Below are 270,425 nucleotides of genomic sequence, written 5' to 3' on the forward strand. Positions count from 1 at the left end.
TCACCATTTATTGGGCATATGTTGCAATTTGAGAGGAATATTCATCTCCAAATTGAAGAGGAACCATTGCTGAGCACCATTTGGGTTTGGTTGGTCAACCAATTACTAATCCACCTAACAACTGCATTGTGTAGCCCACATTTTACTAGTTTGTTTGCAGGAATATCATGGGGACCTTGTCAAAAGCCTTACTGAAATCAAGATATACTATGTCTACAACATTCCCTTAATCTATGAAACTGATAATTGTGTGTGTGTGTGTGTGTGTGTGTGTGTGTCTGTGTGTTTGTGTATATAGATCAGATTGGTCTGGCATGACTTCTTTTTGAGGAACGCATGTTGACTTTGTGTGTGTGAGAATTGCGTATTCTAACCAGACCTTAACAACAACTATTGTAAGAACAAAAATTTATTATAAGGAAAGTAGAAATACACTGGATCACGTCTTTGCTGAATCTGGAGAACTCCAGATAGAGACAGCACTTTAAAAACCCCCAGACCCCTCCCCTTTGGTTACTTTTTCCAATGACACTTTTCTGGTCAGCTTTGATGTAGAATTCCTCCCTTTGTGCTGAAGGGGTGAAGAAGGGGGAGGGGAGTAACCATTTGGTTCCTAGTTCCTTTGACTAGGAGAGATCTAAGGATGTATGCATCTATGGTATCTGTTACCCATCCAGCCCTCATAAAACTGCCTGTCTGCGATACGTGACCATCCGGCCCATTCCCCATGGTGGCAGTCCTCCTTCCCAAAAATGCCTATCTATCTATATCTCTACTCCCTCTCTATACCCTGAGGCCATGAAGGCGAGGCAGTTCCAGGACGGCCTCAACCCAGACCTACTGGAGTGGGTGCTGCTGAGGGCCAATCCAGAGGGGTTGCAAGAGTGGATACAATAATAATAATAATAATAATAATAATAATAATAATAATTTTTATTTGTATCCTGCCCCTCTGAGAACAATCGGGGTGGCTAACAAAGTTAAAAATACAGAACATACAAAATTCCTAATACCCTCCCCTCCTTAAAAAAGTATTAAATCCAATACAGTATTTAAAAAGGCACAAAACAAAAAATACACAAACAAACATACAAGGTAAAAACTGATACAATGGGCCAGAGAGGTGGAGATGACCAAGGAGAGAGTCAAGATGGTGAAACAACGAGCAGCCTACCAACAGAGGAAGACCACCAGCAAGACAGTCAGCAGGGAAGGCTCATCTAAGACCAAGAAGGCGGCGGAGACTGAGAAACAGCGGCGCATGAGGCTAGGGTTCTGCTTAGCATGTGGGAAAAAAGGCCACCTGATAGCAGTGTGCCCGGAGAAAGCCAGCACCAAAGGGGCGACTAGAACCCTGCCAAGTGCCACCGGAGGAGGAGGCAGGGGAAACGCGGGGCAGGCAGCTCAACTAGGACAAGGACAGCCGTGAGACAGTGAACGCCTGGCGGACCAGCCTCGGGAACGAGATATACCAGATGTGGTGAGTGGTGGAGTACCACTTTACTTCTTAGAGGTAAAGTTGGGACACAAAGTGAAAGGGACCACTAGTAAAATCTTGGCCGCCTTAGATTCGGGCTGTACCCGCTGTTTAATAAGCCAGAGATTGGTACAAGCCCTAAGGATTGGCCAAGAGCCTCTACAGGAGGCGATTCCGTTCTTCCAAATGGACAGGACTTTGATGGGGGGGGGGAACCCATGCAGAAGCAAACTGAAGACCTAACCTTAAAAACTGTAGATCATTGGGAACACATCCAATTCGTGGTGGGCACCACCCATGCAGGTGATATGGTACTGGGAATAGACTGGTTGGTGTTCCATAACCCTGAGATCAACTGGAAGACTAAACAGATGGTGTTCAGTGATCCAGGGTGTCGAGGACATGTGAGCCCAGATAAAGATCCACCCCCCTGCCACTAACCGGGCCATGACTGTGACTCTGATGGGGCCCTATAGTAGAACCGGGTTGGCTAACCCACAGCAGCTGGTGCCTTTCCCGGCGGTGTACAATGAACTGAAAGAAGTGTTTGAAGAAAGAGAGTGTGATGTATTAAACCCCCCCCCCCCCCCAAACCAGGACACTGACTGTGCTATAGAGATCAGCCCAGGTGCGATTCCCCCCAAGCCCAAGATGTATCCGATGACTCCTAGAGAGATGAGCACACTGAAGGAATTCATTGAGAAGAACCTAGCCAGGGGGTTTATTTGGCCTTCTAGTTCACCTTTTTGGGCTCCAGTGTTTTTCAGGGAAAAGAAAGATGGGTCCCTCAGATTGGTGACGGATTACAAAAACTTGAATGGCATTAGCACCTGCAGCAAATACCCCTTGCCTTTAATGAACGACATGCTGAGTTGGTTGTCCACAGGCAAAATCTTCAGTAAGTTGGATTTGAAGGATGCATATTTCAGAGTGAGAATTAAGGAAGGGGATTAATACAAGATGGCATTTCATTGTCCATTGGGGGCCTTCGAATATTTAGTTCTTCCTTTTGGTATATTGGGGGGCCCTGCCTGTTTCATGAAGCTGATCCACGAGGTGCTGCATGATATGCTCTTTGATGAGGTGTTGGTGTATCTGGATGATATCCTGATCTACTTCCAAGACATGGACAGCCACATCAAATTAGTAAAAAGGGTGTTGAAAAGATTGCTGGAACACAAACTGTATGTAAAACTGTCCCAAGTGCCATTTTGGCACTGATAATTTGGATTTTTTGGGATACAGAGTATCCACACTGGGACTACAAATGGATCCATATAAGGTTCAGGATGTTATGAACTGACCAGAACTGAAAACCCGGAAACAAGGTTTTTGGGGTTTGCCAATTTTTACCAACAGTTCATCCCAAACTTTGCCCAGGTGGCTCTGCCCATAACTAATTTGTTAAAGACTAAAATCGGAGAACAGGGAAATGTACCCGGGTCAAGCCCAGACAGGGCCGACCGGCCAAAACCCCCCACCAAAATTAATTGGACCAGAAAATGTACTGAGGCTTTTGTCGCACTAAAGCGTCTATTCAGCTCCGAACCCATACTGAAGCACCCTGATCCTGAACAGCTGTTCATTGTCCAGGTCGATGCCTCTGACTCAACCGTGGGGGCTGTGCTACTGCAAAAGCATGCAGAAGGGAAGCTACGACCATGTGCTTACCTGTTCAAAAAGTTTGACTCCACCCAGGAGGCATGGCCTTGCTGGGAAAAGGAAGCTTTTGCAATAAAATGGGCTTTAGAGTCATGCAGGCAGTTCCTGGAAGGTGTGCCTCATCAATTTGAGGTGTAGACAGACCACAGAAATTTAGAGGCCTTGCAGACGCCAAGGCACTTGAGCCCCAAACAGCGCCAAAGATTTCTATAAATTCAATTTTATTATCAAATTCATTCCTGGGAAGGATAATGTGCTGGCTGATGCCTTGTCCAGAATGCATATGTCTGGAGGGAGGGAAGAACCAGAAAAGCAGGTGTTGTTCACCCCTCAACAGCTCGGTCTGGGGGTGACGACACGCAGACAGACTAAACGTGAGAGTGAACAACTTACCCAGACCCTAGACCCTCTGCTGGGGGAGATAATCCAGGCATATGGGGAGGATAAAGACTTACCAGAGTTGGTGGTAGAATTACAACAAACTGAGCAGGGGGGTTGGTGTAAAGAGGGGGAAATATATATGCCAACTCCCTTGAGATTAAAAGTGATGGCGTTGTGCCACGATGTCAAAGTTGCAGGACATTGGGGGTTTGTGAAAACTTGGCACACCTTGGAACCAAATACTGGTGGAAGGGGGTGAGAAAGGATGTGGAAAACTACATACAAGGCTGTGTTACTTGTGCCCGAGCCAAGTCACTCACGGGAAAGCCTAGTGCACTTCTGCGGCCTTTGGAAACCCCCAGCCAGCCCTGGAAACACATAGCCATGGACTTTATTACTGACTTGCCCGAGAGCAAAGGAAAGGACACCATTTGGGTAGTAACTGACATATTTACAAAGCAGGTGCACTACGTGGGGTGAAAAGGACTGCCCAGTGCACAAAAACTGGCAGACTTATTCATAGAGCATGTTTACAGATTACATTGTTTGCCAGACAAGATTGTGACAGATAGAGGAACCCAATTCACTTCCCAATTTCGGAGGTGCTTACAGGAGAAATTGGGGGTGCAATTGGCTTTGAGCATTGCTTTTCACCCAGAGACAGACGGTCAGACGGAACGAACCTATAAAAGTTTGGAGACCTATTTAAGGTGTTATGTGAACCACTTCCAAGACAATTGGGTAGAATTGTTGCCCCATGCTGAGGTGGCCTTTAATATGGCAGTTCACTCCAGTACGGGAGTGTCACCATTTCAAGCAGTCTATGGATATGAGCCGAGGACAATACCCCAATTGACTCCTGAAAAGGAAGATCCAGTGTTGGTGGGGAGGTGGAGTGCCTTGTTAAGAAATAACTGGGATAAAATTCAAGATGCCTTAAAACAGGCCAAATTGGATTACAAAAGATTTGCAGATCAACATCGAAAACCTAGTTGGGACATTAAGGTGGGAGATAAGGTGTTCTTGTCCACCAAAAATCTGAGGTGCAGAGTGCCAAGTAAAAAGTTGGGCCCCAAATTTGTTGGACCATTCGTGGTTAAGAGACTACTCACAGAAGTAACGGCTGAGTTAAAGTTGCCTAAGATTTATAAACATATTCACCCTGTGTTCCATTTTAGCTTACTGAAGCCAGCTGGTCCGACGAGTAAATGGAGTACAGAGGAGACAGTGCCCCTGCCTTTGCTGATTGATGGAGAGGAGCACTTTGAAATCATAAAAATATTGGACTCTAGATTAAACCAGGGCCAATTAGAATACTTGGTACAGTGGAAACATTTCCCAATTGACATGGCTGAGTGGGTAAATGGTAAACATGTGAGTGCTGACAAGTTGATTCAAGAGTTCCATAATGCTCATCCTGACAAGCCAAAGGGGGTGAAATAGAGCTTTAGGGGGGCAGACTGTCAGAACCAGTTAAGATCAAGTATAATATTAGACGTATCCAGTTATTTAATATTCATGTATTCAGCTCATATATGATCACTGTTGTCTGGTTAATATATATATTGATCTAGATAGTTCTGTGTGTTGAAATATTGTATAGTGTTGGGGGTTGGGAAAATAAGGTGGAATATTAAGGGTGAGGTTTGGCTTGTGAATGGGGCCCTGATAAGGGGTTTGGAATGTGGGATGAAATGTAACGGTTCTTCAAGGTTAAGGTGGCTGGTTGCTGTGGTGATTGAGTCATGGGTGTGGTGTAGAAGCCTTCTGGGTGGGGAAGGAGGGGTTGGTTTTAAAGTGGGAATTTCCCCCTGTGCCTTCAGATTCTGCAAAGAAGTGCTTGTGATTACTTCTGCTGTGCATCTTACAATAAACTTTCTTGTTTTTGCAATAAGTTGGTTGTGGATCTTTAGCCTGAGGTTTCCAAATCTCACAATGATGAATGATATAACACTAATACCTGAAGAAGACAAAGATAATACTAACATGGAGAACTATAGACCAATCTCCTTACTCAATGTAGATTACAAATTATTCGCATCTATATTGGCCGAACGGCTAAAACCAGTACTAATCTCTCAAATTAACTAAGATAAAACAGGCTTCTTGCCGGCAAGAAATCTAAAAGAGAACATTAGAACTGTGATAAATCTTGTTGAGTATTTTGAAAAAAATAACCACAGGAAATTTGGGAAGTTTTTCGTTGATGCATATAAGGCGTTTGATAGCTTAAATTGGGATTATATGACATGCACTCTGGACAAGTTGGGAATCGGTGATAGATATCTTAGTTGGATACGAAGTATATATACAGTGGAGCCTCCGCATACGCGGTCTTTTTATAGGCGGCTTTGAGCATAGGCACTCAAAGCCGCCGGCGTGCGCGGGGAGGAAGGGGCGGTGCGTCCCATTCAATTGAATGGGCGCACGCACCCGTTGCGCCTTGTGCGCCGCTGCGCCGCCGCGCACGAGCCCCATTGGAAACAATGGGGCTCGAGCATAGACGGATTTTTTTATACGCGGAGGGATCCGGAACGGATCCCCTGCGTATAATAAGGTTCCACTGTACTAACCAAACTGCAAAGCTACTGATCAATGGAGAGAGAACCCGGCAATTTAACATACAGAAAGGGACAAAACAGGGTTGTCCGCTGTCCCCGTTACTATTTATAACGGTGATGGAAGATCTCAATAATAGAATTAGAGATGACAGCGAAATTACCGGAGTAAAGATTAAGAAATATGAATTCAAGCTGAAAGCTTATGCTGATGATCTCATGATCTTCTTGGAGAACTCACCTACATGTATATATAAAGTAATAGATACAATTAACAACTTCGGCATAACTTCTGGATTTAAAATAAACACACAAAAACCAGTGATTATAACAAAAAATCTATCTCCCATTGAAGAAAAGGAAATGCAAGAACGTACAGGTTGCAAAGTGGTGAAAAAGACCAAGTATTTAGGCATATGGATCACTAACAGAAACACTGAACTTTTTGAAAACAACTATAAACTTGTATGGAAGAAAATAAAAAAAGATACCCTGAAATGGTCTAAACTAAATTTGTCTTTTTCCGGAATAATTGCTGCTGTAAAAATGTCAGTATTACCCATACTTAACTATCTATTTACCTACATCCCTATAATCTCAAATTTGAAAATTCTGGAAGAATGGAACAAAGAAATAAGGAAATTTGTGTGGGCAGGAAAAAAACCACGAGTAAAATGAAAAACTTTAATTGACACAAATCTAAATGGCAGATGTGATCTACCTGACTTCCAGCTATACTTTCTAGCTAACAGTTTAACTTAGGTGAAAGAATGGATAAATTTGGCAGATGATAAACTACTCGCTTTGGAAGGTTTCAATATCCGTTTCAGATGGCATGCGTACCTGTGGTACGGAAAATACAAGATCAACAGAGATTTCAGAAACCATTTCATTCGGAACGCTATTGAATTTCGCTAAACTAGCGATTTTATGTGAGTGTGTTCTGGCCCCACTTTCTTTTCATTCAAAATTAAGAGAAATTCCTCATGTGTGATAAACTCCCTAGACTAAAGATCTTCCAGGACATTTTTTTTCCACCAGGCAGATACTTCAGAGTGAATTTAAATTTGTAAAAAAATAATTCCACCCTGTGAATTTGCTTTAGATTTAACCTCCAGAGCATTTGCAACACTTCCAATTTACAGTGGTCAGTCCATACCAGGTGGAGAGCATCTGGATAAAAATTAAAGGGGAGGGAAACAACAAGGATGTTATTGTGGGAGTCTACTACAGACCCCTGAGTCAGACGGAGGAATTGGATGATGCCTTTCTAAGAACAGATGACCACACACCCAGAAAGGAGAGATGTAGTAGTGATGGGTGACTTCAACTATCCTGATATTTGCTGGAATTCAAACTCAGCCAAATCCTCAACGTCTAGCAAATTCCTCACTTGCCTTGGAGACAGTTTCATAGTCCAAAAGGTGGAAGAGGCAACAAGGAGGGCAGCTGTTTTGGATCTGATCCTAACCAACAGGTATGACATAGTTAATGGAGTGCAAGTGGTGGGATCCTTAGGTGGAAGTGATCATGTTCTCCTGGAGTTTGTTATACAGTGGACAGGAGAAGCCAGGCATAGTCAGACATGCCTTCTAGATTTTATGAGAGCAGATTCAAGACGAATGGGACTTTCTCAAAAGGGAGATAGTGAAGGCACATTTTCAAACAGTTCCAATGAGGAAGAAAAATGGGAGGTGTCTCAAGAAACCAGGATGGATGACTAAGGAACTTTCAACTGAGCTAACTTTTAAACAGAGCATGTATAAAAAAATGGAAAAATGGGGAAATCACCAAAGAGGAATTCAAACAAATAGCAAGCACATGTAGGGGTAAAGTCAGAAAAGCTAAAGTGCAGAATGAACTCAGGCTTGCTAGAGAGGTTAAAAACAATAAAAAGGGCTTTTTTGGATATGTCTGCAGCAAAAGGAAGAAGAAGGAAACAGTAGGGCCACTCCGTGGAGAAAATGGCAAAAGGCTAACAGAAGACAGAGAAAAGGCAGAATTACTCCACACCTTCTTTGCCTCAGTGTTCTCAGAAAAGGAAAAGGGTGCTCAACCTGAGGATAATGGAGCAGAAGACAGAATAGGAACAGTGAATGCAAGCTCCAGGAAAAGAGATTCCACCTCAACATTAGGAAGAACTTCCTGATAGTAAGGGCTGTCCGACAGTGGAACACACTTCCTCAGAGTGTGGTGGAATCTCCCTCCCTGGAGGTCTTTAAACAGAGGCTGGATGGCCATCTGTCGGGGATGCTTTGATTTGGATTTCCTGCATGGCAGGGGGCTGGACTGGATGGCCCTTGCGATCTCTTCCAACTCTATGATTCTATGATTCTATGAAAGGGGGAAGTGTGTTTTGTGTGTGTGTGTTCAATATCAGGAGCTGAGTCCCTCAGCTTGCCAGCCATATTTTGGAGAGTTGGATTTAGAGTTATAGCTTTGCTTGTTCACCATGCAGTATAGAGTATTGTTGCAATTTGATGGAGCATGTAGTAGAGTATTAATTGCTAACATTGTTGCCCACATTCTTTTCTGACTCATGAGTAGGTGGGAAGGGAGTTGAGGATGTGCCAGGAGGTTCAAAATCATTCTCTAGAAAACGGTTGGGCTGAAAGCAGAAGGAAAGGCACCAAAGGGAAAAGGGGGAAAGGGGACCATTTTGGTCTTGTGATGAATAAGAATGTAACCTGCTCAAAAATTGAAATTATGTATGATTAACCAGGCTTTGCGAATGCTTGCTCTTTAGTCTTAAAAACACATATCTGCGGTGAACTTCTATAGTTTTCTGAATAAAGCTTTACTGATTAGACAACAGAAAGTTTGGATTTCTGAACTCAGGTGTTCCTGTACATGACAGCAGGGTTCCTTCCAATACAATGATTCTATGTTCAAGTTTTATACAGTGAAACCTATGAATCATAGAGTTAGAAGAGACTACAAGGGCCATTCAGTCCAACACCCTGCCATGCAGGAACTCACAATCAAAGCACCCCTGAGAGATGGCCATCCTGTTTAAAGACCTCCAAAGAATGAGACTCCACCACACTCCAAGAGAGTGTGTTCCAATGTCAAGCAGCTCTTACTACCAGGATGCTCCTCCTAATGTTGAGGTGGAATCTCTTTTCCTGTTGCTTGCATCCATTGTTCTGTGTTCTAGTCTCTGGAGCAGCAGAAAACAAGGTTTCTCCATCCTCAGTGTGACACCCCTTCAAATACTCAAAATCATCCCTTAACCATCTCTTCTCCAGGCTAAACATACCCAGCTCCCTAAGTCTTTCTTGCATTTTGGTGGCCCTCCTCTGGACAACCTCCAACTTGTCAACATCCTTTTTGAATTGTGGTGCCCAGAACTGGACAGAGTATTCCAGGTGAGGCCTGACCAAAGCACAATAGTGGCACTATTACATCTCTTGATCTAGACACTATACATAGGCGAGAAGAAAAACATGCCACAGCTGTTGCAGGTGACTGCAGCAGCTCCCTCACTGTCCATATTGAGAAGTCTAAAGTATTAAGCCCCTGGTTAAACACCCACGAAAAACCCCTGTTGGCCTGGCCTTTTCTCCAAGCGCTTCAGCGAGCTGAAGAGATTGGAGATATAGCCATATAGAGAACTATCAATTGCTAGCTCCTTCCCCAAGCAAGTCTCTGACTCAGTTGCTCTGAGCAATAGCCCCCCACTTAGCCCCTTAAAGAAAAACAGTGAAAAAGTAAAGGAAAATCCCTCAAACACAGCTCACCTGCTCTGTGCTCTGAGTCTTTCCTGACTGTGAAACTTCACACGTCATTAGGTGTGCACCTTTAAAAGCAGTTACAAACAACTAGGCTGCTAGCTCCACCCAAATGATTCACAAAAGCCCCACCACTCAGGAACAAAAACACTCCGACAAAGTGAATAAAACCAAGTTGTTCATTCTGATTGCTTAATATGGAATCTAGTCACGATGAATTTTATAAAGATTGTTACAAGCATTGGACTTATAAAATCCATAGTGTGTATGGCTTTCCTCTCATGACCCTATGCAGAGTGCCTGATGGGAGAGATGATGTTGGAGTCCTCTATGGAAGCAAGGCAAATGCATCACATACATTATTGAAACATAGATCAAAGAAGCCAAGATAGAAGTTGCCATCAGGAAAATCATTCACACCTTTGGGCAGATTTATAGCCCAGAATGTTTTGCCAAGCCAGAGCCATCAGAAAACCATTTTCACTATATATTGATCAAGCAATCTTTAATATGTAGATTTGGTTTTGCTTTGAAGTAAGATAAACAACTATCTCCCTGAGGCTAGGTTTTACCTTACTTAAGGACTTCCAAATCCTTTGTTCAGTGTTTTGTGTTAGATTCCAGGTAGACTCCATGACTGTCTGAATTCTGATATAGTTCCAATCATCTAGCTGCTTCCTCCCCTTCCCCTCCATGCAGTAGAGTCTTCATCCATTCGGATCTTTGAGCATCACAATACAGGTGAATATTACCATTAGTGAAGCCTTTTGTACTCTGTCCAACACTAACTTCCTATACTCTTGAGTTCTTGGGTGATTGTGTTTGTATTTGATTGTCTTATTATATGAATAATAAACAGTAATCAGTTTTCATAAAACTTGTCTCTGTTGACCTAATATTACCTTGGCTACCTTTGTAAATATAGGACTAGAGACCGCTCCTCTATTTGAGCTAATGATAAATTCCCCAGACCAAGGTCTCATTCTTACAAGATTATAGTGCCCCCCCCCCCTTTTAAAAAAGGATAGAACTATCTGCCTTTCAAAATGGATTTGTTCTGAGTCCTAGTTGTGTTATATCTTCAATTTTGTGTAGATCTCTTAGAAGAAGTCCCTTCCTTCCTTCTTTCTTGCCAGATGAAAGTCTTTCTTATTCTTTCTGATCAATGTATTCATAAATAGACAGTTCGGAGATGTGAGATCTTACCAGATCTCACAAGCAGATTTAGGAGCTTATTGCATGGAACCTGGGCAGCGGGCCCAGCATGGAATGGAGGGGGTGGGAAGGGAATGGAACGGGGATATCACCCATTTTACCTCATAGGAGAACGCCACTAATGCCGCTGGAAGTTCCCGATCCATTCCCCAACCATCCCACAGGAGGAGATTTTCAAGAATGATTCTGAACAGTTCTTCAAAATCGCCTCCTGTGGGATGGTTAGGGAATGGATTGGTGACTTCCAGTGGCATCAGCTGCATTCTTGTGGCATTCCCCCGAGTGGTAAAATAGGTGATATCCCTGTTCTGTTCCCTTCCTGCCCTCTTCCATTCCACACCAGGTCCATTCCCCAGGGCCTGTGCGATAAACTCCTTAGGCTGTGTATTGGAAAATCAGAAGCTTAGCTCCCATGCCACACAGAATTTAGCAAATAAAAAAATAAGCTTAGTTTTCCTTGTAAAACAAACACAGTAGCTTTACTTACATTAAGTTTGCATAATCAAATACAAGGTCCACTGAAGGAGAAAGAGATGACAGAGTGGTTGCAGGTCACAATGAACCAGAAAGCAAGAGAATATGGAAAACCAAGGAAACAGCAAGACAACTGTTGTTTTTTGTGGGTTTTCAGGCTATATGGCCATGTTCTAGAAGAGTTTATTCCTGACATTTCACCAGCATCTGTGGCTGGCGCCTTCAGAGAATGCTGGCATGGAAGAGAGTTGGATATATATATATATATATATATATACTGTATATATATATATATATATATATATATATATATATATATATATATGCGCTGTGTGACCCTGGGTAGGGAGGAGTGATTTCCATGTTAATCTGTGTATTGTTCTGTTGTTGATGGCAGGGCCTCAGGGTAGGAGGATATGCAAAGAAGATTAATGTCTGCTAATTGGTGATCATTGTCTGCTAGGAAAGCCCCTGACTCTGAGTGGTTTCTCATTTGAATTTGCTAAGTCTGGATTTTGCTATTTTTCAGGACTGGTAGCCAAACTTTGTTCACTTTAAGGGTTTCTTCTTTCTGGTTGAAATTATCCAGATGTTTATGGATTTCAATGGTTTCCTTGTGAATTCTGTGCTATCAGGTTACCCAACTATCAGAAACCACCCAGGGTTAGGGGCTTTCCCAGCAGACAATGATCACCAGTTAGCAGACACTAATCGTCTTTGGAAATCCACACAATGCAAACTTGCAGTTAGTGAGTAAAGGTATACAAAAGTTACTAAAACAAATATATACAGGCAATAGATATGCCAGAATTAATTGAAACTGAAGTAAATCCCAAGAAAGACAGCAAAGAGGGCAAACACTTTTAGCACATATGAAAGGAAACTTGAAGGATCTTCTACAATTCGGGTTCTTGTGGGCTTCAGGGTTCGCTCCCACTGGCTCAGGATGGCATTTCTGGCTCCTTCCCATTTCCCTGGTCCAGTCAGACGGTACTGGTAGGCAGAACAGGGCCCAAAGAATATCTTTGTGGCTATTTCTGGATCTTTGAAAAGCAGAGCTGGCACACTAGGCTTTATGCCAATAAAGGAGGCAAGTTGATCATTGTATGCAAGCCAATCTGTCTTGAGAACTTCGTCGAAGGATAAGCCAAACCTTAATCAAATAATATAAAAGAAGAGAGAGAGAAGAAACAAACATATGTGATCAGGAAGTGAAACAGAAGAGATGACAGTAAACATTCTGTTCCTAATTCCCTACCAAAGAAACCCTAGGAACTTCACTCTTGTGAGAGTTCAACCATAGAAAAACAAGGCTGAACACAGGAAATCTATGTCTAATTCAAGATCTTACCCATGGCATTTGGAGGATTCTGCTAGGGGGAATGTTGGGGGAAATGGTTGAAGATTCAGAGGAGGAGAAAAACATCAAATATAGAGAGGATGATGGAGTGAGAAACTTGAAACTCTAGTAAAGAGGACAAACAAAGATAAAAAGGGCAAAAGCTCCCCCTGCCCCCATGGAGAGATCTTAAATCTTCAAGTTTTTAAGGATGTCAAAATGTGTATATCTGTGATCTTCGCGAGAAACGAAGAGTGAGGGTAGAACTGAGAAAATAAGAATGGATTTTGTTGGTTTAAGATATGTATATGGGCCTTGTAAGAGGGATGCAGTCTTGGGCTAAAGGAACTGGTAGTTAAAACAAAATAAGCATCTTCATGGTTATGGAGTGGAGAAGAAGCTAAGTAAAAGGATGATTTGTGTGTATTGTAACATGATTATTGGCGTGGGAGGCGTAGAAAATTACAGGTTAATTTTTGTTTGTATTGGAAAAGGGATGGATGATTGTTAAATAAGAGAATGAAGAAGATAAGTTGTTTAGCTTAATTATATTAGGTATTGTTAAGGAGCAAAGTGTTGTAATTTTATATTAACTGAGGTTAGTGGAGGACTAATAATAGTTATTAATTAGTGGAACGTTACAAAGAATATTTACAAATAATTTTTTTAACAATTTATAGAAGTGTTTTTGATTTTCTTTAGGATATGTATTTAAGATTTTTTTTATCATACAAAATCTTACAATAATAAGACAATGGTATAAAGAATTTCAAATAATTGAAAATCCTTCCTTATTAAAATTAATAAGGTATTCCTTATTAAGGTTTTACACAATTCAAATTATTTAAAATAAATTTGACCATAGAGAACAGTGGCTAGATGGAGGAGAAACGGATATAAAATTTGCATTAATATAATCTATAAGGAGAGACCATTTTTCCTGAAAGGGTCTTTGAGTTTGTTGTTTTGAGTTATATTTCATATTTTCTGATAATTTCTCCATAAGCCATTGATCCCAAACTCTTTCCCACCAGCTATTGAGGGATACAAAACCTGTTTTCCAATTATTAGCCACTTCTAATCGAGCAGCTGTCAACAAAAAAGAGATCAACTTTCTATTTTTAAAGGATTTATTACTTCTTGTGTGTACTGAAAATAACAAAAGGGCTGGGCAAAAGATTATTTTTTGTTTTATAATTAAAGCAATTTGGTTGATCACGTCAAGCCAGAAGTGGTTAATTTTAAAACAGTCTAACTACATATGGATATAAGGCCCTAAGACTGGACAACCTCTCCAACATAGGGGTGATATAGAATTTATCATCTGTAATTTTCTAATAGGAGTTAAATACCATTTATGTACTAGCTTTAGAAAGTTCCCTCTAGTTAAAGCTGATCTTGACTTCAATACAGTAGATGACTAAATAGCATACCAATCTGAGACTGACACTGATATATTCAGTTCACTTTCCCACAGTGTTTTAGTACATATGGTATCATGATAGGAGTTTGTCAAGATAAGATGATATATGTGGGAAACTGAGCCTTTACTATTTCCACTAGGGTCATTGCACAAATTTTCGAAGGGGGTCATAGATCTCAAACTTTCCCCTTTCTTGAGCAAGCTAGATGAGAAGGTTTTTATTTGCATAAATTGAAACCATGAAATCAATAATGGATCTAGAGATGATGCTAAGTCTTCAATTGATTTGAATGTATTATTCTTAAAGAAATCTTTAATTTGATAAATTCCTTTTTCTTCCCAACCTTTGTATTGCCAGAATTTATCTACATGAAAAAAAATTGGGTGATATAAAAACGGACAGTTAGGTGACAATTCTGGAGAGAGAATATCTTTCCATTTTTGCCAGATCTCAATAGTAGTTTTAAACCAAGGGTTGTTTAGTTCTTTAATCTCTTTTCCTGATAGTTTTTTTTAATTGCTGTAATAGGTGTGTAGATCTACATTAAGTTCCATTTTTACCCATGAGATATTAATACTTTTTTTCATTAAAGGAATTGCCTGCGATAGTTGAAAAGCTGTAAAGTATAATTGTAAATCCGGAATGGCTCCCCCATGTTTGAAGGAAGGAATTTGATAGATTGAGAAAAACAAGGTTTTTTTATTATTGAAAATATATGAATTAATTCTTGCCACTTTTTAATTCTCAGGGTTGAAGGAGACATAAGTATAGTTTGGAATATAAAAAAAAGGTGAGGGGCAATAAACATTTTCTCATGAGCAATTCTTCCTAACAGCAAGGGGAATAGATGTTTCCATCCTTTTAATTTTGCAATAATCCAACTAGTGACATTTTTATAATTACGTAAAGTAAGTTGATTAATATTTTTGGTCAAATATACACCCAGATATGTAAACCCTGATGGATATAACTGTAAGTTTTTTAACTTTTGCAGCTGGTCAGAAGTCATATTAAAACATAAAAATTTAGATTTTGTAAAATTAATTCGCAGACCTGCAAAATGGTCAAAAGAATCTAAAATAACTTTTAATTCCATAAAAGGTTTATGAAGGAATTCTAAAAAGAGTAACATGTCGTCTGCAAATAAATTTAATTTATGAATTTGGCCTCTAACCTTTGGACCTAATATATTATGGTTGCATCGAATGAAATTAGTTAAGGGTTCAATAGCTATGGCAAATAGAAGTGGAGAGAGGGGACAGCGTTGTTTTGTCCCTCTGTGTATAAAAAGGGTTTTGAGATTAATTTATTAACAATAATAGTTGCTTGGGAGCCACTGTATAAAGATTTCAAGACTTTAATAAAACCTGTACCAAAATTCATCTCCTGGAGTACACCAAATATTCCCAGTCTAGACAATCAAATGCTTTCAATATATCAAGAGACATTATTGCCAATGGAGTCTCTGAGTAAGAAGCTTAATAGATAACATTCAGCGCTCTACTAATAGCGTCTGATATTTTCGAGTTGGCATAAAGCCTGTGTGATCTTGATCAATATAATCAGTGATAAAGATGTTTATTTTCTGGGCCAGTATAGTCGTGAATAATTTGGCGTCTTGGTTGATAAGTGAGATTGGTTTAAAGGCTGAAACAGGTGGATTAGGATCGTTAGTTTTGGGAATTGGGATAATTCTAGAGATGCACCTAGTCTGGGGACACATTCCTTGCTAAGAACTTCATTAAACAGTTTCAATAGATGAGGAGACAAATTTTTATAAAGTAATTTTTAAAACTCTCCTGAAAAACTGTCTGTTCCTGGTGTTTTTCCAGTTTTTAAAGAAAGTATTGCTTGCCTTAATTCTGGTTCTGTGATCGGATTATATAGCAGTTCTACGTGAGCATCTGATAGCTTATTGATATAAATTTGCTTAAAGAAAACTTCTAATTTATTTTGAGAATTTATTTCCTTCTTATAAAGAGCGGTATAAAAATTCTGAAATGTGTACAATATATCTTTTGGAGAAGAAATTAGATCTCCATTTGGTGTTTTAATAGTTGAGATCATCCTGCATTCTGATTTTTTCTTTGCCATGTTGGTCAATAATTTCAAATTCTTATTATTATGTTCGTAATAGTAAGCTTTAGTATAATATAGTGAGGTCTGGATCTTGTATAAATCTAGTTCTTCTAATTCTATCTTTTTCTTTAATAAAGAATGGTAGATCAATTTATCCTGAGTAAATTTGTGAGAATTTGATAGAGTAGCTATCTCATATAACAGTCTGTATTTGTGTTTAATCTTTTTTTGAGTCTTCCTGAAATAAGGATATATATTTAAGATTAAATGAAAGATTATTAACAATTATACTTTATAGAAAGGTTGTAAATGATTTCTTGTATTAGACAAGCATCAAGGACTTATATAAAGAATTAAGGTTTATTATCACTGTGATAAAATAGAAATCACTTTTATACCTTTGGGTTGGTTTTTTTAAAACCTTTTCTTAATGTTTCTTTTCTCACTTTTTTGTTTCTCTATTTTGACTTTTGTTGACTTAGTGTTCTGTTTCTATATACTTTAAGATTTAATAAAACTTATCCCAAAAAAGGGGGAGAGAGAAACTGATTTTATTTTGGAGATCCACATGACATTTTCTTCATCCTTAAGTATTTCCTGGGAGCTCCTAGAATTACCAAGGACTTTTCACTCCTACTTGTCAAGTCAGTTTAAATTAACATAGTATTTTCTGAAATGAAATATATAGTCGGCCCTCAGTATCCATGGGGGATCCATTCAAGAGCCACCAGCAGATACCATAATCCACGGATGCTGGAGTTAATTATCCCCAATTGTGATGTGTGAATGTGGCTGTGCTGCCATTTGGGACAATGGGGCTCATTGTTCCTAATGGAAGCATGACCATGTGCACGCGGTGCCACTGGGGACAACGGGGGCTGTCCCTAATGGCGGCATGGCCACGTGCATGCACCGCCATTGAAGACAATGTGGATTTACCATCTGCAGATGCTTGAATCTGCAGATGGCAAGTCTGTGGATACCGAGAGCCAACTGCATCTCTACTTGTCTGTCTGTCTGTATTAATCCAGAACTAATTATTCTTTTGAGGATTTAAGAGAGATCAAGTGAGCTGAAAAGGAACAACAACAACAACAAAAAGGAACCAGAACAAAATGATCCCAATATTTAAAAATCACAATATTGCTAAAACACTTCAGCATTTTGACTATGCTTTGACAAAGCTGATGGGCCAAAAATAGTGGCTTCAGGCAGCTTTGCTGGTGTGGCACGCAGAGGGTCAAGCTCAAGGTGAACACCACAAAAATCTGCCAGTATAAATCCCCAAATCCTCAACTGCATAGCAGATACAGCTAAGTCTGTTTCTGGCCTTCCTAAAGGTTTCCTTAGCTGTGCTATGATGTGAAGATTCAGACAATCAGAACTTGATGTTCTGGCATAAGTCAGACTGTTTTCTAAAAGTATGGTACTTATTTAAGGCATAAAGGCAAAGTTGTATGGTTTATTTATGACCAGCTGACAAACCTTCATTGAGCAATTGGCATAATGTTTTCTTGATTATAGAAGAATACATACCAGTTTATCTTGTTTTTCTTCATTTCATTGACCTCCTCCACCATTGTGTTCACTGGAGGCAACCTACAGAAGCCTAACAGATAGGAGAAATATTTCAGGGAGTCACGAAAGGGAAAACAAAAAGCCAAATCCATAAATAAAGAACAAACAACTCTTAGACAAAGGGTTTTTCCAAGCATAAGATTAATTTGATCACCTGTTAATGAGCATCAGAGGCTGCATACTGTGGGGTTTCAAATACAGTAAATGCACATGAGAGAGACTAATTCACATTATCAATCCAAATTGCACAAAATTCCCAGTTATGTGGCTGGGAGCAGTTTTTCAGACATTCTTTACTAAATTCTAAAGCCTCCAAGATCTGACTGTTATGTATTGCTAGAGGACCACTTCTGTGGGTTGACTGCCATTTCCATTTGCTGCCTATATCAATAGTACCTAATCAAGCAGAATCTTTGGGAACAGATTTCTGTTGGAGGCCAGAAGGAAGGCTTCCCTGGGCCACATAAGGTCCTTGAGTATCTGAGTTCCTAACTATTCTTATCTCTATTGCTGAAGCTTGAAAAACGCAGGATGAGATGTGGAGTAAATATAAACAGTATGAGAAGAGCTCAACTTATAAGTGAAAGATTAATTGCTCAGGCCAAGAAGCAAAGCCTGAGTCAGATATGCTATATGATAAAGTGAAGACCTGGAAACCACTGGAAGCCATAGCATGCAATCTATAATTTATAACTATCTATAACTTTGCTGAAGCTTGTAAGTGCTGGATGGGAAACTGCATGAGAATTCCATGTGCACCATTTTGGGTCCCATCACTGAAAAACTGTGAGACATGGGATCAAGCTCAATATTAAAAGAAATTCCTTATAATAAAAATATTTCCCCTCTCATAACTAGATTTGTTTTGAGATGACATGCTTCAGCAGACTTGCAACTTAAGCCCGTGTTTACCAGGCAGTGACCAGTCATAAAACCAAGGAAGATATACATTTGAGGACAATCACATGCTATGAGAAACTAGTGTCTTTTACCACATGCTGCAGCATCTCTTTAGAATATATCTTAAACATACCATCCAGTTTGAGTCATAGTAGACTTGCAAAATGGGTAGGATGATGCTCTAAGACCCAGAATCACCACTCAGATATCGATAGGTTCAGTATACCATTAAATTATTTCTTCTTAAGAGCGCTTTCCCAAGGTAGTAATGTCAGTACCAGGCCCCTGGTATACCCCTAGTGTCAGTTCACCCTGCCAAGTTTTTGAAATGATCCAGCACTACGTGCACATGGACTTAAGGGATTCTTTGTCTCATCTGACATACCATTAAAGACACGGGTGACCCAGCGTGCCTGCATTTCCACAACTGGCATGACTGGTCCAAATGGCCTCAGGAAGCCTATAATGGCAAGTGTTGGTTTCTCCAGATGAGGGGGGAAGATGTATTTGTACAATGAAGCATGTTTATTTTCTACTTTGATGACTGACTTATCAATGAAAGGAAATGAAGCCTGGTATCCAATGGCAAAGACAATGACGTCCACATCTTCTGCCCCAGGAGTATTTGCAAACACAACAGCATTTTCTTTAAATTCCTTCACTTCAGGTCTAACGGTAATCTTCCCACTGATTATGCAGGCAGGTAGTTCGTCATTTAACACTGGTTCTCTCATCACAACTCTAGGAGAAAGAATGAAGAAGATACTCAGAATAGCATGTTGGATACCAAGTAGTCCAGTAAACATGTTATCAGGTCAGTAGACCCTTTGGCGTGAAGTGATAAGAGAGATTAATAAAATTATAGGCAAGGATGTTCATTTGAGCAAAGGGAATTGTATAACTTTAAATTTGAAGAATAAGGAACTGAAAAACAATGAAGAGAAAGCAATAAAGAATATATTAAAAGCAACACAGGCTGTGATAGCATCAGGATGGAAAGAAAGTTAAAATTGGAACTTCACCAAGGTAGATAAGTATTTGGCAGATAACTTGTTGTTTGATATTATTTAGAGATGGAAGATTATAATATACTGGAGAAAGGAAAGTAGAAGCTTGGAATTTGGGCAGGGAAATCCTGCTTGAGAAAGCTAAAGGGAATACGGAGTGCAATGAAGTAAAAAATGTAATTAAATCCCACATATTGAACGTTAGGTATTAATTGTAAACAGTGTATTGATCCTAAACTCTTTCAAGCCATGTGGGAGGGGGGAGGGGGGAGTAGGGAATGGGGTATATGCAACATTGTATATATGTTAAAATAATTTAATAAAGACTTATTTAAAAATTTTAAACAAAGGGTCAGTACACCCAAATGCTCTTTTTTTCCCTTTGCCTTTCTTTTTCTTATAGTTTCTTCTGACATGTTAAGAACACAAGAAGAGCGCTACTGAGACCACGAGTTCTATTTCTAACAGGGTCTAACCAGATGCCCTGGGTGGATCAAGCATATCATGAAAGCCACAGACATTGCTCTATTGCTCTAGCATTAATTTGTTTTGTTTTCATGGCAAATTTATGCTGTTAAACCTATTCCCATAGTATTGCCTAAATAGTTTTTAAAGCCAGCTAAGCAATGGTGATAATCATAACGCACAGCAGAAGAAAAGTGAAGAATTACTATTACTATAATCTTGATTATTATTAATACTACTATTATTAATAGTATTATATTACTAGTATTCTTTTGATATCAGTATTAATATTATCTTGATAATCACCTTGAAGGCCTAGCCCTAGAGAGTCTCAGGGGCTCGACAGACCACCACCCCTTTCCTAGTTGGATTGGGGCTGCGGCAACCTCAAGCCGTGGACCTGATCTGGCCTTTTGAGGGCACAAAACGGAGAAGCAAAAAACAGCTCCTTTTTGTGCCCTTGAAAGGGCACCATAGCTGTGGCGGTGTGGCTATATGACACTCCTTCAGAACTGCATCATCTGGATGCAGCACCATGATGCCATGCACCGTATAGCATGGTGCACAGCATCATGGTGCCCTGGGGGCAGAGTCAGGGTATGCGTCATCTAGATGTGATGCCCTGACTTCCTGTACTAACTCTTTACTTATTCTGTACTGCATTTCCCCTACTGCATCTTCAGTTCCATTTCCCTTGGGTTGAGCACCCTTTCCCTTTTGTGAGAAGACTGAGGCAAAGAATGTGTTGAGTAGTTCTGCCTTTTTTCTGTTCCCTGTTAGCATTTTGCCATCTTCTCCACACAGTGGCCTTACCATTTCCTTTTTCTTCCTTTTGCTACAGACATACCTCCAAAAGCCCTTTTTTATTCTTCTTAACCTCTCTAACAAGCTCGAGCTTATTCGGTTCTTAGCTTTTTTGAGTATCCTTCTACGTGTGTTAGCGATTTGTTTCAATTCCTCTTTGTTAATTTCCCCCTTTTTTCATTTCTTATACATCTCCCATTTAAAATGAAGCTCATTTGAAAATTCTTTAGTCATCCATCCTGGTTTCTTGAGACACCTCCCATTTTCCCTCCTCATTGGAACTGTTTGAAACTGTGCCTTCAGTAGTTCAGTTTTTATGAAATTCCCATCTGTCCTGAACTCCCTTCTCTTTTAGTATTTCTGACCACAGGATCACCCCAATACTTCTCTACATTTACCAAAATCAGCTTTCCTGAAGTCTTTTCTCTCCACTGTATAACAAATTCCAGGAAAACATGTTCACTCCCTCCTAAGGATCCCACCACTTACACCCCATTAGCCAGAATCAGATCTAAAACAGCTGATGCCCTTGTTGTCTCTTCCACCTTTTGGACAATGAAATTGTCTGCCAGGCAAGTGAGAAATTTGCTAGACCTTGAGGTTTTGGCTGAGTTTGACTTCTAGCTTTCAATTCATCATCATCGTCATTTGACATTTCTTGTTTTTATATAGTTTTTTCCTGTATTGTTTCCATCTTTTTAAATTTTGTCTTGATTGTGTATTATGTTCCCCTTCTGATCATAGAGTATCCCCACCCCTGGTTTAAATTTCTCTTTGACTTCCTGAATTTTGTAGAATAGATCTCTTGTTCTTCCTTTTTTGTTCTCAGCTTCTATTTCTCTGCATTGATTGTTGTAGAAATTTTCTTTATCCTTGCATACTAATAGCTGAACAGTAGCATTAATGGTTTTATTTTTTGTTTCTGTCTCCCTTTTCTTTTGCTTCTCATCTTTCTTTAGCTGCTTTCAGTGTTTCATCGGCCATCCATTGTTTCTTTTCTTTCTTTTTGGCCACAGTTATTATCTTTTTGTATTCCTCTTTTATTGTGTGTCTGACTTTTGTCCATAATTCCTCTAGTTCCGGGTCAACTAAATTTATTAGTGTAAATCTGTTTTTCTTTGAATTCTGTTGAAATGTTTTCCATATTGTATTTTGGCATGGTTATTGATTTGATATTCTTCTTCAACTTTATTCTTATTTTGGATATTAGTAGTTCGTGATCTGTGTTGCACACTTTCATTTTTTATAAGAATGTATGATAAATTCTATGCTTTTACTTGCTGGTTTATTGGTTTGTTTTGGAGGGCCATTCCCCTGCCAACAGGTACCTGTCTTTTGGAATTATTCCGTAGTTGGCATGATCAAACCACTGGCTCAGTCGGCTAGCAATCAGCCATCTTGTGACATGACCAGGAAGATTATTTCGGACAATGTTCATGAAACGAGTTAGAAACATCATGTCCCATGGGTAGCCATTGTCAAAAACACGACTTATGACCCAAGCACCTCTACTTGTGCTAATCATCACCTAAAATGGAGGAACACAATCAAAACACAGTAGCAACCAATTAGTAATCACAGTCGTAACCAATTAGTACTACAAATTTAAAACTATTAAATGGTTATTCTCTCACCTCAAGAACTTTAGTTATTTGACTAGTATGCAAGCCAACTTTTGAAATAAGATTTTCTGTTTTCTATATGGAGAAGAGAGATTATATAGTCCTCCCCTCTCTCTCTCACACACACGCACACATGCACGCACACACACACACACCATACATATATGTTTCTAGTCTGTTTCCAGTTAAACATCTGTGTCACCCACCATTACTGTTGCTGTCCAGTAGCTGTTTGCCTATCTATGTCATCCCCCCTTGTTGTTTGATTGGTTGTTTCTCTACCCATCTCCTCCTGCCTCCTTCTGTTTCCTTTCCTGTAGATCTGTAGTAGACCCACAAAATGACATCGCTGTTGTTTCTCACCCTCTTAATTTTTACACAGATGCTCTCAACCTGGCTACCAGGATTTAAGTCTATTTCCTTAGACCCTTCTATTACTACATTCCAGTCATGAGACTCATCCCACCAGATTTCAGTGATGCTTATTATATCATATTTGCTTTACTGTATTAAGAGCTCAGGTTCATCTTGTTTATTTCTAATGTTTGGTACATTAGTGTAGGCACATCTAAGACCGTGGGTCAGTTCCCCTGAGCTTCCTAAGAGTATTTAAGTTTTTCCCCCCTATTGCTGTTGGACTTTAGTGCTATTTGCTTTGTTTTCTGTATAACAGTCAGTTTAATAATCCAGCACTTGGTGAACTCCTGCCCTCAAGAATACTGTCTCTCTCTTTCACATAACTCATTTAAAAGCCAAAGGCTTTCATGGCCGGCATCCATAGTTTTTTGTGGGGGTTTCGGGCTATGCAGCTATGTTCTAGAAGAGTTTCTTTCTGATGTTTCGCAAGCATCTGTGGCTGGCATCTTCAGAGAATGCTTGCCTGGAAAGGAGTTGGGTATGTATATACTGTGTGACCCTGGGAAGGCACGAGTGATTTGCATGTGTATTGTTCTGTTGCTAATGGCAGGCCTCAGAGTGGGAAAGGGCAAGCAGGTAGGGGCCATGACGCCACTTCCTGCCAGCGATGTCTGGTCGCTGTATGGCAGCATTGTCATCATGGCGCCCCCTGTGTGGACGGGAGGCCACCATGATGCTGGCATCCGTACAGACTAGGGTTCCAGAGTATGTGGTTGCTGCGTGCTCTGGAAACCTAGAATTGGCAGCACCACACCGCTTCCTGCCTGTGTGTACCAGATCTGAGCTATATTTGCTGCAGATGAAGTTACACACATCTTTTGGCAAGAAGATGAACATATCACAGCTGTTGCAGATGACTGCAACAACTTCTACACCATCCATATTTAATAGTGTTAGTAGGCACTGAAACAACTTGGGCCTCCTCCTCACCTCCTCACCCCCCACTAAACACCCACAAAACATTGGTTTTATCTGTTAGTCAAGCTCCATGTACTGGGGCTGCAGCTGTACAGAGTGCTAGTAGCTGCTAGTTCCTCCATCAACCAAGTCTCTGACACACTTCCTCTCATTAGAATATTGAATGAATACATACCTTGTTTTTAAAATGAGAAATATTACCTTTTTTGCTGTCTGAGTGGCTGCCACTGCAATATCAACTCCTGAATTCCCCATGCCAATCACAAGCACTCTTTTATCCCTGAATATTTCTGGGTTTTTGTAGTGCCGGCTGTGAAGATGCAGGCCATTAAATTTGTTTATACCTGCGTAGAAGTAAATACATGTCTCACTGAATTTCCAAAGTCAATCTAAAGAACAGTCACTCAGTCCTGTGCAGTTTTATTCTCCTGGAAGTAAGGCTTCAAATAGAAGGCCCAAAAAGACCATCATAAGGCCAGGATGTGCACATGATGCACACCCTCAGATCGTTCTGAGGCTGCACCAAGGCTGTGCCAGGGTCACCAAATGCAGCTCAAAACTGGCTTCAAAACGAGTGGTTCTTACAGCTCCTTTTCGTAGCCCATTCAAAACTGTGGTGGCAGGAGCCCTCAGGACTGCAGTGCCTGGTTGCCTGTGATCCTGGGGCTGTCCCAGGGTGATTGGCCCATCTGCTTTGCCCCTAACTAAGTATGTACCAGCCAAATACAGTGGAGGCTGTTCTTAGGTAAGAATGCCTGTAATTGCAGTTTTACTGCATTTCTAGTGTCTGCTTGGCCCACATATGAGAAACAGCCTCAGACACAAACTCATTGATCCCCACAACTTTTATTCTCCTGCTGCTCTAGAGTTGAGCTAGTCTACACAAATGGCAAACCATGTGATAAACTGTACTTGGATTGTACCATTTCAGATGGGGAAAATGCTCAGTTTTCCCTGCATTAAACAAGAAGATCTTAACACACAAAATACTAAGATAATACAAAGATTTAAGCATAACTCTCCCCTTGACATGGTTATTTTCTGTGGAGGAAATGTGAATCAGGGTGCCCCGACTGGTTTATTGATGCATGCACATAGTCCCATAGTGTCATAGATACAATTGGTCAACAACATTTGAGCAAAACCTGAAAAATAAAACATTTCAGAAGGCCTCTTTTAGGAAGACAAAAACAACTTCCATTTGATAGGTGATACATGGTAACAATATATGTTTTGCATATACAGTCATCCCATCACATTTGTGGGGGTTAGGGGATCAAAACCGCCATGAATGTCAAAAAACTGTGAATCATCCTCCCTCCCACGGCAGCCATTTCCAGGGGGGAAGGGCCGGGGAACAGGAGTGCTTTGTTTCTCCACCCCTCCCAATTTGGAAAGCATCCCTCAAGCCTTTCTAGGGTGGCAGGGATGTGGGGGAAAGGAGTGCTCCCTTCTTCTGTCCCCTGCTGCCCTGAAAAGGCTTGGGAGAAGTGTCCCTCAAGCCTTTCCAGGGCAGCAGGGACTCAGGGAAGGGAGTGCTCCCTTCCTCCGGCCCTGATGCCTTGAAAAGGTTTGGGAGAAGCATCCCTCAAGCCTTTACAGGATGGCAGGGGCACGGGGGAAAGGAGTGTTGCTTTCCTCTGACTACTGCTGCCCTGAAAAGGCTTTGGAGAAGCATCTCTCAAGTGTTTCCAGGCCAGCAGGGACTGAGGGGAAAGGAGTGCTCCTTTCCTCTGGCCCCTGCCGCCCTGGAGAGGCTTCAGAGGCACTTCTCCCAAGCCTTTCCAGCATGGGAGGGGATTCGGGTTTACATTAGCGAATAACCAAAACCGCAAATGTGAAACCCACAAATGTGGAGGGACAACTGTACACTTATTTCTCACTCATGTATAGTAGCTTTATATGAAGTGAAGACTTAATGGAAGACATGGAAGATGCAAGTAAGCCATGAAATCTATAACAAAAAAATCCAAAAACAAAAAACTATATTTGCAATTTTATTTTGGGTCAACCAAAATGTCACAAAATAACAAGTAATCTTTTAAATTGTTCAGAACTTGTAATCAGACCAGATGTTCAGCCAAACAGGATGGCTTGATTCTGAGACCAGAAAATCTACATTTTTTCAAAGTCTAAAGAACTGTTACAGTAACTGAATTTTAAAATTTCAAAAATCAGGGATCAGCCATTTTGTGTTTCTTTGTTCCATCAATCTAAGTGTAACTTGAAATCAGCATTAACACCTAGTAGGGGACATACTAAACTAAGCACTCTGCTGTCTCTTTCATTCTTCTGTCTTATGATCATGGATATGTGTAAACACAGATATATTGTTAACATAGTTCCTGTCAGAATCATAGGTTCTGCCATGATTGCTAGTCATATATTTTTATATGCTTTTAAATACTGAGTGATGGGTTATACTGATTGGTGATGCTAGATGGAAGGGCTCTTTAACTTTCTTGTAGCTGGATAGTGAGCAGATGTGAGGGGAGTAAATATGTGCTTTGAATTGTCAAAGTCAATTCAGTGGGAATGCTTAGCATGGAGAGGAAAGGAGGGGTAGATCTGGGAAAGAAAATGTTTTGGTTTGAAGAAGAATGGGTTTGGTTGAGCAAATACATTTGAATTCATAGTTATTTTGTGGGTTTTTCAGGCTATGTGGCCATGTTCTAGAAGAGTTTATTCCTGACATTTCACCAGCATCTGTGACTGGCATCTTTCTCTGAAGATGCCAGCCACAGTTGCTGGTGAAACATCAGGAATAAACTTTTCTAGAACATGGCCACACAGCCCAAAAAAACCCACAAAAATCTATGGACGCCGGCCATGAAAGCCTTCGACTTCACATTTGAATTCCTTTGAGCTTTATTAGCCAGGCATAGTCAGACACACATTTTAGACTTTAGGAAAGCCGATTTCAATAAACTTGGACAAATACTGGAGGTGATCCCATGGTCAGGAATACTAAAAGAGAAGGAAGTTCAGGATGGATGGGAGTTTCTTAAAAGGGAGATACTGAAGGAACAATTTCAAACAGTTCCAATGAGGAAGAAAAACAAGAGATGTCTCAAGAAACCACGATGGATGACTAAGGAACTTTCAACTGAGCTAACATTTAAATGGAACATGTATAAGAAATGGAAAAATGGGGTAATTACCAAAGAGGAGTTCAAACAAATAGCAAGCACATGTAGGGGTAAAGTCAGAAAAGCTAAAGCGCAGAATGAACTCAGGCTTGCTAGAGAGGTTAAGAACAACAAAGGGGTGGTTCTCACTTGTGATTTACAACGGTTTAAAATACACCGGTATCAGTTAAATCGATTCAAAATAACCCTGGTCTTATCCCGCGTTCCGAATCGCTTTTTTTTCTTCGTTCTCATTTACCAACTGATTCGCTTTAAGTGATCCTCTTTCATTCCTATTCAAATAAAACGGTGTTTATATAAACTGGTTTTAGCCTTATTTCATTCCCACTCACCATTTTGGGGCTGTCAATCAAAGCAACGTCATCATAATGTCACTTTTAAATTTCGCGGTTTGTTATAAAAGAGCCAATGAGGAGGCACTTAAAGTGCCGAGTCCTGCAATTATTCATGGGGAAGGATGGTTGAGGGAGAGAAAACTGCCTCCCCAAAGCACTTCTGCTGCCTTGGAAAAAGACCTCAGGCTGGGGGAGGCTGCAGGCAAAGCGAATTTAGGGAAAGCTGCTTCCAGAGGAACTATGGGATGGGAGCACTCTTCCCAAAGATTCTCTTTCCAGGGTTGGAGGAGAAGGCAGATTCAGTTTGGGAAAGAGAGATGGAAAGGCTCTATTCCCCCCCCCCCCCATTGCAACCTCCCCTCTCTGTGTGGGGAGAGCCCATTTGTAATGGAGGAGAGGCAGGATGCACAGTAATCTCTGGGGAAATAGAGCCTTACCATCTCTCTTTCCCAATCTGGGGAGACACAGGAAAGAGCTTCGGTTCCCTAAATTCTCTTTGGCCGCCCCATGGGGAGAGAATCTTTGGGGAAGAGTGCTCCTTGGGCTGTCTTGGGAGCCATCCCATAGTTCCTCTGGAAAGAGCCTTGGTTCCCCAGATTCACTTTGGCCACCCCAAGGGGAGAGAATCTTTGGGGAAGATTGCTCCCAGGGCTGTCTTGGGAGCCATCCCATAGTTCCTCTGGAAAGAGCCTTGGTCCCCCAGATTCACTTTGGCCGCCCCATGGGGAGAGAATCTTTGGGGAAGATTGCTCCCAGGGCTGTCTTGGGAGCCATCCCATAGTTCCTCTGGAAAGAGCCTTGGTTTCCCAGATTCACTTTGGCCGCCCCATAGGGAAAGAATCTTTGGGGAAGATTGCTCCTTGGGCTGTCTTGGGAGCAATCCTATAGTTCCTCTGGAAAGAGCCTATGGGAAAGTGTGTGTGTTTGCCAAATTGGATCAAGAAGGAGAAGGCAGTGGGTTTAAGTTGGATAGAGACACAAGACAGAAAAGGGGAAAAGAGAACGATCCCAGAGGCAAGAGGCTGCAGACCTAAGAGAGAGGAGAGAGTGAAAGCCGAATAAAGCAAGAGCAAGAGACGTCCAGGATAGAAAGGTGGGCACAATACAAAAGAGAAGAGGGCAGAAGTCTCCAGGGATAGAGATAAAGTGGAACACACACACACACACACACACACACACAACCATATCCAGGGTTTCCTATGTCTCCCCAGATTCCGTTTGGGAAAGAGAGAAGGAAAGGCTCTATTTCCCCCCAGATCGCTGTGCATCCAGCCTTTCTCTGTTACAAATGGTGTTCAGTGGTTCTCCTCAAACAGAGGGGAGGTTGCAATCCACCGGAGGGGGGGGGGAGTCTATGCGAATGGAAGAAAATGGCGCTGGCGATGCAGAAAGAGACCAAAGAGGGTGACACCCCAGGCCAGCCCATCGCACTCCGCTCCTCCCATCCAGTTAACCCGGTTTCAGAGGGTGATCGTACCTATTTACATACTCTGATTCCTGTCCCGAATCAAGGAAAAAAATGTAGGTTCAACCCTTCTATTTTTTTAAACCGCGTTAAATGAAGATAAGCCGATTCAAATTTTAAACCGCTTTACAATTCGATTTTAGGTGGGAACGATTGTGGGTTACTCTAGAACTGTTCTAGAGTTAATTCGGTTTCCAATAGGAACGCCTCACCTTGGATTCGATTTGAATCCTGGCGTATCAGCCAGTGGGAACCACCTCAACAAGAGCTTTTTTGGATATGTCTGCAACAAAAGGAAGAAGAAGGAAACGGTAGGGCCACTGTCTGCAGAAGATGGCAAAATGCTAGCAGGGGTCAGAAAAAGGCAGAATTACTCAAGACCTTCTTTGCTTCAGTCTTTTCAGAAAAGGCAAGGGTGCTCAACCTGAGGTAAATGGAACAGAGGACAGAATAAGGGAAATTCAGCAGAGAATAAGTAAAGAGAGAGTACAGAAATACCTTGTTAATCTAAAGGATCTGATGAACTACATACAAGAGTATTAAAAGAGCTGGCTAATGTAACATCAGAGCCATTGGTAATAACCTTTGAGAACTCTTGGAGAACAGGAGAAGTCCCAGCAGACTGGAGGAGGGCAAACCTTGTCCCCATCTTCAAAAAGGGGAAAAAGAGGATCCAAACAATTATTGTCCAGTTATTCTGATATCAATACCAGGAAAGATTCTAGAGCAGATCATTAAACAGAGTGTCTGTGATCATCTAGAAGGCAATTCCATAATCACAAAAAGTCAACATGGGTTTCAGAGAAACAAGTCATGCCAGACAAATCTTATCTCTTTTTTTGATAACATTACCAGCTTGGTAGATGAAAGGAATTCTGCGGCTGCAGTATATCTTGATTTAAGTAAGGCCTTTGACAAAGTTGCCCATGACATTCTTGCAAACAAGCTTGTAAAATGTGAGCTAGACAAGTTAACTGTTACATGGATTTGTAATTGGTGGTGCAGCCGAACCCAAAGGGTGCTCAACAATGGCTCCTTTTCATCCTGGAGAGAAGTGACCAGTGGGGTCCCACAGGGTTCTGTCCTGGGCCCAGTGCTATTCAACATCTTTATCAATGACTTGGATTACAGAATTGGGAGCATACTTATCAAATTTGCAGATGACACCAAATTATTAGGAGTAGCTAACACCCCAGAGGACAGGATCAAAATTCAAAATGACCTGAATAGACTAGAAAGCTGGGCCAAAGTTAACAAAATGAACTTCAACAGGCAGAAATGTAAGGTACTGCACATAGGGCGGAAAAATGAAATGCACAGATATAGGATGGGGGACACCTGGCTGAATGAGACTACATTTGAAAGGGATCTAGATGTCCAAGACCACAAATGGAACATGAGTCAACAGTGTGATGTGGCAGCTAAAAAGGGAAATGCAATTTTAGGCTGCATCAATAAAAGTAGAGTGTCTAGATCAAGGGAAGTAATAGTGCCACTCTATTCTGCTTTGGTCAGGCCCCACCTGGAATATTGTGTACAGTTCTGGGCACCACAATTTAAAAAAGTCATTGAGAAACTAGAGCGTGTTCAAAGGAGGGCAACTAAAATGGTGAATGGTCTGGAAACCATGCCCTATGAGGAAAGACTGAGGGAGCTGGGGATGTTTAGCCTGGAAAAGAGAAGGTTAAGAGGTGATATTTTAGCCCTGTTTAAGTATTTAAAGGGATATCGTATTGAGGATGGAGCAAGCTTGTTTTCTGCTACTCCATAGAACAGGACCCGGAACAATGGATGCAAGCTCCAGGAAAAGAGATTCCACCTCAACATTAGGAGGAACTTTCTGATAGTAAGGGCTGTTTGACAGTGGAACACACTCCCTCGGACTGTAGTGGAGTCTCCTTCCTTAGAGGTTTTTAAGCAGTGGCTGGATGGCCATCTGTCAGGTATGCTTTGATTGTGATTTCCTGCATGGTAGGGGGTTGGACTGGATGGTCCTTGTGGTCTCTTCCAACTCTATGATTCTATGATTCTGTGATTCTATATAACCGAAATTGTCCTGAGAACATCACGATGCTGTGAATAACTTTAGTTTTTCAAATAAAGTTTTATGAACTGCTGAACTAGTGTTTCTAAACTGGTTAGCCAGTACATGACAGTTTGTCAGGACCTGTATGGGCCTGGATCTCTGCAAGAATGCAATCAGAAAAGTGCTTTCTACCAGTGTATTGAAAATGGAGGAGTAGAGGAGACCTAGAAGCCACTGCCACTGGTGAGCTGAAGAGTTGGATCTAGGTGCAGTTCCTCAGAGACAGGATTTGAGATGTGCAATAGGGGCAGGTGCTTCCACCAACTTTTGGATTCTGGGAGCTACACCATCGAGGGGCACCCAGTAACATTGGCCATGGATGGCACCATCTACTCTAAGCGAATGATGAAGAGGTAGATAGCTGTCATATTTGGATATGAACATTGGAGGGACATGTCATTTGAAAAGGTCTGGAAGCCAAGGAATGGGAGGCTGAGTTTCAGCAATTCCAAGAAGAGGTGAATATGTTTTGTATAGCCCTCCCTTGTTGGATGGAATGGGGGCAGTCAGTGGCACAGAGATGGTCAACAGCCAGGACAAGTGGTGGCTGGGCAACCAGTGAATTGGGACCACCAACCACACCTTCCCATCTGAGGCAGCCAACCTTGAAGAAGAAGTGGTGGAGTGGCTGGTACATCTATACAGTGAAGTAGCGCCCGAGCTGAATAACATCCAACTCTTCATGATGAGCCTACATACACACTTTGATGATCTGTTTTACAAAGAAAAAGCATACACCTGACTTAATATTGAAACAAGTGTCATAGTCAGTGATGGACTATGTCAAAGAGTTTCGACAGTTGGTAGTAAGGGTGCCCAATTTGTTGGAGGCTACCAAAATCCAGTACTTCTGAGATGGGTTGTACCTAAACATCCTAGAGTAGGCTCTGTTGAGAGACAACCCCATGGGATGGGTACTTTTGCCAGTGAAAATGAGATTTATTTATTTATTTATTTATTTATTTATTTATTTAATTTTATGGTATTTATACCCCGCCCTTCAGCCCTAATGGCTCTCAGAACGGCTTACAATTATTATTTTTTATTAGACGGTTCCCTGCCCTCAGGCTTACAATCTAAAAGACACGACACAAAAGGAGAAGGGAATGGTGGTGAGAAAGGGGATGAGGTCTAGTGGTTATTCTCTTCCTCTGAGGCCTGGACAAAGGCTGATGGACTGGAGGGAGGGCTCCTCTTCTTCAGGCTAGCCCTGGTGGAGCTGGGCATGCCTGTTCACTCCCTCACAGGCCGAAGGATGACAGTTATCATGGAGGGAGGGCACTCTTTCTTCAGGCTAGATGATCAAGGAGATGGTGAAATTTGCCAAGCAGCAGCAAGGGCTGACAGCAAAGGTGTGAGGCAACTGATGCCACAGAACATCATTTCAGTGCAAAACGGAGAGGGCTACCAAGATGGAGAGAGATCATTGTCTGTGTTTGGGGCTGTGCCTTCATTAGAAACACTAAAGGGCAGGATCAAAATGAAGAACTGTTGGAATAATTTTGCTTTAAACATAGCAAATGAAAACATTTTGAGTGACAGGCAACATGCCCTGGTGGCGCAGTGGTTAAATGCCTGTACTGCAGCCATTCACTCAAAACCACAAGGTTGCGAGTTCAAGACCAGCAAAAGGGCCCAAGCTCGACTCAGGCTTGCATCCTTCCGAGGTCGCTAAAATGAGTACCCAGACTGTTGGGGGCAAATTAGCTTACTTGCTAATTAGCTTATTTGCTGTTCACCGCTATGATCTTTGGAATAGCGGTATATAAATAAAACAAATCATTATTATTATTATGTAGTGAAATGTATCTTATGCAACTGCCATAGACAGCTGAGCCATCAGTGCATGGCAAGAGGAAAAGTTGCAGCATTATGCTGTGTGATGCAGAGTGATGACACAGAGCCATCCATCTATACAAGTGGGCCAAGTGACTGGTCATGTGGTTGCTGCAGTCCCAAACAAGCCACTGATAGGAGCGGTTTTTTACCCCTCCTTTTGCTGGTGGCTTTGGACTGCCTTAGGAGGCCTTAGAGCAGCTTCTGGCTGCTCTGGGGATGTGTGTCATCGGCATGCCACATCCCAAAGTGGCCAGAAGCCCCTGTATTCAGCCCATCTGTTTCAGGCCATAGTCAGACAAAAAAGACTAAACCTTTTTCACAAGTGGAAGAGTCTATCCAGAAAAAAATAAAAATAAAAAAGCAAGAGGGATGGATAAAAGATCATGATAATGAACTAGTTCTTCAAAATGGGGTGTGCCACAAAGTTGACAAAGCATATATGTCCAAGGGTCTAAAGGACTAAACAGACTGCAAGAAACGCCTACATTGGGGTAGAGTGAGGGCATGGCAACCACATGCTGCACACCCTGACTCTGCTCCAGTGCTGGTGTCACACAGCCCACCTGCATGGTGGGTGGTGTCATGCAGTTTTTTTGGTTTAGACGTGCTGTGCCAAAGAAAAGCCAAAAAGCCGCCTCCATAGCCGCAACGGTGGCTTTTTGCTGTTCTAAAAAGGAGTGGCATTTTACTGCTACTTTTTAGAACAGCAAACTGCCAGATTAGGGCTGTGGTGTGCAGTTGCTGCGGTCCTGTTCTGGCACTGAAAGGGGTGCTGGGATGCTGCTCTATCAGGGTGGTCTATTCAGCCCCTCAGACTCAAAGTTTTACAACAGTATCATGATGCCAAAGCCACTGGGCATTTTAGGTTTGTAAAGATTCTCTGTTTGGTTAGGACAGGAGTAGGTGTCAGAACTCCCCTGCATTCATATATTCATTTGTCATTTATATATTCATTTGGGGGTTCTGTCAGAGGGATTATTAGTTTAGGGTTTTGTTTAGATATTAGTTGATTAAGGATATAATGGGTTTGATATATATTGGTTAGTTAGAATGTACTAGAAGGTGATAGATAGATGGCTAGCTTCTGTGCTTGCTTATTAGGATTGGAATGTTACAATGTTAGGGAGTTATCCAGCCAGGCAGAGACTGCTCTTGTGTTGGGAGGGGTGAGTTAAACCTTAGGAGTTAATGCTACTACTTATAGGCTGTTATAGTAATATGTTCATGATGTTAATATATGTTGTTGTTATGCTTTATATGCTGCCATGTATGTTGGGTTGTGGGTTGATGGGATATATAACCATTCTTACATATACTCATAGGTTGTTAAGATTTTATAATACTTAGTTCAGTAGTGAGAGATGTCTGGGTTTCAAGGTCACAGGTGCAAGGAGGAGATAACGCTTGGTGAGAACTTAATTGTTTTGGGAACAGGCCAGAGAGCCCGGACGAGAGGACACTACGTCATCGGGGTGGAGATTCCTCACTGCGCGGGAAAGACTGATCCAATTAATTAACTTTATTGCTTTATGGGGGTGGGTCTGCTCATAGGACTATATAACCCATCTGTAACTATGTATCTTCATTCCTGACAAAGAAGTCACTTCTGTTGCCTATACCTTTACCTTTCAATAAAGCTGTTACTTTTTAGAAGCACAGCCTCTTGTTGTTTGGGGGTGGCAATTGGGAGCCTGACAGCAGGCAACCTTTTTGAGTCGGGGGCCGGGTTGCTGTCCCTCAGACAACTGGGGGGCCGAAGCGGGGGGGAGAGCTTCCACCCTCCGGGGGCGGGGCCGTGTACCAGGGGTGGAGCTTCCACCCTCTGGAGGCAGGGCCACATGCTGGGGGCGGAGCTTCCATCCTCTGGGGCGGGGCTTTCTCTGCTCCCTTTCCCGACCTCCAGCTGTCTGAGAGACAGCTAGAAGTGGGGGGGGGTTGGGAGAGGGGGTGACAGGCGCGCCCCTGCTCCTCCTGCCCTTCCTTGGCACCCAGCTGCCTCCCAGAGAACCAGTAGGGGCCCATGAGGGGCAGGAACAACAGGTGCACTGCCCCTGCTCCTGTCCTCGGGGCTTTGCCAGGCCTGAGGTGTCCTCCGAAGGACACCTCAGGGCTGCCAAAGCCCCACAGAGAGGAGGAGGCGTGTGCCTGCCCTCTCCTCCTTGGCCCCTTCCTTCGGCCGAACGGGCTCCAAGGCCGAAACCACTCTCACTGTTAAAGCAGACCTTTTAGCATTGAAAGCACTGAAAATACACAGAAATGCACTTTGGAAAGTCACACTGTCTCACCTTCAGAAAGACTGCATGTCCCACAAACTGACATATCATCATCACTACCGCTCTCATTGTAAAAACAGACGTTTTAGCATTGAAAGCACTGAAAATACACAGAAATGCACTTTTGGAAAGTCACACTGTCTCACCTTCAGAAAGACTGCATGTCTTCTTTCTACTCCTCCTCCTGCTCCTTCCTTCCTCCTTCCTCCTCTTCTTCCTCATTCCTCCTCTCTCCCTCCCTTCTCCTCCTGCTCCTTCCTTCCTACTTCTTCTTCCTCCTTCCTCCTCCCTCCCTCCTCCCTCCTCCTGCTCCTTCCTTCCTTCCTCCCTGCTCCTCCTCCTCCTCCTCCTCCTGCGGACCCCCTCCTCCTTCTCTCCAGGCCCGCGGCTGTGGAGCAACCGCAGGCTTGGGGAGAAGGATGAGGGGGACCCCCGCCTCCCTTTCCCCAGGCCCGAGGCCCCACTGCCTCTCCCCGTGCTCTGGGAGGGCCAAGGCTTCCCTACAGGGCGGGGGGAAGGCCAGCGCTGGCTGCCCCAGCACTTTCCCCGCCCCTCAGAGCGGGCAGAGGCTGGCCCTGAGGGGCGGGGAAAGGCCAGCGTCGGCTGCCCCGGCGCTTTCCCCGCTCCTCAGAGCGGGCAGAGGACGGCTCTGAGGGGTGGGGAAAGGCCAGCGCCGGCTGCCCCAGCGCTTTTCCCGCCCCTCAGAGCGGGCAGAGACCAGCCCTGAAGGGCAGGGAAAGGCCAGCGCCGGCTGCCCCAGCGCTTTCCCCGCCCCTCAGAGCGGGCAGAGGCCAGCCCTGAGGGGCAGGGAAAGGCCAGCGCCGGCTGCCCCAGCGCTTGCCCCGCCCCTCAGGGAGGGCAGAAGCCGGCCCTGAGGGGCGGGGAAAGGCCAGCGCCGGCGTCCCCGGCGCTTTCCCCGCCCCTCAGGGAGGGCAGAAGCCGTCCCTGAGGAGCGGGGAACGGGCGCGCCGGCGGCGGCAATCGGCAGTAGGGCCGGCCTGGGGCCGCTCCTATGGTGCCCGCGGGCTGGATGCAGCCCGCGGGCCGTAGGTTGCTGACCCCTGGGTTAGGAGATTTGCTTTCTAAGCAAGCACATTTTGTAGCATGCAAGATTATACCTACTACACAGCAGTTGGATAAATTTGTTTGTGCAGCATGTATTGTATACAGATTAAATGGGGTGCCCAGTAAGATAATCTTGTACCAAGACACACAATCGCTTCACAATTTTGGAAAGCCTTTTATAAACTTTTGGGGATTAAACAAATGTTGAATACTGCTCATCAACCACCAACTGATGGAGAATATGAATCAGATGTTGGAACAGTACCTGCATTGTTATGTATGTTTTTAACAGTGCAATTGATTTGGACTGCTCCCATTTGTGGAGGTGTCTTACAACAACTCTATGCATCACAGTACCTGACACTCACCTTTTAAAGTGATGTATGGGCAGGATCTTAGATTGCTGCCAAGCTCTGAGATCAACCAGTCTAGTCTTTAGCTAAATGGGCACAGTGAATCACTATTGCCTTGCCTGATACGGTGTCCACTTTGGACTATGCCAGAGAGACCTACAAAAGATATGCAGATAGAAAGAGGATCCTAACTGGGATTTTAAAGTGGGACAGTCCATGTATTTGTTTATGATGTTTTTGAGAAACTAACAGCCATCTAAAAAACTGGTGCCAAAGTTTGTGGGGCCATTTGCTGTTAGAAGTCTTGTAAGAGGCAATTCAGTCTCAGAGCAGAGAGCAGAAATTGAGCTGTGAGCTGTGTCTGAGGCATCATACTTTACTTTTTCATTGTTTTTTAATGGGCTTATTGGGAGTTTTTGATTGTTTTTTACCTTGTGCTCTTTTTGAGCACAAAGATGTTTATCACACTATACTCTTATAGTGCTACTATTCCACTTTGACTCCTCTAGCTGCCTCCTATTGCATTCTGGGATTGGCAGTTTTAAGGAGGAGTATTGAGAATTCTCAGGCAGAGAAGTTCTCTGCCTGAGAATTCTAAATACCCCTCCTTAAAACTGCCAATCCCAGAATGCAATAGGAGGCAGCTAGAGCAGTCAAAGTGGAATAGTAGCACTATAAGAGTATAGTGTGATAAACATCACTGACATGTTTGGGGAATGAGGTACCAGCAATTGGCTTTATATATGCCTGCTGCCTCCTTTGAGTTCAGTATAGGTGGGCCAGTGGAGTGTGCCTTTCAGCACATGCAATCAATTCAATAAACAATGCACAGAAGCTGTGCTAGCTGGCAAGACTAACAGGTATCTTCATGGGAATTTTGTGAGAGAAATTTGAGGGGAGGGGGACAAGTTTCTGTTTTAAGTCTCTTCTCTGAGACTGCTGAATATATATGGTGAGGGACCTGCTGCAGTTACCTGCAACAGTAGTTCTTGGAGGAATGTGATATAGAGAAGTAGAAGGACCAGGATTCATTCTGAGAGCTTGAAGCTACAGAATTGATTTGAAGCTCTCTCTCTTATCAGAGAAGACAGGAAAAAGCAGCAGAGCTCAGAGAATGTTCTTGAGACCTTGGAAATCCAGCACTTGGAATGGCAAGACTCATTAAACCCACTGACCATTATCCCTCCCTTTTGGTCCATAAGAGAACCAATGATATTTTAAGACATAGCTTTCAGAATATCACAAGGGATAATAAAAGTTGATTTTAAGAAACAGAATATCACAAGAGATTATGAGGTTCTGGGTAGGAAGCTGAAAGGCCTGGACACACAGGATGGATGTGATGGCCCTTGAGGTCTCTTCCAACTCTATTATTTTATAATGATATTGCCAGAACTGGGGTAATTTTGTTGCAGCGTATATTAAAAGCCCATAGCAATTCATTTATTTTTGCAGGCTGGGTCCCCATTTGTCTTTAAACCTGTTTTCTGTTTCCTGTTTCCAAGACTATGGCGGTATCTAGACCGCTGGATAATAATAACAACAACAACAACAACAACAATAATAATTTATATACCGCCCAACCACTGGGAATCCGAGCGGTTTACAACAGAGCGGATAATAGATGGTTCCCTGCCCTCAGGCTTACAATCTAAAAAACCACGGCACAAAAGGAGAAGGGAATGGTGAGGGGATCAGGTCCAGCATTCTTCTCTCCATCTGAGGCCTGGACCAAGGCAGATGGACCAGAAGGAGGGCTCTTTTTCTTCAGGCTAGCCCAGATGGAGCTGGGCCAGCCTATTCACTCCCTCACAGGCCAAAAGATGACAGTTATGGAGGGAGGAGCCTCTTCCTTCAGGCTAGCCCTGGTGGAGCTGGGCCAGCCTATTCTCTCCCTCACAGGCTGAAAGATGACAGTTATAGAGGGAGGAGTCTCTTCCTTCAGGCTAGCCCCGATGGAGCTGGGCCAGCCTATTCTCTCCCTCATAGGCCAAAAGATGACAGTTATGGAGGGAGGAGCCTCTTCCTTCAGGCTAGCCCCGATGGAGCTGGGCCAGCCTATTCTCTCCCTCACAGGCCGAAAGATGACGGTTAGAGAGGGAGGAGTCTCTTCCTTCAGGCTAGCCCCGATGGAGCTGGGCCAGCCTATTCTCTCCCTCATAGGCCAAAAGATGACAGTTATGGAGGGAGGAGCCTCTTCCTTCAGGCTAGCCCCGATGGAGCTGGGCCAGCCTATTCTCTCCCTCACAGGCCGAAAGATGACGGTTAGAGAGGGAAGAGTCTCTTCCTTCAGGCCAGCCCCGATGGAGCTGGGCCAGCCTATTCTCTCCCTCATAGGCCGAAAGATGACAGTTATGGAGGGAGGAGCCTCTTCCTTCAGGCTTGACCCGATGGAGCTGGGCCAGCCTATTCTCTCCCTCACAGGCCGAAAGATGACAATTAAGGAGGGAGAGACCTCTTTATTCAGGCTAGCCCCGGTGGAGCTGGGCCAGCCTATTCTCTCCCTCACAAGCCAAAAGATGACAGTTATGGAAGGAGGAGCCTCTTTCTTCAGGATACAGCGCCCCCGTCACGTGCTAGGGGTTGGCCGAGGATGCAGCATCCATACTGGCCTCACCCCTAGCACATGACGGGGGGTGTAATCATGGCGGTGCCCTGTACACACGGGGCCCGCCATGATTACGTCACATGTTTGCTGCCTCCAAACAGAGCGGCATGCATGTGCATGTGATGCCCTTGCACCGCTGCAGGGCGCTTGTGGCGCCCTTTCAGCAGCGCCGAAAGGAGCTCCGAAATGGAGCTCCTTCTGCCACTTGTGTTGCTAACACGGCCTTTAAACGGTCGCACCAGCGACACAAGGAGAAAGGGGCCGAGTGGCCCCTTTCTCATTTCCCCGCCACTGTTGGGGTGTCCTTGGGGCTTGAAGCCCCAAGGACACCCCTTTCCAGATCGTGCGGAAGCGGCCTTTTGCCGCTTCCCCGCGGCCTGGAAAAGCGGCGGATTGGGGCCTCGGGACTGCTGCTGTGGCAGCTGAGGCCCTGATCCATTAGGGAAAGGGGTGGGTGCAGGCTGCCCCAAAGGGACGGTCTGTACACTGCCTAAACTTCCTTTCCTTTCCATACCAAACATCCCCATCAAATTGACCTTGACAGTTCAAAGCACATTCTTATTCCTTTGCAGCTATTCATTAGCCAGGTTCAAGAAAAATAAGCATTATTTCCATCCAGTACCACCACTTGTGTAGTATTTCAAAACATATATGTAATATATTGTCAACAAGCATGGCAGGACCAATGATTCTGACAATGGGAGAAAGGTCCATCATGCTAGGTTTTAGAATGCCTCAGAGGGAAAGGAGTGATTGCAGGGAGAGGAGTTGGAGAGAATAAGAGTCTGAGAAAGGGGGTTACATTGGCAAGAAGCAGGGAATGCTGCTGTTGCTCCTCTACACAATGGCTCACATGGCATAGAGGGCTGCACATGCATACATTCCCTGTGGCCAATAGAAGTTAGTTTCAAAATCTTGCTGAAAATGTGTGAGAGGAATGAGGGGAGGCAGGACATTGTTCATTAGTTCATATCTGTTCATGCATCATGTGAATAGAGAAATTAAATGCATGTGCAGCCTTGTGCTTTGAGGCACAGTTAGCATTGGATCGATGCTGTTTGGATTTACTCTGTGACTAAATGCAGACTTTTTGGGTTCAACATTAAGCCAACCTCCATTTTCTCCTTTTGTTGTGACATTTTGGCTGGTTCTAATGAAGATATTGCCCAACTATGCATTTTCGAAATAAAGAGAAGAACACTAAAGAACAACTATACCAGGGAAAGAACTGAGTGGCATCACAGGGTCAGTAAGATAACCAATGCAAACCATCACCACATCAAAGATGGCTGACTTCTGCTTCCCTTTGGTTTCTGTGACAACATCCCACTGGCCAGTGGCAGAAAAGTCAGGGCACTTCCTTATGCTGATCACTGTTGTCTGAAACATTTACAGAAAATAATCATGAAAATTAGTAATCCAGAAAGAAATGTGTTCAGATGGATTTAGGAATATGGCTTCACTCAATGATAAACATCCTTCCTAACTAGAAACATGTACGGTCCTCTGAGTCTGCAAATAGTGAAGTCTTCAAGACAATCAGTCGTATCACTGGAAATTTCTCCATCTGGCATGCAATAATCTGGGGTCCTTGGACATAAATGTTTCAAATGTTAAAATATGGCTTTCTGCTGTCATCTTTCTAAAAGCTTACCTTGAATTGAATGTGCCTCCGCAGACCAAATTTCTTTGTATACATTTCCAGATATTCCAGCAGCTTGGCATTGGGTAAAAAAACAGGAAAATCCTCTGGGTATGGGAAGTCTGAAAAGGCTGACATCTCCTTACAGGTATTACTGACCAATGATTTGTAGAGGCTGGCTCTTCCTTCTTCAACATTTTCCTGTATATACAGTAGCACAAGTATATTTCTCATACTTTACTGCATATCAAATTAGCAAAGTCTAATGTATCCCTTATTTGGTGCCTGCAATAATGCTTTGAAATATGGGGGAGGGTAAACATAACAATAGTGATTGTTTCTTTTATTTTCCTTCTTTAAAGCTGGTTACTTCTTCATAGAATCATAGAATTGTAGAGTTGGAAGAGACCAACTCTACAATCACAATCAAAGCATACCCAACCGATGGTTATCCAGCCTCTGTTTAAAGACTTCCAAGGAAGGAGACCCCACTACGCTCCGAGGGAGTGTGTTCCACTGTTGAACAGCTCTTACTGTCAGAAAGTTCCTTCTAATGTTGAGGTGGAATCTCTGTTCCTGGAGTTTGCATCCACTGTTCCATGTTCTAGTCTCTGGAGCAGGAGAAAACAAGCTTTCTCCATCCTTAATGTGACACCCCATCAAACACTTAAAGAGGGCTATCATATCACCCCTTAACCGTCTCTTCTCCAGACTAAACATACCCAGCTCCCTAAGTCTTTCCTCATAAGTCAAGGTTTCCAGACCATTTTAGTCACCCTCCTTTGGATATGCTTCAATTTGTCAACATCATTTTTGAATTGTGATGTCCAGAACTTGGGTCCCCCCCCTTTTAAAAAAATGTTAATGTTTGCCCTCCTCTAGATTGTTGGGACTTCTCCTGTTCCCCAGGAGTTCTCAAAGATTATTGCCAATGGCTCTGAGATTACATTTGCCAGTTCTTTTAATACCCTTGGGTGTAGTTCATGCTATTCTTTTATATATATATAGGTTTTATTTTATGACAACATACACAAAATGTATAAACAGAAAAAATACAGAAAAGAGAAAAAAATACATCTGTTCATACTCTGTTGATTTATCCATTGTTCTTACCCTCCCATAGTTCCAATAAACCTTTCCATTTTTTTCATATTGCTGTGAGGTTCTATTATCCTTAAACATTGATATAATGTCAAATATAGCTAGTTCATTGAACTTTAAACTCCATTCCTCTATTGTTGGAATGAAGGCCCGTTACAGACGGGCTCTTGAGGCGCCCCATCATGTGCTAGGGGTTGGCCGGGGACCTAGCGTCCACACCGGCCTCACCCCTAGCACGTGACAGGGGCGTAATAATGGCGGCGCCCTATACACACAGGCGCTACCATTATTACGTGCCGGATGCATAGCGTCCGCATGTCACGTGGTGCTTATGACATCGCGAGTGTGCCTCGCGGCGTCATAACCGCACCACGGGAAGAAGCACCATTTTGGGGCTTCTTTTTTGCTCCGTGTGGGAGCCATGTGGTTTGGCTGCTGCGGCTCCCTCGCGGAGCAACCAGCAGCGCTGGCAGACCGCTGCTTTTAGGCGGTCTGTAATGCGCCAATATTTGATTTCCAATGCTTTGCGTATATCATTTGGGCAGCAGTAATCATGTACAACAAAACACTCACTTCATCTTGAACCAAGTTGTCAGAAATTATATCTATTATATTCAATAAAAATAATTCTGGTCTCAATGGAATACATGTGTGTGTGTGTGTGTGTGTGTGTGTGTGTGCGCGTGTGTGTGTGTGTGTGTAAGTGTGAGTGTGATGTTCTTATGTATCAATTTCCAAAAAAAATTTGCCACCAAAGATGGTAAAAAGAGCCTCCTTTCTGATTACGCTTCCAACAGTTTATATTGGTATGTTTACTTATTTTTGCAAGTCTGGCTGGGGTCATAAATGACCTAAAGAAAAGTGTGTAATAATTTTCTTTTAAATTATTACATTTGGTAAAATGAAGATTTCTTTTCCAAACATTCTCCCAACTGGCCAAAGGGATTTCTTTCCCTATGTTTTGTAACCAACGTATCATATTAATTTTAACTGTTTCTTCAAATATCTCTGCCCCCAACAAAAATTTATAATTTTTCTAAATTAATTTTTTTCTATTTCCTTTAATGATCTCATCAAATTCTGTCTCATTCTTTTCTATATTGCCCTTTAATATATCCCTTTCCCAATCTTCTTTTATTTTCCAATATTTTAACCAATTAATATTTTGATCTATTCCCAAACTTTTCTTTCTTTTAATTTTTCTGTTTCTCCAGATTTTTTAAAAAGATGTCATTATATCTATGCCAATTTTTTATTTGTTTCTTTTCTTTCTTATGAAAGGCCTCTTGCGAGGATGTCCATCTTGGCAATTTTCTGTATAATTGTTTTCTGTATTTATTCCAAATGGTTAATAAGGCATTTCCTATAAGATGTTGCTTAAATTCTCTAATTCTTTTGTTGGTTCCATAACAAAGATCCTACATCAAGATCCTAAATCAAGATCACAACCTTCTAAGTATATCAGTTTATCATTCTTTCATAAAATCCAATCTCTGATCCAAGTCATGGCATAGGCATTGTGATATAATTCTAAATTGGGTAATCCCAAACCACCTCTATCTTTACTATCTTGCATTATTTTAAATTTTATTCTAGGTTTCTTTCCCTGCCACAAAAAAAATTGAAAGATCTCTTCCCTAGATTTTAAAGGGGTGCTTATTGGTTTTTATCGGTAGATTCATTTGAATCATAGCAATTTCCCCTAATATCGATATCTGTTGTTTTCCCCATCTTTCTAGATCCGATTTTATAGCTTTCCATACTGTTATGTAATTATTTTTATACAATTCTGAATTATTTTTTGTCAGGATTATTCCCAAATATTTAATTTTATTTATCAATTGAAACTCAGTAATGGATTTCATTTCCTCCACTTCTTTTTCAGACAGATTTTTTGTTAACATATCACTCTTTTTTGTTCACCTTAAATCTTGCTAAGTTTCCAAATTTCCCAATACATTTTCTATTCTTTTTACACTTTTGGGGTTTCCCCCCCTCCAAAATGATTACTAAGTCATCTGCAAAAGAGCGAATTTTATACTTATATTTGGAAAATTCTAATCCTTGAATTTTATTATCATTTCTTATATAATTACTCAACACTTCTATTACCATTAGGAAAAACAGTGGCAACAAGGGGCAACCTTGATGTGTATCTTTCTTAATGTTAATCATGCTATTCTTAATACAGCATGCATGCATGACTTAATGTTAATCATGCTATTCTTAATACAGCATGTATGCATGATAGTACAACAAAAATTAAACAGTATGTATGTATATGTGTGTATTTAATTCACTTTTCTACCTTTTGATGGCCATAGTTGTCTGAGAGATGCACAGTTTTAAAAAAAGAAATTAGCAACTTATTGTTGTTAACTGTCCTTGAGTTGTCTCCGACTAATGGCACCTCATAGATAAGACATTTCCAATGCTTCATGTCCTCCATTACTCTGCTTAGTTTCTCATATCTATGCCCGTGACTTCTATGATTGAGTCTATCCATCTGGATACTATGCGAATATTTACATAACGCACTTGTTACGCCACCATCGCAGCTTCAAAAGAACCTGATTTTTGGTGGGTTCTTTTCTCTCCGGTGGAAAAACAGCCGCAGGCAGGTCACCCTTTTTGGGTGGTCTGTACTGCGCCTTACATTTCACTGTGTTGAAATTCATTTTGTTAGCTTTGGCCCAACTTTCTAATCTATTAAGGTTATTTTGAAGTCTGACCCTGTCATTTGGGGTATTAGATATTCCTCCTAATTTGGTGTCATCTGAAAATTTGATAAGTATACCACCTATTGTTTCATCTAAGTCACTGATAAAGATTTTGAATAGCACTGGGTCCAGGACAGAGCCTTGTGGGACCCCACTGGTCACTTCTCTCTGGGATGAAAAGGAGCCATTGCTGAGCACCCTTTGGGTTGGGCCGGTCAGCCAATTAGAAATTCAGTTTTAACAGTTGCATTGTCTAACCCACATTTTACCAGCTTGTTTGCAAGAATATCACGAGGAACCTTGTCAAAGGCCTTACTGAAATCAAGATATGCTATATCCATAGCATTCCCTTCATCTACCAAGCTGGTAATTTTATTTAAAAAAAAAAAGAGAGAGAGAGATCAGAATAGTCTGGTATGATTTGTTTTTGAGAAACCCATGCTGACTTTTTGTGATTATGGCACTACCTTCTAAATGTTCACAGACTCTCTGTTTAATTATCCACTCTAGGATCTTTCCTGATATTGATGCCAGACTAACTGGATGATAATTGTTGGGATCCTCTTTTTTCCCTTTTTGAAGATGGGGACATTTACTCTCCCCCAGTCTGTTGGGACTTCTCCTGTTCTTTAGGGGTTCTCTCTAGCAAAGTTGAACTCATTCTGTGCTTTAGCTTTTCTGACTTTCCCCCTAAATGTGCTAGCTATTTGTTTGAATTCCTTTTTAGCAATTTCCCCCTTTTTCCATTTCTTGTGCATACTGAGAATGCAGCAAGCTTGATTTCTGCTGCCCTAGAGATTAGGGCATGGAGCAATGGATGCAAACTACAGGAATGGAGATTCCACCTCAATATTAGGAAGAGCTTTCTGACAGTGAGAACTGTTTGACTGTGGAACACACTTCCTTTTCCCATGCCCTATAGAGACATCTAAGACCATGAGTTGAAGTCCTGGATCTCTTCATAGGTGTAAACATCCCTGACATATATTTCTATTCCTCCTCCTTTCCTGTTTGGCCTATTTCTTTTTAAAAGTTTATGCCCCTGAGTCACTGGGGCTTCTTCTGAACCACTGACCTGATTATTAGAGGTTATGCCCCTCTATTATTACATTCCAGTCATGAGACTCATCCCACCACGTTTCAGTTATGCCTATTATATTTGCTTTGTTGTGCTAAGAGTTCGAGTTCATCGTGTTTATTTCCCATGCTCTGTGCATTAGTGAAAAGACATCTAAGACCCTCCCCCCAGCTGCCTGTGTAAAATTTTTACCTCCCATTGTTGGCTCCTTGCACTATTTGACCTGTTCCCTCTAAAATAGTTTGACCAGTGTCTCCATCCCTTGATGCACTCCTGCCTTCCAAAATACTGTCTCCCTCCCCAACATAACTAATGGTCTAGTCCATTAGTGGTCTAGTTTTGATTAATGGAAGTTTCCAGGCCATTATCTAAAACAACTCTTTTGGCTTTTGTGTACTGTAATAACCCAAGGTTATGACTAACAACTGCAAAGCTATATCTCAGTATTTGGCTTAACAGCTTTAGCTGAGAGAAGGTCCTCTGAGGCATTGACACTCCTTGGGCCTCTGGTGACAATGACAGACTTGAGAACACTCTACCATCACTGAAAGTGATCATTTAGGCCAGTGATGGGCAATTGGCATAGATTTGGCAGCCAGATATGATCCTCTTGGATGGTCTACAGGTCACATAGACTGAAAAAAAATGCCAAAAACCAAAACAGAAACTTTTTTTTTTTAAAGTAAAATAATGCACCTATTGAAAAATTGAACTGACATACTTGGAGGCTCCTAGGAGATGTAATTAACCCTTTTTGTGCAGAAAAGGGGATGTCTGGAGTGAGTGGGACTGGGGAGGCCAAGAGTTGCAAAATCTGCCTTGCTGGCTCCAGGACCACATTTTTCCTCCCCTAGATTAGGCAGAGTTCAGTCTCCTCCAGGACAGTTTAACACCACATAAAAGGACAGATGAACTAGATTTCTCTGTCTTTTCTGGACTCTCAGTTTATTGGCCCATATCCAGTGCATTACTTGGTCCTGATTCAGTACCTTCACTAGCTCACATATATTATATGAGTGTCTTCTGCATACTGGTCACTGATTGCTCAGTTTACATCTCCTCTTCTAGGAGTTTAATGTAGATGATAAAAGACATGGAAAGTAAGACAGAAATTCAATAACATGGTTGCCATGTGAGACAGAGTCCAGCAGTAAATCCCCAGTACCATGTGCAATGTGCTAAAACAAAACACTGCAGTACAGAACGCTTGCATCTGAAGTCCCCTTTGCAAATAATGGAATGCAACTCCCAACATTCCTGGCCTATAGACAATGTTTTTTGTTATAGCTGTGAGCATGTGACATGGATTAACATGGCTGAGCCCAGATTTGAAACCTGGCTTCCCACGCCCATGAAATCCACTTTGTGACCTTGGGCAAGTTACATGTTCTCAGCATCAGGGAAAAGTAATGGCAAACCTTCTCTGAGCAAATTTGTCAAGAAAACCCCATGATGGGGTTGCCATAAACTGGAAACCAAATGGAGGAGAGAGAAGGAGTTGATTGGGAAAGGCAAAGTCACCTCTCCTGGTGTTGGACTGCAGCTTCAAGCATTCCTGGCATGAGATGCATTTCCAAGATCTTTAATGTGGTTCTTACAGCAATGTGTGTTCAAGAAAGTGTAATATTTCAGGGTAAATTAGAAATGAATTTTATTGAGGAATATTGTGTGAAAATAGGCAGGCTTTTTTTTGTTTGTTTCTTAAGCATCTGAAAATTAGAAAATGCTATTATAAAAAGGGGGTTGGACCAGAAGGCCCTTGGGGTCTCCTCCAACTTGAATGGACACAGCACAGATTTAAATTTAAAATGCTTTCTTTAGATGTCTGAAAGAAAGCTGAGGCAGCATTTTCAGGCCTTTACCATAACAAAGCCACTAGCCTCTGGTAACATCAAGTCTGAATGGTTGCTTGTTTACGCAAAATACCCAATCCTGCTCATCTAATTGTAATTTCAAAGGTCTTATCCCTTCACTTTATTTGCAAGTGATTAAAAAAATTCTTACTCATTGGTTGAGGGGATTGAAGAGTTACAGCTTTTTAAAGAGCTTATGGAAGCATTGAGTACCAAATATCTCATATGTTTAACAAACAGTGACAAGAATTCTTTACAGAATTTTCTCCAGGAGGAGAAAAGTCTTTTAGCTCAATTGCTATCAAGGGAAGGTGTGTGCAGGGTTCACAACTCTTGTCAAAGTGAACGCAAGCAGAGTTTATGTACTTGGAGAAGACGCCCAGAAGAAGGTCTGTGAAGAATCTTAGGCCTGTTACAGACTGCCAGAATAAAGCTGCTTTGGGTCTCTTTGGAGGTATGCTGTTTAAATGATGCATGGGTCCTAAGAATCCGGAAGCTGCACCAAAGCTGCACTCCAGTGCTTAGGAATGGAGTGTGGCTTTGGCGCAACCTCCGGACTCTTAGGACCCATGCATCATTTAAATAGCATACCTCCAAAGAGACCCAAAGCAGCTTTATTTTGGCAGTCTGTAACAGGCCTTAGTTGCGTAGCAAAGTTCCTCTCACACACAGGAATGAATCTCAGTACAGCGAGGTTTCTCTCAAATGAGGTTTCTTTTAATCTTTGTTACTTAACTATTTACAAAGATTACACTGAGTATCAGACACTGTCTTGAATACTCGTCAACAAGTTACTCTACTAACCAACCAACCCAAACAACTAACACAGAGGCATTTACTCTAACACCAACCGTCATAACTTACACTCTCTCTGAAGGTGACAGTTGCATCAGCATTCCCATGATGCACTCTTTCAAAATGTAGACACATGTAACTGCCTCTAGAACTATAAGTTCCACTACAGTGGTCACATCCATGTCATTTTCTGAGACCTGTTTACAACATGGTCCTGACAATTACTTTGTTTTTTAAATGAAATGGATAAAAACAGTCATTGCTTCTCTTTTCTCACTGGAACAACACCATTCACAGGCTGAGATATTTGCTTGAGCAACACCATTTACCCCAACTCACTGTGAATCGCCAAAGTCCTCCGATGTCATCACTCCTCTCAAAGCAGGTTGGCTCCAGCCCTTCATCCAGGCAGCATTTGAGGGAGGTCAGTCCACTTACACCAGCTCCAATGATGGCTACTTTCTTGGGCATGGTCTCTTGAAGAACAGAAGAAGAAAATATATTGGAAATGTTTTTAAATTTTTAATTTACTGATTCAGCCATATCTTTTTTGATGAAAGCTTTTAAACCACACCTATAAATCCCAATTTCTGAAGCATACTTGTGAAGGGGGAGGGTTGCAAGCCCTCCCAACCTATGCCAGAAAGGTCCTTGGAGCACCCAGCAACAAAGAGAGTCAAGAGTCCGAACTGTGGTCCAAACTATTTTCCGTACGGGGTAACAGCCGCCTAAATGGCAATTCCAAGACTGTCACACCCAATTGTCTTTCTTCGAACCTTAGCTTAAGCAACATCTCTTTTTGGGTTAGTTTTTAACATTTCTTAATAATTCCCCAGAACCAGTTTATTGGCTCATTCCTGTCTTCCTGGCAAGTTTCCACAGTTCTGGTTAATCTTTCACAATCCCCATTGTTCCTCCTATCTCTAGTTTGGATTGCATGGCCATGCTATGATGTAATCATTAAACTGCTCAACTGTCCTGTGGCCATTGCAGGTGGCTGTCCCTCTCACTTGAACATATGTATACTCTTACCCACAGAAGGTTTTGTAAAAGGCATTTTTTTCTTAATCTAGAGTTCCATATCATGGCTCATGTGGCCCTTACATTGCACATGTTTGCTAATATTTAGTATTTGCTCTATAACCAAGAAGTTTGGAGAATATTAATCTAGCTCAATTTGTTGCTGGGTTTCTCAGCCTTGGAGTCTTGTCTCTGTATTTATGGAGGTCAGAGGCAAAGAACTGCAGAGACAGGAATCTAAAAAAACTACATTTATTAGGGGAATTAAACACACACTGAACACACTCATACACACAAGCACACAAGAAGCTAAGAATCAAAGAAGTTAGTGTGGAATAGCTTTTGAGGCTTTTCTAATGGAAATATATTACAATTGGGATGTTGTCTTCTGAATGCTGTCTTGGAATGCCTTGTGGTACTCAAGTCACTCCTGGGGCAGCCTGGATTGGCGAGTGCTGAGGGGACTAGCAAAGGAAAAACCAACAGCAAACCAAATTAATCCAATGAGCAGAAAAAAGTTGGTGTTTTAATAGCGAATTTATAGCCTAGGGCAAAGTCCAGGTATTCTGTGGTCAATGGCCTGAAATTGTATGAGGTAACCCTTCTGGGTGTAACCATTTTGCTATCTTTCCCATGCAGTGGCCCTACCATTTTCTTATTCTTTCTTGTTCTATCAACATAACCAAAAAAACCCTTTTAATTGTTTTTAACCTCTCTAGCAATCCTCAGCTAATTCTGTGCTTTAGCTTTTTTGACTTTCTCCCTACATGAGGTGGCTGTTTGAATTCTTCTTTGTTGATTTCTCCTTTTTTCCATTTCTTGTATGTTTCACTTTTGAGCTGAAAGCTGTTAAGACATCCCATTTTCCCTCCTAATTGGAACTGTTTAATAATAATAATAATAATAATAATAATACATCATTTATAGCCTGCCCAATCACAAAGAATCCGGGCAGGTTACAATAGTAGAAAATACTTTTTAAAAATACAATAAAACACAAATTGATCACTTCCCAATCCCCCATTAAAACTACAATTAAATAATCAGAATTAAAAACAATAAAATACAATACATAATTAGCTTAAAATTGGGGAAAAACAAATATATATATTATTATATTGGTAGGTGGAGAGATATGAATCATAATTGAAATCAGAGAGAGAAAGCTAGGATTTGTTAGCTAGGTTGGGAAGGCCTGCTGGAAGAGATCCATCTTAAGAACCTTTTTGAAGGCTGTAAGAGTGGGGATGTGGCGGATCTCTTCTGGCAGGTCATTCCACAGCTTCAGAGCAGCAGTAGAGAAGGTCCTTTGAGTGACAGAAGTTAGTCTAGCTCTTTTTGGCTGAAGTAGGTTCTTACTTGAGGATTGCAGTGTGTAGGACGGACAGTACAGTACGTGTTCCCTTAAGTATTCTGGACCCAAGCCATGTAGGCTTTAAAGGTAATCATCAACACTTTGTACCTTGACCAGAAACTGATTGGCAGCCAATGAAGGGACTTCAGAACAGGTGTTATATGATCGTTCCGTAAAGTTCCTGTGATTAGTCTTGCTGCCATGTTTTGTACCAGCTGAAGTTTCCGAACTTGGCACAAAGGTAGCCCCAAGTAGAGCGCATTACAGAAGTCCAAGTGAGAGGTTATCAGTGAGAGGTTATGTACTACTGTTTCATGGTTCCCCGGCTCCAAGAAGGGGCACAGCTGGTGTATCAGCTGAAGCTGATAACAAGTGCCCCTAACTGTCACATCCAACCACGCTGACAGCTGGAGCAGTGAGTCAAGGAGCACCCCCAAGCTCCGGACAGAGTCTTTCAGGGGAAGTGTGACCCCATCAAGAACTGGCTGACATAACTCTATTTCCAGATTCAGGTTTCCAATAACAAGTACCTCCATCTTACCTGGATTCAGCTTGAGCTGGTTTCCCCTCATCCAGTCAATTACCACCTCAAGACAGGCATTCAGAGGAGAGATGCCATCCTTAGTCACTGCATAAGTCAGAGACATAGGGAAATATACTTGGGGGTCATCGGCGTACTGATAACACCCCGCCCCATGTCTCCGGATTATTTCACCCAGCAGCTTCATGTAAATGTTAAACAGCATGGGAGACAGGATGGCGCCCTGAGGGTTGCCAAATTTTAGCTCTCTTTTAGAGGAGCAACTGTCTCCCAGCACCACCATCTGGAATCTTCCTGAGAGTTAGGAATGGAACCACTGTAAAACAGTGCCTCCAATACCCAACTATCTCAAATGTTCCAGAAAGATACAATGATTTATGGTACTGAAGGCTGGTGAGAGGTCCAAGAGCACCAACAGAGTCATACTTCCCCTGTCAATTCCCAGACGGAGATCATCGACTAAGGCAACCATGGCAGTCTCAACTCCGTATTCCGTCCTGAATCCGGTTTGAAATGGGTCCAGAAAATCAGTTTCCTCCAAGACTGCTTGTAGTTGATTGGTGACTGCCTTCTTGATCACCTTGCTCAAGAATGGTAACAAAGAGACTGGCCTGTAATTATTTCTATCGATGGGGTCCAGGGAAGGATTTTTTAAGAGTGGTCTGACCACTGCCTCTTTAAGGCAAGAAGGCAGGGTGCCTTGTAATTGTGCCTTCAGTATCTTACTTTTACAAAACTTCCATCCCTCATGAATCCACTTCTCTAGTAGTATTTTTGACCATGGCATCACTACCAGTATTTCCCTAAGATTACTGAAATCAGATTGCATGTCTGACTATGCTTGACTTCCTCTTTCCATAGGATAACAAACTCCAGGAGAACATGGTCACTACTACTTAAGGATCCCACCACTGCCACCCCACTAACCAGATCATCACTGTTGGTTAGGATCAGATCTAAAACAGCTGATCCCCTTGTTGTCTTTTCCATCTTCTGGACAATGAAATTGTTTGCAGTGCAAGTGAGGAATTTGTTGGACATTGTTATATGAATGAATGCAGAATTACAACAAGGCAGGGTCCCAACATTCCTGAAGGAGACTGTGAAGGAGGCTCTTTCGGGGGGGGGGGGGGGACCTTTCATGGATCCTTTCAATTTTTTGGCAAAGTACTAAAGTATCTTCTCAACTCCAGGGTTTTATGGATGAGACAGATTATTTCGATTCATTTCAGTCTGGTGTCAGGCTTGGTTATGGGACAGAGACAGCTTTGGTTGCTTTGGTGGTTCTGCTGGACCTATTGGTGGCTTTTGATACCATCAATCATGGTATTCCTTTGAGTCCCTCTCTGTGATGAGGCTTCATGGTGCTCATCTACAGTGGCTTTGTTCTTTTTTGGAGAGGTGCTCCTAGGGGGTGGTGTTAGGGCATTCTTGTTTGACCCCTTGGGGTCCCTCGGGATTCATTCTTGTCCCCTATATATAAATATATCTGCATGAAAACTCTGGGAGTGGCTCGTGCTTTAGTTACATCCTGGCTGGATTATGTGGGGCTGCCTTTGAAAAGTGTTTGTAAACTTCAGCTAGCCCAAAGAGCTGCAGCCAGATTGTTAACAGATAGTTATGTGGAACACACGACTCCTTTGCTGCAACAGCTCTGTTTAAGGTCACAAGTAAATTATTTATTTATTTAATTTATATGCCATCTTTCCCCCTAGAATAGGACCCTAGGTGGCTCACAAATAAATTTGGTTAAAAACTTAGCAATACAATTTAAAAAACAATCAACATCATTTCATTTAAACATTATGTTTAAAAATACAAGAGTTAAAAACATAAGTAAACACAGTATGCACCCAACAAGAAACCTCTCAGTGACTGATTACATATTAAAAGCCTCCTTGGACAAAAACATCTTTGGCTGCTGGCAAAAGGAAAACAGAAAGGGGACCAGCCTAGCCTCCCATGGAAAAGAATTCCAGTAGGTGGGAGCAGCCACAGAGAAGGTTCTCCCTCTTGCCCTAAAGTCCTAAAACACTTTAATCATAGTGCTTTATCACACGAGGCCCTTCCCTGCTAAAACAGCATTGTTTCTAAGAATACTCTTTTTAATACAGTATTGCACCTCAGTAACCTTTTTGGGATTGGAGCCTTTGTTTGCACTGAAAGCTTATCACACACAGCATTTGGAATTTTCTACTCAGTACCACTTATTCCCTCCCCTCCCCCTTTCTAATTTAGATTTGTTTCCCTGAAAGTCACTCTCACTTCCCCGCTCCTTGATTCAACTCTTTTCTCTTTAATGCAAGCTAAGCCCCGCTTTTACACACAGAAATATAAATAAAAATAGTTATGTTTAAAAAGCATGTATTAATTCCAGCCTTCTGCCTTTTTTCCTGGTGGTGGTGGTGGGCTTCCTAATTCAGGATTGACCAGCTCTTGGCTTTCATCTGCTAGCAATTAATGAAGTCTGAAGCTTAAAGTGGCTAAAGATAATTGAAATAAATGTTTTCTTTCAACTGTAAGATTCTTTTCCACTTACATTTCCAGCTGTGTGTGTGCGTGTATGCTCTAAGGACTTTATCATATGGGGTAAATCAGGGGTTTAAAAAGGCATTTTTCTGGGACATTCACATGATCATGGGAAAGATTTTCCCACTCACTGTGCTTAGAGAGGACTTATCCCAGAAAAAACCAGGAATGCTCCAGGAACAAATCATTCATGGGATTTCCCTGTGAATGCTTTGTTGCTGGAGCATTCCTGGTTCTTCTCGGGGGTAAGTCCTTTCTAATTGTGACATCATAGGAAAATCTTTCCCATGATCGTGCAAATATCCCGGGAAAATGCCTTTTTAAACCTCTGATTTACCCCATGTGATAAAGTCCTAAGAGCAAAGGAGGGACAAAATGGCTATGATATTGTGCAATCAGTATTTCCATAGGTGCTATTATCTAGCATGAATAGCAGATTTAAAGGCTTGTGGAAAGTGTTGGTACAACTTTACACATACATTTCCAGGTGTGTGTTTATTTGTGTGTGGTTGTGGGGGGGCGCCTTTATCACACAAGGGAGGAGGTGGAGTGGGGCAGTGAGAAAATTTTTGCCTTCTCAGTTTCTCTGATAAGCCCCAGTTTGAGGTGGGTGGGTGGAAATGGTCATTTGCTACAGTTTCCACCCCCCTAATATGTGATTTTTTAAAAAAAGTTCCTCAGTTAATTTGCCAGTTGAAAAGAAATCACAGAAAGGAAACCATAGCAGAACAGTAGCAGGAAAGGAGGTTATTAACAGATTTGTTGTGTTAATAAAATGAAACACTTTCCAAATGGTCTTCCACTGGAGAACAACAGAATAGGAATGATGTCATGTGATAAGCCCCAACTGAAGATGCTATTGGTTTGTTGCAATTGTGATTTACCTGCCTCATGTGAGAAAGCCTTTAAACTCACACATAAACTCACCTATAATTTGACTCACGCGTTTGTAAAAACCAAGGAAGGAGAGAAAGTTAGTTGAATGTCAAGGAGGCACAATCTATATTTTAAATGGGTGCTTGGTGCACCGCACATAACATAAAAAACATAGTATAGAAAACATAACTAAAAAAACCCCCAAAAACTGTTTTGGCTTTTTCTTTCATTGTTTTTGTTGTTTTGGCATTTTTGGCAATCCATTCAGCTCTTGAGTCTGCTGTTACCAGGAGGAACCCCATCACCCCCAAAATGCCAAAGATATCCACCTCTAGTATAGCACTATGTACATTGATTTATAAGTACATCTGAATGAGTTTTGGATGCCTTTTTGCAGGCAGGGCTGTATGGGAATGCAACATTCCAAACCAGATGAAGCATAATTATCACTGGAGCATGGATATTATTATTATTATTATTATTATTATTATTATTATTATTATTCCCTATTTTATGCTTCCACCTAAATACAAGCATTCATGACACTGGTTACTTGAGGGAAACTGGTGGCAATGTTCATACTTTGAAGAATATATGGCACAAATAACAAATTCCCTGAATGCATACACAGTGGCTGTTTGCCGATGAGTCAAAAGTTTTCATATGACTTTCATTAAATGCTAAATGTAAATTCTATTAACTTCCCCTCCAGTGTTGTCAGTAATTTTGTTACCTTTTTGTTTCTCCATAATTCCCATTTCTCTGTGTTGTTCTATTTACATGAATGATAGTTCAATTTATTTTAAACCCTTTTACTTGTTAATTTAATTGTTAATATAAGCAACAATGAAAATATATAAAATAATATTCTATGTAATGCCAATGTTTGTTGACAGGTTATAGATGATATTATATGAAAGTGTGTTTTTATGATATGTTTGTTTATTGTTTTTTTATTTTAATTTGGTTTTTTAAATAAATTTCAAAAAAAATTACATGGAAACAAATAACAGAAATAGATATGTTCCATCTTCATTCTATTGTCTAATATTTGATATCTGAATCTAGTGACAAAATATGCCATTCTTGACTTCAGACAATAATTGATCTACGAGTTATCGAGCTTAAGAGAAAGGAAAATCTATAACAGTTCCTTCTTACTCTTTTTGTTTTGTTTTTATTGTAACTTACAGCTTGTTTTGATGAGTTGAAGCTCTAAGCTGTTTCAGGGCTGTGTGGTGTATCCTATGACCATCTTTCTTTACAGTATTTTTTTTAATTTTTCCCAATTTGTGCTTGTATCTGTTTTCTCTTCCAGTCTTTTCCTGATCAAATTTAGTAGTCTAACTAATTCTATGTATTCTGGTGTTTTTAACAATCATTCATCTATAGTTGGTAGCTCAGTTGTTTTCCATCTTTGAGCAACGAGAGTTCTAGCTGATGAAAACATATATAATAAAGATTTCCAATGTGTTTTTTTGCTTCTGCATCTTTGTTTTTTATGTGAATAAAAAGATATGTTTGTTTTTTATGTGAATAAAATATTATTTAAAAATGCTAAATGTAAATGCTGTTGAAGACACTGAGGTAGGACCAAAAACAAAGGGAAAGGAACAAAAATGATAGCAATCCATCACAAGATTGTCAACTTGTTCATGTTGGTGTGCCATTTGTTGCAGTTCTGCATGTACAAGTTGGCAAGTAGTAATGTTTGTAACTGAAAGAAAGAAGTTGGTAGCTACCTAACTAAACTTTCCCTGAAAAAAGATGCAGAGATTGCACTGTAAAAATTAGTCACTAGTCAAATACACAGACTTCTAAACATACTTAGCACTAAGTATACTTCATCTAGCTTTTCTGGGCTGTCAAAATGGAATGATGGACAGATTTCCCTTCTCTTACCTCACTTTACAAGCCTTGGTTCAATCTGCTGAGATTTCACACGCTTGCCCAAGTAGTCCTGGAGCAATTCGTTTGTAATCAAATCAAAGAGTGCCAAAGAGGGAAATGTAGAGGCAGGAAAATAATGAAGCACTTCTGATGACAAAAACCGCCCTCTATGGGATAGGTTTACATAAATGAACTTTGTGAACTTGGTTACATTCCAAATTTAATGTAATGACAAAACCATGGCATTTTGTTCTGATGTGAAGAACTCACTTAAAGCTGGAAAAATGTTTCCAAGCTAGTTCTACCACTTATGTAATGGCCAGGATTTGCTAGCTTTTGTTATTGGTTTTTGTACAGGACCTTTAGCAGCATCATGTTGGGCAGACAATCACTGGTGCTAATGCTTCCCTTCATATCATTAACATCCTTACCTCTGTAAGCCAAATGGCACCTTTGATGGAAAGGTGAATATACCTATATCATATGTTTTTCCAGTTGAGCCAAACTGGGTGTGTGTGGAATTTCAATAGCTGTTATTGGAAAATAAATAAATAAACACAAGTAATGGAGACGTATTCATGCATTTCCAATAATACTGTATAGATTAACTGTCAGTTTTGTACATTCTGTGTGTATGTGCCTTCAGGTCACTTGTCAACTTATGACGATCTCATGAATCCCACAGAATTTTCTTAGGCAAGGGAGTATATCACACGGGGCTTTTTGGAGCTCAGATCTGGGGTGACTCCTGGTTCAGCTATGCGAATTCACATCGTAACGTGAATGTTTTACCACACCTGGTTGCCCTTCCATTGTCCTTCCGAATCGAGGGGGAATCGAATCCACGGCAAGTCACGTGATGCAGATTCATGCAAAGCGGGGTGAGTGCAAATTGTATTACCACACCAGTGCATACCATGAGGATTCAGCTATTCGAACTGGGACCCTTGCGCATGCTCAGTGGGGGTCTGGACGCTGTCCTCCTTCCCTGCCCCCTCCTTAGCTGACATCCTTCATCGGGTTGAAGTAGCAGTCAGGAGATGATTGGATAGGTCACAGGGGGTCACTGGGGCCATGGTTCAGATGCAGCAGAAGGCAGGGGATGGTGGGAAAGATCGCAGGGGGTCACTGGGGCCAGGGTTCAGATGCAGGAGAAGGCAGGGGATGGTGGGATAGGTCACAGGGGGGGGTCAGTGGGGCCAGGGTTTGGATGCAGGAGAAGGCAGGGGATGATGGGATAGGTCACAGAGGGTCACTGGGGCCAGGGTTCAGATGCAGGAGAAGGCAGGGGGTGATGGGATAGGTTGCAGGGGGTCACTAGAGCCAGGATCGGACTGAAGGAGCAGTCAAGAGATGATGGAATAGGTCACAGGGTGGCAGAGAGGACAAGATGGCATGAAGGAGGAGGAGGAGGGGGATGAAGGAGCAGGATGCAGGAGTCCAAGGGGGGCGACATCGGAGAGGTCTTCCACACCAGACCAAATCGAAGTGAAATCAAAGTGAGCTTGAAAGCGAATTCTGTGAATTCACTTTTTTTCCTATTTTACCAAAATGAGGGGTCACTTTGGAATCACTGCGGAAGCCCCACGGAAGGAGTGCCAATAGAAAGGAATCTCATCTGATAACACATTCACGTTATAACATGAATTTGCATTGTGGACCCACAGTCACCTGGATTTGAGCTCGTAAAATCCCCCAAAAGCCCCGTGTGATATACTCCAAAGGAATAGGCAGAGGTAGTTTTGACAGTTCTTTCCTTTGGCATAACACTCAAGTACTAACCAGTGCTGACCCTGCTTATCTTCCAAGATCAGATGGGATCTAGTTTCATTAGGGTACTACATTTGGACAAAGATGCTGTTATTAAAAAATAATAATAAAACCAAGCTGTTTTCCCTTGAATCAATTGCCCTGCCAACCTGAAGTGGAAAGGGCACAAGTGGCTTTTATAATAACAGATCTTGAATCCTGAACCCTGCCATAGGAATGCTAGATGTCCTAAAAGAAAGGGCACATTCCAGACGATGTGATGATTAAATACATAATACCTACTGATTTTAGAGTGAATGTATCACAAACAACAGTGTCTGGTCAACATGACAAATAAGCTTGCTGCCTGAACAAATAGCAACTATAAGAGCATCTGCATCTGCAGTGCATGCACTGTTTCACTTGAATACCTTCATATGCTGGTCAAACTACTTTTCAGAGCAACTTTGTTCTAAAATACTTTTAGTATTACTATATAAGAGAATTCATATTCTGAACATGCTCATCCCACTATTGCCTTCCTTATTTCACTCTTCATTTGTTAATTTAGACAGAAAAGTATATTTATATACTTCCTATACTGAAAATGAGGAAATCTTTACTTTTTTGTTTTTGTTGTCTGAGTGCCTGTCACCCATCAGGTAATCTTCTTTTGAAGCTTTGAGAGTTTAAAACAGAACGTTGTAATATGCATTTGTGCTCTTCCCTATGTGCCATCAGAAAAGACTCAGAAAGGGAGGGAAATCCACTTTCAGCTGAGAAACCAAAAGGAGCATGCAGCTAATATCTTCTAAGTGTGCAAGATGGTGGTAAAGTGATATTTTCTTTATGTCCTGAAAGGGTTTGTGTAATATAAGACTGTTAGCATTATATCCACTTTGGGAAGTTTTATTTGGTGATTCCAGAAAATGTTGATGTTGTTGTGTGCCTTCAAGTCATTTCCAACCTGTGGTGACCCTAAGGCAAACCTATCATGGGAGTTTCTTGGCATATTTCTTTAGAGGGGGATTGCCACTGAGGCTGAGAGAGTGGGACTTAGAATCACAGAATCATAGACTTGGAAGATCGTAAGGGCCGTCCTGTCCAACCCTCTGCCATGCAGGAACTCACAATCAAAGCAACCCCTGTGATAGATGACCATCCAGCTTCTGTTTAAAGACCTCCAAAGAAGGAGACTCCACCACTCTCCGAGGGAGTGTGTTTCACTGTTGAACAGCTCTGACTGACAGGAAGTTCCTCCTAATGTTTAGTGGAATCTCTTTTCCTGTAGTTTGCATCCATCCCTACAAGTCCTGTTCTCTGGAGTTGCAAAAAACAAGCTTGCTCCATCCTCAATATGACATCCTTTCAAATATTTAAACAGGGCTATCATATTACCTCTGAAGGTTCTCTTCTCCAGGCTAAACATACCCAGCTCCCTAAACATTCCTCATAAGGGATAGTTTCCAGATCCTTCACTGTTTTAGTCACCTTTCTCTGGCCACGTTCCAGCTTGACCACATCCTCTTTGAACTGTGGTGACCAGAACTGGACACAGTATTCCAGGTGAGGCCTGACCAACACAGAATAGAGTGGTACTATTACTTCCCTTGATCTAGACACTATACTTCTATTAATGGAGCCTAGAATAACATTTGCTTTTTAGCTGCTGCGTCACACTGATGACTTGTGTTCAATTTGTGGTTTACTAGAAAAAACCCGACAAGAAAGCCAAGCTGCAAGCCAGGAGCCAAGCCTCTACATTCCCCACACCATTGGGACTCAGAGGACATTGTTTGGCAAGGCAGCTGGGCAAAGCCCGATTCCTCCTGGGCTAGCTATATGATGTGGGAGGAGCACAAATGCGAGCCAATAAGCGGCTTTTCCTTTAACATCTCGGATTTATTTATTTTACTCTCTCTCTCTCTTTTGATACATACATGTGTGTGTGTGTGTGTGAGTGTGTGTGTGTGTGTGTGTGTGTGTGAAGAGATCCAGGACATCAATCATGGAAGCCAGGTGGAAAGCATCTGGATAAAAATTAAAGGGGAGGGAAACAACAAGGATGTTATGGTGGGAGTTTAATAGAGACCCCCAAGTCAGACTGAGGAATTGGATGATAGCTTTCTAGAACAGATGACCACACACTCAGAAAGGAGAGATGTAGTAGTGATGGGCAACTTCAACTATCCTGATATTTGCTGGAAGTCAAACTCAGCAAAATCCTCAAGGTCTAGCAAATTCCTCACTTGCCTGGAAGACAATTTCATTGTCCAAAAGGTGGAAGAGGCAACAAAGGGGTCAGATATTTTAGATCTGATCCTAACCAACAAGGATGACTTGGTTAATGGGGTGCAAGTAGTGGGATCATTAGGTGGAACTGACGTTCTCCTGGAGTTTGTTATACAATGGAAAGGAGAAGCCAGGCATAGTCAGACACGCATTCTAGACTTTAGGAGAGTGGATTTCAGTAAACTTAGAGAAGTATTGAGGGTGATCCCGTGGTCAGAAATACTAAAAGGGAAGGGAGTTCAGGACGGATGGGAGTTTCTCAAAAGGGAGATACTGAAGGCACAATTTCAAACAGTTCCAGTGAGAAAGAAAAACAGGAGGTGTCTCAAGAAACCAGGATGGATGACTAAGGAACTTTCAACTGAGCTAAGTTTTAAAAGGAACAAGTATAAGAAATGGAAAAAAGGGGAAATCACCAAAGAAGAAGTCAAAGAAATAGCAAGCACATGTAGGGATAAAGTCAGAAAAGCTAAAGCGCAAAAAGAACTCAGCCTTGTAGAGAGGTTAAAAACAATAAAAAGGGCTTTTTTGGATATGTCCGCAGCAAAAGGAAGAAGAAGGAAATGGTAGGGCCACTGTGTGGAGAAGATGGCAAAATGCTAACAGAAGACAGAGAAAAGGCAGAATTACTCAACACCTTCTTTGCTTCAGTCTACTCAGAAAAGAAAAAGAGTGCTCAACCTGAGGATAATGGAGCAGAGGACAGATTAGGGGAATTTCAGTACAGAATAAGTAATGAGATTGTAGAGGAATACCTTGTTAATCTAAATGAATTTAAGTCTCCAGGACCAGATGAACTACATCCAAGGGTATTAAAAGAACTGGCAAATGTAATATCGGAGCCATTGGCAATAATATTTGAAAACTCCTGGGAAAAAGAAGAAATCCCAGCACACTGGAGGAGGGCAAATGTTGTCCCCATTTTCAAAAAAGGGAAAAAAGAGGATCCCAACAATTATCATCCAGTTAGTCTGACATCAATACCAGGAAAGATTCTAGAGCAGATCATTAAACAGAGAGTCTGTGAACATCTAAAAGGCAATGCCATAATCACAAAAAGTCAACATGGGTTTCAGAGAAACAAGTCATGCCAGACAAATCTAATCTCTTTCTTTGATAAAATTACTAACTTGGTAGATGAGGGGAATGCTGTGGATGTAGTGTATCTTGATTTCAGTAAGGCCTTTGACAAAGTTCCCCATGGCTTTCTTGCAAACAAGCTAGTAAAATGTGGGTTAGACAAGGCAACTGTTACATGGATTTGTAATTAGTTGACCGGCCAAACGCAAAGGGTACTCAACAATGGCTCCTCTTCATCCTGGAGAGAAGTGACCAGTGGGGTCCCACAGGGCTCTGTCCTGGGCCCAGTGTTAGTCAACATCTTTATTAATGACTTGGAGGACAAAATTGGGGGCATACTTATCAAATGTGCAGATGACACCAAATTAGGAGGAGTAGCTAATACTTCAGAGGACAGGGTCAAAATTCAAAATGACCTGAATAGACTAGAAAGCTGGGCCAAAGCAAACAAAATGAAATTCAACACGGAAAAATGTAAGGTACTGCACTTAGGGCAGAAAAATAAAATGCACAGATATAGGATGGGGGACACCTGGCTGAATGAAACTACATGTGAAAGGGATCTGGGAGTCCAAGTGGACCACAAGTTGAACATGAGTGAACAGTGTGATGCGGCAGCTAAAAAGGCCAATGCAATTTTAGGCTGCATCAGTAAGAGTATCGTATCTAGATCAAGGGAAGTAATAGTGCCACTCTATTCTGCTTTGGTCAGGTCCCACCTGGAATATTGTGTCCAGTTCTGGGCACCACAATTCAAAAAAGATGTTGAAAAACTGGAACGTGTCCAAAGGAGGGCAAGTAAAATGGTGAAAGGTCTAGAAACCATGTCCTATGAGGAACGACTTAAGGAGCTGGGGATGTTTAGCCTGGAGAAGAGAAGGTTAAGAGGTGATGTGATAGCCCTGTTTAAATACTTGAAGGGATGCCATACTGAGGAGGGAGCTGACTTGTTTTCACTTGCTCCAGAGACTAGGACCCGGAGCAATGGATGCAAGCTACAAGAAAAGAAATTCCACCTCAACATTAGGAAGAACTTCTTGACAGTAAGGGCTGTCCGACAGTGGAACAAACTCCCTCGGAGTGTAGTGGAGTCTCCTTCCTTGGAGGTCTTTAAACAGAGGCTAGATGGCCATCTGTCGAAGATTATTTGATTTGGATTCCTGCATGGCAGGGGGTTGGACTGGATGGCCCTTGCGGTCTCTTCCAACTATGATTCTATGATTCTATGATTCTATGATTCTATGATCCCTTGGAGTGTAGTGGATTCTTCTTCCCTGGAGGTCTTCAAACAGAGGCTGGATGGCCATCTGTCGGGGATGCTTTGATTGTGATTTCCTGAATGGCAGGGGGTTGGACTGGATGGCCCTTGTGGTCTCTTCCAACTTTATGATTCTATGATTCTATGTTAAATAGCACTGGGCCCAAGACAGGCCCCTGTGGTACCTGACTGGTCACTTCTCTCAATGGGATCATTCTCACTGACAGGATGAATTGCTTCATGATTCGCTCTTGCACCGGTTTGAAAAGCAGTTCCAAAAGATCCCTAGTTCTCATTATGAAAGTTTTTTCCCCCCTTACCCTGTGTGATTGGGTTTTGTTTTGTTTTTTGATGCGATTGTGATTCCCATTGGCAGCACCGCTTTAAACTCCCCTGTCAATCATCTGACGTACGTATGGCTTGGATATTGGAGGGGAGGCTGGAGGTTGAGAGAATGTGTTCTGAGTGAGAGGGTGTGAGGCTGAGATAGTGTGACAAGGAGGATGGCAATGAAGCAAGGCAAGGCGGGGGAGCGGAGAAGAGGAGGAGGAGGAGGAGGAGGAGACGGAGGCAAGGCTGAGAATGGAGTTTGGGACTGAGGAAGGGACATCGCTGTAACAAAGCTTTCTTATTGTGCCATCCAATTATGTGAAGGCCCCGTCTAGTCAACCTTCACCCTAACACTGCCACCAATTTATGTGACGCACAACCTTTCTAATTATGTGAAGGCCCCGTCTAGTCAACCTTCACCCTAACACTGCCACCAATTTATGTGACGCACAACCTTTCTAATTATGTGAAGGCCCCGTCTAGTCAACCTTCACCCTAACACTGCCACCAATTTATGTGACGCACAACCTTTCTAATTATGTGAAGGCCCCGTCTAGTCAACCTTCACCCTAACACTGCCACCAATTTATGTGACGCACAACCTTTCTAATTATGTGAAGGCCCCGTCTAGTCAACCTTCACCCTAACACTGCCACCAATTTATGTGACGCACAACCTTTCTAATTATGTGAAGGCCCCGTCTAGTCAACCTTCACCCTAACACTGCCACCAATTTATGTGACGCACAACCTTTCTAATTATGTGAAGGCCCCGTCTAGTCAACCTTCACCCTAACACTGCCACCAATTTATGTGACGCACAACCTTTCTATTGTTGCAGGCGCTTGGGATTTTTGTTATCCCACCACTGCCACCCATGTTTTGTATTGTGAGTAGCGTGGTATTAACTCAAGTACAGGCATGTCCTTCTTGAATCAAACAAATAAACTTTATTTACAAGAAGGTTTAACAGTATTGGTTTTAATATATCTTATGTAATTGTTACTTTCTATCTTGTTATAGTTACTGTTGCTTTTATAAATCACCAGTTTCTTATAACTAAGATTCACTCAATCCTTCTATTAAGTTTCTCTCTTAAAATTAAACCTAACAGTCCCCAAAGCTAACACTATCCTGGAGGATATCACACTCCAGCCACTCGCTTTTCTAGAGTCCTGGAAGTATAATGGTAGGGAGCCCTTTCCCACTCAGACTCTGCCTCTAACCGTCCTTCTCTATCCCTGGAACCCTCACCTTCAGGATTCCAAGCTCTAACTGACTATTCCCTCAGGAACTCATGGAACCCAGTCCTCTCTTGGACTCAATTGTTCCCTCAACTGTCAAATCCCAACTGTCAACATTCCAACTGCCAAAACCAATGGACACATGGAATTTTCAAAGGTCCCAGCCACATTCTATTGACGGACCTCAGCTGCCTTCTGATTGGTCTGCTGGGTGTTATGTGCACCACAATTGCCAGGCCAGGAAGGGAGAAAAAGAGGAGGAGGAGGATAACGGAAATAGAGGGCACCGGGACCCAGGGAAGCTTGTGAGAAGAAAGACAGGGCATATTTTCTTTTCTTTCTTTCTATCCATTTTTATAAATACAGTTAAGTGCTTAAGCGACAGAGTGGTTTAGCACCTTTGCAAGTAGTTGCTAACCCATTCTGTCACTTAAGCACTTAGTTTTATTTTTTAATTTTTTTAAAAAAGGAACAAAACATCACACCAATAATGACAGGACAGCACTGGGGGGATGACATCTCCCCCAAAAAGGGGAGGAATGGTAAACACGCCCCTACTATTAGTCCCTCCCCTCCAGAATGCCGTGATTCCAATCTTTTGTTCCCACTTGCTCCACAAGCTTTGGAATTGCATTTTTTCAGAAGAACCTCTTTTTAGCTGGTTTTCTGGAAAAAACGGTTCTTTTGCCTTTGCCTCGCTTCATCATGACAGATTCGATCACATCGCGACAGGAACTGGTTTCAAATGGGAACTAGGATCATTTAATTTGCTCAGCAATCCGGTTGTTTTTATAGTGGGAATGGGGCTCAAGATGAAGAGGAGACATTGCTGAGCACCCTTTGGGTTTGCCTGGTCAACCAATTACTAATCCATTTAACAGTTGCATAGTCTAGCCCGCATTTTACTAGCTGGTTTGCAAAAATATCATGGGGAACCTTGTCAAAGGCCTTACTGAAATCAAGATATGCTATATCCACAGAATTCCCTTCATCCTCCAAGCTGGTAATTTTATCAGAGAGAGAGAGAGAGAGAGAGAGAGAGAGATCAGATTAGTCTGGCATGATTTGTTTTTGAGAAACTGATGTTGATTTTTTACGATTATGGCATTCCCTTCCAAATGCTTACAGACTCTCTGTTTAATGGTCTGCTCTAGAATCTTTCCTGGTATTGATGTCAGACTAACTGGACAATAATTGTTTGGATCCTCTCCCCCCCCCCCCTTTTTTTTTTTTTTTTTTTTTTTTTTGAAGATGGGGACAACATTTGCCCTCCTTAGTCTGTTGGGATTTATATTCTCCAGGAGTTCTAAAAGATTATTGGCAGTGGCTCTGAGATTACTTCTGCCAGCCATGGACACTTGAATTCATTTAGATTAATTATGATTCAAAACACTCTGCAGAAATAATCCAGTTTGAGACTGCTTTAACTGCCCTGGCTCAGTGCTAGGGAATCCTGGGAACTGTAGTTTATTGTGGCACTATAGCTCTCTCACAGAGAAGAAGGCTAAATGTCTAACAAAACCAGACTTCCCAGAATTCCCTATCATTGAACCCGGGCAGTTAAGGAAGTCTCAAACTGGATTATTTCTGGAGTGTGTTTTTGACTGATGTTTTATTTACTTATTCTATGCTGCATTTCCTGTACTGCATCCTTTACTTTATTTTCCTCAGGTTGAGCACCCTTTTCCTTTTGTAAGAAGACTGAGGCAAAGAAAGTGTCAAGTAGTTCGGCCCTTTCTTTGGAGTTTATCACATGGGGGAGAAAGTGTCATGCTCTCATTTTTTTTTGTTACCATTGTGCAATTGCGAAGAAGATGATCACATGACATCGGGATGATCATGTTGCCCACAAGTTATCAAAGTGTCATGTTCCCATCAGATTGTATTAACAATTGAAATTGTTAATAACATCTCAAAAGCATAATCTAAATATTATTACCACAAGTGTGTACTTACAAAGCACTACAATTGCGCAGTTGCACATTTCTGGAATTGCAGTTTCATTCCCAGCTTGCTAATCAAAATAACAGCAATGACGGTTGTGGGGAGGGGAGAACCGCCAGGATATCTCTTCTGCACCTCTGCAGAGTCTACAAAAATGGAACCATAACGCTTCAGGTATGTACACTAAAAGTGCTATTCTTCTGTAATTAAATTGCATCATTTTTGGTTTAGGTGTGATAATCTCCCATTACTGTTTCATTGCTACTGCACAATCATACAATTGTGAAATGGTAACAGAAAAAAACGGGAGCATGACGCTTTCTCCCCCATGTGAACTCCTCTGTCCCCTGTTAGCATTTTACCATCTTCTCCACAAAATGGCCCTGCCATTTTCTTCTTTTTCCTTGTCCAAGGTCATCCAATGGGTTTCCATGGTTGAGCTAGGAATCAAACCCTGGTCTTCAGACACATAGTCCAACACTCATAGAATCATGGAATCATAGGCGCGTTACAGACCGCCGAATTGCGGTGGTCTGCTGCCGGCACCGCTTGCAGCGTCCGGGAGCCGCAGCTTCTAAACCGCAGGACTCCCAGACACTGCAAGGAAGGAGCGCGGAAATCGTGCTCCTTCCTGGGCACCGGAAGTGGCGCTGCAAAGCGCAAGGCATGCTTTCGCGGCGTCACTTCCACCGCGACACGTCTGGACCCTAGGCGTCCAAGACGTCAAAATGGCAGTGGCCATGTGGAACGGCCGTCGCCATTTGTTATGGGCAGAGTCCATAACAGGAGTAGGGGCGTCTAGAAGAGACGCCCCTTTTTTAAACTGGGACGTCCTAAGGACATCCCAAATGGCGGACTGTAACCTGCCATAGAATTGTAGAGTTGGAACAGACCTCAAGGGCCATCCAGTCCACCCCGTGCCATGCAGGCACTCACAATCAAAGCACCCCTGACAGATGGCCATCCAGCTTCTGTTTAAAGACCTCCAAAAGAAGGAGACTCCACAATCCTCTGAGGGAGTATGTTCCACTGTCGAACAGCCTTTACTGTCAGTAAGTTCTTCCTAATATTTACGTGGAATCTCTTTTCCTGTAGCTTGTATCCATCGTTCTGGGTCCTATTCTCTGGAGCAGAAAACAAGCTTGCTCCTTCCTCAATATGACATCCCTTCAAATAGTTAAACAGCACTATCATATCACCTCTTAACCATCTCCTCACCAGGCTAAACATCCCCAGCTCCCTAAGTCCCTCCTCATAGGGCATGGTTTCCACAACCTTCACCATTTTGGTCGCCCTCCTCTGGACACACTCCAGTTTCTCAACATCCTTTTTGAATTGTGGTGCCAAGAACTAGATACAGTCCTGGCATGACTTGTTTTTGTGAAACCCATGTTGTCTTTTTTTGATTATGGCATTCCCTCGTAAATGTTTACAGACTGCCTGTGATCTACTCTAGAATTATTCCTGGTATTGACAGCAAACTAACTGGTGGTAAATGTTGGGATCGTCTCTCTCCCCCACCCCTTTTTGAAGATGGAGACCACATTTGCCCTCCTCCAGTCTGCTAGGAGCTCTCCTGTTCTCCAGGATTTCTCAAAGATTATTGCCAATAGCTCTAAGATTACATTTGCCAGCTGTTTTACTCTTGGTCATCTGGTCCCAAAACCTAAACTCACAAACCAGGTATTCCTGTACTTTTCTTTACTTATTCTGTGCTGCATTTCCCTTATTATGTCCTTTGCTCCATTTTCCTCTGGTTGAGCACACTTTTCCTTGTGTGAGAAGACTGAGGCAAAGAAGGTGAGTAGTTCTCCCTTTCCTCTGGCCCCTGTTAGCATTTTGCCATCTTCTCCACACAATGGGCCTTGCCATTTCCTTCTTTTTCCTTTTGCTACGAATATACCCCCAAAAGTCCTTTTTATTGTTCTTAATCTCTCTAGCAAACCTGAGCTCATTCTGTGCTTTACCTTTTTTTAGTTTGCCCCTACATGTGCTAGCTATTTGTTTGAATTCCTCTTTGGTGATTTTCCCCCTTTTCCATTTCTTATATATCTCTCATCTAAAACTTAGTTGCGTTGAAAGTCCTTCCTGGTTCCTTGAGACATTTCCCTTTTCCCCTCCTCATTGGAACTGTTTGAAATTGTGCCTTCAGTATCTCCCTTTTGAGAAACTCCCATCCATCCTGGACTCCTTTCTCTTTTAGCATTCCTGACGACAGGATTACCCCCAGTATTTCCCTATGTTTACTGAAATCAGCTCTACTAAAGTCTAGAATGAGTGTCTGCTCCTCCTTCCACTGTATAACAAACTCTAGGAGAACATGATCACTCCCACCTAAGGATCCCATGACTTGTACCTCATTAACCAGGTCATCCCTGTTAGTTAGGATCAGATCTAAAATAGCTGATTCCCTTGTTGCCTCTTCCACTGTTTGGACAATGAAATTGTCTTCCAGGCAAGTGAGGGATTTGGTAGATGTTAACATTTTGGCTGAGTTTGACTTCCACCAAATATCAGGACAGTTGAAGTCAGCCATCACTACTACATCTCTCCTTTGGGAGAGTGTGGTCATCTGTTCCAGAAAGGCATAATCCAATTCCTCAGTCTGACTTGGGGGTCTGTAGTAGACTCCCACCATGACATCCCTGTTGTTTCTCTCCCCCTTGATTTTAATCCAGAAGTTCTCCACCTTGCTTCTGGAATTTAAGTCTTGGAATTCTTCACAGGTCTAAACATCCCTGACATATAATACTATTCCTCATCAAACCAGTGTACCACATTAGCACCTCAGCTATGAGAAGTTTTATGCAGTGATTTTAAAGTATTTTTGTTGTTGCGTGCCTTCAAGTTGTTTGTGAGATACGACAACCCTAAGGCAACCCTTTCATGGGGTTTTCTTGGCACATTTCTTAAGAGGGTTTAAATCCCTGTTCAGCCATGGAACCCTACTTTGTTGATCTGTTTCAATACTTCATCTCCTGGCCATTGTAGCTTTAGACATGCCTTGGGAAAACCCTTAAGTTCAATAAGCCTCTTTGTTGTTTGTGCTATGAAAGATAAATGGAATACCAGCTCTGGAATGTGAGTGTTTACTTTATCTTGAAGAAACATAACTTAGAACTTTGATTCATACTTCTAATTCTTATTACTTAAGTGATCTAGGCCACTGCCTTTGACTGCAAAAATGGTTTCCAGTTGGGCTGAAAAAATGTTACATTTTAGCCTCAGTGGGAGATTTTTATAGAATTAAAAATGAGCAATTGTAGGGCCTTGAAAACTCACCTTGTAACCTTGGGTAAGTCACACACACTCAGCCCCAGATAACCCAATGATAGGTTCACTGTAGGGTTGCCATAAGTTGAAAACAACTTTAAGGCACAAAACAACAAAAGAAAAACAGATAGCTGAATACCCTACACTATTCTGTGAGGAAACATTTTGAAATTTTATCCCTTTGCCCCTCCCTTTCTTCAACTGAATGATATGCTTTTCATATGATTGTGCATACACTTAATTTTAAAAAGGTGGCCAATCTTTCTTAAAGGTGTAAAGACAATTGCTGCAGACTGCATGGTCTCAGCTACTATCATTTGTTTTATTCCCATTGCCTCTAGATCCTGCCCCTGGAGCAATGATGCTGGTGGCAGTTGCAGGAACAGCACCGTCTTTTTCAGTACCTGCCAATCTTCACCCGGCCTTGCTGCCTACCCCTTTTCTGTCTGGTCCTTTCTGGGACCCACTAGGTTGATTTTGTAAAGCCACCAGAAATCAGTTTTACACAGAACTCTCTTAGTCAACAGTGCTCACCAGCTTGCTAATCTTCACTCAGGACTTTATCACACGGGGGAAATTGGAGAGAAAATCAGGGGTTTAACTGTCATTATTCTGGGAAAGTCACGTGACCGCAGGAAGATTTTCACCCACATCCCGATTAAAGAGGACCTATCCTGGGAATAACCAAGTAATAACCAGCAACAAATCATTCACAGGATTTCCCTGTGAATGATTTGTTGGTGGTTATTACCTGGTTATTGCTGGGATAAGTCCTCTTTAATTGTGACGTTGTATGAAAATCTTCAGCGGGATCATACAACTTTCATGGGATAATGACAGTTTAAACCCCTGCTTGTCCCCGATTTTCTGCATGTGATAAAATCCTCAGACTTTTGTTCTCTCTGAGATAGAAAGATGGATGAACAGACAGTAATTACAAGCATATCTACAAATGCATACATACAGACATATATTGGTGTATTTTTGCACACACCCTTCATATTACAGAATTTATTAAAGAAAGAAAATCATTTTTTTCCATTTGTGAATATATATGCAGAAGCTGAAAGCACTGGAGGCCTGACTGCAGCCTTGGAATCAATGAATCTTGCAGTGATTCAACAGATGCACAGTTAGTCTGATCATTATAGGAGGAAGTGCCATACATAACTATTCCAATCTGAATTCAAGTTATCAGTCTTGCATTACTGGGTGGAGATCAGGAATACAGCAGCCAAGAGGACAATGATACTGATGATTTTAAGCAGGAAGAATTGGTGTGCAGAGTTGTCCACAACTCGGGTTTTGGTGGGTTTGATGATCCGCTCCCCTTGGGTGAGGATGGCATTTCTGGCACCAGACCACTTTCCTGGTCCCATCAGACGGAACTGGAATGGGCTACAAGGCCCAAAGAAGATGGTAATGGCCAACTTGGGATCCCTCAGCAGCAGTGAGAACAGATCTGGCTTTGATCCTGTTTCAAAAGCAAGCTCATCCAGGTACTCAATGAAATCTGTTTGGATTGACTGGCTGCGGCTGGTGCCAAACCTTTGGAAGTGGAGAAGGCAGAGAAGCAGAAATTACAACCACATATCATAGGTTGGAGTTACTACATAGTGTTATTCTAGATGATCAATTTGGGCAAGAATAACATAGTGAAGAGAATCAGCATGGTGTAGTAGTTTGTGAGCCAGACTAGAGCTGCATCTGCACTGCAGAAATAATCCAGTTTGACACTACTTTAGCTCCCATGGCTAAATGTTATGAAATTCTGGAAATTGTAAGTTTTGATATATGTCTCTGTGTATTACTTTTTATCATAAAGGAAACAAAAAAGAAGAAGAAGAAGAAGAAGAAGAAGAAGAAGAAGAAGAAGAAGAAGAAGAAGAAGAAGAAGAAGAAAAGGTTAATACATAGAACATATGAATTTATATATATTACAATAGGGAAGTAATACAATACAGAAAAAGAATGAAAAATAAAAATAAAAAACAGGAAAAATCAAAGAAAAATGTGAGCAATTAACCACTAATACTTACCACCCAAGTGAATTTTATGGCTTTCCATTCATCTGTCTTACAGTTTTATATATACAGTGCGCCCATGCCATACACGGCTTCACTTGCGTGGCTTTCAGCATACACTGAAGCCACGGTAGAATTTAATGAATGGTGCGTGCACGGCACAGCACCCACGTGCCCCATTATTTTCAATGGGGTGTGAGCATACACAATTTTCCCCTTATGTGGAGTGGGTGGGTGGGGCAGAACGGATCCCCTGCATAAGGGAAGGGACCCCTGGAAGTCTTTAAACAGAGGCTTGATGGCAATCTGTCGGTGATGCTTTGATTGAGATTTCTTACATAGCAGGGGGTTGGACTGGATGGCCCTTGAGGTCTCTTCCAACTTTACAATTCTATGACCACTGTACATATCATGGTATTACTTCTCTACAAACAAGAGAAATAGGAGAAAGAAAACAAAAGAGAAAAGTTGTTCTGACTTACAGCAACATTAAGGTAAATGTATGTGCAGGTTATCTTGCCAGGATTTCAGTGGGGGGTTGCCACTGCCTTCCTCTGAGGCTGAGAGAGTGTGACTTGCCCAAGGCCATACTTCTACACATTCTAGGAATTATGTGAATTGTAGTTTTTCCCCATTTAGTTTTTATTTTTATTTTTTTAAAAACGCATATAAATTGAAGATATAATTACAGAGATGAGATTGACCTTAGTGTAAACTATAGTACAGAATACCAATATCTTATATCAGCACATTGCAAACTTGAAACATTTTGTACTTCCAATAGTATCTCATTAGGAAGGGGTGATGAAAGTTTCAACCATTGAACCTCACTCAATTGTTTCCAAGTAGGTATTCATATTTAGGTACATGTCAAACGTTAAACGTTAAGCTTAAACTAATAACATTCCAAAGAAAAAGATTAATAAAAAATCCATTGCAAAATGTGTGTGTGTCCTCTTGTATGATTTTATTCTAATATATGTTTTATGTCTATACATTCTTCATTAAGTCATTTATACCATTTCGTTAAGTCAACTGAGAACAATCCAAAACTATAACATTAATAGATTAAGTTCCCCTTTGAGATTAATATTATTTGTATTTATATAATGTTCTTAACATTTCCATTTTGATTTCTTTTCTCTGTCATATTTTTCAAATGGAAGCCATTCCTTTTCTTATTTATCAACTTGTTATTAATTAGGAATGTCATGATGTCTAGTTCCGTCATATCTACAACTCTCATCTTCCATTCCTCTATTGTTGGGGTTTCTTCCAATTTCCATTTCTTCGCTATACATAATCTGGCAGCTGTTACTAAATATAATAAAATTCTTCAATAGGATCTTTCATCTTCTTTTTTGAGGATTGACGTAATATTCAGTAAGTAAAGCTCTGGTTTTAATGGAAATTGTATGTTTAGTTTGGTTTGAATTATCATATATATGGCATCCTAGAATTTCTTAATACGTGGACATGATCACCACATATGGTATAATGTACCAGCTTTTTTGCGACATTTCCAGCATCTTTCTTTCCCTGACCATTATGAATTGTAATTTTGTGAGGGAATGGGCTGATTTTATTAATTATAAATTTGTTCTTTTTTCTTTTTCGTGTGCTATCTCCTTGGCAAAACAGAATTATTATAAATCTGTGACTGAGGCTAATGACTGGCAGCCACAGCATCTTCTCTGCATTTGAAGGAGCCCTGGTGGCGCAGTGTTTAAATGCCTGTACCATAAGGTTGCGAGTTCAATACCAGCAAAAGGGCTCAAGCTTGACTCAGGCTTGCATCCTTCCAGGGTCGCTAAAATGAGTACCCAGATTGTTGGGGACAATTAGCTTACAGTTGTAAACCACAACACTTAGTTCAGTATGAAGTGATATATAAATGAAGCTGTTTGAGTTTTTTTATTCTCTAGTAAAATTTTGGTTCCACACTCATTTTCACCCACTGATTTTGCTTATTATTTTACTACTAAGATTGAAACAATCCGTTCCAACCTTGATTCTCTGCATTCTTCTTTTAATCCAGCAACTTAATCATCTATAACTGGAACATTCTTTGCTTTTTCTTCTGTTTCATTGGGTGAATTATCTAAAATCGTGAATTCTTCTAAACCGACAACCTACTCTCTCATTCCACTTCCTTCTCATCTTTTGATTTCTGTTGCCCCCTCTATTTTACCTTCTCTTCTTTATACTATCAACCTTTCTCTCTCTAATGGCTCCATCCCTCCTGCCTTTAAGCATGCTCTAGTTTCAACAATGTTGAAACAGCTTTCTCTTGAGCCATCTTCTTTCTCAAGTTGTCGGCCTATCTCACTTCTTCCTTTTCTATCTAAGGTTTAGAACATGTTGTTTATTTTCACTGTCTGGAGTTTCCTACTGCTAATTCTATTCTTGATTCTTTTCAGTCCAGCTTTCAGCCACTGCATTCGACTGAGACTGGACTAAGATCACTGATGATCTTTTACTGGCTAAATCTAAAGGTCTTTATTCTGTTCTAGTCCTCCCGGATCGCTCTGCTGTGTTTGACACCATTTATCATGGTCTCTTGGTGGCTTTACTCCAAGACTTGGGTTTTGCAGGATCAGTTTTAAATTGGTTTCAATCTTACCTGTCAAACAGATCTTTTGCGCTGGTTACAGGAGGTCAGGTTTCTGCACCCGTCTTATTAGCTGTTGGAGTCCCTCAGGGTTCTGTCTTGGGTCCTTTACTGTTCTCCTTTTATACCCTGTCCCTGGGAAATCTTATTAGCTCCTACAGCTTTCAGTATCACCTGTATGCTGACGATACCCAGCTGTACTTCTCTACCCTTGAGATTTCACTGGGTGTTGAGCAGTGAATGTCATCATGTCTTGTTGCGGTGTCTGAGTGGATGATTCACTGGCATCTGAAGCTCAACATGGCTAAAACTGAGCTACTTGTCTTCCCACCCAACCCTCTTTGCAATGTTCTTTGTCAATTACAGTGAATGACATTTCTATTCAATCTGTCAATGAGGCCTGTAGTCTTGGTTTCCTATTTGACTCTTTGTTATCGTTCACCCCACAGATCCAGGCTACAGCCAAGGCATTCAGATTCTTTCTTTATAATCTCGTCAGAATTTGACTGTTTCTATTTGCTTCAACGGCGAAGACTTTGGTGCATGCACTGATGATATCACACCTGGATTATTGCAACTCATTGCTAGTGGGTCTTCCTATTTCCCACCTTAGCCCCCTAATCTCTGGGCAACTCTCAGCAGCCAGGATCATTTTCTCTGCCTGTCGCTTTAATCATGTTACCCCCTTATTGTTATCCCTCTATTGGCACCCCATTCCTTTCAGAATCTGATATAAAATTCTTCTCCTGACCTTTAAAGCCCTTCATGGCTTGGAACCTCTTATTTGCCAATGCTCATTACTCCTTACTGCCCTCCACACAAATTGGGCTCTTATGGGATCTTATGGGTCTTCTGACCCAGTCAAGGGTCTCCCTCTCCCTTGCTGGAATCAGCCCCTTCTCCTGTGTTGCTCCTCAATCTCCTCCCCACACAATAACAACAACAACAACAACAACAACAATAATAAGCCCACCTCACTCTATGGATCAAGGCTGGTTACAATAAAAGAAATAAAAACACATAATCAATACATAACTCAACAGAATAAACGACTAGACAATCCCCACCCCTCCACCAACAGCAAAATAATAACAATCAAATACAAATTACATGGTTAAAATAAATAATTATAAACAGTTAAAATGGGCAAATGGAGTAGGATAACCAGGGGAAGATGGGGTATCATTTGATGGGACATCAGTCTGGGAAATCCTGCCAGAAGAGATCCATCTTGACTGCCATTTTAAAGGTGTCCAAAGTGGTAATATGACAGATCTCATCCAGCAGGTCATTCCACACTTTCAGAGCAGCTCATGTAGGGTTGCCATAACCCGGCGGCCCCCGTGCCATTCACAGTTTCGGGGGGCCCCTCCCGGTCACGGTCCGGTTTGGGCCCCCACCCGTGCCTTGTTCCCGGTTTGGGGGGTCCGCTCCGGCCATTGCCGCTGCTGCTAATGCGGCTGCTGCGGCGCCGACCCACCTCCTCCTCCTCCTCCGGCTCCGCCTTCCTCCTCTTCCTCGGCGGGCCGGCGGCAGAAGCGCCGCTGCCACCGCGCCCCCACTGGGAGGGCTTGCGCGCTGCCCAGGCCTCAGTAGGGGTCAGTGGCAGCGCGCGCGCCTTTCCGCATTCCCTCCGCGCGCGCCTGCACCATTCCCTCCGCGCGTGCGCGTGTGCTTGCCCCGCTTCCCTTCCTCCCACGCCAGGCATCCTAAGGAGGAGGAGGAGGGGGGGAGGAGGAGAAGGAGGAGGAAGGAGCCGGAGGAAGGGTGCCTGAAGGCCAGGGCAGAATTGGGCCACAGAAGGAGGAGGAGGAGGAAGAGGAAAGCTGAGTCAGTGGCCATTAGGTCTGCCTTGGTATTTTGGGGGTTTTAAATTATTTTTTAAAATATAAAATACTTATTTTATTTTTTTTTTAATTTTTATTATTGCTTTTTATTTTTTATTTTATTAATTTTTATTATTGCTTGTTTTTATGTTATTTTATTAATTTTTATTATTGCTTGTTTTTATTTAATTTTATTAATTTTTATTATTGCTTGTTTTTATTTAATTTTATTAATTTTTATTATTGCTTTTTATTTTTTATTTTATTAATTTTTATTATTGCTTGTTTTTATTTTATTTTATTAATTTTTATTATTGCTTGTTTTATTTTATTTCATTAATTTTTATTATTGCTTGTTTTATTTTATTTCATTAATTTTATTATTGCTTGTTTTTGTTTTATTTTATTAATTTTTATTATTGCTTGTTTTTTATTTTATTACATTAATTTTTATTATCAAATATATACATCCCTGCCTTGTTTTTTATTTATTTTTTCATTATTTTTTATTATTAAATATATGCAAGTGCATTTTTTGTGTATTTATGGTGCTTTGAATGCTAACAAGTCTGCCTTTCTTGGCCAATTATGATGATGATGATGATGATGATGATGATGATGATGATGATATTGACATCAACAAGCCTCTGAGGCACGGCCAATGTAACTTGCTGTGATTTTTACAAACTCATGCGCAGTGAAGAAAAACCACAGTCCCTTGCCCAAGTACACACTTCTGAGAAGTAAAGTTGAACCTGAGGGCAAGTCCATTTCTGCCATCTGTCTAGGAATAATGCCAAAATGTCCTCCATTTTGATCATGCCTAAAAACATGCATTTATATTAACATTTTTAAAAAAAAACCTCAATTTTTTGTGCGTCCTCCATTTTTATAAAAATGTGTCCTACATTTGAAAATGTTGCCCTACATTTGTCCTACATTTGTCCCGGTTTGGAGGTCCTCACTTATGGCAACCCTAAGCTCATGAGAAGATCCTCTGGGAGACTTCAGCCAACCTGGTCTTCCTAGGCTGCAGTAAATTGTTCTCAGAAGTCCTGAGTGTGCAGGGTGGATTGTAGGAGAGGAGGCATTTCTGCAAGTAAGCTGGACCCAAGTCATGTAGGGCTTTAAAGGTGATAACCAAGAAGCAATTAAGAACTATTACTTTCTTGGCTAATTTTAAGGCCAAATTGAAGATATTCTTGTTTAGGGAGGCATTCCAAATTACTGGTTGTTAATCTGCTGCTTACTCTGTCTTTATTGTATACTAGTTAGTATTATTTTAGAGATATTTTAATCATATAATGTTGTTGTTTTAGACTGTATGCCACTTGGCAGATTTTTATTCTTTTATTCTTATTTTATTTGACCCTTACTATGTAAAGCGCCATGCAAAATTTACACCGCTCTATAAATAAATGTTAATAAATAATAATAACATTTAGCTTTCTCTGTCAGAGAGCTCTTGTTACACAACAAACTACAATTCCCAGAATTCCATAGCATTGATCCAGGGTAGTTAAAGTGGTATCAAACTGCATTATTCCTGCTGTGTGGATGACATTTAGGACTCTGGGAGACCAGAGTCTGAATCCCTGCTTGGTTGTGGAAATCTCTGAGATTACCTAGGGCAAGGGACATTTTCTCAGCCTCAAATGAAGGCCATAGCAACCCCGCTCTGAAATCTTGGCATGACAACCCTCCGATACATTCACCTTAGTGTTGCCAGAAGTCAGAAATGACTTGAACTCACAATACCATCACCATCATCAGAATTTAGTGAAATAACTAATAATTTCTACTCTGAAGATAGGCTTCACATTTTAATATCCCTCATATGACAGAGCAAATAAAATGTGCTGGAATGTTAAGGTAATTTCTGTTAAAATACTGTGCTAAAATACTTAACCAATTTGTCTAGATTAGTATTATTCAGAAAAAACAAACAAGCAAGCAAACATCAGGTACTATCCAGTTTCCAAAATCAAGTTTGCTTTCCTGATTTTCTCTCCATTCTTCCCTTAAAAAATGGGAAGTATTTTAAGTAATTTTCATTTTACACACCCTATCTCTGCAGGGTTAAATTAGTAAGAAGGAATATGTACAATATAAATATAATCTTCCCATTTTATTTGAAGTAGAGATAAAGCAGAGTCCATTGAATTTATCTGCATTTGGGAGTTTTGTGTCACTTGAAGACCCTACCAAAGTGCCTCGAGGAACACATTTCATGATGTTCTCTCTTTCGCTCTTTCTTTTTCTCTCTCTCCAAAACAGCAACATTACCAGTAAACAACTTCTAAAGTGCATTGGTAACTGCCTTTTGAAAGCAGTTAGTTATGCTTCCAGGAAGCACTCTGCTAAAACAGAGTAGTACTTAACAAGATAAGAAAACCAGGATAGAAATTAGTAAGCCCTCAGACCGCCTTGTAAAAAATGTAAGTAGCTCTCACAAGTCTCAAAGTCACCTGATCTTTGTCATAATGAAGGTTTTTCATTTTAATGCCCACACCTTGTTTTTGCAATGTCTGAAGAGGATTACGATAAAGCATATGATATTTTACTTACCATTTGATTCTCTTCTTATTCCTTTTGATGTTGTCAGCCACCATTGTGCTCTCTGAAGGCAAAGAACTCAGTCCTAAAAAGGAAAGGAAAAGCTGGACTGTGAAGCTATCTCACTACACTGCATCACTCCCTCCTCAAATTCACAGATTATCATACACATATGGGATAGGGATGGGATCACTCCCCTGTCCTTATTTCATTCATGACAATGATCACGCAAAAGCCTTTCATAGTGCTGATCCTGATTCACAGTGCTGATCCTGTCATTATCCTGTAATTGAAGCAGCATTGCATTAATGCGAACTCCTGTTAATAAAAAATGCCAGGCAATCCTGTCTCAATGATGGGACAATGATGGGACAATGATAGGATCAGCACGGTGTCATTTGAAAGGCTTTTGCACAATCACTGTCACTCATGCATTCTGGATGGGATAATGTCTGGATAAACGTGACATCATCTGAAAGTCCTTCCCATGATTGCGTGATAATCTCCACAGAAAGTGCTTCACTTTGGGTGGGGGGATCCACCTTGCAATTTCCAGGTTAAAACACTAGGTAATCATCTGACTTGACAATATCTCGTCCCTGTCCACTTTAGTTTGGTCATCTGAAATACAATGCCATAATCACAAAAAGTCAACACAGGTTTCAGAGAAAGAAGTCATGCCAGACAAATCTAATCTCTTTCTTTGATAAAATTACGAGCTTGGTAGATGAAGGGAATGCTGTGGATATCGTATATCTTGATTTCAGTAAGGCCTTTGACAAAGTTCCCCATGATATTCTTGCAAACAAGATTGTAAAATGTGGGCTTGACAAAGTAACTGTTACATGGATTTGTAATTGATTGACTGGCCGAACCCAAAGGGTGCTCAACAATGGTTCTTTTTCATCCTGGAGAGAAGTGTCCAGTGGGGTCCCACAGGGCTCTGTCCTGAGGCCAGTGCTATTCAACATCTTTATTAATGACTTGGAGGACAAAATTGGGGGCACACTTATCAAATGTGCAGATGACACCAAATTAGGAGGAGTAGCTAATACTCCAGAGGACAGGACCAAAATTCAAGATGACCTGAATAGACTAGAAAGCTGGGCCAAAGCTAGCAAAATGAAATTCAACATGGAGAAATGTAAGGTATTGCACTTAGGGCGGGAAAATGAAATGCACAGATACAGGAAGGGGGACATCTGGCTGAATGAAACTACATGTGAAAGGGATCTAGGAGTCCAAGTAGACCATAAGTTGAATATGAGTCAACAGTGCGATGCAGCAGCTAACAAGGCCAATGCGATTTTAGGCTGCATCAATAGAAGTATAGTGTCTAGATCAAGGGAAGTAATAGTGCCATTGTATTCTGCTTTGGACAGACCCCACCTGGAATACTGTGTCCAGTTCTGGGCACCACAATTTAAAAAGGACGTTGAGAAACTGGAGCGTGTCCAAAGGAGGGCGACTAAAATGGTGAAAGGTCTGGAAACCAAGCCCTATGAGGAACGACTCAGGGAGCTGGGTATGTTTAGCCTGGAGAAAAGAAGGTTAAGAGGTGATATGATAGCCCTGTTTAAATATTTGAAGGGATGTCATATTGAGGAGGGAGCAAGCTTGTTTTCTGCTGCTCCAGAGACTAGGACCCGGAGCAATGGATGCAAGCTCCAGGAACAGAGATTCCACCTCAACATCAGGAGGAACCTCCTGACAGTAAGGGCTGTCCGACAGTGGAACACACTCCCTCAGAGTGTGGTGGAGTCTCCTTCCTTCGAGGTCTTTAAACAGAGGCTGGACGGATATCTGTCGGGGATGCTTTGATTGTGATTTCTTGCATGGTGGGGGTTTGGAATGGATGGCCCTAGTGGTCTCTTCCAACTACGCTTCTACGATTCTATGAGTCTATGTTTATAAGTTCCATTTTTTCTTTCACATCTTCCCATGATTCAGGTTTCTCACATTCCTTGTCCCTGTGGAACAAAGTCCCTCGGAGTGTAGTGGAGTCTCCTTCCTTAGAGGTCTTTAAACAGAGGCTGGATGGCCATCTGTTGGGGATGCTTTGATTTAGATTTCCTGCATGGCAGGGGGTTGGACTCTTGTACGGAGGCAGCTGGGAGGAGGACCAGGAGCAGCGCCAGAGGCCTCCTCCTCACCGCCTCCGCACAAGGGCCGAGGGGCGGGCTGGAGGCTTCTAGCCCTCAAGAGCCTCACTCGGCCCCTGCATGGAGGTGCCGGCGGCAGCGGTGACGAGGCTGAGGAGGCCTTGGGCACTACTCCTCCGCCTCCTCACCACCGCCACCTCCGGGGAAAGGCCGGGTGCTGCTCCTGGAGGCCTCTTGGCCTCCAGGAGCAGCACCCGGCCTTTCCTCTGGCCGTGGTGGTGAGGAGACTGAGGCAGCAGCGCAGCAGCACCAGAGGCCTCCTCGGCTTCCTCGTCGCCATAGCCACCACGGAAGGGCTGGGTGGGGGGAGGTTGGAGTCCTCTTGGCCTCCAGCCTGCCACATGGCCCCTGGAGAGGAGGCCGAGGAGGCCTCTGGTGCTGCTCCTCCGCCACGGCCGCGGAAGGGCCAGGTGGCAGGCTGGAGGCTTCTTGGTCTCCAAAACCCCCACCCGGCCTTCACTCCAGCCGTGCCAGTAAGGAGGCCCAGGCGGTGGCCACGAAGAAAGGTAAGGAGGGAGGGAGGGAGGGAGGGAGGGAAAGAAAGAGTTGGGGAGAAGGTTGGGAAGGGACTTATGTCCCCAATGGCAGCGCGCGTACACGCGCACCGCCATTGGGGACAATTTCCCGGATTTGCCATGCGCATATACTCAAATCCATGCATGGCAAATCCGCATATAAGGAGGGCTCACTGTATTAGCTATTCCTCTTAATTTGGTGTCATCTGCAAATATGACCCCAATTCTGTCATCCAAGTCATTGATAAAGATGTTGAATAACACTGGGCCAAGGACACTGGTCACTTCTCTCCAGAATGAAAAGGAGCCATTGTTGAGCACCCTTTGGACAATGTATTGCTTTCCTGCTTACCCTCGCTACCTCCATTTCCATCTACTTTCTCTCATGCTTCCTGTGTGTCAAATTTTAAACCATAAGCTCATTGAGGAAGGGGTCTATCCTTTCATATTCTGTGAAGTGCTAAAATGTATTAAATGGATTGTTAATCACTTCCATAATCTCACCTTTAAAAATTCTGGTAGCCCAGCGGGCTTGCAGCTCTGAAGTAGGCATGATTGGCCCAAGGGGCTGGATGAGGCCAATAACTGCCAATGTTGTTTTCTCCAAATGTGGGGGGAAAACATGTTTATACAAAGAGACACGGTTGTCAGACACCTCTATCACTGACTTGTCCACAAATGGGAATGCAACACTGTATCCTGTTGCAAAAATGACAATATCAACATTCTCTTCTACACTCCCATCTTCAAAAATGGCAGATGTTTCAGTAAATTCCTTGATAAGTGGTTTCACAGTAACAGCTCCACACAGGATACGGCTTGGCAGGTCATCATTGAACACTGGTTCTTTCATCAGTGACCTAGAAAGCAAAAGATAATGGAGACACTTATATTGATTAGAGACTGGAAAAGATTATCTTTTCTTGTTGTTATTGTTATTTGTAATACATCACTATCATTTTTCAATCAGAGTGCCTCTGGGTCTGTCTTAGGGGTGTCCAGGGCATGAAGCCCCAAGGACACCCCTTTTCCAGGCCACAGGGAAGCAGCATTTTGCCGCTTCTCCATGGCCTGGAGTAGCCCTGGATTGGGGCTTCTGGGCTGCCGGTATTGCTGCCTGGGCCCCAATCCTCCAGGGAAAGGGGCGATCTCTACCACGCCATTGTTTGCATTGTATTGTGTATATTCTTCCAAAACTTATTTGCTAAAGGACATGTTCACCAGATATGAACTAGTGTTCCCTCCTGTTTGTTACACTTCCAGCATTTGCTTTTTCCATCTTTTTTAATTTTAGCCAGTCTATTTAGTGAATAATACCACTGGTGTAGCATCTTATAATAATTTTCTTTTAAATTCTTTTATATCAGGGTCTGTCTTAGGGTCATTACACTTTAACATTGTTTTTTATCAATGACTTAAATGATGGGATGGAGAGAATTATTATCAAATTTACAGATGACACAAAACTGGGAGGCATGACCGATACATTGGAAGATAAGAACTGAATTCAAGAGGACTTAGATAGTGGTGTCCTTAGGGTTGGTGCCACCTGGTCCGGTCACTCATGGGGGGCAGAACTTATGGGGATGGGACTCCCAGCATGCATGGCTGGAAATAACCTGCACACACCTAGGGAGCTGCCACAGCACTCGGGCTGCCTCTGCATGGGGTCCGGGTGCAACCCTGAGTCCCAGAACGGAAGAGGAATAGGCTTTCTTTGCTAGGCCGTCAACCTTCTTGGCCTCTCGGTCTGCAGGAGAAGTGGATGCAGCTTTTGGGAGGGCAGTGTTGGTTTCAGGTTTACATTGATTGCACTGCATTTCCTTTGTTTACATGTTGTTGAAAGGAATGTCTTTTGCCAGGTTGACGTGTTTTACCACATTCCTATGGTTTACATACAGGTCTTGCATGACCTAATGCACTGTTTTACCTTTGACTTGAACAGGTTGACTGCTTTGATTAAACTAATAAGCACAGCTCACACGATTTTGGGTTCAACATTTTATTGGCCTGTTACAGACTGCCAAAATAAAGCTGCTTCATGTCTATTTGGAGGTATGCTATTTAAATGATGCATGGGTCCTAAGAGTCCGGAGGTCGCGCCAAAGCCATGTTCCATTCCTAAGCACTGGAGTGCAGCTTTGGTGCAGCTTCCGGATTCTTAGGATGCATGCATCATTTAAATAGCATACCTCCAAAGAGACCCAAAGCAGCTTTATTTTGGCAGTCTGTAACAGGCCATTGTGATTAATAAACACAGCTTGTTTGAACCTTACTTGGTGTCATGACACTTCTCTGCCACTGGCTGAAGCTTGTCAGTATAACCCATTTGTTTGATTTGCAGAGACCACGAAGAAGAAGGACAGGTTGCATACCTATAACGGTATTTCTTTGAGTGGTCATCTGCGCATACATACCAATCCCTCCCGTCCTCCCTTCAGTGTCCTGCTCTTCATTGGTTCATTCTCATGTCACTTACGTGGCGTAAATTTTGGAACTGGGGAAAGAGCGGGAACGCAGGGGGCTTATAAGGGATGGGCAGAGCTACTGCCAAAAAGTTGCAAAGTTAACTTTGCCCACTGATTCCAGAAGTTTTCTGAGCAGTGCTGTACAGGCGCAGTACAACCCATTTGTACATATTCGCAGATGACCACTCAAAGAAATACCGTTACAGGTGTGCAACCTGTCTTTATTTTTAGCCTGCCTCTCCCTGCGGATCGAGGTGGGTTACAATAAAAATAATAAAATACATGATACAGTAAATCATAAAATTTCACAATCCCCAACCCACCATCAACATAAAATATAACAAATAATTACAAATTCAGAAAAGGCAATCAAATTTCAGATTCAAGTTAAAATTAGTTAAAACAGTTAAAAGATAGATAGTAAAAAAATATCAATGGGCAGACGGGGTTATCTTTTATTTTGGGAGGTCAGTCAGTCAGGGAAGGCTTGCCGGAAGAGATCAGTCTTGACTGCCTTCTTGACGGCGTCAAGGGTGGTAATCTGACGGATCTCCTCTGGCAAGCCATTCCACAGTTTTGATGCGGCTGATGAAAAGGTCCTCTAGGAAACAGTAGTGGATCTGGTCGTCTTTGGCTGTAGTATGTTCTTCCCAGAGGATCTGAGAATGCAGGGTGGATTGTATGGATTTCTGTAATTATTTCTGTCTAGGGGATCAAGGGAAGGCTTTTTAAATAGTGGTTTAACCACTGCTGTTTTTAAGCTTGATGGAAAACAGCCTTCCCTGAAGGAACCATTAATTATTGATTTCAACAGCATCTTTGTAGCTTCACCTTCCTGGACAGCCATCCAGGAAGGGCAAGGATTGACAGAGCAGGTTGTCTTTTTCTATAATCCTGGTGAGGTCATTATTCCAGGTGTTAGCCAGGGCTTTGACAGAATCTTTGTCATTACCAACCATAGAACCCTCTAAGGCTTTCTGGAACCTAAAGGTTCCATCAGCCTTCAAGGGCGGACCATTTTAATGGGTCCTCCACCCCCAATGGGGAGATCAGTGGCCTTCAGTCCAACCTTGATCAGGAAATGATCCATCCATGACAATGCAACGATATTAACTATCTCGGCCCATGGCTATGCCTGTTCCGTACAATAGACCGCATACAGGGTATGATCTGCACAATGCATGGGCCTCAAGACTATCTAGGATAGGCCCATATTTGTCATGGAAACCATGGACTCCCAAGCTGCACTTGTGAGAGTTGTTGAACTGGCCTCGAGCGGGATGTTGAGGTCGTCCAGGATTAAAAACCTAGAAGACTCCAACACCAGTTCCGAGACCAGTTGTGTCAGCTCGGCTAGGGAGTCTGTTTGGTTACGGGGCGGACGGTATACCAACAGAATCCCCAGACTATCCTTAGTCTTCAGGTTCAGGTAAATACACTTGATATGGGCCATTTTCTGTACAGGTATTCTGGTCAAAGTGAAGTTGTTATTATGGACCACAGCCACTCCTCTCCCTCGACCACTTCCCCTTACCTGCTCTTTAACGGAATACCCAGCTGGGAGGACCTGAGCCATCATCTGCCAGCCAGGTTTCCGTAATACATGCCAGATCAGCCTTCTCCTCCACAAGCAGATCATGTATTATGTGGATTTTATTTTTAACTGACCTGGCATTACACAAGAGCAGGGACAGGTTCTGTGATAAGGTTGGCATGATCTCCAGTTCTTTTGGGGTAACAAGGTGAAAGGATGAAAAGATTGGTGTAAAGTCATCGATTATATTAAGAAGAAATGGGGTGAAATAATTCTAGGATAATATCGGTTAGATATGAATCAATTGTGTAAGTGAGAGATAACGTGGGTATAGTAGCTTAGAAAATATGTAATATAAATTAGATACAATAGTTTAAAAAAATCTTTTGTTCTCTTTAAGTGCGGGAAATTGGAAATCAAGTTGTATAAATTGTACTTGTCAATTTTGCTGTTCAAAGTGAACAACTTTTCTTTTTTCTCCCCCCCCCCCCCCAGCTAAATCTTATTGGGAGTAAATATGTATTTAAGCAAACCCAATTTTTGACCCAATACTTATCCTTTAGAACTGATATTTGATATATAAAATTGCAGTATAGAGGGTAAAGGGTTATAAGAGAGGAATAAATGTAAATAATCAAGGGTGATGGAAGTCAGTTCTTTATGGAGTCTTGATCTTTGTATACTTGTTCTTTATATCTTATTTCCGTTATAGCTCTCTTTTCTTTTGTCTTTTCTGATTTTTTGGGCTAACCATTTTCCAGGTTTGTTTGCTTCTTCAAAGAGCTGTTGCGTATACTTCCTTAGTTTTTTTCTATTTCATTGGAAAGTTCCTTGTTTAACTCCTTCTCTAATATTTTTATTTCCCATCCTAACCTCTTATTTGTTGGTGTTTCTCTCAGCCTCCCCCCCCCCCCAACCCGGATTTGGCCTAAGGCTTTGAAAGTGTAAGCACAGTTTTTAAAGACTGAATCAAAGCCCCCCAAATTACATTGCCTATACACCTACAAAGCCAGTGTGAGGATTCAAACCATTGTATTACAGTTCCATTATATACATCTTGTATGAATTGCCTGACCTCAGAGGATCCTACAGTCTTGTCTTTCCCAGGGCCAGCCCTGCCATTAGACTGAGTGAGAAATTGCCATAGGTGGCAGGACACCTTGAGTAATAGCTAATTCCTTACTCTTCCCCTATCGTCCATCCTGGCAGGACCTCTGCTGCACTTAAAGGTGTTGCTGCTGCTGCTTCCGCTCACTTTCCAATTCCCACCACCCTAGAGCACTCACCCCCTACCCAGTGCAGCTGAAAGGTGAAAAGGTGGGGGTGGTAGCATCACCTGCCCAATCTTGTGACGCTGTAGCAGAAGGAAGAAGAGGACACAGAATTAGCACCTGTGCCCCTCAAACCAGAGAAGAAAACAGCAGCAGCAACAGTGTCCAAACTACCTATTTGCAAGAACGTGGGGGAAGATTCATGTCCTCATCACCTCAAAGGCATTAAGGAAATTGTTGCTGGGGTGTCACAATTGGGGCCTCCTTCTTGTGGGGGAGTTGTATTATAGCTAAGACCTGTTCTTTGGTGTAAGTATAGACAATGGCCCTTATCACATGGAGGGTTTTGCAGCTCTGATCTGAAGCCACTGGAGGTCCAACCATGCGAATTCACGTTAAAATGTGATGTATTATCTCACGTGATTGCTTTCTATGGGGGGTCATTCCAAGGCGGATCCACAGTCAGTCCAAAGTGACTCCTGATTATTGTGAGTTTGGTAACAAGCGAATTCACAAAAATTGTTTCCAAGCTCACTTCGATTTCAATCTGAATTGGTTTGGTGTGGAATGCAACTTTGCTTCCGTCCTGGTACACACGCCCCCCAAACCTCCAAGGTCCCACATACTGTGCTGCAATTTTACCCCTTTTGTTTCCAGTGCTCCTTCAAGAATGGAGGCTGCATAATAGTTCAATAATAATAATAATAATAATAATAATAATAATACCTTAATAATTATAATAATTTATTACTTTTAAAATAATAATAATAATAATAATAATAATAATAATAATAATAATAATAATATATTTTAAATAATAATAATAATAATAATAATAATAATAATTTATTAGTCTGCTGTGGCACCAGAGCTCTCTGGCAGAGAAGGCTCAATGTCTCACGACACTACAGTTCCCAGAATTCCATAGCACTGAGCCAGGACAGTTAAAGTGGAGTCAAACCGGATTATTTCACCAGTGTGGATGCAATCTAAGAGAAGGCAACTGTTACAAAGGGAAGGAGAGTGGATTGGATTCAGGGAGGTGGTATTTTAGGGAGCATGGAGAATAAGGGAAATGAAATCATTTCTGCACTCCTCCAAAATGGGTCTCCTTCAGATCCAAAGGATTTACTTCTAAGTTAATCTGCAGCTTCTACACTGATTATTTTGAAGTGAAAGAAATTTATTATTATTATTAGTAGTAGTAGTAGTAGTAGTAGTAGTATTAAAAATTTCTTTTGCCGGTGATACATTCGGATGAAGCAGAGGGCATGTAGGGATAGGTGACATTCCCTGTTATTCATGTGAGGCTAGCATTCACATGAAACTGGAACCAGGAAGTGCCCCCCTTCTTCACCTCGGAAGTGCAAAGGTTCACGATGCGTTCAGAGCCCCACTGAGCATGTGCAAGGGTCCCAATTGAATTGTTGAATCTGCATGATATGTACCGGTGTGATAATTTAATGTGCACTCGCTCCGCTTTGACTCAGGAATCACAATTTCATTCTTCACGTGTGATAATTCATCACGTGAATTGCCTTGGATTCGAATTGACTCTGTTTCCCCTTCACTTTGAATTGGCTCTGGGTTGGAGTTCCAGTCTCATGTGTGATAAGGGCCCATGTGCTACCTACTTTTCTTCAGGGAGGATGCCAGTGTTGATTCATCCCTCCTACGTTTTTTTTTTTGGGGGGGGATACCATGGCCACCTTCTTTAGGGGGAGCACCACCGGCATCTTCTTTTTCTCTAATGCAGCTGATACTGCTGCCACAATCTTCCCTCTCTTTCTCTTTTTAGGATAGCATGCACTGCTGCCTTTTTCTCCTCAACCTATTTCAGCATAAGGGAGAGACACTGAATGATGTTGGGGGCATGCTTCATATCCTGTCTTAGGCAGGGGAAGAACTTAGGCTGCCTCTGTTCTTTCTATCCATTTTATGTTTACCCAAAGAAATAAAAAGTGACAGGATATGAATGCAGAGACATAAGGCAGAGTAAGGATTCAGTCTAGCTCACATATGCTTACAGATAATATCCTTCCTTAGAGGTCTTTAAACAGAGGCTAGATGGCCATCTGTTGGGGATGCTTTGATTAAGATTTCCTGCATGGCAGGGGGTTGGACTGGATGTCCCTTGTGGTCTCTTCCAACTCTTATGATTCTATGATTCTATAAGTACAATTTGCACAAGCTATAACTTGCACGCTTCCTTTTGCTTAAAGTAGGAATGTCATTTGAGATAATATCACCAATATCATTCTCATTCTCATCATGGTGTTATGGTAGAGAGTCAAAATTCAACATGGTCCAAAGCCCCATCTTTTTAACTGTTGAACTTTAGGAGCATTCATTAGATTTACCTTGTTATATCTTATAATAATTATGCCAACAGACACAGGACAATGCCAACAGACATGGGACAAATCAGGCCTCATAGGAAGCAAAATGATCCCTTAAATACCTGTTTTGTGGCACCAGGCCATAGTTTTCATGATTAAACCACTGGTTCATCTTTTGTTCTGTCACCCATTGCAAAAGAAACCAAGGGAGGGAGTTCCGGATCACATTGTTGAAGCGAGTGTGAAAGATGGTATCCCAGGGATAGCCTTTCTCATCCAATCGGCTCATTACCCAGGAGCCACTTCTGGTACTGATGAAGACCTGCAAGGCAACAAGGAAAGCTTATATAGAAAGGTGGCCACTCTTCAAATTGCTAGCTTGAACCTATTTCCCCCTATATATCATGTACAGCCTCAATTTCCAGAAAACATTTGTGAAAAGGACAAGGGTTCTTGAATTATTTGAAAATGGCCAACATTTTCTACTCATTATTACTCAAAAACCTCATTTTCTTTTCTTTTACATTTTTTTAAACATCTGGTCTGAGAAAAAGTTTTGCACTACTTGAAAACACGTGCACTACATTGTGTACTTTGGTTCTAATGAAGACAATAACTATCCCATTAAATATTGAAAATATTTGTGATGCACTTGCGACACCAACAGTACAAAGTTTTCAAGAAACACCCTGGAATGAACTAAAGGAGATCTGGCTTTAGAAACTCATTTGATAAATTCCTGTTTGTCTTTGACCAACTCACGTCTGCTTTTCTCAGTTGTGTTTGACTTGAGCTGTTTTATAAATGTTTAGCTTCAGCAATGTAGCAAGCAATGTGCTCTGAAAATATTTTCAGGAGATCATCTGCACAACAACAACAACAACAACAACAACAACATTGTGCCTTTCTCCCATTTTGGTATTCAAAGCAATTTACAATAGATAAAACAAAAAGTACTGGGATCTGGTCATTTAGATTAGGAATGGAAATGGACCAGACTAATGGGATTATGAAGTATACCCTCCACCAATGCTAATCCAGGCTATCAACTTTACTTTCAGTATGAATGCTATTTTTTCCATTTTGGAAGGGTCTATAGGTATTCCAGAAACAGCATGTGAGGCAAAATATAAGAGATGTTCTAGGTTGAACTGTAAAGAGCAATGAACTGGTTTAAAAGATCCTCCAGGCATGTAGGGGCTGTACAGACAGCCCCTAAGGAGCGGCAAGATGCCGCCCCTTTCCTAGCTGGATTGGGGCTGTGGCAACTGCATGCTGCGGTCCCAATCTGGCCTTTCTGCAGTGCAACAAGGAGCCGCAAAAAGTGGCTCCTTTTTGCGCTGTGGAAAGGGTGCCATAGCTGCTGGTGCTGCGGGCTTTTTGACTTTTCTTTGGCACAGCATGTGTGCACACTGCCCCAAGGGAGCGCTGTGATGTCTCCCGCCATGTGGTGGGGCACATAGCATCACGCCAGCATGGGAGTGGAATTGGGGCATGCGGTGTGCAGTTGCCATGCCCCCACTCCGCCTTGATGTTGGCGTTTATTGCTAGTTTGTACAGCCTCTAACTCTCTGTAGGATTTTAAAGGCTGATGTTATGTGAGGTATAAACTTTCTGTATATCTGCTTTCTCTGATATGGTGGAGAAGCTATTATCATGCCTTCAAATCCTCTTTTTCCCACTGGTCCCACATGCACTGGCCTTGTTTGGTAAGGTGCTTCGATCTATTCTTTGACTATCCTTTATGTAGTAATGTCACCTCCCCCATCGGCTTCACTAGGTTTGGTGTCACCCGGTGTGCTAACTCAGCGTGTCCCCCTCCCATTGACCTCCTTCTATTACCCATATAGAATCCTTAGCAATTTTTTTGTACAAATGTTACTCATAAATTGTAATTCCTGTATATTAGTCTCCTTTGGGAGAGGTGGGGAAACATAAATAAAATTTTATATTATTATTATTATTAATGGTAATAGATGTGACATAAACAACTAGCAAAATTAAAATTATACCTGTAAATTACGATATCATATGTACAGCTGAAATGCATTTACATTTACATATACATAGTTTCATGTGCTTGAAGTGAAAATTTGGTAAAATATGATGTTTTAAATAAAATGTTAATTTATTTTTTTAATATTTGGAGGGGGGGGGGGGAACCTAAAAAAGAAACCTTGGGCCTATCCTTTCTCTTCCCACTAAGCCTCACCCACACCATCTCTTCAGAATTTTAAAGGGACACAGACAAATGCCATAGCCCATTTCTGCCCAAAGACACGTGTTTGAGGAGCAGTGGTGTCACCCCCTTAGGGTTTCACCTGCACCCCCTAGTGACTCCATACTCCCCCCATCTTCTTTAGCTGTGTGCATTCCAACAGAGGAATTTACCACACTGGGGGAAAAGATGGGAGCATAGTGGGATGCTCCTGTCAATATCGCATGATTGGGCAAAGATTATTGCGATATCACAAATATTCCATGATTATCCTGTAAATAAAGAGGAATTATAGCACCACTTATTATTCACGGGGTTTTCCAACCCCCTGCCATGCAGGAACACACAATCAAAGCACCCCGACAGATAGCCATCCAGCCTCTGTTTAAAAACCTCCAAAGAAGGAGACTCCACCATACTCTGAAGAAGTGTGTTCCACTGTCAAATCAAATTGATTGTATATCATATACAATCCTTAATTACTAAAATATAACAGAACATTTATAAACTATTCCATTAGCCCACAGTGAAAAATAAAGTCATGGCAGGAATAATTAGGCACAATTAATTTCTGACACCCTGAGGCTGAGAGCATGTGACTTGCCCAAGATCACAAATGTGACTTGCCCAAAGTCATGGTCAAGCTGGGAATCGAAACCTGGTCTCCTCAGTCATCCAATACTCAAATCACTATGCCACACTGGCTCTCTCTCTGATCTTTAGTCTTGTCTACATAACCTCAAGGGTCCTGTCTGATGTTGAAAACTAAGCAGGATCAGTTCTTAGTAAGTACATGGTTCGTAGACCATCAACGAATATCAGAGATTGTAAGGTCTATTTCAGAGGAAGGAACTGACCAGACCAAGTCAAAGCATTCCTTGCCTAAGAAAACCCTCTGAAAAATTAATAGTACATCAACAGGTGACTTGAAGACACACACACACACACACAGTAATTTCTACTGTGCAATCCATGAGTTGGGCAGGGTTCAATGAAACAATGTGGTTCTATGCCTCCGCCCCATGTTTTTTCTTGCCAATGGCACCATGGATTGTTGGACTGACAGCTAGAATGGTGGGGTGATTAATGTTGGCCTAGAGCCCTAGAACATCTCAGATCAATGCTAATGTCCTAATAAACTATTAAGCTCCCTTGGATCAATTATTCTTTCTCAGCCTGACTGACCCCACATGCTTGTTGTGAGGATAAAACTACTGAGGAAAAGGACTACATAAGCCACCTTGAGCCCAAAGGTTTGGTATAAAAATACATAGCAATTGCATACAGACAGATAAATATTCTTCACACTGCAGTTTTCAGACTGACACAGAAGATTTTATGTTTTCAATTATTTGATGGAAGCCATGAAAAATATTATTACCTACCTTTATTCCATTTTTATTTTCAATTGGTTCTATTTCACCCCCTACACCTCCACACCACCAAAGTGACACCACTGCCTTCCCCATCCCCTGTGTTTTAGGTTTGACAAATTTCAACCCAGTCATTTACAGTAACAACAAAAACACACCATTTCAATATCTCATTGGCACAAACAGTTTCCTATGTTACTTGCTAGATTTTTCCAGCTTGAAGATACACAGACTCTATTGTATCCCTGCTGTTCAACTACATTGAAAGAATAGAGCAATAAAACAATAAAAAACCCCAAATTTTAAAAATTCATTTACTTCACTTGCAAATGAACCATCTGAAAATTCTCACACCTGGACAAATTCTCATACTTGGAGAAATGTGACAAATGTCTTGGCTTGTAATTATTTTTAAAAAGGGGCCAAGAAATCAAGAATTCATAGAACCACAGAATCGTAGAGTTGGAAGAGACCACAAGGGCTATCCAGTCCAACCCCCTGCCATGCAAGAACTCACAAAGCATCCGTGACAGATGGCCATCCAGCCTCTGTTTCAAGACCTCCTAGGAAGGAGACTCCACCACAGTTCAAAGAAGTGTGTTCCACTGTTAAACAGCCCTTATTATCAGAAAGTTCCCCCCCTAATGTTGAGGTGGAATCTCTATTCCTGGAGCTTGCATCCATTGTTCCGGGTCACATTTCTGCCAGCTGCGAACAGTATTACAGCAAACTGTTCAACCAACACCAGTGCAGCTATAAGCCCTTTTCTGATGACACTGAAAAACTCCCAAAATGGCCGCCAGTCTCCGAGCTTAAAATTAAAAATCTGATCTCCAGACTCGCATCAGGGAAAGCTCCTGGATGTGACAACATTCCTTTTGAAGTGTTTAAAACCAACACTGAATGGTGGATCCCGATAATCACAATCTTATTTACCACCATAGACCAAACAACTCACATCCCAGAGGACCAGGGTCTTGCCATTATTGTGCCAATATATAAAAAAGGTGATAAATATGACCCTGGAAATTACAGGCCAATCAGCCTCCTTAACATCATAAGTAAAATGTACATGTTACATCTATTGGACAAGCTGCAAGACTGGCTCAAAGAAGAGGAAATTATTAGAGAAGAACAGGCTGGGTTTAGAAACAGTTAATCTGCAGCTGACCATGCCCTAGTCCTTAAACACCTCACTGAAAAATACACTGCTTCAGCTAAGGGCACACTTTTTACCGCCTTTATTGATCTAAAATCTGCATTCAATTTCATCCCAAGAGATAAACTATGGGAAAAGTTCAAAACTACCAATATTGACAAACGGTTATTAATCCTAATTCGTAAACTGCATGAGAATTCTTGTGCAGCAATATGATGTAACAGTCAGGGCAATACAACAAGATCTATCTCCACACCAAATGGAGTAAGACAAGGCTGTATTTTAGTGCCCACTCTTTTCAACTTTTATATTAATTCTATGATTAAGACCCTATCAGAGATACTATCACATTTTCCAACCTTGTCAAATAGACCACTTTCAATACCTGACTATGCAGATGATGTGGTTCTGATGTCACTTACGAGAATAGGCCTGAATAGACTTTTGAAAACCCTGGTAAGCCACTGTACAAACGACGCATTAAAAATCAACTATAACAAAACCAAAGTTATGTTTTTTTCTAAAAGTTGTATACAGTATAAATGGACTCTAGACAATAACCACATCGACCAAGTATCTTCCTATAAATATTTAGGCATCACATTTCACGACAAGGGAACCTCCAAATTACATCAGAAGAATGTGGTAATGAACACCCAAAGAAGCATTAAGGCTTTATGTTCCTTCTACTATAACAAGGGAGGTCAATATATTCCAGCAGCCCTTCAGGTTTTTGTAGCCAAGATATTAGCACAATTACTATACAGCTCTGAGGCTTGTACTTTCAGCAGTTATGTCCCTTTTGAGATTGTCCAAACAAAATTTTTAAGAATGATCCTAGGTGTTCCAAATTGTGTTCCCAATGCTATTCTTCATTTAGAAGTAAGTTTGTTATCCATCAAGGCACGTATATGGATCTGTAAATTTAATCAATGGCTAAAAATGGTTTTTTGTACCGGTTGGTTTAGACCCACTAATTCTAACAGATCTTTTCAGTTCTTCTTGGAAGAAATCCCTGACTTTGAAACTGTCCTCTATTGGGCTTTCTTTGACATTAATATCCTCACTAGGTTATGACAAGGCGAAATCTGTCATCTCTCAGCGAATTAAGGATATTGATTTCCAAACCCATAAAAGCCAGTCAGCCCTGTATCCCATTGGAGAAACTGGAAGACCGGGCAAGCCTGCTAGATACTTTGAGTATTTGAATGTCCAAAGTTTAGAAGGGCATTTATGCTAGCAAGATTTAACATTCTTCCATCTTCCGTTTTAGAGTGTAGATTTTAAAAGATTCCGTACCAATGTCAACATTGCCCTTGTGGCTCAGAGGAAATTGAGACAATTAGTCATGTTCTTTTTTGATGCTCTTTGTTTGCAGAAATACGTGATGCTTATATAACCCCAACTATTCATCAGATACCTGGTAGACAGGAGAAATTTTATGTTGACTATTTTCTTGCAGACTGTAGTGAATATGTAACTTTTACAGTAGCTAAGTTCTTAGCAGCTGCCATTACCTGTCGTAAATTTTTTAAAAAACAAATACAGTAACTGTTACTGTCATTTTATGACTAAACTGTTATAAACAGCTTATTAGATATTTTGTTACTATTTAAACCTGTATCATATAAATACAGTATAACTTGGCTGCTTATGTAAATATATAAGAATTCGCATAAATCTTTTTAATTTCTAACTCAAAAGGTTATTAAAATTACAGGTCCTTGTAATGATCTCTCAAGAGATCAATATGTTAAAAATGCATGTTAAATCTACACTTTAGAATTAGAGGTTCTTCTCGCAGTAAACATATATAATTTACACTCTAGATATTCTCGGAGGTTGAACGTTGTATCCATATGTTATTTATGCTATGTGTACATGAACATATACCTTTGAGCTCTTGGAATACTTTTTATTGTTTTATGCTGGCTGTGTGCCGTAATAAATTTGATTTGATTTGTTCCGGGTCCTATTCTCTGGAGCAGCAGAAAATAAGCTTGCTCCATCCTCAATAGGACATCCCTTCAAATATTTAAACAGGGTTATCGCATCACCTCTTAACCTTCTCTTGTCAAGGCTAAACATACCCAGCTCCTTCCTCATAGGACATGGTTTCTAGACCCTTCACCATTTTGGTTGCCCTCCTTTGGACATGCTCCGATCTCTCAACATCCTTTCTGAATTGTGGTGCCCAGAACTGGACACAGTAGTCTAGGTGAGGCCTGACCAAGGCAGAATAGAGGGGCACTACTACTTCCCTTGAAGTATACTTTCATTTTACTTCTATTGATGCAGCCTAGAATCACATTGGCCTTTTTAGCTGATGCTTCACACTGTTGACTCATATTCCACTTGTGGCCTACTAAGACTCCCAGATCTCTTTCACATGTAGTCTTGTTCAGTCAGGTGTCTCCCATTCTATATGTATGCATTTCATTTTTTTTTTTTTTTTTTTTTTTTTTTTTTTTTTTTTTTTTTGCCCTAGGTGCAGTACTTTACATTTCTCTGTGTTGAAATTCAATTAGTTATCTTTGGCTCATTTTGAATTTTTTTTTATCTTTGGCTCATTTTGAATTTTGATCCTGTCCTCTGGGGTATTAACTATTCCTCCTAATTTGGTGTCATCTTCGATTCATATGTTTAACATCACATCTCTAGATGAGTGCAAAGCTTGTGCTTCAGGTTTGGTCAGTGTGCAGAGGGCAGATGTGAATGTGTTCTCTAGGCACTGATAATAACTCTTAGATTGTCTAGGTAGTTGAAAACAATGGAGTTACTTTCACAAAACAAAGCCCTCTTTCAAATTGAGATATGATTGTCCTATCTGGAAACTACACAATACCTTACCATAGAGTGGGAGGGCATACCAGTCTGAGCCAGTTTAGCAGGATCTCCATTCAGTGGAGGTAAACAAGACAATTAGCCTTTAGAACTGAAGGGCAGGGTATAAATACTGTAAATAAATAAATAAGGCTCCCATTGCTCTCCTGAACTGTTTTCTTGTCAGCAGAAGAGAGGAAAATTCCAGTTTGTACTTTAAAGTGAGGCTTGTGTTCTCCAAGATGTTGAATCCATATTGACCATAACTCATAACAGAACTAGCACTCAGTCTTTCTGCATGCTTGTAGAAATGATAGTGGAATCCAATGCTGATGGAAGAGTACTTTGGAGAATGTTGAAAGTGGAACAATATCAGGCACCCCACAAAATGTGTGGAACAAAGGTAGCCCTTTGAATGAAATAAAGGTATCCCTCTCATTCTATACTATGATTTGGATTGCACATGCTGATCTGTGAGGGACTAATGAGCAGATAATAATAATAATTTGCTTTATTTATATACCGCTATTCCAAAGATCATAGCGGTGAACAGCAAGTAAGCTAATTAGCAAATAAGCTAATTTGCCCCCAACAGTCTGGGTACTCATTTTAGCAACCTCGGAAGGATGCAAGCCTGAGTCGAGCTTGGGCCCTTTTGCTGGTCCTGAACTCGCAACCTTGTGGTTTCGAGTGAATGGCTGCAGTACAGGCATTTAACCACTGCACCACCAGGGCTCCTGGTGGATAATCCAGTTAGTGTCTCAACATAGTTTGTGTCTCATCCATCCTCTAACAATTTCAGACCATATGAACTACCTATCTATTTTATTCTATAAACCAGTATTAGTTATGAAATCTTTATTTCATTTCATTTTTTAATATCGCTTCCAAACCCCATTCCCCACAGAACACCTCTCTTTACCTTCTTTGCCTTCCGACAGACCTCCACAGCAATGTCAGCTGCTGAATTCCCCATTCCGATGATCACAACAGTTTTCCCCAGGAATCCTTCTGGGCTTTTGTAATTTCGGCTATGGTAATAGCTACCCTTGAACTTTTCAAAACCTACAGAGGAGCAAGTAAAGTTGTAATGCAACAGTGTGGGAAGGGATCTATATAAAATTCTGGATCTATTCCAGTTTAAAATTCATGTCCAGAGAACACGTTGTTTGGCTTAACTACACAGGGAAAAGAAGTCTTTCACACAATTTACCTATTTCTATGGAAACAGAGTAATAATATAACTTCAGGCCTCTTAACTATCCTTTTTAAATTAAATTTTTCAAATTAATAATTTTCATTAAAATTTGTAACACATAAACAAAAACAGAAGAACATAAAAGTACATAAAAGCTACAAACATACAAATGCCCACAAATATCCATATTTACAACACACACACACCCCTTTCATCTCCATCTTTCAGGCCCGAAACAGATGGGCAAAATGACGCAGCTTCAGAATGCACTGAAGGCATGCTGTTTACAGAATGCATGCCCTGAATGTGACCTGAAGCTGTGCCGAGGCTGTGCCAATGAAATAAAATGGGCCAAGAAAGAGCAGATAGGATCTACTCCTTCTGCTGACCTGGCTCAGGACCACTGTGGCGACATGGATTGGGACCGGGCACATGTGGTTGCTGAAGTCCTGTCATGAGTGGGAAGTCTTTGGTCAGAAACAGATGGGCGCTGCTTCTTTGTTTGAGACCAAAGAATTCCCACTTACCTTAGAATGTCTCTTCATTTTGCACCTCTAAGTAGCCCTCACTTTTTTCTTTCGGCATGAGCTAAAAATCATTACTGTATTATCATTATTAAACTTCATTATTAAACTTCATTAGTTAATGTGACTTTCTACAAAAAAGATAAAATATTTGCTTCATCCATCTGTATCTCAAAACCATAAGTAAGCTCACCTTGAGAGTCTTTCATACAATTTATAAAATATCCCCATGTTTCTGCTTTAACTACTTTGACTCAGTGCTAGGGAATCCTGGGAATTGTAATTTATTGTGGCACCAGAGCTCTCTGACAGAGAAGGCTAAATGTCTCACAGAATTACAGTTCCCAGAATTCCCTAGCAGGGCAGTTAAAGTGGTCTCAAAGTGGATTATTTTTGCAGTGTGTTTTGGACTGAAGAACCTCTCAGTTGTATTCCTATGGATTAAGTTAATTCATATTTCCATTTCTGCAATTTCCATTAATTTTCCCACCCATTCCACACAGTCTGGTAACTTATTCCTTTCCCAGTATCTCGCAAATAAAACTCTAGCTGCTGTTACCATGTTGCAGGTTTTCTTTTATCCTTTATCCTTTTACTTTGTTAGTTTGCAGGGTATTTTTACCCTTTTGTCCTCTTCAGCCATCATGTTTCACAAAAACACTTCTGATTTAAAATCAATTTAAATCCTCAGATCCTTAGAGCCCATTTACTTAGTTTAAACTAAAACTTCTTAACTCACTTGCAGCTTCACCAAATATGAAAAAAGTGAACCAAATTATTTTCTACATTTCCAACATGAATTGTGTGCCCCTTTATACATTTTAGAAAATTTTTCTGAAGTAATATACCATTTGTACATCATTTTGTACAGATTTCCTTTTAAGATTTTAAAAAATATATTTTATTAATTATTCAAATACAGATAAATACAGTGGACCCTTGTTATACGCTGGAGTTTGGTTCCAAGATCACCCATGGATAACAATATCCGTGGATGCTCAAGTCCCATTAAATATAATGACATAGCAAAATGGTGTCCCTTATAAAAAAATGGAAAATCAAGGTTTGATATTTGAAATTTATACTTTTTTGGAACATTTTCAAAGTGTGGGTGCTTGAAGCCGTGTATAAGAAGGGCTGACTGTATACAATACAAATACGGAGACTAAGATAAAACAGTAAGTACAGAGCACTGTGATCAGTACTCATTCTGTGTCTTAGAATAGTTTCCCACATGCACATCTGCTTCCAAAGTGTTTCCCACTTATGTATACAATAAAGCTTTTTATTAAACCTTTAACTACTTGGCATGATTACTCTGTAAATTGTATTTTATTGAAAATAATAATAATAATAATAAACTAAATACATTTTATTTTTTATCTGTTTGTTTGATACCCTTTCGTTAGTATTTGTCAGAGTTTCTTTTATACCCCAGACTTTGTTTAAATGTTTTAACATGGGTTTCCACTCTTTTCCCCAAAGATTAGTCATTTTATTATTATTTCAAACTGTTATTTTGTCAATTTCTCTTAATTCTATAACTGTTTGTATCCATTCTTCCATTGATGGTTTTCTTTCTGATTTCCAATATTTGGCTAGGCCTAAGTGAGCAGCTGTTATGAAATATAGGATTATTATCCAGTGTTTTTTCTCAATATTAGATCCAAAGAAGGTAGTCATAGTTAGCAAATAACTTTCAGGTGTACAGGGAAATTTGGTCTCAAATATGGACTGGATTTCTTGGTGTATATTAACCCAATAGTTCCTCACTTTATTACAGGACTACCAAACATGGTAATATGATCCCTGATCTACATGGCACTTCCAGCATTTGTTATACTGTAATTTATATATTTTGGCCAATCTTACTGGGATATAATACCAACGGTTGATAATCTTTATATGATTTTCTTTAAGATCTTGAAATCTTGTAAATTAGTTTGTTTTTTTCCCCAAGCCTTTTCCCACTCTTCAAACAGAATAACATGCCCAATTTCTTGGGCCCATTTTGTCATGTTTGTGGTCATTCTCTCTTGGTCTAGTTCTCTTGTCAGTAGTATTTTATATAGTTTAGCAATCTTCCCATTATCTTTCTCCCATAGTATCTTATCTATGGCATTTTGTTGTTTTTCATATCCTTCCTTGATATTGTCTTCTATATATTTGGACTTAATCTGATGGCATCCAAACCACTGGATTACTTTGCCCAGTTTTTTGAGATCCTCTCTTGTCCTTAATTCTTGATGTCCTTCTTTATTAGTTTATATCTTATCCAGTCATTACTCTCCAACCATCTGCCAAAAAAAGCTTCTTGTGTGGAAATCCAATTTGGGATACCAAAATAATTTTTTTCTTTAATTGTCATTCATAGTTTTAACAGAGGTTTTCTAACTGGGTGATTTTTAAAGTCTTTATTAATTTGGTCTTTATTATACCAGATATAGGCATGTTTGATGCTTCTAGATCTAATAGCACCTTATTATCTAATTTGACCCAGTCTTGTACCCATAACAGACCGCATGCCTGAAAGTATAATGTTATATCTGGGAGAGCACAAACTCCTTTATAGAATTCCTTTTTCAATAATTCCTATCTTATTCTTGCTTTCCTCCCTCTCCACACAAAGCGGCCTCATTCTCTATTCTATTCCTTAAAAACGTCATCATGAGGAATGCCTTAGGGAGCTGGAGATGTTTAGTCTGGAGAAGAGAAGGTTAAGAGGTGATATGATAGCCCTGTTTAAATATTTGAAGGGATGTCATATTGAGGAGAGAGCAAGCTTGTTTTCTGCTGCTCCAGAGAACAGGACCTGGAACAGTGGATGCAAGCTACAGAAAAAGAGATTCCACCTCAACATTAGGAGGAACCTCCTGACAGTAAGGGCTGTTTGACAGTGGAACAGACTCCTTCCTCGGAGAATGGTGGAGTCTCCTTCCTTGGAAGTTTTTAAACAGAGGCTGGATGGCCATCTGTCGGGGATGCTTTGACTGAGAGTTCCTGCATGACAGGGGGTTGGACTGGATGGCCCTTGTGGTCTCTTATGATTCTATGATCATCACTTGAGTTCAGATCTTGGGTTAGGGATTTAGCCTGTGTTGGATGGGGTTACCCTTCTCCTGAAGACTCAGGTTTACAGTTTGAGTGCATCCCTGGATTGTACTAGCTGTGCTTGTTCCTTGGGACGTCTGACTTGTCTGTGGTGACACATGCTTTAGTTACATCCAGACTGGTGGAGTAGTGTAGTGTCACGCTGTCTTTGTTTGTAAACTTCATCTGGTTCAAAGAGCTGCAGACAGATTGTTAACAGGTGGTACTTACAAAGAGCACACATCTCCCTTGTTGCATCAGCTCCACTGGCTGCTGGTCTCTTTCCAGGCACAATTCAAAGTGCTGGTTTTGACCTATAAAGCCCTATACTCCACAGGCCCAGGCTATTTGAAAGACTGCATCTTCCCACATGAGTTTGCCCAAGCTCTAAGATCTGCAGAGGAGGCTCTTCTCACTATCCCACAGGCATGGACAAGGCCTTCTCTGTGGATGCTGCCACACTTTGAACTCCCTAAAGAAGTTAGGATGGCACCTTCTTTGTTTGCTTTTTAGCTGTAGTTTAAGGGGGTGTTCTCACTTGCGATTTACAGTGGTTTAAAATACACCGGTATCAGTTAAACTGACTCAAAATACAACGGGTGTTATCCCGCATTCCAAATTGCTTTTTTTTCGTTCTCATTTACCAATTGATTCACTGTAAATGATCCACTTTCGTTCCTATTCATGAATGAATCGGTGTATATTTAAACCGGTTCTGTTACTTTTTCGTTCACATTCACTTGTTTCGGCTGTCAATCAAAGCAACGTCATCATGATGTCACAATAATTCAGAGTAACATGCACCGATGTATCCTGTACCTGCGTTCCCATTACCTGACCATTTTTAAATTGTTTTAAATTTCGCGTTTTTTTTAAAAAGAGCCAATGAGGAGGCACTTAAAGTGCCTATGATCCTATGATCCTATGAGCCTAAGCTCTGAGTCCTGTAATTTCCGGTCTCTCTTACTTTTGTTATTCGTGGGGAAGGATGGTTGAGGGAGAGAGAAAACTGCCTCCCCAAAGCACTTCTGCTTGGCTGCCTTGGAAGAAAGACTCCAGAGAGGCTGGGGGAAGTTCCTCCAGCAAAGCAGTCATCCTTCTGGCTTGGAGATTTGGGGAGTGATTTTTTTGGAGGGGCGGCAGCCAATGAAAATCGTCTGCATCCGAGGCTCTTCTGTTGCGTCTCCCTAGACATGAAGGAGCCTTATTCGTCCTCTTCTGTGTCTCCCCATATTAACTGCCATAACTCAGTGCTAGGGAATCCTGGGAATGGTAGTTTATTATGATACCAGCACTCTCTGGCAGAGGAGGATAAATGTCTCACAAACACAACAGTTCCCATAATTCCTTAGTACTGAGCCAGGGCAGGTTAAGGAGTCTCAAACTGTATTATTTCTACAGTGGGTTTTGAACTACAGATGAGGTTTTTTTTTCATAAATTAAAAAAGTTGTTACTTTATAATTTACCTTAGAAATACACACACACACACACACACAAATATACATTCATATGTGTATATATACATGCGTGCAAACACACACAAATATGTATGTGTGTATATACCTATATGTTTGTGTGTGTATGTGTTTATATATATATATATATATATGCATGTGTGTGTGTGAGTATTCATATATAAACATGTGTGTGTGTGTGTGTCTGTCTGTCTGTCTGTCTGTCTGTCTGTCTGTCTATCTATCTATCTATCTATCTATCTATCTATCTATCATGTGTGTGTGTGTGTTTGCCAAATCGGATCAAGGAGGAGAAGGCAGTGGGTTTAAGTGGGTAGAGACTCTGGATCCAAAGCCCAGGGTTGGAAAATCGGATCAAGGAGGAGAAGGCAGTAGGTTTAAGTGGATAGAGACTCTTTTGCATCCAAAGCTCAGGGTTGGAAAATCGGATCAAGGAGGAGAAGGCAGTGGGTTTAAGTGGATAGAGACTCTTCTGCATCCAAAGCCCAGGGTTGGAAAATGGGATCAAGGAGGAGAAGGCAGTGGGTTTAAGTGGGTAGAGACTCTTCTGCATCCAAAGCCCAGGGTTGGAAAATCGGATCAAGGAGGAGAAGGCAGTGGGTTTAAGTGGGTAGAGACTCTGGATCCAAAGCCCAGGGTTGGAAAATCGGATCAAGGAGGAGAAGGCAGTAGGTTTAAGTGGATAGAGACTCTTTTGCATCCAAAGCTCAGGGTTGGAAAATCGGATCAAGGAGGAGAAGGCAGTGGGTTTAAGTGGATAGAGACTCTTCTGCATCCAAAGCCCAGGGTTGGAAAATCGGATCAAGGAGGAGAAGGCAGTGGGTTTAAGTGGGTAGAGACTCTTCTGCATCCAAAGCCCAGGGTTGGAAAATCGGATCAAGGAGGAGAAGGCAGTGGGTTTAAGTGGGTAGAGACTCTTCTGCATCCAAAGCCCAGGGTTGGAACACACACACACACACATCCAGGGTTTCCTATGTCTCCCCAGATTCCATTTGGGAAAGAGAAGGAAAGGCTCTATTTCCCCCCAGATCGCTGTGCATCCAGCCTCTCTCCATTAGAAATGGTGTTCAATGGCTCTCCTCACACAGAGGGGAGGTTGCAATCCACCGAGGGAAAGTCTATGCGAATGGAAGAAAATGGTGCTGGCGATGCAGAAAGAGACCAAAGAGGGTGACACCCCCAGGCCAGCCCATCGCAATCCGCTCCTCCCATCCAGTTAACCTGATTCAGAGGCCAAATCATTCCTATTTAAATACTCCAATTCCTATCCCGAATCAAGGAAAAATAGAAGGGTCAACCCTTCTATTTTTTTACTCCGGTTTATAAGCCTCTAACCCAGATTAAATAAAATACACCGATACAGATTCGAATCGTAGTGGAAACGATTGCGGGTTAATCTAGAACTGTTCTAGAGTTAAATCAGGTTTCAGTAGGAATGCAACACCTTGAATTCGATTTGTAAACTGGAGTACAGTCGGTCCTCCTTATACGCGGATTTGCCATGCGCAGGTTTAAGCATACGCGCATGGCAAATCCGGAGATTTTGTCCCCTGGGGGGAAGGCCGGGTGGGGGTTTTTGAGGCCAAGAAGCCTCCAGCCTGCCACCCAGCCCTTCTGCGGCGGCGGCGGAGGCAGCGGAGCACCAGCGCCAGAGGCCTCTTCGGCCCCCACTCCACCGCCGCCACCGCCGCCAGCACCTCTGTGCAAGGGCCGGGTGGCGGGCTGGAGGCCTCTTGGCCTCCAGTGCGCCACTCGGCCCCTGCATCGAGGTGCAGGCACCGGCGGCGGCAGAGAGGGGGCCGAAGAGGCCCCAGGCACTCAGCCTCCTCCTCCTCCTCCTCTCCGCGGTGCCACCACCGCTGCCAGGAGAAAGGCCAGGCGCTGCTCCTGGAGGCCTCCAGGAGCAGCGCCCGGCCTTTCCCCCGTCAGCCGTGGTGACGGAGAGGAGGCCTCTGGCGCTGGTCCTCCAGCGCCAGAGGCCTTCCCTCTGCCGCTACAGCCAGGGCTGGTCAAGATATTTTTTTTCACTTGCCATCTTCTACATAGTTTATATGCTGTGTCTGTCTAGCACAGCTATTGCACCTTAAATGGCCAACAGTCCACTGAGATATTATTTTATGTTTAACTTTCAAGCCTATTGCTGATTTTCTTATTCCAAGTGCATCTATGCCCGAATGAGCTGGAAATGATTATCAAGCTATCAGTGGGATTATGTCCTGTGAAATGCTGCTTATCTGTTTAGCTGTGGCTCTTATCACATGTGGGGGGTTTGCAACTCAGATCCGCAGTCACTCCTGTTCTAGCAAGGTGAAGCATGATGTTTTTTCACACCAAATCCGGAGTCACTCCTGCCTAGCAATGCGAATTCACGTTAAAATGTGATGTTTTACCACACCTGGTTGCCTTTCTGTTGCCCTTCCAAATCGAGGGGAAAGCGGAGCCAGTTCGATTCCAAGCAAGTCATGTGATGCGGATTCAAGCAAAGCGGGGTGAGTGCACATTGTATTACCACACCAGGGGTTCAACGATTCAAATCAGCACTCTTCCACATGCTCAATGGGGCTCTGGACACTGTCCTCCTTCCCTGCCCCCTCCTCTGCTGTCATCCTTCAGGGGATGATGGGATAGGTCTCAGGGGATCACTGGGGCCATGATCGGGGAGAAGGAGCAGTCAGGGGATGATGGGTCAGGTTGCAGGGGGTCATTGTGGGCTAGATCAGGGTGATGAAAGAGGCAGGGGATGATGGGACAGGGGGCAGGGGGTCACTGGAGGCTAGATCGGGGTGATGAAAGAGGCAGGGGATGATGGGATAGGTCACAGGGGGTCACTGGGGCCAGGATCAAGCTGAAGCAGTAGTCAGGGGGTGATGGAATAGGTCACAGGAGGGTCACTGGGGCCAGGATCAGGCTGAAGGAGCAGTCAGGGGATGATGGAATAGGTCACATGGGGTCACTGGGGCCAGGATCGGGATGAAGGAGCAGTCAGGGGATGATGCAGGGGGTGACTTGGGGCTAGATCAGGGTGATGAAAGAGGCAGGGGATGATGGGATAGGTCACAGGGGGCTAGATTGGGGTGATGAAAGAGGCAGGGGATGATGGGATAGGTCTCAGGGGGTCACTGGGGCCAGGATTGGGATGAAGGAGCAGTCAGGGGATGATGGGATAGGTTACAGGGGGTTACTGGAGTCAGGAATGGGAAGCAGGAGCAGTCAGAGGATGATGGGATAGGTCACAGGGGGTCACTGGGGCCAGGATCAGGAAGCAGGAGCAGTCAGGGGATGATGGGATAGGTCACAGGGGGTCACTGGGGCCAGGATCGGGAAGCAGGAGCAGTCAGGGGATGATGGGATAGGTTGCAGGGGGTCACTGGGGTCAGGATTGGGATACAGGAGCAGTCAGGGGATGATCGGATGGGTGGCAGGGTGACAGAGAGGATGAGATGGCATGAAGTTGAATCAGTCATGTTCTTCTTTGTTGTCCCATCTATATAGAAACCTGTACTTTTTATATAACTCCCATTATTAAATAGCTACCCAGTAGACAGGAGAAATTTTAGGTGGACCACCTTCTAGCAGACTGCAGTGAACATGTAACTAGCATAGCTGCTAAATTTCTTGCAGCTGCTATTCTTCGTACAAGATTTTTAAAACAGACCCAGTAAACCTTGTAAAAATGACTATAGTTGCTCTTACTATTTCAGCTATTATGTTATCTGTTCCTACTCATTTTATAAATTGTTTGACCATGCCAGTCTTTATGTGTACCGTTAGAACATCTTTTTATCATTTTTTTTACTATTTCTTTAATATTACATTCTGCTTTAGTAAGTACTCCATAATGGATGGATACTTTGACAGGTGACTGTTAAATGTTATGCTAAAGAAACTATTTTATAATATTTTTATAACTCTTCTAAATTCCCTTGCTAACTGACACATGGCAATGAGCTTTATTTTATTCTAGATTTCTTGCTGATATTTGTACCTGTTTGTAGAAGGTTTGTTGAGTGTATTGTTTATACAGATGTTTGGTCATCGTTATTGTATTTTATCTTGTACTGGCTGTATGCTGTAATAATAAATGATTGACTGATTGAATAAAAGTATTATTATTATTATTTCTGACAGATGGCCATCCACCCTTTCTTTCAAAACCTCCAAAGAAGAAGACTCCACCACCCTTCAAGGGAGTGTGTTCCACTGCTGAACAGCTCTTACGGGAGTATATCACACGGAGCTTTTTGGAGATTTTCGGCTCAGTTCCAACGTGACTGCACTTCCAGCAATACGCATTCATGTTGTAATGTGAATGTGTTATCAGACGCCATTCTTTTCTATGGGAGCTCCTTGAGAGGTGCTTCTGCAGTGATTCCAAAGTGAACCCTCATTTTGGTAAAACCAGAAAAAAAGTGACTTCACAGAATTTGCTTCCAGGCTCATTTTGATTGCACTGCGAATTGATCTGGTGTGGAAAACCACTCTGATGTCACCCCTCTTGGCCCCCTGCGTCCTGCTCCATCATCCCCCTCCTCCTCCTTCATGTCATCTCGCTCCCTCTGCCACCCTGCAACCCATCCCATCATTCCCATCATCCCCTGCCTTTTCCTGCATCCTGGTCCTGGCCCCAGCGACTGCCAGTGAGCTATCCCATCATCCCCTGCCTTCTCCTGCATCCCAATCCTGGCCCCAGTGACCCCCAGCGAGCTATCCCATCATCCCCTGCCTTCTCCTACATCCCGATCCTGGCCCCAGCAAACCCCAGCAAGCTATCCCATCATCCCTTGCCTTCTCCTGCATCCCAAACCTGGCCTCAGCAACCCCCAGCGACCTATCCCATCATCCCCTCACTGCTTCTTCACCCCATGAAGGATGACAGCTAAGGAGGGGGCAGGGAAGGAGGACAGCGTCCAGAGCCCCACTGAGCATGTACAAGGGTGCCGATTCAAATTGTTGAACCCTCCAGTGTGGTAATACAATGTGCACTCACTCTGCTTTGCTTGAATCCGCATCATGTGACTCGCTTGGAATAGAACTGACTTAGCTTCCCCCTCATTTTGGAAGGGCAACAGAAAGGCAACCAGGTGTGGTAAAACATCATGTTTTAACCTTAGTTCACATTACTAGACAGGAGTGACTCTGGATCTGGTGTGTAAAAACATCACGCTTTGCATTGCTAGAACAGGAGTGACTGCAGATCTGAGCTGCAACCCCCCCCCCCCCCCCACTACACACACACATGTGATAAGGTCCAGAGTCAGGGAGTTCTTTCTAATGTTGAGATGGAATCTCTTTTCCTGTACTTTGAATCCATTGCTCCATGGCATATTCTCTGGAGTTGCCACAAGATATCTGTTCAAATATTTAAACTCTCCTCATAGGGCATTGTTTCTGGACCCTTCACCATTTTGGTCACCCTCCTCCAGACATGCTGAAGCTTCTCAACATCCTTTTTGAACTGTGGTTCCTAGAGGTGGGCACAGTATTCCAGGTGGACACAGTTTCCCTAGGCAGCTGCTTCATTTGCCTATACATTTGCTTGCCTGAATTCACCACCAATTCTGGACCTTAAGGGTCCACTCAGGCTGTGTGGTTTTTTAAACTTTTGAAGAAACAATTGAAATACTTTCAAATTTTCCACCCATTTGTTAAGCTATACATTCTCACCAAAAAAAAAAAAAAAAAAAAAAAAAAAGCCATACCAGGAAAAGCCTCCACTGGGATATATGCCTCATTCTGGTGGCCTGTGCAGATCATAATGGCATCGAAGGTGAAGAATTCCTGTTTTCCATATTTTTCAGTGACCACAGTCCATTGACCATTGTTTGAGTAATCTTGGCTTTTTTCTATCCTGACGACTGTGGTCTGTGGCAAAGTAAGAGAAAGAGACCATTACTATACAAGCACTTCCAAATTGGACTGGGTTTGTGAGTGTGTGGGGATCCTAGTGGTACCAGACAAAAGGCATTGTACAACTATTCCATCCTTTAACTGGTTTTCCATAGTAAGGGAAAGGGGAGATGGAAGAACCAATGGGAAGACATGGAAAGAAGGTAACATCTGGTCTCATTGAAAAAAATCCTTGTTTGTGGTATGGCTATTTTATGATCCCTGATTTTCTGAAGGTAAAGTGTTCAAGGCATAGAGAGCCTATTTCTTCCCAAGTAGGAAGGAATATGATGATTATTTGTTGCTGTTTGCTAAACATGTGGGATTTCCCCCGCTGTCAATCCATTTATATTTCTCTTTATGAGCCAAGAAATATGCCAGCTTCTTATTGAAGTGTGAGAATTGTCAGATATGGTTATTTGCAAATGAAGTAATGGAGCAAGCATTCAATTTAAAATTCTATTTTTATTGCTTAGGTACTTAGAATCATAGGATCATAGAATAATAGAGTTGGAAGAAACTGCAAGGGCCATCCAGTCCAACCCCCTGCCATGCAGGAAATCTAAATCAAAGCATTCCTGACAGATGGCCATCCAGCCTCTGCTTAAAGACCTCCAAGAAAAGAGATTCCACAACTCTCTGAGGGAGTGTGTCCCACTGTCAAACAGCCCTTACTGTCAGGACGTTTCTCCTAACGTTGAGGTGGAATCTCTTTTCCTGTAGCTTCAATCCATTGCTCCAGGTCCTGTTTTCTGGAGCAGCAGAAAACAAGCTTGCTCCCTCCTCAATATGACATCCCTTCAAGTATTTAAACAGGGCTACCATATCACCCCTTAACCTTCTCTTCTCCAGGCTAAACATCCCCAACTCCCTTAGTAGTTCCTCATAGGGCATGGCTTCCAGACCCATCACCATTTTAGTCGCTCTCCTTTGGACATGCTCCAGTTTCTCCACATCCTTTTTAAATTGTAGTGCCCAGAACTGGACACAATATTCCAGGTGGGGCCTGACCAGAGCAGAGTATAGTGGCACTATTACTTCTCTTCATCTAGATACTATACTTTTATTGATGCAGCCTAAAATTGCATTGGCCTTTTTAGCTGCTGCATCACACTGTTGACTCATGTTCAACTTGTGGTTTACTTGGGCTCCCAGATCCCATTCACATGTAGTTTTATTCAGCCAGGTGTCGCCCATCCTATATCTGTGCATTTTATTTTTCCGCCCTAAGTGCAGTACCTTACATTTCTCCGTGTTGAATTTCATTTTGTTAGCTTTGTCCCAGCTTTCTAGTCTATTCAGGTCATCTTGAATTTTGATCCTGTCCTCTGGGTTATTAGCTATTCCTCCTAATTTGGTGTCATCTGCAAATTTGATAAGTATGCCCCCAATTTTGTCCTCCAAGTCATTGATAAAGATGTTGAATAGCACTGGGCTCAGGACAGAGCCCTGTGGGACCCCACTGGTCACTTCTCTCCAGGATGAAAAGGAGCCATTGTTGAGCAACCTTTGGCTTCGGTCAGTCAACCAATTACAAATTCATGTAACAGTTGCCTTGTCTAACCCACATTTTACTAGCTTGTTTGCAAGAATGTCATGGGGAACTTTGTGAAAGACCTTACTGAAATCAAGATATATTATATCCACAGCATTCCCTTCATCTAACAAGCTGGTAATTTTATTAAAAAAAGAGATCAGGTTTGTCTGGCATGACTTCTTTCTCTGAAACCTATGTTGACTTTTTGTGATTATGGCATTGCCTTCTAGATGTTCACAGACTCTCTGTTTAATGATCTGCTCTAGAATCTTTCCTGGGATTGATGTCAGACTAACTGGATGATAATTGTTGGGATCCTCTTTTTGAAGATAGGGACAACGTTTGCCCTCCTCCAGTCTGCTGGAACTTCTCCTGTTCTCCAGGAGTTCTCAAAGATCATTTCCAATGGCTCCGATATTACATTTGCCAGCTCTTTTAATAATAATAATAATAATAATAATAATAATAATAATAATAATAATAGATTTTATTTATATGCCGCCCAATCACTGGGAATCTGGGAGGATTACAACAGAAGGGATAATAGACGGTTCCCTGCCCTCAGGCTTACAATCAAAAAAGACACAACACAAAAGGAGAAGGGAATGGTGAAGGGGGGAGGGGATCAGGTCCAGGATTCTTCTCTCCCTCTGAGGCCTGGACCAAGGCAGATGGACTGGAGGGAGGGCTCTTCTTCCAGGCTAGCCCTGGTGGAGCTGGGCCTGCCTGATCAACTCCCTCATAGGCCAGAAGATGACAGTTATGGAGAGAGTAGTCTCTTCTTCCAGGCTAGCCCTGATGGACCTGGGCCTGCCTGGTCAACTCCCTCACAGGCCAGAAGATGACAGTTATGGAAGGAGGAGTCTCTTCTTCCAGGCTAGCCCTGATGGAGCTGGGCCTGCCTGGTCAACTCCCTCTCTGGCCGGAGGATGGCAGTTATGGAGGGAGGAGTCCCTTCTTCCAGGCTAGCCCTCATGGAGCTGGGCCTGCCTGGTCAACTCCCTCGCAGGCTGGAGGATGACAGTTATGGAGGGAGGAGTCCCTTCTTCCAGGCTAGCCCTCATGGAGCTGGGCCTGCCTGGTCAACTCCCTCGCAGGCTGGAGGATGACAGTTATGGAGGGAGGAGACTCTTCTTCCAAGTGGAGCTGGGCCTGCCTGGTCAACTCCCTCATAGGCCAGAAGATGACAGTTATGGAGGGAGAAGTCCCTTCTTCCAGGCTAGCCGTGATGGAGCTGGGCCTGCCTGGTCAACTCCCTCGCAGGCCGGAAGATGACAGTTACGGAGGGAGGAGTCTCTTCTTCCAGGCTTGCCCTGATGGAGCTGGGCCTGCCTGGTGAATACCCTTGGATTACTTAAACAGTGCCTCTTAGCAGGTAGCAACCATTCAGGCAGGCTTTTAGATTGAGCACTTAACATCTGGGATGCTGTTGACAAGATATTTGGTTTAAACTTTAAACACTTTTCTTCCAAATATTTCACTGGTTTACGGGAGTAAAACACTCTGTCCCCCACCCCCACCCCATGGAGAGGGAGAAAAACTGCAAGGAAAAGAGCAATCATGCAAACTGCACACAGGGTACACTGTTAGACAGACTTAATTTTTCGTTGGACCTGGCCAACGTGCATATAATTTTCATGTGATTAAGATTTTACGTTAATATCCCCTTCCCCATGTAGATAGATTCATAAATAGTTGTGGGTCATTCTTTCTGTCTGATTATAAGTCAATCTGAATAGTGTTAGGATAAAAAGGCATAGCTGCGTTCGTCTGGAAAATCAGTATGCAAAGGGATCTTGTAGTACCTTTGAGATTAATTGAAAGAAAGAAATTGGTTGCATGAGTTTTCTTTGACTTGAGCCTACTTCCTCATGTGCACATTTGGAGTGGACAAGAGAGGTGATCCTGGCCAGTCAGAAGGCAGATCAGAGAATAGGGATCTAGCCTGTGTTAGATGGGGTTACACCCCCCCTGAAGATGCAGGTTAACAGTCTGGGGGTACTCCTGGACTCAGCTTTGAACATGGAACCCCACTCTGCAGTGATCAGGAGTTCTTTTGCTCATTGTTCCAACTGCATTTGTTCCTTGAGATCCCAGATCTGGTCTTGGTGGTGCATGCCTTGATTACATCATGTTTGGACTATTGTAATGCAGTCTATTTGAGGTGCCATTGAAGAGTGTTCAGAAACTTCAGCTGGTCCAAAGAGCTGCAGCAAGACTGTTAACTGGGATAGGTTACAGTGACCACACTATGCCCCTGTTGAAACAGCTCCACTGGCTTTCAGTTTGTTTCTGGGCACAATTCAAAGTGCTCATTAAGACCTATAAAACCCTATATGGCTCAGGTCCAGGCTATTTGGCAGATGTATCTCCATGTATGAACTGACTCAGGTTCTGAGATCTTCAGGAGGGGCCCTTCTCTCAGTCCCATCACTATTGCAAACATGGGTGGTTGGGACACAAGAGAGGACCTTTTCTATGGCTGCCCCTTGACTATGGAACTCCCTTCCCAGGGAGGCCAGAAAGGTGCCTCCTTGTTGGCCTTCTGCCAGCAGATTAAGGATCTTATCAGACACATTTCCCCCCGTTATGGGCATGGGACGGGGATGCTCAGGGCTGCACAAGTCTGAGAAAAAACACATTTTACCAACCCCCAAAGTGTCCTCAAAATGGCCCCATTCCGTCGCCCGGCGCCAGGCCGTTCCCATTCAGGGCTGAACTTCCGTTCAAGCCAAAGGATACATCTTGGCCCTGAATGGAAATGGCTTGCTGCCGGGCAATGAAATGGGGTCCTTTCGAGGACACTTTGGAGTGTGGTAAAATGCTTTTTTTTTCTTGGACTCATGTGGCCCCAAGCATCCCCTTCTCGTGCCCATAATGGGGGGGGGGAGGGGAGGATGTGTCCAATAAGGTCCTAAGACTTTCCTGTTCAGACAGGCTTTTAAAATAGAAAGTTTTTGAAGAATGTCCTGGAGGGTGTTGTATTATTTTAAAATGTATGGTTTTTAAGTGCTTTTATCTTTTTAATGCATTCTTTTTTAAAAAACAAATGATTTTTAATATTGTAATAGTTTAATTCCATTTTAATTGTCACTTTTGTAAGTTTTTAATTGTTCTGTGTTTTTAGACTGTAAGCTGCTTTGAGAAAGCGAGATACAAATAATAATAATAATAATAATAATAATAATAATTTGAGTTTTGTAAGAATAGCTTGGAGACTTACATTTAAGTTCCAAAACAGAAAATGATTCTTTTGAACCTAACATTTTTTGCTCCATCACCTCCATGTGCTCTATTACATGGAAAAGAAACGGATGGGGCTGAGTCAATCAGTTTGGTGAAGACATTTAGAAAAAGGCATATTTGTTCCCACAAACTACAACAAAATACTCATTTCACAGAAGGCAAACTGCCAGTGTTGAGAAAACACAGACAGACACAGATACACCTCCACCCACAAACACACACACAGACACAGGCATACACAACTGCAAAACAGGCAACACATCACAACAACAGAAATCACAGACAAAACACAGCTTTGCTTCCTGCCATCCATCCCCTGGGATGCTCCTTCAGCCCAAGAACAACCTCTGAATGCATTCCAAAACAAAGCACTGAGCCACAAGGACACAGTTTTTATTTTTAATTATGTTTTCAAGGCGCACAGGCATTCCACAAGTATCCTTGGAAATGATACTGTTATAAGATGGCACTAAATTAGTCTAATTTTTTTTAAAAAAAATCCTGAAGGATAGAGAGCTGGGTGGAGACCTGGAGCCTGCATGAATATTGGAGACTCCAGGTTTAAGTCACTGGAGATTGTCACATTGAATTTAAAGCATCTTATCTCCAACAAGATAAAGTTGCATTTAATTTTCAAAGCGGGTGTTATCACACACAGCTGCAGCTGGCCATATGCAATCCATATGCAGTCCGGATCCCAGCTGCACTTCTCCAGCGGCTTTTCAAAAAAGGCAAGCTCCAATTTTTGAAAAGCCATTGGATAAGCATGGCTGGGATCTGGGCTGCATATGGGTTGCACACGCCTGGCTGTGGCTGCATGCAATAACATCAGCTTTTAAAATTAAACATGATTTTATCCCGCTGGGGATAACTTACTTTAAATTCAATGCAATAATCTCGTGTGTGTGTGTGTGTGTGTGTGTGTGTCCCTTCAAGTCTCCTGTTGACATATGGTGACCCCATGAATTTTCATTGGGGTTTTCTCAGGCAAGGAATACTCAGAGGCAGTTTTGCCAGTTTCTTCCTCTGAAATACCTGTAGCAGATCTTGGAGAAGTTAGTTTTGCACTACAATTCCCAGAATCCCACAGTGGAAGGCAGAATGTTAGCTTATTTTTTGTTTTTAAAGTACTCTGCAATTTCTTTCTTTTAAACATCAAGCTTGTACAGCTGGGCCACACTTTGTCTACTGAGATTATAGCTGCACCTCCTTTTAAATCAACTTACCTTAAACTTGATATATCTGAGAAGATCAAAGTGCTCTGCATATAACCACAAATATTCCAGGAACTTGGAATTGTGCAGAAAGTTTGGGAAGTGTTCTGGCATTGGAAAGTCACTGAAGCAGGTCATCTCTTTGGAGCTATTGGTGATGACTGAAAAGTAGATGCTTGCCCTGCCTTCTTCTACCTTCTCCTAAACATAAAAAACATAAAAACAAACCTCTAATAATTAAGCAAATAAGCTGGGGGTGGGAATCAGGTAGACTTCTGATGTTGTTGGATTGCGATTCCCTGTTGGGATGGGTGACCTTGGGCAAGTCATACTCTCTCAGCCTCAGAAAAAGGGAATGACAACCCTTCTGTTCCCATGTCGCAGCAGATATTTGTAAGGGTATCCTGCTAGGCCACCTTGCATGACTATTATCATCCACTCATTCTGAGATCAGAATGAGGTGCCCAGTCATTTGACTGTTGTTGGGCATCTTTTTCTGACCTCAGAAGTGAGTGACTTGCCATGGTGGCAGATGACCCAGGCACCTCATGATAGTGCTTATTGTACTTAGCCAAGACTTTGAACACATGGAAGCTGTGGCCAGACCACTAATCATGATGGATATGCATTCTCAGAAGGATCAGAGGCAACATGCTTTTCACTATTTGTTATTGGTAATTTTATTCATGTCTTACTTGCAGGTTTCCTTATGGGCAATTTGTCACCCATTTTTATCTTTTTTAATTGCATCCTATTTCTAAACAAATGATGTTTTAATATTGTAATAATTTAATTTGTCACCCACTTTTATCTTTTTTAAAACATCAAACATTTTATCTTTTTAAAAACACTGAACACAATGCTGCACTAAACAGATCTTCAGTCTGATCTTCTAATGTTTTAATGAAGTATAAAAGCTTATCGCATGGCACTTGGAGGAACGGGAATGGAATGGAACAGAACGAGGGTGTGTGTGAATGTGAGTTACTGCAAGGGAGAATGCTGACGATGCCACCGGAAGCCCCATGCCATTCCCCACTGTTCTTGGCAGCCAATTTTAAAGGACGATTTTGAACTGTTCTTCAAAATTGGCTGCCATGGAACAGCTAGGGAATGGCTTGGGGACTCTCAGCAGCATCGGCGGCATTCTCCTGTGTGGTAACACACAGTTCTATTCCATTCTATTCTGTTCTGAATGGACTTCCAAGCACCGTGCGATAAGCATAATAGGGGGCAGAAAGTATGCTTTTGTCTGAGACCATGGGGGAATTGGCTAGTTTCTCTGAAGCAACTTTGGTTGTTGTGAGCACTTAATTCAGATCAGATACATTTTGTGGATGTAAGATACTGCATCAGGGGAAATCTAAAGAGAGGGCCAATGGATTAGGACTTGACCATATTAGATTTAATAATAATAATAATAATAATAATAATAATAATAATATTTATTTATATTTTCCTGCCTCTCCGGGGTGGATTGAGGCGGGATTACAGCATAATATCAAATATAACACCGTTAAAATACAATAATACAAACAAGTTCATCAAATGCAAAAATAGCAATTAACATAACAATAAAAACAGAGTTTCACAAGCAATGGAGGGGCAGAATGCTCTCATCCTGTACAGGGAAGTAGATCTATATTTCACAGGAGATCAGGTGGGTATACTCACTGGAAGAGCTCCATCTTAACTGCCCTCTTGAAGGTTTCCAGAGAGGTGGTAAGACAGATCTCTTCCAGGAGACTATTCCACAATCTTGGGGCAGCTAAATAAATAAAACTTTTATTTCTATCTGGCTTTTCTGTGATAAAACAATCAAAGGAAAAACATTTTTTCTAAAAAGACACTATTTGGCATGTTTTACCAAAACACCATCTAAAAAAATGTTTGCTAATGCAAAAACACGGAGGACTTCTTTAGAAATTCAGTGCTGTCTGCCTAACAAAGGAGCTTGTAGCTTCACAAAGGATGACAACAACTTGGATATCAAGAGGAACATCTCTTTTTGTCTGGCTAATGGAATTTAAAATTCTTTTATTTCCTGGAGTACCCAAATGACCAAAAAGGAGAAGGGGCCTCCCTGCATAAATTTCTCTCCAATACCACCTGCACTGACAACAGCCACATCTTGACAAAATGCAAGATTGTGACTAATATGGTCATATTTTTTAGCTCCTGTATGATTATTAATCTTTTTGCCTGATGAAGAAGCCAGCGGAGCTTTGAAAGTTTGCAACATGCATATTGTGCATTTTGTTGGCCTCATAAAGGTATCACTATTTTATGGATTTTAGATGTTATTGTACTTTGCTACATGGCCAAAATGGCTACCCCTGGATATATTTTCAGGTTGAAATGAATACATAATTAAGATCAGAGTGTGATTTACAGAGCAAAACTGCTATGAGGTTCTATTCAAGTAGTAAGGCTTCTTACTTACTGTGAATCTCCAAAGTCCTCCAATGTCATTGCTTTGCTCAAAACAAATGGGCTCAAGTCCCTCTTCTAGGCAGCTTTTAATGGATGTTAGTCCACTTACACCTGCACCAATAATGGCTATTTTCTTCGCCATAGTCTCCTACAGAAGGGAGAAATTAACAGAGTTCTTCTAGGTAAGAAATACTCAATCCACTCTCAACTCCAAGGGCCAATTTTAAAATCTGATTTTACTTAAAAGGATTATAAGGCAACTCAATTCTGCACTTTCCTCATTGCAGAATATTTGAAGACACTGAAATCCCTTTTCTATTAACTGGTCCATTTTGCCCCCACTACATTGCACACTGTCTTTCTTTGTCTTTTTTTCCACCATCTCTTTAGTTTTTCTATACACACACATCCCATATGTCTTCCTTTGGCCTCTTTATACTTTGCTTCTGTAGTATTCCCTCACTAATAGGCAGAGACAGACACCACACAGTCTTTCCATCTTCCCAGGAATTTACACCCCTGAGTGATGTAGGTGGGCTGTGCAACATAGCTAACCAACAGTAGCAGGTCATAAAAAAGTGGTCACATCAAACTGGAGGGAAGTCTTGAGTTGAGTGCTTCTGGGTTCTGTCCTGGGGCCAATACTTGTCAATATTTTTATCACTGAGGTTGATGACAGGTCACAGAGAAACCTTATCATGGATGATGCATCAATGGGCTATCAGCTTTTCAACTTTTGATGTTAAATTGAAATTACTAGGGAGTTTATCAGACAAGGGAAATTGGAAGTATAATCCAATGGCAATCCAAATGCAATCACGGGGTTTAACATTATTTTGTGATTGACTACCACATGCAATTTTGGGCAATGGAAGTCAGTCCGAATGCAATCATGGGGTTTCATGTTATTACGTGATAGACTACCACACACAATTTCGGGCAATGGCAAGCTATTTTCGGGCAATGGGAAGTCAGTTCAAACGCAATTCAAATTCACATAAATTCGCTGAACTAGTGAATTCACGTGAATGCATTTTGGCCCCACTTTCTTTTCATTTGAAATTAAGAGAAATTCCTCCCGTGTGATAAACTCCTGGGTGAGAGAAAGTTTGAGGACTGTTTAGGAAAGGTACAGTGAACGGGGAAAGGAAGCAGAGGCAGAGGGGTGTGTGTGTGTGTGTGTGTGTGTGTGTGAGAGAGAGAGAGAGAGAGAGAGAACACAGACTGGCTTTCTCCACTTTGTCTGTTATCTTCCCTACACCCTTCAATAATCATACCTAGGATTACACTTAGTGTACCTGAAGAACAGGACCTTTGCACAAATTATTTAAATATTTAGGAGGGGAATAAATACATTTTGCCATCTTTCTTTTTTTTTTTTTAATTCTTTTTATTAATTGAAATAACAGTGGCAATAAATCATTGTTACAAACCATATTATTTCATTTACATCACATTTTGTTACTTGTTGCTCCATGCAAATTACCATATTCACGAATATAGTGATTTCTCTTCCTTACTCTATGTTTACATATAATGTATACTTCAACACAAATCTTTGATATTTATGTTTATATTTTAACTCTCCCTGTGGCTCATCACAGTTGTATACTTAGTCTTTCAATTTCCAATATTCTTTTAGGAAGACCTCTAACCGCTTCCAATTTTTATCTTCTTTTTTATCATTTAATATTGTAGTAAGTCTGTCCATTTCTTTTAAATCCATTATTTTTTGTACCCAATCTTCTATATCAGGTATTTTTTCGTTTTTCCAATGTCTTGCCAAAATTATTCTGGCGGCCGTTATAAAATACAAGATAATTTTCCAATAAAGCTTTTCTATTTCCTTTCCTAAAAAGCCGGTCATGTTCAATAAATACAACTCTGGAGTCATAGGAAATTTTATGTTCAATATCCTCTGTATCATACAATGAATCTTATCCCAAAATTTCTTAATTTCCTTACATCCCCACCACATATGAAAATATGAACCCTTCTCCAGTCTGCACTTCCAACACCTATCATTACATTGTTTGTAAATTTTCCCCATTATAGCCGGTGTGAAGTACCATCTGTTGTATACTTTAACATAGTTTTCTTTAAGGTCTTGCGCGCCTGTAAATTTCATGGTTTTTTTCCAAGAGTTTTCCCATTCGTCCATACTAATTGGATGTCCAATATCCTGTGCCTATCTCGTCATGCAATCTGTTACAGTTTCACATTCTAATTCCCAACTAATAAGTATTTTATATAAATTCGCTATCTTGCCTTTTTCCTTGCCCCATATTAACTTGTCTATTTCATTTTCTTTCCTTTCAAATCCCTCCTTCTCCTTGTCTTGATTAAATTTGGATTTTATCTGCAAGTATCCAAACCAATGAATATTTTTACCTTCCTGTTCTAATTCTTCCCTAGATTTTATTTCTGTTTCTCCTCTTACATTTGTCTTTAATATATCCTTGTACCTTAACCATTTCGTATCTTCCATCCATCTACCGAAAAAAGCCTCTTGCGTTGAGACCCATATTGGTATTTTTTGATAATATCTTTTTTTTACTACATTCCAAATTTTCATTAGGGGTTTTCTAATAGCATGATGAAGAAAATCTATGTTTACTTGTTGTTTCTGGTACCAAAGGTAGGCATGCCATCCAAATCTCATGTTGCATGATTCTAAACTTAACAATTTTGTATCCACTGCTTTTATCCAATCTGATATCCAAAGCAGACCACATGCCCAGTAATACATTTTTAAATCAGGAAGCGCACAGCCCCCGTTACCCTTGTCTTTTTTCAATATTTGCATTTTGATTCTTGCCTTTTTTCCCTTCCATATAAATTCATTGATGTCCTTATTCCAAACCGTAAACACTTTGTCTTGTGTGATTATAGGAAGATTCTGGTACAAAAACATTACTTTTGGCAAGACGTTCATCTTTATGGCAGACACTTTTCCTAACAAGGATAGATCCATATTATTCCACTTCCTCAAATCGTTTCTTATTTGGTCCCACACTTTTTTATAATTGTTGTCAAATAATGCACTATTGTTGTTTGTTATCCATATGCCCAAATATCTTACCTTTTTTACAATTTTAATACCTGAACCTCTCATTAACTCATTGTCCTCTTTCGATTCCATATTTTTTGTAATCATTAGTGTTTTTTCTTTATTCATTTTAATGCCAGATAAACTGCCAAATTCATTCAATTCTTTTAAGATATATTCTATACTCTCTTTTGGTTCTTCCAACATCAGTACCATATCATCAGCATAGGCTCTTATCTTATACTCATGACTTTTAGTTCTAACACCTCTTATCCTTTTGTTATTTCTGATTGCATTGTTTAACACCTCCAAGGTGGTTATGAACAGCAGTGGAGACAGTGGGCATCCTTGTTTCGTACCTTTTTCAACCGGTATGTAGTTAGTTTTCTGCCCCTTTATAATTAGTTGGATTTTCTGATCAGAGTATAAATGTTGTAAACTTGCTAAACAGTTTTCTCCCAGGCCCATAACTTTTAAAACTTGAAACATAAATCTCCAATTTATACTATCAAAGGCCTTTTGGGCATCCACAAAAATAAGTGCCATTTTTTTTTCTTTATGTATGGTATAATATTCAATAGTGTTTAAAATTGTTCTTATATTGTGCCTTAACTGTCTACCAGGTAAAAAGCCATTCTGGTCAGTATTTATTATTTCTGTTAGAATCCTTTTCAATCTGTTAGCAATTATACTAGTAAAATTTTTATAATCAATGTTTAATAAGGCTATAGGCCTGTAATTTGACATATTCGTACTGTCCTTTCCTTCTTTAAGTATTACAGAAACGTTGGTTGTGTTCCATGTTTGGGGGGTTCCATCCTTCACGATATTGTTAAAGACTTGCGTTAGTACTTCCCCTATTTCTTCTTCAAATGTTTTATAAAATAATGGCGTGAAACCATCTGGTCCGGGAGATTTACCTATCTTTAATGCTTTTATTACTTGAATTGTTTCTTCGATTTGTACAGGTTTTTCTAAAATCTCGACATGTTCCTTATTTAGTTTATTTACTTCCCTTTTTCCTAAATATTTTATTATCTTGTTTTCCACCTCTTTTTGTATATTTTCCCTGAATAATTCCTTATAATAATCTTCAAATGCTTTCATAATATCTTCCTGATTAGTTATCATTCTGTCTCCTGTCTTAATTTTGTTTATTTTATTCTTGTCTTTCTCTTTCTTTAGTCTATATGCAAGCCAGCGACCAGGCTTATTTGCTCCCTCGAAATGTTTTTGTTTTATAAACTTTAATTTTTTGGCTATTTCTTCAGTGTATTTCTGTTGCATTTTTTGCTTTAGTAAAGTGTACTGCTTTTTTATTTTATTGTTATCTTTATTCTTTATTAGCAAATCTTCTAACTCCTTTAAATCTTGTTTGTCTTTTCTGTCTTTTTCCTGATTTTGTCTTTTTATTTCCACTCCTTTTTTAATCAACGTCCCTCGTATTGTTGCTTTAAAAGCATCCCAGACTGTTTTGCTTTTAACTTCTTTGGTTCTGTTTTCCTTAAAGAAGAATTTTATTTCCTTTTTTAATTTATCTATGAATTTTTTTTCCTTGATTAAATTATCGTTTAATCTCCAGGACCACTGATTCTTATGCTGTTGAGTTTCTAAAATGATTTCTATTTGATTGTGGTCCGACCATATTCTTGGAGCGATTTCCATTTTCTTAATCCTTAACAAAAGATTTTTTGTCACTAAAAATGAATCCAACCTGGATAGTGAGTTATGTGTTCCTGAAAAACATGTAAAGCCTTTCTTATTCTCGTACAAATGAGTCCATACATCAGTTAGATTATGTTCCTCTATCATTTCATAGCAAGCCTTAGGTAATTTTCCGTGATTTCCTTTAATCTTTCTTTTTGATTGTCTATCTCTTTTTGGCTTTAATACTCCGTTAAAGTCACCTGCTATTACTAACTTGTTTCCAGAACACTTTGTTATGTCTCTGTTCAGTTTAGTAAAGAAGTCATTTTTTTTCTCAAGAGGCGCATAAATATTTACAACTTCCACTTTTTCTTCACCTATATTAACTTCTATCGCCACATATCTACCATCTTTGTCCTTAAATACCTCTTTTGCCTCGTATTTTTTGTTGACGTAAATCGCCACCCCTCTTCTCCTTTTTTTTTCCTCTGTCGAGTAGAAAATTGTTCCTAATTTTGGATTTTTCAAATACTGTATTTCATTTCATTATTTCTTATTTTGGTTTCCTGTATACAAATTATGTCAAACTGATTTTTTTCTAAATAATGAAAAATTTCTTTTCTTTTTTGATTTTTATTCAGACCTCTTACATTAAATGAACCAATTTTGATTTCTTTCATCCTTATCAAATTAGTACATCTTAATCCCCTTCCACCAAATTAATTTCTCCTTCAACTATTACTTCTTCAGTAGGTATTTGAGTGCCTAGGTCCAAAATCAATAAATCTTCAATTGCCTCAGTAGTCTGTACATCTAAATCTCCTTTATTGTATTCCTCTGACTGTATTACCTCTTCATCTTTCTTTTTATCTCCTTCCTTCTTTCCTACCTCTTCTCTTCTCAATTGTATAGCTAGTTTCTTATAAAATTCTTTTGCCTTTTCTATAGTATTTAGCTTATACCTTTTTTGTCTATATGTTACTGTGATGCCTTCTACTTTTTCCCACCTGTATCTTATTTCTTTCCTTTGTAACACCTGGGTTAAAAATCTATATTCTTGTCTTTTTTTTAACACATATGATGGCACATCTCGAAATATTTCAACCTCCTTCCCGTCTATCAGAAATCTTTCCTCATAGTTCAATTGACATAATTTCTCTCTAATTCTCATGTTTGTGAAACAGATAGCTACATCTCTGGGAAGATTCCTTTCTTTTGCAAATGTTGAATTAATTCTAAATATCTTTTCTGTTTGTATATCTAATATTTCTTCCTTTATGTCCATGAATCTAGCTAGTTCTGGTATAAGCTCATCCATTAATTGTTCATTTTCTTTTTCTGGGAGACCTCTAATTTTTACACTTCGTTTCCTATATCTGATCTCCTGCCAAAGTGTACTATTTTTGTCCTGTTCTCTTTCTTTATTTATTCTCTCCGTCTTTTCTTCCAGTACTTTGGTTCTTTCTGCTACTTCCTCTACGTCTTCCCTTATATCTAATATCTCCTTTGAGATTTTATCAATTTTCCTAGCTATAGTGTCAATTTCCTTGTGCATGTCTGCCCTTATTTCATCTCTCATTTCCTTCATTTCTTGTCTACTTTGTGTTTTAAATTCTCTTAATTCTTTCAATATCGTCATTGTTATGTCTGTTTGCTTTGGAGTCTCTATAGATCCTCTCCTTGAGTTCGAAAACACTTTAGTTTGTGTATATGATTGAATTTGTGTTTGCGTTTTTGACCTTGTCCCTGTGGCCATATCTCCTTCAATAACACTGTGCTAAACTATACTATATCACTTGTTGTTCTATTGATACAGAAAAGTAATTAAGTAATAAGAGCGAAAAAAGAAAATACCTTTACATCAATAGATATCTTTCTTTAAATCAGTTCTGGCTTGATTATCTCCTATTCTAAATTATAAAAATGTTAATTTCCCCTTTAATATTCTTTTACGATTATTTCTGAGTCTAAACCAAATTTGGCCCTTAATGAGACTAGAAGAGTTAAAAAAAAATAAAAAAAAAATAAAAGTCCGGGTTTTCTGCAATGTAATTGCAAAGGAGCAATTTTAAACAAAGTCTCTTTTTTGGTGATGTTACAATGGGAAATATGGCAGACTGTAGCCTTAGCTTACCTTAAGCGACATTGGCTACTCTGCGGCCCTCTCCCTCCCTCCAAGGCGACCCCTCTAAAGAAGTCTGCTTCAGAAGAAGCGCATAAGGCCCCCTGCGAGTCCGCACAGTTACCCCCCTTCGTGGAATGGAAACCTGGGCTTCAAAGGAGCCCAATTTGTCGCTAAAGGACGGCTGGGCGACCAATGGTCTTCCCTGCCAACGTCTGCCTTCCCTAATTTTATGTCGAGGAGACCTGTTGGTCCGTGGGGCTGGCTGGCGCTGCTCCTCCCCAAACGCTCCTCCACGCTCCTGCTGGGAAAGGTGGTGTGTCGGGGGGCTTTATACCCCTCCCGCTCCTCAGCTGGGGACTGCAGGGAAGCCTGTTGGTCCATGGGGCTGGCTGGCGCTGCTCCTCCCCAAACGCTCCTCCGCGCTCCTGCTGGGAAAGGTGATGTGTCAGGGGGCTTTATACCCCTCCCGCTCCTCAGCTGGGGACTGCAGGGAAGCCTGTTGGTCCGTGGGGCTGGCTGGCGCTGCTCCTCCCCAAACGCTCCTCCCCGCTCCTGCTGGGAAAGGTGGTGTGTCGGGGGGCTTTATACCCCTCCCGCTCCTCAGCTGGGGACTGCAGGGAAGCCTGTTGGTCCATGGGGCTGGCTGGCGCTGCTCCTCCCCAAACGCTCCTCCGCGCTCCTGCTGGGAAAGGTGATGTGTCAGGGGGCTTTATACCCCTCCCGCTCCTCAGCTGGGGACTGCAGGGAAGCCTGTTGGTCCGTGGGGCTGGCTGGCGCTGCTCCTCCCCAAACGCTCCTCTGCGCTCCTGCTGGGAAAGGTGGTGTGTTGGGGGGCTTTATACCCCTCCCGCTCCTCAGCTGGGGACTGCAGGGAAGCCTGTTGGTTCGTGGGGCTGGCTGGCGCTGCTCCTCCCCAAACGCTCCTCCACGCTCCTGCTGGGAAAGGTGGTGTGTCGGGGGGCTTTATACCCCTCCCGCTCCTCAGCTGGGGACTGCAGGGAAGCCTGTTGGTCCGTGGGGCTGGCTGGCGCTGCTCCTCCCCAAACGCTCCTCCGCGCTCCTGCTGCTCATTTTGCCATCTTTCACATTAATTTTTTTTCCTTATCGATCTCCCCACTTTCCCCTCCCTCTTTCCTCCCCAGAGAAAATTCACACCAATCAATTAGGCCTGGAGAGGACTAGCCTTTCTCTTTCCAGCAGTGATCTATTAAAGGAAATGGCAAAGAACAGGAGTTCTTCTTTGCTGAAAGTGTAAAGGAAGTTACACTTTACACAGTGTAAAGCAAGCTTTCAAGCCAAAAAAGCAGAAAGCAAGGCTGTGGAGGAATAACAGCTCATCTTCATACTTTCTCAAGCAGCCTTTCAAGCCAGTAATACTCCACACAGATGTAAGAGTTAAAGTGAGATATCAGTTTATCGTATCCTGCCCATGTAGGATATGGAGGGGAGCTCAGGATGGATCCTGAACCCAGGATGAATGAAAATAAACAAAATTTCTCTTTTATCAAAGGGAACATCAGCTGTTACTGAGAATCTTTAGGTTGAGACAAGATGAACACCTTTTATTGAAAAGACATAGCTTTTTGTAGTTTAACTGTACAAGCTAGAATGGCATGAGCAAAACTGTTTTTTATGTTTGCAAATTCTTTATCACTAAGCTTGCAGATCTGAATGACCTTGCCAGCAAAGCATTTACTTGGAATGAATGTTTCTAGGAAACTATATGTTATCTAGAAACAGCAGTTCTTGCTGTCCCTGGCACTTCTTTTTGCAAAATGTAGGCAGTTACAACTCAGCATAACTTAGCAGGTATATGAAACAAAGGTTATGAGCAATCAATATACAGTTGGTCCTTGGTATCTGCAGGGGATCTGTTCTGGATCCCCCGCCCCATAGATACCAGAATCCACAGATGCTCAAGCCCACATTGTCCCCAACGGCAGCATGCCCATGTGGCCAGGCCGCAAATGGAGACAACGGAACTGAATGGCAGCATGGCTGTGTGCACATGCCACCACAGGACAAATGGGGGCTGTCCCTAATGGCGGTGTGGCCATCCACGGATGCTTGGATCCATGGATGGCAAGCCCGTGGATCAACTGCATAATAAGGAATGGCTTTATTTAAACTAAGCAGTACACAGTCCGCCCTCATTATACGTGGATTTGGTATACGCTGATTTGAGCATACGCGGACTGAAATGAAGGGATTTTTTTTACCTTCAGTTGATGTCAGCCAAGCGGAGAAGCACTCTCATGGCAGCGGGGAGGCTTTGGGGATGAGTTCTAGCGCCAGGGAAACATTCTCCCTTTCTCCTCTGCAATTTGGCTTGGGATAGGAAGTTGGCGCTTCTCCCAGGAAACAGGAAGATGGGAGGCATGGGGTTTGGAGCTTCCTTTCCTGAGTTCCTCAGCTTAACCTCCCTTCACCATAAGAATCAATGCAAAAACAGTTTAAAAGGAGACAGAGGAGATCACTATGGGTCTGCATCTGGGGTGGGGGTTGCTTTGCTATGGGGGTGCTTGCAATCTCCTCTCTCTCTCTCTCTCTCCATCCTCATCCTTTCCCTATAGGAATCAATCCAAAAACAGTTTAAAAGGAGACAGAGGAGATCACTATGGGTCTGCATCTGGGGGGGGGGGGGTTGCTTTGCTATGGGGTGCTTGCAATCTCCTCTCTCTCTCTCTCTCTCTCTCCATCCTCATCCTTTCCCCATAGGAATCAATCCAAAAACAGTTTAAAAGGAGACAGAGGAGATCACTATGGGTCTGCATTTGGGGTGGGGGTTGCTTTGCTATGGGGGTGCTTGCAATCTCCTCTCTCTCTCTCTCTCTCTCTCTCCATCCTCATCCTTTCCCTATAGGAATCAATCCAAAAACAGTTTAAAAGGAGACAGAGGAGATCACTATGGGTCTGCATCTGGGGGGGGGGGGTTTGCTTTGCTATGGGGTGCTTGCAATCTCCTCTCTCTCTCTCTCTCTCCATCCTCATCCTTTCCCCATAGGAATCAATCCAAAAACAGTTTAAAAGGAGGCAAAGGAGATCACTATGGGTCTACATCTGGGGGCGTTGCTTTGCTGTGGGGATGCTTGCAATCTCCTCTCTCTCTCTCAATAATATAAACACTTCAAGAGAGTCAATGGACAGTTTTGGCAAGAATTAAGTCCAAATGGTATATGAGGTATGTGAGAGTAGTGGCTCTCCTGGGGCGAGTGAACACCATGCCCCCAAGTCACCCGGAAGCCAGCTGGTGTGTAATCACCGGTGCAGCTTCCAAGTGACTTGGGGGTGTGGTGTGTTTAAATGCCACATCTCCAAGTCAGCTAGAAGCCGGCCTTACTGGGCTATTTGTTTTGGCCCTTTGTCTGAGATATCTGGCAGATATCAGAATAACTGAACTTCCCCATAACTACTAATTTTTGAGATTTCTGAGACTGGTTTCTGAAAAGCATCATCCACCTCCACTTCTTGGTTTGATGGAACTGTAGTAGACTCCTACTATAATGTTTCTTTTATTTATTTATCCATTTATATTTACTCAAATGCTCTTAACTAGTCCACTCTGATAACTCTCTTGGATTTCTGTACAGGTGAATTTGTCTTTGACATATAATGCTGCTCCTTCTCCACCACGTTTATTCTTTTTGAATAGGACATAGCCTGTTCTGTTTGAATGGTTATATACCAATTTTCTCTCCATCTCTCTCCATCTTCATCCTTTCCCCATAGGAATCAATCCAAAAACAGTTTAAAAGGAGGCAAAGGAGATCACTATGGGTCTGCATCTGGGGGGGGGGGGGTAGCTTTGCTATGGGGATGCTTGCAATCTCCTCTTGTTAGAAACTGGGGTTCATGGAGGTCGGAGCCTTTCACAAAGGAGTCAGGGGAGATCAAATCTGGTCCAAAGCAAAATACAAGTTTTATTCAAGAAGTACTAAAGAAAAACTGTTGCGCCTATTAGCACAGTTCCAAACTTTTTATAGTCAGAGACAAACAAGTAACAAATGTAGGATAATTGTATACTCAGTAATAGTTAACTTTATAGTTTCCTGAGGGGAAGAATACGATTTAACTTTTATGTCTAACTAGCAGGAGATTCTTCGGTATCGCACAATTGACCTTTAACATGATGGGTTATTGTTTGACATGGTAAGTCAGGCACTGATTAGTTGTATACGTGCACAAATTCATCACACAGGTTTGTGTTGCTGATGTGGCAGTCAGCATTTAGTGCCTATGTGGCATAGCTTTATACAACTGCCTTACAGGAAAACAAGAGGGGTGCCATTTTTCTTAATTTACTTAGCTTTCCTTCATTCCCCCCTTCTTTTTGTTACTTGTGCAGCGAGTTAAGCAAACAAGTAAGCACTTATTTTATTCAACATCATCATATATCTTTTGTTTTGGTCTACTTATTCCTGTATTCATTTCCATAGGTCGTTCGTCTAGGAGTCGCGCATACATCGTTTTGGTTACTGCTATCGTACTTTTTCTCATCACCTTTTGAGTAATGGTTTCTACTGCTGACCTCATGCGCGATATTATGCATGACACAATCATCATTATTATTAGAAACAATAACAACATAATAAACCTTATTGATAACAAAGCCTTCAACCATTGGGAAGTGGGTAACCACTTCCTCTTCTTCCTCTGCTTTGTCCTCCTCTATTTCCTCCTCGACTTCCTTTCACATTCCCTCTATCATTGCCCTGGAACACTGCTGCAATCACTTGTGCCCTCTTGCGCACAGCCTCTTTTTGCTTTCTCTGCTCCTCTCCTTCCCTGGCCACATATAATAATAATAATAATAATAATAATAATAATAATAATAATAATTTTATTTATAGACCATTTTTCCACATTGATCAAAGCGGTGTACATAACTCGAGAATACAACAATAAAGTAACGATTAAACATTAAAACTGTGTAAATTGCAGGTACAGTTAAACCAATTAACCAAGTTAAAACCGGTTAAGCCAATGGCCCAATCCAAGATGCACATATATCTAGGGGGGGAACAACATAGTATCAGTGAGCATGGGGGAAAGCTTGATGAAAGAAGTAGGTCTTGAGTCTCTTTTTAAAGAGATCTAGGGAGATGATGGAGCGGAGCTCATCGGGAAGGGTGTTCCAAATTTTTGGAGCCATAATAGAAAAGGCTCTCTGCGAGGTAGATACATATTTCGCAGTCGGAACTACCAATAGATTCTTCCCGGCTGACCTGAGTGTGCGGGGCGGATTGTATGGGGAGATGCGGTCCTTCAAGTAACCTGGGCCCAAGCCATATAAGGCTTTATAGGTAATTACCAACACCTTGTATTGCGCTCAGAAGCGAATAGGCAGCCAGTGAAGATCTTGTAGAACAGGTGTTATATGATCAGCTCTGGAGCAACCAGTAACCAATCTAGCAGCCATGTTTTGCACTAATTGAAGCTTCCGAGTTTGGTACAAGGGTTGACCCACGTAGAGCGCATTACAGAAATCCAATCGAGAGGTTACCAGAGCATGTACCACCGTTTCAAGGTCCCCCCCGGCCCAGGCAGGGACGCAGCTGGCGTATCAGCCGGAGCTGATAGCAAGCGCTTCTGACCATCGCATCCACTTGAGATGTCAGTTGGAGCGACGAGTCCAGAAGCAGATATTTAGCCTTGTCTGTAGCAACTCTGGTGCAGTTGCAAACTATGAATTCCATAGCGCTAGCATTAATGTCTTAAAGTCATATAAAACAATATTGATTCTCCAGTGTGATAGCAGCCTGAATTAAAATGATGCAGATAGTGTTGTAAGATATTTAGCCTGCTCTGTTGGAGAGAATCAGATTTTCATCGAATCCTGGTCTCCAGAGTCATAGAATCATAGAATCGTAGAGTTGGAAGAGACCACAAGGGCCATCCAGTCCAACCCCCTTCTGCCATGCAGGAACTCTCAATCAAAGCATCCCTATTGACAGATGGCCATCCAGCCTCTGTTTAAAGACCTTCAAGGAAGGAGACTCCGCCAGTCTCCATTGAGGAAATTTGTTCCACTGTCGAACAGTCCTTTCTGTCAGGAAGTTCCTTCTAGTCCAACACATAAAACACACAAAGCTATATCCCAACCTCCTATCCAGGAAGAATATCAAAATGTTTTCCATTTTGAGCATGACTGAGAAACATGAATTTATATTGTTTTTTATTAATGTTTTTGGCTTTTAGTTGGTTGTGTTCTCCATTTTTTGAATATCCTACAATTTGTTCTACATTTTGTCGTACATCATGTCCTACATTTTCCCTACATTTTGAGGGGGTACGAGGGGGTGCCAAAATATTTCTCGCCTAGGGTGGCCAAATATCTAGAGCCGGCCCTGCGCCCCTGGACCAATGAGGGGCCAGGATGGTGCAGAAATCCCGTCTACCTGGACTCCCAAACAATCCATCCTGAGTGGCATTGCTGCTGACGCTGCCCAATGAGGGGGCCCTTCCTGTCCCAGCACCCTCTGGGACTTGTAGTCATGGGGCCAGGAGCAAAGCCTCCCCTTCCTGCCCTGGACAGCCAATCGCAGTCCCAGCAGTCCCCCGCACAGCATGCCAGGACTGCAACCCACCAGGTGGCCTCCGAGGAGCCGCTGCTCCCCCGGCACAGCAACTGGGCCAGCCTGCTGAGTAAGGCTGCCCCTTTTACTACAGGTTTTATTTTTTTCTAATATGGGATTTGTTTTTATTTTTTAAAGTTTCTCAGTTAGTTTGCCAGTTGAAAAGAAATCATAGAAAGGAAACCATAGCACAGTGATGGAGAACCTTTTACAGAATCATAGAATCATAGAATCATAGAATCGTAGAGTTGGAAGAGACCACTAGGGCCATCCAGTCCAACCCCCTGCCATGCAGGAAATCCAAATCAAAGCATCCCTGACAGATGGCCATCCAGCCTCTGTTTAAAGACCTCCATAGACCGAGTGCCCAAACTGCAACCCAGACCCCACTTATTTATTGCAAAGTGCCACGTCCCTCTGGCTTTCTAGTAAGAAACTCTGACAAACTCTGTGCTGGGGTGACAGCATGTGTGCCCACGGAGAGGGCTCTGAGTGCCACCTCTGGCACGCATAGCAGAACAGTACAGGGAAAGGAGGTTATTAACAGATTTGTTGTGTTAATAAAATGAAGCACTTTCCAAATGGTCTTCCACTGGAGAACAACAGAATAGGAATGATGTCATGTGATAAGCCCCAACTGAAGATGCTATTGGTTTGTTGCAATTGTGATTTACCTGCCTCATGTGAGAAAGCCTTTAAACTCACACATAAACTCACCTATAATTTGACTCACGCATTTGTAAAAACCAAGGGAGGAGAGAAAATTAATTGAATGTCAATTAGCAATGAATTCTGTAAATAAGAAGTCATGGGAGAAAAACCATCTGTAGGTGCAAAACAGCAGATTGAGACAATGAAGATATAGAAAACGAAGATGAAAACTAAACAGTTTAAATAAGATTACAATGGAAAACATGTTTTTAAATTCAATTTATAGTTTCAAATTTTCAAATGAAAAACAAGATCATATTTTTTTGCAGAGAGAATTTGGTGCCATGAGGCAAGCCAAGAAAAACAAAAAGCTTAAAGGAAAAATAAGAAATAAAAATAAATTTTGCCATCCCCACTCCCCATTGTTGCTGTAGCCTTTAGCCCTTCAAGATGTGGTGTGCCCCCCCCTTTCTGATCCTCTGCCCTAAAAGAGGCAAAGGAGGCTTCAAGGAAACATAATCCTTATTTTAAATGGGTCCTTGTCACACCACAAGTAACATTTTAAAAAGCATAAAAAACATAACATACAAAAAACTTAAAAACTGTTTTGGCTTTTTCTTTCATTGTTGTTGTTGTTGTTGTGGCATTTTTGGCAATCCTCACAACTCTCCGAGTCCACAAATTTGAGTCTGCTCTTACCAGGGGAACCCCTTCCCCAAACACCAAAGATAGCCACACTATGCACTATGTATATTGATTTATAAGTACATCTGAATGAGTTTAGGATGCCTTTTTGCAGGCAAGGCTGTATAGGAATGCAACGTTAAAATAATCCAAACCAGATAAAGCAGAATTATCATTGAAGTGTGGATATTATTATTATTATTTCCTACTTTACATTTCCACCTAAATACAAGCATTTATGAGGCTGGATACCTGAGAGAAACAGAGAGCAATGTTCATGTTTGAAGAATATATGGCACAAATAACAAATTTCTCTGAGCACATACAGAGTGACTATTTTCCAATTTGTCAAAATTTTTCATGACTAATTGTTATTAAATGCTAAATACTGTCAAAATGGAATGATGGATAAGTTTCCCTTCTCTTACCTCACTTTACAAGCCTTGGTTCAGTCCGCTGAGATTTCACAAGCTTGCCCAGGCAGTCCTAGAGCAATTTTTTTATAATCCAAGTCACAGAATGCCAAAGAGGGAAATGTAGGGTTAGGAAGATGATGAAACACTTCTCTTGACAAAAAACGCCCTCTTTGGGATAGATTTATGTAAATGAACTTTGTAAACTTGATCACTTTCCAAATTTAATGTACTGTAATAAAACTTGAGATGGAAAATTCCTTCCATAGCATTTTGTTCTGATGGGAAGAACTTGTGTAAAGCTGGTAATATGTTCAACAGACTAGTTCCACCCACTTATGTAATAGCTAGTATTAAGTAATAATATGTTCAACAGACTAGTTCCACCCACTTATGTAATAGCTAGTATTTGCTAGCTTTTGTTATTGGCTTTTGTACAGGACCTTTAACAGCACCAAGTTGTGCAAACAATTGCTGGTACTAATGTTTCCCTTCATATCATGAACATCTTTACCTCCATGTAGGGTTGCCATAATTGTCCACTAAAACCAGGGACAAAATGTGGAACAAATTCTAGACCAAACTGTAGGACAACTGCAGGACATAACTCGGCCAAAAATGTAGGACATTTAAGAAAAATGGAGGACCTTAAATGTCCTACATTTTGGGCTGAGTCAAATGACACCTTTAATGGAGAGGTGAATGTACTCAGATCATGTTTTTCTTGCTGAGGCAAACAGCATGGGGAGCAGGATTTCAGTAGCGGCTATTGGGAAATTTTAAAAAAATGTAATGGAGATGCACTCATGCATTTCCAATAATGATTTATAGATTGACTCCTAATTTTGTACAATAAGATGCTATGTGCATATACCTTCAAGTCACCCACAGAGTTGTTTTAGGCCGCAATCCCACTGGCTTATAAAGCCAATCAAGACGCAGATTATGGGGGCATCGTTCCCATTTGAACACTCATTGGATCTTCATTGCATCGATTTCATTACCATTGGAATTCGGATCTGATTCCCATGTAATCGATTTTTCCTGGGAAAACCTGAATCAGTGGTGGATAATCCAGGTTAATTTGACTGTACTTTTTTGGAAGTTTTTCCTGCACCTCCCGAGTCTGATTCGGGAACTTGGGGATGGGAGAAGCAGTGCTCAAGGGGCTGGCCTGGAGGTGTCACCCGCTTGTTCTCTTTCCTGCATTACCGGTGCCATCCCCCCCCCCCATTCGTGTAGCTTCCCCCCCCCCCCCCCGTGGAGTGGGAAGCAGGGTAAGGCAATCACATGTGTAGACAAATTTATTTATTTTTAAAAATCAAGCTTTCGATCGCCTAGGTACTCTGTTGGATGTCCAAACATAGCAAATTGCTACATTGACCTCCAAACACAGTAAACACATTACGCCCCCCTGCAACCTCCTCCCCGCTCCACATTCATAGATCTACCGGTGAGGAGAGCCATTGAACACCATTTTAAACTATTTTTTCTTTTCTTTTTACATGCCTGCTCGATCGCCCCCCCCCCCTCAAACAGCCCAGGAACCAATGGGGGGGGGGGCAAAGGGACTTGGGGGGATGGAGGCTCCTTTCCCCTTTCCCAGGGGGGCTCTGGGAAGACACAGGAGAGCCTGAGAAGCAAAGGGAATTGGGATGGAGGCTCCCTTTTCCCTTTCCCAGAGGGACTCTGGGAAGACACAGGAGAGCCTGGGAGGCAAAGGGACTTGGGGGGATGGAGGCTCCTTTCCCCTTTCCCAGAGGGACTCTGGGAAGACACTGGAGTGCTTCGGAGGCAAAGGGACTGGGGGGGGGGGATAGAGGCTCCCTTTCCCCTTTCCCAAAGGGGCTCTGGGAAGACATAGGAGAGCCTGGGAGGCAAAAGTGTTGGGGCATAGAAAGACGCGCTGTGTCCACCACGACCACCTGCAGAGTTGAACCACGTTGACAGGACGCCAGGGAGAAGGAATTTGAAGAGATGTCTGCAAAGGTATTCAAGCCAAGAAGGAAAATATTCCTTCACCACCCCAAACGACCTTGAGCTCTCGGCTTGAGAAATAACAACAAAAGCACTTCAAGCCTTCACTCTACACGAGGGCTTTAATAATAAAGTTATTTTAATAAATGAAATACTTTGACAACCAAACAACCATAACAACAAAACAGAGAGGCAGTTACTCTTACACCAACTGTCATAACTGACACTCTCACTCACAGAAGAACTGGCAGCATCAACATTCCATAACGCAAGTGTCAACTGTCAACTGCCACTGGAACTGTAGAAGGTTCTGCTACAGCTCTATCTTGTGGTCACATACATGTCATTTCCTAACAGAAAGGACTTGGGGTGATAGATGCTCCCTTTTCCCTTTCCCAGAGGGACTCTGGGAAGACACAGGAGAGCCTGAGAGGCAAAGGGAATTGAGGGGATAGAGGCTCCCTTTTCCCTTTCCCAGCGGGACTCTGGGAAGACACAGGAGTGCCTGAGAGGCAAAGGGACTTGGGGGGGACAGAGGATCCCTTTTCCCAGAGGGACTCTGGGAAGACAGAGGAGAGCTTGGGAGGCAAAAGGATCTGGGGGAATAGAGGCTCCCTTTTCCCTTTCTCAGGAGGACTCTGGGAAGACACAGGAGAGCTTGGGAGGCAAAGGGATATGGGGGGATCGAGGCTCCCTTTCCCAGAGGGACTCTGGGAAGACATAGGAGAGCTTAGGAGGCAAAGGGACTTGGGGGAATAGAGGCTCGCTTTTCCCTTTCCCAGAAGGAAAGGCAATATAAATCGCTTTTTTTGCCCAGTGGGAATGGGGCCTTAGTTAAGGAATATTAGAGGTGGTTTTCACAGTTCCCTCCATTGAAAAACAGCCTACAGCACCCTAGTATTTGCAAAATGAATGGCTTTTGCTTAAAATGTCAGGCCTTTTAACATGCACATACAGTAAAATTTGAGTGAACCAGATCCTACATAGTGAATAAAGGAGACTTTTATAGTGCCACCATCCTGTCCCTGGGTGGGTTTCCAGATTTCGACTTCTACTTGTTTTCTCACTGCTTATCTTTCCTCAAAGTCAGTGAAGGAGGAAAAGTTTAGCACCATCTTTTAACTGGAAAGGCTAGAACTGTTGATCTGGAAGCTCTCTTAATCATGTGTGTTTGTTTTGCTTTGCACAGATCATGCTTGTTGTGCACCAGGAATCATGACTTTAAAATAAACTGGATTTCTGAGATTAAAAATAAACTTTTTGTGCATGTACTGCTAGATTATTGCTAGAACATGGACACTGTATATTTCCCACTTTGCTTCAATTTTAAGTTTATATAGCTAATCATTAGTTTATAAACTTTTTTAAAAATAAAAATGGTATTAACATGTTTTGCTTTTCAGTAAAAACATTTTTAAACAATGTGGCATCACATATAGTTTGGCAGTACTTGCTGTGTTAAATGTGTAGCATGCAGCAAAACTTTTACTGGTATCCTGTTCGTTAGTCTCAACTAGAGTAGATCCATTCAATCAACTGCTAAATGGTGAGTCATAGGTAAATTTCATTTGATTTAATGGGTCTAATTTAGTCAGCCAGTGTGACGAAGTGGTTTAAGCACTGAACTAGGACTCTGGCATGCAGTGTTTGAATCTCCTTGGCCATGGAAACCCACTGGATGACCTTGAGCAAGTCAATCTCTCTCATCCTCAGGGGATGGCAATAGCAAACCCCCTCTGAAGAAACTTGCCAAGAAACCCACATGATAGGTTTGCCTTAGGATTGCCATAGTCGGGAATGACTTGAAGGCATACAACACACACACACTTTAGTCAGGGCTAACAACAAGATTTAGGCCTTTCCCCACTTTGCACAGTACACATGAGGAGCCTAACATGCACAGCTAAGCAATGCTTACATTTCCTGAGAAGTTTTTCTTTAGAGAAAATTTAGAGCAGGGGGAGCTGTGCAGAAAGTTTTAATTCCTTCCCAGTTTATGGTGGGCTTTATATTTGTTGGGGGGGGGGGGAAGCAATGTTTAGCTCACTGCTAGGAAATATACTGATTATAGTGAACTGCAAGTCTCTGCATTGTTTATAGGTTATGGTGGTTAGGACTGATAGAAGTTGCAGTCCAATAATATCTGTAAGGCTACACTTGTCCATCTCTTGTTTATCTGAATCCTATGCACTTATTCTGATGTTTAGTTTATGATTACTCAATTAAACATCACCCAAAAAGCAATGAGGAGAAGTGGGAGGACAAATATTTTGAGCAAAAAATAGAGTAGGAGAGACTTCTGAGTACTCTGTACAACTCGAGTCTTCGTGGCCTTAAGTGTTCGGTCCCACTGTGTAAGAATGGCATTTCTGGCTCCATTCCACTTCCCTGGCCCTATTAAACGAAACTGATATGGACTACAAGGGCCAAAATAGATTTCCAGAGCCAGCTTGGGATCTGTCAGGAACAGGAGTGGAAGGTTGGGCTTGATGCCTATGTTGGAGGCGAGTTCATCCATGTAGACAATATAGTCCGTTTGTATAGTATCACTCTGTCCATACCTTAAGGAAAGAAGAAATATGTTTAGTGGATACCTTTCAAAGAGGAGCAGGAAAATTGGAAGAAATCCCTGTTTTGTTCTGAATAATCTGTATCTGGTTTCTGTTGGAAAATGGCTTGAAACTCCAGATGCACAGAGGAATAGCTATTGCTGTAGCATGAATTTGGGAGAATACTAAATTCTTTCCTACAGTAAACAAACTATAGTTTTCAAGATTATTGTGAAACAGGCAAATAAAATGTTAAATATCTGATATAACTTTATTCTGCAGATGTGCCCTAACTATTTGAGGGTGTTGTAGTTAATTACATGAAAAAATGTTTTACATAAAGTCTAAAATTGCTTATTGGCCTAAATATATTCCTCCATCCTGCCCTGTTTTCCTATTTACAGTAGCAGTTGTACCAAGATAAAATGATAGGATTTTTAAAATTAATTAATAATTTTACTGTAATTGGTATATAATTATAGAGTTAAAAATTATACTACAGTTATAATATTTTTTCCTAAAAATGCATCCTATTGGTAGAAGAGGTGTGTAGTGAATTTAAAAATAAAAAAGACCAACACATTCAAAGCATATTGTACAATACAGAATACTTAAAGCTACTCAGTTCAGAAAATCAAAGTATATTATCATGTGTAACAAGTGCAGAAAATTTGGTGGATTTTCACTTATTTGAGCTTAGAAAAAGGGAACATCTGCACCTGAAACATACCATTTTAGCTTCTTTCCCATTTTTTCATCAATGTCATCCATCATACTGCTGTGTGAAGGCAGTTTACATAATCCTACAGAAGAAAAAAGAGTTGATTATGATACCACATGTTCCATGAGACCCACTCTTTTGTACATGTATAAACATACACACACAGCGCAAACAATTTCCTCTGGAAACAGGAATAACTCATCTAAACATAAGGAGTCTGGATTTTCAGTGTGTTACTAGAGGGGCATTCACACTCATTTTCTGTCCTGAGGAGATGCGGATTGCCATGCTGATGCATATCAGATTTGTTGTTCCCATTACATTTTGGGTTCATGAATCTCTTCAAGTCACTTTAACCCTTGTGTTATCCACACATGCCATTGTGTCAAGTTAAAATGGAACCACCTCCCTTCCTTTAATGTTACAGATTTTGAAGTCGAAGGCTTTCATGGCCGGCATCCATAGTTCTTTGTGGGTTTTTCGGGCTATATGGCCATGTTCTAGAAGAGTTCATTCCTGATGTTTCACCTGCATCTGTGGCTGGCATTTTTAGAGAAAGACATGGTCACATAGCCCAAAAAACCCCCACAAAGAACAATACAGATTTTGACTGGGTGAAGTTTTTCCCCCCCAAAATCTTGGTGCATGTGTTTTCCTGAGGGGGTGGGTCTTCTGTGAGTCACTGGGGAGGGGCTAACAACCTAGCCTTTATAACTCCTGCCACAAGCTTGCAGTCTCAATCCTTGCCAGGGAAAAGAAGGAGAGAAGTGTCTTGGCAGCCACTTTGACTGGGTGAGGGTTTTTTTTTTTAAAAAAAAACAAACATTGGTGAGTATGTTTTCCTGAGGGGATGGGGCTTCTGTGAGTCACAGAAAGTTCACACTAAAGAGAAGCATACAGCAAAGAACAGAGGGTACTTTGTTTCAAGGCTTCTCCTTTACTTTTAACTGCTTTTATTTCTTTAAGGGTCTTGTGAAGGGATTGTGCTCAGAGGAAGTGAATCAGAGACTTGTCTCAGGAAGAAGCTAACAGCCATGGTCTTCAGTGTCTGTACACTAATGCAAAGAGCATGGGAAATAAACAGAATTAACTTGAACTCCTAGCACAAAAAACCAAATATGATATGATAGGCATCTGTGATGACTGGTCCTCCAGTCACCTGAGGACTTCTCCTGAACTACAAAGGGTTAATCTGGGAGGAGGTACATGCTAATGAGAGATGACATCACATGCTAATGAGCTGTGACATCATAGCTGATGCAAGGTCTAACTGACCAATCAGAGAGTAGGACCGCGAGATTCAAGAATTTTCTATGGGAAATCTTTAAAAGGCCCTTTGCGGCCATGCGGGTCTTTGTCTCTCCCTTTGTTCTCTCCTGGGGGGAACCAGATGGTGTCTCTTGGAGTCTGGGAGACACAGACTCAGGGGAATGCAGGTTGAGAGGCAAGGGGCCCTCCCTGCATCCAGGAACTCAAAAGGACTGCAAATCCCATCACAGCGTGAGTAGTTAGGAACGTGTTAGCTTAGTGCGTTTAGGCCTTTTGTTATTTTCAACAATGGCTTGTGTGGAATGAACTCTATAACTATGTTCTTTGACCTGCAAGGAAAGGGGGCTTTGCAAGAGTGATATAAATTCTTTCTATCCTATTCTATCCCTTTTTAAAATAAACTTCTTTCTTAAAAAGCATCTGCTGTCTCTTTGCTCCTGTAGACGTGCCTTAACTCGGCTACTGATTGCTCTGGGTTAGCAAGAAAGGAAACTAGATCTCTCTCTCTATCCCTCACAAGTCCCAGTGTAAGTGTAGGGAGGTGTAGCTGTGGAGCTACGTATAAATATAGTCATAGTTCATTCACTGGGTGGTGGCAGCAAAAAGTTCTTTTTTTTTAAAGGGATCCCCTGAGAGTAATAGTCACGCACAGGGCTTTGCCCTCAGGGATCACCACATGGTTGGCAGCGGTTGGTGATTTCGGACTGAAACCTGGTAGGATGAGTCTCATGATAGGAATGTAGTAATAGAGGGTATAACCTTTTTAAGAGAAATAGACCAAACAAGAAAGGAGGAGGAACAGCACTATATGTCAGAGTTGTTTATAACTGTGATCCAGGACTTATCTTCTGGAAATCAGGTGGAGAATATCTAGATACAAATGAAAGGGGAGGGAAACAACAGGGATGTTATTGTGGGAGTCTACTACTGTTCCCCAAGTCAAACTGAGGAATTGGATGATGCCTTGCCAAAACAGATCACCACACACTCAGAAAGGAAAGATGTAGTAATTTCCTGGAAGTGAAATTCAGCCAAAATGTTAAGGTCTTACCCGGAAGACAATTTCATTGCCCAAAAGGTGGAAGAGGCAGCAAGGGGGTCAGCTATTTTAGATCTGATCATAACCAACAGGGATGAGCTGGTTAATGGGCTGCAAGTGTTGGGATGCTTAGGCAGAAGTGACCATGTTATCTTGGAATTTATTATACAGTGGAAAGGAGAAGCCAGGTATAGTCAGACATGCATTCTAGACTTTAGGAAAGCTGATTTCAGCAAACTTAGGGAAATACTAGGCGTGATCCTGTAGTCAGGAATAATTAAAGAGAAGGGGGTTCAGGATGGATGGGAGTTTATAAAAAGGGAGATACTGAAGGCAGAATTTTAAACAGTTCCAATCAAGAGGAAAAATAGGAGGTGTCTCAAGAAACCAGGATGGATGGCTAAAGAACTTTCAACGGAGCTAAGTTTTAAACAGGGCATGTATAAGAAATGGAAAAGGGGGAAAATTAGCTCAGGCTCACTAGAGAGATTAAGAACAATAAAAAGGGCTTGGGGGGGGTGTGCTCACAGCAAAAAGAAGAAAAAGGAAATGGTATGGCCACTATGTGGAGAAGATAGCAAAATGCTAGCTGGGGACAGAGAAAATATAGAATTACTCAACACCTTCTTTGCCTCTGTCTTCTTACAAAAGGCAAAGGGTGCTCAACCTGAGGAAAATGGGGCAGAGGACAAAATAGGGGAAATCCAGCACTGAATAAAAGGTGGTACAGGAATATGTTGATAAATAAATTTAAATCTCCGGGACCAGATAAACTACATTCAAGGGTATTAAAATACCTGGCAAATGTAATCTCAGAGCCCTTGGCAATAATCTTTGAGAGCCATTGGCAATAATCTTTGAGAACTCTTGGAGAACAAGAGAAGTCCCAGCAGACTGGAGGAGGGCAACCGTTGTCCCCATCTTCAAAAGGGGAAAAAAGAGGACCCCAACAATTATCACCCAGTTAGTCTGACATCAATACCAGGAAAGATTCTAGAACAGATCATTCAACAGAGAGTCTGTGAACATCTAGATGGCAATTCCATAACCACAAAAAGTCAACATGCATTTCTGAGAAACAAGTCATGCTAGACTAATCTGATCTCCATTTAAAAAAAAAATAAAATGACCAGCTTGGTAGATGAAGGGAACATACCTTGATTTCAGTAAGGGCTTTGACAAGGTTCTCCATGACATTCTTGCAAACAGGCTAGTAAAATGTGGGTTAGACAAGGCAACTGTTAAATGAATTTGTAATTGGTTGACCGGCTGAACCCAAAGGGTGCAACAAAATGATTTTCAACATAGAGAAATGTAACGTACTGCATGTAAGGCAATCAATCAATCAATCACTTTTAAAAAATTGAAATACATAGATATAGGAAGAGGGATACTTGGCTTAAGGATACTAGCTGTGAATTGGATCTAGGAATCCTAGTAGACCACAGATTGAACATGAGTCAACTGTGTGATGCAGCAGCTAAAAAGGCCAATGCAATTTTAGGCAGCATCAATAGAAGTATAGTGTCTACATCAAAGGAAGTAGTAGTGCCTCTCTATTCTGCCTTGGTTAGGCCTCACATAGAATACTGTCTCCAGTTTTGGGCACCACAATTCAAAAGGGATGTTGACAAGCAGGAGCGTGTCCAGAGGAGGGCAACCAAAATGGTGAAGGGTCTGGAAACCATACCCTATGAGGAGAGACTTAGGGAGCTGGGTATGTTTAGCCTGGAGAAGAGACAGTTAAGGGGTGATATGATAGCCCTCTTTAAATATTTGAAGGGATGTCCTATTGAGGATGGAGCAAGCTTGTTTTCTGTTGCTCCAGAGACTAGGACCTGGAACCATGGATGAAAGCTCCAGGAACAAAGATTACACCTAAATATTAGGAGGATCTTTCTGAAACTAAGAGCTGTTCGACAGTGGAACAGACTCCCTCGGAGCATGGTGGGGTCTCCTTCCTTGGAGGTCTTTAAACAGAGGCTGGATGTCCATCTGTCGGGGATGCTTTGATTATGATTTCCTGCATGGCAGGGGGTTAGACTGGATGGCCCTTGTGGTCTCTTCCTACTCTACAATTCTATGATTCTATTAATCGATTCAGATGCATATGCAGATCGATGCAGATCTTTCGGCAAAACTTGGGGGGAAACCTGGTTTCAAGTATCCCAGGTTAAGTGGGGCTTTTTTGCTAGTCCCACCTTTCCAAAGTGCATCAGGTGCATTCAGGACATGTGTAAACACCAAGGATTCAACCCAGATTCAACCCAAATTGTTTTCATGGTTTGAATGGGGCCTAAGACTGAATATCAATATGTTGTAACACAAATCTGCAGTTGAATGATATTTAATAAAGACATTGCAACTCTTGTACCTTCTTGCCATTTCTCCACTGATGGAGATCAAAGTCTAGGTGATAAGTAGTTCCCAATAATTGCATGTTTGTATCTGTTACCTTATTTCTCCCCTAAATATAATCTAATTCTCCTTTTACCTGAGCTGAGTTTAGAAGAGAGGTACAATGTATATATGAAAAAATACATGTACAAATTGCAGATAGAAAGAAATCAACTCATCTGAGATGTGGTGCTGGAGAAAAGTACTGAGAATACCATGAATGGCTAAGAAGACAAACAAATGGGTTCTAGAACAGATGAAGCCTAAACTCTCCCTGAAAGCCAGGATGACTAAATTGAGACTGTCATGCTTTGACCATACCATGAGGAAAATTTCATCATTAGAACAGACACTGATGCTAGGAAAGGTGGGGGGCAATAGAACGAGAAAGAAAGGAAGACTATGGATGTTATCAGACAAGGGAAATTGGAAGTATAATCCAATGGCAGTCCAAATGCAATCATGGGGTTTCACGTTAATGGGTGATAGACTACCACACACAATTTTGGGTAATGGCAAGCTGTTTTTGGGCAATGGGAAGTCAGTTCGAACACAATACAAATTCACGTAAATTCACTGAACAAGGGAATTCATGTGAATGTGTTCTGGCCTCACTTTCTTTTCATTCAAAATTAAAAGAAATTCCTTCTCTTTGATAAACTCCTATCTGCCAGATGGTAAGACTCAAATTAGAAATGACAAAGGCCTGAGCCCACAGGACCCGAGCAGAAAGGTTGAAGACATGGGTCTTAGAAATGTCTCATTCACAGGGTTGTCATGAGTTGAGGTTGATTTGAGGGCAGTTAAGAACAATATACATTATTTATGCCATGCTAACCCTGACTCATTAGCCCTAACAATATATGTCTATGGTGAACATCTTATAGTTTCCAAATAAAACTTTTCTGTTTCTACCACTGTTTCTACCACTGAAAGCTTGGATTTCTGAACTGAATCATAGAGCTGGAAGAGACCACAAGGGCCATCTACTCCAACCCCCTGACATGCAGGAAATCACAATCAAACCATCCCCAACAGATGGCTATCCAGCCTCTGTTTAAAAATTTCCAAGGAAGAAGACTCCACCACACCTTGAGGGAGTGTGTTCCATTGTCGAACAGCTCTTACTGTCAGGAGGTTCCTCCTAATGTTAAGGTGGAATTGCTTTTCTTCTGGTTTGAATCCAGGTCCTATTCTCTGGAGTAGCAGAAAACAAGCTTGTTCCACTCTCAACATGGCATCAGATATTTAAACAAGGCTATCATATCGTCTCTTAACCTTCTCTTCTCCAGGCTAAACATACCAAGCCCTCTAAGTCTCTCCTCATGGGGTATGGTTTCCAGACCCTTCACCATTTTGGTGGTCCAAAATGTTCCTGTAGCTGACAAAATATCACTATTGCAATGTTGTGTGCCTCCAAGTGTTTCTGACTTATGGTGAGCCTAAGGTGAACCTATCATTATTATTTTTGGCAAGGTTTGTTGAGAGGGGGTTTGACTTTGACTTCCTATGAGGTTGGGAGAATGTGATTTGCCCAAGGTCACCCAGTGAGTTTCCACAGCTGTGGGCCAACCCTGCTTACCCAGAGTCATAGTCCGGTATTCAAATTACTACACCACACTGGCTCTGCATTTATCCCTACATTTGATTAATCTATATGCTTAACAGATAATATGGAAAGAAGGATTAGACTCAAATGACAGAAGTGTAAAACCTGATGTAAGGAACTCCAACAGTTGGAGATCCAAATGATACCATATTACTTAGAGAAAACAGGAAAGACCTCTAATGTAAAAAAATAAATAAATGATGAAGCGTAAATAACTGCAAAAGCTTTAAAGTGGGGAATGAAGACATAAAAAAGCTGGAAAATTTCTATACCCTGACTCCAGCATTAATCAAAATGGCAACTGTAGTCATGAAATTAGAAGACTCAGATTTGGAAGAGCAGCTATAAAGAACCATATTAAATCCTTATGTAAAATCAAAGATACATCATTGAATACCAAAGTCAAGAATATCCATGTTATAATATTTCCAACTGGTATGTATGGTTGTGAAAGATGGACAGTGAAGAAGGCTGACATAGGGGCTATTCAGGCTACCTTTTACCCCGGATCAGAACCTGGATTAACCACGGGAAGTTCATATTGGCCCCGATCCTTTCACAAGTGAAAACGAGGCTTTCACACCCATTCAGGGGCAAATGCCTCTTGGCGCGGGTCTTTTGAAAGCAGACTTTAAGCTGTATCTTTTGAGAAAAACTGGGTCTTGCAAATATGAACTTGTCCCCAATCATGATCGGGTCAAGTTCAGGGGAGGGATTTAGGTCAGAGGGAGGGCGGAACATGCCTCCCCTTCATCGGGACGAAGGAGGAGGAGGAAGAAGGAGTTGGGGGAAAGAAGGGGGCCATGAAGGGCAGAATCGAAAGGAGGAGGAGGAGGAAGAAAGAGCCGGGGTAAAGAAGGGGGCCATGAAGGGCAGAGTCGGGGGGGAGAAGGAGGAGGAAGAAGAAGAAGAGGCAGCAGCAGCAGCTGGGGGAAAGAAGGGGGCCATGAAGGGCAGAATCGGAAGGAGGAGGAAGAAGGAGCAGGGTGAAGGGTCAAGTTCAGAGGAGGGAATTAAGTCAGAGCGAGGGCAGGGAACGGAACATGCCTTTTTTGTATTTTTATTTTGACAGGCTATGCAAATACTTTTTCTACAGGCAGATACATATATAGATAGAGTGTGTGCTTGTGCTACATTTCCCTTTAATTTGCTTGCTCCCAGGACGGCACCTCACTTTGCAAGAGGCTTTTTTCCTAAATTATTTTTTATATGTGAATGCTACAATGTGAATGTTACAGATGTTTCTCTTTCAATTGGGCAAATTGAAAGAGAATGCTTTTGCTACTGCATGGGTCTGTAAGGAATTCTGGGGTGGCTGAGGGAAAGCAAAGGATGCAGAGATGGCTTTCTGAGGTGAGGAATTTATTATTATTATTATTATTATTATTATTGTATGTGTATGATGCATTCTGGGGTCGCAAGGAGGGAGGATGCAGAGATGGCATTAGATTGCATTTTGGGGTTGAAAACGGAGGCATAATCTGTAGTGACCCAATTACACACAACACACACACACCTGGAGGTTTTTAAACTTGACAAAATATGCACACACTGCTGTCGTTTTTTTTTTAAAAAGGAGGGGGAAGCACCCATCCAGTTGCCCAATTGCTGTAGGAAACATCACCTTTGACGAAAGCGGAACTGAATTTGATTGACAGCAAAGGAACCTTCTTTTAAACCAGTACCTGCAAATGTGAACTCTCCTCAAAAAGCTGCAATGGCATTCAGGGTTAAATTACCCCAATTAAGATAAATTATAGTGGGCTCTTGCTTCTGAAGAGATTCAGGAGGGGGGGACCCAGATCTGCCCAGTTCCATCCAGGGTAAATGGACCAGTGGGAATGGGGCCAGAAAGAAAGTCAATGCATTTGAAACATACTTCAGGAGAGTTCTACAGATATCATGGACTGCTAAGCAAAGTAAATGAATGGGTCCTAGAGCAAATCAGCTCTGACCTCTCACTAGAAGACAAAATGACTAAACTAAGGATATCATATTTTGGACATATCATGGGGATGTGGTTAACTGAAAAAGATGGTACTGCTCCACAAAGTGGAAACCAGTGGGGAAAACTGCATTATAGATGGATACACACAATGAAGGTAATGTGGATTTGCAAGAACTAAGCAGGGTTGTAAATAATAGGGTCTTTGAGAGGTCACCATAAGTCCAAGTTTGCTTGATGGCAAATAAAAAAGAATAACAAAGATTTTGTGTTGAAAGAGGAAACTACACAAACCCTTGAACACTCTTGTGGACCAGCGAGCCTGAAGATCTGCAGTTGGGATAGTTGATCCAAGGGACTGGACCAAGCCAATAACTGCCATGGTGGGTTTCTCCAGCCCAGGGGGAAGGATGCTTTTGTACAGAGTGACTTCATTGTTCCTGCTCTTGATTATGGAGTCATCGTCCATGAATGGATAGGAACAGGTGTAGCCTGTGGCAAAAATGATGTAGTCAAGACCTTCCTGCACAGACCCATCTTGAAATATTGCAGACGTTTCTGTAAACTCCTTCACATTGGGCTTCACCACTACAGTTCCACATGTGATACGGCTTGGCAAGTCATCATTGAAGACTGGCTCCTTACGCAGAGTTCTAGAAAGAGAAAGAAAAAAGGCATTACTGCTAATGGGCTCACTCAGAGTGACTTTTGAAAGCAGACCAATATTACTGCTGTTCAGTGCTCCCATGAGAGGACATCTTTCCATATATGTGTCTGTCTTGTTCTTTATAGAGCTCCCAATTCTATTTCTGCACAGTTCTACAATAAATTACTCTGTGGGAAAGATTGTTAACTTTTTAAACTGCTCATATGATTGTAGCATACAAGTGTTAAATGAAGCTAAGGGTGTTACAAACACTAGAGGAACAGAAATGAATAACCAGTACTTATATAGGGGACTCCAGAAAAGCTGAAGCACAGAATGAGCTCAGCCTTTCTAGGGAACTTAAAAATAATTTAAAAGGTTTTTTGTTGTTGTTGTTGTCTATGTTTGGAGCACAAAGAAATTTAAAGAAATGATAGGGCTACTTCATAGAGACGATGCTGATATGCTAATGGGACAAAAGTTAGTCTGACATCAATTCCAGGAAAGATTCTAGAGCAGATCATTAAACAAAGTCAATATGGGTTTCTAAGAAACAAGTCATACCAGAGAACTCTGATCTCCTTTTTCGATAAAATTACCAGCTTGGAAAACAAAGGGAATGCTGTAGATATAGCATATCTTGATTTCAGTAAGGCCTTTGTCAAGGTCCTCCATGGTAATCTTGTGAACAAGCTAGTAAAATGTGGGCTAGACAACAAAACTGTTAGGTGGATTTGTAATTGGATGACCATCTGAACCCAAAGGGTGCCCAACAATGGCTTCTCTTTATCCTGGAGAGAAATGACTAGTGGGGTGCCACAGGGTACTATCTTGGGCCTGGTACTATTCACCATATTTATAATAAATAATAACAAAAAGTTTATTTCTATTTCCCGCCTCTCCCTGAGGATCGAGGCGGGATCACAACAGTATCAGCAATACAAATTACAAAGTGCACAATAGGATAAAAACAGCATTATTTAACAATACAATACAATACTAATAAACCAGCAGTGTTGTTATAGGAGAATTAACACATCCAAATCGTTGTCTGTTTTCCGTATTATCAAATCAGAGTGGGAATATTCAACTATAGCAGGTCGGGTGGATATGCCCGCCGGAAGTGATCCGTCTTTAATGTCTTCTTAAAGGCTTCTAGTGTGGCAATAAGATGGATCTCTTCCGTTAAGTTATTCCATAATTTTGGGGCTGCAGCTGTAAATGCTTTGTGGGAAGTAGTGACCAGTCTAGTTTTTGAGTATTCCAGCAATTTCTTCCCTGAGGTTCTGAGAGTGTGGGGCGGATTGTGTAGGGAGAGGCGTTCCCTTAAGTAACTTGGGCCTGAGCCATGTAAGGCTTTAAAGATAATGACCAACACTTTGTATTGCCCCCGGAAGCTAATTGGCAGCCAGTGTAAAGATTTTAATATTGGTGTAATATGGTCCGATCTTGATGTTCCTGTGACCAATCTGGCTGCAGCATTTTGAATTAATTGAAGCTTCCGAACTTGGTACAAAGGTAGCCCCATGTAGAGCGCATTACAGAAGTCTAAACGAGAGGTTACCAACGCATGTACCACTGCTTCAAGGTCTTTCTGAGCCAGGTAGGGGCGCAGCTGGCACATCAACCGAAGCTGATTACAGGCACTTCTGGCCACCGCCTCCACATGAGATGTCAACTGTAGAGATGAGTCCAGGAGCACTCCCAAACTGCGAACCTCGTCCTTTAGGGGAAGTGTGGCCCTGTCCAGGACTGGTTGACAAAACTCCCCACCTGCGCCAGGGGTTCCTATAGCAAGTACCTCCGTTTTCTCTGGATTCAGCTTGAGCTTGTTTTCCCTCATCCAGCCCATTACTGACTCAAGACAGGCATTTAGTGGAGAGATGCCATCCTTGGTCACTGCAGCAGTTGGGGACACAGCGAGATAGATTTGGGTGTCATCAGCATACTGATAACCCTGCTCCCCGTGTGTCTCCAGATGATCTCTCCCAGCGGCTTCATGTAAATATTAAACAGCATGAGAGACAACTGCTTGGATGAAGGAACAGAGGACATGTGTATCAAATTTGCAGATGACACCAAATTAGGAGGAGTAGTTAATACCCCAGAAGATAGGATCAAAATTAAAGAAAACCTGAATAGATTAGAAAGCTGGGCCAAAACTAACAAAATAAACTTCAATAGGAAGAAATGTAAGATACTGCACTTAGGGCAGAAAAATGAAAAGCATAGATATAGGATGGGGGACACCTGGCTTAACAAGACTACATACGAAAGGGATCTAGGAGTCCTAGTAGACCACAAGTTGGACATGAGTCAACAGTGTGATGTGGCAGCTAACAAGGCCAATGCAATTTTAGGCAACATCAATAGAAGTATAGTGTCTTGATCAAGAGAAGTAATAGTGCCACTCTATTCTGCTTTGGTCAGGCCTCACCTGGAATACCGTTTCCAGTTCTGGGCACCATAATTAAAAAGAGATGTTAACAAGCTGGAGCATGTCCAGAGGAGGGCAACCAAAATGGTGAAGGGTATGGAAACCATGCCATATGAGGAAAGATATAGGGAGCTCAGTATGTTTAGCCTGGAGAAGAGACAGTTAAGGGTTAATATGCTAGCTCTGTTTAAATATTTGAAGGGATGTCATATTAACAATGGATGCAAGCTACAGAAAAAGAGTTTCCACCTCAACATTAGGAGGAACTTCCTGACAGTAGGATCTGTTTGACAGTGGAACGCACTCCCTCAGAAAATGGTGGAGTCTCCTTCCTTGGATGTCTTGAAAAAGATGCTGGATGGCTATCTGTCAGGTATGTTTTGATTGAGAGTTCTTGCATGGTAGGGGGTTGGACTGGATGGCCCTTGTGGTCTTTTTCAACTCTTTGATTCTATGTTTCTATGAAAAAGAAGGCTTTGATAGCTTTACCTCACTCTTCTTTCAAAAGGAAAACAGTGCTCTAACAGAATAAATCATGCAGTTACTGAACCAGCTCAAGAATGATAAAGATATAGTACAGGAATACTAGCCTTTCTAATTGAATTCATTTAGGGGTGAAACAGACGGCCCCTTTGTGCTGCTAGCCATGTGGCTTGAAAGTGTGGCACTTTGACCCCGCATGCTCTGAAGTCACTTGGAAGCTGGCTTCATGCCACCCGGCTGCCCACACACGGGCTGGCTTCCAGGCACTTCGGCGGCATGGTGTTTACATGCTGCACGCCACTGGAGTGCCTAAAAGCCAGCCTCCCTCTAGAGCAGGGTGGAAAATGCGGCTTTTTGCCAGAGCAAATAGTAGCGGCTATTTGCTGCTTCTTTTGCATAGGTAAAAAGGTGGATTGGGGCTGCAGGGGTGGTCGTAGTCTTCAGGGCTGGATAAACTACATCCAAGAATACTAAAGGAACTTGCAAGTATAACCTCAGATTCACTGTCAATAATCTTTGAGAAAACTTGGAGGACAGGAGAAGTGCCAGGAAGCCAGAATAAGGACAAATATTGTTCTTATCTTCACAACAGAAATCAAATCCTACTGACACACTTACTCATGTGTGACAAAGGAATCACAAAGAAGGTTGGAAATGAAAGAAAACCAGAAATTACTGGATAAAATATCACCTCAGAACAACAACAATAATGGCAATTACAACAGCTGATCCCATTTGGAATCCACTGTCAACATCTTTGAGAATTTGTAGCTGATCTTTCAGGATGCTACTGCAAAAGTGGCAACCTTCAGTGTAATAGATTTAGAATGATCTGCCAAAAGGTCACAATATCAGCAACATACCCTTGCTTTCAAGAGGTCTCCCAATAAATGCATCTTGGGAGCACTACATTGTCCATTTATTATGGACAATATAATAAATAATAAAGTAGGTTTTCCCCCTCCTTAGAACCACAAATATATAGTCACTGAAGTTTCCAGTTTCCATTACAAGAAAAAAATGTACCACTCTTCCAGGGATATGAATTCACACCCCCAGGAAGCTCCTGGGAACACATCACTTGTTGCTGCTTTAAGCTGGATCTGGGGTTCCAGAACTGGCAAGAAGAACTCCCTAGGCAAGATGAGACCTTTGGATAAAGTCAAGTTCATCTGGATGGTGGACCTCTGGATCGCTCACAAGACAGCAACATAACTCAGAGGGGTACAAGAACTTGACAGACTTAAAACCTATTAGTAGCTCAGTTGTGACTTTTAAAATTAATAGCCTGAAAATGTTATGGCAATGATATCCAGTTGCTTTGAAATGGCAATGGCCTGAAAAGGTTGCCTCAGTTTTATTCCATGCATCTAAAGAAAGAATTTTTAAGTTAAAGCTATGATTTATTTTATTTTACTTTCTGCTGATATAGGGACCCAAGGTAACTACAAAGTTATCTGTGCTGTGCTGTGTGCTATCAAGGTGGAGGCAGCCCCAAGGGGCATCCAGTCCAACCCTTTTCTATAATACCATTTTATAATTCTATAATATATATAATAAAGTGTAGCCAAGCAACAGGGAAGATGAGGGGGCAGGCGTGCCCTCCCCCTCTTCCCTCCTTGCTTTTCCTAGCTTGCTCAAGTAAACCCACAGAGTGGCACTAGGCAAGTCACACTGTCTCAGCCTCAGAGGGTAGCAACAGCAAAATCACCATAACTCGGTAACAACAACAACAACAACAACATGAAGTACCAAAGTGTCTGAATATGAAGGGAGTTTACTTATAGTGAACCTAAGGCAAATCTTAGGGGTTTCTTGGCAAGTTTGTAATGGAACAAAAGAAGGGAGCATATTTTGTGTAGATGGTGGATACCTTAAAATCTCGTCCCCTTTCTCCTCCTGTTCTCCCATTCAAATTCTCATAGAAGAGAATGGGGATAGAGTGAAGGGGCAATTTCCTTCTGCCAAATAGGAATTTTGCCATGGAGAAATCCTAACAATGGAAGGTACCCCAGTAGTCATCTAGTCCAAAACCTTCTGCCATATAGGAATACATAGGATCCTAGAGTTGGAAGGGATGCGTTGTCTTCTTCTGAGGCTGAGAACATGTGACTTGCCCAAGGTCACCCAATGGGTTTCTATAGTGGAGTGGAAGGCTAGTGTTTGAATCCCAGCTCAGCCATGTAAACCCACTGGGTAACCTTGGGCAGGTCACACTCCCTCAGCCTCAGGGGATGGCAATGGCAAAACTTCTCTCATGTTCTGAACCCTTCTTGTCAAGAAAACCCTGTGACAGGTTTGCCTTAGGATTGTCATAACTCAGAAATGACTTGAAGGCACAAAACAAACAAACAACATCTATATCAAAAAGTTGGGAAAGCATCTAATATTCCCCATGGTCCCTAAAGTACCACCTCCCTGAATCCAATCCACTCTCCTTCCCTTTGTAACAGTTGCATTCTGTTAGGTTGCATCTGCACTGGGAAATAATCCGGTTTAACTCCACTTTCACTGTCCTGGCTCAGTGCTATGGAATTCTGGGAACTGTAGTGTCGTGAGACATTGAGCCTTGTCTGCCAGAGAGCTCTGGTGCCTCAGCAAACTAATAAAAATAAATTATTATTATTATTATTATTAAAACTTTTTTTATTATAATTATTGTCCATGCTCCCTAAAATACCACCTCCCTGAATCCAATCCACTCTCCTTCCCTTTGTAATAGTTGCCTCCGGTTTAACTCCACTTTCACTGTCCTGGCTCAGTGCTATGGAATTCTGAGAGTTGGAGTTTGTTGCTCCCTCCAGCCTCCCATCTTTCCACCAGCCTTTTGTTCATTCCCTCCATCTCTGTCATCTACCCTTCCGAGCAGCGGAAGCAATCGGGGCAAAATTGCAGCACAGCATCATGGGAAATTTGCCTCTTTGGAGGTTTCGGGGTGTGTGTGTGTACCGGGAGGGAAGCAAAGTTGCATTCCACACCAGACTAATTCAGAGTGAAATTGAAGTGAGCTTGAATGCAGATTCTGTGAATTCACTTTTGTACCGAATTCACCAAAATGAGGACTCACTTTGGATTCACTGCGGAAGTACCACAGAAGGAGCTCCCATAGAAATGAATCGCATGTCATAACACATTCACGTTATGATGTGAATCTGCATCGTTGGACCCACAGTCACCCCGGATCTGAGCTGAAAAATCTCCAAAAAGCTCCGTGTGATATAATCCTAAAATGTCTTTGGACAGAACTAAAGATCAACTACACATACATCAAATAAAAGCATTTGAAAGGCATAGCACCTCCTTCCAGATTTGGTGGGCAAAAGGTTTTGGTTCTCATAACATAGCTAAACAATTTGTAAAACAGCAAAATTATTTTCATGGGTGTTTTTCCTCCACATTCTGAAGTCATCAGTGCCCATCAGAGTAAGTAATAACAGCAGCTACTGAGTCCTCCCATATAAGGAGAGACCATGAAGCTAAACAGACTTTTACTGGAATCTGCCTTTTTTTCTTGGCACAATTTAGATTCTTAGGCAGGACAGCTTGTTCAAAATGCTTTTTGTGTGTTTGGGGGGGGGGGGGGGGTAGGTGTTGAAACTTGTGTGGAAAACTTCTTGTCCAGTGGGGAGAAATTTTGTTGAAAAAAGAAAAGAAGTGAAGATTTATATCCCTAACTCAGTGATGAACAGTAACCATGGTGTAGTGGTCTGGGTATTGGACTAGTACTCTGGAGACCAAGGTTCAGAACTTTATTTATCCATGTTGTATTTATCTCACTTGGGAAAGTCACACTCGAGGAAGGCAATGAACAAATCTTGTCAAGAAAACCCTGTGACAGGTTCACATTAGGGTCACCAAATTCAAATATTTAAACAGGGCTATCATATCACCTCTTAGCCTAGAGAAGAGAAGGTGAAGAGGTGATGTGATAGCCCTGTTTAAATATTTGAAGGGATGTCATATTGAGGAGGGAGCAAGCTTGTTTTCTGCTGCTCCAGAGACTAGAACACGGAACAATGGATACAAGCTACAGGAAAAGAAATTTCACCTCAACATTAGGAGGAATGTCCTGACAGTAAGAGCTGTTCGACAGTGGAACAGACTCCTCAGAGTGTGGTGGAGTCTCCTTCCTTAGAGGTCTTCAAACAGAGGCTGGATGGCCATCTGTCAGGGATGCTTTGATTTGGATTTCCTGCATGGCAGGGGGTTGGACTGGATGGCACTTGTGGTCTCTTCCAACTCTATGATTCTAAATAACCTGAAGACACACAAAGACAACTCAGTGATAAGTCCTACTGAGTTCAGTGAGATTTCTCTAATGCATTTTACCATGGGCTTATGTCTGAATTTATTCCAAATGGCTGTTTTGCCCTGAAAACTGGTAAAGGAAAACGTTTTTTTTTTATGAGGAAAGATTACAAGACAAGGCCCTCTTCTATTTCAGGTGCCATTTGAACAGGCAGTGAGGGTTTGGGGACATGCAGAGGGAAATGCAGCTAACCTTATAGCATCAACTTTTGGAGTGGGGGTAAGTAGGCGAGGCTGCTGTACAAATTAAGTCTCAGATTGCATTTAGACTGCAAGCTTTTTTCTGCATCTCTGTGATATCTTATGCAAGAGACATTAAATGGTTTTGAAGCTGGCAGCCATAAGACCACACTTCTCTCATGGGATTGTCCCTGAAATGTTCCAGTGAGACAGAAAACATTTCTAAAATTCTTAGTTATTTTGTGTAAATGTTTGAACTGAAATCATATCATGAGAAAATGCTGTCCTGCAACTGAAGTTTGTTGATTCAGCTCTGTCAGCTTTTTGGAGTTTGCTAAGTGAGTCTTATGACATTTGTCTATAGGTTTTGTTACCTTAGTTATGGTCTAGCTGATATAAACTAAACACAGTTTCCATGAAATTGGCCCTTGGTCTTCTAACTTTAATATTTATATAAAATGAACAGTACAAATCAAATTCACTTCAGAAAAGTATTTGAAATATTTATAGTTCTGTCACCCACCTTACTTAACTAAGTGTTTATAAATTTTCCATGCTACTTGAAATAGTGTCAATATTCTGTATAAGGAAAATGATTCTTAGAGCTTTATCACACCAGCCCCTTTCTCACTGCAATCATGAGGGAAAAAATAGAAATAGCTTTTATTGCTGCTTTTACAGCATTGGTTTTCTTTTGTGCAACTGAGGACCGCTGGCCCCCATGGTGCTCCCTTTCTGTCCTCTCCCTTAACTCCACCCTCCCTCCCTGGTATGATTTTATTTGTTTTATTTATTTTAAACTTTTTTCTCACAATTTCAAAGCTCTGCAGCCCCAATTTAATAGTTTACATTTTTAAAAATAAACTTTGAGGCTGTGGAGCTCCACAATTGCATGGAAAAAAGAGGATTTTTAAAAAAATAGCACGGGGGAGGGGTAAAGGGGGAAGGAGGAGACTGTGGTACAATGGCTTTCCACACCTGGGGCATCACACTATTGGCAGCTCATTCATGGGTTTCCCCTGGTAATGAAAAGAGATGGCCATGGGAATGGCAGTTTAAAAGTCAAGTATGATAAAGCCCTTAGTGTTTTTCAAGAATAGATAGTAATATGCTCAGTAAACATACTGAACAGATTGGAACTTCTGTCAGTCCCAACAAGAACAGGTGCAAATAGTTTGTCTCCACCTCTCCCTCCAAAAAGATCACCGAACTCCACCTGGTTCTGGCACTAGAGGACTGAAGAGAGGCACGCTCTGGCCCCATACTTCAGTCAGTTGGCTAAATGAGTGGAGGGAGATGGGGTGTGAGAGTTTGCTGCTTGTTTGTATGATTACAAATCACTGCAAGCCATCTTGAAGATCATTAATTGAAAGGCAGTTTGTAACCCTTCACAATAAATGGATAACTAAAAATTTGGTCATCAATGTAGATAACAAAAACAAAACACCACAACTTCTTTTGTTTGGGACATTACCTGTTCAGTGGCATCAGACCATAGTTTTCATGTCTGAACCATCTGTTCATTTGCTTCACATACAACCAGTCAGAGATGGCAGTTGGGAGGGTGTTTCTGAGGAATGTTTCAAAGCGAGTTATAAGCAACATATCCCAGGGATAGCCTTCCTCCCAAACACGACTCATCACCCAGGATCCACTTCTAGAGCTGATACACACCTTTTAAAAAAGCAGGTATAGAACAGAGAAGTAAACTTCACATAAATTTCAGCACAACCTCATCTTCACTCAGTTCAATAGAGCCTGGTACAGTAGCAACCATTGGATGATTATGTGCTTATAAATTTGTGAAAATGACCATGAAAAGCTTTTCTATTACACTGCTCTGACATTTCCAGGTGAAAGATGGCAAATAATACCATCAATGCAATATCTGATTAAAATGTTAGTACTGTACAAAATTTTATAATGCTTATGTTGTTTTCTTCTGCAGTATCCATGTCAGTGTTGGGAATAGTGGATCTCAGGAAATCAGGTTGAAGTTCTTAGCCCTAGGACTTTTGCTGGGATCCAAACCTGAATGAGTAGGTAGGAAGATAGAATTATAAAGAAAAGAGGGGGAAAAACAAAAGAGGTGTTTTGGGTGGGATGGTTTAGAAATAGGGTTTTCAAAAATTAATGTACCTTGTTTTCCTCTCTCCCAAGCTCAAAACAGAGACAGGTGTGTGTGTGTGGGGGGGGGGGTTCATTTTCCAGTTTCATTCTGGTAATGCTTTTAATGCAATATTTAAATTTAAATTTGAGTAAAAAATGAACACTAACTTAGGGCCGGTACATTTTTCAAGACCAAGTGATATATTGCTCTCTGCTGAAGAACAAGGCAGAAATTGAAGACCTAAACCTACAAAAGATCCAGACTACATTATACTATACTACTATACTACATTGATCTCTTTTGGAAAAGCGGGCTATAAATAAACAGTATTATTATTATTATTATTATTATTATTATTCAAAAGCTCATTTTTATGAGCATAATAATAAAAACTTGAAGCTACTCACCAGAATGGCAAAGAATGTTAGACCATAGACTGATCTCAACTATTACAATGCCTCTGGAGATCTAAAATCTCACCCAATGATATTGTGAAGTCATTTCAGACCTTTTATACCTCTCTCTACTGTAAAGAATCAGTTTCCTCAGATATGCTGGAATCTTTTCTCAAATGAATCCAAATTAAAAAATTGTCAGATCCCCATGCAGCCTTGTTGAACAAACCTATTTCTAAATTAGAATTTAAGACAGATTATTCATTCTGTAAAACTGGGGAAATCACCAGGGCTGGACAGCTTTTCAGGTGAATTTTATGTTACTTTGTAAAAAAAACTATCCCCTCATCTATTGAAATTGTTTAATGAGGGCCTTAGTCAGAGTTTATGCCCCCAAATGTGGGGTACCTCTAGAATAATTCTGCTCCCCAAAAGAAAGGATCACACTCCACCTGTCTCAGCATTTAGACCCATTCCACTTATTAATCAGGATGCTAAACTGTTCACAGCTGTACTAGCCCATAGAAACTTTCATTATGCCAACCTGAAAAATATCAGATGCCATTTGTAGAGTATTAGAAGTCATTTACAGTGCACCCGTGTTATATGTGGGCGTGCCATATGCAGCTTTGAACTTATATGCTCAAGCCACGGGGAGCGCACGAGGTGCAAGGGGTGGCACGTTCCATTCAGATGAATGGGGCGCGTGCCCGTGGCACGCTGCCACACCACCGCTCTGCTGCACACACAAGCATAGGTGAAATTCTTCTTACGCAGGGGGGTCCGGAACGGATCCCCCATGTAAGGCAAGTGTCCACTGTATTATTATTCTTACTCAGGGACTCCAATGGTGATGATGTCCCTTGATGGATTGAAAGTGTTTGATCACTTGAACTGGCAAATACCTGTTTGGAGTGCTTTGGGAAATGAAGTTAAGATTCACAATTTATAATGGCTCAGAAACAATCATTATAGTTAATAAATTGACTTCAGAGTATATTTCTTTAGAAAGAGGGACAAAACAAGGTTAGCCTCTTTTGCCACTTCTTTTTACCATAGCCACTGAAACTTTGGCCAATCTTATCCGACATAACCCTAACATATATGGTCCAAGGATTGGAGGACAAATTCATAAGTTAAATCTTTTCACAGATGTCTTTTTTTTTTTTTAGAACACCCTCACTGCTCTTTTGCAGAACTGAAAAATATCGTGGACTTTTGCAAGGCTGCATATCAACTACACAAAGTCAAAACTTCTGTGTTTCAGTAGTTCCCTAACTACCAGAATTCACTGCAACAGTTAACAAACCTGCAATTATATCCATCAGGCTTTATATACCTTGGTATATATTTGACTAAAGATATTAACTATCTTATCTTATGAAATTATAATAATATTACTAGATGGATTACTTCCAAGTTAAGAGACTGGAAACATTTAAATTCATCTATGTTAGGGAGAACTGCTTTGATGAAAACATTCCTAGTTCCCCATCTTTTTTATTATATCAAGTAATTCCTATGGTCCCTTCAATACTGTGATTTTAAAAATGCAAGGGTTAGCTAATGCTTATATCTTTGGTAAAAAAACAACCACATTTGCATCAATATGTTAGCCATCTCTCCACCAACATGAGTGGGCTGGCTATACCTGAACACTGACTTTACTTTTCAGCTTTTCAATTAGGCCAAACAATTCCTTTAGTGAATAAAAATAAAAAAATCTTGTGGGTTGACATGGAACTGTATTAGGCCAATGAGCCAGAAATGTATTTCCTCTGCTTTAGCTCAGTATGCTTGGAACAAATTTCTGACTTCCTGTAAGGTACATAATCTGATTGAATTGTAACTCCATACTTCATAATTGTTAATTCCTCTCATTACTATAGGTGTAATGCCATCTAAATCAAACATGTTTAAGTCCCTTTAGGGGAAAATACAACCTAACTCCCACCGAGATAAATGAGGCTGAAACGTGCTTAATAAGGGATGGATTGTGTTAATGATTAAAGCCAACAATGACTTGTAAGTACCTGTGAGGCAATGTTACTGAGCTCCACAGCAATGTCACAGCCAGAGTTCCCAAGGCCAATAACCAAAACCTTCTTCCCCTTGAACTTTTCAGGTCCTTTGTATACCCGGCTGTGGAAGAAATTACCTTTAAACTTCTCTAAGCCTGTATGGAAAAGTGGAGAGAAAACAAACATATATCTGAATGTTTAAAAGACAGAAATTTAGTTCTGTTAGAATTTAGAACGTTAAAAAGAAAGAAATTTAGTAGAAATTTGGCATTGTGAAGTTTGATTATCAACCACATTACCGCACTACACTCTCCTCCTGTTGCATTCTGAGGCTTGTAGTTCAATGAGGCCTAAGAGCTCTTTGGCTGAGAATTCTAAATGGCCCTCTCTCAACTGCAAAACCCAGTAAAATGAACTGGGTATGACTAAATACTGGAGATTATTGCACTGCCTGTTCCCATCCTTTCCTCCTGAGCTAGGTGTGGGATGTAAAATTTTAAATGTCGATTTTATCACACACCTCCATGTTCAGGCAGGAGGCATCCTGTACCTGATCATGGCATCCTGTACCTGATACAGACTTCTCTCTCACTTTTTGAAAGAATGGGATTTTCCCATTGTTTGCAAGGTGCAGGAGAAGTCAGGATTGGATACGGAATGCCTCCTGCCTGGGCATAGGGGTGTGCAATCAAATCCACATTTAAAAGTTGTAACAGTGACCAAATTATTAATGGGGAATTTAATTAGCTCAAGGTCACAAGAAGAGGCCTGTTACTACACCTCAGGAATCGCCCCTTCAATCTGTATACCAGGAACTAGAAATCCAGAAATGAGGCAGAGGCTCTAAGTACAATCAATGTCTCTTTTATTGGAAACACGGATTCAAACACACACAGGCACATACACACATGCATTCATACAAGACTCAGGAAGTAACCTGTTAGATGTGGGATAGATAATAGGCTTTTCTTATTGTAATACTCACCTGATGTAGAGGTTCTATCTTGGGAAGTCCAATTTGTGTGAGGGTTTGTAAGTCTGCTTAATATTTAAGGCTTAGCAAACCAGGTCAGAGTGACTCTGACTTCAAACTGACATAGATTTTGGCTGCAAAATGACTTGAGAGCAGCTGGTGACTGACCTGAAAAAGGCACATCCCTAAATTTAGGAGACCTTTTAAAGGTTTAACAGGGTCTCTAGACAAAGGGCAATCAGTCTTCTAATGAAACTGTTTGAAGTGTATTTCACATCTTAGGTTCATGTTTTGATCTCACCAAATGTTTCTGCTAGAGTAGTGACCCAAATGGCTATGCAAATACCATTCCTTTGATTCAAATGGCTCCCTCTCAATCACAAAGAGAAACACTTCCTTAAGTCATCTGCCTGATAGCAGCTTTAAGGCAGCTCCTCCCATGATCTCTGACCTGCATCTTGATATCAACAGTGCATCTTGACCTGAGTAGCTATATGGCCCTAGCACGGGATCTAAATAACAGGTTCCCACAGAAACAAGGGGGAGCCATGGGTTTTGATATGTAAACGAATTTCCTTTCCCAGCTCTGGAAATGGATGAGATCATAGAATCATAGAATCATAGAATCGGAGCTCCTTCCTGGTTTAGTCCGCTGGGCGCAGCCTTCAGACGGCTGCACCCAGCGGACTAAAAGAGAAAGGGGTGTCCTTGGGGCTTGAAGCCCCAGGGACACCCCATTTCAGGCTGCGGGGAAGCGGCGTTTTGCTGCTTCCCCGCAGCCTGAAAAGCGGCGGATCGGGGCCTCAGCGGCTGCCACTCTGCACACTGAGGCCCCGATACACTGGGGAAAGGGGCGGGTGCAGACCGCCCCAAATGGGCGGTCTATAATCCGCCCCAGACAAGGCAGAGGTGCGCCTGGTCAGGAAATAGGGATCCAGTCTGTGTTAGATGGGATTACACTCCCCCTGAAGACACAGATTCGTAGTTTGGATGTACAGTGTGCCCACGTCATACGCAGGTGCACTATACTCAGCTTCCAGCTTACGCAGAAGCCGCACACCAATCAAAGCATGCAGTCCATTGTTTTAATGGGGTGTGAGTATACGCAGATTTCCCCTTACGTGGGGGATCCACTGTACTCTTGAACTCTCTGCAGTGTCCAAGAGTGCATGTTTAAAACTTGTACAACAGCTGTGCCCGTTCCTTGAAATACTGGATCTGACCTTGGTGATATATGCCTTGCTTATATTCTGTTTGGACTACTGTAACACGCTCTACTTGGGGCTCCCTTTGAAGAGTATTTGGAAACTTCAGCTGGTCCAAAGAGCCACAGCCAGGGTGTTAACTGGGGCAGGTTACAGAGACCACACAATGCTCTGTTGAAACAGCTCCACTAGCTGCCAGTTTGTTTCCAGGCACAATTCAAAGTGCTAGATATGACCTATAAAGTCCTATATGGTTCTGGCCCAGGCTATTTGGCAGACCATATCTCCATTTATGAACCAGACCAGGCTCTGTGAACCTCAGAAGAGGCCCTTCTCTCCATCCCACCCCCATCACAAGCACAGGTGGTGGAGACAGAAGAGAGGGCCTTCTCCATGGCTGATTCTAGACTCTGGAACTCCCTGCCCAGGGAGTCCAGAAAGGCCCCTTTCTTTTTATCTTTCTGCTGGCAGGCTAAGACCTACCTGTTTAAGAAGGCTTTTAAAAGACAGTTTTTCAAGCATGGGATGGCACTGTATTGTTTTAAAGTATTTTTTTAACATTATTATGTTTTTATTGTATTTTAATTGTATTTAATATGTAACTTGTTTTAATATTGTAATAATTTTATATTTTAATGTACTATTTTTGTATGCTTTTAATTGTACTTTTTTTTAATGTTGTGAGCCACCTTGAGTCCCAGTTTTGGGAAATTATTATGTATAAATAAATAAATAAAATAATTTATTTCACTCCAGCAGGCCTATCCACCCAATCTGTTATAAGAGAGTTAGAAATACTCCACCTCTATTTGTAATGATATGTATTTTAAATGATGATTTAGTCAATACATTGTATTGGTAATTATATATTGTTTTATTGAGTGTATTTTATATGACATTGTAGTTTTAATCTTGTATTTGTTGTTTTTATTGTTGTAATCCCACCTCGATCCTCAGGGAGAGGCGGGAAATAAAAATTATTATTATTATTATTATTATTATTATTATTATTATTATTAATCATAGAATCATAGAATCGTAGAGTTGGAAGAGACCACTAGGGCCATCCAGTCCAACCCCCTGCCATGCAGGAAATCCAAATCAAAGCATCCCTGACAGATGGCCATCCAGCCTCTGTTTAAAGACCTCCAAGGAAGGAGACTCTATCACCTTCCGAGGAAGTGCATTCCACTGTCGAACAGCCCTTACTGTCAGGAAGTTCCTCCTAATGTTCAGGTGGAATCTCTTTTCCTGTAGCTTGCATCCATTGTTCCGGGTCCTGTTCTCTGGAGCAGCAGAAAACAAGCTTGCTCCCTCCTCAATATGACATCCTTTCAAATATTTAAACAGGGCTATCATATCACCTCTTAACCTTCTTTTCTCCAGGTTAAACATCCCCAGCTCCCTAAGTCGTTCCTCATAGGGCATGGTTTCCAGACCCTTCACCATTTTTGTCGCCCTCCTTTGGACACGCTCCAGTTTCTCAATGTCCTTTCTGAATTGTGGAGCCCAGAACTGGACACAATATTCTAGGTGGGGCCTGACCAAAGCAGAATACAGAGGCACTATTACTTCTCTTGATCTAGACACTATACTTCTATTGATGCAGCCTAAATTAGCATTGGCCTTTTTAGCTGCAGCATCACACTGTTCACTCATGTTCAACTTGTGGTCTACTTGGACTCCTAGATCCCTTTCACACGTAGTTTCATTCAGCCAGGTGTCACCCATCCTATATCTGTGCATTTTATTTTTCCGCCCTAAGTGCAACACCTTACATTTCTCTGTGTTGAATTTCATTTTGTTAGCTTTGGCCCAGCTTTCTAGTCTATTCAGGTCATTTTGAATCTTGATCCTGTCCTCTGGGGTATTAGCTATTCCCCCTAATTTGGTGTCATCTGCAAATTTGATAAGTATGCTCCCAATTCTGTCATCCAGGTCATTGATAAAGATGTTGAATAGCACTGGCCTCAGGACAGAGCCCTGTGGGACCCCACTGGTCACTTCTCTCCAGGATGAAAAGGAGCCATTGTTGAGCACCCTTTGGCTTCGGCCGGTCAACCAATTACAGATCCATTTAACAGTTCCTTTGTCTAGCCCACATTTTACAAGCTTGTTTGCAAGAATGTCATGGGAAACCTTGTCAAAGGCCTTACTGAAATCGAGATATACTATATCCACAGCATTCCCTTCATCTACCAAGCTGGTAATTTTATCAAAGAAAGAGATTAGATTTGTCTGGCATGACTTGTTTCTCTGAAACCCATGTTGACTTTTTGTGATTATGGCATTGCCTTCTAGATGTTCACAGACTCTCTGTTTAATGATCTGCTCCAGAATCTTTCCTAGAACTGATGTCAGACTAACTGGACGATAATTGTTGGGATCCTCTTTTTTTTCCCTTTTTGAAGATGGGGGACAATGTTTGCCCTCCGCCAGTCTGCTGGGATCTCTCCTGTTCTCCAGGAGTTTTCAAATATGATTGCCAATGGCTCCGATATTACTTTTGCCAGTATCTTTTCAACTATAATGGGCTGAAATTTACCTATACAGCACCTAAACATTTTCCCTATGTATCACTACAAACACTTCTTGAGAAATTCATTGTTTTCTACCTAAGAAAGAGACAGTTAGCTTCATACAGGACAGCTTGGGTCTCAAGAGGAGTTACTTTACTGCTGCTAGTGGACTATACATTTTAATGTTCTTTATCTCAGATGTTTATCACACTATACTCTTAAAGTGCTACTATTCCACTTTGACTCCTCTAGCTGCCTCCTGTTGCATTCTGGGATTTGCAGTTTTAAGGAGGGGTATTTAGAATTCTCAGGCAGAACTTCTCTGCCTGAGAATTCTAAATACCCCTCCTTAAAACTGCCAATACCAGAATGCAACAGGAGGCAACTAGAGGAGTCAAAGTGGAATAGTAGCACTTTAAGAGTATAGTGTGATAAACATCTCAGTCTCCATATAGACAAGGAGTTGCCTTTACCTGCATAGTGATTCCTCAAAATCAACTGAACTACAACAAAATGTAACACCATCACTTTTTCTCTCCTGTATGATTTTTAAACAATTCCATTGATGTAGCCTAAAATTGGGCTTTTTGAGCTGATTCTTCACACTGTTGCGTCATATTCAACTTATTGTCTACTAGGACTCCTAGATCCCTTTCACATGTAGTCTTGTTAAGCCAGGTGTCCCCCATCCTATATCTAAGTATTTCAAAAAAAATTCTGCCTAAGTTCAGTACCTTACATTTCTCCCTGTTGAATTTCATTTTCTTAGTTTTGGACCAACTTTCTATTCTATTAAGGTCATTTTGAATTTTGATCCTGTCCTCCGGGGTATTTGCTACTCCTCCTAATTTGGTGTCATCTACAAATTTGATATGCATGCCCTCTATTCTATCAAGTTATTGATAAAAATGTTGGATAGCCCTGGACGCAGGACAGAATCTTGTGGCACCTCACTGGTCACTTCTCTTCATGATCTGCCTTTGGGTTCAGTTAGTCAACCAAGTCCAAATCCATGTAACAGTAGCATTGTCTGGCCCATAGTTTACTAGCTTTTTTGCAAGAATATCGTGGAGAACTTTGTCAGAGGCCTTTTAGTCACTAGGTGGAAGCCAGCCACCTAGTAACTAAAACTGTGCTGCAAGCTAAATATAGATTTAAATAAAATAAAATTAATCAATCCATTTTAAAAATCAAATAACCTTGAAGTTCAGACTCTGTTGGTACTTTTAGTATTAACGCTTTCAGTGTCTAGATTGCACAGTTTTATATCAACTGCAGAGACAGACAGATATACTATATTTTATTATTATAAAAGAAGCCACTTACCAGGGAAGCTGTCAACTGGAATATTTGGATAAATATGATGTCCAGAGCAAATCATAACAGCATCAAATACAGTTGATTCCACCTTGCCATCTTTCTCTGTTATGACATCCCATTGTCCAGTCATAGGGAAATCGGGGCCCTTCTTGATTTTGCTCACAAGAGTCTTTGGAAAAGTGTTCAAGAAAGTTTTTCACTATTGTTCAGGGTCCAATCAAAATTGACACATTTATTGTAATTAATGTAAAAATTAAAGATATTGTGGAATCTTGTGACCCTCCAGATGTTTGTAGACTGCAACTCCCATCAGAAGAAGCCAGCACAGCTGGGAGTCACAGTCCCAACAGCATCTGGAGGGCCACATCATCCCACTCTGGCCTAAAATATTTTGTGAATGGAACTGGGTTTTGACAAAAGAGCTATCAACACAATACTATGCAAGTTTATTGGAAAAAATCTAACTCTATTTAAAGGAATTTACTGCAGTGTGTACTTAGGACTGCACACTCTGAAAGTTTCTGTAGATGCTGTGAATGTTTCCTGAATGGGCATTTCACTTGCAGGGGGCTGCTTTCGGGGCTGAATTACATTTTGTGCTATTATATATGTCTTTAGGGTTGATTAAAACACAAAGAATCAGCCCCCCCTGGTGTGTGTGTGTATGTATATTTGTGTGTGTGTGCGTGTGTGTGTGTGTGAGAGAGAGAGAGAGAGAGAATGATCAAGACTATTGCTTCTCTGGAACAACAAGTGAAGGTGAGCTTGTATTTAAGGCTGATTGTTCAACTGAAGCCATTTGGGGGTTTGATTGTGTGTTTTTGTGTGTTGAGGACCAAGTTTCTGGTGAGAAGAAGTGGGTCACAAACTTCCTTGAGGTCTGACCAGGCAAACCACATCTCTATATAGTTGCTGCCTCAATCTTTAGAGCTCAGCAAAGTGGAAGATTTTTTCCCCCAATATGGGCATTTCATGGGGGAGTTTGAGGGGAGGCCTCGAGTGCTATGTTCTATTCTATGGATGGTGAGGAACTAACATGGATAATGAGAGAGCTTTCACAGTGCTTGCAACATATATGCCATGTTTGTTTTCTTGCCAGAGATTCTGAGGGCTATATCTGAAGCAAGTGCAAATTGGTTGTCCAGTGAAAAAGAAAGTTTAGTAGCTTAAGGCCCCTGCATATACATGCTGACTTGTCAGGGAAGATGAAACTTTTCTAAAAAGTGCAGGAAAAGCAAGACAGAAACGATTCCCCTTGGGATGGGGTAAATGATAAAAGGTCCTCCCTTTTTCTTAGATGTCCTACATTTTGGGCTGAGTTTTGTCCTGCAGTTGTCCTACACAGTTTGGTCTCGAATTTGTTCCACATTTTGTCCCTGGTAATAGTGGACAATTATGGCAACCCTAGGTAAATCCCAAACACAAGAGGCATATATGTGAACAACATGATACATAAAAGAAGCTTATCAGGAACCACACTGCAGGTTTGGGGGATTACAATTGATTCCAAATTCTCCCCTTAGCAATTGTGAGGCACAGGGAAAACAACCTTAGAAAATGACCTGAGGCAGGGTGTCAGGTTTCCTCTGAATGAAACAACTCCTGCCTATTCCCAGAGGAAAGGAGTCATGTGCAGACCTAATAAGATGCCTTGAGCAGTGTGCTGCCTCCAAGACCAATATCCATGATGTAACAGTGAATTTGATAGGACTCATCTTGCCCATCAACTATTGTCCCATTCTTCTGATACATTTGGGAACAAATGATATTGCGAGAAACAGCCTTGAAGTTATTATGAGGGACTATGAGGCTCTAGATAGGCAGCTGAAGGATGTTGAGCACAGGTTGTCATTTCATCGCTCCTTCCTGTTGAAGAACATAGCCCGGGAACAGCTAGAAGACTATTTTAAATGGACAACTGGCTCTGTAGCTGATGCTATCAGGAAGGATTTGGCTTCTTGGACCATAGTCTGCACTTTCATGAAGAAAGACTACTGGCAAGAGATGGGTTGCACATCACAGTGGTTGATAAAAATATATTTGCTAAGATTTTCACAGACCTGGCCAGGTTTAAACTGAGTTATAAGGAGTAGAGAGACAATAGATGTTATCACATGGGAGGAATGTCTCTCAATTTCAAAAGAAAAGAAAGTACGGCCAATTCAGAAATGAACACAAGTATGTAGATGGTTATCACACCACAGAAGAACATAGCGCCCATGCCAAAGCCAAAATAGTGCAAATGCAAAACAAGTTATCATATGGGTACGTACCCTTCATAGTCTAGAATTCAAATTAGCATCCCTACACATGCACATGAGGGCAGAATCGGATCGTGACCTTTTTACGCTTCCGGTGGGGCTTTCCTCTGGTTCCCGTGGTTTTGCCTTGTTTCACATTATTTGTTCATTCATTACCCTTTATTTCACGTTACTTAGGCAATTCATGTTATTTGTTCATTCATTACCGCTTATTTCATGTTATTTAGGCAGTTCACCAATTCAAAACCAGTCCAAAGCATCCTTGTACTTGGTTTGAGCAATGGACTATGATTCTAGAAGGCAGGGATCGAATGCCATTGGGTGACCTGGTGCAAGTCACACTCTGTCAGCCTCCTTAGAAAATGGCAATGGCAAATTCCATCTGAATAAACCTGCCAAGGGAGGGAGAGAGCTTCCGGTTTCGCCGATGAGGCGCTCGGTGGTGCGAGACGAAGTTCCGCACCACAAACTCTCAACTGCTGTAATCCTATTAACAAAAGGATACCCCCAACCGGGGAGATTTTGGGTACAAGGGCCTGTTAGAGACCCCGCGTCCCTCCTGACAGAGGTGGATCCCTAAGAGGAAAATCTGAAGAAGGAGGAACGGGAGTCGAAGGGTGTCTGGTACAGTAGTTGTTGCCGAAAGACACTGGCTGACTCAGCAAACTTTACTTTGGTTTTGAGAAGATGAAAGCAGCTTTTTTTTGTTTGCTGAGTTACAGACTAAGTTCTCAGCAATATCCCCAATTCAGTGAGAATACAACAAAAGGTAACCTTGAAGGGTAAAAAAGCTGAAGAGTTTATATTTACTTAACAATAGAAACACCAAAGGACACTTGAGAGGAGTTTCGGGGAATGTCAAGAATTAAATATTCAAGGCTCTCCATACAAGATACTTTGAATTGCTGACACTCTAAGCTGTAAAGAAGAAATCCCAAAAGACTTGTTTGTGGACTTTGATCTGTGTTGCCTTTGTTTTGGAAATTGGAGAGGAAGAAAATCTGAATGTGCTGGCATGTTTGTTGAATGGCTGTAGTGTTAATTAGATCTAAATTAGTTTAGAAGTATTTAAGCTGGCAGCCTGAGTTTGAAGGAACGAAAATATATTTCATAGACTTGGCAAAATTTGGATATTTGATAAAATATTGAAGACATTGGAAGGTTAATGATCACAAAGGATGGGACTAGACTAATTAAGAGCAGCTGTAATCTATTACAAGCTGATACACTGTGGACAGCTGGTGAATTGAAAGGACCGTGAAACTAAAGGCTTAAAGAAATATAAGAAAGGAAACAAGAATAGAACAAAGGAGGAGGTTTCGCTGTTGGAATGAACTAAATTAAAACAAAGTTAAAATAAAGTTAAAGACAACACCTGGAAATAAAATTTGTGAACAGATACTGAGGAAGAGGAAAATTGACAGGAGATATATTAGAAGGAATCCAAGTCTGAGGACTGATTACTAAAGAATATATTTGAGAAGGATCTTGTCTGCATAACTGAGGCGGGTTATAGACCGCCCATTTGGGGCGGTCTGCACCCGCCCCTTTGCCCGGTGTATCGGGGCCTCAGTATGTAGAGCGGCAGCCGCTGAGGCCCCGATCCGCCGCTTTTCAGGCTGCAGGGAAGCAGCAAAATGCTGCTTCCCCGCAGCCTGAAAAGGGGTGTCCTTGGGGCTTCAAGCCCCAAGGACACCCCGCAGCGGCGGGGAGAAGGAGAAAGGGGCCGCTTGGCCCCTTTCTCCATTGCTTCGCTGGGCGCAGCCGTCTGAAGGCTGTGCCCAGCGAAGCAAAGCACCGCCGCAAACCAGGAAGGAGCTCCGAAACGGAGCTCCTTCCTGGTCCGCGGAAAGGGCACCCTAGGCGCCCTGGCGCGGACCGACGATGTCACGTCTGCGCCGCCCCGTGTAGAGGTGGCGCAGTCATAACGTCGTCATGGCGGCCCCCATGTGGAAGGGGGGCCGCCATTTTGTACGGACTGAGTCCGTACTAGGGTTAGGGGGTGCGGAAGCACCGCACCTTCCTAACCCTAGTACGGACTGAGTCCGTACTTTAATGGCGGTTTGTAACCCGCCTGTGATTTACTGGGAACGGAATTATTGAAACACTGCAACTGATGAATCTTGTAACTGTATAACTTGAAGTTTGTATATTTGGAAATTGTATAACTTGAAGTTTGTATATTTGGAAATTGTTGGGAATGGAATTTCTGAAACATTGTAACTGCTAAATCCTGTAACTGTATAAAGTGAAGTAAAAGAGAAAGGGAAAGATAGGAAAAACTTTAGGCAATTAGCAGGTGAATGCAAACCAGAAGTATGGCACCGAGAAGAGGATCAATGGGACAAGCAGATATTTCTGCTTTGATATTGCAAGAGTTGAGGGAATTTAAGAAATCTTTTAAGAAAGAGATAAGGGATGAACTGAAAGATACGAGAAATGAGATAAGGGAAGACATGCAGAAAGAAATAGATGGATTAGGGGGAAAAATTGATAATTTAACAAAAGAATTTTCAGGAATCAAAGTGGAGATAGAGGAGGTACTAGAAAGGACAGAAAACCTAGAAAACAGAAGAGTTAGAGAGAGTTCAGCAAAGAAAATAGCAAAGTACCCTTTTACAGGAGGTAAGATATAGGGAAAAAGCTATTAACATCTGAGGTCTTAAAGAAGAAAAAGATGAGAAGCTATATGTAAAAAATTATACCAATATTGGCAAATTATACTGAAATTGAGGATGATTTAATGGAAGCTCAAGTTGATAAAATTTTTAGAGTCAGTTTAAAAATAGCAAGAGAAAATAAACTGGATAGAGATATTACTGTTTGTTTTACGAGTTCACGGATGAGAGAATTAATTTTGCAAAGAAATTATGAAAAAAAGCTTATTATGGAAGATAGGATTATTGAGATCTCTAAGGATTTACCATTGCAAATAATCAGGAAAAGGCAGGAATACAAGTTCTTGATGGCATTGTTACAGAAAAATGGAATATTTTACAGATGGGATAAGATTGAAGGAGTAATATTTAATTACAATCAAAAGAGATATAAAATAATAACAGTAGAGCAAGCAAAAACTTTCTATGAAAAGCTAAACAGGGAAACAGGAAACAAGAACAAGAAAGGGATAAAAAGGAAGAGGAAGGTACCCTCAGACAAAGAGAAGAAAAGACTCAAAAGAAAGGTCAGGGAGAGAAGGATAAACAAGAAGCGAAGGTGATAATTACTGATACTCAGGGGAAGAAAGGGGCGACCCCAGAAGGGGTTGAATAGCCTGTTGAGAGTAGTTTGCTGAGAGATCTGTAGGAGATAAAAACACTTAAGGAAATTAGAAAAGGGAAATGGGATTTAAAATTAATTCATGGAATGTAAAAGGGATAAGCCAAGAAAGAAAAAGAAAACATATAATGCATTATTTAGAGAAAAATAATTTTGATGTGCTCTGCTTGCAAGAAACCAAGACAAGGGATGGAGATGTAAAATACCTGAGAAATAATAAACTGGTATCTTTATTTTGTGCAGCAGTAAACAAAAGAAAAAGAGGGGTTGCAATCTTTGTAAATAAAAAATATGAAGCAAAACTGCTAAACAAGGATAAAAAATGGAAGATTTATTTGTGTGGCGATTTGGATAGAAAATGTAAAATATGTGATATTAAATATTTATGGGCCATTAGAAAAGAAAGAACTCTTCTATAAAAATTTAGCTGAGACTATAAGAGAAGTGGATAATGATAACTTAATCTTGACAGGAGATTTTAATGGTGTTATAGACCCACAGAGGGACAAGAAATCCCCCCCCCCAAAAAAGATAAAAAAACATAAGGGAAGACTACCAAAAAGCTTTTTTAATTTAAAAGAAGAATTTAATTTAATAGATGTCTGGTCACAGTGTTATGGGGATAAAGAAGGGTATACTTTTTATTCGGATGTACATCATTCTTTTTCAAGATTAGACATGTTCTTGGTGGCAAAACAACTGTCTACTAAAATGAAAAATATGGAAATGTGGCCGAGAACAATCTCGGATCACAATATGATAGAGCTGGAATTGAACCTGACTAGATATAAAAATCTTGGATGGAGATTAAATGAAAAAATACTAGAGGATGAAAATTTTGTAAATAAAATGAAGGAAGAATTAACAATGTTCTTTAAAGAAAATAGTGGAAAAGAGACTAAAATGAAAATGGTGTGGGATGCGAGTAAGGCTTTTGTAAGGGGGTTATTTATACAAAGAACGACGGAGGTAAAAAGAAATGAGACAATTAGAAGAAAAAATTAAAAATGAACTAAAAGTCAAAGAACAAGAATTGCAAAGATCAAAAGGAAATAAGAAAATAATAAATGAAATAAAACTCTTAAAAGAAAAATTGGGAAGAAAAATAATAGAAGAGATAGCTATAAAACTAAGACAAATAAAACAAAACCAATTTGAAAATGCAAATAAAATCAGCAGATGGATGGCTAACAGACTAAAGAAAGAAAGAGAGAAAAAGATGATAACAAAAATTAATAAAAATAATACAATCATAACAGAACAAGGGAAAATTAAGAATACTTTTGTTAAGTATTTTAAAAATTTATTTGAGGAAAATATTGAACAAGCAACATCAGAAGAACAATTAAAGAAAATAATTAATAAGCATAATGAAATAAAATTACAACAGGAACAAAAAGAAATGTTAAATGCTGTTATGACATCAGAAGAAATACAGAATGCAATAAGAAATTTAAAGAATGGGAAATCTCCAGGAGAAGATGGCTTAACAGCAAAATATTATAAAATATTTAAGACAGAATTACAAGACCCCATGAGACAAACATATAACTTAATTCAACAAGAAGGAAAACCAGAATCTTGAGGGAAAACTATCATCTCATTAATACCAAAGGAAGGTAAAGATGAGCAAATAGTAAGTAACTATAGACCCATTGCTTTAATGAATAATGATTATAAAATCTTTGCATTTATAATGGCTAACAGGTTTAAAAATATAATGAAAGAAAAAATAAAAAGAGATCAAAACGGATTTATAAAGGGAAGCCAAATTAAAAATAATATTAGAAACATAATTAACATACTGGATTACTATAATACACATAATGAGAAAAAAGCCGCGCTGATGTTTGTCAATGCTGAAAAAGCATTTGACAGTGTCAGTTGGAAATTTTTGTTTAATATCATAGAGGTAATGGATATGGGGGGAAATTTCGTAAAAAATATAAAGGAGATATATAAAAATCAAACTGCCCGTTTAAAAATTAATGGAGAATTAATGGAAGAATCTGACATAAAGAAAGGGACAAGGCAAGGATGCCCGCTATCCCCACTGCTGTTTATCATGGTGTTGGAATTTTTGTTGAACAAGATTAGGAAAAATCAAAAGATAAGAGGAATCAAAATAAAGGGAACAGAGGTAAAGGTTCAAGCATATACTGATGACCTGGTGGTAATAGTGGAAAATCCAATAAATAATGTTGAACATGCAATGCATGAACTAAAATGGTATGGAAAGCTATAAGGATTTAAAATTAATAAGGGAAAATCGATGATAATAACTAAAAATCTAAGTAAAAAGGAAAAGGAGATATTGAAACAAAAACAGGATGTGAAGTGACAAATAAAGTAAAATATTTAGGAATATGGATTTCTAATAATAATATGAATCTTTTTGATAACAATTATAAAGTAATATGGAAAAATATTAAAAAGGAATTATTTAGATGGTCCAATCTAAACTTGTCTATCCTTGGTAGAATATATGCAATAAAAATGTGTATATTACCAAAAATCCTATTTCTATTTACTAATCTACCAATCAACATAAAGTATAAGATCTTAGATCAATGGAATAAAGAATTTAGAAGCTTTATCTGGAAAGGAGGAAAAGCAAGAATTAGGTGGAATAATCTAAAGGAGAAGAAGGAAAATAGAGGATGTAGTATGCCGGATTTAAAAATGTACAGATGGGGGTGCAATATGCTATGGTTACAAGAGTGGATTAAATTGGAGGAAAAAGATACTTTAAACTTGGATGGAGCTGAACTTTGTTTCGGATGGCACGCATACCTTTGGTACAATAAAGCTAAGATGCATAAAGATTTTTATAATAACCCAATACGAAGAGCATTAATAGAAACATGGAATGTAATTAAATCAAAGTTTTACTATAAAATACCAGGATGGTATACAGGAAATACACAGGAAGCATTTGCTAATAGATGGGACCAAAAAGAATACTGGCTGAAATACAAAGATATAGTTAAGAAAAATGAAAAACAAGAGATAATCATGAAATCTAAGGAGGAACTAGATAAGGAGAAAAAAGAAATTAATTGGTACAGCTACCATCAAATGAGATGTAGATTTAAAGAAGACATAAAAACAACAGGGATTGAATTGAATTTAACAGAAGTAGATAAGATAATAATGAATGAGGAAGAAAAGAAAATATCAAAATTCTATAATTTATTTAGAGACAGAGAATTGGAAAAAGAACCAATAAAACAATATATGATAGACTGGGCAAAGGATTTCGGGCATAATATACCATTGTTAGCATGGGAAAAGCCTGGAAAAGAACAAATTCATTCATGAAAAGTCAAATTTTAAAAGAAATTTTTTTGAAAATCAGTAACAGATGGTACTACATACCTGCCAGATTGAGAAAGATGTTAAAAACTGATTCAGATATCTGTTGGAAGTGCCAAAAAGAAAAAGAAACAATAGTTCATATGTGGTGGAAGTGCGAAAAGGTAAAAGAATTTTGGGACGAAATACATAAAATAATACAGCAAATATTTGGTATTAAATATAAAAAAGACCAGAATTGTATTTATTAAATATGACTTATTACTTAAAGACAGAGGATGAGAAAAGACTATGGAGAATTATTTTATATATGATAACGTTGGCTAGAATACTTATAGCTAAAAATTGGAAACTAGAGGGAAAACTGCAAATAGATGAATGGTTATGGAAGTTGAATGAAATTAGTCAGTTAGACTTACTCTCATGTGCAATAGATGATAAGAAGAAGGAAAATATTGAAAAAGAATGGAGACAAATTGCGATATTCCTAGAAAAAAGATGGTGTATAGATAAAAGCTGGTTTACTTTATGATATATACAGTATATGTACAGTATAAAAAAGGGAAATGATCTGGATCAGGGTTAGAAATATATATAGAAAAGAAAGAACAAGGTTATGGAAATTTGACATAGAAATTTGAGAATACGTGTGGTTATACAACTGTATTAGAAGGAAAAATGTATTATTTTGAAGCTTTTTTGTGATCTGGGGTTGTATATAGAATTATTTGCAAGAAAAGAATTAAACATATAAGAAGCAACTCAAGGAAACAGCGAGAAGACAGGAAGTAAAGAAAATGAAGATCAACAGGACATAAGTATATGAACTAGATTTTGTGTTCCTTAAGTGTTATGTACTGAAAATTAATAAAGATTATTTGAAACGTGAATAAACCTGCCAAGAAAACCCTATGACAGGGTCACGAGAGAGAAAGAGAAAGCCCTGGCCAATCCCTTCCATCTAGTTTTAGAGGATGAGTTTGCAAAAGGAAAGAGCCGGAAAGGGCTGAGAGGAGGAGGGAGGCAGTGTGTGTATGTCTCTGTAGGACGGGCTGCTTCATCCCCAAAACAGCTCCAGAACAGCTCTCAGAGGAGAGAAAAGCCCCCCATACCGAGAGGGAGTGAGGGATGGAGTAAAAGACTGCAGCCAGAAAAGGAGCTTGGGAATTGTAGTCTGGTTTGAAGGTAATCCAAGGGCGACCGAGACATGAGTTCCATACCTGCCCAATTGGAATTGAACGCAACATTGAAGTGGAACAGGATTTGTAAATTCTGTATTTCCCCAAATTTACACATTTCTCAGTTGACCCTGGATTGGGTTTGAATTGACCTAGCATTGACTTCAATTAAGTGTGATAACCTCTCGTCTAATAATGTGAAACCCCATGATTGCATCCGGGATCACACTGCGGCCCCATTCATACTGACTTTTTTGCGCTGGAAGGAACTGGGAAGATTCGCCCCCCCCCCACCCCGAATCCCTCCGAAAGCAAATGCTCACTACCGCAGTCAGGGTATTTTAACCTTGAATGCCCTCTAAGCTCCTGCAGAGAAACCAGTTTAAAATGAAGGTGCCTTTGCTGTCAATCAAATTCAGTTCTGCGTTCGTCATAGATGACGTTTCCTGAACCCATTGGGCAATCGGAACTGTGCTTCCCCCCTTTTTAAAAAAAAACCAGGCGTCAGTATGCGCATATTTTGTCAAATTTAAAAACCTCGTTTGTGTGTGTGTGTGTTGTGGGTATTTGGGTCACTGCAGGTTATGGATCTTCCCTTGGCCCCATTTTCAACCCCAAAATGCAATCTAATGCCATCTCTGCATCCTGCATCCTCCCTCCTTGCCACCCTAGAGTGCCTCATACACATGTAACAACAACAACAACAACAACAATAGTAATAATTCCTCACCTCAGAATGCCAGAAAAGGATGCCATGCATTCTTTGCTTTCCCTCAGCTACCCCTGAATTCCTTACAGACAGTAGCAAAAGCATTCTGTATCAATTTGCCAAATTGGAAAGAGAAAAGTTTGTCACATTCGCATTGTAGCATTCGCATAGAAAAAAAGCCTTTTGCAAAGTGCCTTGCTGCTGGAAGCAAGGAAATGAAAGGGAAAGTGAACAGGCAGGCAGGCACATTCTATCTATATATCTATCTACCTGTAGCAAAAACATGTGCATAGTCTGTCAAAAATAATTTAAAAAAATAAAAAGAGAGAAAGAAAGCTGCCTGGTGCAAGAGGAAACTTGTTCGGTTCTCTGCCCTCCCTCTGACCTAATTCCCTCCCCTGAACTTGACCCTCCTCCTCCTCCTCCTCCGTCACGCTTGCCACCCTTTCTCCAGTTCTGCCCTCTGCCCTCTCTCTGACTGCCCTTTCCATCCCCCGTCAGTCACCCAATTGCCCTTTGCATCCTGTCACCCCGATTGCCCATTTTTGCATCCTTCCTCCAGCTCCTTCCGCCTCCTCCTCCTTCACCCCGATGAAGGGAAAGGAATGTTCTGCCCACTGCCCTCCCTCTGACCTAAATCCCTCCTCTGAATTTGCCCCAGGGACAAGTTCATATTCACCGAACCCATTATTTTTTAAAAAAAGATACACCTTTTACCCCGATTCCAAAAGATACAGCATTTGCCCGAAACAGTTGTGCAAGCCTTTGATTTGCTTGTGGGAGATTCGGGGCGAATATGAACTTCATGTGCATAATTCGGTTCCTGATCTGGGGTAAAAGGTAGTCTGAATGGCCCCTGCATTGACCTTCCAGTTTCCCCCAATTTCCCCCATGTGAAAATGTCCAATAGTTCAGATGGCACCATGTAATGAAGACAATAGTCTCAATGATATGGGGGAACAAGATCAAATAGTACAGGAACCCAAGAGTGAGCAGAAAAGAACAACAAGGAACCAACTGGTCTCAGATGTTTCTACACTAATGCACAGAGCATGGGAAATAAACTATATGTACTTGGACTCTTAACACAGCCAGAAAAATATCCCACTGTTACTTGGTGGGATAAGTTTCACGGTTGGAACATAGTAATGGAAGGGTATAAATGATTCCAAAGAAATAGACTAAAGAGGAAAGGAGGAGCAGTAATGTTAAATGTCAAGCATATGTACACCTACGAGGAGAACCATGACTTAAGAGCATGGAAAACAGATTGAGAGCATTTGGGTAAAGATTAAAAGGGAGAAAAATAACCATGCTATTACTGTGGGGGTCTACTATAGACACACACCCCTCTCCAAGAAATATTAAAGATTTGGATGATACCGTCTTAGATGAAATAACCATTCACAAGGGAAACATACAATAGTAATGGGAGACTTCAACTACCCTAATATTTGAAAGAAGTCAAACTCAGTCAAGAATATAAAGTCCAACTAATTCCTCACTTGCCTTCCATTGTCCAGAAGGTGGAAGATGCAACAAGGGGACTGATTATTTTGGCTATGATCCTTAGCAACAAGGAATGAAAGTAGTGGAATCCCCGGGTGGGAGTGTCCATATTGCCTTAAAAATATTAGTTTGCAGATATTATCTGTTGATAATGTGAGGCAGTGAAAATTCTTCAGGAATTCTTGAAGAATAGGAGAGGTCCAAACAAACTGTAAAGAGCCAGCATGGCATAGTGGTTTGAGTGTTGGACTATAGCTCTAGAGACCATGGTTCGAATTCCTGCTCGGACACAGAAACCCATTAGGTGACCTTAGGCAAGTCACATTTTCTCCGCCTCAGAGGAGGCAAAGCCAAACACACTCTGAACAAATTTGCAAAGAAAACCCTGTCATAGTTTTGCCTTTGGGTCTCCATAAGCAGGAAATAGCATGAAGGCACACAACAGTAACAAATGGAAGAAGGCTCAAGTTTGTTTTCTGCTGCTTCTGAGACTAGGACACAGAGTAATGGATTCAAACTACAGGAAAAGAGATTCCACCTCACCATTAGGAAAAACCTCCTGCTGCAAGAACTGTTTGACAGTGTAATATGCTGTGTCAGAGGACTTTATCACACGGTGACCTATGTGCTGTCATCTCAAAAATGGTTAAAGTGCAGTCACTCCAGAAAAACAAGCCCATTTGCTAATGGTTATCACATGCAAGAGCACAACAAGGGTTTAAAGGCACAGTATTTTCGAATTTGGTTATCAGATGGGTAAGGACAAATCCCCATTGCTTGCTTAGAAATATCTGTTCTGAGCATGCTCCAAACTGTCACTTCCACAAATGCCTCACCTACATGCTGCAGGGAGGGAGGGGAAACCAGGGAGGGAAGCCTCTTTGCCCCAAAAGCACCAAAAGCTCTGTCTGAGGAAGGAAGACAAACTCCATCAAACCACAAAGACACACAGCTACACACAAGAGTCATATGAGTCCTATTTCCTCTGAGGCTGAGGGAGTGTGACTTTTTCAAGGTCACCCAGTGGGTTTCATGACCAAGCAGGGTCCCTGTCTTTCATCCATCCATCCATCCATCCATCCATCCATCCATCCATCCATGTCTGTCTGTCTGTCACCATCTTTCTCTCTGTGTGTTATCTATCTATGTCATCCATCTTTCTCTGTGTGTGTAATCCATCTCTCTCTCTCTCTCTCTCTCTCTCTCTCTCTCTCTCTCTCTGCCATCTATCTATCTATCTATCTAGCTAGCTAGCTAGCTAGCTAGCTAGCTAGCTATCCACTTACCTCTCTCTCTCTGCCATCCATCTATCTATCTATCTATCTATCTATCTATCTATCTATCTGTGCACTTACCTATCTCTCTCTCTCTCTCTCTCTCTCTGTGTCAGGCAGAGAGGGTCCATAAACTTTCCTGGTTCCAGCGAGTGTGAGCCTCCCAGATGCCCTCCTTTTCCAGGACATGTCCTCCATTTCTCCCTCCTGTCCAGGAGGACTTCCAAAATGCTCTCTCTCTTTCTTTGCAAGCTCCAAAACCAGACACACACAAGAGAGAGAGAGAGAGAGAGAGAGAGAGAGAGAGAAGGAGGAGGAGGAGGAGGAGGAGGCTGGGGCCAGAAGCCTGCCTAATTCCATGTCCTCCTTTTCCAGGGCATGTCCTCCATTACTCCCAAAGGCTTTCTCTCGGTCTTCTCCCAGGAGAAAGCAGCAAAGAGGAGGAAAGCCAGGTGTGTGTGTCCCTTTAAATTCTCCCTCTTTGGCCAAAAACGGCATCCTGGGAAACGAAGTCCTTGGAGGCTTGCATTCTACATGGCTGGAATTACGTGAAAGGAGTCAGTTCGCAGGCAAAAGGGACTCGTAACTACAGTGCTACCTCGGGTTACGAAATTAATTCGTTCCGCGGCGCCGTTCGTAACCTGATACATTTCGCAACCCGAAAAGGCGCTGGAAAGCCGCTAGCCGCGCTTCCGATTTGAATTTCGCGCCGAAATTAATTTCGTAACCCGAAAAATCTTTCGTTACCCGGAACAGTTTTTTTAAATCTAACTTTTTCGTACCCCGGAAATTTCGTAACGCGGTCAATTCGTATCCCGGGGTACCACTGTACAGTAGTTTTGCAAATTTACTTTCTCCTCATTGACCTCCCATTCACCCTAGATTCCCTGCATACTGGCTACTGCGTCATGTGGAAAACAGCTGCATATTTGCCCTTGAACCCTGAATGACCCTGCATTGCCCCCACTTTAACCTTCCAATTTTGCCCTGTGTGATAACATCCAGAGTGTAGTGCATTCTCCTTCTTTGAAGGTTTTTAAACAGAGGCTGGATGGCTGTCTGTTTGGGGTGCTTTGATTGTGTGTTCCTGCATGGCAAGAAGTTGGACTGGATGGCCCTTGTGGTCTCTTCCAAGCAAAGATTCTACCAAGCATAATGTAGGAATGCATGGGTTTCTAAAATACAAGTCATGCCAGACTAATTTTGTCTCTCACTTTTTTGATAAAGATTATAAGCTTGATAGATGAGGAAACGTCTATGGATGTAGTATATCTTATATTTTTATTAACATACATAATCTAAAACAACCATAATTCTTAGTACAATGATTATCCAAATAAAAAGTTTTACTCATTATTTAAAAAACCCTTTCCTGCCTTCCCCAAATTACTTTCATCATTGGGTTTGTTATTATGTTTTGAGCTAATCTCTCAAATGTTTCTTCTATTTGTTATGTCTCCTTAAATATTATTCTACATCTCTATAATCAATAAAATACTTTAATATATAATGCCATTTTATATTATTTCTGAATTGATAAATCAAATTTTCATACCATCTAGATATTATTATTGTTACTATTTTATACAGTGCGCCCGCATCATATGCAGGCACGCTTTATGCAGCTTTCAGCATATGCTGAAAGTCATGCTGAGAGAAGAGGAGGCGCACCCCATAAGGAATAATGGGGTGTGCGCCTATGGCGCGTGTGCACAGCCATGCCGCCGCGTGCACGAGCCCCATTCATTTAAATGGGGCTCGAGCATAGGCAGAATTCGCTTTATGCGGGGTGGTGGTGGTCTGGAACGGTTACCCCGCATAAAGGAAGGGCAGACTGTATCTACATATCAACATCTGGAGGTCTTTAAACAGAGGCTTGATGGCCATCTGTCAGGGATGCTTTGATTTAGATTTCCTGCATGGCAGGTGGTTGGACTGGATGGCCCTTGTGGTCTCTTCCAACTCTATAATTCTATGATTCTATGAACTATCAGTCTTTAACCGTATGCCATTATTCTCTACAAACCTTTATAGTTTATCTGCATGTATTTTGTCCCCAAAAATCTAATACTATAAAATCTTAGTTTCTTTTTAAACTACCTTTACTTACTTATCTCCTGTCTCTAGTTTATTTATTTTTATGTGTAATTATCATTTTATCTCCCTGCTTTTCTTTCTAAAATATTGTCATATTACTCCATTCTTCTTCAAATTTTCTTAATGATCTTTAAAAATGATGATGATGATGTCAATTTATCCATTTCCATTAAAACATTTCAGTAACCATTCATAGATTGTTAAGTGTTGCTTTCTATCCAGTTTTGGATGAGAACTATTCTTGCAACTGTTATTAAATATAACATACTTTTATCATGCTTCTTTTCCACTTCTCCTTTAATCATATTCAAGAGGTACACTTCCTGTTCCATAGCAATTTTAATTTTAAAAATCACTTGTATTGATACACACACACACACACACACACACACACGGGGTCAGTTGAAGCAATAAATCCCGGATTCCTCCTTCATTGCACAGTGATGGGTAGGTTAAAATATGGCAGTGGCAATGAAGCAGGAAACTGTGCAAGAAAGTTCACACTGATGGGAGCCTCATCCCAGGCAGCAGAATCTGGTTGTACTGCACAGACGTAGCACTGCTGCCTTATTCTTCAATTCCCTCCCAACTTGTCCTTACAGGCCCAGTAGGTGGGAAAGAAAAGAGACAAGCAGAGATGGCCTTACATTGTGTGGTGATTGTGTTGTCAGCTTGAACCTAGGGCTACCCAGCATGGTGGACCTTTGCTTTCAGACAGCCTCTAGAGCAGGGGTTCCCAACCTGGGTGTCGCGCAACCCTTTCTTGGGGGTCGCCAGGTTGGGATTCCCCTCCTCCCTTTTTCCCTGCGGGTGCTGGCACTAGCACCGGCAACCGCAAGGAGAAAGGGCCGGGGTCGCCTCCTCCCCTCCCCTCCTCCCCGCGAGTGCCCTTGAAGGCGAGAGGGCTGGGACTACAAGCCCCAGTGGCCTTTGCAACTGGAAGTCCCGCCCCTTCTTCCCCGGTGGCCTCCGATTGGTTGGGAGGCTGGGAAGGGGCGAGACATCCAGCCGCAAAGCCCGCTGGGGCTTGTAGGCAGTCGAAAGTCCCGCCCCTTCCTCGCCTCCCAACCAATTAGGGAGGTCGTGGGCGGGACTTTCGCCCAGAATGGGGGTCACGGCCCAACAAAGGTTGGGAACCGCTGCTCTAGAGAGTAAAGGGAGTTCCTGGGGCTGCTTGGAAGCCTCCCTCACACCTGATAGTGGGGAAAAGAAAGGGGGAAAGAGCTCTTAGCTTGGTACTGAGGCTGAAACATAATGGTGGGAAAAGTGCAATTATTAATGTGCTGAATTTGGATAATCAGAATGCAAATTAACAATAGGCATAATTATATTAATTTGCATAATATGCAAATTACATACCCAGATATGTGGGACTGGGATATGGCAACCCTAGTTTTGGAGAAAGACCAGCACGTATGGTAGAAAGTCCCTTTAGTCTTGCCACACTCCCAGCACTTTTGATCTCTATTTTTGTACGTCTTGGCCATGTTTGTTGCAAACAAGTATCATCTGTGGAACATCTTGTAATATTCTCTTTCACATGTGAACTTGTGAACTTCAAGTTTACAATGTAAACTTCAGTCCTCTGTACCTTCTTTTCAATAAGGCAGGATATTTTGCAGACAAGCTCATAAATTGTGTAATACGCTGACATCTCACACTCAGAGAGTATTCATCATTAGTTGTTCTTTATTCTATTGTGCTTTGGTCAGATCTTTGCCCAATTTTGGACACTACAGTTCAAGAATGTTTCCTGAGAAGGATGACCAAGGTGATCAAACTCCTAAAGGTTAAGCGGAATCTCTTTCCCTGTAGTCTGCATCCATTGCTCTGAGTCCTAGCCTCTGGAGCTGCAGAAAACAAACTTGCTTCAGCCTCAATATGTCATCCCTTCAAATATTTAAACAGTGCTGTCATAATCGCCTCATAACCTTCTCTTTCCCAGGCTAAACATACTCAGTTCCCTAAGTCGTTGCTCACAGGGCATGGTTTCCAGATCCTTCACCATTTTGGTTGACTTCTTCTGGACATGCTCCAGCTTGACAACATCATTTGAACTGTGGTGCCCAGAACTGAATGCAGTATCCCAGGTGAGGCCCGATCAAAGCAGAATAGAGCTGTACTATTACTATTACTTTTTCCCCAGCTTTCTAATCTATTAAGATCATTTTGAATTTTGATCCTGTCCTCTCAGGTATCAGCTGCTCCTCCTAATTTGGTATCATTTGCAAATCTGATAAGTATACCCCCAGTTCTATCATTGAAGTCATTGATAAAGATGTTGAATAACACTGGGCCAAGGACAGAACCCTGTGGCACCACACTGGTCACCTCTCTCCATGATGAAGAGGAGCCATTGTTGAGCACCAAGTTTGGCTGGTCAACCAATTACAAATCCTCCTAACTGTATTATCTAGCCCACATTTTATTAGCTTGTTTGCCAGAATATCATGGAGAACCTTGGCAAAGGCCTTACTGAAATCAAGATATGCTACAACAACATTAGCTACCAAGCTAATAACTGTATCAAAAAAGGAGATAAGATTAATCTGCCATGACTTCTGGTTCTTCCTATTCATTTCCCATGCTGCATACATTAGTACAGAGACATTTAAGACCACAGACCATTTCCTGCCATCTACCTTTCAAAGTTTTTTTCCCCTTCTTCCTTCCACTGTTGGGTGGAAATGTTCTTTGTATAACATTTAGACTATTACTGTTTGAGCTATTTGGGTTATTACCAACTATCACTGCTTTTCAGCAATGAATGTTTGCATTTTCAAATGCTTTGGGTCCGTCTTACCAAAATATCTTGGCCTCTTGCAAGCAATTATTATATCAGCAGATATAACTATAACAGTATTCTTGCCCTATTGGTCGCTAGTGAACCTATACACATCTCATTTACCTGTTAGTTGAATTTCTTACCTTAAACTGTATGTATTTTACAAGACCAAAGTGCTTGGCATACAGCTTGATATACTCCTGAAGCTTGGTGTTGTGCATATAGTTTGGGAAATCCTCTGGAAAGGGGAAGTCTGGGTAGCACATCATTTCTTTGCATGAGTTGGTGAATACTGAGGAGTAAATGCTGGCTCTGCCTTCCTCTGGGGACTCCTGATAGAGAAAACAAAGTACATGAAACTTAAGGAGCTTCCTGTCAAAGAAACATGGTTTCAAGATTCAGAAATCCACACATTTAATGACACTTTTGGGATAACATGTTCAACCACTGATGAAATATGGATTTTTCTCATGTATTGTTTGAAGATAATGAAGCATACTAGTGGTGCCTGTTTTCACAGAGGAATGATGATGACTTTAATCCACCACTGTCCACAGAACACAATGGTGTTGGTGATAAGGTGAGGGGAAAAACAAAGGCTTACTGTATTGTGCCTATGAGGTGGCCCACAGTCTCCTTGCATGAGATAGAGATAGGACCAGTTCTCAATTCCAATGGAATCAATTGGAATCCAATGGAATCCAATGGAATCAATTGGAAATAAAAAGGAAATGCAGCACAGGCATTCTGACTGTAGCATCCACTAATAATAATAATAATAATAATAATAATAATAATAATGGCTCTTAAGTTCCAGGAGCAAGAGGAAATGAAAGGGAAATGTAACGCAGGCATTCTGGTTGTAGCATCCGCATTTAACACTAATAATAATAATAATAATAATAAAGGCTCTTAAGTTCCAGGAGCAAGAGGAAATGAAAGTAGCACAAGCAAGTACACACACATTCTATGTCACCCAAAAAACCATGCGCACAGACTGTCAAAAATAAAAAATAAAAAGAGAAAGAGGCTCCTTTCTCTTGGCTCCACAGTCCGATTTCCCTTAGCAATCCTCCTCCTCCTCCTTCCTTCCGACCCTTCCTGAAGCAAAAACCACTGTCACTCCGATTCCCCTTTTTTGCCTCTTGTCACCCTTGAGTCTCCTCTCACCCCAATTTCCCTTTTTTGCCTCCTGTCACCCTTGAGTCTCCTCTCACCCTGATTACCCTGTTTTCAATCCTGAGGCTCCCTCCTTCTCCTCCTCCAATGAGGGGAGGGAATGCCCCTGCCCTCTGCCCGCCCTCTGACCTAAATCCCTCCCTGAACTTGCCCCGATCATGATCGGGGGCAAGTTCATATTTCACGGAACCCGGGTTTTTAAAAAAAAGACAGATTTTGCCCCAAATCTGGATGACCCAGGCTAAAGGGCATTTGCTTGTGCATGCCTCGAAATGGATTGTGACAGAATCGGGGCCAATATGAACTTCACGTGCAAGGATCGATTTCTGATCCGGGGTATAAGGTAGTCTGAAAGGGCCCTTTGTTTCCAGTCCACTTATGGCTATGAAGGATATGGCCTCTGTCTGCACTGATCCTATCTCAAGACCATCTTAAGCAAACAGCTTCACCAAATGCACATTGACACAACTTTCTTAAACCTTAATTGGAGAGATGGCTGAGGGTGTTTTGTGAATGCTTCCAAGCTTTTTGCAAACAACTGAACACTTAGTGGGGAAAAATGGAATCCTTTGCAAGGTTTTAATTTTGATATTTACAAACATTCAACATCATTCTAGGTGTACACTTATGCACACTAGTGACAAATAATCCCATTGATATGCAAAGGAGAAAGTTCAGGAAGAGTTGGTGCTGTGTTCTAGGGATGCTTTCACCTGTAAAGGTGGGAGCAGGGGATTGTTGTATTCTTCTGCTAATGCCAATATTGCATTACTACTCCAATGTTCTGATTGTAACATGAAGCTGCAGGCTACATGCTTACAGTTCTATGAAAAGATTACTCCACATTCACCTGCAGAACAGATGCTTTGTTCTTCTTTGATTGGGTGAGAAGGAAGGTAAATTTAGAAAGGCAATACAATTCAAAAAGGTTTGGAAAAGCTTGTATTAATGCATTAAAATGAACACAAGTTTGCAAGCAATCTAAAGATTAGCTAACATTTTTGTCAGGTCCTGCAGTGTGGGAAGTTATCTAACATGTTTGTACTTTGATTAATATTCTGCAAATGTTGGCTAAGAGGAGTTATATAATGGAGAGAGAAAAAAGTAAACAGCTTACTCATATGTAGACAGATCTTGTAGCCCCTTTGAGACTAACTGAAAGTAAGAATTTGGCAGCATGAATTTTCGTAGACTTCAGTCTACTTCCTCAGATGCAGACTGGGGGGGGGGGAGCGGGAGGGGGGATGGAAGGGGCTGGCGAAGATTCTACTGTTTAAAACTGTTGATTCTATGAAAAAACAAAAACAAAACAAGCTTCATTTATATACCTTTGTCCTTGTATTTCATACTTACTGTGAACCGCCAGAGTCCCCCAATGTCATCACTCTTCTCAAAGCAGGTTGGTTCCAGTCCCTCTTCCAGGCAGCTTTTGATGGAAGCCAGGCCACTCACTCCAGCTCCAATAATGGCTACACTTCGTACCATGATGTCCAGTACAGAGGGACAAGTACAGAAACTTGTTCAAAGCCGGTGCTTTGTAATTAACTATTTTCCTTTAATTTATAAATAATACAATTAACAATGAATTAGACATTTCTGATACTCCTTTTATCAACAGAAGTATGTGGTGACTTCTCAACTCCAGGGATTCCTGGATGAGGTGGATTATCTACATCCATTTCAATCTGACTTCAGACCTGGCTAAGGGATGAAAAAACATTGGCTGCCCTGGGAGATGACCTACATAGGAAACTGGACAGAGGGAGTATGTCCCTGTTGGTTCTGCTGGAATTCTCAGTGGGTTTTGATACCATCAGCCATGGTATCTTTCTGGGTCACCTCTCTGGGATGGGACTAGGGGGACCTATCTCACAGTGGTTCCAGTCCGTCCTGGAGATGCAAACTCAGATGGCTGTGCTGGGGGGTTATTTTTGAACAACCTGGTTTGTGGGTCTCATGACTTGATTCTGTTCCCCCATGCTGTTTAACATCTACATGAAACCATTGGGAGAGGTTATCCAGAGCTTTGGAATTGGGTGTCAACTGTACAGTGATGACACACAAATCTCTGTTCTCTCTTCCATTGGATTCCAAGGAAGCTATCTTAATACTGAACCATTGTCTGTTGTCAGTAATGGACTAAATGAGGACAAACAAATTGAAATGTAATTCAGAAAAGACAGAGGTGTTCCTCATCAGTTAAAAGGCAGGATCAAGAAATAGAGAATCAGCTTGTGCTGAATAGGGTTACATTCCCCCTGAAATCTCAGGCTTGCAACTTGCGTGTTCTCCTGAATTCAGCCCAAGTTTCAGTGGTTCCTGAGAGGTCATATATGACTACAGGAACACACTTTGATTACATCCCACTTGGACTACTGTAATGCAGTCTACACTGGGTTGTCCATTGAAACTGGAAATTTCAGTGGGTCCAAAATGCTGCAGCCAGAACATTGACTGGGGCAATAACTGGAGCATATAATTCCCTTGTTCGAACAGTTCCACTGGCTACTAATTTGTTTCAAGTCACAATTCCAAGTGCTAGTCATGATAGCCTACTAAGCCCTATGTAGCTTAAGTCCAGACTACCTTGAAGACAGTATTGCTGGAATAACATATGCTCAAAAATGCAAAACAATGGACACTCCGAAAGAAGAAGAATGGACAACAAAATTATTAGAAATAGTAGAAATGGACAAATTAATGCAGTTGGTAAGAAACAATTCATTGGAGAATTTCAATAAAAATTGGGATTTATCATTCGCATACTTGAAGGAACAATGGGGCGAAGTAATAATATGATTTAATGTGAGTGTAGAAACTTTAAAAATGTGGGAAGAGTTATGAACTGAGAGGGTATACTGAGGGAAGACATATATATATATATATATATATATATATATATATATATTAGGATAATAAGAAAACTATAATTTAGTTAAAAGTAACAAAGGTGTAGAAACAGAGAATGCTAGAGTTACATAACCAAGTAAATTGCCGAAACACAAAATATATAGTCAAAGAAAGGTGCAGTTAAGCTAATAAAATGGGAAGTTAGGAAACCTACAATGGAATAGATGAGATAAAGGGTAGAGTAGAATTAGTAAATGGGCGGTTATTAATAAGAGGGGGTTCAGTATGTAGTAGAGGGTAAGTGTAAGTGAAGAAAGAGAGAAGTGGGTTAGAGGAAGAATAAAAAGAAGGTAGAGAGGTAGGAAGTGAAGGGGGATAGGATGGAAAATGAAAGAAGGTTGATGGAAGAAAGGAAAATAGAAGGTTATTGATATGGTTACATTGGATGTGGGAAGAACTATGTAGTTGAAAAATTGATTGTGTGCTTAAGGTGTATGGTATGATAGATTTATGTTGTATATGTGGTATGAATTATACAACAAAAGCTATTTAAAAAAGAAGAAAACTGTATCTCCATATATAGACCTGCCATACTCTTAAGATCATCAGTAGAAGGATTTTTCTCAGTGCCGCCACTGTCAGAGTTCCATTTGGTGAGGACAGAGAAAAGAGTTTTCTCAGAGGGTACTCCAGTGCTGTGGAATTTAGCTTCCTTAATGATTTTAAAACCAAAGTATGTTTTTAAAAATAGTGATATTTTAATTGTGTTGCTCACTGGGAGAAAGGTAGCATAAAAATGCAATAAATATATAGTGTATCCCATTTATTTTAATTTAAAAATGTGCATCCTTCTCACCTCATGAGTCAGTCATCCTTGAGGATTGTTAGAGAGATATCATTAGATTATGATTTCAAAAATGTAAGACAAAGTAAAGGATAAATTAAGGAGGGAGAGGAAAGGAAAATATGTATTTTTCTTCACTGCCAAATAACTCCATCAAGCTTTGCCTGATAATGTGGTAAACTGTCAACCACAACCCAAAGCCCCCCCCCCCCTCAACAATTCTATTAGACTGCTCATACCATCTACAGCACTGCAGCAGAACCAGGTTGCTGGATTTGGAAAATCAGATGGTGACCATTACATGTGGTTAATAATTTTCAAGAACCTGACAGCTTAAAACTAAGAAGCATGCTCTTTCTGCTATTAGAATTTGCAGGCTCTTGCAAACAGTGATCACATACATAAAATCTCCCTCTAAAGTCAGGTCAGTTGCAAGCAGTAGTCTATTCCTTGATCTGTCTAAACTGTTGGGAATAGGTTCTGCCCTCTGCTCCAGAAATTATTTTAAAGAAGTCAAAGAATGTGGGGAGGAACATGTACATCTTCCACAGTGATATATGCCTCGACAAGGATGCCAGATAACCAAAGGCTTGTACATCACAGCATTTTTGGCATAATAGTTCCTGCAACCTTACTCAAGGCCTACAGCTGGCATGGACCCACATAAACTCCTACTGCTAGATAACTTTATAATGTGGGTGTTTTTATGACCAAGATAGTTGCTCACACATGCTCATACTCCTTCCCACAGTTGTAAACTGTTAGGGAAATATGGAATAACAGGCATTTGATAGATAGATACAGGCACAACAAATCGGAGCATGAGTATTCTTAGTTAGTGGTTACAGACTCTTGTATTCTAGTGCAATTTGACCCACTTAACTCACATTTGCTATTTATCTCCCCCTATAAGTATCATCTTACTTTTCTGGTGCTGCTCTCCTTTCAGTCCTGCCAGCTCCCTTGCAGTGTAGGAATAGAATCAGGCAAAAGAAAACAATAGCTTTGGAAGGTGGCTGTGGAAATGTAGGAGGAGTCTCCTTTAAAGAAGGACTGCACAACTTTCAGCTGCTGTATGAGTTGACTGTTGTTGCCTCTAATCTGAATATTTGCTATTCTTGGGGAAATTGTTACTGCATAGCCCTCTCAGGTTTGCAATCTTTATGGTTCCATTCATAGGCAAACGAGGTGCAAACTGTAGTTTTTAGGGCCTCACCAGTTGGCTTTCCAAGTTTATTTCAAACCTAGTTGGTTCTGCTGCAGTGTTACAGATTTATGTGAACAGACATACGCAACTGTCATTTAAAAGAATGTGGACAGAAAAGGGGATGCTGGTGCAATACATCTACCATACCTAGTACAAACACCTAGTGTTTGCTGAACAGCTTTGTTCAGCAGTCTAGTTCTGACCCTAAAATTGAGAAACAGAAAACTGAAATAAAAAGCTAGGTCAAAATGAAGTTGTTGTTATTATTTATATCCTACTTGGGACCCAGAGAGGCTCACAACAATAAAAGAAAAATACAGTTAAAAACATAGAAAAGTAATACATTAAAACAGAATTAAATTTTTACAATATTAAAATAGATTGCTTAATAAAAAAAATAAAAATACAGTTAAAAGTTAAAATTGTTTAGAAAACTTAAAACAATACCCCAAGCCAGTTCTTTAAAACCATTCGGTTTTAAAAGCCCGCCTGAATAAGAAGGTTTTAATCTGCTGGCAGAAGGACAACAAAGAAGGGGCCATTTTTGCCTTCCTGGGAAGGGCTTTCCACAGTCCAGGGACAACCACGGAAAAGGCCCTCTCTGGTGTCCCCACCAACCATGCTTGTGATGGTGGTGGGAGTGAGAGAAAGGTCTCTTAAGAGGATCTCAGTGCCTGGACTGACTCATAGAGGGAGATCTGGTCTGCAAAATAGCCTTGACATGAGCCATATAGGTCATAACCAGCACTTTGAATTGTGCCCAGAAACAAACAGCCAATGGAGTTGTTTCAACAGGGGCATTGTGTGCTCTCTGTAACTTGCCGCTCTTAACAATTTGGCTGCAATTCTTTGGACCAGTTGCTGTTTCCAGACACTCTACAAAAGCAGCCCCAAGTAGAGTGCATTACTGTAGATGAAACAGGAGGTAATCAAGGCATGTGGCCAGAACCAGCATCTCAAGGAACAGGTGCAGTTGGCACACGAGGTTTAAATGTGCTCCTAGTCATTGCAGAAACTGGGCCACTGGGTTCACAGCTGAGTCCAGGAGTACCCACAAACTGCAAATCTGCATGTTCAGGGGGAATGTAACCCCATCTAACACAGAACGGATCTCTATTCTCCGATCTGCCTTCCAACTGATCAGGAGCACCTCTGTTTTGTCTGGATTAAGTTTCAACTTGTTTGCCTTCATCCAATCCATTACTGATGACAGACACTGGTTTAGGAGCAGGATAGCCTCCTTGAATTGAGGTGGAAAGGAATGGCACCACATCCCAAAACTCTGGATGACCTCTCCCAGTGGATTCATGTATATCTTGAATAGCATAGGAGACAACATAGAACCCTGAGGGACCCCACAAGCCAATGGCCAGGGGGTCAAGCAGGAGTCCCCTAGCACCACCTTCTGGGTTTGCCCCTCCAGGGAGGAACAGAGCCACTGTAAAACAATACCTCCACGAGAGGATGCCCAGAAGGATACCATGGTTGATGGTATCGAAAGCTGCTATGAGGCCCAGCAGAACTAACAGGAACATACTCCCACTATCCAGTTCCCTGTGTAGGTCATCCACCAAGGCAACCAAGGCTATCTCTGTTCCATATCCAGGCTTTGAAACCAGATTTGTCATCTTGTGGATGATTGCTGTTGTTGCTAGTAACCACTGCATGTTATTCACCAACCAAAGATTAAAATAAGATAATAATAAAATAAAATGAAAAACTACAAGTAGGGATCAAGTGGGGATGTCACAATAATTTGAGCAGGGTCACTAACAAATGAAACTTCTTCTGCTCCAGTCCTTGAAAACAGTTTTAAGACAAGCAGAACAGAAATGGTGAACATCTGGGACATGGGCCAGATGTTGTCAGCAGTGGGTAGGGGTTCCTTCTTGTCCACCCACTTCTTTTCTAACTCTGCCCCTTCTCCCAGAATGAACCTGCTTTCTGCCTCCAGACCAAAATTTCTTGATTTTCTATCTGAAATGCTTTTTATATCCAGTCTCTGGACAATCTCTGTGTCCAATCTCCCTTGCCCATGTCAAATTTTTTGTCACTTTGTTAGACTACTCTGCCATGATAGGCAGCATTTATAATTTCTAGTTCAAGATAATGGTTATCCATCTGTTAATTTCCACTATAATCAGAAAGAAGGAGGGAAGTAAAGGAAGAACAAGCAGAGGAAGAGAAAACAATATGAAGGCAAGCTGGAGAGAAATGGAATTGGGTGTAAAGCCTCTTCCTAAAACTGTCCTTGCTAGAGTGCACGAGGTACAGTGAAGTGATTTCCCGAGGCAATACACATAGTGGCAACCTGCTAGCTGGGTCTTCCTGAATTCCTTGCCTGTTCTTCTCTGTTGGAGCACAGAGCTGTATATGCCACACAAACTCTCCCAAACCCCCTACTAGCCTGCTGACTTGTGTGTGTCTAATCATTGTGTAATCAGCACTAAAATCCAAATGCCAGTCCAGGTGGCTTCTTTAATGTGGAACACAGAACAAATGTCCCCTCATACACATCACAGGAGATGAAATCGTATCTCATTTTATCATGTACATCAATTTGATGATGGATAAAGTGGGCAAAAGTATTTATTATTCCCCTTTATATTGTTCACCATTTTTTCTGGAGGTAAAAGCAGTAGTACTTCTTTCACTGTAGGGTGGAACAGACAGGCCAAATAAAGCTGTTTCCAACTGTTTAGAAGGTGGGGCATTTAGATGACACATACCTCCAAAGTGGATGGAAACCAGACTGAAGCCATGCTCCGGGGCTAAAAACTGGAGCAAACAGAATGTGGGATAGTTCAGCTTAGTGCAGAAGATGCACATCTTTGTCCCTACATATAAAAGGCCTGATGCAGATGCAGGGCTGCTGCAAAGCAAAGAAATGAACGTGTAACAACTCCAATGGATGTAATTACAATATATACAATCTAGACAGTGCAACAGAGGGACATGGGGGTGAAGGGAGCATCTAGAGAGGGCTTCCATGACTAGTTTGTCAGTGTTTAGCACCGATGCCCTGAAAGGATGGCTATCCAATGGGATAGCATCTGGGTGGATGTGGAAGTACTTAGGGGTCACTGGTGGCATGTTCATGCAATGGTACCCATGTATGGGAGGCAGGCAACAAAAAAAAACCCAAACTACCCAGTAGTATGGCTTGATGCATTTGGCCCACATTGGAAGTGGATCATGCAGGCAGCCGGGTTTTGACCAATTTGGGGGAAATGCAGGATTGAGACACTTTATCTTGCCTACCCGCTCCAGAACCTTCACCATTTTGTTGCCACTCCTCTGGGCACGCTCCAGTTTGTCAACATCTTTTTTTAATTGTAATGCCCAGAACTGGACACAGTATTCCAGGTGAGGCCTGACCAAGTCAGAATAGAGTTGGTGCTATTACTTCCCTTGATCTAGACACTATACTTCTATTGATACAGCCTAAAATAATATTGGCTTTTTTAGCTGACACATCGTATGTTGACTCATGTTCAACTTGTGGTCTACTAGGACTCTTAAATCCCTTTCACATGAAGGACGTTATCACACAGGGCAAACTGGAAGTTTAAAGGGGTGGCAATGCAGGGTCATCCAGGGCTTAGGGATTAATTCACAGCTGCTTTTCACACGACACTGCATGCAATCAAAAGAGAATCCAGTGAAAATGTGAGGTCAATTAGGAAATAAGTACATTCGCAAAGCTACCGGATTTACGTTTCCATTTTGCTTGCGAATTGACTTCTCTCACATAATGGCTGCTGTGTGAAAATGCAAGCCTCCAGATGCATCTGGTTTCCTGATTTCCCAAGCTGCCTTGCTGTCCCTAGGAGAAATTTCTTAAAAGGATACACACATACTTCCCTCGCCCCGTTCTCTCCTCCTCTAATGGAAGCTCTAATGAAGGGCAGAGCTGCTGGTGGGAAAAGAAGGCAGAGGGAGGGCGCTTTGGAAGTCCTCCTGGACAGGAGGGAGAAAGGGAGGACATGCTCTGGAAAAGGAGGGCATTGGGGAGTATCAGCCTTCACTGGAACCAGGCAGGTTTATGGAACCAGCCCCCTCCTTTTCTTTCTCTTTTGTGTGTGTGTCTTTGTGTGTGGATTTAGGAGTTTGCAAAGGGCAGCCTCATTCTGCCTTTCTTTGAAACACCTATTGGGGCTTCTGTGGCAAAGAGGTTCCCCGCCATATCCCCTCCCCTCCCTGGAGCATGTGTGTGTGTGCGCGCACTTGTGGAAATGACACTTTGGAGCATGCCCAGAAAATGAATTTATAAGCTTGCAATGGGGATTTGTTTGTCTCCTTTTGATAGCTAAATTTGCAGTGGGCCAACTTTAATGTGCTCTGTGTGTGATAACCAATAACAAATGGGATTGCTTTTTCTGGGATGCCACTACTTTAACCATTTTTGGGATGGAAGCACATAAGACCTACATGTGATAAAGTAGGTAGTCTCATTAAACCAGGTTAAGCCCTCACTGATTTGCAGCAAAAGAAACATAAGTAGGTGGAAGGCAGCAGGGGAGAAATGAAGAGAGAGTGAGGAAAGACTTGATTTGTCTTTAAATCTGAGCTGGACAATGAGTAACTTTCAAGATTTTTCCCCCTTATACAGTGCAGCAACTGAGGGGAGAAAAGGCAAAACAGTTGTGAACAATAAAGGTGTATTTTATTTAACAAACTTATTTTTCCACTGAAAATCATACCCGAACTGCTTTTCTATTCCTAGCACCAGGAAAAGACTTGTAATTTTCCATTCCACGTTGAATTTTAATCAGTTTCTCTAATTTCTCCCTTTCCTCCCCAGAAACTTTGCTATGTGTCGGGATACATTTTCCCCTTGTTAAATCTTGTTAAGTATTATACAAACAAATAAAATATTTATCTTGACTATGCATTTGGAAGTATCAAATATACAGCATTTTTAGATATTAACTGTAGGAGTTTCTAGATAAGAAATGAAATAAAACAAAAACAAGGGGAAAACATTTGGACTAAGGTTCAGGTTTATCTTACAGCTCTCCATAAATCCAGCAAATATTTTTTTTGTAATAGATGTATGGGAGATGGTACAAGGCTATGCTTGAAAACATCTTCAACGTTAGGCTCTTGCATAGCTCTCTTTCACTTGCACTCTGAGTAGTTAGTATGTAATAATAATAATAATAATAATAATAATAGGTTTTATTTATATACCGCCCAATCACTGGGAATCCGAGCGGTTTACAATAGAGGGGATAACAGACAGTTCCCTGCCCACAGGCTTACAATCTAAAAGACACGACACAAAAGGAGAAGGGAATGGTGAGGGAGGGAGGGAATCAGGTCCAGCATTCTTCTCCTGAGGCCTGGACCAAGGCAGATGGACCGGAGGGAGGGCTCTGCTTCTTCAGGCTAGCCCCTGATGGTACTGGGCCAGCCTTCTCTCTCCCTCAGAGGCCGAAAGATGACAGTTAGGGAGGGAGGAGCCTCTTTCTTCAGGCTAGCCCCTGATGGTACTGGGCCAGCCTTCTCTCTCCCTCAGAGGCCGATAGATGACAGTTAGGGAGGGAGGAGCCTCTTTCTTCAGGCCAGCCCTTGATGGTACTGGGCCAGCCTTCTCTCTCCCTCAGAGGCCGAAAGATGACAGTTAGGGAGGGAGGAGCCTCTTTCTTCAGGCTAGCCTCTGATGGTACTGGGCCAGCCTTCTCTCTCCCTCAGAGGCCGAAAGATGACAGTTAGGGAGGGAGGAGCCTCTTTCTTCAGGCCAGCCCTTGATGGTACTGGGCCAGCCTTCTCTCTCCCTCAGAGGCCGAAAGATGACAGTTAGGGAGGGAGGAGCCTCCACAGATGGAGCATCCAGCACTTACTGAGGTTACCAAAATGGTGAAGGGTCTGGAAATCATGCCTTCTGAAGAGAGACTTAGGGAACTGGGATGTTTAACCTGGAGAAGGGAAGGTTAAGTGGTGATATGATAGCCCTGTTTAAATATTTAAATGGGTGTCATTGAGGATGGAGCTGTGAGACTTGGGATTTGCTCTGACCAAAAAATCCACAACAACTTAATGTAAAACAAAAAAGTTTATTGTAAAGAACGAAGATAGGAAGCACCCTAGACCACATCTTTGCAGAATCTGAGGCACACAAAGGGAAAGTCTTAATTTAAACAGATCACGGACCCCCACCTTTTTTTCCTGTCCCTGCCAGGTTCCTTCAATTCACCCCCCCCCCCCTCAGTGGAGGTTGGAGCCCTACATCAAAGCAACCCAAATGTAGGCATCATTTGGTCTCCAGACATCCTCTGCCCTGGGAAAGCAATTGATGACTTGTATCTGTGGAACCTCTCCCAGTCATAAATCTGTCTCAGGGGTGAAGGATTCTTTGCCCTGCTAGCCAGTGTTCTGCTTACGTGACGCATCCGATTACAGATCATGGCCGCAGATGGGCATTTCCCATAATGCCTTTCCAGTTGAGTCCTACACATACCTTTATTTGATACATACATATATTGCTAACATACCCTGTATGCCTATGTTCACTACTAGATAGGATCAGCAGCTTTTGACAGTCTGCCACTCCTAAGATGCCGCATTCAAACATTCCAACAAATCATACAACAAAGTAAAGGTTGTATGTACATATCATCAATGTGCATGTAACTAATTACTAATTTAATGACTTAATCTAAACTCTTTAACTCATCATGACAGAACCCCGAATGAATAAATGAATGAAGGGGATTTCTGACAGGAGCAAGCTTATTTTCTCCTGCTCCAGGGATTAGGACTCGGAGCAATGGATGCAAACTACAGAAAAAGAGATTCCGTCTCAACATTAGGAAGAACTTCCTGACAGAACTGTTCAACAGTGGAACATGCTGCTTCATTGAATGGTGGAGTCTCTTTCTTTGGAGGTTTTTAAACAGGCTGGATGGCCATCTGTTAGAAGTGATTTGATTGTGAATTCCTACATAGCAGGAGGTTGAACTGGGTGGCACTTGTGGTCTCTTCCAACTGTAGAATTCTATGATTCTATATATATAATGTTTAGGGGGAATTTCTTTTTTTGTAAATTAAATACAATATGCTTGTGTAAAATGCTACAGTTAGTTTCTCCTTTCATATTTCAGAGAACAAGACTGTCAGAACTAATTGAACTCTCCCCACAGTCACAGCAAATCAGGCTTCTGGGTGATCAGAAAGCAGTTTATTGCTTGCTGTGATCTTAAAGGAGTAGAAGTTGCTAGTCAGGCTTCTTGGATAGAATTGAAGAATCAATGACACATGTACATATACATCTAATAAAAGCATTTTAAAGTTATTAGCTCCACCCCATGAATTTGGTGGGCTCAAAACAATATCCACTCTGGTTGCGTTTTTTGCTTTCTGAGGAAGGTTTGCCTTAGTTGCGTTAGCCACCATCCTTAGTGATGATGAAGTCCTTGCAGCCTTTCAAACTGCAAAGGGAAGAAACACTCACATTTTTTTTACCAGGCCCAGTTATTTCAAGATCTCTCTTGAGACCGTTATCACACGGGGCAAAATTGGAAGTTTAAAGTGGGGTCAATGTAAGGTCATCCAGGGCTTAGAGACAAATTCACAGCTGCTTTTCACATGACGCTGCTTGCAATTAGAAGAGATTGTAGAGAGAATGTGAGGTCAATCAGGAAATAATTATATTCACAAAACTACCCGATTTACGTTTCCATTTTGCTTGCGAATTGACTCCTCTCATGTAATGGCTGCTGTGTGAAAAACCAAGGCGCCAGATGCATCCAGTTTCCTGATTTCCCAAGATGCCTTGCTGTGCCAGAGAGGGAGAATCTTAAAGGGACACACACATACTTCCCTCACTTTCCTCCTCTTTGCTGCTTTCCTTTTCTTTGCAGGCTGTAATGAAGGGAAGAGCTCTTGGGAGAAGGCAGAGAGGAAGTGTTTTGGAAGTCCTGGAGATCTGGAGTCAGTCCTGTGCTAAAAAATAGAACTCAGTTGAAGGCAAAAGAAGCTTTATTGGTAAATCCAGGCAGAAACATCCATTAACATGTTTTTGCAAAGTCTGAAGCACAAAGGAACTCCTCCCCCTTCTTAATCCTCTCAAATCCCTTCCCAAGCCAGCCCCAATTCCCAAGCTAAAGTAACACAAGAGGAGGTTGCCATAGATACCAGGGTTGTTTATACTTCACTTTGCTTTCTCCCAGATAATACAACCTTGAGGAATTCTTTTCCCAAACTCCACTCTCCCCCAACATACCAGCCCTTGATAACCATTTTGCAGCTGCAATCCCATCCCCCTCTCCACACGCACTCCTTATTCTGAAAGCCCTTCAATCTGCCTTTTTAAAATTACCTATAATTCTCTATTCTATAACCTATCATTCTATACAACATACTATGAACTGTAACTATGAACTGTTTTAACCTTTAGGACAGGACCCTTATACACTGGTTCTGACAGAAACAGGCAGGCTTATGGATCCAGCCTCCTCCTTTCTCTCTCTCTCTCTCTCTCTCTCTCTCTCTCTCTCTCTCTCTCTTGTGTGTGTGTCTGGTTTTGGAATTTGCAAAGGGAGAGAGAGGGCATTTTGGAAGTCCTCCTGGACAGGAGAGAGAAACTGAGGACATGCTTTGGAAAAGGAGGACATAGAATCAGGCAGGCTTATGGACCCAGCCTCCTCCTTTCTCTCTCTCTTGTGTATGTGTGTGTCTGGTTTTGGAGTTTACAAAGGCAGAGAGAGGGTATTTTGGAAGTCCTCCTGGACAGGAGGAGGAAATGGAGGACACACCTTGAAAAAGGAGGACCCAGCCTCCTCCTTTCTCTCTCTGTGTGTGTGTGTCTTTGTGTTTGGTTTTAGGAGTTTGCAAAGGGCAGCCTCATTCTGCCTTTTTCTGAAACACCTTTTGGGGCCTCTGTGGCAAAGAGGATTTCTCCCCCCTCACACACACACACACTGGTACCCCCTCCCCTCCCCTCTCCTGAGCATGTGCGTGTGTGTGCACTTGTGGAAATGACACTTTATTTTATTTTTATTTTATATATAAATACATATATTACACATATATCAAATAACATACACTTAAACACATAAACTTATCAACTTACATGATGTACAAACATATAATCACATGGACACCAAAGCATTTCTCATCCTATCTGACCACTCTTAGTATTACATCCATTTAGTCCTGTCTCTATATACATCTATATATCACTTAGAATCATAGAATCATAGAATCATAGAATCTTAGAGTTGGAAGAGACCACTAGGGCCATCCAGTCCAACCCCCTGCCATGCAGGAAATCCAAATCAAAGCATCCCTGACAGATGGCCATCCAGCCTCTGTTTAAAGACCTCCAAGGAAGGAGACTCTATCACCTTCCGAGGAAGTGCATTCCACTGTTGAACAGCCCTTACTGTCAGGAAGTTCCTCCTAATGTTCAGGTGGAATCTCTTTTCCTGTAGCTTGCATCCATTGTTCCGGGTCCTGTTCTCTGGAGCAGCAGAAAACAAGCTTGCTCCCTCCTCAATATGACATCCTTTCAAATATTTAAACAGGGCTATCATATCACCTCTTAACCTTCTTTTCTCCAGGCTAAACATCCCCAGCTCCCTAAGTCGTTCCTCATAGGGCATGGTCTCCAGACCCTTCACCATTTTTGTCGCCCTCCTTTGGACACGCTCCAGTTTCTCAATGTCCTTTCTGAATTGTGGCGCCCAGAACTGAACACAATATTCTAGGTGGGGCCTGACCAAAGCAGAATACAGTGGCACTATTACTTCTCTTGATCTAGACACTATACTTCTATTGATGCAGCCTAAAATAGCATTGGCCTTTTTAGCTGCCGCATCACACTGTTCACTCAAGTTCAACTTGTGGTCTACTTAGACTCCTAGATCCCTTTCACACGTAGTTTCATTCAGCCAAGTGTCACCCATCCTATATCTGTGCATTTTATTTTTCCGCCCTAAGTGCAACACCTTACATTTCTCTGTGTTGAATTTCATTTTGTTAGCTTTGGCCCAGCTTTCTAGTCTATTCAGGTCATTTTGAATCTTGATCCTGTCCTCTGGGGTATTAGCTATTCCCCCTAATTTGGTGTCATCTGCAAATTTGATAAGTATGCTCCCAATTCTGTCATCCAGGTCATTGATAAAGATGTTGAATAGCACTGGGCCCAGGACAGAGCCCTGTGGGACCCCACTGGTCACTTCTCTCCAGGATGAAAAGGAGCCATTGTTGAGCACCCTTTGGCTTCGGCCGGTCAACCAATTACAGATCCATTTAACAGTTCCTTTGTCTAGCCCACATTTTACAAGCTTGTTTGCAAGAATGTCATGGGAAACCTTGTCAAAGGCCTTACTGAAATCAAGATATACTATATCCACAGCATTCCCTTCATCTACCAAGCTGGTAATTTTGTCAAAGAAAGAGATTAGATTTGTCTGGCATGACTTGTTTCTCTGAAACCCATGTTGACTTTTTGTGATTATGGCATTGCCTTCTAGATGTTCACAGACTCTCTGTTTAATAATCTGCTCCAGAATCTTTCCTAGAACTGATGTCAGACTAACTGGACGATAATTGTTGGGATCCTCTTTTTTCCCCTTTTTGAAGATGGGGACAACGTTTGCCCTCCTCCAGTCTGCTGGGATCTCTCCTGTTCTCCAGGAGTTTTCAAATATGATTGCCAATGGCTCCGATATTACTTTTGCCAGTTCTTTTAATACCCTTGGATGGAGTTCATCTGGTCCCGGAGACTTAAATTCATTTAGATTAACAAGGTGTTCCTCTACTATCTCTTTACTTATTCTGTGCTGAAATTCCCCTATTCTGTCCTCTGCTCCATTATACTCAGGTTGAGCACCCTTTGCCTTTTCTGAGAAGACTGAGGCAAAGAATGTGTTGAGTAATTCTGCCTTTTCTCTATCTCCTGTTAGCATTTTGCCATCTTCTCCACGCAGTGGCCCTACCGTTTCCTTCTTCTTCCTCTTGCTGCGGACATATCCAAAAAAGCCCTTTTTATTGTTCTTAACCTCTCTAGCAAGCCTGAGTTCATTCTGCGCTTTAGCTTTTCTGACTTTACCCCTACACATGCCTGCTATTTCTTTGAATTCCTTTTTCGTGATTTCCCCCTTTTTCCATTTCTTATACATGTTCCGTTTCAAACTTAGCTCGGTTGAAAGTTCCTTAGTCATCCATCCTGGTTTCTTGAGACACCTCCCGTTTTTCTTTCTCACTGGAACTGTTTGAAATTGTGCCTTCAGTATCTCCCTTTTGAGAAAGTCCCATCCGTCCTGAACTCCTTTATCTTTTAGTATTTCTGACCATGGAATCGCCCTCAATACTTCTCTAAGTTTACTGAAATCCGCTCTCCTAAAGTCTAGGATGCGTGTCTGACTCTGCCTGGCTTCTCCTCTCCATTGTATAACAAACTCCAGGAGAACATGGTCGCTTCCACCTAAGGATCCCACCACTTGCACCCCCTTAACCAAGTCGTCCTTGTTGGTTAGGATCAGATCTAAAATAGCTGACCCCCTTGTTGCCTCTTCCACCTTTTGGGCCATGAAATTGTCTTCCAGGCAAGTGAGGAATTTGCTAGACCTTGAGGATTTTGCTGAGTTTGACTTCCAGCAAATATCAGGATAGTTGAAGTCGCCCATCACTACTACATCTCTCTTTTCTGACTGTGTGGTCATCTGTTCTAGAAAGATATCATCCAATTCCTCAGTCTGACTTGGGGGTCTGTAGTAGACTCCCACCATAACATCCTTGTTGTTTCCCTCCCCTTTGATTCTTATCCAGATGCTCTCCACCTGGCTTCCATGATTGATGTCCAGGATCTCTTCACTGGTGTAAATATCTCTGACATATAGTGCTATTCCTCCTCCTTTCCTGTTTGGCCTATTTCTCTTAATAAGGTTATACCCCTCTATTTCCACATTCCAATCATGAGACTCATCCCACCAGGTTTCAGTGATGCCTATTATATCATATTTGCTTTGTTGTACTAGGAGTTCGAGTTCATCTTGCTTATTTCCCATGCTCTGTGCATTAGTGTAGAGACATCGCAGACCATGGTTCCCTTTTACTTGCTGCCTGTGCAAGTTTTTTTGCCTCCCACTGCTGGGTCCTTGCACTGTTTGCCTTGTTTCCTCTATGTCAGTTTGACTATTTTCGCCATCCCTTTCGCCTTCCTTAATATTGTCTCCCTTCCCCTCGGAACTCAGTTTAAAGCTCTCCTGATCAAGTTCTTGAGACTGTTGGCAAAAACATTTCTTCCAACTGGCGTGAGATGCAACCCGTCTGTTGCAAGAAGTCCCTCCTCATGGAACCGCAGCCCATGATCGAAGAATCCAAATCCTTCTCGGCGGCACCATCTGCGAAGCCAGTTGTTCACATCTGCTATTTTCCTCTCCCTTCCTGGACCATGCCCTTCAACTGGCAGAAGAGACGAGATGACAACCTGTACATCCATTCCTTTCAGCTTCCTACCAAGCGCCTCATAATCCCTTTTGATGTTCTGAATGCTGTGTCTTGCAGTATCATTAGTTCCCACGTGGACCAAAAGGAAGGGGTATTGGTCAGTAGGCTTCACCAGTCTTGTCAGCCTCTCTGTCACATCACGGATCTTTGCACCTGGAAGACAACACACCTGTCGAGACATCTTGTCAGGCCTACAAATCACTGCTTCTGTACCCCTCAGCAAGGAGTCCCCCACTACGACCACACGCCTCCTCCGAGGCTTAGCAGCGACTGTTCCCTCGGGTGGGACTCTCAGGCTCCCCTGCTCTGTCTCCGAAGCCTGTCCATGATGCTCTTCTTCATCCTCCTTGATAAGGGAAAGAGCTTCAAATCGATTCTCTAGCTGCAAGCTCCCCGAACAATTCCTTCTTGGCTTACTTCTCTTTGTGACATTCCTCCAGCTGTCTTCCTCCTCTGTTTGGCAAGTGACCTCTTCCACCCTAGCATCTTCCTCTGCGTGGTACTCATCCAAGATGGTTAGTTCTATTGAGTCCAGGAAATCCTCTTGTTCCCTAATATGCTGAAGTGTAGCTACTCTGGACTCCAGCTGCTGCACTTTCTCCTCCAAGAGTGCTACCAACTTGCACTTGGTGCATGTGAAGTTCTCCACTTTTGTAGGCAAGAAGAGAAACATCCCACAAGAGTTGCAGGTGACTGCGGCAGATCCCTCGTTGTCCATACTGCAAAGTCTTTAGTAATAAATATAAGAGTCAATCTACTGGGAATACTTCTTTAAAGGTAAGTACTGGCTGCTATCTTAAACTTAAAGGGAAGGTTCTGTTTCAATATCTGATTCTACCCTGATGCCACTTGAGCAGAGTTGTTGAGTTAAAGAAGTTGGTATATAAAGCTAGTCTGCTAGCTCCGCCCCCTTGTGACTCACACATGTGACTCACAGAAGCTCCGCCCCTTCAGCAACGAGCACACGGTCTCGAGCACACGGTCTCAAAAATGGCTGCCAAGCAGCTCCTCTCCTTCTCCTCTCTCTGGCCGGACTGTTCTGGAAGGCTCTGGATGTTGGTATATATAAAGCTAGTCTGCTAGCTCCGCCCCCTTGTGACTCACAGATGTGACTCACAGAAGCTCCGCCCCTTCAGCAACGAGCACACGGTCTCGAGCACACGGTCTCAAAAATGGCTGCCAAGCAGCTCCTCCTATGTATACGTAAAACATAAAACGTACTCTTTTACTCTTATAGCTGTTCCTAAAAAAAACACCCTTCAATTGATAAAGCTTAATATTTTCTATCTAAAATGGATTTGCTCCTGCCTTGCTTAAACTTAATTTGAGCTAATCCTCATCTTTTAAATCATAAATTACCTTGTATATTCTCATTGTTTCATTTTATTTTCCCCCCTCTGTTCTCTTCCTTTTTCTTTTTCACTCTTCTTTACCATTTTTTTCACTTTGCCTTACCATTCCAATTATTCCCATTTTCTTCCTTTTCTTTCTATCCAGCAATTCATATCACATTTAAATTTCAGGTACACTGCATTACTAAATACATGTACTATTTATCTGAATATGTATTTAACTCCAGATCTTCAACTATATCTAATTATATCTCTTTACACATATTTATTCCTTCCTCTCTCTCTCTCTCTCTTTTTAAAAAAATATCACAAGCTCTCCATTGAATCGAGTGTACTTATTCATTATTCTTTATCTATTTCTTAATTCCATTGTTATTTTCCTTCAGTTTGTTTCTCCAAAAGTTTATTATAAAATTCCACTCTTCTTGAATCTTCCCATCTTCTTCCTCCCTTAAATTCCTTGTAAGTAAATCTAAATCTTTCATATCTAATAATTTTTCCAACCATTCTTCTTCCGTAGGTATCTGAGATTTCCATTTTTGTCCATACAATAGTCTAGCTGATGTTACCATATATAATATAATTCTCCAGTACTTATTTTCTATCTCTTTTTGTACTACCGATGTTATATTTAGCGGATACATTTCTGGTTTCATAAAAAAGAAAACTCCAAGTATTTTCATATATGCTAAGTGGATCATTTTACGTTTCCAACATTTTGGATTTGTGTTCTTATTTTTGTTCATCTTTGTCAATTTTGGTGGGGTTAAATGCCACATGTATAACATTTTATAATAATTTTCCTTTAAATTCTGGTAGAAATAAATTTTATTGGCGTTTTTTTGCCACATTTTTCCCAAGTTTCTATGTCTATATTATGATTTATGTCCTGGCTCCATTTTATCATTGTTTCTTTCACTGCTTCTTGCTCCAATTCTCTTTCTAATAGTAACTCATAAAATCTAGAATTTTTTTTCTTTGTATCTCCAAAAATTATATCATCTAATTTCTTCGAACTCTTTTCTATTCCTATATTCTTTAACTCTATTTTTGTTCTTCCAGCTAATTGTCTATATCCAAACCAATGTATTTTTATTCCATCTTTCTCTATTTCCTCTCTTGATTTTATCTTTATTCTATCTTTTCCTCCTTCTGTTATCTTGACTAAATATTTAAAAGTAATCCATTGTTCTTCTGCATCACTGAATCTTCCAAACAGGGCTTCCTCTGGGGATACCCATAAGGGCATTTTCTGGTAGAATCTTGATTTACATTTCAACCATATTTTCAACAAGCTTCTTCTAATATAATGATTGTTAAAATCCTTATTTTCTTTTAATTTCCCAAACCAGGTATACCCCTGCCATCTGAATCTCAAATTATCATGTTCCAAATTTAATATCCTTTCATTCTGTAATGTGCACCAATCCGTTACCCAAGATAGCCCACAAGCATAATAATATAATTTCAGGTCTGGTAACCCCAGTCCTCCTCTATTCTTACTATCAATTAAGATGTTCCATCTAATCCTGGGCTTTTTACCTGCCCATATGAATTTAATCAATTCTCTTTTCTGTTCTTTAAAGCACTTTTCATTGATAATTATTGGCACACTCTGAAACAGAAATAAAAATCTGGGCAATATGTTCATTTTAATTGCCGTAATCCTCCCAGACAATGAGAGTCTTAGTTTTGTCCAATTTTCTATTTTTTCTTTTTCTTTCCAGACCTGGTTATAAATGTCTTCAAACAGATTTACATTTCTTTTTGATATCACTATTCCCAGGTATTTGGCTTTATTTTTGATTTTGAAACCGGATTTATTTTGAAATTCTAATTATTCTGATTTATTAAGATTTTTAGTTATTACTACCGTTTTATCCATATTTAACTTAAATCCTGCCAGATTACCAAACTCTATTTCTTTTATTAGTTCTTCTACACTTTGTAATGGGTCTTCTAAGAAAATAACCAAGTTGTCTGCATATGCCCCTAGTTTATAACTATGTCCTTTTATTTTAGGCCTTTGTATCTTAGGATTTTTTCTAATGTTGTTATTCAAAATTTCTATTATTAATACAAACAAAAGGGGGGACAGGGGACAACCTTATTGTGTCCTGTTTTCTATTTTAATTTCTTTTGTCTTTTCTCTGTTTATCCATATTTGTGCCAATTGATCTTTATAAATAGCTTCCATCCAACCCAAGAAATCTTTTCCTATATTTATTTCTTTTAACATCTCCAACATGAATATCCAATTGACGTTATCAAACAGCTTCTCCATGTCCAAAAAACACAATGCAGCTTTTTTTTCATTATTTATTTCATAATATTCAATAATGTCCAAAACTGTCCTATCATTATTTCTAATTAATCTCCCCAGGATAAATCCATTTTGGTCACTATGAATTCTATCTTTCAACACTTTTTTAATCGTTCAGCTAAGATGGATATTATTTTGTAATCATTATTTAATAAAGCAATTGGTCTAAAGTTAATAGGTTCTTTTATATCTTTACCTTATTTTGGAATTAAAGAAATCATTGCACCCTTCCACGAATTTGGCTTGTTTTCTGTCAGTATACTGTTATATAATTTTTCCAAAGGTTTAATCAACACACTTTTCAATTGTTTTATAATATAGTGCTGACAGACCATCTAAACCTGGAATTTCCCCATTTTTCATTCTTTTCACACTTTTAGATATCTCCTGTGTTGTTATTGGTCCATTTAGCATTTCTCTCTGTGTATCTGATATTTTATCCAATTCCAGTTTTTGTAAATATTTATTTCCTTTCTCCTGATGTCTCTCCTTTTTTGTGTTTTCTTTATAAAGATTCCCATAATATTTACTAAATATTTTTGAGTCTTGCTGATTGTTATATATTTTCCCCATATACGTAATTTCAGTTATTACTTTCTTTTCTCTTTCCTTTTTTAGTTTCTGAGCTAACCATTTACCTGATTTGTTAGCACCTTCAAAAAATTCCTGCCTACAAAATCTTAATTTTCTCTCTATTTCTTTGGTGGTTTCTTGATGGTTTCTTTTTGTAGTAATCTGATTTCTAATTTTATCTTTTTATTAGCAGGATTATTTCTTAGCTTCTCTTCTTTTATATCTTCCAAAATTTTATTGTTTTTTTTTCTCTGCCAATTTTTTCTTTTCTGTACCCATTTTTACAAACAATCCTCTTGCCTTACTTGTGTCCCATACAATATTCATTTTCATTATTCCGTCATCACTTTCTTTGAAAAAGAAATTCAATTCCTCTTTAATTTTGTTCACCCTGTCCTCCTCCTTTAACAAATCCTCATTTAATCTCCATTGAGATTCTTTTTTTCCTTTCTGTTATTTTTAATGCAATAGGGTTATGGTCTGATTTAATTCTTGGTAAAATGTCCATTTCTTGTACTTTCTGTAATAAGATATTACTTACCATAAACATAACAATCCTGGACATATATTTATGACATTCTGAATAGTATGTATATCCTTTGGCTTCTCCGTATTTATGTCTCCAAACATCCTCTATTCCACAATTTTTCATTAATTCCTTTACTATATTGGGTAGCTTCCCTTGACTACCTTTTTTCTTTCTGTTTTTACCTGTAAACGATCTATCTAATGAGTGGTTAATCACCTCATTCCAGGCACCAAATAACAGTATATTGCTTCTTGTTCTAATATTTTATCCTGTAATTTGGTTTTTTTAAAAAATCCTTTTTGTTCAAATGGAGCATATATGCCTACCACTAAGGCTTTTAAATCTTTTAAATCCAATAACATAATTTGTTAAATTCCAAACTTCATATTGCTGTCTCTCTGTCATTATTTCTGATTTTTTCTCCAACTCAAACGTTTTATTTTTAATTCTTTAATATCTTTTTTAGCCTGTACTACCTCCCCAGAAATCTTTTCTACTATCCCTCTTAATCTATTTCCTTTTTCATGTCTGATTTCATGTCTACTCTTGTACCTTTCAATTCCTCTCTTATTCCAATCTGACATCTTGTCATTTGCTCCAGAATTTGTCCTAACTGAGTTCCTTCTTCTAGTGACCTATCTGTGAGCTCTATCGAACTCCTTTGTATCATTGTTTGCGTAGCTCTTCTTCTTCTATAAACCATTCTACTCATTCTTAAACTCTTTCAACTCAATTCAATTTATGTCTGCTAAAAGACCTAGTCCCTCTGGCTAGTTTGTACATAAATTTCTAATACTATCCTCTATATTTTCCAACTAATACATTTTTAGCACTATCTTTCCCTTTTAACTCAATTTGCTGGTTTTAATTATTTATCTGCTTCTTATTAGTTTTAGTTTAGGTAGGTAATGGCGTCCCTCAAATATCCTTCTTTTCCATTATGGATAGAAAACAAAAAGAACCAACCTCTTCTATGTCTCTTTAAATATGTCTTAGCTCTTTGTGAATCGCAATTTCATTGAGCAACTGCTCCAAAACTATCTCCCTTGTCCGAGAGGACCTTACTGAGTAAAGATACTATTTTCTAACCTTCCCTAATTCAGGCCGCAGCATTGGTTGCTGGATAGACAAACCAATCTGCTATTGTAACTCCCCCTTTTTTAAAGAGTGTCTTTCTATTATTGTTCAGTGTCAGTTGAGGTATTTCCTCTAAGAGATAATGGGATGATGATGTTAGTAATCATAAAGAAAACTTTTTATTTGTTCCAAACCTCGTCCACCCCCGTTCAATCCAATGCTCCTCAAGACAAAAAATGAAAAATGTGGCAAAATGTACGTTTTATAACTTCCCTGCATGCTCACCCCCTTGCCGCTGCTCATGGAGGGCTGGTGGAATGGGCTGAGGCTTCCCGGCTTCCCCACTGTACTCCTCTCTTCACCTCTGCTCATGGAGGGCTGGTGGTGTGAGCTGGGGCTTTTATAGCTTCCTTTCGTGCTCCTCCCTTCACCGCTGTTCATGGAGGGCTGGTGGAAAGGGCTGGGGCTTCCCGGCTTCCCCACTGTACCCCACCTCTGCTCGTGGAGGGCTGGTGGTGTGAGCTGGGGCTTTTATATCTTCCCTGCATGCTCCTTCCTTTGCCGCTGCTCATGGAGGGCCAGTGGAATGGGCTGGGGCTTCCCAGCTTCCCCACTGTACCCCACCTCTGCTCATGGAGGGCTGGTGGGGTGAGCTGAGGCTATTATAGCTTCCCTGCGTGCTCCTCCCTTCACCACTGCTTGTGGAGGGCTGGTGGAATGGGCTGGGGCTTCCTGGCTTCCCCGCTGTGCTCCTCTCTTTGCCGCCGCTCGTGGAGGGCTGGTGGTAAGCGCTGGGGCTTTTGTAGCTTCCCTGCATGCTCCTCCCTTCACTGCTGCTCGTGGAGGGCTGGTGGTGTGAGCTGGAGCTTTTATAGCTTCCCTGTGTGCTCCTCCCTTCAGCGCTGCTTGTGGAGGGCTGGTGGAATGGGCTGGGGGTTCCTGGCTTCCCCGCTGTGTTCCTCTCTTTGCTGCCGCTCATGGAGGGCTAGTGGAATGAGCTGGGGTTTCCTGGCTTCCCTACTGTGCTCCTCCCTTCACCGCTGCTCATGGAGGGCTGGTGGAATGGGCTGGGGCTTCCTGGCTTCCCCATTGTGCTCCTCTCTTTGCCACCGCTCGTGGGGGGCTGGTGGAATGGGCTGTGGGTTCCTGGCTTCCCCGCTGTGTTCCTCTCTTTGCTGCCGCTCATGGAGGGCTAGTGGAATGAGCTGGGGTTTCCTGGCTTCCCTGCTGTGCTCCTCCCTTCACCGCTGCTCATGGAGGGCTGGTGGAATGGGCTGGGGCTTCCTGGCTTCCCCATTGTGCTCCTCTCTTTGCCACCGCTCGTGGGGGGCTGGTGGAATGGGCTGGGGGTTCCTGGCTTCCCCGCTGTGTTCCTCTCTTTGCTGCCGCTCATGGAGGGCTAGTGGAATGAGCTGGGGTTTCCTGGCTTCCCTGCTGTGCTCCTCCCTTCACCGCTGCTCATGGAGGGCTGGTGGAATGGGCTGGGGCTTCCTGGCTTCCCCATTGTGCTCCTCTCTTTGCCGCCGCTCGTGGAGGGCTGGTGGTATGTGCTGGGGCTTTTGTAGCTTCCCTGTGTGCTCCTCCCTTCACCGCTGCTCATGGAGGGCTGGTGGAATGGGCTGGGGCTTCCTGGCTTCCCCGCTGTGCTCCTCTCTTCACCGCTGCTCATTGGAAATGACATTTTAGAGCATGCTCAGAGAAGGTATTTCTAAGCAGGCAATGAGGATTTGTTTGTCTCCTTTTGATAGCCAAATTTGCACTGGGCCCACCTTAATGTGCTTTTAAACCCTTGTTGTGCTCTGTGTGTGATAACCAATAGCACATGGGCTTGCTTTTCTGGGATGCCACCACTTTAACCATTTTTGGGATGGAAGCACATAGGACCTACATGTGATAAAGTCATCTGAAGCTGTCTTAACCCTTGCAGTTAACAATTTGGGTTACACATATTAAACTACCTGTACAATTATTAATTAAACCCAGACAACCATTTGTGTATATTCCCCAAAATATCACAGCCTCATATTGTATACCATATCAACTGATAGACATAACATATCATAAACATACATGTACAATATCATATATTCCCCCCTCCAACCCTATAATCAAAAAAGGACTCGACAGCACAATATCATGGCAGCATTAGCTGAATCCTGACAAAGACGAGCAGTCAATAAACTCAAAAACACTACCTATAGCGATAGTAGCCATCTGTTTATTGTGAACATAAAAAGGTTAAGGTGGGGTATGTGGAGAAAAGGGTAATTGGGATGACCTGGATAGAGAAAGAGAAGCAGGAGTTATCAGGTTTTTCACTGTTTTAAAAAAGCCAGATCTATAAATCTAGCTGCCACTGAGTGGCATTACACAATTCTCGCTTCCAGGTAAAAGGCATTGGAATTTGACCTTTGTTCTGTGGTACTGTAGGCACCAAAGGCATGAATAGATAACTGATTTTTTCCCCACTGCACTTTAACCTTTTCTTTCTAGTTCCATTGCTAAATACAATATAATTTCTTTCCAGCTTTCTTTTAACTGTTTCCTAGTTAGCATTCATTACTGCTATGGAGTAACCCATAAATGCACTATTGGACTGGAGGAGAAATCTGGGAAGTAGTGCCACTTCTATTAACCTTGTGAACATGGACCATTTGTTAAGTGGCCACTTAACAAGTATGGGTGAAATTGTTTGTTAAACAGATTGTCTGAGCCAGTATAGATTACCAAACTATTGTACACTTATTGAAAGATTATTTTATCATGGGGGAGTGCTAAAATATGTGACAAATATGTGAGTATGCTTGTGTCAAAACCTATTCTAAATGTGTGGCAAGGGATGAAATGTGTGCTGAGATGTCTGAAAAGTACCAATGACATGTGTCTAGGGGGTCAAGCAGACTGGCAGCTTGGAGCTGGCCACTCCAGCACTGGTCACTCCCTGTTCATAGGACAATGACAACCAAACATTGTGGTCCCAAGGTCAGCTATCACCATGGTCCTCAATGGGATGCAGGTAAGGTGCTCTTTTTTGTGCTTCTTTTGTGGCCCAGTTTGGGCTGCCTTAGGTGGAACTGGCACAGTTTCAGCCCAATCCAAGAGTGTGCGCCATTTGTACACCACAACCCCAGATCAGTCCAAAGGCAGGTCTTTTGGCCCATCTGTTTCGGGCCTAGAATTAAATTGCCAGAGGTCATAAGAGATCCAAGGATTTGTGGATAGTGACTGAGCAGGTGACACATGTGATAGGAATTACAGGGTCATCCAGTCCAACATCCTGCTATGCAGGAACTCACAATCAAAACATCCCTGACAGATAACCATCCAGCCTCTGTCTATAGACCTCCAAGTAGGCAACTCCACTACACTTCAAGGGAGTGTGTTCCACTGTTGAACAGCCCTTATTGTCAGGATGTTCCTCCTAATGTTGAGGTGGAATCTCTTTTCCTGCAGGTTGCAGCCATTGTTCTGGGTCCTGTTCTCTGGAGCCGCAGAAAACAAGCTTGCTCCCTCCTCAATATGGCATCCCTTCAAATATTTAAACAGGGTTATCCTATCACCTCTTAACCTTCTCTTCTCCAGGCTAAACATCCCCAGCTCCCTAATAGGGCATGGTTTCCAGACACCTTCGCCATTTTAGTCGCCCTCCTTTGGACATGCTCCAGTTTCTCAACATCCTTTTTTAATTCTGGTGCCCAGAACTGGACACAGTATCCCAGGTGGGGCCTGACCAAAACAGAATATAGTGGCAGTATTACTTCCCTTTATCTGGACACTATACTTTTATTGCTGCAGCCTAAAATTGCATTGGCCTTTTTAGCTGCCTCATCAGACTGTTGACTCATGTTCAACTTGTGGTCTACTTGGACTCCTAGATCCCTTTCATATGTAGCCTCCTTATGCCAGGTGTCCCCCATCCTAATTCTGTCATCCAAGCCATTAATAAAGATGTTGAATAGCACTGGGCCCACTGGTGGGACCCCACTGGTCACTACTCTCCAGGATGAAATGGAACCATTGTTTAGCACTTTTTGTGTTTGGCTGGACAACCAGTTACAAATCCATGTAACAGTTGCCTTGTCTAGACCACATTTTACAAGCTTATTTCCAAGAATGTCATGGGGAACCTTGTCAAAGGTCTCACTGAAATCAACATAGACTATATCCACAGCATTCCCTTCATCTACCAAGCTGGTAATTTTATCAAAAAAAGATTTGTCTGGCATGACTTGTTTCTCTGAAACCCATGTTTACTTTTTATGATTATGGCATTGCCTTCTAGATGCTCACAGATTCTCTGTTTAATGATCTGCTCCAGAATCTTTCTTGGTATTGACGTCAGACTAACTGGATTATATTTTTTGTTTTTTGTGGGTTTTTCAGGCTCTGTGGCCATGTTCTAGCAGAGTTTATTCCTGATGCTTTGCCAGCATCTGTGGCTGGCATCTTCAGAGAATGCTGACCACAGATGCTGGTGAAACATCAGGAATAAACTCTGCTAGAACATGGCCACAGAGCCTGAAAAACCAAAAAAACTATGGATGCCAACCTTGAAAACCTTTGACATCACATTGGACAATAATTGTTGAGATCCTCCTTTTTCCCCTTTTTTGAAGATGGGGACAACGTTTGCCTTCCTCCAGTCTTCTGAGACTTCTCTTGTTCTCCAGGAGTTCTCAAAGATTATTGTCAATGGTTCCGATATTACATTTGCCAGTTCTTTTAATACTCTTGGATGTAGTTCATCAGGTCCTGGAGACTCATATTCATTTAGATTAACCAAGTATTCCTGTACGATCTCTTTACTTATTTTGTGCTGAAATGCCCCTATTCTGTCCTCTGCTCCATTATCCTCAGGTTGAGCACCCTTTGCCTTTTCTGAGAAGACTGAGGCAAAGAAGGTGTTAAGTAATTCTGCCTTTTCTCTGTCTTCTGTTAGCATTTTGCCATCTTCTCCACACAGTGGCCCTACCAATTTCCTTATTCTTCCTTTTGCTGCAGACATATCCAAAAAAGCCCTTTTTATTGTTCTTAACCTCTCTAGCAAGTCTGAGTTCATTCTCCACTTTAGCTTTTCTGACTTGTCCCCTGTGTGTGCTAGCTATTTTGATTGAATTCCTTTTTGGTGATTTCCCACTTTTCCCATTTTTTATACATGTTCCATTTAAAGCTTAGCTCAGTTGAAAGTTCCTTAGTCATCCATCCTAGTTTCTTGAGACATCTCCCATTTTTCTTCCTCACTGGAACTGTTTTCAATTGTGCCTTCAGTATCTCCCTTTTGAGAAACTCCCATCCATCCTGAACTCCCTTCTCTTTTAGTATTGCTGACCATGGGATCACCCCCAGTCTTTCTCTAAGTTTACTGAAATCTGCTCTCCTAAAGTCTAGAATGTGTGTCTGACTATGCCCAGCTTTTCCTTTCCATTGTATAACAAACTCCAGGAGAACATGGTCACTTCCACCTAATGATCCCACCACTTGCACCCCATTAACCAAATCATCCTCACATTATGATTTTTTTTTTGCCTTTTATTTTATTTGTTGATTTTTGTATTTTATTTGGCTTGCTGCTTTGGATATTTGATATACATGTATATAGAAAAGAACAGAAGCATGTTTATTATATTCATTAGTTAATAAAATCTCTCCTACTTCCTAAATTACTGGAGTCAAACTATTGGGAGAACAGGATTTTCCCCCCATATTTCAGTTATTATTTTGCATTGCATACATTTTAATAACAGTAACTGCCCTCCATTCAGCATACTATGTATTATTTTTAAGAAATTTAAAACTGCTACAGCAGCAGAAACACTAGCAGACTAGATAAGATGCATGACTCAATATAGTTATTCCTCTGTACTTTAAGAATATATTGATGTCTTTTTGAAGCATTTTAGAATATGCTCTCTAGAGCCTGTGTTAAATAAGAGCTTATCTATTTGCAGGAAAGGATGATAGCCACGAAGTTAATAAAACAGAGAACAAGAAAAAAGATATTTTACTTCATAAGACAGAAGCAAGCCTATATTTGGAATTAGCTTGGGATATAGTTCTAAAGTTAGGGAGAAGCAATTAGGAAGCAAGGAAAGGAATTCCATTGAAAAAGGAGAAAATTCCTAGAATGTGTGATGGCAGAGGTCCATAGAAATGCAAATGTTAACTTGTGTCTGAAACATGAAATAAATTGTAGGACTGTTTGCTTTTTCCTCTGTGTTGTCAGGGACGTAGCTAGGATTTTAGGAAGGGGGGGGGTCCAGACTAAGTGCCACCATTATAATGGGGCTTGGGTGCGGTGGTGCAGCAGCACACACCATTCATTTTTCTAATGAAAGGGGGGGTCCGGACCCCAAGAACCCCCCCCCCCTTGGCTACGTCCCTGGTGTTGTTTTCTTTTTAGGTAAGTCCACATTGGTACAAGAGTAGTGGGGAAGGTATATGAAGGTATCCCAGCTGAAATTTTTGATGGTTTGTAATTTCAAGTGAAAAAACAAAAAAACAAAAAAGCAGATTTTGCACTATAGGAGAATCAAAGCCAACCACTAAACTAAGAAAATAGTTCCACTTCTATTCCTTTTCACAATTTATGTACATTCTGGAAGTGTTTGTTATAATAATAATAATAATAATTTGTTTTATTTATATACGGCTATTCCAAAGATCATAGCGGTGAACAGCAAGTAAGCTAATTAGCAAGTAAGCTAATTTGCCCCCAACAGTCTGGGTACTCGTTTTAGCGACCTCGGAAGGATGCAAGCCTGAGTCGAGCTTGGGCCCTTTTGCTGGTCTTGAACTCGCAACCTTGTGGTTTTGAGTGAATGGCTGCAGTACAGGCATTTAACCACTGTGCCACCAGGGCTCCTTTGGTCACTGAACAAAGATTCACAGGAGGAGAAGGCAACCAACATGGAAAAACAGCCTCAAACAAGAAAAATGCAGGCGATGGAAGCAGAAGACTTTGTTGTCTGGCTGCAAAAAGGCCAAATTATAGATAAGCTAATATGACAGCAAAGAGAGCAAAACAGCCAAGTATTTTAATGAAGACAGACATGGCACATCTGTCAGTGCATGGTTGCAAGGCTCGTGTCTTTGTGGCCCTGACAATCCTTTCTCTCTGGTTTAGGATGGCATTTCTGGCTCCTTCCCATTTCCCAGGTCCAGTCAGACGGAACTGCACAGGTGAGCAGGGCCCAAAAAAGACTTCCCAAGCCAGCCTTGGATCAGTAAGACAGAGACTCAGTAGGTTGGGTTTTACTCCTGAGAGGGAAGCCAGTTCATCCATGTGATCGACATATTGCACCTGTAAGGACGTGTGCTGGCTTGGTACATACCTAGGGACAAGAGATTAATGGTATGAATTTGTCCTTGAGGATAGCTTAGCATTCCCTAGACCCACACCCTGCCTAATTTCCCTTCACTCTACATCACCCATGCTCTCAAGGGACTATTTTGTAACAAATTTCCCTTTCAATTGTTGTGAGAAGTTTCAGGAAATTAAAAATTTAGCCTTCAGAGAGTGAAAGAATGCTGGAGACTTATTTTGTCTTGGTAATCTTTACTTTATTTACAAATAAACAGGCAGAGCATAGTGGAAAACAGATACATTACTTAGAAGGTTGCAATGCCTTTAGTTCTGCCTTGTATCCCCAAAGAACATCTAGAATCCCAAGAATACTTCTGCCTTAGTCAGCCTCCTTTGCTTCAAACTGGTTCCAAATCACCTCAGTAAAATGCTCCCATTACTTTAGTAAAATAACAGCTATTACACATCAAAATTTGAAATGTGATTCCTCAGATTAGGAAAATAACAATGGACATATAGTGTTAAAATATCAACAGAACTAAATTCATTTAAGAACTATGATTAATATTCAATATCTAAATGATGCCACCAACAAGAAGACAAAAAGACAAAAAGGATATGGCACAGAATTTCCTTTCTAGATCATTGGAGGATTTCACACAGGGGAAAATGATGAGAGCATAGCAGGATGCTGCTGCCACTAACATGCAATTGTGCAAAGATTTTCAGATAACATTGTGTGATGTCGTAATAATCATGTCATTATCCCATGAATAAAGAGGAATTCTAACACTGCTTTTCATTCATGGGAAAGTCTCATGAATGAAAAGCTGCACTAGAATTCCTCTTTATTCGTAAGATGACATGATTATCATGACATCACCCAATGTCATCTGAAAATCTTCACTCAGTTGTACTATCCTGATGGGAGCATCCCACTATGTTCCCATCACTTTTCCTTGTGTGAAAATCTTAATAGTTAGTCAACCTAAGGCAGTTATTACAGCTGCCACTCTAAGTAAAAGTAGATAGCATCAGAACTAAGATTTCCTATTTTGCCATCCAATTGTCACACACACACAGCTGAATATATAATTGCCTCTGTATGGCTCTTTTGTAGCCTTTTAACAGCGTACGTATGCTCTTCAAAAACACAGAATCATATAAACAAAGAAATCAGAAGCTGTGGCAAACAATATCTTCACAATCTTCTGTACAACAAGCAGGAAATGATGAAGTGGAAGGAGGAGGATTCCTAATATATTAGCTCCATATCAGAAACTAAATTGGAATCTCGAGAGCAATAATTATTCCCTACCTGTAAGTATGTGAAAATAGTTTCCTACCTTTTTTGATTATATTTCACTTTCTTTGCAATGTCAGCCATCATCTCATCTTCTGAAGGCAATTTGATTAAGCCTGAAAAATAACATCTGATTAATGGTTATTGCCCACAGAGGAAATAGCCAGCACTACGTTCAATTGCAGGGTTGCCCATGCAAACTGGAATGGATGGAGGAGGAGGAATAGCCTGTAATTGGAGCATCTTTATTAGAATCGCCTCCTGGCCCAGTTACCGCAAATCCTTGGGTAGAAAGGCCAGAGACAGAATCTGAGATCTTAACCTTCTGCATACCAATTATGTGCCCCAGAGATCATCACACCATGTACATGCAAAGCCCACTGTTGAACAAGGAAAGGCATGTTTACTAAAAATAATTTCCCTTTTCATGATTTATCCCAAAAACTTACATATCTGTCTTTTAGGCATTATGATTACTTGTTTTCACTGTGGCATCATGGATACTTTTAGATGTGTGTGCACATGTGTATTAGAGTTGTAAGTCACTTTCCTATACACATTCCTCTCTAACCTCTTTGTGTTTTTTTACATACTTTTTAGATACTTCAAACCTTACCACAGCTCAGGGACACCCTACAATCCTTACCCTTGAAGACTCTTGTGGCCCAGCGAGCCTGGAGCTCTGATACTGGCATGATGGCTCCCAAAGGTTGGAGGAGGCCAATGATGGCTAGAGTGGGCTTTTCCAAATGTGGTGGGAAGACAAATTTATAGAGTGGAATATGGTTGGCACTTGTCTGGATGACTCCCTCCTCAATAAAGGGGAAGGAGTAGCTGTAACCTGTAGCAAAGATTATAACATCCATGTTTTCTTCTCTGCTACCATCTTCAAAAATAACACCTCTCTCTGTGAACTCCTTGATGTTTGGCTTCATTAGCACTCTGCCAGCAATGATGGCATTGGGCAGGTCATCAGCTGCAATTGGATATCTACTGAGAAACCTACGAGTTAAAGAAGAAAAGGCATAATACATATTTGAGTGAACAGTAAGTAGCAGAGGATGAATTTAAGTTTTGCTCACTTCTCTTACCTTCCATTCCTTTCACCCCATTTCTGCAGTTTGCTATTACAGGGCTTAGAGGGCTTCCCATTGTCCAACAGAGAGATAGCAAACTTTTACATGGAACCCTTTGAAAAGCAAGCCCTGTAAACAGCACCGAAAAAGCCCACAACTTGTTTCCAGTATGTGGATGACACTTTCACCATCTAGAGCCATGGATAAGAAGACCTGGCTGTATTCCTGAACCATCTGAACAACATCCACCTCAACATCCAATTCACTATGGAAAAAGAAAAGGAAGGAACACTGACATTCTTGGATGTCCTAATCATCTGCAAACTGAACCAACGTTTGGGTCACACAGTATACCGAAAACCCACACATACAGACAGATACCTGCACAAGAACTCCAACCATCACACAGGACAAAAAAGAAGCACAAATCAAACCACTGGTAGACCGGGCAAAACGCATCTGTGAACCCCACTTCTTGGAAGATGAACTGAAGCATGTGGACCGGGCTCTACAGGCTAATGGTTATTCCAGCTCAGACATCAGAAGGGCTGCCAGGCCCAGGAATACCCAGAGAAGTGAAGACAAGCAGCCACCCAAAGGGAAGGTATTTTTACCATACATCAAAAGAGTCACAAACAGAATAGGCAAAGTGGTGAGGAAGCACAACCTTCAAATGGTTTACAAACTGATGAAGAAAATCCAGCAAATGCTTCGCTCAGTCAAGGACCAAAAAGACCCTCTGACAGCTGTAGGAGTTTACCGCATACCATGCAGCTGCAGGCAAGTCTACATAGGGACCACCAAACGCAGTGTGCAAACAAGAATCAAGGAACACAAGAGACACTACAGACTGGGCCAGCCAGAAAAATCATCAGTAGCAGAACATGCCACAAACCATCCTGGGCATAAAATACTGTTTGAAAACACTGAAATTCTGGACTATGCCAACCACTACCATGTCAGGATCCACAGGGAATCCATTGAAATCCACAAACATCTGGATAATTTCAACTGGAAAGAAGAAACCCTTAAAGCGAACAAAATTTGGCTACCGGTCCTGAAGAATAGCAAAATGAGGACTCAGTAAATGCAAATGGGAAACCACTCAGAGTCAGGGGCTTTCCCAGCAGATAATGATCACCAATTAGCAGACACTAATCCTCTTTTGCATTAGCCTCCCAGCCTGAGGCGTGCCATCAGCAACAGAACAATACACATGCAAATCACTCCTGCATTCCCAGGCTCACACAGTATATATATACCCAACTTTTTCCAGGCAAGCATTCTCTGAAGATGCCAGCCACAGATGCTGGTGAAACATCAGGAAGAAACTCTTCTAGAACATGGCCATGGGGGCGGGGCCTGAGCAATGGCCGAATAAGAACTGCCTAAGTGTTCTGAGTGCTTGAAAATGGATAACTGCAGTTAAAAAAAGCTCTCAAAGAAGGAAATGTTGGTTCTTTGAGGTGGATCCATAACAAGAAGATACAAGGAATACAAGAAGGTAAAAAAAACCCCATTATTATCTCAAGCGCAGACTCAAAATATTTTACTTTCATTTTGTGTTGGATGGAAAATCACGGAGGAAGCCTGTCCGCCATTAAAAAGACAAACGAGGCAGCTAGAGGCTATTAAAAAGAACTTTGAGATAAGGAACTCAGCCTTGTAACTGCCTTAAATTGGGGTGGAATTAACCCACAAATTATAAATGGACAGTAGCTTGAATGAGAGGAGATAAAAGGAGATAAAAGCACTGTTCACTGTTAACTGTTTAAAAGGAGGAGGGGACCCCCCACCCCCCATTAGCTGTTTTAAAGCCAAGACGGAGAAGGAGGAAACTGGGAGGTGGAGAAGACGAAGTAAATGCTAAATAAATGTCAAAAAGGCCAAAAATATTAGGGGGAAAACTTTGGAAGAGAGGTGCAAGACAGACTGAGAAAGACAAACCTTCAGATAGAGCTTTTGGAAGACTCTTTAGATCAGAACAAACTGAACAAACAGAAATGTTAAGAAGTCCCCCTAGAAAAATGGCTCCTCCTTCAAGTACACTCTTAGTGAAGCAAGGAGAAGAAAAGGGTGAGAAGAAAGAACAAGGAGGTCCAGATTCAGGAACAGGAGTAAAAGCAGGAAATGATGGACTGTGAACAAATGATGAATAAACTCACACAAATTATGAAACAGGAAAATGAAATGAGATTCAAGGAGATGAATTATCTTCTGGAAAGAGAGAAAAATGAAATAGTCCAAGCAAGAGAAGCAGAGAAGCAAGTTTTTTTGACAGCAATACAAAATGAAAGAGAGACTATGACAAAGCAATTTCAATTACAAATGCAACTTGAAAGGAAAAATTCAGATGAAAATTGTATGGAAATACAAAGAAATATAAAACAAATACTAGAGGATGTACAAACATTAAAATCAGATAGTAAAGAAAGCAAAGTTATACAAGGAAGACACCAAAGAGACATTGAAACCAACAGAGTCAAGTTGTCTGAAATGGACAAAAAGTTCATATACCTACAGGATTATCAAAGAAGAACCAATTTTGTTATCAAAAATATACCAGAGTCTGGGAAAAGAGACAGAAAATATGATTTGAAATCAGAAATTTTGAAATGGCTACAAAAAAATCTCCCCATCTCTAAATTGGACTGAATCAGATTTTGAAAGAATACACCACATCGGACCAGTGACGAACAAAATAACACTACGAGATGTAATAGTAAGAGTAACGAATTATAACAAAAAGGAAGGATTGATGAATATGATGAGGAAGAATCCAGAAAAAATTAAAATTTGAGGATGTCAAAGTAGAAATATATAATGACTACTGCTTGCAAACGAAAATGTGGAGGAGATCGATGAAACCGTATACTATTACGTTGATGAGAGCAGGAATTTATTATACATGGGGACATCCTATACTTCTGAAATTTCAAAAAGCAGGGAAAAGATATAGGATTGAATCGGTGGAACAAGGACTACAATTGTTGAAAGATCTTGGGATATATAAAGAAGAAAGAATAACTGGAGAGTCTAAAAAATCTGTGCAGAAGTACTTCAGGTTGGAAAGCTCGGAGGAGAAGAACTACTGCGAGCATGTGGAGGAAGCGGATTTCCATAGAGGAAAGGAGAATTTACTGCAATCAAGTCTAAAGTCAAGTTTATTGTTTTTGTGAGCACTCAGGGGGTTGGCAGTTTCTTTGGGCCTTGGGATGTCTTCGTCACTCCTCTCCAAAGGGGTAGCTTTGGCGAGTGGGGCTAGAGCAATGTGCTCTAGCAAGAAGAAGTGGAGAGGTAAATGGGACATGGGGGAGGAGGGGAGGGGAAACAAGGGGAGGAGGGAAGGGATATGGGTTGCACAAAATGGAGCCATTGAAGAAATAAACGGTACTATGGTAGATAAACTGAAAATTTCAACTTTAAACACCAAAGGTCTTGGTTCAGTGATTAAACAAAGAAGGATTGAAGCTTTATTATGAAGGGACTTGGCAGATATTATCTTTATTCAAGAAACACACCAACGGAAAGAGGGGGGAATGAACTGAAACTTAACTGGGCAAAGAATTACGAGAAAGCATTTGGAAGTTCTAAATCAAAGGAGGTAGCAATAATAATTGCAAAAAAATGTAATTTTGTAATAAATAAGGTAATAAAAGATGATAAAGGAAGATATATAATAATACAGGGAGAACTAGGTGAGGATAATTATGTATTTGTGAATGTATATGCACCAAATGAAAAACAAGAAAAGTTTTATGAGTGTTAAAGAAAGTGGAAAAAATACAAAAACAATATGTGATCATAGCAGGAGACTTTAACATGCAAATGGATAAGATTAAAGACAAATCTAATCCCTCAGTAAAGGATAAACATAGAAATATAACAAACTTAAATAAAATAATGAAAAAAATAGGGAATTTATAGATGTCTGGAGACTAGTAAAAGGGGATGAAAAGAAATACACATATTATTCTGCTGTACATAAAACATACTAGAATAGATTACATTTTCGTTTCAAAATATATAACTAAAGTTTTAGATACTGAAATATCAAGTATAAAAGTAAGTGACCATGCTTTGGTGAGTGCAGAAATTATTATTAAGAAAGATTATGAACAAATAAAGAGGTGGAGGCTAAACACCAAGATATTGAATTATAAAGATATAGTAGATAAAATTGGAAAGGAATGGCAAGAAACATGGGATATAAATAATAAAGATGTGACAAAAGGTTTGTTATGGGATACGATGAAGGCAGTAACAAGAGGAATATGTATAAAAGAATCACATAACATTCGAAAAAGACAGGAAGAAAGAAAAAAGAAATTAGAAACAGATATAGAACAATTAGAGAATAAATATATAGTTAATAGAAATAAGCAGACTTATGTGGAATTGAGGGCAAAAAGGGAGGAGTTGCAAAAGATAGAAATAGATGAAGTACAAGAAAACTTGATTTATTTAAGAAGGGAATATTTCGAATATAGTAATAAAATTTCAAAAATGCTGGCCATATCCACACAGAAAAAGAAAATGGAAAGTATGATAAATATAGTGAAGGATAGATCTGGGACGATGTGTAGATTGATGAAAGAAAAAAATAAAGATTTTTGAAGAATTTTATAAAGATTTATATCAAGCAGGAAAAAACCCATTAGATAAAATAGAAAATTATGTACAAGAAAATTGGGGACAAACAACAAAGGAGGAAGATAAAGAATTACTGGAAAAACCAATTGAAAAGGCAGAGATAATGGAGGTAATTAAAAAGTTTAAAAATGGGAAAAGTCCAGGAATGGATGGTTTGGGACCTGAATACTATAAAGTGTTTGAAAATATATTAATCCCAAAGCTCTTAGAATTATATAATGGAATACTACAAGAAAATTCCTGCATCATGGTATCAATCATTAGTAATATTAATACCCAAAACAGATAAAGATCCAACTGATTCAGGGTCATATAGACCTATATCATTAATAAATCAGGACACAAAGGTATTAACGGCAATAATAGGAAATAGAATGAATAAATATATGTACAAATATATAGGAAAAGATCAATGTGGTTTTGTGAAAGGAAGACAAATGTCTAATTTAGTAGGAAGAGTTTTGAGTAAAATACATGTAATGGGGGGGGGATTAAAAGCAGGAATTTTGGCATTAGATATATTTAAAGCCTTTGACTGTGTGGAATGGCCAACATTAAAACTAATTATGAAAAAGTTTGGAATGGGAGAAAAAATAAGGGGATTAATAGATCAATTATATTGTAATAATTCAATAAAAGTAATAGTTAATGATGAAATTACAAAGGAAATAAAAGTAATGAGAGGTACAAAACAAGGATGCCTGCTTTCACCAATATTATTCGCAATGGTTATAGAAATGTTAGCAAATGTTATAAGGAAAGATAGTTGTTTGGAAGGAATAGGATTGGGAAAAAAACATAAAATCAGTTCATTTACCAATGACACATTATTAACTGTTAAAGGATAAAATAGGAAAAATTAAGGAACATTTGAATCTATTTGGAGAGATAACAGGACTTCAAATTAATTGGAATAAATCAGAAATGATGTTATTTAATTATACAAAAAAAGAAGAATTGGAGTTAGGGATAAGAATAAGAAGTAATATAAAATATTTAGGAATTAATATAACGAAAGACTTAAAAGAAATGGAAGGGGAAAATTTTTTAGTATTACGGAAAGAAGTTAAACAAATTAGTAGAATATAAGAAAATTCAATTATCATGGCTTGGAAGAATAGCGTTAGTCAAAATGAAAATTTTACCAAAACTAAAATTTTTATTCAGAATGATACCACTAAAAATATCAGAGGTAGAATTAAGTAAATGGCAACAGTTACTAAATGTATATTGTAATGGAGGAAAAAGAAGTAGATTAAATAAACAATTTTGGTACGAGTCTCAGAAAAAAGGAGGGTTAGGCCTCCCTAATATAAAAGGATATTATGAAGCCAACCACTTAAGATATGTAATAGAAGGTATGTTGGATGTACCAGATTTGGATTGGTTAGAAATAGGGAAAAAAGAGATAGGTATGAAAATAGAGAAAGTTTTCTTTAAAGAAATTAGTAGGAAAGAAATTAAAGAAATTGAAAATCCATTTATGAAAAATATATTAGAAATTTGGAATATAAAAAAGGATTAATGAATGAAAACTCAATGATAACACCAATAATAATGGAAAAATCCTTCCCCAAAAATTTAAAAGACTTATTAGATAAAGAATTAAAGGAAAGGAAAATAGATAAAATGGAAAATTGGGTGGAATTAAAAATAGGAAAAGAAAATATAAAAGAAAATCTTAGGGAGATAAATATGTCTTGGCAACATTTTATGCAAATAGAACAATGGTTTAAAATTGGAAGAAAAAATATAGAAAAAGGAAAATATACACAATTTGAACAAATAGTTCAGAAAGGAAAAGAAATGGAGGAAGATGAAAATATGAAAGGTATAACTAGCAAAATTTATAAAATATTAATGGAGAATAAAAGGGAAAATTAAATCAAACTATTTTAAAAGAAATATGGGAAGATGAATTAGGATGTAAAATATGTGATAATGAATGGAATAAGATTTGGGAACAAAGACATTTGAAAAATTTATCAGTGTGAATTAAGGAAAATTATTATAAATTTATCTGGAAATGGTATTTGACACCAGTGAGACTACATAATATAAACAAAGATAATTCAAAATATTGTTGGAGAGGCTGTCAGGAAGTAGGATCATATCTACATATGTGGTGGAAATGTAAATATGTACAAAATTTTAGGGAAATAGTAATATTAGAGCTAGAAAATATTATGAATGTAAAGATTGATAGAAAACAAAATATAGTATTGTTATCAATATACAATGAAGTAGAATGGAAAGAAGAAAAACCTTGTAACAAATTTGTTTACTGCTGCACAATTAATTATAGCAAGAAATTGGAAAACAAAAATAAATGTGAAATTGGAGGATTGGTATAAAGAAGTTTGGAAGCTAGCGATTAATGACAAATTAACATGCAAATTGAAAGTAAAAAAGGGATTATGGAAAAGAAATGATTATGATGAAATATGGAAAAAATTATTGAAAACGTACTAAGAAAAGAAGATGGGAAATTACCTCCACAGGAGGAGTTAAAATTTTGGATGGAGTATAAAGAAGGGAATGGCTCCGGGGGTGGGGTGCACTGAGGGGATGTTTAAGAGTTTTTGTAAAAAAAAATGACTAAGATATAAAAGTATATATATGTATGGAAAGTAGATAAATCTGCTTTGTTTTGTAAAATCTCAAAAATACTAAATTAAAAAAAAAAAAAGAACATGGCCACATAGCCTGAAAAATACACAAAAAACAACAAATCTTTGTATCTCATCCATTTCTCATTTAGCAATGCGTCACTTCTAAATAACACTTCCTGCAAAGATACCTATAACAGTATTCCAGATTTTTTCCAGATATGTAACAAGGCATCCCTTATAAAATAATAATAATAATAATAATAATAATAATAATAATAATAATATATTTATACCTCCCGCCTCTCCCACAGATCGAGGCAGGATTACAACCTTTAAAGACACTTAGTACAATTTACAATTAATACAACAATAAAATACTAACACTGAATTTACCAAGAATTCCTATTAGTTCTCTAAAATTACAATTCGTCCATTAGCCAACAATCAGAGTCAAGGAAGAGCAGTTGTTATAACCTTTTTATATGGAATTCAGTGGATGAGCCCACCGGAAGAGATCTGTTTTGAGTGCCTTCTTAAAGGCCTCTAAGGTAGTAATGAGACGGATCTCTTCCGATAGGTCATTCCATAATCTTAGGGCCGCAGCAGTGAATGCCTTATGTGAATTTGTCATTAACCTGGTATTATAACATTCTTGTAAGAACTTCCCAAATGTTCTAAGAGTGCGGGGCGGATTATGTAGGGAGAAGCGCTCCCGCATGTAACTCAGGCCCGAGCCATGTAGGGCTTTAAAAGTAATAACCAACACCTTGTATTGCACCTGGAAGCTAATTGACAGCCAGTGAAGAGATCTCAGTATTGGTGTTATATGGTCAAACCTAAATGTTGCGGCGACCAATCTGGCTGCTGCATTTTGAACCAATTGAAGCTTCTGAATTTGGTACAAGGGTAGCCCCAAGTAGAGCGCATTGCAGAAATCTAACTGAGAGATTACCAGTGAAAGTACTACTGCTTCAAGGTCCTTTCGGTCCAGGTAGGAATGCAGTTGGCATATCAACCGAAGCTGATACCAAGCACTCTTAGCCGTCACATCTATTTGGGATGTCAATTGTAAGGAAGGATCCAAGAGTACTCCCAAACTGCAAACCTCGTCCTTTAGGGGAAGTGTGACCCCATCCAGGACAAGGTGACAAAACTCCATCCCTGGACTTGGGGTACCTATCGCAAGTACCTCCGTTTTCTCTGGATTCAGTCTGAGTTTGTTTTCTCTCATCCAGCCCATTACCAATCCAGAGGAGAGATGCCATCCTTGGTCACTGCAATAGTCAGGAACATAGAGAAATAAATTTGGGTGTCATCAGCGTACCCATGTCTCCGGATGATTTCTCCCAGCGGCTTCATGTAAATGTTGAAAAGCATGGGGGACAGAATGGCGCCCTGAGGGATGCCAGATGTCAGCTCTCTCTTGGAAAAGCACCTTTCCCCCAGCATCACCATCTGGAATCTGCCTGAGAGGTAGGAATGGAACCACTGGAGCACAGTGCCCCCAATACCTAACTCTCTCAGGTGTTCCAGAAGGATACCATGGTCTATAGACTCTATGGTATCGAATGCCGCTGAAATGTCCAAGAGCACCAGCAGGGTCACACTTCCCCTGTCGATGCCCAGACAGAGATCATAGACTAAGGCGACCATGGCAGTCTCAACTCTGTATCCCGCCCTGAAACCAGTTTGAAATGGGTCTAGATAATCAGCTTCATCCAAGACAGCTTGGAGCTGGAAGGCAACTACCCTCTTGATCACATTGCCCAAAAATGGTAAAGAGAGAGAGGTCTATAATTGTTTCTCACCAGGGGATCCAGGGAGGGTTTTTTTCAAAAGTGGTCTAACGACTGCTTGCTTAAATTGTGATGGAAATCTTCCCTCCCTGGGGGATGCATTGATTATAGATTGTAGTAATGTTTTTGTTGCATCCCCTCCCTGGGCGGTCAACCATGATGGGCAAGGATCGAGAGGGCACGTCGTCCTCCTGACGCATCCAAGAATCTTGTCCACTTCATCAGTATTTACAAACTCAAAATAATCCAGTCTAACAAGGTCCACAGAGTCACTGGATATCTCTCTTCCCATCTCTGCTATAATGTTGGCGTCCAGATCAGCCCTTATCCAAGAGATTTTATCCGCGAAAATTATTTTTAAATGTCCTGTGTACTTTTTCTTTATTATAAAATAAATAAGTATGCCATCCATAACTTACATCTGAGCCTTCTAATTTCAATAAGTTTTTGTTTTTTAAAGTCATCCATTCCCAGATCCAGACAAGGCAGTTTGCTTTGTAACATAATTTAAAATTTAGTAGAGCTAGACCTCCTCTTTCTTTGGTGTCTTGTAAATATTTCAATTTTATTCTAGCTTTTCTGCCTGCCCAGATAAATATTGTAATACAATGTGCCTGCGGAAGCCACGTGACAATATAAACAATGGTGGGCTCGCGTGCACGGACCCTTTTGTCTCCTATGGGGCACGAGCATATGCGGATTTTCCCTTATGCAGGGGGGTCCGGAACGGATCTCCCACATAAGGAGGGAGCCCACTGTATTTCTCTGTGATTCATTGAATGGAATGTCATTTTTGATAATGGGAATGGCCTGGAAAAGAAACAACATTTTTGATAGTATGATCATTTTAATCATTGAGATCCTGCCTAAAAGGGGCAATTTTAACTCTTTCTATTTTTTAAAATCCTGTTTTATCTTATCCCATATTTTTCTATAATTATTTGCAAATAAATCCGAGTTCTTATTTGTAATCAGTATGCCCAGATTTAATTTTTTACTTATGTTAAATAGTGATTTTGTTTTTAAGAATTGGATTTTGTGGTTGTTCATATTTTTATCAATATATTTGTCTATCTTTGTAAATTTTTAATCCCCAATTTTTTTCACACTTTTCTAATTTCTCCACTAGTTTGGCCACGTTTGTTAATGTCTACCCTAAAGATATTACCAAATAGTCCGCAAATGCCCATGACTTAAATTTGGCTCCTTTTATTTTAACACCTTTGATATCTTAATCTTTACTTATGTTTTTCAAAAGAGTCTCTAAAACTATTAAAAATAATATAGGTGACAATGGGCAGTCCTGTTTATTCCTTTTTTATATTTATAATTTTAGTTTTTCTACAATTTACAATAATCTGGGAGAATCAACCACCCTGAACAATAATTAATCACATTGAACACACCCAATCTTGTCTCATTACAGAATATTAAAAAAAATTATGGCCTTACCTGTGCTTGGGCTTAATACCATAATTCTCATGGTTAAACCTTGTGTTGAGCTTTTTCTCTCCCCAGAGGTTTATCAGTGCTGTTGGAAACAGATGGCGAAGGAAGTTTTTGAAACGTGTGAAATGCACTACATCTAAGGGGTACCCATCATCAGAGACACGATTTACCACCCAGGTGCCTGTTCTGGTGCTCAAAAAGACCTATGCCAGGAAGAAAAGGGGCAAATCACAAAGGAAAAGCCAACAAGTTTACTAGCTGCTGTTCATTAAGCTTTCCAACAGAAACAATTTGTATACAGTATTAATGGTGCATCTAAGAGTGCATCAGAATGAGGGTGTAGAGTGCATCAGGTGGTGCAGGGGAAGAGTGCTTTGTACTGCTTCTGACCACAAGGGGGCAATCATTGATGTTTATCACACTATACTCTTAAAGTGCTACTATTCCACTTTGACTCCTCTAGCTGCCTCCTGTTGCATTCTGGGATTGGCAGTTTTAAGGAGGGGTATTTAGAATTCTCAGGCAGAACTTCTCTGCCTGAGAATTCTAAATACTCCTCCTTAAAACTGCCAATCCCAGAATGCAACAGGAGGCAGCTAGAGGAGTCAAAGTGGAATAGTAGCACTTTAAGAGTATAGTGTGATAAACACCATAGTTTTAATACTCCCCTAGAAGGGAAAAATATGGACTCTAGGAGCAATCTTTCACTTGTGTGTGGAAAGAGGAAATGGTGATTTTGAACAGGGTGGAAAAAACAAGGGGAATTACTAAAGTAAATATCCATACAATAAGCCTCCACTAGAGGAAATCAGCCTGTTAAATTAGTTTGGAGGTTTGAGTACATGTCTGAGAAAGGCAGTGTGGCCTCAGGTTTGAGTGATGGACTGTGATTCTGGAGACCAGGGTTTGATTCCCAGCTTGACCATGAAACCTGCTGGGTGACCTTGGGCAAGTCACATACTCTTAGCCTCAGGGGAAGGCAATGGCAAACCTCCTCTGAACAAATCTTGCAAAGAAAAACCCAATTGATTTGCCTTAGGTTCACCTGAAGTAGAAAATGACTTGAAGGCATACAACAACAACAACAACAACAACTGGGACTTTAACAATTGAGGGAATAATAAAGGTAAAATACAATCAACCTGCTTAGTGACATGGCTGAGGTCCACAGAGATATCTGCACCAGAATTTCCTAAACCTATAACAAGGATTCGCTGCTCCTGGAATTTTTCAGGATGCTTATATTCTCGACTGTGGATAATTTTCCCCTTAAACTTTTCAACACCTGTGAAGAAGGTGAAAAATAAAAAGGAGATATATTTCAGATGCCATGCCTTTCTCTTTACTGTAAAAGAAAATTTCTGAGGTTTTTTGTGGGTTTTTTGGGCTATGTGGCCATGTTCTAGAAAATTTTCTTCCTGACGTTTCACCAGCATCTGTGGCTGGCAACTTCAGAGAAGATTCTTCATTCTCTGAAGATGCCAGCCACAGATGCTGATGAAACGTCAGGAAGAAAATTTTCTTGAACATGGCCACATAGCCTGAAAAACCCACAAAAAACCATGGATGCTGGCCATGAAAGCCTTCAACTTCACATTGAAAATTTCTGAGTTGCTCTAGTTATGGCAGGCTCTCCAGTAAGAAGACTCTCACCTTGCATCTAATTTGATAAGGTTTGAGTAAAAGACAAACATCTTTTTTGATTTATATAAACTGGATAAATTATGTTTTTAAAAAAATTAATGGTATTGTAAACCACACTAATAAATTTGTGGTTTGTAGAATATATTTGTAGAATATAAATAGCAATAATAGCAATAAATAAAAATAAAGAAATGAGATCATCATGGGTATTCTGGAGTAGAGCACATTTCCTGGGATAGTTCACTCCCAGTTCCAAACTCTGGAGCATAAAATAAACAAAATACTATGTATAATGCCATAACATAATGCATCATCTAATGTAGCATAATAATTAAAACCACATACTATTTGCAAAATTATCCATCCAAAAGTCACCTAAAACATGTACACACAAGAAAGTCACATTTCAAGTGTTTAAATGAACAGCAAAAATACCAGCCCAAGTCAAAAGTCTTAGAAAAGAAAATATTCCCCTGGTGGTTAAAAGAGGACCAAGTCAGACAAGCCAAGGTTGCCCATGGAGAGCATTCCATAATTGGGGGATTCTCATAGAAAATATCTGTTCTGTTATCATTGTCTTCTATGTAGCCTTCCAAATGATGCATGCCAGTTGTAGATGAAGCCAATGTCAAAAAGTGTTGGGACAAAGCTACACATACATAGTGTTTGCACAGAAAAATAGCACAACACAGTATAGCAAACAGGGCACCCAACCACCACATATAGCCACATGAACCCAAAATGACAGTGGCATAAAACATATTCCTGTTATGGGAATTTTGCTTACAAATGGGCTCACAAAATCAACTAGCAATATACAAGATGTATGATGTTATCAGACAAAGGAAATCGGAAGTTTAATCCAATGGCAATCCGAAAGCAATCATGGGGTTTAACGTTATTGCGTGATAGACTACCACACGCCATTTCGGGCAATGGGAAGTCAGTCCGAACTCAATCATGGGGTTTCACGTTATTGTGTGAGAGGTGATCACATGCAATTTCAGACAATGGCAAGCTATTTTCAGGCAATGGGAATTCAGTTTGAATGCAATTCGAATTCACATAAATTCACTTAACTAGCAAATTCACATGAATGCGTTCTGGCCCCACTTTCTTTTCAATCGAAATTAAGAGAAATTCCTCTTGTGTGATAAACTCCTGTATCATTGGCACCTACCAGGAAATGAATCCAAAGGGAAGTAAGGATCAACATGGTGACCAGTGCAGACCAGAACAGCATCAAAGAGGGCAGTCTCTTGCTTTTCATAAATTTCAGTGACAACTTCCCACTGGCCAGAGATGTGAAAATCTGGACGTTTACTTATGCTGCAGACACAGGCCTTAAAATAAGAGGTTATAGCTTAGGCTTTATACTCAATTTCCCAGAACAAGCAAGTGCATGAAAGAAAGCACACTAATAAAAACAAAAGAAAAACCACTGGAACTAAAGTTTTGGTTATAGTATAGTCTTTAGTACACCTTTAGTATAAGTTGGAAACAACTTGAAGGTACACAACAACAACAATCTTATTCCCTCAACTGTATAAATACGCTTTATGCTGGAAACCTTAATACTACAGTACTTGGTAGTGTGTCCAAAAAAGCTCACGTGAAAATAAAAACTAGTGCCACATTTCCTTTCCCCATTCCCTTTTTCTTTCAAAACTACCACTCTGAGAAGGAGACGGTTCAATCACCACTTAGATCTTCATGGGCAGTACCATGAATAAGTAAGACACACCTTACAAAAACAGAGCAGCTCAGATCTGGTTGCCTTGCCAATGTGCTGCACAGAAAAATGGCACAGCATGGTATGGGGAGAGAGAGTCCATGTTGCCAGATCAATGGAGCGACATAGACTGACCTCTCTCCCCATACCATACCTCTCACTTTCTGCTTCTCCTAGCTCACAGGAAATGAGTTCAAAAAGGATCCTGCCTAGAAAGGATGAAAGGGACCCACGGCTGAAGCTTTGACATTACAGTTTATACCATTTGCCCAGAACGAAATTTACCATGCAGCCTTGCAAGATCAAGGACATGCTACTTGGTTTGTAGATGATAAAGCTTTGCTACCGAGTAAGGCTGCCTCCCATCTGGAACCTTTGTTACATATCATCTTTGTAGGATGCTGCTCCAGTTACTGAGATGGCAGATAAAAGTTTTCTGCCTATTTACAGATGCTCAATATCTTCTTTCGTCTTATTACAAGGGCAAAGTACATACCTCTAGCCTGTTCATGGTTATAGTTGGTGTTGCAAAATTACCCAAGTAGTGAAGTCTTACCTTGAAATGTATGTATCTGAGCAAGTCAAAGTGCTTTGCATAAATCCTGAAGTACTCTACTACTTTGCTGTTGTGCATGTAATTTGGATAATCTTCAGGGATGGGAAAATCACTGTAACACATCATCTCTTTTGAAGTATTAATGGTCAAAGATTTGTAAATGCTGGCTTGTCCTTCAATATCATGCTCCTGTGAAAAATTGCCAAATTAAGAACAGGCCTAGCAGTGCCAAAGCTCTGTGCAAAACCTATCCTTCAACATGATACAATGACCTTTGGCAGGTCACACACTCTCAGCCCCAGAAAATCCTTAGGGTCACTGTAGGTCAGAAACAACTTGAAGGCACAAAGCAACAATAAAGTGCTTCATAAATCTGCAAAACCTATTAGACCTAAATTTACAAAATCTGTTAGACCGGGGAACATAGTAGGATCTAAAGAATGAAAACAGCTCATAGCATATTCAGTATTTCTACTTAGTTGAAATAACCCCTTGTCATTAATACACATGCATTATCTTCTGTTCTGAATGTCAGATCATTGTTCCACAGATAATCATACATATTTATACTCTGCTGAATCTGCCAGTTCTAAGTCATTTTCAGTAATAAATTTCAAGGTCAAAGTACATATCAATATTTTTAGCTTGAAATTTCAACCTGAAAATATGACATTTGACTGGTAGGTTCACAGTAATTTTTGGCTTGCAATGGTAATCAAACAGTGACCAGTTATACATTTTACAGATATTTGAAAGGATGTAGTTGCCAGCTGCTGCTTTTCTTTTTACTTGGAGGTGATGGAACCCTGCTAGGAGAAGGGGGAAATCCCACTAAAATCTGTTGGGGAAGCAACAAAGTGAGAATACTTTAAAAGAGTAAGGAAGGAAGGAACAATGAACTTGTGAAGTCTGGTAGAAAGTAGTACTGTAGTTCTTGTCGCCTTGATTTCAAAGCTTCCCTTACTTTGGTTCCTCCAGCTACTGTGAGGACTGCAACTCATTTGAAAGGGGAAAGAGTAGCCTGAATTGATGGTGATGGTGATTTTATTTATTGGTATCTCACCTTTCTCCCGATAATGGGACTCAAAAGGGGCTAACTACATATTTAAAATAATACAAATTAAACAATAAAAGCTGCTAATAAAGTTTTTAAAAAGCAATTAAACAATTCATGGAGTAAAAAGACAGTATACCATTCTTACCAATGATGACATTGTCCCTGCAAATCAGGACAACTTGGAGGGCTGTCATGAGGAAGAGGAAGCAAAGTTTGTTTTCTGTTCTTCCAGAATATTACCAGAAAACAAATTTCAGCTAAATGTTAGGGAAAATATTGAAAATGAAACTGACTATCTCTGAAGAATTGAATTATAAACATAAGTTGGATGACCATCTGGCAGGGATGTGGATTGGCCAGAAATTGGCATCATTTTCCAGCTTTTCTCCTAATAGTTCTAGGAGAAGTAGAAGGGCTATGAGCACAGATAGGGGACATAAGCTGAACTATATAGGGAAGTAAGAAGTAAGCAGTTGGAATGTGTGGAATAGAGTTGAGCATGGGAGACTGCACACTGAAAGCATTATCAACCTCTTTTCCCCCTGAAATTATTTAAGTATCTAATTAACAGTGTGGTCAACGCAGAAAATATGCCATGTTCTTTGCTGGATTGTTAAGTACAGTATACCTATATTGTTGTCACAGCTTATTGATGTCTTGCTAATGTACAGCTTTGGATATTATCACACCAGCCTGCTATCCCACCACAGTCGCACTAGTTTAAGAATGGCAGCATCCTGGTTTGGCATTATTTCTTTTCTCAATTTCTTCCACGCTAGTGCTCTCCCCCACATCCTTGTTTACTTGATCTGTTTTCCACACTGTCAGACGTGGGGGTGCTTTCAGGTGCCCTATATTTGATATCTGGTTGGGCTCAGGGCACATGGCAGAGACACAGTGGGTGCAGGAACAGGAGTCACAGTGGGGGGCAACAGGTAGCTGGGGGTAGTGTCAGCTCAGTATGCTTAGGCAGCCATGGCTGGTGGTGCACAGAATTGGGCCCATTGTTTCATTGGAATAGCCAGAGGAGTGGTGGTAGCAGAACACATGGCTGGCAAGGATGACTCCAGGCCAGCAGCATGCCACTTGCTTCCTGGTATGTGAATATACTTCAGGAGAGGGAAGAGGTGCTTCCTTGGCTGGCTTTGGGAAATGATTGGCTGCCATGACTGCTCTCCCCCACATTCACAGCCTCATGCTTTGGGAGGAAGCAGCAGAACAATCAATCCTGGCTGCCAAACCTTCTCAAAGCCAAGTGCTGTGTGCGAATGTGCTGAGGTGGGACAAGCAGTCACAGCAGCCAACCACTTCCTGAAGCCAGCTTTGAGTGTTTCCCCTCCTCCCTCTTGAAGCACATTCACATGCACATTCACGTGTTGGCCCCTGGGACTGCTGAGAGTGGGAGGATGCAGAGAGATCTGCAAGGGAAAAGAGAGGAAGTTGGCAACAAGCCATCCTGGCTGCCAACACCTTCCAAACACCAAATACCAGACAGCAGCCAGTTTGGAAAAGGTGTTGCCAGCCATGATTGCTGCAAAGGAGCAGGGGGAGAGGAGGAGAGGATCAGACCCATGCTCACTCATACTGTGCAACTGTTTGGGAAGGGAAACTGCCCCCAAAAGAGATCAAGTGCACCAAGGCAGTCATGGAACAACAGTGACATTGAGAGCTTATTGACAGGTTTTCCCCTTAATGAAAAGGTGCACAACAGTAACAAATTGAATGCAAGGCAGCAGCAGGACAGACACAACATCGTGCAATAAGTACCAGCCAAAAATATTTTCTTTCTGTTAAAATTCCAGTTTTTAGTCTTGTATGACAGAAGTTGAGGTACCTGGAACCTCCACAGCCCTCCGATATCTTCACTTCTCTCAAAACAGGTTGGCTGAAGCCCTTCCTCCAAGCAGCATTTAATGGCAGTCAGACCACTGGCCCCAGCTCCTATGATGGCAACTCTTTTTGCCATACTGGCCTAAATCCAAAGAATAACAAATTATTATAGCCTTCTCTGACTGTGAACTTAATTAGAATGTTCAAGATAGGCAGGTGTTCTGAAAGGATGCAAGACTGGCAATTTCTTTTGTACGAAGAGTAGAAAATGAGAGCTCAACAAGAGAGGGAGATTTAACTGATCAAAACACATTTTTTTAAAGAAATAAATCCTTCCTCCACTAGTGTGTGTGCCTATACACAGAGAGAAGGTATGTATAGTTAGGGTTAGGAATAGAGTTTGGGATTGGGGCATATCATGAGAAGGAATGACTCACTAGAAAAGGCTATAATACTTGGTAAAGTTGAGGGCAATAAGAAAAGAAAAATATTACATTTCATATTGATGGATTTAATCAGAGAAGCCACAGTTATGAATCTGCAATTGCTGAGCAGAGTGGTTGAGGATAGGGTAACTTGGAGGTCTCTCATTCATAAGGTCACTATAGGTTGAAGTCAACTTGAAGGCCGTTAACAACAACAAAAGAATGCTCAAAACACAGAGTACTGTGTTTTTGCAAATATATAACTGAGAATAGCCTAAGTCTCAGTTAGGTATTGGAACAACTTGAAATTACGAACATGACATTAATCTGTCTTACAGTATGTGACCAACAGACACATTGAAGTGTTCTATTGATCATGCCAAATGCTCTTACACTCTTTATTTAAATAACTTGATGGTGGGTTCATATGACTGACAATCTCTTTCACACTGTGCTTTTCTCTCAAGTGATGTAAAGCCTTTGACCATGACACTTTTCCAGAACTTTAGAACCTAGCTTGCTGAAAGGGTAGTGACTCTGTAGTTTTCATCACATGCTAGATATGGCCAGATTCAGGCAACACATTCCCACAAAAATCTCAACACATGATAGCTGTTACTCTTTGTAGGACAGGAAAAAACCCCACCCAAATCACCTGTAACCATTAATAGCTACAAGTAATTTATACTTACTTGTGTCTTGTAGCTGCTCATGATAACTTTTAGTGTCTGTCCTCAACAAGATGGCTAGACTTACAACAGGAGTTTCCCCTCACACGTTGAATGTGGGAGAAGTCACTCAGATGATTCTCTCTGGATTTTAGGAGTGTTAGAGGTGTCTAAGCAGAGTTAAAGGTGTCTTTAAAGCCATTGGGCTATTAGGCTTGCCCACTTTATAGAGATTAATGACACTACTACCACAAATTTAGCTCAAGGCATTTTCCCCATGAATTACAACATTCTGGATTTCTCCAAAGGCCAGCTACTAAATCATCAAAACATTATCATACGTGTGTGTATATTTTTAGCAATCTCTAGCAATCAATTACATCTGATAAAGTCAGAGATGCTTTTCATTATCCAATCATTTTTGCTGTTTCCCTAACAGTTAACTAACTGTTAAATCTTTAAAAGGTTATGTTATTACTTAATAGCAAGTAATCTCTGGTTGTATATTTTCCCAAGGGTTTGATGAATGTCTCTTGTATGCTCTATTGTGTGAAGACCAACATTTTCTTGCTCTTCTCATTTTGTGTTTCTCATTCCAGATAGGCCAAGAGTCTAATATGACAGTCTGCAGCCTTTTTCTCTCAGTTTGAATATAGGCATATGATAGTTAACAAAGATTCTGACAAATAAAGACTTCTTTACCAAATCTTCTTACACCCACTAACCGACCCACCCTTGTTTGACTTCTCCTCTATCTGGAAATATTTTAGCAACATTAACATTGGGAGAATAGGGAAGAATGAGTATACTGTGGGGCTCAATCCTGCTCAAAGGTGTTTTCCATTATCCACGTTTAAACAAAAATACAGGTTATGGGTACTCATCCTGGCTGATCATGAAAGAGCTAAAAAATGGAAACAACTGGCAACACATGCATGCAGCCACACCAACATTAGGAATAATGGGACTTCAGGTAAGCCCCTGTTGTTTGGAGACAATGGCGGCTTACCTGAAGTTCCACTGTCCCTAATGGCGGTACAGTTGCATGCATGTGCCACCATTGGGGGCAATGGGGCTGTCCGTAATGGCACACACCGCCATTGGAGACAATGGGACTTGAGCTCCTGTGCTTTTTGGTATCCATTAGGGGTCCGGAACAGATTCCCTAAAGGTACTAAAGTCCCACTGTATGATATTTCCAAGTCATTGGAACAGTGGCACATTTTTTTGTGCACTCAGTTTTGTGGTTCATTCTGTCCTCATTCCTTCTACCTGAGCTCATGTCTCCTGGTTATTGGCCTGTCCTTGAAACTTAATCCCTAGCTGTAAAATGAGTGCATTGCATTCCTTCATATCTTCAGCAAGTTGCTTCATTTTAAAGGGGAAATCCCAATGTTTAGAGTGTTGGAGTTGCTGCGATTAGAACATGCTAAATTACAGCAGGGTGATCATCAAGATGATTGAAAATGGTTAGTGCAATCCTGACTCAAAGCTGTGCTTCGGGTTACAATCAGACAGAAGCTTCTTGTCCTTGCCGGACTCGCTTCTGCTGACCGAACCTCCTTTATCATAATAATGTGATCTCAAAAATCAGCAGGTAGAGGGGATCTCCCGGCACAAGAACCCAAAAAGGAATGAAGGCTGGCAGAGCAAGGGAGGAGTTTAAAATGTCCCCCACTGTACAGGCACAAAGTTAAGCCAAAGCCAGGCCCAAGCAATTTCCATGATCTTTAAACTGATCTGAATTTAACACTGACCCTCACTCATCTGTGAGCTAGTACTGCACTTTTTGTTCTTGTCTGCTTCATTATTAGATTCTTGTTTTTAATTAATATTGATCTACTGATTCAAGTTTCAAATGAGTGCCTTAATGGATGCTATCCTTGCTACTATGCTGTCTGTCATACAGCTGTCAGAATCATAGAATCATAGAGTTGGAAGAGACCACAAGGACCATCCAGTCCAACCCCCTGCCATGCAGAAACTTGCAATCAAAGAATCCTCGGCAGATGGCCATCCAGCCTCTGTTTAAAGACCTCCAAGGAAGAAGGCTCCATCACTCTGGGAGAAAGTGTGTTCCACTGTCAAACAGCCCTTACTGTCAGGACGTTCCTCCTAATGTTGAGGTGGAATCTCTTTTCCTGTAGCTTGCATCCATTGTTCCGAGTCCTGTTCTCTGGAGCAGCAGAAAACAGGCTTGCTCCCTTCTCAATATGACATCCCTTCAAATATTTAAACAAGGCTATCATATCACCTCTTAACCTTCTCTTCTCCAGGCTAAACATCCCCAGCTCCCTAAGTCCTTCCTCATAGGGCATGATTTCCAGACCCTTCACTATTTTAGTCACCCCCCGTTTGGACGCACTCCAGTTTCTCAATGTCCTTTTTGAATTGTGGTGCCCAGAACTTTACCCCTACAAGTGCTTGCTATTTGTTTGAATTCCTCTTTGGTGATTTTCCCATTTAGCTCAGTTGAAAGTTCCTTAGTCATCCATCTTGGTTTCTTGAGGCAATTCCCATTTTTCTTCCTAACTGGAACTGTTTTAAACTGTTCCTTCAGTATCTCCCTTTTGAGAAACTCCCATCCGTCTTGAACTCCCTTCTCTTTTAGTATTCCTGACCATGGGATCACCTCCAATATTTCTCTAAGTTTACTAAAATTAGCTCTCCTAAAATCTAGAATGTGTGTCTGACTATGCCTAGCTTCTCCTTTCCACTGTATAACAAACTCCAGGAGAACATGATTACTCCCACCTAAGGATCCGACCACTTTCATCCCATTAACCAAGTCATCCCTGTTGGTTAGGATCAGATCTAAAATAGCTGACCCCCTTGTTACCTTTTCCACCTTTTGGACAATGAAATTGTCTTCAAGGCAAGTGAGGGATTTGGTGGACCTTGAGGATTTTGTTAAGTTTGAATTCCAGCAAATATCAGGATAGTTGAAGTCACCCATCACTACTACATCTCTCCTTTCTTAGTGTGTGTGGTCATATGTTCTAGAAAGGCACCATCCAATTCATCCATCTGACTTGGGGATCTGTAGTAGACTGCCACAATAACATCCCTGTTGTTTCCCTTCCTTTTAATTTTTATCCAGCTGCTCTCCACCTGCCTTCTAGGTGTACATGTCTTCACTGGTGTAAATGTCTCTGACATATAATGCTATTCCTCCTCCTTGCCTGTTTCTCTTAAAAAGGTTATACCCCTCTATTTCTACATTCCAATCATGAGATTCATTCCACAAGGTTTCAGTAATCACTGTTACATCATATTTGCCTTGTTGTGCTAGAAGTTCAAGTTCATCTTGCTTATTTTCCATGCTCTGTGCATTAGTGTAGAGACATCTTAGACCATGGGTCCCCCTTACTTGCTGCCTGTGCAACTTTTTTTGCCTCAGTCTGTTGGGTACTTGCACTGTTTGTCTTGTTCGCTCTATGACAGTTTGACTATTTTCTCCATCCCTTTTGCCTTCCAGAATACTGTCTCCCTTCCCCACATAACTTAATTTAAAGCCCTCCTGATCAAATTTTTGAGACTATTGGCAAAAACATTTCTGCCAACTGGCGTGAGATGCAACCTGTCTGTTGCCAGAAGTCCCCTCTCATGGAACCTCAGCCCATGATCCAAGAAGCCAAACCGTTCTTGACGACACCATCTGTGGAGCCAGTTGTTTATATCCACTATTTTCTTCTCCCTTCTTAGACCATGCCCTTCAACTGGGAAAAGAAATGTACATCCATCTCTTTCAGCTTCCTATCCAGAGCCTCATAGCCCCTTATGATATTTTGAAGGCTGTGCCTTGCAATATCATTGGGTCCCACATGGACCAAAAGGAAGGGGAGGTAGACTGAAGGTAGAATGGACTCTGTTAGTAGGGGAAGAAAGAATTACTTTTATCTATTTTATGATATAGGTTTCAATAATAAGAATTGAAAAAGTCAACTGACTTGGAGGTTATCAGTCTAGGCTAGACTATTCTTATTTCATATGTTGATTTCACAAGTAAAGTAATCAACTGCTTTTTGTAACCTCCTTCTCTGCCATTCAAGATAAAGAATCTTGTGACTACCGCACCCTCTTTCAACCTTCCTTTCTTTTAAAACTGGATGTTAGCCCAAGGGACCTCTGCATTTTTGTTTGCTACCAACCTGAAGGATTACTGAACCACATCTAAATGGATATCGATGTGAGTCCTTAAGAACTTCAGTATTGGCTGTGTCCCTAACAACTTTGATGCAGGTCTGTGATTGCTTTTCTTGCCTTGATTTTAGAAATAAATTCAGCTTGGGCAGGGGAAAAGAAGGGAGATGCTGTTGACTGAGGAGAGAGAGAGATGGGAAGTTGGAAGGAGAATGAATGGTGCAGAACAGCTCTCTGGGAAATGTGTCTATGATTTGTATATTCAAATCAAGAACCAAACTGTACTGTCTTTTTTTTTTTTTTACTATATTTGTCCTATAGACAGACTTCCTATGTTTTTCACAAAGAGGACTAAGCCTGCTTTATTTCTTCTAGTGTACCCTGAGTATTGGTGGCAGTGGAATGGGACTGGGTGTTGGTCACCTTCCATTAGTGAATACTAATCCACTCCTACTGCTCATCTTTTCTAATATCTCATAGTGTTGAAATAGAGCTGTCACTACTTTAAAAATTGTTTGTATACTGTACATTCAAATCTATAACAACTATATGAGAAGCAAGTAAACATTAACCTCTATATGCTGGGAAAACTGTACATATTGCAATTGGCCAGATAATTTCATTTCAGGTTTTTAAAAAATATGAATTTGCTAACATTTGCAATTTCCTTTATACTCTGAAGGCAATTGAGAATGCAAATGTTGGAGAAAGCAAGACATTTATCCATCTTCTATCATGTGAAAAAAAATTGTCTGGTATCTTTAAGATAAACTGGGTTATTTTAGCATGGATTTATGTTGATTATGATCTATTTCCTCAGATTCAGCAAGGGAGTACAGTATTCAGGCCTCAGGTGGACAGTATGGATAGCTCTAGGGAATTATTCTCGACCATGATTGCATTTTCATAGGATCACAGAATTATTGAGTTGGAAGATGCCCTATGGGCCAACAAATTCAGATCCCTGCTCAATGCAGACCTCCATCTAAATCAAATAGATGCTGTTACTCAAAAAGATGGCAGGGGGAATGGCAGTTCCCACCAATTGTGTCAGTGTTGGGAGAACACTCAGTGTTTAGCTCAGAGGAGGCCTGCAAGAAGTTCACTAACCTAAGGGATTGTTTCACCTGTATATACCAGTACTAACTGTGGAGGTGTCAGAACCTATGATGGGTTCTGCCAGGATAGCATGTGTGTTTTGGGTTATGGATATATGTGGTAGGATAGTTTGGCATTTCTTTGTGTGAGTAGGAGTGTTAACTTAGATAGTCAGGCCTGATAGCTTTCCCCTGGCCTTGATTGTGTGTCGCTTCTGCCTATACATTGTGGAATGTGTGGGGGTGTTTTTACTTTGTAGTCTCTAAGCTTCTAGCCTGGTAGTGCTTTTGGAATGGCAATAAGGGGGGCAGGTGGAGGGATATGTAATCATTAGAGCTAGCTGTGGGAATGTAGTTTTGTGCCCCAATTTAGGTTGAGGGATTTTTGGCTTTGGGGGTTTGTATATTGTATTGGGGCGGGGAGTGGTCAGTTTCAGCTTAAATTCTGACTTAGAAACTTCTATTCTTTTGTACTCAATAAGGTTCTTTGATTTTGATTCATCTTTTAAAACTGGTTCCTTGTATTGAGGGTTGAGTTCCACAGTTTTGACAGTAGGGCATCCAGGTTTGGTGAATTAAGAAGATTTTATTTAGAAATATGCAAGAGAGCACACAAACACACAGTAGCAAGACTAACTGAAACAGAGGTATGAAAACGGGATAGTGGAGGCTTGTAGAGAGGTGATATGTACCAGTCCTATAGAGGAATCCACAGAAAGTGGGGTGAGGCTCAGACACTGTCTGAAGGCAATATGGGAAAAGGCTCGGGGTGGTTGGACAGAGCTAAAGTGGTTTCTCACTGCAGTCACAAACTGAACATGTGCAGGGTGAAGGGTCTGGAAACCATGTCCTATGAGGAACGATTTAAGTTGCTGGGGATGTTTAGCCTGGGGAAAAGAAGATTGAGAAGTGATATGATAGCCCTGTTTAAATATTTGAAGGGGTGTCATATTCAGGAGGGAGCAAGCTTGTTTTCTGCTGCTCCAGAAAACAAGACAGGAACAATGGATGCAAGCTACAGGAAAAGAGATTCCACCTCAACATTAGGAGGAACTTCCTGACAGTCAGGGCTGTTCGACAGTGGAACACACTCCCTCGGAGTGTGGTGGAGGCTCCTTCTTTGGAGGTCTTTAAACAGAGACTGGATGGCACCTGTTGGGGATTCTTTGATTGAGGGGGTTGGACTGGATGGCCCTAGTGGTCTCTTCCAACTCTATGATTCTATGATTCTAGGGTAGATATTTATGGCCTAATTGGTGTTCCCACATGAAGTGCAAAGAGTTTGATTGCTTTCTCATAAAATTGGCAAAAGGACAATTTTTGGTAGATGATTTGAACTCTGGATTAACAAAAATGTGATTGGATCTGGGACAACCCCAAGATTGGGGCAGGAAAGGTGGCTGGGAATAAAGCAGGAGGAAGATAAGAGATATGGTCTTACTCAGTGCAATAGAACCACCTTTGTCTCCAGTGCAAGAGGATATACAGAAAGCCTGAGGAATTGGAGTAATCAGCAAACACATTTAATAATTCATATATTTTCCATATATGAAAAATATCAAAATATGAAACCCCATATACAGCACAGGGCATGTTGAGTGTGCTAACACTGTCCAACTTCTTTTTGAAGACATCTGGAGAAAGAGAACTCACCACTTCTCTAGCCATTTGGTTTGATGGCTGTACCACTCTTAAGAAGTTCCTTTTGATGTTCAATTTAAATTTACCCTCCTGTAAAATAAAACCATTAGACATTGGAGGCAGCAGAGAACAAGCCTATATACCCTCCTCTTTGTGATATCAGTTGAGGTATTTAAAGAGGACAATCATGTCTTCTTTTCACTGGGTGGAACATGCCCAGCTACCTCAGTGTCATCTCATAAGTTTTGTTCTCCATAGTTCTTATCAACCTTGTTACCCTTCTATGAACTCACATGAACTTGTCTATATCCTTCTTAAAATAAGGCACCTAGAAAAGAATATTGCACTCCACAAGAAGATTAACTAGTGCCAAATACAGTGAGAGTATTACTTCCCTTAACCTGGAAAATATTAATACAGGCGAACATAGCCTTTGCCTTCTTTACTGTAGGCACCTAGAGAAGAATATTGCACTCCAGAAGAGGATTGACTAGTGCCAAATACAGTGAGAGTATTATTTCCCTTAACTTGGAAAATATTAATACAGGCTAATATAGCCTTTGCCTTCTTTACTGTAGCATCACACTGCTGGCTAAAACTAAAACAATATTCTCTAGGTCCTTTTCACATGAAGTACTGCTGAGCCATGTATCCCCTGTCCTATACCTGCACATTTGATTTTTGTGGCCTAAATGTAGTATTTTGTTGTGTTGAGTCTCATTTTATTAATTTCAGTCCAGTTTTCTAGTTTATCATCCTCCAATGTATTAGTTGCCCCTCATAAGCTGTATCATCAGTTGTATCATCAGCAAATTTGATAAAGATTAACCACGCCTGATCATTTAAATCATTGATAAAAATACTGAAGAATGTCAGCCCTGGGACAAAAACCTGTGGCACTCCACTTTAGACTTCCTTCCAATTTGAATCACAGTCACTGATGCCAATTCTTTTAGCAGTTTTCCAACCTATTATGGATCCACTTGTTTCCATCTATTCCATGTTTAGTCAGTTTGCTAATCAAAATATAATGGTAGACATTATACAATGCTTTGATTGTTTTCCTTCACAGCTAAATATTATAAGAGCTTTGCACAAGAACTATTAGTCCCTTTATACAACACAATAAAAGAAATTAGTAATGGGAAATTTCCAGAAATGTGGTGTAAGGCAACAACTGTTTTAATCCCTAAGGAAGGGAAAGATCCTGAGCTAATCGAAAACTACAGGCCTATTTCACTTTTAAACCTTGATTACAAAATCTATGCCTCCATTTTGGCTGAGAGGTTAAAAAGAGCATATATATATACATATATATATATATATGTTTCCCCGCCTCTCCTGATGGATCGAAGTGGGGTTACAGACTATTAAAACAATTACATAAAGATTCTATAAAAATATAAAAAGATTACAACAATATAACATCTATTAATACAACAGTCACATGACATGCATAACTGGAATAAGGCAGAGAGTCGTTGGCAACAAACGTGTGTATCTTCACTCTTCTGGGGAAAAGCTTGGCGAAAGAGAACAGTTTTGAGTCTCTTTTTGAATGTTTCCAAGGGGGTCATAAGGCGGAACTCCTCGGGAAGACTATTCCAGATCCGCGGGACCGCTATCAAAAAGGCCGTTTGGGATGTGGAGACATATTTGGAAGATGGTGTTTCCAATAAATTCTTCCCAGATGTTCTGAGTGTGTGGGACTGATTATATGGGGAGATGCGTTCCCTCAAGTAACTTGGGCCCAAGCCATGTAGGGCTTTATAGGTGATAACCAACACCTTGTATTGAGCTCAGAAGCGAATAGGCAGCCAGTGAAGATCTTTCAATATAGGTGTTATATGGTCAAACCTAGATGCACCAGTGACCAATCTGGCTGCCATGTTTTGTACTAACTGAAGCTTCCGGGCTTGGTACAAGGGTAGCCCCATGTAGAGCGCATTACAGAAATCTAAACGAGAGGTTACCAGAGCATGTACCACTGTTTCAAGGTCTCTTTGGCCCAGGTAGGGTTGCAGTTGGTGTATCAACTGAAGTTGATAGCAAGCACTTCTGACCGTCGCATCTATCTGAGATGTCAACTGCAGGACGAGTCCAGAAGTACTCCTAAACTGCAAACTTCATCCTTTAGGGGGAGTGTGACCCCGTCCAGGACAGGTGGAACCTATCACCAGTACTTCCATTTTCTCTGGATTCAGACTGAGTTTGTTTTCGCGCATCCAGCCCATTACAGACTTGAGACAGGCATTCAGAGGAGATACGCCATCCTTGGTCACTGCATCAGTCAGAGACACAGAGAAGCATATTTGAGTGTCATCAGCATATTGATAACACCACGCCCCGTGTCTTCGGATGATCTCTCCCAGCGGTTTCATGTAAATGTTAAACATGGATTCATGAGGATCAAGTGGGGTTTCTACCGGGTCGTCAAATTAAAAAAAATATAAGAACTGTGGTGGATATAATAGAATTTTGTGAGCCTCAAAAAAAGAAAAAAATGGGAATAGTGTTCTTAGACCTGGAAAAGGCATTTGACAATGCCAGTTGGTTTTTTCTTAAAGAGGTTTTAAAACAGAGCGATATAGGGCACAATTTTGAGAATTGGCTTAATGCTATATACACCAAGCAAGCCGCTCAGATTCTCATTAATGGGGAAAGATCTCAAGAATGCAAAATAAGCAAAGGAACCCGGCAGGGTTGTCCCCTTTCCCATCTTCTGTTTATTCTGATGATAGAAATCCTGCTAAGGAAAATTAGAGATGATAGGCAAATTTGCGGCATACAAATTAAGAAGTTTCACTTCAAATTAAAGGTCTTCGCGGATGATATTGTATTTTTCCTAGAAAACCCTTTAAGCAGCATTAAAAAACTCCAGCAAACATTAGAGGAAGCAGGTGAGCTGGCAGGATTCAAAATTAATAAACAGAAAAGCGGTATTATGACAAAAAATCTCTCAAAACCGGAAGAGAAATCCCTGGTAGAGAAGACCAACCTAAAGTTAATGCAGCAAACAAAATACCTGGGGATTACTATCACAAATCACAACTTTTAGAAAATAACTATACAAAAACCTGGAGTAGAATCCAGGATGATCTGAGAAAATGGAAGATGTTACAACTCTCATTATTGGGCAGAGTTGCATTGATTCAAATGTATGTATTCCCTAAGATGATATTTCTTTTTCAAGCTATCCCTATTATTACATCTGATAAACTATTTAACAAATGGAACAAAAATATTAGAGAATTTATTTGGCGGGCAAGAAGTCTAGAATTAGAACCTCTGTAATGCAAGATAATAAAGGGAGAGGAGGATTAGGCCTACCAAACTTGCAAATTTACCATAACGCATGTGCCTTTACGTGGCTAAAGGACTGGATCACCTTAGATGATGACAAGTTGTTTGCCTTAGAAGATGCAGATCTTGAAAAGGGATGGCACTTATATCTATGTTATGAAGAGGAGGTTAATCCAACTGATTTCAATAAACACGTGATCAGGAAACCCTTATTAAAGATATGGTGCAAATACAAGAATTCATTCTATTTGAAAATTCCAGGCTGGGCCTCCCCTCAAGAGGCTTTTTATAAATCCCAAGGGAAAAAAGGACAATGGCTTACGTACAAAGGCTTGCTGTTTAAAACGAAAGGAAGATTTGAATTCAAACGTTTAGATACCCTTAAAGAGGAAGAACTTGAAATACCTTGGTTAATGTTTTTTCAATTAAAAGAGAGATTCAAAAGAGATTGCGGACAAATGGGATTTGATTTTGAATCAAGGGACATTGAAAAATTCTTTTTTCAGATGTAAAGCACGTGGTATCAAGAATTTACAAGATTCTGTTAAACATTGAGTTAAATGAAGAAATTGTAAAAAATTGTATGATAAGGTGGATGAGAGACATTGGGGGACAAATACCCCTTAATACCTGGGAGAAAGCATGGGGGAAAACTCAGAAGTTTACCAGAAGTGCCCACCTGATAGAAAACTTTTATGAACTACTTTACAGGTGGCACTTGACACCAGTTAAACTGTCAAAGATGAAGAACAGTAATAAGCGCAATAACTGTTGGAGATGTGGGGAAGAAAATGCTAATTATTTCCATATGTGGTGGTTATGTAGGGAGATAAAGGAATTATGGGAAGCATTACACACTAAAATGCAGAATACACTGCAAACAAAATTTGAGATCAGCCCTAAATTGTTCTTACTGAACATTACAGATGACCTGGAAGGTAAATTAAATCAAGATCAAATTGGCACTCTGCTTTACATGGTCATGGCTGCTCGCTTAATTATAGCAAGATATTGGAAAGGTGAGAATACCCATATGCTGGCGGATTGGTCTCTAAAACTACATGATTTGATGATAATGGATAAACTGACAATGCTGATTAATGGGAAATCAGAGCAACATTTTCAAAAGAAATGGGGGAAAGTTAAGGAAATGTGGATTTACTGATAAGAGGTATATTAGAGGAATTTATTGGTATAGTTTGTAAGGCAGAATAGCAGTATATCTATTGTGCTGTTGGTCGGCGCTGTTGATTACACCAGCATATATTCTATGTTTATGTGATTAATGATTAAGGAAAGATGCTGGTGGCCCAGCTCTGCCCTTTGTTTGTTTGTTTGTTTTTTCCAGTTTTTCTTTATTTGTTGTCCTTTCTACGCCAAAGTCTCAATATGTTACAGAGGGATCTGCGGGACTAATTTGAGAAAAAAAGGAATTTGTATATTGTTAAGTGACACAATAAAATATTTTTTTTTAAAAAGATGAACATATTATAAAACAAGTTAAATCCTTGAAATATCTGGGAATTTTCTTTTCTGAATCAGCATCCTGGAAACAACACATGACAAACATTAAAATTCAAGCTCACAGATCGGCTAAAGCAACCTTGAGCTTTGCTGTTAATAAGGGAGGCAATTTAGTAAACCCTGCTCTAATGGTCTTTAAAGCTAAAACTCTGGCACAGATCCTTTATGGGGCAGAGATCTGGGGCATACCTAAGGCCCCAGGTCTGGAAGTGCCTCAGAATTATTTTTTAAGGGCATTACTAGGACTTCCTAGGTACACTCTAACTGCTATGATATGTCTCGAAACCTCTGTTCCAACTTTAGAAAGCCAAATAGATAAAAGGATCTTGTGTTATTGGTTTAAGATCCAAGAGATGCCAACCTCTAGATTACCAAAAAAATGTCTTTTCGAACTTAATAATGGATTACCTGTTAATAACTGGGTTCATGGGACAGCCCAATTAATTACTAAGTATGAGCTTTCAATGAGTGAATTGGCAGGGTTAGATTATCCTGCAAGGAAGGTAAAAATAAATAATACAATATTAGAAGTTACTACCCTTGCAGATTTACATACTGTCCATGAATCTCCACGTGCCCCTTTATATTATAGTCTCAGACAACTTTGTGATCATCCGGATTATTTTGACAATCTTACTTTTGCCCAGTTGCGTAGAGCCTTCACAGAATAGGCTTAACATGTTTGATTCAGCTGAAAGAGATGGAAGGCTCAAAAAGGCAGAGGGAGAGAAGACACCCAGAGGGGCAGACACCGACACGGAGACATCGGAGGATGGCGACCCACTGATGTGGAGCCTTGTATCACACTTTTGGCGAGAAACGGAGGACCAGCACCTAAAGGCAGAGGAAGACCAGACCTTCCAAGTCAGGCCAAAAAGCAACGCCCACTATGGGACTAAGTTTGAAGATGATGGTGGGGCCCTGAGGGAAGCCCAGAGAGGCAAGCGGCAAAGGTTAGAGGAGGGGGCCCCTGGGACGAATAGCTCCCACCTGAACCGATGGGAACCTCCTGAGGCTCCCTGGATTCCTTGGAATGAAGGGATTGAGAAGGCGCCCCAAGTTGCACCTCGGAGGACGTGGAAGGCCAGAGAGGACCCCCGAAAAGGGGTAGTGGTAGAATTATGCGTTCCCTCAAAGAATATCGTGAGGAGCTACAGAGCAGGCTACACAAGCCAAGATATCTCCAGATGGGAGCGGTGGTCCGAGGAAAAGCAACTACGAGGGGAGGAGATCTCTTCATCTCAACAAAAAGACCCTTGGGAGAAAACAGAAGACTCCACCCTGGTTGGGGTGAGGGGAAACTGCCGAGGGGTAGAATACTCCCAGCCAACAGGGGAGAATGCCCAGCCTCAGAGGGCTGGGGACATCACCCGGAAGGTAAGGAGCAACCGCGGTGCAGGGTGACCGAACACGGAGGTCCAGTGGATCCAGGGTCCCAGAATAGATCCGACGGGACTGGGGGAACTACAGTGCGAAAGGGAGGACATGTTCTGGAGGCAGAGAAAGGGGACCCTTTCAGAGGACGTGGCCAGCCTCAAGGAGGACTTGCGGGAATTGAAAGCGATGTTTGCTGGCCTGATCGCAAAAAGACTGAGGGAGAAAGAAATGGAAACAAGGCAAGGGGCAAGGGAGGCAGAAACCACCCTGATGCTCCAGGCCACCAACTTGGTGGAGGAGGAAGCGGAGGACGCAGAGCAGGACAATAAAAGACCTCTTGGGCGGAGGGTGCCTTTGGCAATGGAACCAACTTCCCCTGAGTGGGGAGGTGGATGTGAACTCTGGGCGACAACAGAGCTCGAACTGGACGGGAAGGTTAAAGAGGCTGAGCCATGGGAAGGTGGTTGTGAATGGGAGGCAAGTGCCCAAACGACAAACACAGACTCAAATACACCAGGTAGAAGGGGGGGGGGCAAAGTCTCCAGGCTGCAGTAGAACCTACAGTTAAAGTTTCAAAGCCACAGCTCCAGAGCCCTGGTGGAATATACCCAGGCACCCGGATGCCAGCCCAGAAGGCCATAGAAGAAGCAGAGAGTGCAACTATAAAGGACCAAGGGCTTCAGAGACACCGAGTGCACGAAACCAGGAGACCAGAGACTAAAGCGGCTAAGAGGGCTGACGGTCGGACATCAGGAGAGGTCCGAGCTTCATCCCCAGGAAGGGGGCAAGGCCAGCAGGGGGTCCATCCGCAGGAACGTGGACCTTCCACCAGAGAAGTGAACACAGTCACCAGACAACTACTTGGACCAAAAAAAAAGCGCGGAAGGAGAAAAGATCTCACTGGAGGTGAGGACAAATTCGGAGAATGGACCTTCCACCATGGTGAGCAATACCAATACCTTTGTGGGAACCCAGGGGGCAGCTCCTACCCTGCCACGGGGCCAAGGGTGGGGGAATGGAACCCAGAATCAAGCAAGAGACACAGGCAACAGTTCCACAGCCAAGGAGCTCTGCCAACACCCAGACACCAAGACCCCTGATAAAAAGGAGCCGAATGAGGGACCTGGTCCTGAGACTCAGGGATCACCGATTAAACAGCTCACATTGCCTTTAGGGCCCAAGATGGGGAGACAGGCTGAGGTGGGGGAGGACCAAAAGGAGAGGAGCAAACCCACAGAGAGCCCCCCCATGCCGACACTGAGGCCAGACTCTTCAGAGGCTCCTTGGGGATCGCTGCAGCGGTGGCAACCCTTAGAACCACTGAGAGCCCTGGGGAGCGGACCAGCTTTGCCAGAAGGGGGGAGAGATTTGGCGAACATGACAGCAAGCAGCTCTCAGGGTTGTCAACTAAGCTGGAGAGGCAGTACTAGTGCAGTGCAGACAGTGAGCGGCAGAGGCAGCTTTCTAACGATTCTCGCTCAAGCCTTGACACACACGGCAGACTCCCCTCCAGGCAAAATGGGCAACAACCTAAAAAACTGTGAGAAAAAGCCTGGCCACGCAGGAACAGGAAAGGGCCAGGGTGAGGAGGGGGGCCAAATTCCCTGCACTGAGAACACTACCCCCCATCCAGCAACAGAGGCTGTCCTGATGGCCCAAGGGATTACTACTCCCAATGTGTGTGATGGGGAGGCTCCAGGAATCCACAGACCCCGCTTTAGGGACACGAGTGGGAGTGATCCAAGACCAAGCTTTTATGAGAAACCGGGGGCCAGGACTAAAGAGAACCAAATAATTCAACCTGGGAGGTCGTTTGAGCTACATGACTTAGACTACAAGGGGTTACAGGTAACCCTCAACTCCCAAGAGGCAGCAGCAGTGCACACTAAGATAAAAGACAGGGACTACCTAGACAGGAGGGCTGACATGGAAGAGAGAGGAATTGCAAAGGATCCCACTGGGGAAGGGAGACCCAAACCACCACCCAAGACTGGGTTGATGGGCAGAACTTTTGACGTAGCCCAAAAATTGGCCTCGGAGAGTTTCCGAAATCAGTGGGGGCTTGAGAGGTATCACAGAGGTCTATACCAACAAACAGAGACTTTAAACCAGGAGGTTGGGCCGAATATAAACGGTGATTCAATGACTGCTTTTGAGTCGGTAGGCCAAGGGATCAGGCTCTACAGAGAGACTCCAAACAAGCTGACCCCTGGAGGGGTACTGGATCAACGGCAGCCTGTCCTCGCTCGAATGGAGGACATGGCTACAGACCAAAAAAGAGCTTCTGTCCACCACGGAGAGGGTTGGCCTGGTCTGCCAATAGATACACTCAGGGGGTTGGGGTTTAAGGAGCTAAGAGTTCCCAACTTGCCCCATGCCAAAGGATGTCAGTTGTGGATGGAAAAGGGGCAGCTTGAACAACCGTTCCCTTGGCTCAAAAGATGGTCTCTCGGGGGGAAGGGGATGACATGCCAAGTGGGGGACAAAGGGCTAAGGGTTTTATCGACTCTGGCCCAAGACACTGTCTACCCACTTAAGCACAAACACTTTGAGGCTACAAAAAAAAAGGTTGGTTACACGCAAGACACAAAAGATTCGGCATTACAAGGACAACTTTGACAAGGGGGCACATTTGGCCAATCCCACCTTGGCTTATGAATGATTGGAGCTTAATAAACTGGATGGAGGTGTCATTTGGGGCTGGAAGTGAGTTTAAAACAAATTGGGTTGCTCTTTATATGCGGATTTAATGTTTAACCTTAGACAAGACTGTGAGTTATATTTTTATTGCCTATTCTGTCAAATTTAGATAGACCTTTATAACGATATATATGATTCTATAAAAGAGAAAATGGTGATGCAGGAGGGGGCAGTTAGGCTAGTGATGTTAAAAAACAACAACACAAAGAGTGATAGTTTTGGATGTAGTACTTGGTAGCTTATCTTGTTTAACCTTTAAAATAGTGATGATTTAAGTTTAGGGGATATTACTAATGCTGAATTCTAGTTTAGTGATGGACACAACTCTAGGTTGCTTTTTAGTCCTTATTCAGCTCTGTAAAGTTGGGGAGTGTGTCTTGGGGGTGCAGAATGTCAGAACCCCTTCATTCATTTATTCATTCGGGGTTCTGTCATGATGATGTAAAGTGTTTAGATTAAGTCATCTAAGTTAGTAATTAGTTACATGCACATTGATGCTAGGTACATACAACCTTCACCTTGTTGTATGACGTGTTGGAATGTTTGAAGGCAGACTGGTTAAAGCTGCTGATCATATTTAGTAGTGAATATATATACACACACACACACACACACACACACACACACATATATATATATATATATATTCTCATATATAAATATAAATCTTAGAGTGTCTTAGCAATATATATATATGGATTAAATAAAGGTATGTATCTGTAGGACTCAATTGAATAAGCATTATGGGAAATGCCCATCTGCGGCCATGGATTGTAATCGAATGTGTCACGTAAGCAAAACATAGGCTAACAGGACAAAGAATGTTTCACACCCTGAGAAAGATTTACGACTGAGAGAGGTTCCACAGATACAAGTCATCAATTAAGCATCAATAGCTTTCCCAAGACAGAGGATGTCCGGAGACCAAATGATGCCCGCATTGGGTTGCTTTGATGTAGGGCTCCAAGCCTCCGCTGAAGTGGGGGGGGAGGGGTGATTTGGAGAAAACATCTGAGAGGGAAAGGAAAAAAAGAGTGGGGGTCACTGGTCGCTTTAAATTAAGGCTTCCCCTTTGTGTGCCTCAGATTCTTCAAAGACGTGGCCAGGAATGCTTCTACTTAATCTTTATAATAAACTTTCTGTTTTACCTGAAGTTTGTTGTGGATTATTGGTCAGAGCAATCCCAAGTCTCACAACCCCAATCTGGGTATGGAGATAAGTTCGCAAGTTCTAGATGGGGTCACATTTCCCTTGAAAGACTGCGTCCACAACTTGTGAGTGCTCCTGGATTCGTCACTTCAACTGTCTTCTCAGATTGATGCTACAGCCAGGAGTGCCTGTTATCAGCTTCGGTTGATATGCCAGTTGCACCCCTACCTGGAGCAGTGGGACCGGGAAACAGTCGTACATGCTCTAGTAACCTCTCGCCTTGATTTCTGCAATGCGCTCTACATGGGGCAACCTTTGTGCCACGTCCAGAAGCTCCAATTGATACAAAACATGGCAGCCAGACTGGATGCTGGAAAATCCAAGTTCGACTATATTACACCTATTTGAAAATCACTACATTGGCTGCCTATTAGCTTCCGGGCACAGTACAAGGTGTTGGTTATCACCTATAAAGCCCTACATGGCCTGGGTCCAGTCTACTTGAAGGAACGCCTCCTCCCATACAATCCTTCCCGCACACTCCGATCCTCCGGGAAAAACCTCTTACAATCTAGAAAGACCAGACTGGCGGTGACCTCCCGGAGGTCCTTCTCTGTCACTGCTCCAAAAACTTGGAATGACCTGCTGGAAGAGAGTCACCAATTATCCTCACTCGAGGCTTTTAAAAAGGCGACAAAAACCTTTCTCTTCTGGCAGGCCTTCCCCAATTGATAATGTCCAAACCCAATTGAATCCCCCTCCGTTTATTATTTTTCTTATTAATTTTGTCATATTGTTATGTATTTTTAACCATGTTTTATTGTTTAATTTTATACTTGGGAGGTAGGGTTGGGCCAGGGTCTTGTGGGGCTTGTTGTTTTTATTGTTTTATATTGTATAAATTCTGCTGTTACCCGCCTCGATACTCAAAGCGGAAGAGGTGGGATATAAATAAATTGATGATGATGATGATGATGATGATGATGATGATGATGATGATGATGTAAAAAGGGATCTTAGCTCAGAGGCCATGATAATCTTCTCTGTATCATTCCAATTTTAGTATATTGTTACCACATATGGATTTTAATAAAAATTTTAGTGTGTGTGGAGTTCCTTCATGACCTCAAACTGAACTGCCAAGCTGGCAGCCATAATCCTGAAAGCAGTGGTTCAGGTAGGCAGATGAGTCAGCCTCACAAGACCACTGAAAAGCAACACTTTGGAAATTCTCCCACAGAAAGGTTTGGGAGTTGCTAAAGGGAAAACCATCACCTCCAAGAGTAAAATCTTTGTTTTAGGCCTCACACTTGATGGCTCAGTGATTAAGTCACTGGCCATCTATTCATTTGTTTGCCTTCCTTGATTGTGTTCAGATCCAAGTGTATTGGCTCAGTCTATTCTTCACCATGACTTAACAAAAGCCCAGGTCTTCATACCCCTTGTCTTGGCTGAAGTTAAGCCATCAAGTTCATAGCCAGGGGCTACAAATTGTCTATATAAGCCTCAGTCTAAGCATATACCAGTGTGCTACATTCAGAATACAGCCTGGCTTCATGTCTGACCGAACTCTGATTTTAGCTCCCTCGGCCATTTTCCCCCACATTTCGGCAGTCATGTCATCTCATCATCTACAGCGACATCTGGTTCCTGGAAAAGCCTTCGGAAGTGAGTATCTCCCTTAGATTTGCCTCTCTCAACGCTCTCCCAATTTCCCTCCTTTACTTTCATTGAGAATTGCGTGTGTGTGTGAGTGTGTGTGTCCCCTTTTGCTGTGTGTTTGTTTTTTCCTTTTTAATAAATATTTGGACTTAATTGGAGCAGTCTGTCTCAGAGTCATCTCTCAAGGGATTCTTGTGGACCTCTCATAGACATCTTGGGACACGATCTTGCAAGGGTGTTGTTAGGACCCTACCTCTCAGCTATTGAGCTAAATTCAGAAATTCCCCTAATTAGATCCTTCCTAACAATATGTGCTACCGAAACAAGTGGGAAATCTATTTACTCAATATGTTAAATAAGATCCCATCTTATATAGAAAAGAAACACTGGAAAATTTTACTTTATGATAACAGCGACAAGACTTTTGGTAGCACAAAAATGGAAGAATAATGAACTTCCTACAATAGACGGTTGGCTGCGAAAAATATCAGAAATGATGGAAATAGATATTCTGACAGTGCATCTGAATCAGAAGAACATGAATGTAATTGAGAAAGAATGGCTTCAGGTAAATCAGTTTTGCAAGAACAGATGGAGCTAAACTATACGTAGAGTAATAGGATGACAGGGAAATAAGATGAATTTGGAGGAGGAAGAAAAATCCCTTGTATCACGTGAGTATAAAACTTTGTGACTACTGAAATATATGGGAATATATCATAAAAGAATAAAATAACAATAAATTCTAATAGACATGGTCAGGAAGAAAGGGTGACCTTGCAAGAAACATTGAGGAAGTAGTGTTTTAAAAGTAGTGTTTTATGTTACTAAGTAAATTCTAATGTATATTATTGGTTAGATATGCTTATGTTTGATGAAAAAGAAAGCATAAAAAAACTTAAAGCGGGTCTTAGAACATCCCAGCCACTACTAGAAAATTATCCTACTGGCTGCCCCTTCTTCAGCCTTTCAGGCCTTTCTTTCCCAGGCTCTCAATTGCCCTTTTACACTCTTAGAGCCTTATCACATGACAAAAGAAAATCTAAATGAAGCAGGAGAGTAGTGGCATTCTCCCTGCCTCTCTACATAATGCCATAGCGCTTCCATTCTCTTCCCATGGGAAATGGTCATAAAGGTGTGTCTTTTTTCCCACTAGAAAAATCTATTTGACAAAATGCACATTTTTATGACTGTCTCCCTCAGAACGAGAACAGAAATTCCATGATGGCATGCAGAGAGACACAGAGAAAGTTATTAGTCTCTTGTTCAATTTTGGCTTTCTTTTCTTATGTGATAAGGCTCTTAAATATCAGGAACCATTACAGGCAGAAATAGGAATCCTCAGCTAGAACTAACAATCTGTATGTGACTACCATACGTGATCAACCAATAAAGCTATTATGTGGAACATTATCGTGGGCAGCAGAGAATTCTTAAGCTGATTGTTTTATTATGGTTATCTGTAAATGATATCCTTTTTGGTCTGTGACAACAACTGTCTTCTTGGTTTGATGTATTTTGGTTTATTCTTCAAATGTTACTGCTGGTTTGATCTTTTGGGTCTGACTCCTGAGCACAACTCCAAATGCTACACTCCCTCTGACTTCCCATGGCTCATTCTTGACTCCAAATCTCTCAACCTTTCAAAATGGCAGATCTCTTTACAATGGGCCTTTCCTATTCAAATTGTAGGGAGGCTATAGGTCATTAGCAGAAGTGGGGGAGAAGGATCCCTGGACACTCAGTGGTTAAATGCCAGTACTGCAGGAACAAGGCTGTGAATTCGAGCCCAGGCAGGGCTCTAAGTTCCACTCAGCCTTCCATCCTTCCATAGGTTGGTAAAATGGAGCAATTGGCTTACACATTGTAAACTGCTTAGGGCAGGGGTAGGCAACCTGCGGCCCACGGGCCGGATGCGGCCCGGCGAGGCCTTGGGACTGGCCCCAGCCCAGTCCTGCCGCCGATTGCTGCTGGGGCCTTTGGGGGGCAATTGTCTATATAAGCCTCAGAAACATGCATTTATATTAACATTTTTTAAAAAAATCAGCAAATTTTTTCGCATGTCCTCCATTTTTTTTAAAAAGTGTCTTCCATTTGGAAATGTTGTCCTACATTTGTCCTGGTTTATTTATATATTTAATTTTTTAAAAAATTATTTAATTATTTATTTTTTGGCTTCGGCCCCCCAGTTGTCTGAGGGACAGCAACCCGGCCCCCGGCTCAAAAAGATTGCCTACCCCTGGCTTAGGTATTGCTAGTTCCTAGATAAGTGGTATAGAAATGTTCTTGCTGTTGCTATTGTTATTATCAGCCTCTCAAGGAGCTGAAATGTTCTTCCTCTGACATTAGCTGCCATAAAGTGGCATACCAGTGCCAATTCTAGTGTTAGGGAGTGTGCACCAACCGCATGCTCCCTAAGCCTAGTACGTGTACACAAGTGCCACCATTGTTACGTAAGCACTGTGTGGCGTCCGCATGTTGCCGCAGTTGTTACGCCGCTCCTGCAGCTCAAAAAGAACCTGGTTTTTTTCTGGGTTCTTTTTCCTCCGTAGGGAAACCGCGCAGTTTGGCGGCTGCAGTTTCCCTCCGGAGGAGATCAGGCTGCTGGCAGGCCACCCTTTTTGGGTGGTCTGTCCCTCACCTATGCCCCTCTTTTTAACTCTCTCCTTCAGTCTGTATGCCAACAGAGTTTCTAATTTCTGGAAATGCTGGTCACAGCTGAGACACTTACTGTTCTTGTTGATGTGGGGAAGGGAGAGTCATCGGTCAGCACTGCTCCTTCATGATCACACAGTGCTTCTCCCTATCTTTTGTTGCTTACCTTAAACCAGGAGAGGCTGGTGTATGTTTATCTGCTTCTGAGATCTGACAACTACTGCCAATCAGAATTTTTTAAAAAATCAATAGATCATCTGACTCAAATTCAGGCAGTGTTGTATGTTTTTGATGGATATTCTTGGCATTCAAAGGAATTATTTCAGTACTTCTTATCAAGTTTCTCCAGAACTATGCTCTTCATTCTGCACAGCCTCCACACCTTTTCTTGCCAGTTTATGCTATGAAATATGCTTGTCAAGGCTCTCTGCCAATGTCTTAGTTATGACCAGCTTCCTTTGCTCTTAGGCAAATGAAATCGTGCCTATTCATCAAGCAGGGGTTATGCTGTGTCTTCATTTCATTTCTTCTTTTTATACACTGAATGCTGTTGAATTGGGAGAGAATTCCTGATTTAAGAATGACAGGGAAGTGTATAGCAAGACAATTTTCATGGGAGTGGGGGAAGCTCCAAAAATCTCCCCAAAGCCCCATGTGATATACTCCACAGATATCCTGCAGTTGAGGCTATAACTGTACTCCCCTGTCATTGTCAAATCAGGAATTCTCTCCCAGTTCAATGGCATTCTTATTTGGGGTTATTGTGATATAATAATCCTTCTTTTTTACAAATATGTAGAAGGGTTTTTTATATTTATATTTGGATATGAAAAATAAAGTGGGAAAAATATTTTCAAACTTTTGACTCCATGGGTCAGTTAATGTAAATATATCTAACATTTCAAAAAGAGTTTGGGGAAGTTTTCCTTTATAATTTTCATTGAAGTTCTATGCAACGTAGGGTCCAAAAAACCCTTCCAATCACCCATGAAGATACAATTTCATATTCTAGTTCTTGATTCTTTTTTGTTATTTTTTAATTGCTTTTTTTTTCTAATGGTCCATAAACTCCCACTACTAATGTTTTCTTTCCATTCAATATAATTTCTATTCCAATATATTTTCCATCCACATCATTTATTATTATTATTATTATTATTATTATTATTATTATTATTAAGCTTTATTTATATAGCGCTGTAAATTTACACAGCATTGTACATACAATCTTTTAATTAGACGGTTCCCTGCCCTCAGGCTTACAATCTAAGAAGACATGACACAAAAGGGGAAGGGAGTGGAAGATGGAGCCAGAAGCCTTCTGGAAAGGGCTCAGTTCCTTTGGGGAGGCCTGATGGGATTAGCCCACCCCCTCTCTCCCTCAGAAGCCAGGATATGTCTTGCAGTATCACTGATTCTGAGGTGGACCAAAAGGTAATGGTAATGTTGCTACTAATGCTTTAATCACATTATAATATTCAAAACTATTTTGATGTGGGACCAGCTTAAAATGTTTGAAATTATATATTTTTCAATTTTAAAATCCACAAGGTTGTGAGTTCAATAACCGCCAGGGGCTTGGGGGTTCAGCCTGGAATCCTTCCGAGGTCGCTAAAATTAGGGTTGCCATAGGTCAGGACCTCCAAACTGGGACAAACGTAGGACAACATTTTCAAATGTAGGACTTTTTTTAATGGAGGACACCCCTCACCCCTTCCCGGCCTCTGAGGAGACTGAGGCCTCCTTAGAGGCCAGGAAGGGGCACGGGGTGTCCTCCATTTTAAAAAAGTGTCCTACAAAAAAAGTGTCCCTCCTCCCTGGCCTCTGAGGAGACCGAGGTCTCCTCAGAGGCCAGGAAGGGGCAGGGGGGCCGGCCATGATCGCGGCGATTGCAGCTGGCCTCCTCCCTCCTCCCTGGCCTCTGAGGAGACCAGAGGCCAGGAAGGGGCGGGGTGGCCGGCCCTGATCGCGGCGATCGCGGACGGCCTCCTCCCTCCTCCCTCTTCCCTGGCTTCTGAGAAGACCAGAGGCCAGGAAGGGGCGGGCCGGCCGGCCGTGATCACGGCGATCACGGACGGCCTCCTCCCTCCTCCCTGGCTTTTGAGGAGGCCAGGAAGGGGCGGGGCGGCCCATGCTGCGGCCCGAGCGGCGCGCGCAAAGAAAGAGGAGCTCGTCCCCTTTGGCCAGCTGGCCAAAGGGGACTAGCTCCTCCATCCTAGCCTTGCGCACGGGCGGCGGCGGCGCTGCCCAGGAGGGGGAGGAGGAGGTGGGTTAGCGGCCAGCCGCATTAGCAGCCGCAGCAATGGCCGCATGAGCAGGCCTGGCCCGGAGGTCGGGACAAAGGCTGGGATTGGGGGGAACCAGGCCGGGGCGGGCAGGGGGCCCCCAAAAGCGAGATTGTCCTGGGGGCCGCCGGGATATGGCATCCCTAGCTAAAATGAGTACCCAGATTGTTGGAGGCAATTAGCTCACACACATTGTAAACCACTTAGGGAATGCTTAAGTGCACTGATAATTGGTATAGAAATGTACTTGCTACTGCTATAAAAATTATGGAAGGAATTCCACCAAGATAAACTTACATAAAGTTCAGTTCCCCTATGTTATGGCTAAGAAACAACAACACAGAAAGAACCACAACCCGGAAACATCACGCAAGGACACTTTCTGCTCTGCTTTCTGCAGCCGGACTTGTTTATCTCAGATTGTCCTTTTTAGTCATCAACGTGCTTGTAGAAAGCACGGGATGAGTCCTTCCTGAATCTTCGTTCGTGATGAAAAGCCAGAGAGAGAAGACACCTGGTTTGTTATCAAGGGATGCACACTGTCAAGGATGCTAAAGATCTATCAAGGGATGCACACTGCTAAAGATGCTTAACAAGTATCCCATCACCAGGCCTCAGAAACTCAAATTGTGGTATTCTTCCTTATTTGTTTAGGACAGTAGCCATGGATTGGAATTCCTCAGCCCTAGCAACTGTTCACAGTTTTAAGCTACATATTTGCTATGGTCACATTTCTTTGCTAACTTTGCCCCGCCACCTCTGTTGACTACCTCACTTTTTTCTAAAAGCTGAAGACAAGGGGGTTTTTTTTAGTTATTGCAATGCTAGAAATTTGGGAACTAAATGAAAATTTCACTGGAAGACATGGAGAGCCCTGGAGACTTGAAAGAGAAAATGAGAACCTTCCAAACCATTGACCCATCTTGCATTTTGATGATTGCATGAAGCTCACAAGAGCTGTTGGAATTTTCATATATATTCAATAGATTCAAAATGAGTTTTAAAATGAGTAGATTTAAAATCTACTCATCTTTTTTTCTATGTAGACTAATACTTTTTGTGGAAAATGTAATTTGGGGGTCACTTTGGGGGGGAAGCACAATTTCTGTATGCTGAGAATTGATTCTGTATATTTTTAGACTTCATTGAGGAATTGTAGAATCATAGAATCGGAAGATACTACAAGGGCCATCAAGTCCAACCTCCTGCCAAACGGGAACACACAATCAAAGCACCTCTGATAAATGGCCATCCAGCCTCTGTTTAACGACTTCCAAAGAAGAAGACTCCACCACTCTCTGATGGTGTGTGTTCCACTGTCGAACAGCCTCACTGTCAGGCAGTTTCTCCTAATGTTCAGGTGGAATCTCTTTTCCTGTAGTTTGAATCCATTGCTCTGGGTCCCATTCTCTGAAGTAGCAGAAAACAAACTTATTCTATGCTTAGTATGATAACCTTACAAATATTTAAACAGGACTATCATATCACCTCTTAACCTTCTCCAGGCTAAACATCCCCAGCTCCCTTGATTCCAAAGCACACAGCAGACATAATCCAACTTGAGACCACTTTAACTGCCCAGGCTCAGTGCCAGAGAATTGTGGGAACTGTAGATTTTGTGAGACTATTTAGCTTTCCCTGTCAGAGAGGCCTTGTGCCACAAGAAATTACAGGTCCCAGGATTCCTTAGCACTGAGCCAGGGCAGTTAAAACAGTCTCAAACTGGATTCTTTCTCCAGTGTGTTTCAGACTTCAGTCATCTCATGGTGAATGGTTTCCAAAGCTTTCACCATTTTGGTTGCCCTCCTTTGGACATGCTCCAGCTTGTCAACATCCTTTTTGAACTGGACACAGTATTCTAGGTGAGGCCTGACCAAAGCAGAATAGAGTGGTATCTAGACACTATATTTCCATTGCTGCAACCTAGAATCACATTGGCTTTCTAAACTGCTGTTTTACATTGTTGATTCATGTTCAACTTGTGGTCTACTTGGATTACTACATCCCTTTCACATATGCTGTTGTCAAGCCAGGTGTCCCCCATCCTATATGTGTGTATTTCATATGTTTTTTCTGCCTGAGTGTAGTAACTCACATTTCTCCTTGTTCAAATTCATATTGTTAGTTTTGGCCCAGATTTCTAATCTATTCAGGTCATTTTGAAGTTTGAGCCTCTTCTCTGGGGTATTAGCTACTCCTCCTAATTTGGTGTAATCTTGCAAATTTCATAAGCATGCCCTCGATTTCTTCATCCAAGTCATTGATAAAAATGTTGAATAGCACTGGTCCCAGGACAAAACCCTGTGGCACCCCACTAGTCACTTCTATCCAGTATTTCCCTAAGTTTACTAAAATTATATTTCCTAAAGTTTAGAATGCGTGTCTGACCATGGTTGGATTTCCCTTTTCAGGAGAATGTGATGACCCCACCTAAGGGTCCTGCGCATTAACCAGGCCATCCATGTTGGTTAGAATCATATCTAAAATAGATCTTCACCCTTTTGGACAATGAAGTTGTTTTCCAAGCAAGTGCAGAATTTGTTGGACCTTAGATTTTTGGCTGAGTTTGACTTCCAGCAAATATCAGGATAGTTGCAATCATCCATCACTATTACATCTCTCCTTTCTGAATGTGTGGCCATCTATCCTATCATGCAACAGAACAGAAAAGAGAACAAGGAGGAAAACAGAGAGTTTAAAGTCTTCCTTCATATTTTTAAATTGGTTATTTAAAACAGTTGATTATTACTTGATTATTTAAACATCAAGTAGGTATTAGTACTATTTATTTCAGGTAGATATTAATATATAGCAAGATTTAATAGTATTTGTATTGTTCAAAAGTCAATGTATTGCATGGGATTCAGCAATGCATTTTGCGACCTGGTACACAGAATATGCACTTTTGCAAGCTGTTGTATATTAGCATACCCTACACCTCTCTTGCCAGAAATGGGGTTTCATATTTCGTATCGTGTCAGGCATATTTTTAAGAAGTCATGATGACCTTTGGAACACCAGGAAATTATATGTGTGAGAAGGTATGATGACCCAAGAACATATGGGAGACCTAGATAGTACTATAAAAATTAAATGGATTTGCTGCTTATTGAATCCCCTCCAGGCTTTCTCACAGCAGAACATTGTAAGTTCCGTCCCTCTCACAATGGAAACTAAGTGAGTCCCGTCGTGGAAAAGTGTTAAAGACCATCTTCCACCTCAACCCATGCTGTGTTCCTAGTCATCCTTCCTGTCTAAACTACTTTGGGGTTGTCTCAGTTCCAATCACTGTTTGTCATTCCAAAGTTAAAGCCATCAGTCATTCAAGAATCTTATTGTCAATTCCATGGGAAGACCATCAGGTCTTGGTGAAGTCGCAGACTTCAGGTCTTTGTTAGACCATGTAGTAGCATCAAGTACCCCACAAGGCTATAAAACAGGATATGAATTTCTGCCACAGCTCTAGCATTGTGTGTGTACAGAGGGCTCCTCTCACTCACTGTGTTACCTTTAGACACTGTCTAAACCACTCTCTGTCTTCTGTCTTCTTCAGAACTGGTAATTATCACCCCTTCTAATTCTCAATCTCTTGCTATCCCAACTTCCACATGTTTCTTTCTGTTAGCTTTAAGGTGGCATCAAGTTTGTATGTTTGTGTGTACCTTTGCAAATTTCTAAATACTCTGTTATTCACTAAAATTGGAGTCTCACTACAGTTAGTACTGTTACACATAGGTAAAAAAAATTACCCTCTTCTCTCATACCTCCATTTGAACTCATAATTCCCCTAAAATACCAAGGAGACCCTGACACTGTTGGTGGGAACCCTAAGTCTCCACCACCACCACCTTTTAGGGTAACATGCATAACCCACCTTTTAGAACAACAATAAAGTATGGGTGGCAGTAGATTCAAACCATTAAATTATATATTTCAGGCAGCCAGAGATAAAGTTACACAATGGTGAGCAGACTGTGATCCTCTCCATACACATTGCTACTGGAAAGTAATCATGGTGGGAATCTCTCTTTGAGTGGCCTTTAATGCAATGTTGCGCCCTATTGTTGTAATTGCAGTTTTTCAGTTTTCTCGTTCTCTGCTTGGGTATTTTAAATGTTCTAGGTCAGGTACCAAATCACCAGATTAGCAACCGCAAGTGAGTTGATTAAGATCTGGGTAGTGAGTTCTATTCTTTAACCATTTTTGTCCCAGGGTTTGCCTCTGGTCTCCTCTGTTGCGAGCCCTGATGGAGTTGGGGGAAGGGAGGGGGGTTATGAGGCCCCGGCTCCCCAGCCACACCTCTCTGCCGCCACGTTCTCCTCTGGTCTCCGCTGCTGTGAGCCCCGATTGAAAGACATTACTGAGCATGAAAACTGTCTATATAATTTCTGTCCAGCAAAAGGTATGCAAAAATTCTGATTTGAATGAAATTAGGAAACATTTCTTAATTTGTCACTCTCCTGTGAATCTTGTGGAAGAAGTGGTCAGTCTCATATACTTGACTCTTTCACTACTAATTAGACTAATTTCTGTGTAAAACAATCATGAATGTCATAGTTGTTTGTTGTTCTTTGGATGCAGGCCAGCAAAGCAAAACAGGTCACCATCATTGGAGCTGGAGTCAGTGGTCTGACTGCCATTAAATGCTGCTTGGAGGAAGGTCTTCAGCCAACCTGCTTTGAGAAAAGTGAAGATAATGGAGGTACCAGGTAAACCAGCCTCTGGCTTAGTTGTGAATTTGTAAGATGTCAAGAAGCCTCAGTAGCAACATTGTTCTTTTTACTTCACAATTCAGCAAAGAGAATGCTGCTTTTACTGCTTTGCCCACATACATCTACTTGAAGCATTTTAGAAAAAAGAAACAGAACCTATGAGATCTGCCATGCCTACAATATCTGCAAGTATGTGTTTCCTCTGGAGTTTTGAAAATAAGCACCCTTCATTTTTATTTTATTTTTATTTTTTTTACTTACCTAACAGGTTTTGTAGGTTTTTGGAGCATTTGTTTGAAGGAACAAACAATAGGTTTTATGCTCTTATATAATTTTCTCTTTGGGTATCTAAACAATTACTACCTCTGCAGCTTTTGTGGGGAAACTGAAGTCAGTGTTGAAAAAAGTTGTTTACTGAAGGTTTGACCACCAGAAAAACAGCCCATAGTGTGTGGTAGACTTTTTTCTTTTCTTTTTTTTTATTTTATTTTTTACAATTTAAAATACACATATCAACCATGCATACTACTTACATACATACTCACATACTGTATATACACATATACCTACCTGGGCGTATAAGGTGACCCCCAACTTTTCCAGTTAAAATACAGAGTTTGGTATTTACTCACCGTATAAGACTACTCCTCTTCCAATGCACACCAAATAAAATTTTTAAAAACATCAGATTTGATTTTGATATGGTAATTTTAATTCAAATGACATGCAGGTACTTAGCAGAAAACCTTGTTGTATACAAAGCCCGCTTGGATTGGTCAGCTCTCTCTGCCTGCCCAGCCTTTCCTGTCTCCAAGACTATCAGAGCGTTAGCTGCTTTCATATGATTATCACATATGGTGGGGATGTGGCCGCAGCCGTTTTTGAGCACCCCACCACCACCATATGCGGCGACCGCAGATTCTCCAGTCTGGCTTGGAAGTTTCAGCACCTGCCCTATAAGATGACACCCAGCGTATAAGACGACCCCCGACTTTTGAGAAGATTTTCCTGGGTTAAAAAGTAGTCTTATACGCCAGAAAATACAGTACATATACACTCAAATACACACACCTATATAAACATAACCGACTACCACTCTATCTACCTACATACAAATATAATTACATATACATTTACATACCACATATAAACAGTAATTCCTAATTCCTAATTATATAAACCCATACCTCCCACCTCCCTTTCTTCTAGAAACAAACAACTTTTATACAACATATAATCTATATTTTCCCTATCTACTTAATAACAATCATACCTACTATCATGCATCTCTTTAATCTTCTGCTTATTTTTTGTGAGCTCAATTTCTATAATCTACAGTGAATCTACAAATCTACAGCACTATATAAATAAAGCATAATAATAAGCATAAGCCTTACTAAACATATTTTTGGATTTTCATTTATCTTTTTAAACTATTCATTCTTATTTCTCTCCCTTTTTTTAAAACATAATCTTCCTGTTATTCATTTCACTACCTATTAATCTTATCTGTTCTCTACTAAACAATATTTAATAGTATGTATAACATTCATTATAGCATCATTCAATTTTTTTTCAAAAATATTACGACTAAATTCCAATCCTCTTCTATCAGTACTTCTTTTTCTTCTCTTAAGGGCTGAATAGACAGCCCGTTCAGTGCCATTTGGGCTTTGGGCACAATGGATATCATCATGGCATGTGCAGTCTGGATGGGAGTGCACCAAGATGGTGCCCGTGACGCAAGGTAAAGGCTTTGAGAATGTGAATGCTCGGCCCTATCTGAGCCCTAGTTTAGGTGCAGGCCAGCATAAAGTACCGATCTGTACACCATCTTTGAGAACAGGTTGACAATCACCAAAATGGTGGTGGAAACCTCTGAGTAACTGGATCTGTTATAGATGCCAAAGCCTTCTCCTTTCTTGAGGTGTTATCTCTCCTACCTCCTCCTCCTGTGGATCACTCAAGTGGCTGTCAGACTGAGCTGGAGAAGGCCCTGGCTCTGCTAAGTCAGCTCCATTTGCAGAATCTGAACTTCTGGGGAGGAAGGGCTGATCTGCTTAATATTCAAATGCCAAACTCTGAAGGGGAGCCATGACATCATCAATAACAATTGCTATCTTCTCTTTTCCTACTTGCCCTCTACTTCTCTAAGTATTATCATCTTGTCTAAGGAGTCATGCCATCACATGATTTGTCCAAAATGCAACTGCTGGTGTTTGGTCATTTGGGATTTTAAGGAGAGTTCAGTCTTGATTTATTCTAGGATCCATTCATTTAACTTTATGACAGTCCATGATATACACAGAACTCTACTCCACTACCACGTTTCAAATGACCTGTCAATTTCCTTCACTGTCTAACTTTCACAACCACACATAGAAACCAGAAATGTTGCAGGTATGATCCTGACTTCGGCATCCAGTATGGCTTTACGCTTTAGAATCTTACCCTTTTGTTTTATACTTGTTCTTCAAAGACAAAGAGTTTCCTTTTTATATTGGCTATAGTATACATTTTAATTTATGATTGAGCCAAAGTATAGAAAGCCTTTAACTATGCTGATGTCTCTATCATTCACTTTAAAATTATGATAATTGAGGAACTACATAAATTCAACTTAGACAATGAAGAAATTGAAGCAGAATTCCATACCTAGGATCAAACATTGATCAGAATGGTGACTGCAGTCAGGAAATCAAAAGTCTGGGAGTGGGAAAGCCAGCTATAAAGGAACTAGACAACAACTGAACACTAAAGTTAGAATTGTCCGAGCACTTGTATTCCCCATCACCATGTACAGATGTGAGAGCTGGACAGTGAAGAAAGTAGATAAGATAAATCAGCTCATTTGAGATGTGGTGCTAGAGAAGAGTGCTGAGGATACTATGGACAGCATGTTGTTGTTGTTGCTACTGCTGCTGTTGTTATTTCTTAGCCACCTCTCCCCATGGATTGAGGCAGGAAATAACAACAATTAATAGACAAAACACACATCAGTTTAAAAGGACAAATAAGATTGTACAATCCACATTTAAAATTCACCATTTAAAATTCACAGTTTAAAATTATTTTCATAAGCACACAGACCTGAAGGGGCAGCCTCCAGCTGCCCCTGTTACAGCTAGATCAGGGTCACGGCATGCAATTGCCGTGGCCCTGATCTGGCCTTTGCAGGGCACAAAAAGGAGTGACAAAAAGCAGTGATAGGCTTAGCGGCACTCCTTCGGCAATGTGTCATATGTATAGAGCACTGGAGGAGCGCTGTGATGCTGCGCAGTGCATGGCATCACACCACCCTGGGAGCGGAGCTAGGGCACACATCATGTAAAAACTACATCCCGACTCTGCCTACATGTAGCCAAGGGTCTGATTAGGGGAATTTTAATATTAGCTACAACAGCCCTGCAGAACCGCCTCTCATCGTGTATACGGAACAGACCAGTAGATTCCAAGAAATGGAGCTGAGACAGACTTCTAAAATTAATATCCACTTTATTTATAAGGGGAAAAACACATACAATTCACTAACATACACACACTCATACAAGGCTCAGGAAATCAAGGCGGGATACAGACGGGCAGAAAGGGGTGTATTCATGATGTCATGAAGGTAGAGCCTTCAGACGGCCCTTACCTGAATGCCGTCATGAACACGCCCCCCGCACGCCCCAAGCGGGAAGAAGCGGCATTAAAAAGGTGCTGCTTTTTTCTGCTTCTTTTTGATTTGCGGCGTACGTGCGCAGCTCCGTATGTAAGCTGCTGCACCGGTACGCCCGAATTGCTACGCCGCAAATATAAGTTGCCCATTTAAAAGCTCCGTGTCTGCTGCGTCGCATAATGGGTCGGGGTCCGGGACATGCGTGGTTTGCAGTCAAGCTTTAATTGCAACGTCCGCTGCCATGCAGCTGTGGAAGCTGCGGCACAGCTGCGGCGCATTTTAAGTCTCGTAACCCTAACCCTAGAGCTCCATGTGCGCATGCGTTGCTGGAATCGCGGGAAGTTGTAAGTTTTGCCGGCGGATGTTTTGGTTGTAGAAAGTGATAAGGGAAAGTTTGGAATTTAAAGTGTCCCCCTACACACATTCCTGCGCCATTTTCACCTGGGAACGGGCACAGTTCGGCTGCTCCTGGCACAGCTGTGCGGCGGCTCCCCTTTGGCACCAGGCAGGATGGCACAGCCATCCACCAGCACCCCGAAAAAAGGCAGGGGGACGTCTTGGTCTCATGCGGAGACGGCTGACCTCATAGCTATATGGTCCCAGCCAAACATTTTGCAGAAACTGGAGCAGTCCTACCTGAATGCTGACACATATCGAGAAATGGAAGAAGCCATGAGAGCTGCTGCACCAGTACACCAGAATTGCTACGCCGCTAATTTAAGTTGCCCATTTAAAAGCTCCGTGTCTGCTGCGTCGCATAATGAGTTGGGGTCTTGGAACATGCGCAGTTTGCAGTCAGGCTTTAATTGCAGCGTCCGCTGCCATGCAGGTGTGGAAGCTGCAGCACAGCTGCAGCGCATTTTAAGACTCGTAACCCTAACCCTAACCCTAACCCTAACCCTAACCCTAACCCTAACCCTAGAGCAACATGTACGCATGCGCTGCTTGGAAAGTTTGGACTTTAAGGTGCGCCCCTACACACATTCCTGTGCCATTTTCACCTAACAATAAAAAACCCCTAAAACTGTAAATATTTACATATATACAAGGGAGGTGATGGGGGATGGCAGGGGGACAGCGGTGGCAGCGGCGACAGCTGTGGCTGTGCATTGCAGATTCAGCAAGAGCGTGGGGACCAAAGGAGAGGAGGCATCTATGATGCTGCTGACACTGGCAAAGTGCAAGCGGACAAGGATGCCAACACCAGCTGATCACCAGCTGGCAGGAGACCACCTTTGTTCTTGGGCAGGGCGGGGGGAAAAGTTTTAAAGGGGCTTGGGCACTTTAAATGTGCCCATAGGCTTTCTGCTGCCGCTGCTTAGCGCTGCAGCTGCGCAGCTGCGCATCCGCCAGCCGGCAAAGGGAAAAAAAAGCCGCAGTTTGGGCCGCCCGTGCGGAAGCTGCCCCTTTCTTTGTGGCGTCCTCCGAGGCGGCGGTATAGAAGCTACGGGTCCGAAACGGACCCAGGTGAGGCGTCTTCACTGCCCCCCGTGTGGAAGCCCCGACACCTGAAGCACGTCCCCGGGGCGGGCGGTCTGGAGGCTCCGTATTCAGCAGAATACACCTCCAAGACGTCTTCTCCTGCCCGTCTGTAGCCCGCCCAAGAGTGGAAATAGGGAATAGTTCAAGGCAGTACTGGGGCTATACTTACTTCAGTAGGCTTCTTCAGGAGTCCAAATGGCATATGATGGGGATGGCATGAGGCTCAGTCGCAGAATGACTAGGCAGGAACCAGGAGTCAGGACCCAGGTCAGGGTTCAAGGGGACAGAGCTTCCCCCTGAAATCCAGACTGGCCCAGTGAACAGGCAAATCTGATTATATTTATAGGCAAAATCTTGCTTCTGGCAAAGGTGCTTGATGGTGAGAACAAAAGGTATTTGGTTGCTTGGCCATTGTAAACAAAGGCTTTGCATTGTCTTGTTGAGGCAAAGTGGTCTGACAACAATCAGGGGAAGATGGTAGATGAGTTAAGTTAATCACTGGCTCAACAAGTATGAGACCTAAAACAAAGATTTTACTCTTGGAGGTGATAGTTTTCTCTTTAGCAACTCCCAAACCTTTCTGTGGGGAATTTCCAAAGTGTTGTTTCTCAGAGATCTTGTGAGGCTGACTCATCTGCCTACCTGACCCACTGCTTTCAGGATTGTGGCTGCTAGCCTGGCAGGTCAGTTTGGAGTCATGAAGGAACTCCACACACACACTCCAAAAATTATTAAAATCCATATGTGGTAACATACAAGCCAGCCCAAACTGCCGGTCTGGACAGCCCCATAGTCAATGATGTTTTAAATCTGGACAGCATATTCAGCTGTCAAATTTCTCCCAGCAAGTCATACCACAGTCTAGGGGTGGCTGAAGAAAAAGTCCTCTGACTGACAGTTATCTACCTAGTCCTGGTTGACTGGAGTAAATGTCCACCAGAGGACCTGAGTTTATGGGGTGGGTTACATGGTAGGAGGCAATCCTGTAGATAACCTGGATCCAAAACATGTAGGGCTTTAAAGTAATAACCAACACTTTGTACATTTCCTGGAAACAAATTGGCAGCCAATTGAGAGATTTTAATATTGGTATAATATGATCACTCCTGGATATCCCAGTAATCAGTCATGCTGCCATGTTTTGAACTAACTGAAGTTTCTGAACTTGGTACAGAGTTGCATTTACTGAGGGAATCGCCCAGGGATGCACTTACTGACGGAACTGCCCTAGGACATACGCAGGCTGTGGGCTTGATCAATGGCATAAGAAACAGCTGGGGAAGACAACTAGAAGCTAACAGTTAGATACAGGATCGGAAGGTGTGGTGAAGAGGGGGTGGGGCCAGGGAGTAGGTCTTCAAAAGGGAAGATGTGGAGGAGAGGGGGGAGGAAGAGAAAGGAAGAAAAGAGAAAGGAACCTTGCTGGAAGACCAATTGTGGAATGTGGCGGAGGACATGCTGACAGCCTTGGCACAGCCTCTGGATTTATCTTGTACTGGCACAAGCATTCAGCCACCACTCAGAACAAAGCAGCTTTCCAAGTTACTTGTAACACAAACAGCTATTTGGGGGAGGGGTGTTGGAACAAGCAAGAAGCTATAAAGCTTG

General features: G+C 41.3%; 4 protein-coding genes and 1 non-coding gene across 7 annotated transcripts; all 5 read right to left on the minus strand.

The window, feature by feature from the left end:
• Positions 1–9,974: 9,974 nt before the first annotated feature.
• LOC149316685 (flavin-containing monooxygenase 1-like) lies at positions 9,975–56,837 on the minus strand. Of its 2 annotated transcripts, none has more exons than XM_089516037.1 (9): positions 56,636–56,837; positions 48,753–48,889; positions 40,879–41,067; positions 40,442–40,604; positions 24,253–24,395; positions 22,423–22,622; positions 19,204–19,559; positions 17,877–17,949; positions 9,975–12,651 (listed from the first exon to the last, which is right to left on the minus strand). In XM_089516037.1, the coding sequence occupies exons 2-9, from the start codon at positions 48,882–48,884 to the stop codon at positions 12,309–12,311; spliced, it is 1,599 nt and encodes a 532-aa protein (XP_089372163.1). In that variant the 5' UTR covers positions 48,885–48,889; positions 56,636–56,837; the 3' UTR covers positions 9,975–12,308. The 2 variants fall into 2 exon arrangements, with proteins under 2 accessions (XP_089372163.1, XP_089372162.1); XM_089516036.1 differs by lacking the exon at positions 56,636–56,837 and adding an exon at positions 51,329–51,542.
• Positions 56,838–70,765: 13,928 nt separating this feature from the next.
• Positions 70,766–132,537, minus strand: LOC149316686 (dimethylaniline monooxygenase [N-oxide-forming] 2-like). Its single transcript, XM_089516041.1, has 9 exons — positions 132,435–132,537; positions 117,286–117,423; positions 114,855–115,043; positions 108,659–108,821; positions 97,594–97,736; positions 89,221–89,420; positions 81,991–82,346; positions 78,822–78,894; positions 70,766–71,340 (listed from the first exon to the last, which is right to left on the minus strand). Exons 2-9 carry the CDS (start codon positions 117,415–117,417, stop codon positions 70,998–71,000), a joined length of 1,599 nt encoding a protein of 532 aa, XP_089372167.1. The 5' UTR covers positions 117,418–117,423; positions 132,435–132,537; the 3' UTR covers positions 70,766–70,997.
• A 1,967-nt stretch (positions 132,538–134,504) lies between these two features.
• On the minus strand, positions 134,505–188,766 carry LOC149316687 (flavin-containing monooxygenase 3-like). 2 transcript variants are annotated; one of them, XM_089516043.1, is made up of 9 exons: positions 188,727–188,766; positions 185,462–185,661; positions 183,073–183,261; positions 164,529–164,691; positions 158,518–158,660; positions 155,454–155,653; positions 146,220–146,578; positions 137,676–137,748; positions 134,505–136,957 (listed from the first exon to the last, which is right to left on the minus strand). In XM_089516043.1, the coding sequence occupies exons 2-9, from the start codon at positions 185,591–185,593 to the stop codon at positions 136,615–136,617; spliced, it is 1,602 nt and encodes a 533-aa protein (XP_089372169.1). In that variant the 5' UTR covers positions 185,594–185,661; positions 188,727–188,766; the 3' UTR covers positions 134,505–136,614. The 2 variants fall into 2 exon arrangements, with proteins under 2 accessions (XP_089372169.1, XP_089372170.1); XM_089516044.1 differs by lacking the exon at positions 188,727–188,766 and having other exon boundaries at positions 185,462–185,710.
• A 24,102-nt stretch (positions 188,767–212,868) lies between these two features.
• Positions 212,869–234,481, minus strand: LOC149316688 (flavin-containing monooxygenase 5-like). The gene is made up of 8 exons (XM_089516045.1): positions 234,338–234,481; positions 231,447–231,635; positions 230,339–230,501; positions 228,657–228,799; positions 227,518–227,717; positions 216,575–216,930; positions 215,972–216,044; positions 212,869–214,653 (listed from the first exon to the last, which is right to left on the minus strand). The coding sequence occupies exons 1-8, from the start codon at positions 234,467–234,469 to the stop codon at positions 214,308–214,310; spliced, it is 1,602 nt and encodes a 533-aa protein (XP_089372171.1). The 5' UTR covers positions 234,470–234,481; the 3' UTR covers positions 212,869–214,307.
• An 18,859-nt stretch (positions 234,482–253,340) lies between these two features.
• On the minus strand, positions 253,341–253,452 carry LOC149316689 (U6 spliceosomal RNA). Its single transcript, XR_016280814.1, has one exon. It is a non-coding gene; the product is annotated as a U6 spliceosomal RNA (small nuclear RNA).
• Positions 253,453–270,425: the final 16,973 nt, after the last annotated feature.

The sequence above is a fragment of the Sceloporus occidentalis genome, unplaced genomic scaffold (genome assembly GCF_023333645.1).
Source record: "Sceloporus occidentalis isolate IW3139 unplaced genomic scaffold, rSceOcc1.0.p SCAF_3, whole genome shotgun sequence".
In the NCBI taxonomy this organism is placed as follows: Eukaryota; Metazoa; Chordata; class Lepidosauria; order Squamata; family Phrynosomatidae; genus Sceloporus; species Sceloporus occidentalis.

Bases quoted from the DNA above. Each gene is read 5' to 3' on its own strand.
- LOC149316685 (XM_089516036.1), bottom strand. From the start codon at position 51,533: ATGCTGTTTAACATTTACATGAAGCTGCTGGGTGAAATAATCCGGAGA. The intron at 48,890-51,328 runs GTAAGATGGAGG...CTGTTCTTCAAG, and splicing joins CCAGCTCAAGCTGAATCCAG to AGACCATGCCCAAGAAAGTA. The intron at 22,623-24,252 runs GTAATATTTCTC...CCTCCATTTTAG, and splicing joins CCACTCAGACAGCAAAAAAG to GTGATGATTAGCACAAGTAG.
- LOC149316686 (XM_089516041.1), bottom strand. From the start codon at position 117,417: ATGGCGAAGAAAATAGCCATTATTGGTGCAGGTGTAAGTGGACTAACA. The intron at 82,347-89,220 runs GTATTTAAGGGA...TTTGCTTTCTAG, and splicing joins GGCCTGGTGCCACAAAACAG to GTCACTGATGAAAGAACCAG. The intron at 78,895-81,990 runs GTGAGATTATGG...TTTCCTTTTTAG, and splicing joins GGCTACCAGAATTTTTAAAG to GACTGAGTTCTTTGCCTTCA.
- LOC149316687 (XM_089516043.1), bottom strand. From the start codon at position 185,593: ATGGTACGAAGTGTAGCCATTATTGGAGCTGGAGTGAGTGGCCTGGCT. The intron at 146,579-155,453 runs GTAATGTCCCAA...TTCTCTTTCTAG, and splicing joins GGTCTGATGCCACTGAACAG to AACTCTGCGTAAGGAGCCAG. The intron at 136,958-137,675 runs GTATGTTTCAGG...TCTTTCCTTAAG, and splicing joins ATGGGAAAGAAGCTAAAATG to GTATGGACAGAGTGATACTA.
- LOC149316688 (XM_089516045.1), bottom strand. From the start codon at position 234,469: ATGGCAAAAAGAGTTGCCATCATAGGAGCTGGGGCCAGTGGTCTGACT. The intron at 216,931-227,517 runs GTAAGGCCATAA...TTTAACTCGTAG, and splicing joins GGTATTAAGCCCAAGCACAG to GTTTCTCAGTAGATATCCAA. The intron at 214,654-215,971 runs GTAGGAAACTAT...TCTTGTCCCTAG, and splicing joins GTGAAATATAATCAAAAAAG to GTATGTACCAAGCCAGCACA.